Source organism: Podarcis erhardii (genome assembly GCF_964252035.2).
Source record: "Podarcis erhardii genome assembly, chromosome: 6".
NCBI classification, from domain to species: domain Eukaryota; kingdom Metazoa; phylum Chordata; class Lepidosauria; order Squamata; family Lacertidae; genus Podarcis; species Podarcis erhardii.
This window is the reverse complement of record NC_138510.1, coordinates 82,878,299-83,113,766: the sequence shown is the minus strand read 5'-3', so window position 1 is coordinate 83,113,766 and position 235,468 is coordinate 82,878,299. Positions and strand designations below refer to the sequence as shown.

Here is a 235,468-nt window from a genome sequence, read left to right as displayed (position 1 = left end):
TCCAGCTAACAACTGACCTGGCCTCCAATATTTTCACCGCCATTGGCTCAGTGAAAAGGAAAATCATCCCTGTGTTAAACAAAATGTGGAAAGCTTCCAGAATTGTGGGTGGAGGTGTCATAGCTTTATTTCTGAAGTCTAATACAGTTGGGTGAGAGTTACCAGGATCAGGGTTCTAAATACACACATACACAAACAGTGTCTCACTCTTCATTCCAATAGATGTGATTAGTCTCCGTGCAGAATTCATACAGTAGACAGGGGTCAGCAAACTTTTTCAGCAGGGGTCTGTCCCTCAGACCTTGTGGGCTATATTTTTTTGGGGGGGGGATGAATGAATTCCTATGCCCCACAAATAACCCAGAGATGCATTTTAAATAAAAGAACACATTCTACTTATGTAAAAACATCCTGGTTCCTGGACTGTCCACGGGCCGGATTTAGAAGGCGATTGGGTCGGATCTGGCCCCCAGGCCTTAGTTTGCCTATCCATGGAGTAGAGCCTCCCTTATTCGGAGACGAATGTGGGGCAGCAATGAGGGAATCTGTGGCCTTTCAAATGTCATAAGACTCTACTGCTCATCATCTCCAGCTAACATGGCTAATGACTGGACATTATGGGAGTTGCAGTCCAGCAATATATTGGGGGTGGGGTGGGTAACCAGGTCCCCCCCATGCCTGATGCATAGGGGTGGGGTGTATCCTTAAGTTTCAAAAACAAGCCTCATGTCCCCCAAGTTAACAGGCTTATCAGAGATGGAAAACAACCCAGAAGTTAAGCCTAGTTTCAACTCCACACAACTTGAGAGCAATTCTAACAAACGCCTATGTACCACATACCTAAATGGACAGTTCCCCCCATTGGACAAATTTAAGATCTGGTGAGAGACATCCTCAAGCGCTTGTTAATAACCTGATGGGCAAATTTGATCTTCCCGCCAGAACAAAACAGAAAAAAGAAAACTGTGCGCCAGTCACTATCCAAAGCACATTGTGGTTTCGGGCAAAGTGACAGACAGCCCTGCCCAGGCAAGGATTTGTATGTAAAGCCTTGCATGGGCAGGGCTGTGAACCGCTGAGCGCCAGCTGGGGTCACAGAGGCTTCTGCTTCTGCTCTTTTAGTTAATGTGAATATAAAGGAAACAGAAAGCATCTTAAAGGTAAAGGGACCCCTGACCAGTAGGTCCAGTCGTGGCCGACTCTGGGGTTGCGGCACTCATCTCACTTTCTTGGCCGAGGGAGCCGGCGTACAGCTTCTGGGTCATGTGGCCAGCATGACTAAGCCGCTTCTGGTGAACCAGAGGAGCACACGGAAACGCCGTTTACCCTCCCGCCAGAGCGGCACCTATTTATCTACTTGCACTTTGACGTGCTTTCGAACTGCCAGGTTGGCAGGAGCCGAGCAACGGGAGCTCACCCCGTCGCGGGGATTCGAACCGGCAACCTTCTGATCGGCAAGTCCTAGGCTCTGTGGTTTAACCCACAGCGCCACCTGTGTCCCACAGAAAGCATCTTAGGTAACCTGCAAGCCCCCTGTCCCCTTCCTAGAAACAGTGGAAACAGAGGCATGCCTTGTAAGAGCTCAACGTTCCCTAACAGACATTACAATCCAGGAGTAACAAGTCCAGGTAAGTGGCGCTCCTCTGGACTGCTCTAATAACTCTTTGTACACAAGTCAAAGCTAGCATCCAGAAGAGAAGACTACAGAGCAATTATGTACGACAAACATAACAACTGGCAGCACTCACCACCCCCTTCTGTATTGCAAACACCACAGTTGACTGAATGGATATGTTCTGTTGCCTACTGACACACGTCAAAATGCTGGCACCATGTCAAATTTCTAAGAAATTCATCTAGTTGGTGTCCTCTTCCTCGTTCCTCCTCCTCCTAGTTCCTCCTCCTAGTTCCTCCTCCTCCTAGCTCCTCCTCCTCCTAGTTCCTCCACGTAGGTCCTCCTAGTTCCTCCTCCTAGTTCCTCCTAGTCCCTCCACCCAGTCCCTCCTAGCCCCTCCTCCTCCCTCCACCTAGTCCCTCCTAGTCCCCCCCTAGTTCCTCCTAGCCCCTCCTAGTTCCGCCTAGTCCCTCATCTAGTTCCTCTTAGTCCCTCCTAGTCCCTCTCCTAGTTCCCCCACTAGTTCCCCTAGTTCCTCCCTAGTTCCTCCCAGTTCCTCCAAGTCCCTCTTGTTTCCTCCTCCTTGTTCCCCTGGTTCCTCCACCTAGTTCCTCCTCCCAGTTCCCCTGGTTCCTCCACCTAGTTCCTCCTAGTTCATCTCCTAGTCCCTCCTAGTTCCTCTCCTAGTTCCACCTAGTTCCTCCAAGTCCCTCCACCTAGTTCCTCTAAGTCCCTCCTGTTTCCTCTCCTAGTCCGTCCTGGTTCCTCCACCTAGTTCCTCCACTAGTTCCTCCACCTAGTTCCTCCACCTACTGGTTCCTCCAGGTCCCTCCTAGGTTCCTCCACCTAGTTCCTTCTAGTTCCTCCTAGTCCCTCCTCCTAGTTCCTCCTCCTAGTTCCTCCTCCTAGTTCCTCCTAGTCCCCCCAGTTCCTCCAAGTTCCTCCTAGGTTCCTCCACCTAGTTCCTCCTCCTCCTAGTTCCTCCTCCTAGTTCCTCCTCCTCCTAGTTCCTCCTCCTCCTCCTGTTCCTCCTCCTCCTAGTTCCTCCTCCTCCTCCTAGTTCCTCCTCCTCCTCCTCCTAGTTCCTCCTCCTCGTTCCTCCTCCTCATTCCATATTACAAAATATGTAATAAAACAAAATAAACCAATAGCCCCCCACAAACACATTTAAAGACCATAGCTTGTCTAATCAGCTCAACGTTCCCTAAAAAATGGGGGATATAATAGCAGTGTAGCAATCCTGCAGATGGATAGTTAAGAGTCACATCTGATTTACTCCCAGGTAAGTGTGGCCAGGTATGTGTGCATAGACTTGTAGCCTTGGGGGGGGGGGGTTGAATCCCTTTCACAACCAATTTTTCTGTTGTCCCCCTCAAGACCTCACTGATTTTGGCAGCCATGGCAAACAGAAAAAAATAAATGGAGACAGTGTTCTGGTGTGTGCAATTGTGTGGCATGTGATTCTCCAGAGGGTTGACCACTGTGGATGAAGGACTCAGGCCAGGAAAGGCTAGGCATGCTGGTATGTATAGGATTGCTCATGATTTCTGTTTATTTACTTTAGCCTAACCCTTTCCATCCAAGGATGCCAGAAAAGACTAACCATATACCGTATATACTCGAGTATAAGCCAACTTTTTCAGCACATTTTTTATGCTGAAATGCCCCCCTCGGCTTATACTCGAGTTAGGCAGGCGGCGCTGGAGGGACGAGCAGCCCAAAAGCAGCCCTTTTGGGCTGCTTGTTCTTCCTCTGCCACTGCCGCCATCACCAGGTTTGTGGTGTGGTGAACTGGCTTATACTCGAGTCTATAAGTTTTCCCAATTATTTTGTGCTAAAATTAAGTGCCTCGGCTTACATTCGGGTCGGCTTATACTCGAGTATATATGGTAAAATGTTAAAACAATGCCCTAGCCTCTGTGTTTTTAGGCAATGCACTTCCATTTTGCAGTCCCTGCCCCTGCCCGCCCCCAACCACTTTACAGTGCAGGTCCACTGAAGGGGGGAAAGTCCAGTTCAGTTGAACTTGTATCCGGGAAAGTGTATATATTGCAGTCTTAAAGAACTAATGAAAAACATTGGCCCAGAGCAAGACGATTCCTCTTTCAATAAAACTGAGCTCCCATCCATTCCATGAAGGACAAACATTAGGCTCTTATCCCAGACTGGTGGCCAGTGCCACTGTCCCATTAACTTTAGTGCTAGTAGATAACTCTTTAAGGCTATTAAAATGTGTTTGGAGCCGTTGGTCATCTTGGAAGGAAGGGGATTTGCAATCTGAAAGGCAGTTTTCTTTTGTTAATTACATAGAACGAATGTCTACCGTCTTTCAGATGTTAAGAGCATTTCCCTTTTTAATATAAGGATGCTAACTGCGATCTTAAACACATTCGCTAGGCCTTAAGTCACATAAAACTCTGTTGACTTTCCTCTTGGTACACCAAGTATGCTGAGAAAACTGCTCAATTGCCTGCATTCCCCCAAAGGAGCAGACATTCAATCTGAAGATGCTTCTGGATCCAGCTTTGTCAACAGAGGCCAAGTAGCCTCAAATGGCTAAAAGCACTTTCTACCAGCTGCACTTGATACAACAGCTTTGACCATTCTTGGACCAGAGGAGGTTAACCACAGTAGTTGAGGCATTGGTGACATCAAGACAGGATTACTGCAATGCACCCTATGTGGGGCTCCCCTCCCCTACATAGGCTTGCAGTCCACAGTACAGTCGTACCTTGGAAGTCAAATGGTATCCGTTCTGGAAGTCCGTTCAACTTCCAAAGTGCGGCTTCTGATTGCCTGCAGGAAGCCCCTAGCCCCGAGGCCCTAGGCAGAAATAAATCAGGGAACCTAACCCTAACCCTTGTCCTGAAATAAAAGTATGCCTTACCATCCCCCGGAGTGCATATTGCAAACTGTTCGTGCTTTGTAGACACTGAAAGGTGAGGGGGGGCAGAAAGCACTAGGCAAATTTCAGAATGAAAGCTGTCATGAAAATATTCTAGAATCCCTTACTTCTGCTTGAGAAGTCTTGCTTCAATGGGAGAGAGTACCATTTCTACTGCAATGCATCCCGTCACTCCTTTTATGAATGGGATACAATTAAGGGCTGGTTCACACATGCAGATGCTCACCCCCTGGCTACAACTTCAAGGGATGACCAGCACTTCCACACCATCTCACTGCTTTTCAGTAATGTCAGCTGACCAAACCCTTCTTGCTCTCAGGGAACGTTTTCTCATAAGCTCTTTTTATTCCAGGGGGGTTTACTTCAAAACTACTATGCTTAGGATTGCAAACCAAATACTGTAAAGCAATCATCGTTGGAAAGGTTGGGGCACCACTTTGACTTTCTGCCACCACTGTTGTTTCTTCCTTTATGGTTTTATTAGACTGTAATTTCCATCCCCATCTTCAACTTGTTTGGCAAAGCAATTCCACACGCCACTAATTCATCCAATATTGTCAAATGGCAACAAGGCTGACGGGTCCAAAATTGTGACTTTAAATCATCCTTTTGATCATACCAAATCTACCTGAGCCTTCATCTGGTTTTTATGCTCTTGGTGGTAGAAGTCAAAGTCCATCATTTTCCTTTCCTCAATATTGTAGGCGACCTTTCAGATGTCACCTGTAGTTCCTCACAAGTGTAATTTACATTGGCATGTATAGCTATAAAATACAGATTAGCAGAAGTCTGGGGTTCTTGTCTAAAGCCCCTTCAGCTCCCTTCACACCTGTGCCGATTTTGTTTCTCCTTTGCTATACAAAGGCAAAACTTACACTGTCAGACACAAAGAGAAAATGCAGTCTTTAAGAGCAGAAACTTTGCAAATGAGTTATTCGTAGATTTCTTTCCATGCACTTCCAAGATCTGTGCAAAACTGAATTTGGTGCAAAAAAACTATTCTGCTTGATTGGAACCTGCTGTGGAACCTGAAGCATCATGCCCAAAGGCATTTGGTGGTGGCAGGGGGCAGGGAGATGACTGCCCCTAGGGCCACAACCCTCCCCCCCCCAAAAAAAAACTGTCATGAAATTCTTTGGATGCAGATCTAAAGCACAAACAGAACGAAAGAAGAGCTCTGAATTTGGATCTGTGAAATCTGGAAGTACCAAAACAGTTGTCCTAAACCCCTGGCCTACCTGGCAGCAAGTCAGCATGTCAAATTGCCAGTACAGGGTCAAGCCATGTGTCCGAAGCCCACACTAAAGCACAGTTCCACAGAGAGTCTGGAGCCTCCAAGCCACAGCCTCTCCACTCTGCTGCCCTTTCACACTATGCCTGCTGATTGCAGCATCTGGGCTTGATGAGGCTGGGGACCCTCACCTGTTGCAGCTGAAGAATCACACACCTCCCAGAGCTAGCGAGCCCCACCTGGCCAGCCAAGGAGCTATCTAGGAGAAGGAAAACTCTGATCCTTGTGGGATATCATCAGGAGAAGAAAAAGCTAAGGAGTAAATCATGGGTAGGCAAACTAAGGCCTGGGGGCCAGATCTGGCCCAATCGCCTTCTAAATCTGGCCTGCGGACAGTCCAGGAATCAGCATGTTTTTACATGAGTAGAATGTGTGCTTTTATTTAAAATGCATCTCTGGGTTATTTGTGGTGCTTGTCTGGTGTTTTTACTTGAGTAGAATGTGTGCTTTTATTTAAAATGCATCTCTGGGTTATTTGTGGGGCATAGGAATTCGTTCATTACCCCACCCCCCAAATATAGTCCGGCCCCCCACAAGGTCCGAGGGACAGTGGACCGGCCCCCTGCTGAAAACGTTTGCTGACACGGAGTAAATCCTACAAAAATCAAGAGTGTCTAAGGTGGTTGGATGGTTCCTTGCATGCCTCCTGCAGCCCAGCTGGTGCCAAACACATTGCTCTGCTTTCTTCTGGACCACATCAGCGATGCCAAGAGTGGGGTCTTGTCGTCTGGGCAGCCCAGGACCTCTGGACACACTGCCCAGGCTTGCAACCAAGGGAAGTCACTTCAGTGCTGCTAATGCAGCAGTTTGACTTCACCCCCAGAGGCACACTCCATTGTCTCTCGAGACAAATGCCAACAATGCAATGATGCCATGTTTGCTCACTGTCGAGGTCAGATGGGTTGCTCTGCCAGTAATGTTCAGTGGTGGTTTGGGCAAAGGATAGACGCAGGCTGGGAAAGAGCAGCTAGAGCAATGAGCACAGAGCAGTGTTGGAGCAGGAGGTTGTGGTGGGCATTGGTAAATGAATTCGAAGTGAATAATGAAATGGGAGAATATTCGGCACAGTCCTAGCCGATCTGCATCAGGAAAATGCGAAGTCATATTTTTTTTATGGGAAGGAGATACACAGTGGGGTGGAATAAACAAAGACAGGCTGTTTGACATTTTAAAAAGCAACAAATGAGACAAGCACACTAAGACGGGAAAGGCGAGGGGCGGGGAAACCTCTGGCCAGTAACCAAAAGGTCCAAAAGTCAAAAAATAAAATAAAATAAATCCTAACTAATTAGGCTGAAATGCCAACACTGTTCAAAGTATCCTAACTGTCAGTGCTAATCCCGACCCTGCGGTTTAAATATGCCAGGGGGATCTAGAGCAAGCACTGACTCAAGAAGTCAAATACAAATATTTGTAAATGACATTTTAATTCCCAGCAAGCTCCTTTAATATATATTTCAAATAGCAGAAGCATATCATCTAGCCTTGGAATAGATCAAAATGTCAGATGTTTTATGTGTGTAACTTAATGATACATGCATAGCATTTTACCTTCCTTGTCGGTGCACAGGTTCTGGTGGAGTCTTGGAATATCAAATGGAGAGAAAAAAGATAGCATATCTCGCTCACATAGGCTAGCAGGGGCAAGCCCCCAAAAGTCCTTACAGGATCAAGGCTTAGAGGACAATTGGCCACTCCCCAATTTAAGTCACACCCCATCTCAGATCTCTGGGGGAAACATACACAAATATCATCTTGCATGCAGGACTGCAATCAACAGGGGAAGCATCATACGGCAAATGATTAAACACCCCTCTCCAATAGCATGTGAAATGTTTTAAAGTTTAAAAGGGGAAGGGGGAATCACATATGGTTTGGCCCTATGTTGAACCCTGACAGAAAAGCAAATTCCACTGAATATTTGGAGTGGAGAAAGATATTAGAGCAGAAACTTCTGCTGAGGTTTTGGAGAGTTCTGCAAGTTAAAGTGGACCATATTGGTCTAGATTCATCAATGACCTGATTCAATAAAAGGTTACATATGTAGAAAAGTAATTTGGTTTGTGGCCTTTCTCTCAAGGGAGATCACCATGCAAGCCGGGTGGTAGTGTTTCTTGCTTTTTTTACACAGTCAATGCACACTTTTCGCCTACCTTTTGTTTCAGATGCAAACACATTCTCTAACCACATTATTTCTGCAGTGGGGCAAGCTTATTTCGCCCCTGACAATCAAGGCTGCAGTAGTTTGCCACTAGGAAAAAGTTGCCTTCCTTCAGCAAACTCTGGCATGATCTTGTGATCTTTTATTTTGAATTGTCGTTAGTTGCTAAGCTGGTTTTCAAAGAAAATTATGTGCAGTTTATATGCTATTCTTTTCTCTTTTTTGCCAGACCGATGCAGGAACACTAATCTGGTATTGCATTTCTTTTAAAAAAGCAAAACACCAGGAAGGCTTCCTCTCGCCTTTTCACACACAACCATCAATGCCCACCAGATGTGAAGAGCAGGAAGGAAAGTAATGATTCACAGAGGTGGTTCTCTGGCTGAATGTACTAGTGAAGTTCTATATAAGGCAAGAGAGCACCAGATACTGGAAATAAATGGGATTTTCAGGCTCTGGTTTGAAAGGTAGATATCCAAGCATGTATCTTCTCCTGACTGAAGTGCAGAGCATTTGAGGACCGGGACATTCGCTGGGAAACCAAAATGCTTGTTTACAAAGCTACTGTACTACCAACCTTACTGTGTGCTTGTGAAACATGGAGCACTTATAAACACCATCTCCAACTCCTTGAAAGATTCCATCAATGGTGTCTCTGAAAAAAATTACACATTACCTGGGAAGACAAGCGAACTAATACCAGGATACTGGAAGAAGCAAAGATCACCAGTGTCGAAGCAATTATTCTTCAACATCAACTTTGTTGGACTGGTCATGTTGTTTATCATCTTCCAAAGCAACTACTCTATTCCGAACTTAAAAATGGAAAGCACAATGCTGGTGGTCAACCAAAGAGGTTTAAAGACTCTCTCAAGGCAAATCTAAAAAAATGTAGTATAAATTCCGACAACTGGGAAACACTGGCCTGCAAACACTCCAGCTGGAGAACAGCCTTTACCAAAGATATCATGGACTTTGAAGACACTCGAACTTAGGATAAAAGGCAGAAACATGCTAAGAGGAAGGCATGCTTGGCAAACCCTCACCATGATCAACTCCTACCCAGAAACCTATGTCCCCACTGTGGAAGGACGTGTGGATCCAGAATTGGCCTCCACAGTCACTTATGGACTCACTGTTAAAACCGTGTTTATGGAAGACAATCTTACTCAGCTACGAGTAATCGCCAAAGGATCCAAGCATACAGGAAGCTACATTCTCTCCATATTTCCCCTGCTTACAATCAACACATTGCATGGAATGGGAATGTTGATCCCTGCACCATGTTGGAATTGCAGGTGCAAAACTTTAAGAATGCAGAGCGATTCATGCACACAATAGTGGCTTACTCATGCAACCCATGACAAAATCCTGCATGTGGCAGCCCTCCTACCCTACAGCAAACTGAGTGTGGGCATCCTCTATCGTCCTCATTCATCACAGGAAGGAGCCAGCTTTTGGGAATGCCACCACATAGGTTCAGAAGGAGATGAGCTGCTGGAAGGCAGGAGACGATTTCACAGTCTCTTTCCATGGCTACCACGTTCCCATTTTTCAGAGGGCTAACCATGTTGGCCTTTTGCCACACAGCAAAATAAGCAGAGCGCTCTGTAGCATCGCAAAAGGCTAACAGAGTTTATTGGGGCATAAATGTTTGCAGGCTAAAGCCAACTTTAGCTCAGTGAACATGTAAAATGTGATCCTGTAAGATCACGTGCCCAATGTAGTGGTAAAGGTAAAGGGACCCCTGACCATTAGGTCCAGTCATCGCTGACTCTGGGGTTGCGGCGCTCATCTCGCTTTCTTGGCCGAGGGAGCCGGCGTACAGCTTCCAGGTCATGTGGCCAGCATGACTAAGCCGCTTCTGGCGAACCAGAGCAGCACAGGGAAACGCCGTTACCTTCCCACCAGAGCGGTACCTATTTATCTACTTGTACTTTGACGTGCTTTCAAACTGCTAGGTTGGCAGGAGCAGGGACTGAGCAACGGGAGCTCACCCCGTCACGGGGATTAGAACCGCCGACCTTTGGATCGTCAAGTCCCAGGCTCTGTGGTTTAACCCACAATGCCACCCGCATCCCTAATGCAGTGGTACCTTGGTTTTAAAAGAGAATGCATTCCTGGAGGCCGTTCGACTCCCGGAACCATTCAAAAACCAAAGCGCGGCTTCTGAAACAGCGGAAGCTGCCCCAGACATTCAGCTCCCAAAAATCATTTGAAAACCGGAACACTCACTTCTGGGTTTCAGTTACAGATAGGTAGCCGTGTTGGTCTGCCATAGTCAAAACAAAACAAATTCCTTCCAGTAGCACCTTAAAGACCAACTAAGTCAGTTCTTGGTATGAGCTTTCGTGTGCATGCACACTTCTTCAGATACACTTCTTCTGGGTTTCAATCATTCAGGAGCCGATTTGTTCGGGAGCCAAGGTGTTTGGCTTCCAAGGCATGACTGTATATAAACGCTGAGCAAGTTTAAAGAGACTATGCACACAGCAGCCTAAACTTCACTGTTGCCACAGAGATGGGCAGCCCCTGCAAGCAGGACCAATATAGCCAGGCATGGTAGGAGCCAATAGTCCAAGAACATCCAAAGTGCCATAGATTCTGCTTCACTGTTTTATTGCTTTAAAAGTAAACACTTCCACTGATCACATTCCAAGTCAGTTGCTCGTAAATAAATTGCATGTATGCGTGGCCTGATTCACACGTGCATGTTCACTCCAGGCTGACTCAACTTGCATGTGTGGATGAGCCATCCCAGATCCAAACCTGAGGCAGAGCTTTCCTGCCACGGCCCATCACCTGAAAAGCCACACCATACCTATCCACCCACACCTTGGGCTTTGGGATTGTTGAGAGCTGAGTAATCAAGTGTTCTTGACGCACTTGTGAACCATCTTCAAATCCATCCGTCAGCTCAGAAGCACAGAAGGTGGCTTGGAAAAGAAACAGAGCTGCAGAAATTAGCACAAACTTCGAGCTCCGTGCAGGCATTTTTAAAGGCACAAACCTCATCCTCCTTGATGGATTTCATGCGGAATTTGCAACCAGACTGACAACCTCCAGGGATTTAAAGCTGCTGCCAGCCATTTCCCCCCTCCTTGGCTGATGAAAAACCACGAAGTCTCTCCCTTGCTTTAGCTGCATACCAGCAAACCCACATCATAACTGGAGGCATCGCTGAAGTTTTTTTTTGTTTTTGGTTGTTGTTCCCTGTCAGACTTGATAAAAATCCAAGTCGCTGGATCTGATATCGTTACTTTCCCTGTGATGATCATTGCGGCGATAAAAGCAGGGGGAATCCCCGAGAGGGAGTTGGAATTCTTCCGTCTTCCTTTGGGGAGCCACACAAAAATACCTGGCAAGAGCAGAATGCAGAATTGCAGGCAGCCTGAGAAACAGCCACGCAAAAAATCACAAAGGCTGCAATCCTGTGCATGCTTACCTGCGTGTAAGCCTCACTGAACTCCATAGGGCTTACTTCTGATTAGACTTATATAGACTTATGCTGTAACACATTTTCCCCGTCAGTCTTACTTTTTGAAATATCATTTAACGAAATTTACTGTTAAGCAAGGGACACGGGTGGCTCTGTGGGTTAAACCAGAGCCTAGGACTTGATTATCAGAAGGTCGGCGATTCAAATCCCCGCGACGGGGTGAGCTCCTGTTGCTCTGTCCCAGCTCCTGCCAACCTAGCAGTTCAAAAGCACGTCAAAGTGCAAGTAGATAAATAGGTATTTAAGTATACCTTCCCTAAGAAACCAGAGGCCTTCCTTTTGGGCATTGTTGGCCAGAGGGTGTTAAAGAATGATCGAACATTTTTTATGTATGCAACAACAGCAGCAAGGATACTTGTCGCTAAATACTGGAAAACTCAAGATTTGCCCACGCTGGAAGAATGGCAGATGCAACTGATGGACTACATGGAGCTAGCAGAAATGACTGGCAGAATCCGAGACCTGGGAGAGGAAGCAGTGGAAGAGGATTGGAAGAAATTCAAGGACTACCTACAAAAACACTGTAAATTACATGAGTGTTAAGAAGGATGAGGGATTTGAAAATAATAGGGCACCATAAAGTTTGGTGAAAAGACTATGAGATTGAGTGAAGCTTATGAGAAAAATAAATTTTGAATAAATATTATGGTAAAATTAGATATTTAAGACCTAGATAAAAATATTCAAAGTTAGGGACAAAATATTGGAAATGTGTACAATAAGAATGGAAATAAGGTGATAAATTGCTGGTTAAAGTTTTATAAATTTGGAAAGTAGGAGCGAGAGACGGGAGGAAGTCCAAAAATGAAGAAAAGTTGGTTATTACACGATGCTAAATTTTATGTTTGTTTTTCTTTTCTGTTTGTTCTTTGCTTATGCTGTTTTTCTCTGTTTATTGTATTAAAAAAAAAACTCTTAATAAAAATTTAAAAAAAACAAAAACAAAGTGCAAGTAGATAAATAGGTACCCCTCCAGCGGGAAAGTAAACGGCGTTTCCGTGCGCTGCTCTGGTTCGCCAGAAGCTGCTTAGTCATGCTGACTACATGACCCGGAAGCTGTACACCGGCTCCCTCGGCCAATAAAGCGAGATGAGCACCGCAACCCCAGAGTCGGCCAGGACTGGACCTAATGGTCAGGGGTCCCTTTACCTTTACCTTACTGTTAAGCACACACTGCCATGGGCATGTCCCAGGCTAAGCGAAGGCCAAAGGGATTTCAGCGGGAAGGTTAAGGGTGTCCGTAAATCTGTCCCTCTGAAATCAAAGCAGCTTAGTCAGGATTGGACCCTATTCTACTAGCCTTTGTTGAAGTGTTGTCCTGAATGATCCTGTCAGGTCCCTCCAAATCAGGGATGGGGAAGCTTTTTCAGGGCCAGATTGCCTCTAGGCAAGCTCCAGGAGGCCATATGCCAAGGGTGAATGGGGCCAGAGGCATATGTGGATGGGGCAGGAAATGTAAACTGGACTTTTGTACAGTAGAGTAACACACACAGAAAGATACTCTCACTCCTTGCATCCAGGCAAGCAAGAAGCTGCCATTTGCAGCAACTGCAACACAAAATCTTGGTAAGGTGATGGACCTACTGCTAGTGGCAAGTTGCGCCCCTGATAAACTGTTTGGAGAATTTCACAACATCCTGAAGAAATTCAGCACAATATCTCCACCCCTGAACCATTATTATTTTTTTAGTAAAATTGTGGCACTCCAGCATTCAGTGGCCAGGAATCAAGCAGTTGCAAGAGGGAAATTTTAGACTTTTTTTATTGCATTTGAACCCTTTGTGAATATTTCCATACAACTCCAAGCTTGGAAGGATGGGACAGATGCTAAATGTTAAACAAATAAAGTATGTTTAGAGGACTGTGTAGAACCGTGAGAAGAATTCACAGCGCATCCAAGGAGGAGTGGTCTGTTCAGGGTTGACAATATTACTGTGATTCTGTCAGGAATAACTCAAAGGGGTTTCCATCTTTGCAGCATCCCCTGTTGTTGTTTCGTTAGCTGGACATGCGACAAGCTTGCTTGCTATTGTAGCTGTCAGGCTTGAGAGATGACTCAGTAGATGGGATCCTCTCTCTTTTTCTTCTTAAAATATTGACTGGGGATCAAAGCTGCCAACATTGATCTGGCAGCCGGGATGCCATTGTTCATAGAGGGCAGCTAACCGCACCTGCCATTTGTTTCTAAGGAATGGCTTTAATTCCGTGCCAGCCAGATTGTGTGCCATGCCCACCTCATGTCAAAGTCAGTTTGTAGATGTCATTTTGCAGGCTGGACGGCCATTTTTCTTCAACTGCCGAGATGCTGTGTCCGTCTTACTGACATGCCTGCGAGTGCTGGCTTTCCAGCTCCTCGGAATCTCATGTTCTCACGTAATGCACAAAAGAACATGTTTCAAGAAAGCGCAAGGCATGTTTCTCCAGAAGTGCTACATCAGGGCCCCAAAGTGAAAAATGCCAACCATGAGATGCTTCTGTCCTAAGTGAGGCCAAGATTATGCTAGCGGATTTATCTTCCTTTGCATTCTTCCATGTGCACAGTTGGTGCTAACGCAGGAGTTAGCAAGTAGCAGCCCCCTCTGCCAAATCATGCCACAATTGCTAAACCAGAACCAAAAGAGGAAGCGGCAATAGTAACAATAGGACTTGAGGACGGACCACCAGGTGGAAAGGTTGGAGATGTAGTAGGGATAATGCTTCTTTAAAACACATGTTTTTACAATGCCTTACACTTATTACGTCTTGGGAGAAAGCAGTGGATTATATAACTGTGGAGGGGGGGAGCTAAAGTTTTCAGAAGAAAATATTATTTAGAACTACATACCTACTTTATGGAATTTGACAACTGGACAATGTAAATGGATTCCTTGATGCGGCCAAAAGACTGATACCGATGCATTGGAAAGGTAAGCGTACGGCTCCATTTAATCAATGAATTGAAGATACAACTACACTTGCAACTGATGAACGGATTGCTTATAGATGGAGACTTTGCATGGCCAAGCATAATGACATCTGGAACACATTTATTCAAAATATAGTAGGTTAAAAATAAACATATATGTATTTGGATAATAATAATACCTGTACATTAGATAAGCATATATGAAATTGTAATTAAATCTTATAATGATATAGTATACCGTTTCTCTTTTTGTCTCCCTCCTTTTTGATTTTATTTTGTACAGTTAAACCATTCTTTAAAAAAATAATGAAAAACAGTAATAAAATCATAGGGCAAATCTTGGTTACTGCTTGTCACGAGTTTGAAGAGCACAGGTTCCTACAGCAAACTATGCTAAACTATGGCTTGGGCTCACTGCAGCACAGCTGCAAAACATCCAAGGATGCATGAAGCATCTGCAAGCCATGATTTGGCTTAGCATGATGTGTTAACCAGGTCATTATAACACGGTAGCACAGAAAAAAGCATAGAATGTTACACTGGGTGCACCATTTACCGTCTGGTTTTTGTAAACAACCTTCTCGGTCTTATGACTGCAAAGACATGGTTGGCAATGCTTGCTAAAATCTCAGGTCAGAGTTGGAGCTGAATGAAAATCCCACTGCTTTGAGAGAGGAGATCAATTCCCTGTAATGCTCAAAGAAACCAACAAATTAGAACAGTTTACCTGTGAAAAGTGTGCATTAAGACTGGGAAAGAGGCGACTGAGATAGGATAGCCGTCTTCAAATATCCCAAGGGCCAACATATTGAAGGGGGAACAAGCTTGGTTTCTCCTGCTCTGGAGGGCAGGACTCAAACCAATGGCTTCAAGTTACAAGAAAGGAGATTCCAACTAAACATCAGGAAGAACTTTCTGACAGTAAGAGCTGTTTGACCATGGAACCGTCTTCCTTGGGAGACTGTGGACTCTGCTTCCTTGAAGGTCTATAAGTAGAGGTTGGATGGCCATCTGTCATGGATGCTTTAGCTGAGATTCCTGCATTGTGGGGGGTTGGAGTAGATGACCTTTAGGGTCCCTTCCGATTCTACAATTCTATTATTCTATGGTTCCATGTCCAGCTTTCCCTAACTTCTGGAAAGCTGTGAAATATGTTCAAAACAAACAAATGTTGCAGAGCAACGGTCTTGCTTCCAAACCGCCTTGGTATAACCTAACAGTTCGATTCTCAAATGTAGCTTTTAGCCAAATGTAATCCAAATGAACCATCAAGCCAAAAACAAGACCCAATGTGTATTTCTGAGTTCAGTAATTTTTATTTTATATTACACCGTGGGGCACTTTATGGCAACGTGTTTACCAAATACTTTGTACCAACATTAGCAAAAACGGTCAATTTAAAGTGCATATAGAGGAGTTTGACATATGACAGGAGTTTGAGTTCCACAGTCTTTAAACTCTAGGGCAGTAGTCCCAACACTTTCAGGCCCAGGACCCATCCCTAATCCCAACCTAAAACGAGGGACTGGCTGGCTTTTAATCCCCTGCAACTGCTATATGTTCATAGGAATGCAAGAAGCTTCCCCAAGCTGAATTAGGCCGTTGGTTCCGCTAGCTCAGTAGACTGACTGGCAGTGTGTTCTCCTGGGTTCCAAGAAAGGAGCCTTCCCAACCATCCCTGGAGATGGTCCTACCTTAGGGCCAGGGTCCTTCCCTCCACATCTTCTCCCCATTCGTCTCCTTGAAGTGCAAGGAGGATAGGACTCCTGTACAAAAGAGATGTTGGCAGATGCAAGGGAAACGAGAACTAACTGAGAAGCTGCACGTGCTGAATTTCTCCTCTTCACAGCTTCATTAATGTTCAAGGAGCTTCAAACTCCATTACAATGGTCTCCTTCTCCTTCTCTCTCTCAAATTACTGTTTTAAATGGTGCTGGCATAACACTGCTTTCATAAGCGTATGTCCCACCTGTGGGTCCTGGTGCCTTCAGCTGAAACTGGTGCTCTAGAGGAAAATCTCCTGTTATCTAAGCTAAGGTGTGCAACACTACAGATCGAAGCCCTAATTGGTCTTTTTTTAAAAAAAGGAACAACCCTTGTTGGCTTTATTTGTAACACAGTTTCGATTCATTTACATAGCTTTGCATTGTCAGAAGAGATCAAGAAATGCGTTTCCATGCAAACGATTATTTATCCCACAATGCCTGTATCAAATGATTTCTTCAAAACTGGGTAAAAGGCAGCTATGAAACTGTTTAGAGATAAGGCCCGTTACAAAGGTAGGTTCTTCTGTTCACAGAAAGAGACATTTCCCCCTCTCTTCTCTGAGACATAAATTGAAATATGCTAGATTTTCACTACCTCCATGAAATAGCTTCATGGGTAGCATGGGCATGTACAGAAAAAGAAATTTACCACAAACCTTGTTTGTAAGTTGCATCTAGAGCTAGATAAATTACACAGTGCTTCAGTTAACTCATTCAAGTAAGTTAATTTAAAATAGCTCCTGATAAAATGCTTGGCCATGAGAAGAAAATGTACATCAAATACATGGATTAACATCATTAACAAACAATTTAAAAGATACTTGCAACATCTATTGATCTGAGCAATCATTTATATCAATTAAGGATGCCACATGCTGGATTATGAAGCTGCAAATGTCTACCATAAGTTGCCACCTACCATCCATCATATGGAACAAACATTATTTTGCTTGCTCAAAGGACAGAGGAAGTTAGCAGCAGAATTTCCAGGTGAATTAAACACAAAAACTACCCTGCTGTGTACTTACAAAGTACTGTGTGGAATATAGACGTCATTAGCTGTGAGTCTGTTGTCTACTATGCAATTGGCAACACTTCTGTTTATCATTATAGCACAACAATGTGGCGTCCCTAGTCATCTTCAGTCAACAGAAATGCCATTTGTCTACTGACAATGTACAATACTTTCATCCACAAGACAACTGTAATTAAATGCTACATGTAACTCTACACGATCCTGAAACAAAGCAAAGCAAAACGAACACCCCAGAAAAATTAATCTCAAAGATCTACTGGGGAAGCAGATGTTTTTAGTTGTCAAAATAAATTCTTTTTAAAACACATATACACACAATAAAAGCAAGCAAAGATATTGCACAAAATCCATCTTTTGTTGTAATCTAGTACTTTCCCTCACATCCCGGAATCTCCCTTGCAGTGCAATTCAATAAAGATCTACTCTGAAGTTAAGTACCATTGAGTTCAATGAGACTTATTTCCAGGATAGATGTGTATAGGATTGCAGCTGTTATCATGATATCTGGGATTGGCGAAGGGGAGAGAAGGTTCACCAAGAATCTCCGTTTTTTTCTTGTCCCTTTCCTCCTCAACACACCCATATTAATACTGATCCTAGAATCTAAATTAAAAAGCTTATTAATATACATACAATATTATTTATGATGTTAGGGAAGCACTCAGAAGTGTACTGAATCCACCCAAACTAATCTATAAACACCTTTTCGTCAAAGAAGAGTTGCAGGCGGGGGGGGGGGGTGAGAGATGGGTCTGCTGTCCACAAACTCTTTTAGTGGGATTTACCTGATGCACCCTATCAGAGGAAGCCCTGTGAAAGGATGCCCATCTGCACAAGAGGGCTCCCCCAAAATTGGTGGGGCGAAGGGGCCAGGAGAACCCCCAGTACAGTGTATCCGAGGAGAGAGGTGATTGCTGTGTGTGAAAAGCTGGTGGGACATAATGCAACAATGAGTTCCTTTTTTTTAATGCTTAGCACTCAAGACGACTTCATAATGGAGGATTCCTTGTTTGGATCTCTCATATCAAGGCAGCCTTTGGGTGCCACCGAGAATGGCAAGGAGGAGAAAGGCAGATCTGACTAAAGGGGCCCCAAGACACAAGTCTCCCTACACAAACACAACTGAAACACATGGGATCTACATAACAGCACACCGCACAACTCTACTCTGACCCATTTTAATGTGAGAGACACCATTTGGAATTTCCACCACAGGTGGCAAACATCTTAGACTCGGCTAAGATCCAATGCATCTCATAAGTCATAACGTCCGGAATGGCACAAAGAGTATCGTGGTGTCCTTGAAGGGGAAAAAGAACCAGTCCTAACTGCCTGGAAGCTATTAAAGCAGCCCCTAGGCAAGTTAAACTAAAAGGAAACAGAGTCCCTAAGCACCCTTTTCCTGCCTCGGATCTGGAAAAAATATATATAAATAAATCTAGGGTGGTTTGCTGCTTTTCTGTAAGATTAAGGAGTTTGGTTTATGAGTGATGTCAATGGTCTTCAGAGCTAAAATCAGCAGAGCTTGCAGTCATCCTGTGACTAGGCATGTTGGAGAATAACAATGGAAATGGAAATGGCCATTTTTGTTGATTTTTCCCATGTCCAGAATAGAAATCAATCCAGTGAATTTAAGTATTCACTGTTGATGTTGCTCTCAATCCACAAACAGTACATAATTATGTTCCACCCCCACCTCCCATTTCTATTACGTTTCTTTTGCATTGAAATTAATGGGATGGAATGATGCTACAACAACTTAATTTATGTAATTATGTAATTTCACTGCAGCAGACAGCAAAATGAATAACATGGTTTTGGGTGAAGATGAATTGCAGCAGAATGGAAACAGCTCTGCATGTGACTATACTGCGGAATATAAAATAATGCCTTCTTACATCTCTACCAGTGATCTTTCTTTTAAGAAGTTAGAAGATGTAGGCAGCTGATATCCTATGCAGGAATTTTAATCTTTCCCCTCTGGCCACACAGATTAGGGAGAGAGGTGACTTTCTCTTGTACCTATCCTCCTTGCATTACATTGAGAAGTAGATGGTATTGTTAGCAATAACTTCAGCTCCAGTCTTGCCCTATTATGAGCAAAAATATCTGAAGAAAAGCCTATGATAACAGAACTACTTTTCTAGTTTTGTAGCTTAACAGGATCCTGAATTATCTCTGGTCAGATGAACAAAAGTTTTAGCAGATGATTATGAAAATGAAAGGCTTCAATTTGGTAACTAGCTAGTTACTATTTTTCATTTTCTGCACAAAGCAAGCTATTTAAAATCCTCCTTTTGCAAGGACACAATGTAAAAGAAAAGAAAAAGAAATTTTCATTCTGCTTGAGATAATCTGTCTAATATAATTTGGGGCACAATCCACCATAAAGTTCTCTTGTGAAAGCCCCAAAGAATTCACATCAGTGGGACATCTGCAGGAGAATCTTCTGGTAGATTGTATTGTTTTATCTATTCTATAACAATGAAAATTAACATTTACAAAGGTGCTCATCAGTGCAGGCTGCACATTCAATCAATTGGAAAACTACTGTTGACATCTTTGGGAGCAGAGTTAGCCAGTACTGACAGCTTTTGATAACCCAACTCTTAGCGATCAAAAAGCAGCAATATCACTCTTTGAAATGCTAGGGAACAGTACAAGTTTCAGTAAAAAGTGACTTCTTTCATTATTTCCAACAGCACACCATGCAAAATGTTGGGTCATTTTGGGGTTTTCATTTCTTTGCATAATGTTTACAATCTGTGACCAACATTCTAGCTCATTCTCAGTGCACAGAATTCCAGGTGAACACGTAAGGTCTCCTGTTAGTTTAAGAAACTTTCGTTTCCGAAACTTGGCAAAGACCTTTTCATTATCTTGAGCACTATTCAAGGGTTTGGAAAGGAGATGGAATAACAGTTTATTATCCATTAGCTCCATCAGTTACTGTGATAGCCTTTTCCAATTTTGGAGTATTGCTAATGTCAAGGAAAGTCCTTGGTGGCTAGATCCCCTAATATGTAGATGCTCTCAGAACCTTACAAGTTTGGGGATTTAAAACAAAGGGCTTAATGACCCCAAGCATATGAGAAACACCATGGCAAGCTCCAATAATATATTAAAATCTGGTGAATTTAATATACTAAAATAAAATGTGACAACCTTTGTTTGCAACTAAAAAAGGCTAGAACACTGTTAGTACTGAATTGTCTTTAATAACTAGGTTAACTTTCAATGAAATTTTGTAGGTGGAGAAAGGAATCTAATGGTCCAAAGCAGTTTTACTTAGTTGGGATTCCTGAGAAACTTTAAGGGTTACCTGAAGTCTGTGAGCACTGTATTAAAATCTGTGATTTCATAAGTTCCTATGAACATTGAATATGGTGGGGGAAATGTGGCAATGAAGCAGAAATTGAACGATTTGTTTTCCTATGACACTATAGTAAACATCGAAATGCTACAGATGCGAGTGATTGAGAATTTTACATCATAATCAGTGGGGAAAAGAGTAGACACTGACTAAATATTTGATAAATTGATTCATTTGGCAAGTCTAATGTTCTTTTGACAGTAAGAAAGCTAACTGGCAACTATTCAGGGCAAAAATGTAAGGCACAACTATTAGCCTCCTAAAAATCTTATCAGTGATAAACGATGCGTGAATGCTAACAGTTCTAGCAAATCTACATACATTGCAGTTTAAGTGGGGTCAAAATGAAGTTGCATTTCAAAGCTTCATCAACAAGACTACACATTACTCATGTTACTGTAAGAATTACATAAAACGGTATTTGACATTAGCGTGGCAACTCTAAACACATTCACTGACAATGTGAGTCACTGAAAACCTGCATGTTTTGCCAGACATTTCTTAGTTTTCTCTCCTCCAGCCTCCCACCCCCTATGATTCAGAAACCATCCATGCAGGATTTTGTCACTCTCGTTTACTGAAAGAAACCCGTTATGGCTGTAATAGGAAGTTTCCATATGCATAGAGTTTTTTCTTTTCATGAAGGAAGAATTGGAAGCTCCTTTATGCACTGGGCTATGGAACATGCACCTTCATCCACACATGTACACAGAGACATAAATATACCCTCACCTAATCACTACTCTCTTGACTCAAGCAATCTAGACCACCACCAGTGACAACTGAAAGGACAAACACAGACATTGGGAGGGGGAAGGAGGGAACAGCACAAACACAGGGAAAATAGGTCCTTCTAACTAAGCAGATAGGTCCTGGAAAAAGGACACTGCCATGGGCTTCCACACTAAATTGTTACTTGTATAGTGCCTAAAAGTATACTACCCACTTTATAAATATGTGGAATACCACTTCCAAATGGTTTAACAAAACGTTCTTTGAAAGGCACCTTTGGACACTAATGTTACGCACCAAAGGTTTGCTTTTAAGAGAAGACTTTTCGGAAGACAACTTTTAAAAGTTGCCATTGGTGAGCATTGTGGTGCATCCCATAGCAGGCCAATTTTGAGCCACTGGATGGCAGAGACGTTGTTTTGGATGCATCTTTCTAAAGGTTATGATTAAGCTTCAGAAATTGTGTGTGGCCCTTGATTCCTTTGCTTAGGCCTGGAAAGAGATTCCCAGATTTACACTGTTAAATTACTTTCTTTATATTATTATTTTTCAGCTGCTGATATCATTTTTGTTTTAAAAAAGAAAACATTCAAATTTGTTCAAGGAGCACATCGAATAATGATCCAAGTCCTAAACATCACTTTAAAACACTACTTCTGAAGGTTAAATTGGCATGAACCCCAGTAGGGCAGATCAACTGTAACACAGAAATATTAAAACAGTGGAAATTCTATGCCAATAAAAATCTACCTGTTCCGCTTGAGCTTTTTCCCTTTGAGAAAACTGAAGATGCAAAAATGATGACGGTGAGTAACACCTTTTAAAAGTTGTAAACTTCACATTGTATTTCAGCACTTCAAAAAAGATTAAAAACACACAGTACCATTTTTTCAGGATTTGGAAGACAGAGCCACAGTGCCTACTTGGTAAAGGACCCAATTTGGGGGTAAATTCAGACAAACCAGTAACAGTTAATTCATATGGTGATAAATACATGAAGAGACCCTTCCTCTCACTGATGGCTATTGCTTGGCTAGGTGAAAAGAGTTCTCACCAAGGAAGACAAACATGTGGGAGAGGCTCCCATTCGAACCAGGCTCTCGTGTGGAAACTACATTGCTACATAACACACGGTCACATGAGTGACCACTGTTGGTCGTATGAGTTCCTGCGGTTTGGAAACGACCCATATTTCCCTTTGTTCATGCGCTTCACTGCTGTGAAATCATGGCATCTCTTTTCCAACAATTTGCATTTCATCCTGTACAATATGTAAGCGAGTCCCTAAAACTTTAAGGCAACTGGATCATGGATTGACAGGACTTAATGAGTTCCAGACGAACAATGTTGCATTTGTTGACTTTGTGCCCGGCAAGATAAAAGTCAATGCCTACCTGGGAAGATATGTTCCTTTCTGGAAAGGGAAAGGGGGAAATGGTAAAAACTAGCAGGTGCCAAATACCAGCTGAAGCTTAAATATGGAATCAAACTATTAGCTTGACTTGAGAATGCAGTAGCTGAACGAGAAGCTGCCCTATACTGAGTCAAACTATGGGTCCATCTAGCTCAGTGTTGTCTACACCAAGATGGGGGCCCCTAAATACTTCCAAGGATCACCACATTCCCTTGTGGGTAATCTATAGGGGAGGGTGCATTTTGGCAGTGGGCAAAGCACCCTTCTCTTCTTTCCGGGCTCACTCACCCACATGAAATGTGCCCAAACATCACAGGCTCCCCACCTGTGGTCCAGACTGATGGAAAACAGCTTCCTGGGGTTTCAGACATTTCTTAGACCTACCTGGAGATATCAGGGGCTGAACATGGGCCGCCCGGGATGCAGAGCATATTCTCCGGCACCGAGCTATGGCCCCACCCACCCCAATCCAGGCCCATGCTGTGAAATTATGCAGCAAAGAAATGTGTTCCGAAGATATGTTCAAAGCAAGAGGGAGAAAATGGGCATTTAAGGCAAACCACAATGAAGGTTAGCAAAACGGAAGGTTTGTCACTTCCTCTGTGATGTTTTGGTTTGCTATGTGATACGGAATCCTGAGTTGTCTTCCTTAAGTCTTTTGTCAGGAGCGTTATTTCTCCCCTCAAAAATAAAAATAAAAAAATTACGCTTTATTCCCGCTGCTACTGGAAAACCTGTCCCCTGAAATGTTTAAACCATGGTTGAATGCAGAAGTCATTTTACACAAAGACACCACTTCGTGAAGAAGACCACCCTCTTCCAGGATTTCGTTTCCTGTTCTGGCTTCTCTCTCCCAAGGAACCTGAGAGGATGGATTTTGGCTCAAGTTTGGTGGTATCTCATCCGCTGAGGTACTGCTTAGTGTTTCGCTCCACTTTGTCTTTTTTACTTGAAAGACTCCTGGAGAACACAACTGCATAGTATCTTGAGATGGGTTTGGAGATTCTGCATGAGTTTTGAAGAAGTTCACATCATCGGCACTAGGGATATGGGTGGGACTTCCTGTTTTTGGCACAAAGAGATTTTCTCTGTATCCAGTCGAAGGAACGCGTTTCCTTGGAGACGGGGGGAGTTGCTTCCCAGTGAGGATGCTGTCATCTTGCCCAAGATTCCAGTCAGCTGGGTCAGACGTTCGACCACTGCAAAGCAGAGCCAGATTGCTCTCACTTGGCGTGTTGGATTTATTCTGAAATAAGAAGAACAGGCAACACATGAGGATTCTTGGCACTGGGGTCTCCAAAAAAACAGCCATTTTTTTTACAGAAAAGTGGTGTGTAAATATTAAACTAATTATTTTTTTAAAAAAATGACTGAACTACTTGTTCTTCATTGTATTGATGATGTGCTAAACTGAACAACTATTTTTTGCAAACAACCTCTTAATAGGATTCAAATTTTAATTCCTCTTCTCCTTCCAACATTAAGCAGCTAAACTGAAACCAAGATAATTCCATTTCAAGGTAAAAAGAAGTGTTTCTCAATGTGTTGTGCAGCCAAAGCACACTTTCTCTGCTTTAGATTTCAGGGGTACACATCACTTTTACACCACAGTCAGACATTGAGGAGCAATACCTAGTTATCACAGAAGCAAGATGATGTATGAGAGACCCTAAAACACCCTGTCATCCAGGCAGCACCTATCACCAACAGAAGATTATGTGGATGCAAAGAAGTTTTAACACTGGAAATGCAAGGGGTGGGATAACTAACCGTTGCCTTGTAATCAATATCATCCATTGATCGAAAGAAGTCCAGGCTTTTTGCTCCCGAGAGCTTCCCTTGATCCGAACTGTGTGTACTCAGACTATCCAAAATCTCTCCTAGCAAGTCCATTTCTCCAGGAGGAACAGATGTTTTGGCCACTTCCCCAGAGTCATCACTGTCATACAAACAACAAGATGTTTCCTCACTATCTTCAGATGACAATCTAGAGGAAAACAGAAAACCACTTCATAGCTATGACCGCAACAATGAATCTGAAAATGAATGAGCTTTTTACAGGAGAATTATTATAAAGATCAATTTCAATAAAATAAGTGACTTCTGAACCCTCTGTATTCATCATAAGAAACCAAAAAGGATTCAGCACAGGATTATTTTAAACCATTTTATCTTGCAGCATATTCAGATATAATAAATAACTTTTTAGTGTCTATTTAAAATTTAATGTGTGTCCGTATGAATGGCTCTCCATGTCCTTTGCTTCAAATGGCAGGCTAGGAAATGGTTTCTTGCTGCAGGCAAAAATAAAAAAATGTACACCTATAACGCATTGTGACAATGCCTTGATGCATATACTTTTTGTGTGTGAAAATCTAACTTTGCAAAAGCATAGACTCACCTCTTTCAAAACTTTATATTTGCAAATAATGTTTTGGGAGAGTCTTGAAGCCTTGTGATCATACTTGTTTTGATACAATTAATTGTTCAGAAGCCTACCTTGATTTCAACATGTTTTTTCTTTATGACAGACATTCTTCTACAGCAAATCCCTAATGTATTTCATAGATCAAGGGATCATGATTACAACTGCAATTAGGTCTTACAGCAGCCTTTCCTAAACTTCTGATAGGTTGACTCTGAGTCCTGGAAGATCTGCTCCCTGCCTCGCAGCCTTTTTCCACGTGGCCTGGGAGAGCACATCCCAGACTGACTCCAACAACAAATAGGTAGCCGTGTTGGTCTGCCATGGTCAAAACAAAATAAAAAAATTCCTTCCAGTAGCACCTTAAAGACCAACTGAGTTAGTTCTAGGTATGAGCTTTCGTGTGCATGCACACTTCTTCAGACACTTCTTCAGATACTTCTTCAGATACTTCTTCAGATATTCTTCAGATACTTCTTCGTGTGCATGCACACTTCTTCAGATGAAGAAGTGTGCATGCACATGAAAGCTCATACCTAGAACTAACTCAGTTGGTCTTTAAGGTGCTACTGGAAGGAATTTTTTTATTTTGTTTTGACCATGGCAGACCAACACGGCTACCTATCTGTAACTGGAACTATGGAAGGCACCACATTGAGCCGCATGAAATGGAAGTCCATCAACCTCACCAAGAAACTTGCACAGGTACAGACTGATATCTTCTTTCTTACTAAATGCAAGAACCTGGACATTATACCCAAGGGTCTTAGAATTAAGAACCCTCTACAATCCACGTATCCCACTGAAAGTATCTGAAGAAGTGTGCATGCACACAAAAGCTCATACCTAGAACTAACTCAGTTGGTCTTTAAGGTGCTACTGGAAGGAATTTTTTTATTTTGTTTTTTCCAACAACAAAAGCTGAGTGCTGAACACACTATTAAGCTAGGGTGTTGTTTCTGGGTTGTTGGTTTGTTTTTTAGTATCTTTATTTCAGCTTTTGTTGTGATTTATGTGGGAATTGCTCGGTTTTGTTTTGTTTTGTTTTTTCATGTTTTATTTATAGTATGCTTTTGTTATGTTGTGGTTATGTATTTTTTCATGTTGAACATGGTTTGAATAGTAGAAAGGCTTCACACAAATAAAATTACGTATGCATGTAAAGCTGGGGCACACTTCTTTGTAAATTTTGTACATTGCACTATTACAGATGAAAAGACCAGCTTTTAGTACAGTAAGTAAGAGGTACTGACTCTCAGAAGAGTCTGTATCATATACCGTATTTTTTGCACTATAAGACTCACTTTTTCCCTCCTAAAAAGTAAGGGGAAATGTGTGTGTTTCTTATGGAGCGAATGCAGGCTGCGCAGCTATCCCAGAAGCCAGAACAGCAAGAGGGATTGCTGCTTTTGCTGCGCAGCGATTCCTCTTGCTGTTCTGGCTTCTGGGATTCAGAATATTTTTTTCTTGTTTTCCTTCTCCAAAAATTAGGTGCGGTGCGTCTTGTGGTCTGGTGCATCTTATAGAGTGAAAAATATGGTAAGTTGCTTTACAAGTTGCCGATCTGTCCTTGAAATTGTGAAGAGGCACATGCAAGCAGTGACTCATACAGAGACACAATGGACAGCCTCCTCTAAGGGTGCACAACTCTGCTACATTTCTGCATCAGGAACAACTGGCAGTGCAATTTCAGACACATCTACTCAGAAACAAGCTCCAATGAATTCAATGTACTTATTCCTAGTGTGTATAGGATTCTACCCTGAATAATCTAATTACTGTGGTACCTCAGGTTACATACACTTCAGGTTACATACACTTCAGGTTACAGACTCCACTAACCCAGAAATAGTACCTCAGGTTGAGAACTTTGCTTCAGGATAAGAACAAAAATCGTGCGTCGGCAGCACAGCAGCAGTGGGAGGCCCCATTAGCTAAAGTGGTGCTTCAGGTTAACAACAGTTTCAGGTTAAGAACTGACATCCGGAATGAACTAAGTACGTAACCAGAGGTACCACTGTATGCTCGAATGCAGAAGCTGCTTTGAATGAAACCAGCAGAGAGTATGAAACTGTGCGAAGGTGCAGTAGAAAGCCTCTCTTCTGGGTGAGGACTCAAAGGCACCAACCAATCCATTTTTGTAGCACATGACCAGTTCAGTCTGGATGGACTAGGGTGGCTTAGAGCACAGGTTTGGAATTCCTACTTGAGGGGTTCCCTGTAATCCCCTTTCCAGTGGTGGCTGATGCCCACTGGACATTGGAAAGGGTACGGTGGGAGGCAGGGAGTCCAAGAGGAAGTGAAGCCAGAGTCAATGACATCCCATGGCTGGTGGAAAGTAAGAAGGCAGGCAGGTGGGGGCTGGCCGAGGCTGGTGGAGATATGTCCTGCTTGCCCAAATCGACCTGCCTCTAACCTTTGGTTCTACTCTTCCCTGGATCAAGATACTGCTTCTTCTCTCCTACACATGCTTTTGAATGCTGCTTAATAATATCTTAATATCCTTAAGTGCATTAAGTGGCCAGGGCACAGCCTGACTCCCTCCTTTGGCAATCCTCACAGAACTTCTAGCCCAATGGTTGCCATTAATTTGATTGGAATTAATTTTATAATGAAATGATTTTAGAATGTTTTATCGTTTTACTGTTGTTAGCCACTCTGAGCCCGGCTTCGGCTGGGGAGGGTGGGATATAAATATTATTATTATTATTATTATTATTATTATTATTATTATTATTATTTCCTGACCGATTTCTCCCCACACCACCAGGCTTATGTTCAGAGTTGTTTAGCAGCAGCTCAGAACTCTCTCCACACAGCAAAATGGAACATTTATCCTGCATCTAAAACTGCTCTGATGAAGAACTGAATGCAAGCTGGGCTTCTTAACAACTCATCTTACTTGCTTCCTCCATCCATCTCATCGTCCGCATCATCGTCCAAGGCTAGATCATGGTTATATGTATTGGCATGGAGATGCCCAAACCGTGTCTGCAAAGGCAAAAGTTATAAGCTTCAGGGCTTCTTGCTGATTTTCACATAGGCTGCCGAGGGACAGAAGTATTCATAAACAATACTGCCCAGTAATTTCAATGGAAGTGTCCACAGAATCAGTTATAGTCATATGTGAAGTATTCAAATGGACTCGTCGCTTATCCAAAGCAGTTCAGATGAAAAATTAAGGGTGAATTGACAGGCAATGGACAGAGCAAAGTTGTTTCAGACCGGGGTTGAAATCACAAATGAAGCACGGACTATTTTGTTCATATATATAGAGTTCATATATATAGTTACAGTAAACTCTCTCTCTCTCTCAATTCAAAATGACATATTAAAACTGAAGCAGAAATTAAATCAAAGCTAAAAACAGATAAAAATACACTAGCAATCCTCTAAAGTGCAGCAGAAATTTCTAGACTAGCACTGAAGACATGTACAAAATAAAAATTAATATATTACTATTGAAGAAGTCACCATCGGGAATATGAAGACATAGCTAACAGTACATTTAAGCTTATGGATATGGCAGCAATTGTTATTATTATTATTATTCCTCACTTAACAAATGTAAAAGGTAAGTGGACCTCTTTAGGAAGTGTGCTACCATGGAGAAGCATTAGCAGGTTGAATAAAAAATAAGGGGATAGCCAGGACATATTACAGAATGGCAGGCTACAAGAGAACATGACTCAAATGTAATGTCACAAGGCACTTGGACATTTGAGTGCCAATAAAAGTATATCTACTCTCATACACAAACAAAGTCTCTGCTGGGGTCTTAGCCAGCTCTACAGATTCCAATATTTATTAAAGTATTTCTATCTTGCCTCTTTATTTTTATTTATTTTTTAAATCCTACAGATGGGATGCAGCATGAATTTGTGTTATTTCGTTCTGTTCATTCTTGCCCCATACTCCTGAGCTTACCTAATATAAAGATAAGATGGTAGTATTCTTCTTTTAAAGAAAACACGGATAGGTTTAGTTTTTTGGTTTTTTTACAGCAGAATAAAACCTCATGGGATTACTGTGAAGGTCCACAGAATGGCTTCTGAAAACAATGAATATTCAGTTTGTAAATATGGCAGGGTTAAAAGAAAAGGAAAAGGAAAGAAAAGGATGCCTTTGGGGAATGAAAAATGAATTCTCCAATTAAAATTGGCAAAATTCCACTGGTACTGTTACGCTCATCTTCATTTCCTCAAAAAGGTCCACAGAAAACTGTGGTTCTGCCAACATTTTGTATTAAGATGGGACAGATCATATTCCAATGGGAAAATAAAAATTAATAGGTACTTTCCCAATTCTAATTGTAGAAGGGCGGGGCCACCTTTCTGTTTTCCCTTATACCTAGACATATGCTATAAAGATGCTGACATTTAGTTGTGTGTGTTTTTATTTAAAGAGATAGCTATATACAGAACAATCCTTGCATAAAATTAGTGGAGAAATGTCACTGTCTCCAAACCTTTAAAAGGTTTAATATTATCACCTGTCACTTAAAAGCTCTTTTAATGAGAAAACTTGTTTTACAATCTTTATCCTGCTAATTTTTGAAACAGTCCTATGAGAAAGGTCACCACTGTTCCCCCTTTAAATACAGAAAACGGGAGGTGGCAGTGCCTTCTCTACGACCACCCAGGGCTTATCATTTCTTATTTTCTTTCTGTACCATTTTTTTAATTTATAAAACATTTAATTATAATAAACATAGTAAAGCTGTTTACATAAAAACACAATATTGAATAAAATTTCCTAAAAACTAGAGATAAAACAGCAACAGTAAGTCACAAGTAAAACAGAGCAGTATATAAAATAATAAAATAAAAATTCAGGGAATGCTTGGGTAAACATATGCATTTTAAAGAGGCATTTAAAGCTAATAGTGTCTCAGCCTTGTGAATTACCTGAGGAAGGCCAATGCAGAGGGTGCTATCACCCAGAAGGCCTGCTTCCACCTTGTCACAAAGTGACCATCTGCTAGTCATGGAAGATCTTAAAGCTCAACCTCATCAGTACCAGGGGAGCTGGCATGCTACATAACCTGGGCCCATGTTCTCCAGGGCTTTGAATGTCAACAACAAAACCATGAACTTGGCTCATTAGCTAGTAGGCAGCCAGCTGCAGCTTCCAAAAAAGGGTCAAGAGCAATTTGCTACAAACAGCAAATTACACAGTAGTCCAATCATGAAATATACGGACTATTGCCATAAGGCTTCCCTTGTCTGGAAATGGTAAAGGTAAAGAGACCCTGGATCCAGGTCCAGTCGAAGGCAACTATGGGGTTGTGGTGCTCATCTCACTTTCAGGCCGAGGGAGCTGGCGTTTGTCCACAGACAGCTTTCTGGGTCATGTGGCCAGCATGACTTAACCACTTCTGGCACAATGGGACATCGTGACAGAAACCAGAATGCATGGAAACGCCGTTTACCTTCCTGCCACAGAGGTACCTATTTATCTACTTGCACTTGCGTGCTTTCAAACTGCTAGGTTGGCAGGAGCAGGGACCGAGCAACGGGAGCTCACTCCATTGCGGGGATTCAAACCGCCAACCTTCTGATTGGCAGGCCCAAGAGGCTCAGTGATTTAGACCACAGCGCCACCCGCATCCCTACAGTAATAGCTGGTGCACCAACTAAGTTTGGTAAAGGATGCTCTGAGTCATACAGATAGGGATTGGGAGTGAAACTGATAAGAGGCTTTTTACATTTCACTATGAGACTAGTTCTTTTATGTGCTAGTCCAGCTCTCATTTGCAGACTTGAGCACTTGTTTACTGGAATTTTCCTGAGTTTCCAGTACTCTTTCAAGATTGAGCTAAAAGTTAGGAGAAACCTTTCTGTTCTCTTCCAAAGCACTCTTAGCCCCTGTGACTACAGGCAGAGCACGGTCAGTGTTGTGACCGGACTGTTACCAGTCACATAAGCTGGGGAGGGAAAATCTTTGGCTCAGCTGCTCAGGGATTTCCTTTGAGGTCAGTCCAGCAAGCTCAGGGGTATCGCAGTTCTTTCGCTTTCAAGGTCTGGGAACCTCCTTGAGCTGTGCCTTGTTAGGGGTAGGTGAGTAACTTCATAGTTCCCTGGATCCTTAAAATCCCCCTTTAGGATTTTTAATTAATTAATTTTTTGCACACTTTCTTCTACAGTCCAGAATTCAGATGAAAAATAGGCAAACTTTCAAGGGGGCAGTCAAAGGCACACAGAAAACCTGAGGTGCTTTTTAACAATAATAAAAGCAAAATGAAACAAAGTAAACTCTGTTGGATCCGCTCTGTTTTCAGTGCCCTGAGTTCACGGGTTGAAGTGTGTAGATGGGGGAGGAGAGAACATTTCTGTCACTCATCGTCCGTGAAGTAACGGACAGTACTCAATAGGTACCTGTGGCAAATAACTTGCAAAACAACCTGCTTATAAAATGGCAAGAAACACCAGTGTAAAGAAAAGGGGGAGGGGGGAGAGAGGAAAGAAACCCTTAATAAATCCCAAAAGGAGAGCAGTAAATCCTTTTCAAAGCTCTACTAGATGAAGCAGCATAGAATGCGCACCTGCAAAAACTGTCAAAGTCATTTAGGATAACTTTCCTTTACTGATGTCCCCCTGCTGTTCACAGTTACTTAAGATTTTAATTTCTGTCTTTTCTGCATTTTCAACTGTGCACAATTTTCTCTGGCTTTTTTGGGGGGGGATGGGGGGGTTGAGAGTGGGGGACGTCTTTTCTGATCAGTATTCTAATAACCACCAGACCTCTTCCATTTGCTAAAACAGAAGGGGGGAAACAGAACTGGTTTCAAGTTCTAGGAAAGTTTATAAAGGTTTAATTTGGAGAGCACTTGCACAAAGTTAGAAACCAACTTACATTTTTTGTGTGATTTCTGTTTATAGAAATACCCTTCTTCCCCTTTGTAAAAGGAATGCTGTGTCAGTGCAATTTCTTATCTTTGTGCTGAAAAACGGCCATGTTCTGGCTTGTTCCATTTAACCGGGATGATGTTTTTGTCCATCCCTATGAAACGCCTTTATTATTAAAACTTTAGGACTATTTTTATATTACACTAGAACAGCAAAGGCAAGCAGATAGGTGTCCTATATGGCTGTCCTACGATTATGAAGCTCTTTCCCTGCCAGAAGGCAGCAGAAGTCTGAGAAAAACTGTAAAAAAAAACCCTAAACTAAACAAAACTGGGGTTAAATTTTAATTTAACTAAGGATTTTCTTGTGAGTTTTATTTTCAACTGTTGTGACCCTTGAAGAGAGAGAGGATATGAACGGCCCATAGTAATAAAAAAAAATGTGCGTTGTGCAAAGGTGTCTTTTCCCATACTGTGGAGACTCAGAGCGAATAGCAAATTCTTGTGGTGTGTTTCAAAATAGTGGGCACACTGCCAAAAAAGAAGGCCAAGACCATGAACGTCATGATACAAGAAACACCCATGGCTGCATTTGGTATTCAAGCATGAATCTATTACTGTAATATAACAAGGGAAGGAAAAGGGCTGCAGAATCCACTAGGTGTTGCTGGTGATATCTGTATAATAAAACAGTGTGTTTACTAATATCTTACTGGTACCTTCACACTGAACAACTAGCAATTTTCCTTTGGAGCTGTATGGAAAAGTGTCCTGGAAGGGAACTAAATTTGAAGAAAAGAAAAAATAGGCCAAAATGAAGAGATATACTTCACAAGTTCATTTGTGAGATTTTACAAAAATTAAAACTAGTAGCAGAATGGCAGAAACACAGTCATGATAAATAGCCATGTTGTATGCCAACATACAGAAAAATCATGGATGCAAACTATCTCTGACCATTGTCAATTAAAAAATAATAATCAAGAGATGCAGAACAGATGAAATGCCACCTTTTATTGGACCTGTTAAGTATTATTATTATTATTATTATTATTATTATTATTATTATTATTACTACTACTACTACTTCAATAATGAATTTTATGGAACTGATTCTATGTTATTCAGTATATTTTAAAATGCTTAGCATCTCCATTTCCATACTCATAGGCAACTGTTGTGATATAGCGATATTCAAGATCTCAAGCTTGCCAAAACCAAAACCAAACAAACAAAATTCCTTCCAGTAGCACCTTAGAGACCAACTAAGTTTGTTATTGGTATGAGCTTTCATGTGCATGCACAATTCTTCAGATATGCACACGAAAGCTCATACCAATAACAAACTTAGTTGGTCTCTAAGGTGCTACTGGAAGGAATTTTTTATTATTATTATTTTGTTTCGACTACGGCAGACCAACACAGCTACCTACCTGTAACTTGGCAAAACCATTTTGCCCACAAAGCTTTGTTTCAAATAACTAAATCTGATACCAGATTCTTTAACCAAATTCAACCACTTGGTAGTATATTCAAAATGCACAAAAAATAATACTTCTTCACCGATGCATAATTTATTTAGGGACTTTCACGCTAAATGTGTAGTGAAAGCTACTTACTTAAATGACCCGAATAGGGCATTTGATCAACTAGATGAAACTCCATGTTCAGAGGTGCATTAGCTCTGAATGCCAGTTATTTGAGGTCAAGTTACAGGACAAAGTCTGTTGCCTTCTGCCTCTGCTTGTGTGTTTCCCAGATCATCTGGCTGGCAACAGTTAGAAACAGGATCCTGGAGAAAATTGACTTTGGTTGAATTTAGCCAGGCTAAACTAACTTTCAGGAATTTGTGTTCACCATAAAACACCACAAATCTGACCGAACCCTTACATTTCATGTTTATAGCTCTCCTTAAGCTAGTCTGAGGAGAAAAGGCTGATCAAAACAGAGAAAGCTGTGTTGGTTCAGGCACTATATGTTTTTAGTGGGAAGAACATATTGCATGTTAAGCCTGTTAAACGTGGAAAAGTGAATTAAGGGGGTGGGACATGCAAAAGTGCTCAGGAAATGCGCCATTGCCATTTTTTGTTCCATTTGGGTTTTCACAGCACACTCAGAAGATCAGGGGCCAAAAGCCCACACTTGTTGGGCAAGTCCAAGAGAACATTGTGTTTGTGTGCCTCAGACAGCTATGATAAACAGGGGGCAATGGCTTTATGCAGAAGTCACAGTGAAGGCAGGTCTAGACTGGTATAAGCATCAAAAGATCATATCAGATGAAACACTGAAGGAACTATTGCTATTTTAAAAAAATCTATGACAAGAATAAATATTTTGTTTCTTAAAGCTGATCAGCTGTAAAGAATTACGGCTCAGCATGCAGCATTCACTGTCTGCATACAGTGAAAGCATTTACACCACCAGAGGGCAGTCTTGTAATCTACAATGTAAATTTTTAGCCGTATAGGTTTTTCATTTTAATTAAAAGATATGCTGAGTGTTTTGCAATACAGAGGGATCATAATTGACATGCAAAAGACAAAAGATCCTCTTTTAAAACAAAAACTGCCATTACCAAGTGAATTTATAGATTATGATTTCTCTTGTCCAAAATATTTTCCTAATTGACTGAATTAACCATTTTTCCATTGGAAATCTTCTCTTTAAAACGAAGCATACTACCAAACCACACATTCAATACTGCTCACTGTTACTGTATATGACATCTGTCACATATAATATTTTATTCACATTACTTAAATTGCCAGATAGGGCTTAACACTGCCCCAGAATTGTACGGAATTTCCAGCAGAGAACTACACAGTGGAAGGACTGGAGTTATGTGGGCATAAACCACAATACGATTCTCCAAAGCTTTCGGCTGATCTAATTCTGAATGAAAACATACAGGTATTCCTCTTCCAGTTTCTGAAATTATTATGTGCAAGCGGGACTTTGAATTTGTTGCATGCAATCTTCAGATCACAGTATGAGGTTTTTGACTTGCCAGGATTGAGTTTTATTTGCTCACTGTATCCATCCCTACCTACTCCTTACTGACAGGACGGGAGGGCAGCGAACTATTGAGTATGCCATTTCTCTGCTGGTCGGGCAGGCAGGCGGGAGGGGGGTGGAGAGTGGAAGGGAGGTTCCTGATGTATAAGGAACATGCTCCTTTCTGATAAGGATCCAACATGCCAGTCTGCAAGAGATTTGCCATGTATAAAACAGAATCTACAAATGAACACACACTGCAACATGGATGGCATACATTCGCTTAGGAAGCTGCATCGTTTAATATGGCCTTTGGTTTTTCTTATTCAAGGATAAAACTTCAAAATATCAATTGCGTCACTAAGATTTTTTTCCCCCTTCCACGAAGCAACATACAACAAATTTTGAGGTGCTTTTCTGGGGGCTTCGTTAATTCTATTTGAGATTATATTACTGATGGTATTTCACATGCTGTAATCTACCCCCAAAACCTTTGCGACAGGATGCAACAGAAAGTCCAGCTAACAAAATCCAAACATTTTGTTGCTGGAGCCTTGTTAAAACAAAGTTTCAACAATAAAGCACACGGTATTTTAAATACAGTATCTTTAGGAGAAGTAATTCATTTGCTTTTTTAAAACATGCATATTGATACGAGGTGCGCTGGGCTTGCTGGGATTACAGGAAAATCCACACTTTGTACCCAAATGTCTTTTTTTTTTTTTACTGCAGCTCCAAGTTACCGCATGCCTCAAGGTAGAAATCTGATATATATTTCATTGGAGACAAGGATGCACTGCTAACTTATTAATTATAAAATGTTCTCATGGCTCTGCTACACAGGGCTCTGCCAAAAGTGCAACAATATTTTATAAGCCAGTAACTATTTAAAGCTCTCAAATGTTTCATTTTAAATGGACCAAGGCCTATCCCATCAGCTGAGAAGATGCTTGTGTGAAAAGGAATACTAGGGAAATCAAATTCACGATAGCAAAGAAAACTGCCAGTATATTTGCCTTTGTTCTGTCTGAAATCTTTATTTTTAAGCAATGCTGCGGAAACAGGATTATTTTTTTTTACCATTCAGCTGAAAAGTGACATATATGGACACCAAACAAACAATCCCCCCCCCCAAAAAAACCCCAACCACCAGAATCTGTAGAAGTAAGAGCTCAATAGTTTATGATGCCTGTTTTTGAAGGAAGGAAAGAAGTAAGTAAGGAGAAAGACAGGTAGCTGCGATCAAATTGTGAATGCTGAAAAATATCATAATCTGCTTTCACTTTCCTTTTTAGGATCTATTCTGATATTTATCAGAAAAGCTATGTTCAATCTAATTTACGCAGGAGACAGGAATTATCAGTTAGGCGTGAAGGCACGAAGGAGTTAACAGTAAAATACATGCCAAAGTTTTAATAAGGCTTTACAATAAAGAGCTTCAGTCCTCCACTTTCACTAGATTTTGTTGTGGTGGTTTTTCCCTTGCTTAGGGCAATCCATCTGTTAATTTTGACTTGCAGTGCAGTTAAGCGCCCTCTTCTTCCAACCCCCCCCCTCCTCTGCACACCCACAACCAAACAGCCCAGAATAGCTATGAGGAGGCTGACACACACGCCTTACAGAAATAGAACAATTCTTTTCGGAACATCTTAGGCAAAGATCAATTGTGCATTTCTCATTTGTGTTTCGTTTCGGGGTCTCCCCCTCCACCACTTGCAGGACTAATACAACAAACAGTGGAGGCCCTACTAACGATAAAATAGTTTGCGGTGAAAATTATTTACTTCTCCGTCTCGTTTCCTTTTGGTGCATTTTAATTCACTGATTTCCTAAAGTGCCTATCCGATTGGACAACGCAAAAAAGAAGAAGTCTATGCTGGCTGCGATAGAGATTAGTAAATATTCATTGTTAACAACTGATCTGCACTGTGACCAATGCGGTTATTCTCAATGGGCAAACTGGCCTTGTTTTCAATAAAAGCAGAGAAGTAGCCTTTCCCTTGAGCCCTGTTAGACAGACGCGGCAGTTGGAACTGTCATCTTCACACAAAAGCAAAGGGGCTGGGTTTTACAAACGCAAAGCCTAATTGGGAGATCTTCATGGCTGTACCCCTGACATTTATTTAAACCTCATCAAAAAAACAGGAAATAACTGAACTAATTAGTGGACTGGCATACAAACTACTATTTGTTGGGGTTGAAAAGCATATTCATATTCTGCTCTAGAAAATGACAGTGCTACTAATGATGATGTCAGAAACAATGGCATTAACGTGATCTTCAAGAAGGAAGATGACTTTGGTTTTATATACTGTTCCATATTGCCAATTCGTCAAACTCCTCGGCCCCAAATAATTTCTGCCTTTTAAATAAATTTGCAAATGACGAGTTGAATATTTATCTCTCAGGAGAAAGCAATAGAAAACACCTTAAAACTCCCTCCCAGAGCTAGGATGGAACAGAAAATATTATATATCTTTGGGCTCATTTTTATTTAAAAGGTCACATTATTTTTCCCAAGGTAGCACAGGATAAGCAATCTGTAGATGTAAAATTTGCACTGGCACTTTTTTAAAGGTTGCTGAACAGAAACCAATATTAGGGTAAGTGTAGCAAAGACCACATTCATTTGAAATTAAATATAGTATATATAAATAATAATCCAGACACACACATAGGTACTAATTAAAGACTGCTAAGCTTTATCTTACAATACAAAACAGATTTTAAAAAACCTGGCCTAGACAAAAATGTTTGGGATCTAATAGTAAAAATCATTCGTTTAACAATATAATTCTAGAATCCTTAGCCCATCATTAAATGTTGGGTGTCTTGATTACCTAGTTTATGCATAGAACATAGAATATACTGTTCTCAAAACTTGTACAAAATATGTAAAATAGATAATAAATTGTGTTCTGCCAGCATGCAGCTCTCAGTAATGATGTAACACATTTATGATTTATTAAGATTAGCTCCATTACTGAACAATTAATGTGGAACAGCAGATAGAACAAACTGGGCAATATATCAGTAGATTTCTAATTTTCATGAATGTAACAAATGGATAAAAATAGATCAGTGTAAAAATTCAAATTAAAACTACAAATTGCCAATGTCTTTTACATTTAAAAGATACCTATATATTGAAAACAAAGATAACACAGATCTTGCCATATCAGTTTACAGAACATACTGAACTTGTGGTAGAAGATGACACACTAGCTGTCATAATGCTTAAACGTGTTAACTATACATTTGCAGTTCAGATTTTTTCACATGTACTATTTGCTTTCTCAGTTGTCAATATATTAAATATTTACAGAAGTGGGTTGCTAAAAAAATTGATGCACTGGGTGTCTATATGGAACATACACTGAGATGCTATGGATATAGTCATTTACCACCATGTACCAAAAATGAATCTCTTTAAAACTGAATACAGCCTTCTTGCCTAATTAAAACACAAATATGCATAAATTACTTCTAATAATTTGTAGACTAAGGGATTCAGCAGTAAGTCTAAAATTGCTACTCACACAATTGAATCTCTTCCTACACCCTTTTGCTGCTCTACACACACACACACACACACATATGAAAGATCAAGATTTGGGCACCGATTCTTAAGCACAACTCTTGTTCCTATGTTCTGCTGACATAGACATTGTTATGTTGGCATGGGGAAAATGATTTATGCGGCAAAGGGGGTTGGGAAATATATGGAGACACACCAAAGATGAATTATCATCTTGCTTTCTCTCTGTCATACACACACCAAACTCCAACGTAATTGCACAGTACAGTATCAGCTAAATTCTTTAACCTGTCTTAGATTATGAAGCAAGCAAGCATGGCAGATGTGAAAATCTGTGCCCATTGCCTTGCACAGTCTGTGCCACAGCAGTCATGAACAAAACCAGGTTACCCTTTTATATAAAGTGATTTTCAAGGTGGGTAGAAATACAAAGCTTATTTAATGTTTATCTGCACATGGTGGGAAAGCGAGAAGCATTATGCTAACATTAATTCATGCCAACTAATTCATCATCATCATTATTACTAATTACTAATCATCATTATCATCTGCCACCATTTACAGTTTAGCCAAGCAAAGTGAACTACAAATCTTATCTTACAAAACAACCAAGAAGCAATCTCCTTCCACTTTGGAGCCGAGGCTCAAAGTCCACCCAGGGAGCTCACAGTCCTTGAGTTGTAAGGACTTCCCAGGTCAATAAAAATACTCTGACTACTGTAGCATATGGAGTCTCTAAATACGTATAAACATGAACCATTTTCAGAGGGGTAGCTGTGCTTGTTATTTCAGCCACAACAGAGTCAGCACCCTAAAAGTTTAACAAACATTTTGTGGCATGTTTAACGTCAAAGCTCATGGCACGATGCATAGGTCTGGATATATAGCTTTATTTGTAGCATTTACCGTCAAGAGCAGAGATTGACTTTTTGTCATCATAACTCTGGAAACCAATGTGCACCCAAAGCATTAGTAAAGAGGAAATTACAGTGGTGCCTCGCAAGACGAAATTAATCCGTTCCGCGAGTCTCTTCGTCGAGCGGTTTTTTCGTCTTGCGAAGCAAGCCCATTGACGGCTTAGCGGATTAGCGCTATTAGCGGCTTTTAGCGGCTTATCAGCTTAGCGGATAAGCAGATAAGCGGCTTAGCGGCTTAGAAAAAAAGGGGGGAGGGGAAAAAACCCCGCAGGAACTCGCAAGAAATTTTCGTCTTGCGAAGCAAGCCCATAGGAAATTCGTTTTGCGAAGCACCTCCAAAACGGAAAACCCTTTCGTCTAGCGGGTTTTCCATCTTGCGAGGCATTCATCTTGCAGGGCACCACTGTATTTAAAAGATTTGAATGTAGAAAAAAAAGTGTCCTGAGCACCTTTCATTTTGTGAGTGATAAATATATTCTTTGACTACAAGCATACTTTCCAATATTCTTACAACATGGAAGTTAAAATCTGAAAACATGTATGTATGTATGTATGTATGTATGTATGTATGTATGTATGTATTTTGCTTAGAAAACTAACAATCTTTCTAGTTTACTGGCACTAGTAACCAAAGTAATGAAGCATATGCCTAAAATTTGGAGACTTGGGGTTATAACTCCCGCTCTCAAGGAGCCCAGGTACCTTTTTCACACCTAACAATACAAGCAACACGAAGACCAGTATACTAGATAGCACTGCAATTCTTATTGCATGATACACATGACTTAGTACAACAAAAACAAAATGTGTACAACACAGGGGTTTGTTGTTCTGTACCTTTTTCACACCTAGCTCTCGCTGAGGTATGTAAACCTGTGTCTGGACTGTGCCACTTCACATGACAGGTGGGAGCTCACACAATAGTATGCTCCACTCATATATGTGAATATTAGATTTCAGGAAGAAGGGTTCTCGCCTGAGATGCTATTTTTCTCTGTGCAAGAAATATGTTTACATGGAATACTCACTCATAGGAGCTCCAATCTGCAGCCAGAAGGGGAACATCTGTGAGAAGTAGGGTTTAGTCTTCATACATAAAGGTAAAGGGACCCCTGACCATTAGGTCCGGTCATGACCGACTCTGGGGTTGCGGCGCTCATCTTGCTTTCTTGGCCGAGGGAGCCGGTGTACAGCTTCCGGGTCATGCGGCCAGCATGACTAAGCCGCTTCTGGCGAACCAGAGCAGCGCACAGAAACGCCGTTTACCTTCCCGCTGGAGTGGTACCTATTTATCTACTTGCACTTTGACGTGCTTTCGAACTGCTAGGTTGGCAGGAGCAGGGACCTAACAACGGGAGCTCACCCCATCGCGGGAATTTGAACCGCCGACCTTCTGATCAGCAAGTCCTAGGCTCTGTGGTTTAACCCACAGCGCCACCCGCTAACTTAATAGGTGGGTGGGTATGGGTATATTTGAACACACTGTGTAGGGGACTGGGGAACATAGACAACACGTACACCCTAACCCAAATAGACAGGCAATACGTCTATTGCAGACAGAACTCTGGATTGAGGTTGCACCTTTTCCCTTAGATGCAAAGCACCTAGGGCACATGTGTACATGCAGAGCTGCAACACACAAAAATTTAGTCATAATCTTCCAGCCCAATTCTTCCCGAGACGGCAAAAGGAGGAGAGCCATGTATCTGGGGAAGGGTGGGAAACAAATGCAAGTAACAACTGTAACAACAAATATATACACACGAATATACACACTCTTCCAGGATGGAGGTCCAAATGCCATACCTTTGCTGCACCTCATCTAACAGTAGTACTGCATGTATATTTCACTGAGAACATCGGATACTTGGTGAATGTCAACATATACTTAAGAACGAGGGCAATCCCACAGGAATTTGGTGAACTGCTTAACTGATATACAAGTGCATGTCAGCAGTCACCTAAATGGAATTGTCAGTATTTGCTATGTGCACGTCCAAACAGTGCAAAATATCTATTTCTCAGCATCGGGGAAATTTAAAGAAATGATTTATCTCATTTTATATACATTTAGATAATATTCCGTATAATTTACTTCCCAGTTTGTGGAGATTCTGTCAAGACTGCCTGCTTGCATAGATCATACGTAATGTTACAATGGATTTCTGAAGTTTGGCGAGTACCAACACTGGCATATGAATGCTGGCAATCGTAGTTAAATAAAGCATTGTTTAAATAGATCCTGGAGTTCAACTGTTCTGGCTTGGCACTATTCCACCCATTAGAATGGGCAAGCAATGTTAAAAGGTGACACACAGAGGATCCGCTAGAATACATTACTGATTGCAACTAGACATGACAAAAGAGGGACAAACTGTCCCTATCTTGATTTGAAGGGAGTCATTCTTTTCAGAGTGCAAAGAGACCTTTCTCATGCCAAATGTTTACCCGCAAGGCATCCACCATCTCCAGCTTTCTCTTCAGCAGTTACCCTCCCCAAGGAACTCCCTTGCAAGCTTGGTCCCCTTTCCTTTTCCCTAAACCTACCTTCCAACAGCGTGGATTGGAGGGTGCAAGGAAGGGGACTGCTCCTCTAGGACTTCATTTGGCCCGAAACCCATAGTAACAGGAAGTTGTCAATGCAATGGGGAATTTTAGAACTGCAGTTCGCTAGGATTTCAGGGTCGCTACAAAAGCAGTAGCTCGAAATAAGATTGATCTTATTTATGAGCTGAGCCAAAATTTAAGGAGGTTTTGTCTCGTATCATAAAAAGCTTGTTGTTTCCAAACAGCTCTCCCACTTCCAAAACTAGGCAACATAACCAATCATAACAATTAATGGCCCTCTTTAAAAAGCTATCTAACTTCTAGACCAAGTCAAATCTATAATTTGACACTATGTAAGATAGGAAAATCAGAATCAGTAGAGTATCTACAAATATATCAATTATTAATATATTTTGTTTATCCTTTCTGCTTAATGCTTGTACAAAGTATGAAAATGAGAGCAAGAAAATGCTTTACTAGATAATAAGTCCAGGCAGCACAAATCTAAAATGTATATGTGTCTTACAATTCTTGAATCTCTGACTATGGTACCTTGTTCCATTAATAATTCTGTACAAATACTTTTAATGTGGCAGTTAATGCTCAACATTGGCATGAACATAAATGATATTTACTTAAGCTTCTCAGTGTTTTGGTTTGACATATTTTTGAAATAACAAAATCACAGGCATGCATGGAGATGAGTTGGAGTAGATGTTTGAAAACCACGCTCATCCAAATTTTTGTGCCCCTTTAAAGCAAATTTCAACACACACAAGTAGCATTCTTTTGTATTTCAACAAAAGCATGCAAACTTACATGCTTTATACAGGGCCAGACCACATTTCAGTGGTAGTCCAAATGCTCTAAATTCCAAATACTTTCAATTCCAAGTATCTCCAATTTGAAGCGGGGAGGGACTGGAAAGTCTGTACTAACCAGAGAGCAGACAGCATTGAAGGAGATGGAGAAGTGGTCTGACTCAGCATAAGGCAAATTTATATATTTTTATGCTACCCATCAGACAAAGAGAATAAATCATATTTCTTCAATATCTTTCAAGAGGATTTTTCTTCTTGAAATTACCTTACCTGCCCAAGTCTTCTTTTCTCTGTGCTAAGTCTTTGTGGATTATGCAATGTGTAGACTGGAGTATATTGCACAAAACCTGAGCTACAAATTCCATACTCATCTTCTGTTTCCTACAGAATAAAATTAAGATGGAAAAACCTTTATGCATTTACTATATATGCAACATTTAAAGCGTCAAACAGAATTTCAGACAGTTTTACTCTGTATTCCAAAGGACACAGTTAATCACTAAAACCATTTATTTATTACAGAGACTAACAAAAAGAGATATTTCTTTAAGGGTTTAATATCTCTGTTTTTTTAGTCACTCTATACACACACATATATGGTACTAAATCACTTTTGCTAAAACAGATGGGGGAAAGATAAAAACTGTCACCAAAATTAACTTAAACTTCATAGCAAGATGTTTAAGCTGCCAAATAACTTTTAAATGGAGTGAAGCTTTCATGAAGAACAATTAACAACCAATTCATGTAATCAGCCTTCACGCTTGAAGGAGAAGGGAAATAATATTAAAAGTACTCGCTATACAATTAAATATTGCAGGCAAACAAATAAAAATTTAAAACGAACAAACAATGCCTTGACGACATGCCTCCAATACATTTATATTGCTGCTCTTGAAAGTTAAGGGATTTCAGCATGCTAAAATACTGCCACCATTTACAGATCTCATGAAAGTTAGACAACTACACCTTCTGAATTACATTTCTCTGGTAAAACTGGCTTTCCTTAAATTCTCAGCTTGAAGCAAAGGCTTCAATTGTGATATCAAAGCAATCAGCTTTATGAAAACATACATCCTGTTAACGTATCTTTGAAGACCTCTGTTTTTCCATGATAAATATGCAAACAATAAAGAGATTATTCGAGTGGATGCATAGAATGACAGATAGTTGCCAGAGGGCTTGTTATAAAAAATGTATTGTTGAACAAAGGGCTAAGCATATTTCAAAAGTCATTAAAAACACAAATCTTGTGGGATTTGTAAGGTATGTGCTTCAAACTGAAGCAAGAAACAAGGTAAGAAAGTACAAATTCTGTTACATACCTTGTGTTTTAACTTACTTCTCACTTCCTTTATCCCCTGTTTTGCATGATTTTTTGCCTAGGAAAAAAAGAAAAAAGAACTAAATGGCTTTGCAAAACAATGGTTTGAAGAGTGCTGTATATGAGGTGAAATTTAATTAAAAATTAAATCTCTCACATTATGTGGTATAATGAAAGGAAATTACTTCCTTGCTAATTTCACACATGATTGTTAATAAGGTTTGGGTGCATTAAAAATTGTATCTCAGCATATGTATATCTGGGTTACCAAAAAGAAAAAACAACAGCCACTAATTAAATGATATTTCTTTAATAGTTCTTTTGTGCATAATGGTATATTTGGAGAAAGACTTAGTTCAACCACTTGTTGAATAGTGAAAAAGTTATGGCAATGGAGTTCCAGTTGTGTCATTTTATGCAGTGATGTTGCTAACTGTGGCATCTTTGAGTTGGCACCATTATTAGGTTTACATTTTGTTGCACCAAAAATATCAGTCAAGTTTCATTCCACTATATGATATCAGCTTGCATAAAAATGAATCTTAGAACTTCCCTTAATTTAGAGGTGCAATAACCTCATACAGCTTAATCAACCATGAACCCCAAAATTTGTGATCACCTCCAAACTGGTGCCAAAGTTTTGTGGTTGTTTTGCAGCATTTTCTGGTGAAACCTCCATGTTTTGCAGCGCCCCATAAACTGAGTAATTAATACATCAAACCGGGATTCATAGTTAACACTAAAAAAATCCAGCGTTGTCTCAATTGCTTCAAACCACACACCCCCATTGCATAAAAGGTAGTGGATGTTTTCTTAAAGAAAAGGTTAAGTTTTAAGAGAGCAAGGGGAGCTCCAACCACCTCCCATTTGGATGCAGCTTAGCTATTGGAATTCCTAAAGCAGAATTCCTACAATGATTAGCGGTTTTCCACACAGGTATAGCTGTCGGGCAAAACAGAAGTCAACCGGGGGCAACTAACTCTAGATTATGATGGGGACTGTCACTCACAATTTCAAGGATCTGGGGAGAAAAATGGGCCTCGCTACAAACACAATAAAACTGGTAACTGAGACTGGGTTTAAATATATATGTGCATTTGGGTGGTCCCTCTGCACTGCTCTGCTTGCAAGTGACAACACAGTCAGATGTCTCCAAATGCCTATTTGAAAGCATTACAACACAGAAAAACGGTATCCATACTCTGATGTACATTCGGGTGATCTTTTCAGACTGATTTAGGCAAGTCTGAAAAGTTTAGTTTGGGTATAGGAAGGAGTAGCATCATGTCACGGCACCTTGGGGTAGCAATGGGTCACCAACACTTTGATGTAAGACAGCAGTGATGCCTGGGTTTCCCAGTGGCAATATATGGTGAGCTGCCATTTTAATTTCCCTCTGTGCTACAGAGTGATGCTAGGTCAGGGCATTGTGGGAAATTCAGATGGTCACTGCCATAGCCACCATCAGCTGAGCCCCAAGGGGGCCACAACAACATAGGAGGGACCCAGCAGTGGGCACATTCAGCACTAACAGATGAAGAGATATAATTGGCAAAATAGAGGGAGGAAAATCTAGTGGAAAAAAGAGAAGGGTAATTTTCTGACAACCTGTTAATGAGCTGTGTGTAAATTATAAATGAGCACATGAATCCACAGTGCTTTTAATGTATTTACCTGGATTATTTTTCTTCATATGTTCAGTATGATTTTGAATTGATGTACAATTAAAAATTCTCTTTTAAAAAAGAGATTAAGGAACTGATTTATTTATTGATGACTGGAGCCTCAAAGGAAGGCTGTGATTTGGAATAATAGTTTTCAGGCAAGGAAGGCTCTCCTTTGCCTCTGTGTTTGGCATTTAACCTTGCTGTTCCTTCACACGCAGAGCGTTCCCAACGTGAAGATAATCCCCATGTAGAGGGAAGGGTTACTAAACTTGCAATGTTGCTGTGAAGCCAAGTGTGTGTACTTGTGGCAAAATGTCAGATGCTGTGGCATGAATACTTGCAGCAAGCCAACTAGTTATTTTGGGGAAGGGGCGTCTTGACTGCTACAAAGTCTAGTCAAAAAGAGGTAATTCTCAAACCACTCATTCCAACTGAGTCTCAAAAAAGAAAAGCCATTAAGACCATATGGGATTATACCTCAGGGGCATCAATTCTTTCTGACCAACTGAGTTAAGTTTCACATGATATATAATTAAACTGGGCTTATGCTGTGGGTACGAATGCCAAAAGGTACTGATAGTTTTGTTTGGGGAAAGGGTGGTTGCCAGTAAAATGGCTAAAGTTGTTACGACGCAGTAACAAGTAACCTCAGCAAAGGCTCTGGAAAATACATTACTTTTTTTCAATGTAAAAGTTTAATATGCCTAGGAATGACTATGCAAATTTTGCAGAGAAGCTCTAAAACTGGTGCCCTGAAACTCTTGTTTTAGTCACACATCCGTTTGCCCTGCTGCTTTCCCCCAGCAAAACCTGAATCGGAACAAACAGCAATCTGGGTTTCTGCGGATTGCTGTTTGTTCCGATTTAGTGCTAAAGAGTGGTTTTTCTGGAGGAAAGTGGTGGGACAAAAGCAAAACTGCTCAGGCCCGTCCCTAGAAAGCACAGGACAAGTGGAAAACAAGTAGAAGTGTGGATGAGCCCTAAGCCAATGACATATAACCCCAATATCTGAACAATCCACAAATTGATGAAGGAACTCTAGAAATATCATTACTAGACACTAGAAGGACCTTTCAAGAGTGAACATAGACCACTGGTACCAAAATGTATGGGAAGTCGCCCTACTGGAAAAGTTAACCAACCAACTTAAACTAGCACGGGGACAAGCAAAGGAGGATGCCGTCACCCCAGTGTGGCTCCCCGTAATCACATATACAGCACAAGACAATGACCTATCCCCTGCAACAGCATACAAATCAATATGGCTAAACTGACCCAACAACCCTGGCCCCCATACACACACATTAAAAAAAACACCATACTGCAACCAACTGAAAGCAAGCAACCTGCACCCTCCAATCTCTCGCAATGCCAATTTTATTTATATATATATATATATATATATATATATATATATATACACACACACACACACACACACACACACACACATACATACACACATACATACATACACACACACACACACACACACGACCTACCCACATGATGCTGGCACAAAGCACTGCATAAACACTATGCAATAGATGGACTATCATAATCCCTATGGCCTTTCCCCCCAACCGCACAATGTCTATGATAATAGTGTCTCATCACAAATGTAAACAAACTGTGAAAAAGACTATGAATTGAAAGTGGAGACACTATACAGTAACATACCTCGGGATGAAGTCGCTTCGGGATGAATATTTTCAGGTTGCGCTCCATAGCGACCCAGAAGTAATGGAGTGCCTTACTTCCGGGTGTCGCCACTCGCGCATGCGCAGATGCTCAAAATGACGTCATGCACATGCGCGGAAGCAGCGAAAGGCGACCCGTGCAGACGCGTCTTACGTTCACTTCAGGATGCGAACGGGGCTCCGGAACGGATCCTGTTCGCATCCAGAGGTACCACTGTATATACTTGTTTGTTTGCTTGTTTTGTAACACAAGAAAATCTTTAATAAAAACTAATTTTAAAAAATTGATGGGGGAACTGACTTCCCTTTCCATCTATATCTAGAAATGTGATGATGTGGAATTCGCTGCAGTGCTGAAGAAAAAAATATTAGTAAGAGACAGATAACGCTCATCCGAAAGTCAGCGCTGGGGTGCAGTACTTAGATGGAGATGAAGGCCTGTGTAAAGAAAGTTCACAGCCAGAAAGGTGGTGTTGGAGAAATTGAATTAGTACTATATGGAGAAAATCACTCACAAGGATGGAGGGAGAGGTTGGAATTTTAGACCAAAACACTGGGTACAGGCAAGAAAGGGCTGAGTTTCCCTGCTGTGCTGCCAAGCTGCAATTGTGTTGTGTTTGAGTGAAATGAATTTCCCCTCTACAGTGGTACCTTGGTTCTCAAACGCCTTGGTTCCCAAACGCCGAAAACCAGAAAGTAAGTGTTCCGGTTTTTGAAAGTTTTTCAGAAGCTGAACGTCCAATGTGGTTGTCAGCTATTGTTTCCGGGGCGCCTGCACCCATCAGAAGCTGAGCCTTGGTTTTCGAACATTTCGGAAGTCCATTCCAGAATGGATTAAGTTTGGCACTTTTGTTTTTGCTATTTATTTTGCGCTTTTGTTTTTGAGGCTTTTTTGGTTAATTAGTTTTTGTGACTGACTGACTGACTGATTGATTGTGTGACTTCGGAAATGGATAAAAGCCCCCCATCCAAACAATGACTATCATCAGTGCAGGTAAGAAAAAATAATAATTTTAATTTTTATCATCTACAATACGGTCTTATTTGTTTTATAGTACAGCACATTGATTTCATTTTATGGATCAATGGTCTCGTTAGATAGTAAAATTTATGTTAAATTGCTGTTTTAGGGGTTGTTTTTAAAAGTCTGGAACGGATTAATCTGTTTTACATTGCTTTCTATGGGAAAGCACACGCTGGTTTGGGGATGCTTTGGTTTTGGAACGGACTTCCGGAATGGATTAAGTTTGAGAACCAAGGTACCAGTGTATACCTGGCAAAAATGGCCTTCAGTTTGGATAGTGAACAATGAGTATGATTTGCATGCAAACTCCAGCATACTAGGAAGCCTGGAAATTGGTGGAACTCTAAATTAGTCCTCTTCTCTGCTTGCAGCCTACTCTATTATTCCTTTCCCTTTCTAAGCAAGGAACTAGGTTGGGTCCTACATCACGGTGAAAATGAGAAAACACTATCTGCATCCTGGAGTTAAGCTTGGCAAGAAGAACAGGAGGACTGGGGGAGTTATTATGGTCCTGTTCTTGCCAACCCTAGTTCCTGGAAGCTGTAATAGCTGTTCTGGAAATAAATTCATTTTTTACATTTTTTTTTTGCAGTAATTTAGATTAAAATAGGACATGCAGTTTGCAGAAAAATGAAACAGAACAGGGCTAGAGCTTACATATTGGTATGCTGTTTTCATAGCTGGGCTGGCTCTGGTCATAGCTGTGTTGATCAGGGCTCCTCCTTTCTGAAATATACAATGCATAAATATTCTGAAATACACAAAACACACATTGATCACCTTCCCAGCATAATTAAATGTTAAGGTTTTGCAAAGCAAAAATAAAATGCAATGGCCTCACCACTGCCATTGTCACTCCCCGATATCCCTCTCAGAAGATTTATACAGCTGCATTTTGTCAGCCTTTGTCTGCTACAGCCCAAGCATTATAATATGTCATCCCTATGGCTGACACATTTATCAATGCTTTTTAATGTAACCATATAGGGCACAATCTACCAGGAAGTTCTCCTTCATAAGCTCTGATTGTATAAACAGAAGTTGTGTAAGGGAGGCTTGCACAGAAGTTCATTGTGCATATGCTCCCATATCTGTTGTACAAATTCCTAGACATCTTCCTGTAATTTGCTAAATGAGAATACTACATTATAGCAATAGATGGAAGCCTTGGGCAAATTTTAAATACCATTGACACACTTCCTTACCTTAACTGTATACATCCACTGGTGATATGATCTTGAATTTCCTAAAACACAAATGAGAGAGAAGCCAGAAAGGTAGGGTTCCTTTAAAATTTTGTTTGTTCAAAAACACATAATATTCTTTACATATTTACATGCAGTCCCAACTTTCTATGGAATGTAAAGGACTGAAACCTCACTGAACATCAACATGAAGTATTCTGCTTTATTACAAAACAAAACAAAAAGATGTGTTGGTTTTCCTGAGAATGCCCATACCAAATATGAAGAAAACTGAAAAAAATTGCAGGAATTTGTACTAGAATATTAGTTTCATACAGTGGAAATAAGGGGTAATATATTAGAGTATTAAATGACGTTTTTCTTTTTCTTTGCTGTCTACAGTAGCTACTGCCTTGTAGGTGAGGAAAATTAGGCAAATGGGACAACTACAAACAGATACACGTTTACTGGGCACTATTACTCTATTAAATTGCTCACAACAGTCAAGTTAAAATTTGACTGCTTGAAAGAGGAAGCTTTCCTTTTACTTAGCAGCACAAGAAAGACTCGTGGGTTTGGTTTTTAGACAACATTAAGAGAGAACGGGATTGTTGATTTTGAGACAATGTGAGAGGCAATGACAATTGCTGTAATGGAAACTTCCAATCCAATAAATGGAGCTAAAAAGAAAGAGAATGTGAAGGGTTTCCCCAAGCTACATATGGGTTTTACAACAGTGCTTCAAAAGCCTCTTAAACTCAATAATAAACCTAACAGCTAGAGGCGGAGTGAAATTCTGTTTACTTTGCACATTGGGGTAAAGCCAAAAAAACACCTCACCTCTTATAAACCACTTCTGCAAACTGCACATGATGGTGGCAGAACCACGTCTTCAAAAATGCACGTTCCTGTCAAAAGAACGCCTGTATAGCAGGCGGCAGCAAATTCTAGCAAAAAAATTGGGAAGGGACTCTCAATGATGAGAGTGCATGACTGACAATGAAAAAAGGTGTCAGGCTCAAGCCCTGGTAGGGAGAAAGAGCTCCGCCATTGGAGTGTGGAGAGCTGCAGTCAGGCAGAATAGACAATACTGGTATATAAGGCAGCTTCCTAGATATTCTGCATGGCCGGTGGTTGCGAAATCCAGGTTGTTTTTCCTTTCTGTTCTCAGAGCTCAGGTGGGACAAAAACGGCTAGGATACATGGGTTGCATGAGGAAGAACGATGGGAACCTCCTCTTCCCTCCAGCTTTGGAAGAAGTCATTTTGCTGTTTTGCGTTTTGAGTAACACGGCATCCATTTTGTATATCGATTTATCTGTTTAGTGAAATAATGAGAACTCTCTACAGCTGCCTGGTGCCATCCAGCTGTTTCTGACTACACCTCCCACAACTTCAGTCGTGACCACTGGGCACCATGTTGGTGAAGGTCAACAACATGTTGAAAACCAATTTTAAAAACTATTGTCAACCACCATTATTTCTTTCATAACCGCCTATGCCCTTTTAAATGAGGGAGGGGGTGTTATTGTTTTTGTTCGTTACTATGGCATGTATTTCTGTGTTTTTACATTGTAAACCGCCTTGTGGTTCTTGGATGAAGGGTGGTATAGAAATTTTAACAAAAACAACGATAATTTCAATGCAACAAGAATGACCCAAACAGTATGGACAAAAATCTATACCTCCACCAAAGCCACCCGAAGAGATTTCTTCTTCAAACACATCAGAAAACCCTTTTCCTGCATTTAGCTTTGCAAGTCGACCTTCAATGAACTGCAAAAAGAAAAAAGTGGATGAAAGCAATTATGTCTTTGTTGAAGGTTTACGTTTCAAACCTTCTGTTTAATTCTTATTTGTTGACAGCCCTACAGAAAGTGCCAGAGTTACAGAAGGAGCCCCATTATTGTCAGCTAATTCTCTGATTTTGCTCCTGAGAGGATTCTGCAGGCTGCCAATCTGCTAATGGGCCATATCTAAGGTGCTAGCAATTGTATTAAAAAGTTCAAAGCAACCTGGACCCTAAATGTTTGAATTAGCATCTCCGCCCATATGAATCTACCCATGTGTTAAGATCGGCTGCTGAAATCATCTTGGCTGTCCTGCATCCAAGGAGCACTGCCTGATCCCTGCTTGATCACTGGCACCTTTGGGAGAGTCACTGCTAGTGTCCCTTCAAGGCTCAGATGCATGGCATGCATCCATAAGAAGCCATGCATTCAGTATCAAGGGCCTGGTTTTGTGAAACTCCCTACCAGGTGAGGTCAGAGAGGCCTCCTTCCTGCTGAACGCCTGGCGCTTTTGTTCCAGGCAGCCTTTTAACTGAAATCTGATTTTATAACATCGGTCCTGAAAGACCTTCATTGGCTCCCAGTACGTTTCCGAGCACAATTTGAAGTGTTGGTGCTGACCTTTATTTTTATTTTTTTAATAATATTTATTCAAATTTTCAAGATACAAAAACATTTAAAACATAAGCAAACAAAAACAGAAAAAATGCAAAAGAAAAAAGAAAAAAAGAGAGAAAAGTAAACATGATTCAAAATAACTTCATTTCATTATCTTGTGTCTTAGACTTCCTCATACCTCCCTTTTTTGTATTCCAATTTAATCATTGTTTCAGCAAATTCTTCCCATATTTGTCAAAAAAAAAGAATAATTTATCTTAACAATCTATTTCAAATTTATCAATATTACCTTTAACTTTATCTTTACTTTCAAAACCATATACCTTTAAATTTAGACTTTAAATTATATTTATACTTATTATCTTCGAATCTTTCTACTAAAGCCAATTATTTCCTTTCCGCCACAGTCTATTATTTCACAAATGTTACTCAGAAATAGCCAAATATATAAAATAAAGTTCAATTCTAGTTGACCTTTAAAGCCCTAAAAGGACTCGGCCTTGTATACCTGAAGGAGCATCTCCACTCCCATTGTTCAGACTGGACACTGAGATCAAGCACCGAGGGCCTTCTGGCTGTTCCCACACTGCGAGAAGTGAATCCATAGGGAACCAGGCAGAGGGCCTTCTAGGTAGTGGCGCCCACCCTGTGGAACACTCTCCCGTCAGATGTTAAGGAGATATAACCTTTAGAAGACATCTGAAGCTGCCCTTTATAGGGAAGCTTTTTAAGGTTTAAGGTTTTATTATGTTTTTCTATGTTGGAAGCCGCTCAGAGTGGCTGGGGCAATCCAGTCAGATGGGTGGGGTACAAATAATGAAATTGTTGTTGTCGTTTTAGCTCATTTTTAGTTTTATTGTACACAGCCCAGAGATAACTTTGATTAAGCAGCAAACAAATTGTGGACATCAATGAAATAATGATGAATCTGCTTTGCAACAACCAGAGAAAGAACTTACTCTGTTGTGGCACCCAATTATGGAACACCTTCCCACTTGATGCATGGCTGGTGCCAGTGCTGATGTTTGATGAGAAACCAAACCAATTGAGTGTGGCTTAACATGTTAACAAAGTAGAAGCAGGAGGAGGACTTGGAGATATTGAGTGACATTATTATTATTATTATTAATTATAATCATCCTCATTATTAGTATACTGCCCTTCATCTGAAGATCTCAGGGCAGTTCTTAAAGGGGAAAATGCAAAATAATAATATAAAATACATAACATAACATAACAAAACAAAAACAAATGAGTAACGCCCCCTCTCAGAAGACTTGGACACTCATCTCCCTGTGAAGAAATGTGAGAGTTCCACGCACACATCTGGAATGTACAGATGTGGGAGACATTTGCATGTGTTACACAAGAGGGCAGTGAGAGTAATATGCACATATTCTACAGGGCCTAATTTGCAAATTCTGATTCTTTCCCAGGGTACCTCCATAGTCATTAAATAATGCAATGAATTGTACCGTGTTGTACCCGAGCATTTATATTTCATAGAGTTTCATGAAGCAAAGTTGATGATTTACTCATCTGAGGAACAGAACTATGCTCCAGTCAGTTTTACAGGATGACTCAAGGAAGAGTCCATTCATTTCCTTAGTATTATTATAGGCCAGAGCCAAAGAGCTGAACCTTCCATACCACTTTCTCTTCATTAATTTCTTCATATTCAGTTGAATATATGCCCACACATGGTCCAAATTTAATTATAGCCACAAACACTTTGTGACTTACCTTTGTAAAGTTTATTATTTAGGTACATACATTGGTTCATTTTACACCATAGTTTGAAGGACTGGGAACATGCCAGAGGTTTATACCGTCCCTTCCCTCACATGTATTCTCCCTTCTCTTTCCTGGTTTGCCTAACTATATTTTTTTCCAATGCTAAAGTCAGACAAACTATGGTTAATACTAACCATGCTAACCCACTTGTTTTCAAATCATGCTTTGGAGGCAGTTGCCATTTAAGCCCATTTGGACCTCATGGCTCTATCTGATTAGAACAAACTAGGAAACAGAATAAGAAATCAGCATGTGAGACTAAGACATGCCCGTAATTCACCAAACCATGGAAAATGCTAATCTGAGCCATAGAGAAATTTAGAGTCTGCCTATAGACAGACGCATGGTGTGAAGTAACACCGGATTAAGAATACAAGATCAAGAATTGTTCACAATGCTAAACAACTTAGTAAAAGAAACTACAATGTTTTGTTAAAAGCTTTAATTTGCCTTAAAGGATTAATAAAAACAAAGAGTCTTCCCCAACTCTTCAAAAGCACTGACATTTTTAGAATGCTTTCAAGCAGTAATCTATTTTGGTCAGGGTTAGGTGGTAGCCCAAGTATGAGATAAACGGGGAAAGCATTTGACTGATTGCGCATTTTTCAACATGAATTACTACCGAATTGCTGTTAACTGAAACAGTACACAGGAGCCAATAGAAATTAATTATTTGGCTGACTGTCATACACTATCACAGATTATCCAAACAGACCCGTCAGTGACAATCTGATGCTTGTCAATGGATAGACTGATGACATGAAACAAACTGTTCCACGAGTACATTTTTTAAGAAAGAAGATAAACGCAGACACAGCAGTAGCAAAGTACACACTATCACGGGCGATTATTTCCTCTTCTCCTCAGCTAACTTTTTTTACCCACCCCACTTAAGCTGGCTTTTTCCCAAATGGGTTTGGTTCATGGTCAGACCACAGTATGGGATCGCTGGATTGTTTCACAGCAAGAATGAGATAAAGCACCTTTAGCTACCAGGGTGCAGAAAGCATCCCTTGAACCACAAGACATTATCTATTCAGGGAAAAGCTAAGAATTCATCCCTCGCTATAAAACCAGCACATGATTTATGGATAGTCTAATCATTAGGTAAAGTTACACAGACACAAACTAAGCTGCTAAGCTTTAGGATATGGGAGGCGGGCAGTGGGGAGCTGAAATCTTGCATAGACCATTTTAATACAAAAGGGAATTGCACTGAAATGAACAGTGGTTCTACAGAGCAGTGTTAGCTGGACTGGATTTTATTTCACCTACAAAATTAACAGTATATCATAAAACAGTGATGGACAATTAGTAATCGAGCTGGATGTGGCTCCCAATGTTAGTCATACTCTGTCCATTTATTTCAATGGGTTGCTTTGAACAGCACTGGATCTCACCCTTCATTTAGCCCCTAGTAGCCTTGGTTTAGGAACAAAAGTCTCACACTGTCATGATTTAACGTTGCGCGCACACATCCTAAGGATTGGTGCAACTGGGAACTATGCTCCATTAGCCATGACATTTTTCTGCTAGGTAGGTATCAACTTTATTATGGAGCTGACCACCTCTGGCCCTGAAGAACGTAGTGGCCTCTAAGATTAAATAAGTGGTCGTTGAACCAAGAGCACATTTGCACAAAAAATTCAGAAGGGCTGGAAATGCTGAATGCACTTCTGAATGCTGCAGTAAGTACACGCAAAGAAGTGCAAAAAATAATGTTCTGTTTCTTACAGTATTTACCATCATGGAAAGAGATCTCCCAGTTATCTATTTGCCAAATTACATGCAAGCCTGACTTCCCGATTCCAAATTACATCAAGATGCTGTCCTTTTTCTCCCCCTAAGGGACCTTTTTTGTGCTAAGATTTAGCATTACGAAGACACGCTTTGATCTTTCCTTCTTGACCTTTGATTCTTACTTATGATTCTTTTCGTAACAGCTAGCTGCCATCAGCTGTAGCAGCCACGGTTTTCCAAAGCAGCTGTAAGCGACAGTGCAGGAGTTAATACCAAATATGAGATATACTCAAGGCTGGAGTAATTGTGGGTTCATTCGTTCAAGTCTGCTGGTGCCAGTAGTCCCATACCAATCATCATCAGATTGAAATCATCCCATCTGTGGCCTCTTATTTGCACAACCAAACAATATTGGTGCAATAAGCATGGCAAATGTTGCTTAGTAATGTGTATGTAGAGATCCTGAGCATTAGCAGTGATATACCAATATTGTTGTTATAACATAGCTTTGCTCTGTAGCCACATAGGATACCCTTCTCGTTCTCCCCCAATTGCATATCTTCCCTGTTGATTTCCATTTCGAAGTAGGTGGGTTTTGAAGAGGATTAGAAGGCAGTGAATGGGAAGCACACCAATAGTTGCCCCTTTGCGGAGCCACCAATCTAGTCCAAAGTCTTCTATGACCTATTTGTTTTATCGGTGCTATATAACACTGTGTATTCACAGCCCTTATAATCTAGCCTATAAATTTATTATGATTCAACTTTCCCCAAAGAGCCAGAGTTAACACATGGATGTGTCTCCCAAAACTACCGTAATAAAACTGCTTTCTCCTATCTACATATTATTCCACTATAGGCCTTCGGACTGTTTAAAAGATTTATTTCCTGTTGCAAAGGAAGAATGCTTTGCATTGGATACAGCAAAGTTTTAAATTGAGCCTTCTTATAACTCAAATAACCTTGAAAGAGACCCAATTACAAACAAGAACTCTTGGATAAGAGGCAGCTGGATGAAGGATAAGGAGGAAGGATGATATCCAAAATAAACTGAAGAAGAGGCAATACATTGGCTATAAAAATGAAATAGTTTTATAACATCTTCCTTTGCCTCTTGGAAGATAATATTATTTCTGTTCTACCCAATTAAAAGCTGCACATATTTCACTTACGTTGTCGTAAATCTCTACCTCAGCCGTTAAATCTCAGACACAAACTTACCATTTTTTATAGTGAAAGTTGGCTACCACCCTCTGAATTTCTCTTATCTATCATGGTAGTATATCTTCAAAGAGAGCTAGCAGATTAGTTAAACACGGCCTCCCCACCTAAGATTCCTGATGCTTTAATCAGAGATGGCGTTTTCTGCTTTGACCTGTAGCTTGTGCCGCAGTGTTTATCCAGCACTATAAAAATAACCTTTTTGGACTGACCCCTTGGTCATATTTATATTGTATTTTCCTCTTCCCACCCAAGCAGTGGATATCTTCATGGCAGCCATTTAAGGATCAGTTTCTTCCAACAAGGGAGGAGCAAGTCTTATGACACCTTTCTTAATATTTAATTAGACATTTACAGGCTCAAAAGAAATTGATAGAAAATGGCAGCCAGCACTGGCAAGGATATGTCCAGGACAGAATTGAAGCACCTCCCTAATTCCAGCAAGTTAAGAGTATTTCTAGACTGCTTCCATTAAGCCCCCACCTCTGAACATCTAGCTTCAAACCTAGAATTTAGGATTCAGTGGGGAACAACTGAATCTGTTGTAGCAGTGAAGAATAGATCAGAGGCATCTGCTTATAACCTAACCAAAGTTCCTTATTATGTCAGAACGCAGGAAACTCTGATTAGTTTAAAACACGATTTGCAAATGAATCAGGGCCAGAAGTTACAGTTTGATCCTGGCTTGTTTGAACAAAGCATAGTTTTGGAACTGTAGTAGATTGACTAGACCTCTTGAATTCTCCTTGCATAATCTCCAGAGTTGCTGATAGAAATGGTCAATAGATATGAAATGTGGGAACATATTGCACAGATTGAATCTATTCTTCAGTTTTCATACATGTACAATAGAGGAGAACTAAACTGAGAAGCCACTCGCTCTGTACCTGTTTAAAAAGTTGAAGGTTCACTGCAGTTTCCAAAAACTGCTTAAAAGTGCTGGAACGATGCTTGACAAAACTTTCTTCACAGAAACTGACAGGCTCGCCCTAAATTACAAGAAAGGAAATTAGCAAGATATTTATTTGGGAACAGTCAGTGCAGTTCTATTCGAGACACACACACAAACAAATATATCACTCACTAATTTTCAGCACTGAAGAATTACATATCCTTAAGCCATGTGGGCATTTGCTGACTCCCAAACAAATGCAGGAGACAGAAGTAACAAAAACCTGAAATTCACATGTAACAAATCTTAATTTACGTTTAACACAGAGAACAAGATTTGAGACCATTCTTACCTATGCAAGACTCCCCAAAGGGACCTTGGCATGGCCACTAAGTCACTGCAATTCTTATCATAATCTTATTATGCATATATCAGCAAAATCTAATAATTTTTATGCCCCCTTTACCACACATATGCCCCCTTTACCACACAACTAAAACTATATTTATTTTTCCCCGTGCAACTTTTTTTTAACCCCTTTCTTCTGAAAGGCAAGCAGTTTGTTAAAAGCAATATCTATGTATTTTTTTGGCCTGTGGGGAAAATCTCTGAAATGTGGTAAAGAGATATATAAGAGCAGAATGAACGAGACCTCCATGGTTATAAGATTTGCCAAGTATGAATCGTGGGGTTACTTTGAAACCTTTTACATTCCTGTAATTCTATAATGAACTACAGTGAGCTCCATTTCCCCAATCATCCAAATTTGAATTATTCAAATCCTTCAGTCCTGCAGATTCATTGTGGATTTCCCATAAGGCTCCAGTGGCTGCTTAGTTCTCTATTGGGTGCACCTGAATTTATCTGAGTCTGTTTATCCAAAAGATCTGAATAGGCTCCAAGATATTTACATGAACAATATTCCATTGAATTCTTGAGGCAACAATCCAGTCAGAATTGTGTGCATTTTAGCCCCATTGACTTAAATCAGAGATAAAAGCTTATGCCTACATTGCCCTCTGAAATCAATGGGACTACACTTACATTTGGATCTTCCTGAAAAGATTCTGTGAGAGTTGTGGGAGAAGTCTGTCATAAGCCACTAAGTACTTATGCCAGAGAGGGGAAATTCTCAACCCAGCACTCAGCAGTCTACAATTCCACATGCACATGGAAGTGCTTTGTGCGCTGAGCTCCTTGGATACTAGCACTTTCTTTTTTATCTGTTTGCCATTGATTAAGATCTCTTCCTGAAATTTCGTGGAAGTTATTGTTACTGCAATAGGCTTCAGAAACAAAAATTAGCAACTGTTGCTAATGCAATTCCCTAGAGTTTTTCTAATGCAATAAATTTCTGCCATTGACTTGTTTGTTCCTTGTGATGCTTCGGTCTAGAACGTAGCCTTTGGAGGAATGCTGTGCTGATACGTAGCGGACACATGCTCTAATGGTCCTTTTAGTATTGATTTACAACATACTTTCAAAGTTGTTCAATCAAAGCCTAGTAGGGATTCTATACAGAAGAGGAGACTGCTAATACTTGGACCCCAAAAAATCTATGCCAAACAAGTTATCTGTCCTCTTTAACAACAGTTATTGTAGAATTCCATCTCTCCCCAACTCATCTTCATGGACTGTTGGGCACAGCAGGACTGATTCCATTTAAGCTGCATTCACATTTTAAGAAAGCGCCTTAATATCACTGTAAATAACTCTGATGCATTGACTTAAACAGAACAATCATCTTGAGCACAAGAGCTTAACCTATCCAATTTTATTAGAAGGAAAGGGAAATCTGGCACAGCAGAGGAGATATTCTTGCTTCTAAATATGCTAAGCAATATGAACCAGAATTCTTTCCATGCAAAACAAGACTCAGTTTGTAATACATTGGTTGCTGTCTTTTTGCCTGAGATATTACAAACCGATTTAGGTGTTTCTGTTGTTTAACTAACAGGGTTGCTTATTTGTCGCTCTTTAACCATGGTTGACACAGGATGGATTTAGAAACCTAGGAGTAACTTGGTAGCTACGGAAAAGCACAGGGGTAAAGAAAATGCTTTGCACACAGAAAAGACTGGGTTCAATAAGCAGCATCTTCAGGTTTCAGGGCTGGGAAAGACCTCTGACTAAGGTTCTTGAGTGTACAGTCACGGACCAGATGCAGGCACTCTTGGAAGAAACTACTGTATTTTTTTGCTCTATAAGACTCACTTTTTCCCTCCTAAAAAGTAAGGGGAAATGTATGTGCATCTTATGGAGCGAATGCAGACTGTGCAGCTATCCCAGAAGCCAGAGCAGAAAGAGGGATTGCTGCTTTCACTGCACAGCGATCCCTGTTGCTGTTCTGGCTTCTAAGATTCAGAATATTTTTTTTCTTGTTTTCCTCCTCCAGAAACTAGGTGCGTCCTGTGGTCTGGTGCATTTTATAGAGCGAAAAATATGGTATATCTTTTCTAGATCCACTTCAATCGGGGTTTAGGCTTGGCTTTGGCACAGAAACTGCTTTAGTTGCCCTATACGCAAGAACATTCTTCTTCTCCCAGGCCTTCGGCGATTTATGGCCTTTTAAACTGTGAGGGAGCAGGTATTTTTGTTTGTTTGTTACGATGTTTTGCATTTTTGTGTTTTTTATATTGTAAACTGCCCTGCGACCCTCAGATAAAGCACAGTCCAGAAATTTAACAAACAAATAAAAAACAAATTGGATCCTGGTGAGTGTCTGTCTATCAGAGTAGACAGCAGACAAAGAAGGCACACTCCCCAAAATTCCTGGGAAATTCCTAGCTGGGGGACTGAGACTAGGGAACAGAAGGGGAAGGGGTCGGTGCCAGTAAGGACTTGGACTAGGTTGAAAATGTGTCAAGTTATTTCCGGATTTTTTTTCTTTTTCTTTTAATAGCCAGGCTCATTTCAAAACCATGCTGGATACAAGCAGAGGGGCACCGGGAGTCAAATTATTTTAAACTGCACCCCCCTGGAAAGAGCTGTTGCTACTGCTTTCCTGAAGCAGTGCTTCTTAGGCTGATCTAGAGGCAGAGAAAAACAGAGTGGAGTTGTGACCCGTGTGATGGGAAAGCTGTCCATTGTGCTTCTTCCACTAGTAGGTCACAATCTACTTTTTCTGCTTTTTCTTTCACTCCTACTCTGAAGGGAGAAGGAAAAGTTAGATTGGGTAGTAGGGGAAGCTGAGGGTAGGGTCCTGTGGGATAGGGGAGGAGGGTTTTAGAATCAGAGCTCTTTTCTGAACTCTATGCAAAAGATAAGAATAGGAGAGTATGTCATCCTTCCCATTCTTAATTTTCTTTTCTCGGTTTCTCTGTTATAGCAGGCTATGCCAAAAATGATTAAGTCAATGAAAATCTTGCTGTCTAGGTCAAAAGAAGTGGACAAGAGACCACGGCAGAAGTTTGACCACATTTATTATGAACAAAGCTTATTAAGAAAAGGAGAACAGAAAAACTACTTGATAATTTGTGAAACGGCTCGGGAGAGCGGGAGGGGACATTATGCATGATAAATGTGTACATCTTCATGATAAAGCATGAAGGGGGGGGGGATACCTGAAAGAAATCACCACTCTTAAAAACATGCATCGTTAAAAGATTGTAAGGAACATAAACAGCTAACCTGATTTATATTGCACTTTTAAAAAGCTGGCATTGTTTCAGAAAGCTAGCTAAGAAAAAGATAACTCTGTAAAAAAAGATAGTGGCACCTCTGCAAGAATAAAGGCAACCACACAGAGAGAGGCGGGGGGCATATGTTAACATTTTAAACAGAAATTTACCCCCATAACTTTGTTTAAACACTAAGGCTTACTGATTACTGATTTGAAAAATTAGAGAAAGGCTTGAGGTCTGCTTGTCTCTTATATTTAACTATTAAACATCCTGCAGCATCCTCTTATGTTGATAAATGCAAGCAGAGAACAGTGCAAGAAGAGGCAACTTAAATATTTGGGATAGCAGTACTGAGATTTGTCCTAAGCAGGTCTTAGAAACCTTTAGACTCAAACTAGAGGAACAACATTAATGGGGGTGTGGGCAGATTATATAGGAGTCTGCTGGGATTTTAGTTAGAAATTTATTCTTCAATTTGTATACACACAATTAATGTACTGTAAAACTCAACCAGATCTATAGTGGAGAGGGGGAGAAAAAAATTCAAGAGTACTTCATGAATCAAAATGTTGGCATATACTAGAAAATGGAAATGGGATGTTCAGTAAAGTGCTGAAATATTTATATATAGAAAATGAATTTATACTTTCACTTCAAAATCACAAGGAGTTCTGCAGTACTGGTACAGAACAAAATCCAAAGCTTTCAAGATATCGGAATTACTATTTACTACTGGAAAAAAATATTTGAGAACAAAAATCTTTTTTTCAATTGTTCTGTTAATGCCACATTTTACTGCACATCCACTATTGATCTCGGTGCAAAGATGATGATGTCCCTTGAACTACTTTCATAGTTTTGGACATTTATCCTATTTTTGTCTAAATATAGCTGAACTAGATATCATTTAGCTGGACCCTTCTAAATCTACTCCTCCTAACAAGGTTAGGGAGAAGAGCAGAGCTAATGTTTTGGATACTCCAGGTGCCAAGTTTAAGCTTCAGTTCAGAGAAACTCGGATAGCAAGGCTGGGAAAGACCTTTGCTTGGAGCCTTGGAAAATCACAGTTTTGAGTACGATAGTACTGGGTCAGGACTATTTTTTACCCCACGTGCTTCACAGTTACCAATTTTAGAACTACAATAATGTATTGCTTTAGAACAGAGGTGGCTAACCTATGGCTGGCCAGATACTGCTGGACCACAACTCCCACCATCCCCATCTTTTGTCCATGCTCGCTGGGGTTGATAGAAGCTGGAGTCTGACCACATCTGAAGGGCCACAGTTGGCCACCTGCTCTAGAAGAACAGATATTAACCTAACCTACATATGTACCAGCTTTTCAGCAAGATACTAGGATGCAAAAGAGTTGATTCACAGCACTCGATGCCACAGCATTCAGCATAGCAGCCAATTCCTAGGGTCTTTGGCCCCCCAATAAAATAGTTGAGGGGGCCAGCTCCTCCCCCAAGTTGATGGGAATTGCTATTCCAATGGCGAGCGTGAACTGTGTCATGTGATTGATTATGTCAGGTGTAGCTTACCTGCCCCCTGCTCCCAATATTTTTGAAGTTGGCACCCCTGGCATTCAGCAACTTGGGGGAAACTGAGCCTGGGCCAGTAGCAAACTGGGAGGCAGTATCTGGAAAGTGTGCCCCCAGTCCAAAACAACTGCCACTTGCACCCAGACATTTTCCATATACCAACCACACTGGGTCTCTAAAGTGACACATAAATGCTGGGGTATTTGTTGGGCGTTTTGGCCCATGAGCTCACAAAGGCTTTTACCAACAGCTGCTGTAGTCTGCGTTCACTGGACTTTGCCTTTCCACAACCAACCTTCGGACTTGTTTACCTGGAGGGGTGTGTTTTTTTCTAACTCTGGTGAGATGTTTAGCATTCCTCCTCACAGACATTAAGAATATTTGCAATCTTAAGAGTCAATGGGAAATGGATACTTGAACTGCATCACTTACTGGTTTGTATCTTAGAGCATCTCTGTAGGATCCAAATAACGCTGCTTGTGCCCTCAGGAAGGCCCTGGCTACTCCATCACCGGAAGCTGTGGACTGCTTCTTCAGTTTATTTTTCAAGGCCGAGACCTGCGTGACAGAGAGGAGCAGTTAAATTAACACCTCAGAAATTGGTACAGGGAGACACGAACCCAATCAGCAGGCAAACCATGGTGTCTGCAGGTCAGCCAAAAAGTCATCCTCTTCCTTGATAGCTTATCTTTTTAACTGCAAAGAACACCTGCTGGTCTGTTAATTGAAATGAAAGCAGGGGAGATAGTAAACGGCTAATGCAAATTGGTTTATGCTCTCTTTTTTTCTCCAAGGCCTCTTGACATAAATAAGCTTTAATTATTTTACAGTAAATGGCTTGTGAGCCTCTCCTACTGCAGATTTCTTGCCACCATCATAACATGTGCCTACTTGTCTAAGGCGGCACCGACCGGGTTTCTTTCATTTGTCTGTGTTACAAAGGTTTTTCTGGGAGGCTCAGCTGAAGCTCAGCTTGTCACTTAGGGCAGCCCTATATAGTCCCTGGGCTCTTACTGGTGGCTATAGGAGACAAACTCACAAGTGCACAAGGTCTTTACCTTTCCAGAATAGACTTCACGAAACTCACTGTGATACTGAACGGGCCCTACTAACTAGTTGGTGGTGATGTGGTCATTATAGCTTAAAAAAAATAATTGTTGCATCATAAGGTGATTGCAGAAGCCAGGGAGGGACAAGCGTGTTTGCAGTAACTCACAATTAAACAACTCACAATTAACTGTGGTTTAATGTGATAGGTAAATCAGGCCCCTGTATGCAGAATATGCAAAATTTTGGGGTTACAGCCACTGCATTTATGCATATATGAAGATGGCAATGCAGATGTCATGCTTTGAAGGGGAAAAACTGCCTGCACAAATGAATATCCTTTTGTTTCTTCTTCATGCAAGCAGTCACGGCTATTCTTGTCAGTGATGACTGTAATTGAAGCATCAATCTAATTAACAACTAAACTCTGAATAATGCTAATGAGAGCTGAACACGGCATCAGAGAAAAGACCAGCTCTACAGGTGATAAACCTTCACAGTAGTGACATTTTCCAGTGTAAAGTCGTGGTTACTGTGATCTGATCAAAGAAACAGACCCCCATTGGGTCCAATTATAACTATAGTTTTGTGGGGGAAAATATTGAGTTATGATGTTAATAATCTATGCAGAAAGGCCTTTACAGTATAGGTCTTTTCCCTATAGCTGTGATCTTTTCAATTTATATCCAAACTCCATAGATCCAGATAAAAGTTTAGAGTCTGATTCATTTAGTCCATGGAGAGCCTACACCAATGTTCACTAAAACGTCTTTAAAAACTACAAAAAAATTACAATCTACAATTTTTAAAGTTACAGAGTTCAAGGTTGCAAAATAAATTTATGCAATTTTGTTACCTGTGAGTTAGTTTACTATTACACTGAGTTGTTTTTTTAATTAAAGTATATATATGTCATATACAACCTTTGAGAAAACTAGGTGCAATAACAACTGCAGCTATATTTATTTATTTACATTTATATACCACTTTTATCTTCCAAGGATCTCAATATGGTGTACATTTCTCAATCACTGCAGCATGGGGCTGGCTTTGAAGTATGGCCAAAAATGTTTTGGTTTTTCTTTAATTGGACATTTTCAGTATGTTCAAAAAAATGCTACAGAATGCAAGTGCCAGGCTAAGAGGTAATATAGCCCATGGAACCATATAGTCTGACCGTAATCCAAAAGAGGAACCAGAGACCAAATTGCAAACATGCGCTGGATTATGGAGAAAGCTAGAGAGTTCCAGAAAGACATCTACTTCTGCTTCATTGATTATGCAAAAGCCTTTGACTGTGTCAACCACAGCAAACTATGGCAAGTTCTTAAAGAAATGGGAGTGCCTGATCACCTCATCTGTCTCCTGAGAAATCTCTATGTGGGACAAGAAGCTACAGTTAGAAATGGATATGGAACAACTGATTGGTTAAAAATTGGGAAAGGAGTACGACAAGGCTGTATATTGTCTCCCTGCTTATTTAACTTATATGCAGAATACATCATGCGAAAGGCTGGGCTAGATGAATCCCAAGCCGGAATTAAGATTGCCGGAAGAAATATCAACAACCTCAGATATGCAGATGACACAACCTTGATGGCAGAAAGTGAGGAGGAATTAAAGAACCTTTTAATGAGGATGAAAGAGAGCACAAAATACGGTCTGAAGCTCAACATCAAAAAAACAAAGATCATGGCCACTGGGCCCATCACCTCCTGGCAAACAGAAGGGGAAGAAATGGAGGCAGTGAGAGATTTTACTTTCTTGGGCTCCATGATCACTGCAGATTGTGATAGCAGCCAAGAAATTAAAAGACTCCTGCTTCTTGGGAGAAAAGCAATGACAAACCTAGACAGCATCTTAAAAAGCAGAGACATCACCTTGCCAACAAAGGTCCGTATAGTTAAAGCTATGGTTTTCCCAGTAGTGATATATGGAAGTGAGAGCTGGACCATAAAGAAGGCTGATCGCCGAAGAATTGATGCTTTTGAATTATGGTGCTGGAGGAGACTCTTGAGAGTACCATGGACTGCAAACCTCTCCATTCTGAAGAAAATCAGCCCTGAGTGCTCACTGGAAGGACAGATCCTGAAGCTGAGGCTCCAATACTTTGGCCACCTCATGAGAAGAGAAGACTCTCTGGAAAAGACCCTGATGTTGGGAAAGATGGAGGGCACAAGGAGAAGGGGACGACAGAGGACAAGATGGTTGGATAGTGTTCTCAAAGCTACCAGCATGAGTTTGATCAAACTGTGGGAGGCAGTGGAGGACAGGAGTGCCTGGCGTGTTCTGGTCCATGGGGTCACGAAGAGTCGGACACGACTAAACAACAACAACCAATTAACTTGCAGGTTGAATTCTGTGTGCTGGTTTTGATTTATAAAGTCCTGAATGGTTTTGGCCTGTGGTTACCTGAAGATGCATCTCTTTGTACAGGTGCCCCTTCAACTCTGTGTGAGCATCAAGGTCAGTCAGAAAGGCCCTGTTGCAGGTTACAAGTCCATCTGAAACTTGGAAAGTGGTTACCAGGTCTAAGGCCACCTATTTGAAGCACTTTCCTCCCTGTGGAACTCATTCTGGAGGGAATCTTGTGTCAGGTAAGTTCATGTCAAGTTTTTAGAGAAAGATGACAAGATATGCATTTTCAGAAAAGCCGAGTGGTACCACTACGAAAGATCGACTTGAATTTACTAGTGGCTGTTGTCCTCCTGCTGTGGGACGCTCTTTAGTGTAAAGAATTTGTTGTACAGTGGTACCTCAGGTTACATACGCTTCAGGTTACATACGCTTCAGGTTACAGACTCCACTAACCCAGAAATAGTGCTCCAGGATAAGAACTTTGCTTCAGGATGAGAACAGAAATCTTGCTCCAGTGGCGCGGCGGCAGCAGGAGGCCCCATTAGCTAAAGTGGTGCTTCAGGTTAAGAACAGTTTCAGGTTAAGAACGGACCTCAGGAACGAATTAAGTACTTAACCCGAGGTACCACTGTACAGTGGTGCCTCGCAAGACGAAAAGAATCCGTTCCGCGAGTCTCTTCGTCTAGCGTTTTTTTCGTCTTGCGAAGCAAGCCCATTGACGGCTTAGCGGATTAGCGCTATTAGCGGCTTAGCGGCTTTTAGCGGCTTAGCGGCTTAGCGGATAAGCAGCTTAGAAAAAGGGGGGAGGGGAAAAAACCCGCAGGAACTCGCAAGACATTTTCGTCTTGCGAAGCAAGCCCATAGGAAATTCGTTTTGCGAAGCACCTCCAAAACGGAAAACTCTTTCGTCTAGTGAGTTTTCCGACTTGCGAGGCTCTCGTCTTGCGGGGCACCACTGTAATTATATTCTAATTGCTATTTTTATTAAGGGGCTTAAATGATAAGCAGATTGAGGAGCAAATTTTGGCTGCTACGTAGAATAAATAAGGTGTTATATTAAAAGACGTTCCTGAGAATATCCTAGCTTTCCCTCTTTGAGGTAAATAACTGTTACAGGATGCAGCTGCTAGGACATTTGTGGGGGGTCAGGCATTCAAAGCACAGAACAACAATGTTGTACCAGTTGCATTGGCTTCCTAGGTTCAATTCAAAGTGCTGATGATGACCTTTAAAGTCCTAAATAGCTTGGTATCATGTTATTTAAAGCAGTGTTTCCCAACCTTGGGCCTCCAGCTGTTTTTGGACTACAACTCCCATCACCCCTAGCTAGCAAGACCAGTGGTCAGGGATGATGGGAATTGTAGTTCAAAAACAGCTGGAGGCCCAAGGTTGGGAAACACTGATTTAAAGTATCTCCTATACCCATATGAACCTGCCTAGACCTTAAGTTCATAATGGGAGGCCCTGCTCACAGGCCTAGTTCCATCAGACTAGCAGGCACACGAGTTAGCCTTTTTGGTGCTAGTGTCTCACCTTTGAAAATGTCTCTGCAAAACAGATACATATGGTCCAATATATGAACTGTTTCCGTTTGCATCTTTTATGTACCGTATTTTTCGCCCTATAGGACGCACTTTTTCCCCTCCCAAAATGAAGGGGAAATCTGGGTGCGTCCTATGGGGCGAATGCAGGCTTTCGCTGAAGCTTGGAGAGCGAGAGGGGTCGGTGCGCACCGACCCCTCTCGCTCTCCAGGCTTCAGGAAGACATCCGCAGCCTAGGCAGCCCTGCGGGAGTTCCCACAGGGCTGTCTAGGCTGCGGATAGCAGCCTGCTTCCCAGAACGCCGGGTGCGCTGAAAGCAGAGTGCCCAGTGCTTCGAGAACACATCCGCAGCCTAGGCAGCCCTGCGGGAGGTCCCGCAGGGATGTCTAGGCTGCGGATAGCAGCCTGCTTCCTGGAGCATCGGGCGCCCTGAAAGCAGAGCGCCTGGCGCTTCGAGAACCCATCCGCAGCCTAGGCAGCCCTGCGGGAGTTCTCCGCAGGGCTCCCCACGCTGCGGATAGCAGCCTGCCGCCCGGCAGGCAGGGCGCCCTGAAGCAGAGCGCCCCGTGCGCCGGGCAGACATCCGCAGTGTGGGGAGCCCTGCAGGAGTTCCCCGGAGGGCTCCCCACGCTGCAGATAGCAGCCTGCCGCCTGAGGCAGACATCGGCCAGCCCAACAAGCTCGGGGGACAGCAGGGAGGCGCAGCGCCGTTCCTCGACCTGGTTTGGTTTCCCCGACCTGCTTTGGGGGGGGGGAAAATAAAGGGGGGGAATTTCCTTTATTTCCCCCCCAAAAAACTAGGTGCGTCCTATGGGACGGAGCGTCCTATGGGACGAAAAATACGGTATGTTATGAGCATGGCTACTGTTTTACCTTTATAGTTAGGATTTTAATCATTTGTAAGCCACTTCAGGAGTCTCCAAACACAGTTTATAAATACTTTAAATAAATAAATAAAATGAATTCAACACTACGTATTAAGAGATGAACACTATGTTGGTACTTCAGATTAGTATATCACACACACACACACACACACACACACACACACTATGTTGGTACTTCAGATTAGTATATTACACACACACACACACACACTGCATAGACATACACATAGATACAATCTCACACGTTTACTACACTCTGTTGACATAAAAACCTTAGAATCATGAATCAGGTTGCTTGATTCTCATCCCTACTGATTTCCACCACACTTCAGGACTCCAATCTAACTGGCGTACAAGAAATACTAATGAGAATTATTAAACTACTGTATCAAAAGTAAACTTCTGTTCCTAATGAAGCCACTATTCATTTAGGGGAGGAGGCTATATCTCTCAAGTGTGAGACAAATGCACAGTGAAATGATGTATTTCAAAAACCAAGTATGTTTGGCAGAAGACAGGAATAGGGCTTTTTCCTCCTGAAAGAGAAACAAAGGATTCCCGAAAAGCCTTACATTGATTTATTTTTCCAATTTTGAATACCTTAGGAGTAGCGGAACTGCTACTGGCATGGTAGTATTACTAACAGTCAATAAATCTAAAATATTATGTGTGAATATTGGAATGAAGCCATTAAGAAGATTACAGCACACAACACAGCAGAGGGTCCACATGAAAAAAAGGACGGGTAATTCAGGACAACTGTGACCGCTGACCTCTGAACAGTCAAGACCACTGGTCAATCTGACAAACTAATAGAGTTCACATGCATAGAAAGTCATCTAGCCTGTAAGTATAATTTAAATGCTTTGGCGAATGATTTAAAAAGGCCCGTTAAGTCTCAGGTAATTTATTAAAGAGTTGATTAGGCACAATGCCGAACAGTAATGTTTTTCAGATTTCAACTGATAACTTTTTCTTTAGAATGAAAAACCATCCACAGTAAGTGAGACATTTCCATATTAAACAGTACTGAGAACATATGCTGTTAAAACTACTGTAGGCTGAACAGTAGATATAAACTTTATATAACGATATAAGCTTTAGCCTTCATGTGGGGGGGGGAGAATCACAAGTCACTGAAAAGATTGGAAATCTTTTTTCCAAAAAAAATTAAATTAGTTTTTAGACAATGGCAGTAAAACTTCATATGTTTATCCTTCATTTTTCAGTTGCCTTCACTGCTACTCTTTTTTTATCTTTTTGAATATAAAAGTTGGCAATGAGAGATTACAGATATAAAATGATGAGCCTTATGTCATATATGCAGGAATATACTTACATCTACCGTATATTAAATAATTGCGTAAATACTTGTGTAAAATTTGGCATCAGTTTTTTTTGGGACTTATGGTTACTCAATAAAATGTCAACAATATTTTTGCAATTTACTGTCAACACTGATACAGGCATATGAATACTTACTCTTACTGCTGAATAATACAGTGTTGCCCTTTATCAGGTTATCAAGTAAAAAGTCTGTAGAGGCTACACAGTGCACATAGCCTATGCCTGTATGTGTTTTTAATTAACAAATTAGCTCCATGAGGAAGGTTTTTATGGTAGAGTTAGAATGAAAGGGATCAGGACAGTAAAAATATCAAATAACAAAACAAACCTTGTTTTAGCAGAGGGGGTGGAATTGAATTATGGAGTATACATAAGGTATTTCCTTATTTTGCTATATATATTTATACAATGAAGCACCTTTGTAAAAAGCCTGTTGTTTACTGAGTGAATACAAGGAAACCTAATTAATATTAGTAGCTTGTAGGCTTGTAGGCTTGCATGTAGTTGCAGACACTGATCCAAAAAGGTTAAAGTGTTTTCACTTACTATTTGCCCCCATTCAGAGAGGTACAAGAATCCAATGCACATACCATGTGAAAAAGTGAGTCTGCTCATGTAAGAGCTCAGTGAGTTCCTGTAACACTCACCTTTTTTGGCCAAACTGTGTTGTGAAAATCAAGGTGCGCATTAGATCCAATGGCACATTTACATTTGCCAGCAAATACTTTTATTGGTTTCAAGGTTCTGAGAATGGAGGTGCTCATTAGATTTGATGGTGCATTCAACTTGAGTAAATATGGCATTTGAAGTACCTAGGGACCTTAAGGTACCATATTTAATCCAGGGTATCTTGGTGAGATTGTTCAAAAGCCTCAGACATCTCCCCACTGGATGTACTTGTTTTAGGAAATCTCTGTATATATATTTTCAGTTAGAAAACAAAGGCATACAGGGATGTAGAAATTGTACTTAGTTGCTATTAGTACTGTTAGTTGTAACTATGGCGTGTGTAAAATGGGCCTAAGAAATGTTGTTTCCTCGCATGCCAAGCCAAGATATGGTCATTAAGGAAACTGTAAAATTTGCATGATGAAGTTGTGACTTGCCCATCATTTTGCATAAGTTTACACATTCCCTCTAGCCAGTTTTGACTAGTGAGCATAAGGAGAGCTGGGTTGTAACCTACAGACACACACAAAAAAAACCCCTATGTAATGGGAAAGCCCCACTGGGTGCAAAGTGCATTCTGCTGTTCACAAAAGAGAACTGAGAGTCCCCTGTGTGTTCAGAACTCTGCATGCGCTTTGAAACTACTCTAGCTTCAGGGTCTAATAAGCTAATTTCATTTCGGTGATTCAGACGGCAAGGTCAACATATATGTATTATGATTAAGGAATGAGTGGTTTGTTTTTGGCACAATAAAATAGATTCAAATTTATGAGAATAAGTAGACTTGTGGATAAGGTGGGTTATACATCTAAAAATAATTTGAGCACCACAATCAGTCGAGAAAACACCCTTTTTTTTTTCTTTTTCTGCCCCCACTCCCACCCAACAGCAAAGAACAAATGTATTCAGCTGAATATTTAATCTGCTTCTGGTCAAGATTAATTACTTCAAAAAGTATATGATAATTTAATACAGGAACTAAATAACTTGTGGTCTTAAATTAATTTACAATGAAAATAAAAATATAAAAATGCCTTCAATGTCCTATTGCCTTGAACCGTGGCATATTTCTTTAAAAGCACATAAAACCTAGCACTCATTTTATGAATAATAGATTATGATTTCTTTCTCATTATGGAACATTTACCAACATCTAGATATGTAACAACAGCTTTTACTAAATTCTGCCTCAAAAATGCACACAATATGATAATTTGAGCCTTTTTTTTCAGAACCATGATGCAGGATAGCAAGGGAAAGTAAAATGCTATTTTGGGGGGAGAGATCTTATTTAACATGAAATGTAGAATATGTTCCATTATAAGCAGCAGGAGGGGGGAATCTCTATAAGATCAAAGTCCAGGAGGAACTGGCATTTAATTTATCTTCCTTTACAGACAAAAGACAGTTTTCGTCATTTTCAAAAGGATCCAATGTCTTTTATGACAAACTGGGTTTGCAGTTTAATTTACAAATAGAATTATAAGTAAGCAGTCTTTGCTCTGCCAAAGCAAATGACAAACAGAGTAGGATTTTCAGTTCATGCAGCCCTCAGCAGGATAGAAGAGATTAAAATAAAACTGAAATAATTTAGAGAAAACAAATAAATGTTTCAGAAAGTTGAATGAGATCAAAGTGTGCATTTTCTGACCCCAACTGTACAAGCATTTCTTATTATATTGACCAGTGTCATCAGATCATTAATTAAAAGGAGATGTGCTGGCAGGTGGCAGGGAACCAGAAGCCGATAATTGGCCCCCTTCTTCTTTTTGCCTTCAAAAACTCTTCTTCTTCTTCTTCTTCTGCAAGATATGCCACTAGGCAGACAGAAATGCCTACTTTGTAATATAATGATTAAAATGAGATGAAGAGACTCTTGCGTTTAAAGCAGCTATGCCTAATGAATGCAGCTAGCTTTATAATTATCTTTTTTTCTCTTTCTTTCTTTTTACAATACGAAGCATGATGCTCCACTCAACGTGTCCTCAACTGTCAAAAACAGGTAAAAAAAAACACACCAAACACTCTTAAATAGGAAATATACAGCTGGTGGCATAGTGTTATTTTTGTGGGGGAAGGGGCATTCTTTTCATTTCAGCTAGTAAAAGCAGGAAAAAACGTCAGCGATTCAAGGAGCTAAGAGGATAAAACCAACGAATGAAACCTCTCAGGCTTACCACTTCACTTGGTAGGTTGCTCAGGTCATTAAATGGAGTTTCCAAAGTGTTTGTGTCAACGTTTAGCATCACCACATCCTCCAGTGATTTACTTTTCACTCTCTGTACAAGGAAACAAAATTGGTTACAAGCATCTTAATGCATCATTTGCTTATTTTAATAAGGTAAAATGCTACTGGTAACTGGGGATTCAGCAGAGTAGGAACATAAAGAAATATGGCAACATTTTTCCTAGCCTGCTTCTTCTTGTCCTAAGGGCCAGCAGAGAATCTTTACACAACACAAAATTAATTTATGGAATTAATCACCAGAGGATATGGCAATGTCTGCTATCTTACATGGCTTTAAAGTGGGATTAAACAAATGCATAGAGGATCAGGCTATTTATCATGGGGGTTGTATAGTTCTCTAGGATCAGATACAGTATGCCACTGAATTCTTCTTTCTGCTTTGGTGATCACTCATAGCTGAGTAAGATTGTCTTCCATGAACACAGTTTTAATAGTGAGTCCATAAGTGACTGTGGAGGCCAATTCTGGATCCCCACGTCCTTAGGTTTCTGGGCCGGAGTCGATCACGGTGAGGGTTTGCCAAGCATGTCGTCCTCTTAGCACATTTCTCCCTTTTGTCCTGAGTTCAAGCGTCTTTAAAGCCCATGACACCTTTGGTAAAGGCTGTTCTTGAGAGAGTCTTTAGTGTCAGAGACACAAGAAAGCCACAGCACTGGAACATCTGGACAGATATCCAACTTATTCCCTCAGTAAAAGATCAGAAAAGATCATTATTCTTCTTCTTTGGCTATTACTCATAGCCAAGTAAGATTGTCTTCCATGAACACAGTCTTAACAGTGAGTCCATAAGTGACTGTGGAGGCCAATTCTGGATCCACACATCCTTCCACAGTGGCGACATAGGTTTCTGGGCAGGAGTTGATCATGGTGAGGGTTTGCCAAATGTGCCTTCCTCTTAGCACGTTTCTCCCCTTTGTCCTCAGTTCGAGCGTCTTCAAAGCCAATGACACCTTTGGTAAAGGCTGTTCTCCAATTGGAGCGCTTGCAGGCCAGTGTTTCACAGTTGTCAGTGTTTATACTACATTTTTAAAGATTTGCCTTGAGAGAGTCTTTAAACCTCTTTTGTTGATTACCAGCTTTACGCTTTCCATTTATAAGTTCGGAATAGAATAGTTGCTTTGGGAGACAATAATCAGGGATCCACACAACATGACCAGTCCAAAGAAGTTGATGTTGAAGAATCTGCCCAGCCCCACAGGCCACTACAGTTACTAACTGAACTACAAGCAAAGAAGCTTCCCTGGTGCCATCTTGGAGCACTTTCTTTCCCTTCTGACAAATTGGGGTAAGAGGGAGCCTATCAGAAGTAGGTACATTTGGTGGGGTGGGGGCTATGTCATAAATTAAGAGAGCCAAATAAACCTGCAGTTATGAATCACCTGCGATGAATCTCACTCAAGTTCATGCAACTGACTGGTGCTTTCAAATTCCTTAGGAAAAAGTTCTATCATATTCCAGCTAAAACAACAAAATAAGCACCAGTCCTGCCAAGGCAGCTGTATGACAGGTGTCATTATTCAAACTTGCCAAGACATAGATTACTTCCTAAAAGATACAACATGCTATATAATATCTGAATAAGAAATATCAGGAAAAAATCACACATGTAACTTACTTGTTACCAAGTACCAAGTTGTACACACACAAACACTAGCTATCTGAAAAATCAGTATTCACTTATTATCTATATATTTTAAGAAGCAATATATAATAAATAATAGCATGTAGCAAGCAGCTGGTTCTCTTTCTTTTCCAGTTACCTCCCCTTCCATATTAAGAGGCCTAGATGCTGCAAAAAAAGCACAGAGTACAAAGTGACCGTTGCAGTGATAGAAAATGCCCATGCTGAAAAGGACCACAAAAGGACAAAAACAGGCTGAGGAATATTCAGGACAGGTTCGGTGGTTCACCCGAAGAAATGTACTCCTACACTGCAGCAACTGAAAATATGAATTCCCCCAATGTTGCTGAAGGGACCCACTTTCCATACAGTCGTTTCCAGTTATTCTCCTGCAATAATGCCAGGGTTACTTTTCAAATTTCTGCTGAAGATAGCTTCACTTTTTTCACTCTGAATACTTTTCAGGACAAAGGAGGAAGTTGTAGGAAAACAAACCATATATATATATATATATATATATATATATATATATATATGCTCATGCGCCAAATGCATAGAGAAATGAAAAGGCAGCCTTACTCACCTCCATTAAACTGAAGTGAACTCCAATCAAGTATGGCATGGGTGCACTGAAATTAAAAGTAAATGAAACAAAGTGAACTACAGTTATAAAACCTGAAAGGCTAGCATCTCCATTCACTTTGCCGTATTTGCCTGCAAAGCTACTGTAAGATGGTAGTCTGCAACTTTCAATGGCAGTGTGCCAGTGGATATTTAAGAATGGCAATCGGTCTAGAGATCTCATCTTCAATTGACAGGTCAGGATGCACACGTGGGTTGTGCCGGGATCCAAGGTGAGTCACAACAGGAGCATCACCACCATGCAAATATATGGTAGAAATTAAGAAATGGGTCTCTAAATGCATGTTTGGTTTAAAAGTGGGTCTTGGGTCTTAAAAGGCTGGAGATATGTGGTCCACAGGATACTATACACAAGCTTTCATTTATGATAGCACACCCCCCCCCCAAGTTTCAGCCCAGCATATTCAAGTTGATTTCCTAATTATTCATTTTAAAGTAAGTTATAAAAAGTATTTATATAGGACAATTTTTTTTAAAAAAACAGAGCATCTTACAACAATAAAACCATACAGTAAAAAATTTAAAATCAGAGTTCAACTATTATAGAAGGATATTTTCTTAGGTTTAGCTTGCCATAGCTGCTTCATTATGTGAGGTGTCACTATAGTATAGAGTAATCCTGCCCTCTGTGTGCAGGGGCAGAGTATGAGATACTGTACCAGGTGATGACATTGCAAACCTCCATTCATACCACCAGACTAATCTTCCCCAATCTGGTGCTCTTCTGATATTTTGGAATACAATTTCCATCAGCTTTGGGCCACATTGGCTAGAGCTGATGGGTTTTCTATTTCAAAAGTCCTGGAGCACACAAGGTTACAGGAAAGCTGCACTAGGCTATTCAAAGACTCCACACATTAGCCACTCACACTGAGTGCTTCATGGTGAGGAATTGAGGGAATTAACCAAAACAATCCGTGTGTGGAGTGGCTAAAGCTGGGGTCTAGACTGACTCATTCTTGCTCCTTGCTAATTGATCAGAAAGCCATGGCATCCAACATCCAACTGGAAATTTCACTGAAAACCTCCCCACAGGGAAGGCAGGACTGTGGCCAAAGAAAATGACATAATGTGACATATGATGACACAACCATTCTCTTTGGCGATTAGATATAGCTGTCATTATGCGTAATCTTGTCACTTCACGATAGTTATTACAACCTATATGATAAAGCTACAGGAAATTAATAGAAGTGGTATTGAATATATGCAGGAAAAATCTCTTTCACCTGTGTGACAGTGTGTATTTGAAATTAATGCATTTTAAAATAGATCAAATCCCCACGACAATGTTATGCCTTGCTGGACTGCTACGAAGAGTTTTCGTTATACATGGCTTCTTTTCTTCAGTACTGGAAGTCTAATTTCACATATCTGAAGTCTCAAAATGCTGGTAGTTCTTATTGTTTCCAAAGCTGCTCTCCTACATCAATTATCTCTCCTCTTGGCCACCTCCAAAGTAATTACTATGATTAGCTTTATTAACCATCCATGGAAGGTGACAGCAATATAAAATACAATATTAAAAACAGTTTAAAACAACTTGCAATCATAACCAGAGTGGGTCCTAAAAGTATATACCTTAAATGTCAAAGGCCAGGGTAAAGAGGTACATTTTTGGCATATGATGGAAGCTGTACAATGAAGGAGCCAGAAACACTTTTGCAGGCAGAGCCTACTTTTCTGTAAGCTGCCCAGAGTGGCTGGGGAAACCCAGCTGGGTGGGCAGGGCATAAATAAATAAATAATATTTATCATCCACCGCTTCAAAACAGCTGAGGGGCAGAGGAACTACCAAGAAGGCCACTTATGCTAATATTAACACCCAAAAGAGTATGTAGGGAAGAAGGCAGTCTTTCAGACACTTGAGGCCTAAATCAATTAGGGCTTTAAACACTAGAGTTAGCACCTTGAATTGGGCCCAGAATCAAACTGGCAGCCAGTACAGCTGTTTTAAAATAGGGATTATGTTTTAAAGGAAACCCAGCCAGTAATCTGGTCACTGCATCAGGGATGAGCTGAATTTTCCTAGTCATTTTCATGGGCCAGCTCCGCAATAATCCCATCTGGAAGTTACCAAGGCATGGAGTACTTTGGCCAAGTCATATCCATTCAAAAGGGGGCAGAACTGGTGAACCAGCAGGAGCTGGGGGGGGGGGAGCTCTCCTAGTTACCAAGGCTACCTCAGCCTCAAGTGACAAGGCTGAATCAAGTTTGGGGCCTGATCCTTCCAGGGGTGTGCAACCCCATCTAGGACACACTACCTCCCCACGTCCTGGACATGAGAACCTATGACACCTAACACCTCTGTCTTTTCAGGATTCAGCTTCAATTTACTGGCTCACATCTAGTTCATCGCCATTCTCCAGACACTGGTCTAAGATACTGGCCGCCTCTCTTGATTCAGATGGAGTGGTGATACAGAGATGGGTTTCACCCCACATATTGATGACACTATACTCCAAACCTCCTGATGACAGCCACCAGCTTCATATATATTTTTATATTAAATAGCATGGGAAACAAGATGGAACCCTGCAGAAACAACAGGACCACTCCCATGGTGCTGAACAATAGCCTCCCATAACTACTTTCTGGACATGATCCAGGAGGTACCACCAAAGTACAAAGCTGCCTGAGACACCCAACAGTATCAAAAATCACCAAGAGATCAAGGAGAAAAAGCAGAGTCATACTCCCCGCCCCCTCTGTTTCCTGACAAATGTAATTAATCAGGGAAAGCAACCAGGGCAATTTCAGTACCATGGCTAGACCTGAAGATGGACTATAATGAATACAAGTAATCAATGTCTCCCAAGCATGCCTGAAGCTGTACTTCTTTAAGGGAACTCAGTACCACACTGGATGCTTCCATTAGACTGTGGCATCCAACTCTGTCCAAATCCAAGTGCTTTTGTCCCTGAAGTACCTTGCAAAGTTGTCACAAGTGGCCTCCAAGCAAAACTCTCTTAACCAGATGACAAAAGCCCATTCACCACTTGGAAAAGCTCTGCTGGATGACAACTTGAGAATGCAATGGTGGCAGAAAAATAACCCTCCTCCCTCATTTGGGAAATTATTTCGCCTGACAGAAGGGATATTTTAAAGAATGTAGTAGATTGCATTGAAACAACAAAGGCCATGGGGACCATAAAAATCTGAAGTAGAGATCAGAAAACATCAAATGACTACACATACATAGATGATTGTTGCCTTTCATCTCTAGACATCTTTATGTAAAGGGGGGAGGGAAGATTTGCTCTGGTTTATTTTGTTAAAAGGCAAAGTTAAAAGGCACCCAGATCTGATCAATAGAAAGAAATAAAAGGTTGTGAGCTGATGCCTATTAAATAAGATAAATACGTTTGAATCAGGATAAGGTTGCAATTTACAAACATATTTTCATACATGACTATTTGGTGTAGCTTCTACAATGTTTTAAAAGTTCATTTTACTTATATTTAGAATCTTCATGAAAACATAAAATTAGATGTTCTAAGCTAGAGAATTCCAGCATTTTTAAGTCCAATAACCTGCCAGCAAATGGGACAAGCATTCAGACCATGTCCAGCCCAGTCAATGGCATCTGGTTTCCATCTAGGATCTGATTATCCTAATATTTTGTTCACCTGCTTGCTGTGAGATGCAGCTGATGCTAGAATGGCTACCCAAAAATTATTTGCAAAATACCCACAATAGTTGCATTGCTCTACTGGTTATCCAACACAAGTCCTTCAGCATCCCTTGATAGGCTTTCTCCCTTATGAGAGAATACAACCCACTCTTTTCTGCATTTATGGATTTTCAACAGCCACTGCACATAAATAGAACAATCAAAGTGATCTGAAACCAAAGTTGGGAGCTCTCCCAATATTGTTTTTACATATATATAAAGTTCATATTGCATGCAGCTTGCCCTGCATTTTCCCAAACAGGTGCCCATTTTGATGGTATTGATTATCTGTCATAGCATAGTCTTTTGTGCTCAGATGCACGTGGCCAGCAAAATACAAGGGTCACAGAAGGGATTCAGCAGGGGAATGACTTGCAACATAGGGAATGTGTGCTGGGACCAATTTATGTCCCTCATTCATGACATGCATCGTAGGCACAGATGACCTAACACCAGGTTCACCTGAGACACAATGATACTGTATCACGAACCAGTAGGAGATGTTGGATAAAGCAGGGGAAGTTAGAATGAGCTGAATTGCAACAATATTTTCCCAGAATGTAGATAATTCTGGCAGCAAACTACCTAAAAACCACCTTAGTGCTCGCTCCTTCTTGGGTAAATATGACAGAAAGAAACAGTAGCTGAAAAAGTCACTTATGACTTCCATACTGCTCTCAAACATCAGAAATGTCAAGGATATCTTTGTAATGGCACACCTTGAGAATGTGAATAGATCACTTGGGCTGGGGGAATGCCACTTTGTGTATGCAGAAACTGCTGCATATGACTTTCAGTTTGTTGGTTTAAAAGAGATTTCATTGTTGAGTGTGGCCACGTTTTAGTCAGCGAACCAATGATCAATGTTGAATTTAAATCTGAGTTTGAATCCAAGTCCTGCTGCTTTGTAACTGGGCAGCATTAGGCAAGTCAGTTCCGATCTATAAGTTGGAAATAGTAGCAAGCAACCTATAGGAGTGCATTTTAGAATGCTTTATATATTACCCTGCATAATTATCACACAATGCAATTTGATGCATGTTTAATCAGAAGGAAGTCCCACTGTGTTCAGTGGAGCTGCCTCCTAGTAAAGCATGCAAAGGATTGTCGCCATAGTGGGAAATAATATATTTTTTTCTATCTTACCAGCAGTAGTCCAGAAGATGTGGAGGGAGCACTGGGATGTATATGTGTTGCCAGTACATTGGATATAGCAATGCGGATGACCCATGAATGCAAGCAGTTAACTAAAAGTAAAAACAAAACACAGAGCTGAGAACAAAGTAACAAATTCCTGATTTAAATTTAAACACCAAGAAAAGAAATTTCCGAGGCAGAATACATTTTACCAAGAACTGAAATGTCCTTTACCAAGAACATCTAAAACATCTGAATGAATATCATATGAATATAAACAATATAAAGGCAACACTACAATTAGTCACATTCTCATATAGAAAGGCATAGAGAAACAGTTGTGTTCTCATTTCAAAATGAGCCGATTCAGATTTGCAAGCCTTCCTCAAACAATTATTTTTCTTCAGACGTGAATCTACAGGAACAATACTGCCACAGAAAGTGACAAAGGCAGCCCTCCCATACTCAGGTACTATTCAGACTGTGATCACAGCAGAGGATGTTTTGCTTTTAAATAATTTCCTCCTTGGGCTGCTATCATTGCCCAGGATTATTAGAAAGATAGATCCAAAAAAACTCTGATGTGCACAAAAGTAGAAGACTGACTCCTACAAGAACACATAATGGAACAAACTCCCCCCCCCCACCGCCATCCCCATGAAAATTAAAGGTGACACCTGTAATTAGAATAAACAGAAAAAGGCCCCTGAAAAACTCAACCACTACGGGCAAATATACTGGTAATAGAAAGTAAAAAAAAAAAAAGACTAATGTTTTGTTTTCTCTACTTCATACTGTACAGTGGTACCTTGGTTCTCAAACTTAATCCGTTCTGGAAGTCCGTTCCAAAACCAAGGCGCACTTTCCCAGAGAAAGTAATGCAAGATGGATTAATCCGTTCCAGAATTTTAGAAACAACCCCTAAAACAGCAATTTAATATGAATTTTACTGTCTAACGAGACCCTTGATCCATAAAATGAAAGTGATAAACAATGTACTGCAGTCACACAATCAATGAATCAGTAGCTGAACTGGGTTCCACACAAGTCACACAAACAAAAAGCCACAAAAACAAAAACTCAAAATAAATAGCAAAAACAGACAGACCTCAGCGTGACACTCAAAACGGAAGTGTGGCACTCAAAATGGAAGTGTAACACTCAAAACAGAGCACATTCGGCTTCCGAAAATAGTTCGCAAACTGAAACACTTACTTCCAAGTTTGCAGTGTTTGGGTTCCAAGTTGTTTGAGTACCAAGGCGTTTGAGAACCAAGGTACCACTGTATTGCAGTGAGCTGAAAACAACTGTTTCGACAGCAATCCTATCTATACCACTTTATTCCAGGGGTTACTCTCAGGCAGCTGTGCATAGGATGACAGTCTAAATCTATTTAGGGAACTTTTGCAGCATTCCCTTGTGGCTAGCTTTCCAGGAGCCACATGCCACCGCGGTGGGTGTGGCGAAACTGAAAGTGGGCGTGGGTAAGTTGAAAAGTGGGCGGGCCATCCCACACTCTTTCACGCCACGTACATTTGTTCTCTTTCACATACACACACATCAGGCTTTCACTCTGACTCAAGCCCTCCCCAGGCTCTAATTTGGCTTTAGTAAAGTTTCCTAAGGAAACCAAGTATAAGTTTTTCCTGAGCCCAGTTCTGGGGGGTGACAGAGGTTAGAGTGAGAGACTAGCTGTGACACAGGGGGAAGGGGGGGTGGAGGGAACTTATTGCACAGAGAGGAAGAATTCACCCTCCCCTCCCCAGATGACACCTCGTCCAAAATTGGCGCCTGAGCCATATTTAGACCGGGAAGGGAGGAATTTCCACTTGACACCAATGTGGAGTCTTTTCTTCAGTAATTTTATTTAGTATTTGTTTGCATGTATGCTTTTCCAACATGCATTATGGAACACATAGAAAGGTGATGTGTTACGGGAAATGCCTGCCTCTTTGCTTACTAAACACGACAGTCATACCTCGGGTTGAATGTGCTTCAGGATGAGCATGTTCAAGTTGCACTCCGCGGCAACTCCAAAGTAACGAAGCGTATTACTTCCGGGTTTCGCCGCTTGCGCATGCGCAGGCGCTCACGACGTCACGCGCATGCGCAGAAGCGGCGAAAAGCGAAGCACATGTGCGCAGACGTGCCGTTGCTGGTTACGTTTGCTTCTAGATGCGAACGGGGCTCCAGAACGGATCCCATTCGTATCTAGAGGTACCACTGTACATGTCAAACTGGGGAGGCCACCATATGCAGCTTGGTACATTAGTATGTGCTCGTTTTAATCGGAAAGCACTTTTCCAATTTTGCCGCACCAAATCTTGCTAAGTAAAGAAAACAAGTGACACTGAGGTGGCTTAAACAAAGAGAAAAGGAAGCATGTTCTTCATGCAAAAGCCTCATGTTCAATCCTTGGCATTTCTGGGTAGGGCTGGGAAAGAAGACCTCCGTCTGAAACCCTGGAGAGCAGCTGCCAGTGTTGACAATGCCAGACTAGATGGACCAGTGGTCTGACTCAATATAATGGAAAATGGAAGGGCAGCACAGAAGATCTGAATAAAAGCATAGTGTGCCAAGGGTGAGGCAATCCTAATATGCTTCGCTACAGCAACATGAGACGGGGTGGGGGTGGGGGTGGTGGCACTAAAATGGCAAGAAGACAGAACAAAGCTGGCACCATTTACGGAACAACTTTCTGAATAAATGCCCAAACAGCATCTTGTTTGATGAAAGCCGGGATCATGCTTCTCTGTAATGAGGTGTTAATCTCTGCTAACAATTGTCTCAAGAGCCCAGTCTGCTGTACAATTCACAAAGGGTACAAACAATCCTTCTTCTGCATAGTATCCAGTTTGGGGCCTTCTCATATTGTTAGCACCATTTGAAATACGAGAGGGATTAACACGAATATGCTTCTTTGGACAAGCCCCTTCCGTTGTTAAAGAGAGCTAGAGTGATTTCATATGAATGAGATATACTCCTTTTCAGCAGATATGGCAAGGGCAGATACAGCAAGCTGAATATAACCCGTTGCATTGCTTTGTTATTTTTAGACTCTGCCAATCTACTATACATTTCCTGCTGCTATAACAGAAAACTGCTTAACTCATTGTATACTTCTGACTGAGGACAGCTTAGAAACCATTGTGGGACTGACCGAGGACAGCTCAGAAACCATTGTGGGACTGCAATAAAAATCTTAAATTTATGTAGGGGTTGAGCGCTCTCTGACAATATCACCGTGCAACTGCACAGGTTTTAAAACATGGTTCCACTGGAGAGAGGAGCAACTTCGTGGATTCCTTCCTTGTGGTCCAGGGATTCTGCCATCATGCCAATAGCAGCAAGGAAGAGCCATGCTGTGGCGTCTCCTACATTGCTAACGTGAGAAGGGGGCTTAAATTAGGCTCCCCCAAAGTAAAGAATAGAATATCGAAGGGTGGTTGAGGGAGATGAGTGGGACACAGCAGTCCAGTTAAATAAAAGGGAAAGAAGCAGAGCCATCTAGGCCCACAAAGGAAAATGGTTGGTGGAAATCAAGGCTAGGCTCTCCTATGGGTCCTGGAAAAGGGGTGAGGCACCAGCCACCTGGACTGCACTGCCTAGGAGTGGTCAGGGGAGCTCAAATGCTTCTGACAGCTGTTCATACCTCATGCTCTAAGGAGCTTTTGCATAGAGATCCTCTATGAACAGACTGAGCAAACCTAGGGTATTTCAGAGAAGGATGCTTGCATTTCAGAATCATTCTACCATTTGAGTTATAAATTTCTATCATTTAAAAAGGGGGGGAACCAGTGGGGAAAGAAAATGCTTTAAATAATAAGAAGAAGAAGCCACACGCACAAAAACAAGAGACAACTGTTTTGTGCAGCCCCGCTTGCTCTTCGCTTGGATTAATCTAACAGGATTAAATATGGAAAAGAAGAGGGGTCTGAAAGCTCCTGAGGGATATCATTAGGGCAAATTGCCAAAGAATGAAACATGAGCCAGCCAGGGGAGGCTGGAAGATACAGTAATACCAAGGGACTTGAATGTTCGACAGTTGGAGCTTCAGTAATGTGTGAACTGCGGGTTACAGACTCTGTTCACTGACACATAGAATGTCACTATTGACCACCGAACTGCCCAAGCTTGACAGCTATACTACAGGCAGCCAAAGATGTCATAATTCCACTGTTAAGCTGCCCATTTCTGATTAAATTTTGCTTCCTACTTCTAAGCCAAACAGCTGCAATGTTACAGAGTTGTGTTTCTTCCCCCTTTGTTACTTAAGATAAGTGCCATTTTAATTACTGTTTTCTTGCTAGAGATAATTTAATGTTTCAGCAAATGAATAGCTTGCCTTCCTCCCTAATGTTTATTCCACTGGCTGCATTTCCAATTACCTTCCTAAATAATTTCTGAAATCCTCATGATGCTCTATCATCATTAAGAAAGGCTTTTTTTCAGGTAATCTTTACAAAGAAACAAATTGGGAATTTAAATATTAAAACTTTCACTAACTATAATCCAAAGAACCAAGCCTGTGGCATAAGTCTTCACACCCAGTATTTCTGAACTGTTTCCATAAGGAAGCTAATACTTATCAATATGTATCTCTGAGTTCAGCTTCTATTTCCCTTCCTGGCCATTTTCTGCTTCAGTACTCAACTACTCTCTAACTCTTTTCAGTATTCCGGCTTGCTTAAAAGTGTTTCAGTCTTTTAAATTTCTTGCAGCTATTCAGCTCCAGCTCCTTGACTTCTCAACTCTGTAACTTCACAACTTTTCTTTCCTTCTACTAACAACATTCTCCAACTCAATTTTTCTCGCAATACTATATTTGCACCAGTCCATCACCATGCAGCTCCCATTGAAGAATCTGTAGCACTGCATTGTGAGCCTGGATTTGCATGGATTCAGGATGGGGTAGAGGAGCATAAGAGAACACAGGTTGCAGAACAGCAATAGCCGCAACATGGGAGCAGAAAGGGAAGGAGATTGAGATAGGAAAATTTGGTGTTTAAAAAAAATGGGAGAGGGTTTTTTTTACTGGAAGACTTTATTACAGGTTTTTCATAATACAATAAATAAAAGAAACTAATCTAAATAAAAACAAAAAAGAGAAAGAGAAAAGGACTGAATAGACTGGGAAGAGAGGGAGACTAAAGGGTTGTTGTCTTCAAAAAAAAGTTTTTTTAAAGTAGAAATAGTGGAGAAGTGTACAACAGCGAAGCCAACACAAAAAGCTAACACAACCAAGCCTTTCTCGATTCCCTTAACACTGTACTCAAAACTTACCGCATTTTTCGCTCTATAAGACCATAGTTTTTGGAGGAGGAAAACAAGAAAAAAAATATTCTGAATCTCAGAAGCCAGAACAACAAGAGGGATCGCTGCACAGCGAAAGCAGCGATCCCTCTTGCTGTTCTGGCTTCTGGGATAGCTGCGCAGCCCGCATTCGCTCCATAAGACACACACACATTTCACCTTACTTTTTAGGAGTGAAAAAGTAAGTCTTATAGAGCAAAAAATACGGTACTTTAAACCACCACTTTTTCACTCTGAATGTTTCCCCCACTCACTCTACTCAAACCTCTGTTGTTTAACACTGCCACTTTTTTCCTCTCAGTGTTACTCCATACCTCCTTTATTCAAACCTCTCCCATTCTTCAGCTGCATCATGTGTGAGACATAAACATGCCCCCAAATATTATTTCACTCTTGGTATCGTGTGTTGTCTTCTGCATGAAGTTTCAGATTCAATATAGTAAATTAAAGCAGGTGTTTTATTAACAATCAAACACCTATGTATGTACAACATCCATTACATAATCCTCTATAACTGACCAAGCTGTCAGGTTTGCTCTTAAGATTTGATTCATCTTAAAGATCTAGTTAACAGATCCTCTGAAGAAGAGGGCTGCAGAACGGAAGAGAGGAGGAGACATGGAAATAGGGTGGTCTGTGTGCAAGTGGTAGTTGAGGGGGGGGGGAGGTAAAGGGACCCCTGACTGATCGACAAGTCCTAGGCTCTGTGGTTTAACGCACAGTGCCACCCGCATCCCTAGTTGAGAAAAGGAGCAATAAAAAAGGGGTTAATGTGAAAATGGAGGAGTCCAAAGGAATGTTTGCCAAAAGGAGGCAGTAGAAAACATGGGAATGGGGGGTGAATATGATTAAGCCAATATAATAAGAACATTTCAGGAAATGTTGATGGGGTTCTGCACCAAATGCAAATGATAAGAATATCTGATGGAATTGTGATAGCATTAAGGATTATTGGAATGATGTCCTGGCCATTATTAGAAGCAAATTATCATTCAGAACAACACTAAAACTACTTAAGTTTCTCTTAACTACATAGACCATGTAGCTCAAATGACAATGCAGCAGCAGAAAGAACTGAAGTGACCAGAAGGTGGAGAAATGTGGCAAAACCAAGTATAGTCGACTAGTTGGGATGCTTTATTATTTCTTTTTATTATTTGAGGTGTTTTGTTTATGGATAAAGGTTACACAGTTAATAAGATATCGAAAAAGAACAGATAAGTAATATTAAAACTTACTATGAAACTTACTTTATCAATTTTTGGAATGCACAGTTCGAAACATTATCCATTAGGTGGATTGTTTATTGCTAGATTATATTTAAAAGGAGTCGTGCTGACCTAATTTTTTAAAAAATTATCTATATTTTTTTTTTCATTTTCCATTTTCCAGAGGATTAGCTGTGTTAGTCTGTTACAGGAAAAACAACTAAGTCTTACAGAAGCTTAAACACTTTAATAGAATCCTAGAATTGTAGAGTTGGAGGGGACCCTGAGGGTCATCTAGTCCAAACCCCTGCAATGCAGGAATCTCAACACGCCGCCACCCCATCCAATCTGAAACCGTATCACACCCTGCTTAGCTTTGCAAATGCCCTAGCAGTTTTACTGCTGCACCACTAGAAGGTTTGCTTTTTTATGACATTTATTTAAGACATTTTTATGCCACCCGAAAGTTCTTTGGACGCACTAAAATAAATTAAATAAAAAACAAGTGAAAGACAAAGTAAAACATAAAAACATTTAAGGGAGAAGAAAGGGGGACATCCTATGCCCTTTTAAAATGTGTTTTTTTGTGGGGGGGGGCTATAGGGTCGTTCTTCCTATTTTTATCATGTATTTTGTGGTTTTATATCTTGATTTTATTCTGTGCACCACCCCGAGACCCCCGGGTATAGGGCGGTATATAAATTCAATAAAAAGAAGAAGAAACCCACATAAACAAAAATACAATTTGCTGCTGCTCCCAAATTAAAAACAGAAGCCTAGGTTATTTTAGGTATTTAATAGGAAGGTGTTCAGCTGGCATTGGGTAGAGTGGAGGCAACAAAGATGGTGTCAGGCAAGCCACCGTGGGAATTCTGTTACATAAGATGGCTACGGGTCTACTGAAAAGGCTCTCTTTCTGGTGGTTGCTGATCTCACTTTATTCTGCAGGAGTACTTGGAGCACGGACTCTCAAGGAAGATCTTAAGTTTGGGTAGTCAGAACTTTGAATTGGGCCCAGAAACAGACTGGGAGCCAATGCTACTGACAAATATTGTCAAAATTGCCTAGTCACTTATAGAATATTATGTTTAAAGCAAAGATGAAAAGAAACAAAGATGTTAAGACGACTAAGTAAATTTTATGAGATTTTGTTTTGGAAATCTGTTACAATGATATATAATGAAATTCAGTCAAGGGAATTTGAGGAAGTCTCTTTTACAATGTTATTAAGATTGGATTAAGTACACCTATGATGTATGTTTGTTTGTTAGTTTAAAATTTTGGAAAAATAATTTTAAAAATGGGGGGGGGGAATTGCCTAGTCACAGAGAATTAACCAATATATTGCTCTTGGGTATCCGCCGTAAGAGTAGGAAACACACTCCATTCTGTAGGAGGTGGGCAGCATTGGAGAGAGTCCAGATTCCCAAAGGTCAGTGTGCATTTAGCAGGAGAGATGGTAAAACTCATCTATACCCAAGCTGTGGATTTGCTGCAACATGGCAAAGAGAGGAACAGAGCCACCAGGAGAATCATGAAGCCAGGCTGTGCGCTGTAGTGGCTTACAGGCGTTTATAAAGAACACCCTTCCTTCAACAGATTATTCTGAAGTTTCTTCAAGCCTTTAGCAGAGTGTATGATGCTACATTTTTTTATGACTTGAAACTCAGGTTTAGACTATCCAAGCATCCATGTTCAGCTCCCTGGTCCATACAGGTATAGGTTCTATGTACTGGTGGCAAAAATAAGTGATTTGTACTATGCTACATATAATACAATATATATGCACATACTCTGACATATGCAAAATATAAATGTATAGTTCCTAGAAGAACCAGGGCAGAAGCAATGTGGTTTGAATGTATGGTGTGTACATGACTTAAGAGTCACCCTAAAGGCTAACTATTTTTTGTGACTATTGTGACCTATCACAAGAACCTACTGTGTCAGATGCATGTTTTTAGAAATCTGATTCCAGCTACTATTTTGTTTAAAGAATGATTAATGTTCAAGATTCAAGAACTGATAAAAACTTCACATTGCTCTGATTATTATTTTTTATATTTCTACAGCTGCTTTAGACATGTGAGATTTTGAGATCTATCCTGCAAAACAAATACACTCTCAAAGGTATCATCAGATTTTTGAAAAGATTTCAGCGCTCAGTGTAATACATCCTGCACATCATCTTCATTCCTAATATAAAATATTTAAGTTTGTGTGTGTGGACAAAAAAATAACAACCACCTTATTCTCTTTAAAGAACCAGGAACACACACACTGAATGAGTTTAACAGAGTTGAAAATAGACCATTTCCTTGGCAAAAGCAATTGTTTTGAAACTTTCTGGAACTGAGATCTACAATGTTGGTTGGGGGGGCGGCAACCCTAAGAACAAGCATGCCTGGAAATGACTGCCTGCTAGATATCAAATGGGGCGGGAGGGGGGGAATGGTACTGAGAAAAACAGACCTTTGGGAACCAATCTTATCGCAAAGCACAAGGGCTGCCGCTGCTGATATTATTATAGTTGTCTAAAGCATTTGATGTCATTGTTCAGTGCATTCTGCAACGCTGTCAGGTTTTGACTGGGAATGTTTTCGTCTGATTCCACCGTTACCTGACAAGACATTATACTGCAGTCTAATGCTAGAGATATGTGTGGTTTGATGTTGCACTCACAGTGGGTTACCACCAAAGCAGTTTCACCGAGCTGCAACCCTAAAGGGACACCTGAGGAGGAAGAGAATTCTCATTTCTGGCAGAGATGAAGCAGCGCATAGAAAGATGATATGTAGGGAGCCAACATGATGGGTTGGTGAATGTGGGACCTGTGCAGATACCTGATCTTCCCATGAGATTTTAGTTTGGAGGTGCAGATGAGAAGGAATAGAATTTCACAAAGTCTGAGAAACACCAATTTGAGATCCAAGTAATATAACAATACTTTAGGTTGGGAGTATGTACAAGGAGGTTTAGGTGAAATGGTCCTGATTTCAAAATACTTAAGAAATACTGTTTCTAATACCAGTTAACATTTACTGCAACATGTTTACGTATTCATTAGTTGTACAGTCACCAAGCATTTATCTAGACGGCTCTAGCAAATTCATGGATTAAAAAGGTAGCCTAAAGTTTTAATTCTTAATGTGACTACCAAACACTATTGCCTCCAGTACTATTGCTTCCAGCTTCAATGGTGATACTGCTATTGTGTTTGTTCATATGAAGCAAGCTTTTGCAAATCACATTGCTATTTGGGTTTTATCCAATGGTTTTATCCAAGACTACTTAGTCTTCAAGTTCTCTTCAAATTCATACAATTCAAGTCAGCAATCTTAAAACAGAGTATCATTCAAGAACATCTCTCTATAGTCCTCAGCAGTTCCAAACAATCTAAATTATTATGCTCAAGTACTCTCAGCAATTTTGTACAATCATATAGAACAGGTGTGAGGACTCCCTTGCCCAGTCTTAGTCTGCCAGAGTGCTCGAATTTGGCCCTGGAGGCCGTTTTTTAAAAACCACGCCCACCTGCGAATCAACTGATGTCACTCAGATGGAGGTGATGCCATTTGATGGGTGGGGGTTGATTCTGCTGGGAACTGGCGCATGCAGTCAAACTGAGCATGATTTAACCACACTCATTAGCCAGAGGTCCACGGAAAAGCACAAGGCTATTTGAAGGCACTTTTGCAAGCAGCTGGGTACTGATCTTTAAACCTCTAAAAACTGGAGATTTAAACAGCAATGCATAACTGTTTGCATAAGGGCTTGAACAACCCCACACTGCACTTTGAAGTGCCTCCAGTGGGAATTTTAAAGCACGACATCAGCTGATGTCGCTAGGATATTGAAAGGTGGGCAAGCTCTCCAGGGGTGGGGAGAGAAGGGTTCAGCCCACAAGCTAGAAAAGGTTTCCCACCCCAATACAGAATATGGGGAAGATTTATAATGTCGACACATGAAGTCCAGGATTTCAAAAACCAAATTCAAGAAAATCATCTGGCATCTAAGCAACTCTGAGATCATGTCCAGAAATGGTAAACTATAATTCTGCTAGATGTGAAAAGGCCTAGGCTCCTCCCGGGCTTGTCTGTTCTGCCCCCCGCTTTTCCTGCTGTGTCATTAAGAGGATTTCTCAAGTTTCGCATGTCATCTGAACTGCGAACCGTGGTTAACATTAACTATACATATTTTAAGCAAGTTGGCTTCAGAAACCACAGCTTGACGTTGGTTCAGTTTAATCTAGCAATAATCACAGATCACAGTTCAGATGACATGGCAAGCCATGCCAGCTATAAGCAGAACCTTAGTCATGTTAACTACTGTTGGTTAGTCCAGACAGTATGACAAATTTTGACTAAAAGCAGAAGCTTTCAAATTCCTGTCACCCTGTGGGGGTAGCAGGGAGAACGATGGCTTGGAATGGGGTTGTGCTTTCACATCCTGCTTTACCATAGTTTTGTGTGGTATCCACATGCCCTTAAAGAAATATCCTGATGATAAAGTAATCTGCAAGCACTTAAATATTGTTCTTGTATTTGATAACTACTTACTGTAGTGCTCAAAATCAACCGTACGTCTTTCTTATTCATGCAAATCCATCTACTTGATTTGCAAAACACCTATTATTCTACCTAAAACAAGATGTTCACACCTTTGCTTAATTCAGGAAACTTTGACAAAGTTGCTTTTAAAGCAAAGTAATTGTCTCTGCCTAATTCTGGAAACTGTCAAAACACCGCCGGCTGGATTATGAAGCTTATGAGAATGCTTAAAAACAACTCTTTCTAATTAATGAAGTGACCAGAGGAATGGCTTAATTCCTTAGCTAGTATATAGGTTCCATGCTAATATCATGACTCAACAAGGTTATCCTTCGTGAATATATTTAACAATCTCAAAAATGTGTAACATTTACAGTATAACCTTTGTATTTGACTAAACTGCTAATATGCCACACAGTTAAATCTCCAAATACTCTTTATTGACTTTCTTAATTCTGTTTTGCGGGGATTCCACTGGCACAACAGGACTTCCCTTTCTCCCCCACACCCCCCCCCCCGCCCCAATGTGTGCTGAAAATCACTTCCGGGGGTAACCCATTTTGAGGGTGTGCAGGATGCTAGAGGGGAAAGGAGACGAAAATCTGCTGTGAGCACTGAAATCCATTGAGCCAGCAAAATTGCAGAGTTGAATATGGCCTACTGTTTTGGTGACTTTTAGTATCCAGTTTCTGAAATAATTGCTACTGTGACATTCTCACCACCCCATTTTGCTCCCAAATGCTTGAACAATTTTATCCCCTTATATTCCCATCCTAACCATCTTGTTCATATTATGTTCTTCACTACAATTTGTCTTTATTGAGCTGACTATCCCTGCTGTATATGTTAGATTGCATGTCCCTTGAATTGGGGAATGTCATACCTGTTCATTGTAAAGCGAACATGAATAGTTCTAGATAAAGAAAAGCAAATTTAATTTTAAAAAATCTTGTTTCTTGCTTAAGCTATCTATTCTCCAACTATATCCTCCCCTTAATTGATATGTTATTCTTCTCCCACTTCTTTGACAACACTGAATATTTACATATCTGAATTTTATTTCTGTACAAAGGTGTTCCTGCAATGACCTAAATTAAACTCTTTTGCAGGAGAGAGGAACACTTAAAAAATTGCTCCCGGGACCCTAGGAAGATGATATTTGGAACAGCATCGCTTCTCGGCCTTTTGGCTAAGATCAAGTGTAGTGTAGGAACAGCATCTCAGTTAGAAGCAAACTGAAGACATGAACTTCTTTGCTTGTAATTCAGTTAGTAACTGAAGTGGCCTGGGGGCTGGGCAGATTCTTCAACATCAACTTCTTTGGACTGGTCATGTTGTGTGGATCCCTGATTGTCATCTTCCAAAGCAACTATTCTATTCCGAACTTAAAAATGGAAAGCATAATGCTGGTGGTCAACAAAAGAGGTTTAAAGACTCTCTCAAGGCAAATCTAAAAAAAAAAAAAATGTAGTATAATCACCAACAATTGGGAAACACTGGCCTGCTAGCGCTCCAATCGGAGAACAGCCTTTACCAAAGGTATCATGGACTTTGAAGACACTCAAACTCAGGATAAAAGGGAGAAACGTGCTAAGAGGAAGGCACATTTGGCAAACCCTCACCATGATCAACTCCTACCCAGAAACCTATGTCCCCACTGTGGAAGGATGTGTGGATCCAGAATTGGCCTCCACAGTCACTTATGGACTCACTGTTAAGACCGTGTTCATGGAAGACAATCTTACTTGGCTATGAGTAATAGCCAAAAAGGAAGAAGAATGATCTTTTCTGATCTTTTACTGAGGGAATAAGTTGGATATCTGTCCAGATCTTCCAGTGCTGTGGCTTTCTTGTGTCTCTGACACTAAATCTTAAACTCTGACATACAGAATTTCTGATCCAAGATTCATGCCAAATTGAAACAAATGGAATGAACATTTCAACAGGATGAGGAGAAATAGGACAGTTAAAATTCGCACACATAACATTTTTAGCTTCTGTACTACAGTGGAAAAATAAATAACAAGTGTACTGCAAATAACTTATGGAACCAAGAGCAAAATCTGAATTATGCGGTGTTGGAAAAGTAAGAAGCATATCCCACACATGACTGAGTGGAACTACTCTGAGGAGTTTGTGATTCAGTAAAGCTGTTTAGATCATACTCTCATCTGACCTTATAATGTGAAGCCAAGCCATGCAAATTGCAGAATCGTATTGGATTTTTGCACTGGATTCTTGTCTTAAGACAGGAGTACAGTAACGGAAAGTTCAGAACCTGCCTTCTTCCTCCCCATTATTCCTCTTCCACACGATCTTCACAGAATGCTCTTTAAGTCTCTCTCTCTCTGTGTGTTACACACTACTTCTGAAGTGGGAGGGTGGATCTGATGCACATTTTTAGATCTCCAGCAGTCAGAATAGCAGGTTCTAGATCTGAAATATTTCATAATATATGCAGGCCTCTGAAGACTGCTCCTCATAATAATTTTGAGACTCAAGATGAATGAACTTTTGGCAAGGCACACCCACATCTTATCCCCTACCAGTTGGGCACAGGGGTAACTATGATGGAATTCATCTTATTAAACAGTAGATTTCAAGAAAGGGAAAACACACAGCAGGAAGAAACCATAATAAATGAAATCAAATAAATAAATAAATGATGCAATGCAGCTAAATGGCTGGTTGGCTGACTGACTGCAAAAATGTTGTATGCAGGTTCAGTTCAAAAGCTGATGTGTTCCAGCAGAGTCATTAAAGTACAAGGAACTTTTCCAAGAATTTGTGATTTGAAATGGAATATGAACAATAATACTCCTTGCAGCCTGGTCCACAGCCAGGCAATAAGTCAAGCTTGGAAGTTTTTTTGAAGGCTTCCATTCCCATTAACAAAGAATACTGACGTAAGAAACAAGTTATTAAAAACACCAAAAAAAGTGGGGGAGTAGTGGGCTTTCTTTATATTGGTGCAGGAATATGCAAAACGGCACAAACTAGTTTGCTCATCAGTAATCTCTTACTCATGATGCTTACACCAAACAGTCTTCAACTGTGTATCCATCTTGGCTACGAGTCCTAGGAGACCTGTTCCCTGCCTTGACGGCCTTTTCCCACCTGGCCACAGAGGGTAGCATCCTGATTGACTCCAGCTACAAAAGCTGCTGACTCTTGGGTTGCAGTATTGTTTAGGTGTTGTTACTGATGTTAATTTTCTGTATCTTTGTTTTTAATATCTTTATTTGTGAAGCAATTGTTCAGTTTGGTTGGGTACTTTGTGATATGTGTCATTTATTGTTTATGACTTTTGCTATGTTTGCAATTGTGTAGATTGTGTTGTAAACTGTCTCAAGCATGGTTTTAGTTATCGAAAGGTGGCATGCAAATAAAACAATGATGGACATGTGTACTTCCTGGCTCTTACATGAGGATGTAGTGCGCAATCTAGCTCCATGTTGACTTGGAAGGGATTCCTACAATGGCTCTTGCAATTTTTCAAGCCATCCAATTCGTAGGAACGCTGAGAGAAAGATCACTGTACAGTGGTACTTCGGGTTACATATGCTTCAGGTTATAGACTCTGCTAACCCAGAAATAGTGCTTCAGGTTAAGAACTTTGCTTCAGGATGAGAACAGAAATTGTGCTCCGGTGGCATGGCAGCAGCAGGAGGCCCCATTAGCTAAAGTGGTGCTTCAGGTTAAGAACAGCTTCAGGTTAAGAACAGACCTCCAGAACGAATTAAGTACTTAACCTGAGGTACCACTGTAGTTGTGAACAAGCTGGGTCAAAGGTTAACTTATCCACAATGATGCATTTCCAGGAATAGGTGAAATAGGGATTACTAGGGCTTTTTTGTGACAGTATTCACAGGTACGGAGTACTGACAGAGTCTTTTTTTGTACCCACTGCACTTTTATGAAGGTACCAGTACAGGAAAAAAGGACTGGGAGTTCCTTTACTCATAGCCTCTTTGGGTCTGTTTCAGAGTAAAATGCCTACATGAGCCTTGTTCCTGTGTATAGGACAGTAATATATATTATGAGAAGCAAGAGTTCCTTTATCTGCTTTTATTTAGTTATCAGCAAGCTACTCCATCTACTTTTCAGGTGAGGAAAATAAAAACCTTGGCAACTATAAACAATAAACTGCTGCAGAGTACAATGCAACACGTTCTAAAAGAAAATGGTAGTGTTCCTTTTGAAAGCAACAGAAGGAAACCATCTGTTCAAAGTCTAAATATTTAATTTATGCTCACTTTTTTAAAACAAAAAATGCTGCAAAATAAGGTGGCAACCATCTATACAGCAAACAACAACATATTTAAATAAGTGCATAAATATTTTAAATTACCTCAGCAGGTAAGACTCAAAATACACTTTAGGGCCTTTAGAATAGATTTCCTTGAAAATGATGAAATCGTAGTTAAGCCAGGCTGTGGACCAGCAAGCACTTTTTCAAAGGACCCCATCTTCAGAATGACGCAAGCAAACATTTGGATGACACTCCATGAAATTCAGAACACCACAATCCTATGACACTGAGGCACATATAAAGGAAGTCTCAACAATTCAAAACAATGATGCTAAATATTGTATTCCTTTCTGTGTAGGGTTTTTTTTGTATTTACATTTTTTTATTGTTGTATAATGTGCAACCTGCCCATGTAGAATGTCCACTCATCATTGGCGTGTGTCCCTGGCAGGGCGAGAGACACTTCATGCAGCTGCACAGTACACAGTCCATTTGAAATCCATTGTATCATCTTGGTAATAGCAGTGTATTGGTGACTGAGAATGGGGTATTTAAAATGTGTTTACAGTTAAAATCAGAATTGTTTATACTGAGGAAGTAAGTGTAAATCAAATCCTGGTCCTTTATCCATCAGTGAAATGGGCAATTTGTGGATGATGAACTGCATGCGGCCTGCGGGCCCTTATATTTTGATCTCAGCATGTATTCCATTTTTATTGTGCGTGACCTGGTAGTATTTATTTTTAACAACTCAGGCTACACTAGCAAAAAAAAAAAAATCTCCACTTTATGAAGAAGCTATTTACAAATATGGGGTTAATGAATGTGCAAGACACATTCACATACCCAATGGCCCTAATCTCGAACGCTACACATCAGTCAACCCTGCACAGAAGAGCCAAGCAATGCGTGGTCAGAACGGAACGGACAGGCACAATCCTATTCTGCCCATTCCCATATACTGACTGCCCCTACATTTAGTCTTCTACCCAGGCCTCTCCTCTACCGGCATCACACAAACTGGACTGGGCACAAAGTCTGGGGGATCTTCAGGTCAGAGTACTGTTTAGAAAGGAAACATGGCTCACCATGGGTGCCAACTTGAATAAAACATGGGGGGGGCAGGTAAGCCCTGCCCCACACGATCGATTACAAGATGTGGCACACACACGTCATTTGAATGGTAATGCCCATAAACTGGGGGGGGGGCAATCCCCTCAAATATTTTAGGGAGGGTGAAGAGACCTCAGCCCCTAGGAGTTGGCAGTGCCAGATTAAACCCCGTGGAGGTCCCTAGGCAGTCGAATTCTTGGGGGCCGCCCTCACATTGAACTAAAAAAGCTTGATTGTAATTTTCCTTCAACATCAAATAAATTGTATTTTGATGAGTTGTAGCGGGGGCCCTAAAAACCATGGGGCCCAAATAGGTGCCTACCCATTTGGTAGTCCGGCACTGGGAATTGTGGGGAACAAAAGTCACTTATCCCTGTTTTTCAGCACAGTGGAGTTTTTAAAGCATTTAAAGTCAGCATTTTGCAGAAAAAAAACCAGATGCAAGTGAGTTTCAATGACTCCTCACAAAGAATCATTCAATACAAGGGTGGTAATAATCAGCATGAGGATACTCTATGAATCACTAGGACAAAGTACCACATTAGGGGATCCTTAGAATCAGCTGGAAGACGAGCATGATGAAGTACAATGTAATTATGGCAAACCGAGAGCGCTTTGCGTGCCCAAGCATCTGGTCAGTTGTTCTGCTGCCTTCAAGTGTTTTAAAGTCCCTTGGCAGCTATAAATAAAACCCCAAGTTTTGGAAGGGAATTGGAAGAAATATATATTATTTACACATATGGGCTAGTTAAGAGTTATGATACACCATGATTTAGCCTAACCAAAGGCGCAATCATCACGGATCCACTGGGGATAAAGGGGGTGTTTGTTCTTCATGGAAGGCCAAGACAGTGAACATTTCAATAACTGGGGTTCCTCCAAAACAATTTTGAAATTGTTTTTAGCTCACCTCCCGATTCCTATTTTGCAGAAATGAAAAACTCTCCTGGATTATGCAGGTGGAATGCAAGAACAGCTCTTACAAAATTATCAGTCCAGCGTTAGTTGAAGCAAATATTGTTATTATTATTAAAAAAAGGAGGGACGAGAGACATTTCAACATCTGCATTAAAGTATTTCCACCTGCTTCTATAGCAGAGGCCACAAAACAGGCACACACTACTTAACATATTACTGACAGAATGATGAGAAAGCTCCTGTCAGGCACGGGCCAGCCGGGTGTTGGAGACAAAATGCACAGCCCCAGCTGACTAGTTAGAGAAAGTCTGGAGAGGTACAATTATAGAGGCATATGACAAGCCTTCATGCCTGACTGACTTGAGAACCGATGACATGGCATTAAACAGCAATCCTTCCTACCCAGCGGTCACAAAACAGCAATAAGTCAACTGATGCACTGTTGTAAAATCATGATTTATTCCTTTGCTTTGAATACACAAGACTACAGCACGATGTTCTGGTAGACTACCACTGCAGGTTCACTTGGGGCCCAAACATCCAGGGCTTGCCTGCCTACAGCAGGCATAAAATCAATGTTCTAGCACTGGCTTCCTGAAAAAGGTTTCCACGCTAGCTTAATTCACACAGCAACTGCAATACAAAAAGCTGCATTCAAGCTGTTATGTTCTCATACCTTTTTAAAGTGCTGAGTGCATGCAGGATGCTTGTTTTTATGCATATTTTCATTTACAGGAAGATGGAAATAAAAGAGAATTGCAAGTCAGAAAAACAGATACAAAGTAAACGTTTTACCTATGCAAAAGGCAATTGTGTATTTATGTAAAAACGCATATATGTAAATAAAGAACTGATCGTTATTTTGTTACACATACTTCTTTCCCCATTAAAATAGGTTGATCACTATATGCTGCGCTCTCCAAAAACAGAACCCCCTTTTTCATTTCTATACATATCAGGATTAGTCCTTTAAAACCACAGGGTAGACTGAAATGGCAAAGGTGCTAAATCTTTAAAAAATAGTGATTTATAGATTCAGAGAATTTTCTATCCTCCACAAAACAAGAAGAGTAAGGAGAGCTTGAGAGAGAGCTTGAATTATGTCTTTTGTTATTGGTGCAACTGCCCTTAGATAGTGAACCGAAACAGAGCTGATAACTTGGAGGTGACATCACAACTCAGTCTGCATGAACTGTCATAAACACTTGGTATTAAGTTAACCTCAAAGATAAAAGGACAACTCCCCTAACAATAGAATGGATTTGATAACACTATTTTCAAAGGAAAAGGCGCTTATTCAGAAAGCAAAACTCTAATGCAGGAGTTACATTTTCACTGGGGATATATAGTCAAAATTTGCTTTATTTTATGCAAGTGGTAACCATAAAAACAAAGGGTGGTATCCAACTAAAGTCTACTCAGGATAGATCCACTGAAATTAATGGATCTAAGTTAGTCATGTCCATTCATTACATGGATCTACACAGAGTATGACTCACATTGGCTACAACCCATTAGAATCAGAGAATATGCAATATAAAAGACTAATTGAGGTGTCTTAGCTGTTAATACAAACATGAAACATAATGTTTAATACAGAAATATAAAAAGTGGACCAGAAGATAATATGGTTACCACCTTCAAAAGAAACCAAAGCACAGTTAATTACAAACTTCCTGGTTTCATTCCTCATGTCATAAAGGGGCTATGTGTGGGCCAAAGATTCAGTCATATCCCATCTTAATAAGCCAATATTTCTTCCTCCAAACCTAGCCAAGATAATCCTCATAAGACTCTAAACTTAACTAATTTTTAAAAAATTCTGACAGACACCTGGTAGAAGTGCAGAAATGCAAAATAGATAATCGGCATGCTACACACACTTTCAGTCTACAGTCTGTGTAGAAGAGTGCAAAATTAGGATATAATCCAGTTACTACTTTAAGTGGTAACTCTTAATGGGTCCTAGATGGGATACATGAACATTTGATATTACCCTACACTGATGCAGACAACAGTTCCATCCGGCTCAGTGTTTCCTACTCTTACTGAAAGGATCTCCAAGATATCAGGAGACTAATATATTTTTTTTATTTCTCTGAAACGGAGATAAACCTGGAACGTCATGCATGCAGTCCATGTACTACAGGGGTCAGCAAGGTTTACCTCGCCTGGGCCAGTACACTCCAGCGGAGATCCCTCCCTGGGTGTCTGAGCATGCACAGACGCGATTTCCGACACCGCAGAAGCGAGTCCACACACTGCACTGCACCGGTTTAGCACAGCGTGCAGGGATTCGCTGAGCAGGCAGCTCAGTTTGGGGGTGGCTCGTGGGCCGCTTGTGGCCCATGGGCCTTAGGTTGCCTACCCCTGATGTACTATGATAAAGGTAAAGGACTCCTGGGCGGTTAAGTCCAGTCAAATTCAACTATGGTGTGCACGATCTCCGCTTTCAGGTCGAGGGAGCTGGCGTTTGTCCACAGATAGCTTTCTGGGTCATGTGGCTAGCATGACTAAACCACTATTGGCGCAATGGGACACACCGTGACGGAAGCCAGAGAGCACAGAAATGCCGTTTACAACACACACCCTTTGGAAAACAGGAACAGTGACTGGTGCTAAAAATTCCATTGGAAAAATTGCCACTACAATATTTCTGCAATGGTCAATAATTTCGACCACAAGTAGAAGTGCAATTTGAATACAGAGGCCTACTACCTGAAATTCCTGAAATGTAGCTAACAAAGTTGTTGTCAGACTTTACTTCCCATTAGCTCCGGTCAGCACAGCCAATATTCAAGGATGATGGGGGTTATAGTCCAACAACATATGGAGGAAACCACGTAAGATACCTCAGCCTTAAAGGAAAGAGCCACAGAACAAACCCTGGACCTTTGGGAATGCCCAACATGATGCATATTCAGAGGGTTGCATCCAATCAAGCTGCAGATTTTCACTCACACAATGAAACCTCCCCTACTCTCATCTGCAGTCCCACACACACACACACACACACACACACTGTCAAAATCTGTTCCCAGGGATTGGGAGGCCGTCGGAAGCATATTAGGCAGAGGCAAAGTCCAATTGCAAAACCAGAACTGTGTTTGTACAGCATCAGATACCACCAAGAGGTTGGTTCTACTCTAATGGAAATCTGATTGCCATAATTGACATCCTATACCCTTTTAAAATGTGGCTCTTTTGGGGGGGTATTATTGAGTTGTTTTTATTTTGATTATATATGTTGTGGTTTTATATCTTGATTTTATTCTGTGAACCACCCTGAGACCCCCGGGTACAGGGTGGTATATTATTATTATTATTATTATTATTATTATTATTATTATTATGCACTGACTCTACACTCACTCTGCACTGGTCACACTGCTGACTGATGCAATCCGTTTCAGTACAGTGGGCAGCGTCTACATGACAGTTGCCCTGCATTAAGTTGTTCCTGCTGAAAAAGGAGCTATTGCTCAAATTGCACTTCAAGAAACTGAAGCCAAATCTGAACTGCAAGACTGACTGATATAGACACCCTTCACCATGTAAAGCATATTCACAAGTTCAAGAGGGGCACTTCTGGTTGTCCCTAGACACAGGTCCGAGTATTTTTTTGTTTGACCACCGCTTTCCCCTGGAAAACACACTCTTTCCCGCAGAATCAGAACCAACAGAAATCCACAGAAAGTCCATGGATTAACAACTGGCATACAAGCTTAACAAGTGAATGACAACTATAGTCAACAAATGGATGTTGGACTTATTTTTATCTCTTGAAACGAAGAATGCTATATACAGTGGTGCCCCGCAAGACGAATGCCTCGCAAGACGAAAAACCCGCTAGACGAAAGGGTTTTCCGTTTTGGAGGCGCTTCGCAAAACGAATTTCCCTATGGGCTTGCTTCGCAAGACGAAAATGTGTTGCGAGTTTTTTCGACTTTTTTTTCCTTTCCCCCCCTTTTTCTAAGCCGCTAAACCGCTTATCCACTTATCCGATAAGCCGCTAAAAGCCACTAAACCGCTAATAGCGCTAATCTGCTAAGCCGTCAATGGGCTTGCTTCACAAGACGAAAAAACCGCTAGACGAAGAGAATCGCGGAACGGATTCTTTTCGTCTTGCGAGGCACCACTGTACTCAGGACACTCTCATCCCTGCATAACAAAACTTCAGAGTATCTCAAATTTCAAAGCTTTCAGCACATTTGAATGAGCGCTAAGCACCAATAAAGTTGTTGACTGTATTTTGATCACTCAGTACAAGATTTTATTTGTTCATGCTTTTAAAGCCCTGCTCTTGCTATTTACAAAGACTCAGATAGTAATCCTGCAGTTAAGCAGCTCAACTGAGTTTAACCTCATAAATTCCATTAAATTAAAGGAAATTAAAATTAGCTTGTGTACAGGCTTGCCTAGGGTACATCCAGATTAGCTAACAGCGCAAAACTATTTTTGTACTATTTCTGATTATACTGAACATACTGTAAGTGGTTTCGCATTCAGTGAATCATTTGAACACACCTATTACCAGACTAGAAAGTATGCCATGCAATAGATTTGAAGGAATCCTAAGTAATATATTTCTATACTTAACAGACAACACTCTGCATACACAATGATGCCCATTGGCTTGAAAGCAATGTTGCTTGCAACTTAATTGAGATGGGTGTAGACCTGTATATTACACCCCATGGGAAAGGATAGAACAAAAAGGGGCTATCAAAAGATTTAGGCATGGCTGTAGAGTTAAAACATGGCTCTCTTTATCTCTGTGCCATCTGCAATGACATAAGAAAGCCATTTCAGCATAGGCAGAAGCATAAAACCTGTAATAAAAAAGGCTATTTGGAATAGTAAGTTATTATCAGCCTGAAGAGCTGCTCCAAAATCAGAGCTATTACAGTATACGCTCCCCAAACACTACTCTGCAACCAAGATGAATTTACCTATTACCAGGTTTAGGATACTAGCTATTATCATGCCCCCTTGATTTCTTTCAAGTAGCTCCAATGGAATAAGCCACAAGTGAATAATAAAGATCTTATAATAGCCCTTAAGAATTCTTTATAGGGTGGAAGGCACAGAAATGAACTCTAGCGAGTTAGAGAACTCTCATCTCTGGATAACAAAAAATAATTAACCTGGCTTAATGTATCTGAGAAGGCTTTATATAAATCAGACTTTTGTGCTTCAAGAGTCAGATGACAACCATATATTTTTAAAAGTATGTAGATATTGTCTCATAAGTACCTACTGAACATATTTAAATCTGCAAGGGTCTTTTTGAGACGCTCAATGTATTCTGCTTGAAAGAAGTGTGAAGTACTTACAGTGCTTAGTTTGCTGGAGGTAATAATGATGCGTCTCTCGTGCAACATGCTGGCATAAAGTTGCAGCATGTTGTTCACATCCACAGCAACAAAATATTCAGTAAGATTTCTCTGTTTAATAAAGAATAAGTACTGTTAACACATTAATAGTGGTAATTGAGTGGAGCATAAACTTATAACTACCAATTTCCCTGCTGAAGGGGGATTTTTTTAATCTCGTTAAAGAAATATGTCTGCACAATAAGCATCTTTAACTGAAATTTGTCACCTTTTTATCATTTGCAATATTAAAAACTGTGCTTCAAAATATTCAGATTTCATTTTTTAAGCAAGGCTGCCCTCCCTCACCAGTTTTTTAGTTTAGCTTATTAAACATAACCACTTCTTAAACATTCATGCCTGCAAACACACACACACACAGAATGAGAGCGATCCTTGCATCCACTGTGGGCAAATGATTGTTTTAAATTACATAAATGGATATACACTAGTATATGCAAATCCCCAGCACTATGGAATTGAAACAGTCTGTGAAGGGAGAAAGTGGCGGGTGTTGGGATGTGTAAATGAATTAAAGGAGAATAAAGCCATTGAGGAGAGAGCTGAACCAGTTTATTTTCAGGTTCTATCCAGCCTTATAATTCAGTGGGTATGTGCTAAATATCTCATCTTACCCCCATATAAATCTTACAAAACTTACACTTTCAGGTACTGTTGGTAATCCAGTTAGATCAGGAGTAATGAAATACGATTGCTGATCAAGGAAAGGAAAACAAAACAAAACAAAACACAGAGTTATTGGTCCTGAAAGTGATAACAGTATTATAAACTGCTGTTTATGTAGGCTAGTTAGCTTTTGTTCTTGTGGCAGAATGACATGATTAGTAAAGTAATCAGGAGCACCAGATAGTTTGATTCAACAGACCACAGGCATGAAATACCCTTTTCAGAAAAGTGTTTGTTTTCTAATGAAATCACAGTTTTGCTAATTCCAGGAGTTTACAAAAAAACACAACAGCGTATATGTAGAGCATCATCAGTGTTAAAGAGTATGTGACAAGGCTCTTTTCAAACCTTGGAGCTGAAGGAGGAGAAAAAAGCAGGAGAACAGGAAGAAAAATAGAAGAAAGGAACTATACATACAGTTGCTTCTGTAGCCGCTACTGCCCTAGACAGCAGACACCAGATCCCCACCTGCACTATACATTTAAAGCAGTATCATACCACTTTAAACATGTCTTCCCCCAAATAACTGTTGTTTGTTACTGGTGCCAAGTATTGATAGGAGACCCCTATTCTACTCATAAAGCTTCAATTCCCAGAGTAGTCTAACAATCATAAGGAGATGGAGGGGTGTGGCCTCATTTTCATAAAGTGGAATAACAAATCCTGCATTCCTAGCCACGATTTTCTTCTTGTATCTCCCTTGTTCATAGATTGGCAGCTGGTGGGGGGGGGGGAGGGAGCCAGTACTCCTCACAGGGTTGAATATAGCCTTGGGCTTCCAGTTGCTGATTGTTACAGAACTGGGTTCATTCTGTTAAATATTTACAAGCAGGTTGCAAAACAGCCCAAGTTTTCCCCCCACAATAGTTTATGAGAAATGTAACTTAACAAGGTTCTGCATGCATATTTTAATGTGATCCGCAGGAGGTGTCCAAAGCTTCACTAGTCCACAAGCATGGACAATAAACACAGTGTATGAGGATATGAGGCCTCCAGCTGAAAACCTGGCTTAAAAAAAAAAATGTTTTAATTAAAGGTTTTCTTGGGTTACAGATATACATCGTCTCTATTTCTGACACCAGTCACGATCACCATGAAGGTCAAGGAGAAGTGGACCACCACTGTATGTTGGGAAAGCAATTCTTATTCTAAGGGAAAACATTATGGGATTACCAATATGGGCAGAAATCAACTAGTCTGTTCTTATCAAGACAATGGAAGAGATTAGCAGGTGAGGATTGACTAAAGTGAGGGTTGGTCCAAATTGAGGATCCAGAAACCACAGGAAACCTAGGTGTGTAAGGTCTGCCTCTTTCTGACTCTCATTCACCAACTGCCAATTACTGTGAACAGCTGGCCTGCTCTGCTTCTCATGATGGGGGATGTGGAAGTTGCATTTTTAATTGTAGCACTAATGGAGGTACATCCTTAGCACAATCCCACACTCTACTCTGAAGTCTCATTGAGATCAATGGGGCTTACTCCCCGGTGAGTAGGTAAAGGATTACAGCCTCCGTCTACAAATTAAACTCAGGATCTATGAGTGAACAAGCATCACAGAAGCTCTTAGCTAGCCTCATAATTGTGAATGGGGAAAATGCTACTAGACTAAGACCATATTAATGTGATCTAGAATTTTGTACTAAGGAAAGGACCTGGGTAAGTTCATTTATAGCTACTTGTTAAAGTAAGGTGTTTATGCCACTAGGTCTTTATTATCCCTGTCCAATTATAGCCTTATTGGGCAAATCTGACAACTAACACGTTTTTCACATTCAGAATTAGTTGATAGCTAAATAAAACACAAGCAATGGTAGAAAAAGAAAGAATTAGCCAAAAATAAATAAATTACATTAGGAATATGTTTTTTTAATCCAGTACATGTACAGAATGACAGAATTCATATAACATAGAAAAGGGATAAATTCAGATATTATGAAACCAAGAAAGTGTCCCAAATTCTGAAAAATATTTTCTGTTTATACTATTCTTATATTTAAAATGCTTATTTGAAGATGGAGGGGGGAATCCAAAGGGTGCAAAACCCTTAAATGTATTTAAATTTCAACCTGACATTCTTCTTCAGGGATATTTACAAAGCTGAACATTAGAAAAAATGTCAGATGATCTTCAGATAGTCATCACTAGCAAAAATAACTATACTTTTATATTATCTTTCATTAGTTAGCTTAAACCCTTTTAGGGGTTTTTTGGGGGGGAGGTGAAATATAGGATTCTTTCCTATCATCATCATCACCACCACCTTTCTCACTTTTTTGGTGGGGTGCAGCCCTTCTTTTTCATTTTGGCGGATAATTATTCAACTTTTTTCTTCTGAGGAACTAGATTCAGTCATTAAAAAACAAAATGTTCAACCTCTGCTAAGATATTATGATAAAACGATATGTACCACTGAAATATCTGTAGAGATATGATGTTAAGGCATTGCTCACATGCTGCCAACAGTGCCAAGTGTAAATATATTCAGTGAAAATAATACATTTTTTATTCCTGTTCTACAAAGAGGCCTTCTCAGAAATTCGTAAACAGTTGAAAGGCATAAAAAATATTTTTTAAAAAACAAAAAGTCAGTAAGAATAAACTATTGTCACTCTATTAAATGTAAAGAGGATATTTAGCATACAATTTGCACATATACTTCCAATTCTGGTTTAGTCTAAACAGAAAATACATTCAAGAGGTTTTTTTTCTTTTATACCAGAGCTGCAACATAATAATTTCTCAGGGGACATTTATGAATCACTTGCAATCAACAGAGACATCATTTGGCAAGCAATTATTTCTTTCAAGAGGGGCTATGAGTAGCCAGATCAGTTTAAACTCACCGCCATTAAACAAGGTTGATTTTTCAAAACTTGCTCACTTGCAAAAAAGATCTCGTTGTTCTTTTTCCAATATTAGAGAGAAAATTGAACAAATTCAAGTTTTGAAACCAAAAAACTGAGTTTAACTTGCAAAGCTGCACTTTTCTGAAATAACTTGAATCCATTCTCTTTAACATCATGTAATGTTTCAAAGGCAAAAACAAACAGTTCAATCAATCTACCTTGTTGTTTTCAAACTTTACAATATAGGGCTTTTGGTTTGTAAGGTGTAGGGTGTGAGGTCATTTTCTCTTTTTCTTTGCAGAAGAAACAGAAATGGGAATACCAAAGATGAATGAGGAATTATCACAGCAACAGATGGAATGGCAAAGGACTGAGCTATGTATTGAAGTAATTGGGCATATATTCAGGCAAATATCTGAAATCCTTTCATTACATGCAGAACTGCACATATAAATTAAAGCTGTGCCTAGTAATCAGGATCAGTTTTTTTAAAAAACAACCAGCGATGATATTCTAGGAACAGAAAGATGCATTAGCAACTAGCAAAGTATGATATCCGTTGCACTGCTAAGTTTAAACTTTTGTGTTCATAAATGTCCATATCTTTGCATGTATACTCTTATTAGCTGTGTGTAACATGGGTTTTGAGTTTGTTCCGCAACAATGGTACTCTACATTATGAGTACTGTGTTTCTCAGTTCCTGCTAGGTGCAAATTTTCTTAATGAATATCCAACTTTGCTTTCATGCTGGTTCTGGTTCATCCGGCCAAATGGCTGGTTACAGAAAGTTCCATTTTCAAGAGTATTTTATGTAAAACTGGTGTTGATGTGTGAGCCTCAGAGAACACAGCTTGGCATCCAGATCCCCAGAGGAGTATATGGCAGAGACAATTAGAAGGGGGAAATGTTTTTACTACAGCACCAAGCTAATTTATTGGACTGACTGAGTGCTGTCAAACATGGCATTCCAGACTGCCAGCTTTTCAAGCACTTTTCAAAACCTAATTATGTAACGTCTATTAGAATTGTGCAGATGATCATTTTTGTCTGAATAATTTGTGCATCAACAAAGCCAGTGTCCATGCCCTACCTGCACCCCCGAGCAAATTAAAGATTGGTAGCTTGCAACATAGTGCTTGCTAATATTGTGCGCCATGTGATTATGTGTGTAGAACAATAGAAGGGGAGGGCAGTAAAGCCTACTGATATTGATATTATTTTTATCCTGGATTGTATCCAATGTTAGTCCTACTCAGAGTAGGCCCACTAAGGTCAACAGACCTTACTCACATAGGTTTATTAATTCATATGAGTCAAATCTAGATACAACTTTTTTATTTCTAACCCACCCTTCAACCATAAGGCTTCTGGGGCGATCCACAAACAATTCATTAAAATGCAACACAGCAACATCACATAACAACCATGAAACCAACATCATAACAGTTCACAAGCAGAAGAAGCAAATTAATTAAGTCAGTCATCTCCATAAGTCTTGAAGAAAGAGTGACATATTGACAATGGAAAACAAGTAATGGGGGTGACAACAGTTTCTGCAACAGGAGGAAGTTCTGAATCCAGGGTGCCATAACAAGTATGTGTGTTAAGGTTTCTAAGGGAGATATGCCAGTGAAAAAAACAGTAAGAAGTACAGTGGTACCTCGGGTTATGAACTTAATTCGTTCTGGAGGTCTGTTCTTAACCTGAAACTGTTCTTAACCTGAAGCACCACTTTAGCTAATGCGGCCTCCTGCTGCTACCACGCCGCTGCTGCGCAATTTCTGTTCTCATCCTGAAGCAAAGTTCTTAACCCGAGGTACTATTTCTGGGTTAGCGGGGTCTGTCACCTGAAGCGTCTGTAACCTGAAGCATATGTAACCCGAGGTACCACTGTATTTTAAAACAGGTCTAGCTAGCCCCCTGTCATCACACAGTGGATGTCAAAACACAACCCAAACAAACAGATATGGGCTTTTTTATTAATATATTGCCTTATCATATAGTATCATACAAAACACAAACATTAAAAACAATACAAAACAAGAATTAAAATAGGAACAAGAAAAGCTGGAAAATCAGGCAAGGAACCATGGAGATACTGAATCTGTGTCATCTATCCAGCTTGGTGACAAGGACTAGACTTCTGGGAGGTCATGTTCAAGTGAAGGCTGTAGCTATTACTCATTCTACTCCTGCCTTTCCCAATCTGGTGCTCTCCAGACATTTTGAACAACAACTACCAGCAGTTAGTATGTGTAACCCCTAAGTCATATAAAGTCTCCATTGTGCAAGATTGTATGCTTGTCCATAGATCCTAGAAAAATAGAGCTCCTTTCTGTGGTACAGCAACTGAAGAGTGCTGTTCTCCTGGCAATGTCCATAGCATAACCTTTTGGGGCTACCTGCATCTGGCAAAGATTCGAAATGGAACCTAAGAAACTTGTGACAATTAGTCTAGTGTCTAGAATAGCAGGGGATCCACACGTGGGTTGTGACAATAGCACATAAGCACAAAAATGGGGTACAATATTAGCTCATGTGTGGCGTTAAGGAAAGGGGAAAGGGGAAAACATGCCCAGATATTGAATTGGGGTGTGTGTCAAAAGCCACCTTAACAATTCCCTTAGTAAGTTCCTGTGCCTTGGGGAGATCTGCCTCCTACTTTGAGAGACGTGAGAATATAATTTCGATACTTTACCATGGCATCAAGCTACCCAGCTTATACAGAGTAAATAAAAAGGGCCATTTTTGTTGCTATTATTATTAATTGGTATGAGGCTCTGTAATGAAGACAATACCTACCAAATTTAAGCTGATCGGAGTATTTGCCTTTGGCACAGAATGCGTATACCAGGTTTCTAACAAGTCATTCAAGTCATCTTCCTATAAAAAATAAGATTTTAAAATGTCTATTCAGTAGTTATATAAACCATGGTCACTGTAATGCAGTACTTCAGATATGTACACAGTAACAAATGAATTCTAAAACTCCTAGTAATTTAAAGCAATATCTTATTTCTCACCTCTGCAAATCCTAATTGAAACCCTGCTCACTCTTTGGTTTTACTGCTTTTCTAACTCTGTCCCCTCTGGGTCTTCTCTCCACCTCAATCTTCTGAATCATTTCTTCTCCCACACCTGAACCTTCCTACTTCTCTTGTCCTGCTTTCCAAAAAACATGCTTCTTCTACCTCCTCCTTTCCCAGGCCTTTATTTCTGCCCCACTTCTTCCTAGGAATCACACTGAAAGTATCTATAAAACAAATCACATATTGTTCTACTTTTATCCCATTATCTGGGCAGCAGGTTAAAACGACCCCAGTTGTCCTATCCTTTCTTTCTATAATATCTATTCTATAACATTCCAATAAAGCAAACCTTATAAAAAGTCATTCCAAAATCTAATGAAAATTGGTATACAACTGTAAAAAAACAGATAAGCAAACAAATTGCAGTGTCAATATTATAAGAGACAGAGTCCTAGTTGGAACTAGGACAACAAAGCTTGCTAGCATCTTGAATGTCTGCATTTATATTCTGTGAACGCATGCCAGAAATCCATCATCTCTCCAACTTGGATTAGCTTTAAAAGAGGATTAGACAAATTCATGCAGGAGAGGGCTATCAATGGCTACTAGCCATGATTGCTATGATCTGCTTCCAGCAGTGCTTCTGAATACCAATTGCTAGAAACCACAGAAGGGAAGAGGGCTCATGTGCTTGAATCCTGCTTGCTGGTTTCCACAGGCAACTGGTCGGCCAATGTGAGAATAGGATGCTGGACTAGATGGGCCATTGGCCTGTTCCAGCAGTTTTTTTAACAACGGAGTGCATGAAGAGAGAATGATATCATGCTCACTGCCCCAACCTCCTGACCTTCAGGTGACCAGCCATTGGGATGAACTGAACTTTTGTGCAGAGAGAAAGCTGCACAGATATAGCTTGTATGTACATAGGCTGTATTCGGTGAATGTGTGAAAAGAGTTCGTGTGACTAACAGTGAACACATTGGTGCATTTTCAACACAGCGGTAAACCCACTCCAGTATTTGCTTGTACAAAATAGTAACCATCACCTTTATAACTGGTTTCCATTCCACTTTCTATTCCACTACCATGCTACTTAGATGACTGATATAGCCATCATTTTGGTCCAGTTCCATCCGCTTTGGCAAGTAGGATATTCCTTTTTTAAATGTTACCCAGTCAAGACGGGTGGAGTACAGATGATATTATTATTGTTATTGTTATTAAATTTATATCCCGCTTGATTGTAAAAAAAAACCCAAAGCCCTTCAAAGCGGTTGTCATGTCAAGAGAAAGGGATGAAACTTGCAGTCACATGCAAGTAGACAGAACATGTTAGGAACTAATGGGAGGGAGAGGCACAAATAGCAAGAATAGACTGCATGAGCTTCATCCTGAGTACACATATTATAACATTTTGTTGCATGCATGGGCGTACTATCCCATGGTCACCGCCCAGGGTGGGGAGCGACCTGCCAGGCCAGCATCGGGAAAAGCAACATTGCTTCTTTGACACTTCCTCTCCTGGTTAAGGCTTGACCTATGAGCGGAGCTGTGGACAGGCACCGGGCGCGCAGCCCAGCTAAGGAGAGAGGCAACAACACTGCCGAGTTTTCTTCTAACAAGCATATATTTAATTAATAAAGAAAACTAACATAAAATTACCTGTCCTTTAGACAAATAATCTGCCAGCGTATTTAAAAGTTTGTAGTATACCTCGAACCATGGCAAGTAGCTGAAAAGAGAGACAAAAAAGCTTTTATTACAAAAGGAGAAACACAATATGAAAATGATTTCATCGTGATGCACTTTTTGAAAGTGTTCAAGCAAGATTGAACAATAAAGTTTTAGATCTAAGTAGTTCTTAAGAAAAAAGTGTATTGACTTGATCCTGCAAAACAAAACAAAATGTATCTAATTTTTTTCTCATTTGTAAGAAAATACTTAAAAGACAGTACATGGTGATGGCTGTTGGTTTTTTTAAACAAGAAACTATTCTTGGTTTGTTTAGCTTTCCCTTAAATCCTCAAGAGGGCATTTGATACTTACTATTCATTAAAAACTTATCACAGGAAGTCCACAAAGCTTGGATGCAAAGGGACAAACTTGATACATTATGAAAAACAAGCACACAGAGATATGTTTTATACACATACACACTAAAGTATGAAGAATGAAAGAGTCCAGCTAAATGCATATTGAAATACTAGATACTAGAATTATTTTTCTTTCAAAGCTGGGAAGACTAACAACAGCTACCCCTATTTTCAGAAACTGAAAAATAATGTTTTTTTAAAAAACAAAACAACAGCTACCATTAACCTACAACTGTTAAAGTGACAAAAATGCTAGATGCAGATAATATAGATCCATTATTTAAAACCAAAAGATCAAATTGAACCATACATTAGCATTCAGAGAGGAATATACCTATCACAATTATAACGGAGACTTTGGCAACCTGCTCTAGACATTTTCACCAGCTTAACCATATATATAACTGGTATAACCATCTCCACCATGTGCAGAATGATGTCACTCTTTGTAACATAAGAAGGGCATGCTGGACCCGAAGGCCAATATAGTCCAGCATCCTGCGCTCACAGTGGCCAACCAGATGGCTGTGGGAAACCCTTAATATGACATCTAAAAATGTGAACTTATTTAAAGATAACTATGACAAATGTTGGACAGAGGTAAAGAAAGATCTAGAAATATGGTCAAATTTGAAGCTTTCCTTGTTAGGTCGAATCGCTGTGATTAAAATGAATGTATTGCCTAGAATGTTATTTTTGTTTCAGACATTACAAATTGTGGACAAATCAGATTGTTTCAAGAAGTGGCAGAAAGATATATCTAAATTTGTCTGGCAGGGCAAAAAGCCCAGAATAAAATTTAAGATATTAACTGATACAAAAGATAGAGGGGGGTTTGCCCTGCCGGACTTAAGACTGTACTATGAATCAGCAGCCTTCTGCTGGTTGAAAGAATGGCTACTTCTTGAGAATACAGACATTTTGGATTTGGAAGGATTTGACAATAGATTTGGTTGGCATGCATATATATGGTATGACAAGGTCAAAGTTCACAAAGGTTTTAAAAACCATATTGTCAGGAAAGCATTATACAATGTTTGGATCCGATACAAGGACCTGTTGGAAAATAAAACTCCTAGGTGCTTATCACCAATGGAGGCTAAGGAGGTGAAGAAACTTAATATGGAATCTAAATGGCCAAAATATTTTGAAATCTTAGAGCAAGAAAGTGGCAAATTCAAACTACAGAGTTTTGAGAAAATAAAGTCCAAGGTACGAGACTGGCTCCATTATTATCAAATAATGGAGACCTTTAAACAAGACAGGAAAATTGGCTTCCAGGTGGAGAAATCGAAATTAGAAACAGAATTGTTAGAACCCAATACTAAGAATTTATCAAGAATGTATAATTTGTTGCTGAAGTGGAATACAATAGATGAGACAGTTAAATCAGCTATGATTAAATGGGCACAAGACATTGGTCATGATATTATGTTTGCTGACTGGGAACAGTTATGGACCACTGGTATTAAATTTACGGCATGTAATGCCTTAAGAGAAAATATTATGAAAATGAGTTACAGGTGGTACATGACCCCAGTCAAGCTTGCGAAGATTTATCATTTGCCCAACAATAAATGCTGGAAATGTAATGAGACTGAAGGTACCTTCTTTCACCTTTGGTGGACCTGCCCAAAGATTAAAGCCTTTTGGGAAATGATTTATAATGAAATTAAGAAGGTACTTAAATGTACTTTTCATAAGAAACCAGAGGCATTTCTTTTGGGCATGGTCGGCCAATTGGTGTCAAGGAAGGATAAGACTTTTTTTATGTACGCTACTACAGCAGCAAGGATTCTTCTAGCAAAGTATTGGAAGACACAAGAACTACCTACACTGGAAGAATGGCAGACGAAAGTGATTGACTTTATGGGATTAGCAGAAATGACTGGCAGAATCCGTGACCAAGAGAAAGAGACGGTGCAGGAAGATTGGAAGAAATTTAAAGCTTATCTTAAGAACTGCTATAAAATTGATGAGTGCTAAAATGTCAAGGGAAAGGAAGAAGCAGAATTATAGCTGAAACTGATTGATGAATTAAGATGAAACTGAGAAAGAAAATAAGTTATTATTTAATTGGAGTGAAGGGTTGTTGAAAAACTTTAAAATAAGGATGCAGAGAGGGTGAGGTATGGGGAAGTCCGAGAAAGAAGGTTTATGAAAAAGAGGATTTGAAATTATACTTGTTTGTATGTTTTTGTTTGTTAATGTTTGTATGTTATTTTGTTTTAAATTTGGAAAATCATTAAAAATTATTATTATAAAAAAAAAGGAATTCCAAACCAGATGGCTGTGGGAAACCCACAAGTAGGACCCAAGCACAAGGGCACTCCCCTTCCCAGTTGGTTTCCAGAAACTGGTATTCAGAAGCAGAGCAGTGGAGGCAGAGCACAGCTATCATAACAATGTGCTGTCATAGCTGTGGGTACCCAGATACACACAAGCATTCCTCATTTCTCATTAAGGAGCACCATTACAAGAGGGAAAGTGTACAGCCCTGATCCCAGATTACTTTCTACCAATATAAATAATATGGTTGGCATCCATCTATCTCGAGAAACAATGGAGTGTGCCTCTAGGGTTGAAGTCAAACTACTGGAGAATCACAGCGCCTGCTGTGGCTGCCGAGACCCAGTAACCCATTACTGGTGCCTCCCACATTGTTTCTGCTGCTTTAACTGCACTGAAGTGACCTCTCCAGGACGCAAGCCTGGGCAGTGTGTATGGAGGTCCTGGGCTGCCCAGATGACAAGACCCCCCTCTTGGCTTCCCTGATGTGGTCCAAAGGAAAGCAGAGCAATACATTTGGCTGAAGGCGATGCCAGGAGGAGACATGCAAGACACCATGTGTTTATGTACATATAAGCATGATGCTGCCCAGGCAGGAACAGCTTGGCTCTGTCTTTCTTACCCTATACATCTCAACTTCAGTACAAACTATCGTGAATGAAATTCTGCTCATGGAAGAGGGCTTTCCTGTCTCCCCCTTCCTACAGAAGCTCCCATAGATCCTCCTTAACCTTTTCTTCTTCCTAAATTAAGCATAACAACTATTGTGGAAGAGGGTGATGTTTATCCTCTGAACCTAAACTTAGGAACTTTCTTACTCACTTCAGCATATGCCACAGTTAAGGCAGGAATAATGATTATGCTACACAATAATACAGCCAAGGAGAGGAAGCCAATTAGGATTTGGTCACCTCTGTACAATGCATAACACAGAGAAACCATGAAAAAGCTGGATCAGAAAACTGGCTTAATCAGTATCTCCTAATTTCAATAATTCAGAGAGTGCTTCAACAAATTTCCTGCCTGCCACGTAAAGCACAAAATCTTTAAAATGACATCTGCAGAATCAATCCCGGATGTGGAAGTGTTATACTTTTAAAATGCATTCAGTCCTACCTAAAGAGTGGCCCTTACCTGTCACATAAACAACGGCAGCATATATTTCATTGCTAATTAAAAACGTATTTAGCATATTCTTTTAATCCAAGGAGCCACAAGGCAGGCGCTCAGGCTTTCATTCAAAGTCATTCTTCAGCTTTGTTGCACTAAGTAGACTTCCACCTCGCTTGCGCTTCCACTACAGTTCTGATAAAGCTTTTATATTCGCAAGTCAAAGGTTAAATAAAGGAAAGGAAATGTTTTCTGTCAAACAGTCAGGTAACCACTAACAGTCCTGAACTATCAGCAGGAATCTAACTTCTAGTAATCAAATAAAACTAAGGAAACCGCCTTTCCGTAGCTAAATGTCTAATGTCTAGGGGCTACTTTCTGTCTGGAAAATTGACACAAAATGTGTAAAATTGAAACATTCTGCTTCTGAGGGATTTGCCTAAAGGAAGGGGGGGGGGGAGAGAGCTTCAAGCACAGTCTGAGATGAAGAACTACAAAGGCTTCCCAAATAAACCTGTCTACCTTATTAGAACATTTCGTTTAGAAATCTAGGTGACAATTTTACAGTCATAAAATTTCATTAATCAAATCCAAGGCTGAAAATTTTAATGATGCCGTCTGCATTTCACAGGATGCATAAGGTCAGCTAGAGACACAGACAGTAGTTTACCAAAATGAACCCAGTCAAATTATTTTCATGCATTTAGGAAGATATATACCTGGTTTCTTACGAAAGGGAGTATTAGCAAAACAAAACTAAAAATCCCCCAAAGCATACTGTTCTTTAACAATGACACATCAAAGTTAACCCAGTAATTTACACTGGAACTCTCAAGTCTGCACCATCATTAACGTGAAAAATTAAATTTAGACAGCAAATTTAGCATAGCAAAACGTGTGTTAAACAGGACTTGAGACATCTTTTTCAGTCTAAATAGTGAAAGGCAGATTAAAGGTTTTGTAGAAGCCTCGGGAACAGCAGGAATCCAGACTGTGAGCTCCACAGAAGAGGCAGACGAATGGAAAATACTATGCTGCAAAGCAACACACAGAAAGCCTGCAGAAAGTTCTAGCCACCTCTTGTGCTGTTTAAGCTGTTTATATTGCCATTTCATATCCGTTTGCAGTTTTGCTTCCATTTTAGTAGCTGCAATGGGGGAGAGCAAAATGATTCATCTTTCTTCTTTTCCAACTATAAAGGTATCGAGCACAGATATTGATAAAGACCAAAGCGACACATGGTAGCCATTGTTAAGTGACAGAGTCCCAGGCGAGTTATAGTGGTCTATGAAAATAGTAGCCAATAAAGTGAACCTGGTGCGGTAAATTTGCAACATATTGTGATTTTTCTTTACCCTTCCAAAAAGAAAAAAAATACACTTTTCTTTCTCAAAACAGTGTAGATCACCCAACCCCACTCTACTCACCATTCCCCCTCCCCCCCTTTCCTTCCTAATTGTTTAAACCAGTTCATGAACCAAGAACTTATACATTGACCACTAACAAAGAAACATATGTTTCAGATATATTTCCACATTTATTGTGCTATTTTTGTGATATTCAAATGACATAAGAAAACTTGGTATACTTATTTGGACAACATTATTCCTGTTTATAAAACCCAATAAAATAAAAATTAAAAAATGGTGTAGATTCTTAAATAGATGTTAGGGATTTATACCCTCCCCTTCAACAAATCCGCAGGGCAGAATTTAATTATTATATTAATAAAAGCAATCAAGGCCATATACCATGGATAGGCAAACTAAGGCCCGGGGTGCCGGATCCTGCCCAATCGCCTTCTAAATCTGGCCTGCGGACGGTCCGGGAATCAGCATCTTTTTATATGAGTAGAATGTGTTCTTTTATTTAAAATGCATCTCTGGGTTATTTGTGGGGCACAGGAATTTGTTCTATTTTCCCCCCAAAATATAGTCCGGTCCCCCACAAGGTCTGAGGGACAGTGGAGCGACCCCCCTGCTGAAAAAGTTTGCTGGCCCCTGGAATATACAGTAGTGGCTGATGAGGCAGCATGACATTGCTCACCTGAATGCCCACTGTCCTGCATCGTTGCCAGTTACCAAGAGGGGAAGGCAGCAGTTAGCAGGGCAGAGTCAATTCAACGCTACTGACGCTGTGTCAGCACCAGGCTAAGATCCCCACTGCCTTCCCCCTCTCAAAACGGATGTTAGAAAAAGGCACTGCTCCCCATCTTGCACTAGTTCTTGCACAATGATTCATCGAACCGAGCCATTGCCAGAATTGCTTTCGCTAGTGCATCTCTAGCTCCAACCCTCAAATGGAAGGGTGCACTAAATCTATATCACATTGGTGCAGGGGGCACTGATCTGCACTGTGTGTTTGTTGGGGGTCACAGTCCCTTGATAGCACTCCTGATGTTGCTTTAAGGCACCCAAGCCATAGCTATGGACAGGAATGCACTTTTCCATCTTTGTTTGATCTGTGAGCTATGCCTCTTTCTAGAGGCTGGTTGTACAGTGTTCAATTTTATTGCTGTTAATGGGTCTGTGCTCCATTCCTTTCAATGCCTTTTATGGAAGAAAATAGACATTCTAGGTTTAAATATAAATAAAGATACACACTATCTTACATGACTATCCAAATGGATTCGGTTATGTTTCAGTTCACTATTATCTGCTTTTGTCTTTCCCTTTGTGCAATCTGCATCTCTTCAGAGCCCATCAATAACACAGTTAAGGTTGTAATATCGGATATTTTTAAAAACCAGAGAAGAGACCTGTTCCCTTTAAATATATTCCTTACATTCAAATTATTTTCCCTCACTGCCCTCAAGAGTAAAAGATGGATGTGCTTCCAAACTATACATACAGAGTTTTTTGTTTGTTTGTTTTTTAAAAAAAGCTGGCCTGGTAAGCATTTAGCATTGCATTGTAAATTTGAAATTGTCACAATGGAAGGAATAATGGCAGTACTCTTATTAAAGCTTGCTGAAAAATTATAGCTTGCCACTTTTTATTTGAGCAGTTACTTCTACAAAATAACAGACCAAAACTAAAGCATTCAATTAAAGTTGGAAATTTGGTTCCTTAAGACTATAAGAAGGATCTAGCTAGATCAGCGTAACACGGTCCAGAAAGATGCTCCTAGGAATCTGGCAAGGACACATGGAGACGATTGCTTTGTGTTGTTGTTTGTCCACAGAATCTTGCATTCAGAAATACACTGCCTCTTAACATGAAGATCAATCAACATTGATAACCTAACCTAAGAAGGTTAGACTACATCCACTATACGGCAAATTTCTGCACTGTGGTTGCATAAAGGTAAAGAGACCCTTGACTGTTAGGTCCAGTCACAGACGACTCTGGGGTTGCAGCGCTCATCTCGCTTTACTGGCCAAGGGAGCCAGCATACAGCTTCCAGGTCATGTGGCTAGCATGACTAAGCCACTTCTGGCGAACCAGAGCAGCGCATGGAAATGCTGTTTACCTTCCCGCCAGAGCAGTACCTATTTTTCTATTTGCACTTTGACGTGCTTTTGAACTGCTAGGTGGGCAGGAGCTGGGACCGAACAATGGGAGCTCACCTCGTCGCGGGGATTCGAACCGCCAACCTTCCGATCAGCAAGCCCTAGGCTCTGTGGTTTAACCCACAGCGCCACCCGCATCCCTAACTATGGTTGCTGAAGGAGGGAAACCTAGACTACTCCTGCTAATTTACCAGCTCAGATTAATTTGGGTCAATAGCATGGAGACTGGTGCAATGCTTCATAGGCGTACTGAATCAAAACGGCCTGGACATTTGAAAGCACTCTCTGTCTGGAAGCAGCCAATGTGAGAATCAACATGCAAAATACCATTCTGTAATCTGATTTGCGAAGGAAATGCACAAACAAAATAGGAAGTGTGGCTTCAGCAAATCCCTTAACTTTCAGCAAAGGTGCACACCAGAAAATGAAGTGTAAAGTGAGGTGCTTAATTTCCTGTGATCTACCCAAAACCAAAGTAAATGGATTAGTATGAGCTTTGTCCAAATGCAATGGGCATTTACAACCATTATTGTATGTTAAATAGTAGTTGCAATTGCAGTAGAAGCTACAAGGTAAGCATTAGGAGTTGCAGGTTCAATGCATGCAGCCCATTGGGTTGGGTGTCTATGTGTCTGCTTAGTGAGAATAGCTGAGCAGAGGAAGGAACAGCAGAAGGGATTCTGTTTCAGTACCCTGTGTTTTGCAGCTTGTGTAGAATCCCTTCTGGTGTTCCTTCCTCTGCTCTACTGAAAGTTTCCTTTACTAAATACAGAGGATGCAGGGCTAGCAAAGCATAGGGCAAGGACCATCGGATGGCCCCATCCCTGTTCAAATGCTGGGGCCTCCCTAAAGAGGTGTTTACATTGCAGTCCCAATGTGGTTGCAGCCAAGCACCTCAGTTCTAGCTGGCAAACTGGGGTGAGTGGTGAAAGTCACCCCTTCATCCGGAATCAGGTCTGAGGCCTGTAAGATTGCCCCCGCTGGGGGGGGGGGGTTTCCCTGCTACATGATTGGCCTGTCCAATGCCTTATCCAACCCAAATTGTAACAGGATATGTAAAATACCTAACAGAATATTCATTTCTTGGGGAGGGAAAGGCAAAAACCTCATACCATTTGCCAATCAGGTGTGAGAGAAAAATATTTCAACACCACTCCCAGCAACAGGGAGTGTTGGGGAGGAAGCTGCAGACAAAATAGGCTGATTGGGGCCAGAGATTCTACTTTTTAAACAAGAAAGGAAAGGAAGCTCAGAATCTTGGCCCCCTGTTTCACCTGGGCCCAGTACATGTCCCCTCTCAGCAGTCCTGCTGTGGTATAAAATTGCCACTTCTCTGTTAAGTAGCAGTAGTAATAATTAAAGAGGTAAACCTAGATATAGGATAAAATTGAAACCACATATTTGGTGGTGTAAATAATTTTATTTGATTTGGATTAAAAAAATAAAAGTATTGCTCTTAGCCTTCTTTAAGCTACCCTTTAAGCTACACGCAGTGATTATATATAACCTAGACAATAGACAATAACCCCAGTAAACTAATTTCCATGAAATAATGATCACTCTATAATCTTTGCTGCTTCCTAGTACATCAGCCTTACACTTCTGGCTAGCTGCCCTGACTTGGTTTCTCCAGGGTATCACTGGTCCTCTACTTCATAGTTCATCTTTGTACGTCTGTCCCCTTCTTCCCACATGCATCGCAGTGCCACTGGTTGACCTTCCATCTTCCTTTGTCACTTCTTGCTTTAGTACGACCACTGATAGCTCAAGTCTCCAAGCAGTTTCTCCATTTCCTTTGCTGCTCATATGCATGGCAGGTTGCTTGAACATTTGTTTTCAGCTGCGTTTACAGGCACCCAGGCTCTCCTTTAAAGAGGCAAAATGTTTCTTTCATTTGGCTTTTAATTAAGCAGTTTATTGTGGTCGTGCTGTTTATGTTTTAATATCTATTTTGGAGCAAACTGATGACAAGGTAACATTCACTGTGAAAATCCACAGTTGTAATAACATTTTTAATCACCTTGGCCTGTGGTGTTTTGTTGTTTATAGCACTTCTGTTTACCATTAAGTGTTCTCCTAATTCTGCTATGGTTGAACCGTACTAGCAAATGAGTCACTTCCTGCAGTTCCATGCTCATAAAAAAACACACAAAAAATACATTAGTGCTTCAGTATGCAATTCTTGTTGAATGGCAAAAATTGGCCCATGAAAGGCATTCCCTCTTCTTCGTACAGTAAGCATTCTGCTATTTTACCTATTTATTGTGAACATTCTAGAACATTCTTCTCTCAATGGTCTGGTACGGATGAAACACTGACCCAATTCAAACCATCAACTCACTGGTCCCGTTCACATGTAACACTAGCCAGACTATGGCTTAGCACAAAAAGGCAAACATGTGGGCTTCTGGAGAGGAGATCACAGCCCCTTTGCTCGTGCAAGTCATTCCGCTGTTGTACTGAGCTAAGCCATGGTTTAGCTAAGTGTGTCATCCAAACCCAGGTCTATGGTTTAGCTCTCTTCAGACACAAGCAGCAACCAAGGTTTGTCCTCTGATTACCAAGCCTTTTTTGCCTGTTTTGACACATTTGACTACAGTAGGCTACTGTCTCCTCCTTTCTTGTTCCCTTCCTCCCTTTCATATGAAGTGCCCTAGTGGAGGTTATTTGGAAGCAGGTATGTCAGGGTAGGACAGCAGGTCTTTTCCAGTCATAGCCCCTATTATTACTTCCTAAAGCCCTATAAAGTGAAAATAGTTGGGTGGGAAAACGTCCTGAAAATTAACCAACCAGAGCAATAAATTGAATTAAGCCAGGAGTAGCTGCCCCACAGGCTGTATCCAGCCCCCTCAATAGGTGTTTTTTTGAGGGGGTGCTAAGACCCCCTCCCCCAAACAGGGCCACGCCCACTTTTACAGTATAGTCACTCCCACTTTGATATTCAAGCCCTTGATTCACCATGGGTTAATGGAGCCTCAATCAAAAAAAGGTTAGCCACCCCTGAATTAAATACTTATCATAGGACACACAGAGGGAATCTGAAAATGACAGCGTAAAACAGGGTTACGGAAGCTGCAACCCTCCGATTCCCATGAGTCCCACTCAGCATAATGGCCACAGATAGTGCAGGCAGCAACATCTAGAGAGCCACAGCTACATCATTTCTGGTTTAAAAGAAACCAAAAAGATTTATGCTACCTCACACATACATTTGAAAATCTAAGAAGACCTTCAGCTATCAGTGCTCACATTTCACATGCAAGAAACAGCATCTCTTCCAAATATAAATAGTTGATAATTTTCAATGTGGCAACAACCACATTTCAATCTTGAGGGCTTATAGAGAAATGGAAACTGAGGGCTGGAGGGAAGACAGGCCTAATTTGCAAGAAGATAACAAGTGCAATGTTCATGGAGGGGGGATTCAGTTACCTATGTCAGATAGGACATTTCCAGTGCTGGCTGCCTCAGGGTATTGCATAGATTACATAACAGTATAAATGCTGTGGCAATGAAAAAAGCAACTGGTCAAAAAAGAAATAGCCCCAAGAAGGACATAAGCAACCCTTTCCTGCTCGCTTAACACTTAGAAGTAAGTTGCATCCTCCTGTATAGTTATGACGAATGCCAGCTTTGTCACAGCTAATATTAACCAAGATTCTCATTTAATAAGGATTTGAAACTGTGATTTATTATTGGGTTCAGATCCTGTTTAAAATAAAATTCTGCTTAGCATGAGGGGTGAATATGTTCCTAAGACAGGAGGAAATGGGAGAAAGAGAACACATGTTCAACACTGGTTTCAAATCTCTTAAGTGCAAGGAACAAAAACCATTATTACATCTGCACCAGCCCAGAATATCACTTCAAGTTGTGGTCATATGTTTGACATTCATCCAGCACCAGTTTTAGTATTTCAGTGGGCTCATGTGGAGCCAGTGTTACATCTGCATCAGACCATCTAAATACCCCACAATAAAGAGTACCACTGCTTTTACTGTAGAAGGTGCAAAAATGTCACTTCTTTGCATTTGTGAAATACAGGTTTGATGATGATGATGATGATGATTTGTGAAATACTAAACAGAATGTTAACAAACGTGCAAAAAAACATAGCATGAACTGGGCAAAACAGGACACAAAACAGTAATCCATCCACAAGAGACAACTGCAAAAGGTCAGTTCAGACAATCCTTAAAAGGTTGGATTTTGCCTTATATGCATAGTATTGTACACACACACAGGCTGAATTTGGATGGGCTGCCCCTGGCACAGAAAGTCCGGGATGACAGAGGCAGGGCTGAACGAAATCAGACCTATGAATAACAGTCTGAAGCAGCCCAACACCCAGTCCTTTCTGAGAAAGTTTTGCAAAAATGCATTGCTTCCAGCAGTGCTGCGAGGATGCTGTAACACAAATAAATACCAGCCCACTTTGATTCAAGATGGATGCAAAGTAAGGGTATAATGCAGTCTTGTGACTAAGGTTAGGATGAAAAATTCACATATACTCCTCAAATTTTTCTCCTTTAAAAAAAAAGTTACACAAGTTCCTGCCAAGCCAGGCCAGATATGGTACATTTTCAAAACACCTCATTAAAGCATCTTACCTTATGGAAAAAATAAGTAAATAAAATCATTTATAACTGTCAAGAAGTGCCATTGTGATGGTAGCAGGCCAGGACACATAAAAGTTTTTCAGATAAGCAGGGAATCTACAATTTTCAGCAATGATTAATAATTAACTAAGAGAGAGTAGTTGGACAGGATAAGAAAATTACTAATTTGTTGGAGATAGCTACTTACCTTAGAATGCATAGGCAGACTTTGCCTCCTGATGTTAACCGGCAAAACCCAAATCTTTGTTTGCTTTCAATGTCAGTAAGCACAAAGGTAAAGTGCTGTCCAACCTGGGTCACCCTAGGAGGACAAGAAATATATTAGGCTGTTCTAACCCAGAAAGATGAGCTTAGAATTCATTTACCGTATGTACACTGACACTAACTGGAAAAAAATATGTGCCACCTGCCACCATGCAGGGAGGAGCCCGGCTGGCTGACACGGCCCTTGGACAACCCCCCCCCCCAACGATGGCTAGGCAGCCATTCAGTGAGGGGCCCGGGATGCCGTAGCGAGGCCAGGCCAGGCTCCCAGTCCTAGAGACCCTGGCAGCAGGCAGGGCAGGACGGAGATCGCTGCATGGGTACACCTGGTTCGTGCCCCCTCAAAATTGTGCACCCAGGGTTATAACCCCCCTGCCCTCTCCCCCCCCCCACACACACATTTTGCCCCTGCCAGGGCCTGCCACATCAAAGATTGAATAGCAGAAAGAATTCTTCAGTCTTTATTCTATTTGAAAGTTTTAAAAATTGACTACATTTCAAGATTTATTAAAAGGTGATCAGATATTATTACAATAGCAGTTTTCCAAACTATATTGCTCCCATCAGGAGCATCCAGGATCAAAACCAGGTGCCGAGTGATCAGTTTCGAAGGTCTTTTACCAGGAGGAACTCAAAGCTGAAGAAAGCAGACGGAAATAATGTTTATTACACTCCCCGGCTCTAGCATAGCTCCACCTGCTCAGGCTCCCCATCAGTTCCCCCTGGCTTGGCTATCAATGTTCTTTCATTCTGGCTTCGGTCATTTGGCTGCCCAGGTGCCTTTGAAAGAACTGCACTCCCCTGTCCCCAACCTCTGTCTGATTTGGCCAACTTATTCAGACCTCCTGCAATTTCTGCCAGTGCAGTTCCTTAGAAATTCTGGTCTCATCCCAGTAGGGCTTGGCCTCTAGAACCCTGGGCTCTTGGCTGCCTCAGTTCTGATAGCCTGCTGCTCCCGCCAGCTAAGATTCGTAGACTATGCGAGGAAATGGAAAGCTTCAGCGTGGAATTCTATTTCCAACTTGACCCCAGTAGTTTTTATCGTTATTTATCACTATCTGAATTTTAAAAGCAACCTGCTTCACAGCCCTTCATACAACCAGGAAGCTGCCTTATACCAGCACATATTCCAGTTGCTACACAAAGCTATACATGGTCTGCCCCATCCCCATCTCCCATTATCATCTGAACAGCCCTGGGGGCCAGGCTAGGCTAGGCTAAGCTGAGAGAAAGTAACTGGTCCAATGCCAGTGAATTTCATGGTTGAGTAGGAATCTGAAATGGGACTTTCCAGTCACAGCCTGACATTCTAACCACCACACCACACCAGCTCTCCATGCTTCATAAGTGCATGATTAAAAGACCAGATGGAACAACTTGCAAAGATCTGAAGGAGAGACACTTAAAAAGTAACAGTGTGACCTAGTGCTGAGTGATGTAACAGAGTCCTTTGTGCTTTATTTCTGCTCGTGTGCCTTCATCATTTTCTGTTCTAATCCAATGTCATGATAAAGACAGTAATAATGATGATGATGATGATGATGATGATGATGATGATGATGATGATTTATAATTTATACCCTGCCCATCTGGCTGGGTTTCCCCAACCACTCTGGGCGGCTTCCAACAAAATATTAAAATAAAATAGTCTGTCAAACATGAAAAGCTTCCCTAAACAGGGCTGCCTTCAGGTGTCTTCTAAAAGTCTGGTAGTTGTTTTCTCTTTGACATCTGGTGGGAGGGCGTTCCACAGGGCAGGTGCCACTACCAAGAAGGCCCTCTGCCTAGTTCCCTGTAACTTGGCTTCTCGCAGCGAGGGAACCGCCAGAAGGCCCTCGGCGCTGGACCTCAGTGTCCAGGTGGAACAATGGGGGTGGAGACGCTCCTTCAAGTAAGCATTGTTATTTATTGTCCCCACTCTTATACTTTGTTATTTGGGGATATTATTGTTTTCTCGTGTCACCATTTTGTCCTTAGCTTTTTCTTCTCTCAAAGACATCCTGCAAGACAGTAGAGGTTTAGGGTCAGAGTATTTCTTCTCCTAGGTGGGCTACCTTCCTAGGTTGATGAGCCCTCACTTCCCTCTACAGCACATTTCCCACACAAGCGGTACTACCCCTCTCCTAACACCCTATACACCCCATGGTTGTATGAGCATGGAAGAAAGAGTGTGCGGGTAGGGGTTTTGTGGCTCTGGCCATGCGCACCACTGGCGCGCTGCCCCTAGAAGGTTAAACATGTGGCAATGTGGCCCACAGGCTGAAAAAGCTTCCCCACTCTTGACACAGAGCCAGGCCTTACACTGGCCATTCCACCCTTTGTAGGATTTGTAAGGATTCCTGACTCCACAAACCAAAGATGAAAACACAACCTGTAATAAACAGGAGGCAGGCCACTCCAAAGAGAACAAATTAATACAGGAAACTGCTTTTTAAAAAATATTCTTGGAAGCTGTTGGCATTGCCACCAGTCCTTGAACTGGAGCACAAATACAAATGGTTAAATGAAGTATTTATATAATAATACTGCAAACTCAAAATTGTTCATCAGAATTGCCTTGCTATAGTGAATGAATGAGCCAAAGGCAAAAACCCCAAACGACCCACAAACGTATATTCCAGCACATACTCCTCTCCTTGCTTCTTTGTTCAAAAATAATGTTTAATGTATATAAACATCAAACCTACACTCTCTCAATGTCTCTACTATATGAATAAAGTTTTAAAATCAATATACATGTTCTTCAGTGAACAAAACTGATAGGGAGTATTTATACTGTTATGTTCATTATCAAGGCGTGATTTAAAGTTTTCTTTGAGGACTGATTAAGAATTTTCTCTCTTTAGGTATGAAAATTGGCATCATCAGCATCAAATGTAAGTTGTTTGGCCTTGGAGGAAGAACGCACTTTCTTCTAGATTTATGGCTCTGTGCAATCATTTAGGAATGGGGAGTTATTCATATGAGAGAATGTTTTTGCACAAAAGTTATGTATAGCCCATAGACACCATGTATTTAATGAATAGTGGACTCTGTCTGGTCCATGAAAGCTTAAGCCATTGTAAAATTGTTAACCTTTATGGTGCCACAAGACTGCTGTTTTGTTGCAACAAACTAATATAGCTATTCCTCTGAAAATTATTATGTTATATTTAGTAAATTGTCATACAAGCTGGCTTTAAAATAAGAATTAAAGTTGTGTAGTAAAACAGTAGTTCAGTTAGTATTTGTAAATGAACATGACAGAAGTTCATAAAAGTATGATTTGTATGAAGAGAGTAAACAAGAGATTTCATAAGGGTATTCTTGAACATGGGGTCTTCCAAGGAAAGTATGTGGCAACAGATCTGGGATACATAAAATAAAATTCTAACTGTTCATAACTAAATTGTGAATCTCACTAACCATAAGTTTAGACAACTTTAAACATTTTTTTTAATACTTCTAAGCTTCTGGTTAGAAGGCCTATAAATAGGTTATTAGCTATGTGCTAAATGAAAACTCCCTGTACAAAATACAGCATATATGTCAATACAGGTTTCTGATGAGAAACAATAGGGATAAGCTTGTAAGGTTCCCTAAGAGAATCTGCTAATGTTGGGGGCAGAAATCCTGTCTAGATAAGATTCTTCATGTGATTCACAAAAGGCAGTTCCATTATTATATTTATTCTTTAGTGCCATTATACAGGGATGAGAAAAGTACAGTGACACTGTGGAATGTGGCAACAACATGAAGCTTTAGGTTTCATGCTACATGTTGATCTCCCTGCTGAAAGAAAAATGTATTTTGCATACCTTAAATATTTCTTTACAATACAAGTAAGGTGCCACATATCTCTCCAATGTTTGTTATGCATGGCAAACATTTTTCTCCAAAAATTAATTAACACAGGTGTGTCAACAAAAGCAACATTATTACTGCATGCCACCCCAATATCCTAGTGGTGAGAGAATCCAGGAGTTTCAGCTCTTACCAGGATTTGGCTTCCATGGAATGAAGGTTAGTGGAGCCGCTGGTGTCTTTTAAGGTGTATGATTTTATTTACACATATATACAACCTGAGCATAAAATGGAGGGACTCATAGCATTAACACACCAAAAGATCTTGCTCCTTCATTCATCACAAGTTTGAATTCAGCACAGCTCAAGCAATGTCTCTGTATCTAGATTCTTATGACTGCTTTCTCTTACGTTCAGATACAACTACACTACTGCTGCACTTCTATCTACCAGCCATGGGGGAAGAGGAAAGGCCCACCCATTTACCCTATGGCACAGAGCAATTTCTTTGGTTATGCTAAGTATGGTGCTTAAGTGGTCAGCTAAGGCCAATTGTCTAGTTTGGGTCTAGATTTTAATCCTTACTGGGGGAAAGACTCAAAGAATTGGAAGACTGACCCACCCACCCCACAAACTAACAATGTTATGAAGAGCAAACAGAACAAAAATAGTTCCATACTATTTTTTTCACTTTGTTAATACTTCAAACATTTACTAGAAATGCACCTCCATCCTTGATTGAGCATACTTTTAACTTTTACTTCTGGATCTACCTTCCATAGGTCAGGCTCCAAATTTCAACGGGTTAGAACAAAAATGTAGCAGAGCCCTGCCTAGATTGAAAGCTTAGAATACTATCCAAAAAGCTGCAACATTATATGAACAGGTTATGGACATGTACTGAAATGCGCTCTACGTGGGGCTACCTTTGAAGGTGATCCAGAAACTACAACTAATTCAGAATGTGGCAGCTAGACTAGTGACTGGGAATGGCTGCCAAGACCACATAACACCGGTCTTGAAAGACCTACATTGGCTCCCAGTACCTTTCCGGGCACAATTCAAAGTGTTGGTACTGACCTTTAAAGCCCTAAACAGCCTCAGCCCAGTATACCTGAAGGAGCGTCTCCACCCCCATTGTTCAGCCTAGACACTGAGGTCCAGCTCCAAGGGCCTTCTGGCGGTTCCCTCACTGCAAGAAGTGAGGTTACAGGGAACCAGGCAGAGAGCCTTTTCGGTTGTGGCGCCTACCCTATAGAATGCCTTTACATCAGATGTCAGGGAAATAAACAACTATCTGACTCTTAGAAGACATCTGAAGGCAGCCCTGTTTAGGGAAGCTTTTAATTTGATGTTTTAATGTATTTTTAATATTTTGTTGGAAGCCACCCAGAGTGGCTGGAGAAACCCAGCCAGACAGGCAGGGTATAAATAATAAATGATGATGATGATGATGATGATGATGATGATGGAGATATGAACCATACGAAACAGTGATTCTCAAGCGTAGCTGTCAATAGAACATAGTCTGAAAATAGCTAATAGTAGCAATTATTTTTAACCCACCAACATGGAAATACTACTCCAGAATATTTGGACGCTAAACTGTATTGTCACGATCCACTTCATAAGGAGAAGTACACCAAATCAGCACATACCATAAAACTTATATGGAAATGTTGATAAAACAATGGAGAATATCCATTCTTGGTCCTGAACTTGATTAATTTTTTTACAGATGATGGAAATAGACTTCAAAAAACTTTCCTCATAAATTAGACATATTCATTGCATTAGAAAGGCAAAGCTATGGTTATTAAAATATGTTATATGCATGCATGCTTTGAAATTAAAAAGAAATTAAGTAATCTCAAACTTCCACAATTTTCAAATGGTTCATAGAAAAAAAACTGTTTAAGAACTGCTGTATTATATTGATTTGCTTAACTGAGCAGCATGCAAACAAAATGTATTGTAAATTAAGTAAAAGCAACAAACAGACCTTAAAATACTTTTATATAAAGGGATGACCATTTGGTCTTTTGTTTATTAGAAGAAAAAAAACCTTCAGCTCCAAGTTCCTAGCTCTCAGGGAGGCTCTGAAAACCCTGATGATTCCATATTCTCAAATAAGCTAAAATTGTTATTCAAACCCACTTCAGTTCACTGCATGTGCAAACAGTAATTCATTGGAGATGAAACAGTGGATTCATATTCCTAAAAATCACTATATAACAGCATTTTTATAGTCTCTTCTGTCCTTGAATGCTATGTTAGGTGAATAATGTGGTGTAACTCCATGTAATTAACTCTTAATGAAATAAAATAAAATATATGAATTCAATGATATAGGACACTTCACCTAATTTCATTTATCCATTTAAACAAATATATATATATATATATATATATATATATATATATATATATATATGCAGGTTTTGGTGTCCTCGGGTGTCTTCCCACCCGAGGACACCAAAACCTGCATTCCTGTACCCGTGAAAATCTACGAAAGCAAATATATATATATATATATATATATATATATATATATATATCTCTTTAACCACCTTTCCATGTCTTTTGAGAAAACACAACTTTCTATTCTACAAGCTGAAATTCTATTCCATATTGCAGTTAATGCATCTTCCACTATTCAGTGAAAAATTCCATTTAGTTCAAATAGGAATTTAGGTAAATTGCCTGTTGAGGTATTGCATTTTTATGGATGTAACACTACAGTACATCATATATGCATGATGTACAATTTAGAGTATTCAGTTCTTCTTGGATTGTAATAGAAAATGATGCAGTAGTTTGGTAGCATAAAAAAGTGCAAAATAAAATGTGAGCTAATGGAAATCACACATCAACAAAGATACTGTCTATATCTATAATAATACATATGCTACATGTCTCTAAAATGTTGCTATGCATTTATTCTCACACAAATCCCTACGATCGAGCTGTTCTCAGCTTCTTTAATTTATTACTTCGTATAATCATGCTACTTACCAAAATCCTAACCACTGGATGGCAGCAAGAGAGCCTCATGTGCTTTTAATGTCCCTAATTTTCATTTGCTTTACCTTCGTTACCAGTTTTAGATTCAATGGCATGCAGGCAAACATTACATTATTTTTAATGTGGTTTGTTTAAACTATCCTTTTACAACAAGCCAGAATCTGAAATCACAGTTTGATCCTGGCTCATTCTCAAAAGCCGCAGCTACTCAATTCTCCAAATATGGACATCATGGAGATCTGTGGTTTGTTTTAAATCAGAAGTGAGAGCTTCTGATCTCTTCCACAAATGTATGAAAGAGGAGGAGAGGAGAGGAGAGGAGAGGGGGAGCACATGAGCCTGGGGCTCTCTGAAGCCTTGTCAAATAACAGGAAACCATGGTTTCCCATTACATCCAGGCTGTGCCAGAGTCTTGTATCACCTCAAACACTAACTGACTTATTTTGTGGCATCTGCTCTCATGATCTGCAGTGTTTCCCAACCTTGGGCCTCCAGCTGTTTTTGAACTACAATTCTCATCATCCCTGACCACTGGTCTTGCTAGCTAGGGATGATGGGAGTTGTAGGCCAAAAACAGCTGGAGGCCCAAGGTTGGGAAACACTGATCTAGAGCATGCTTCATCAGATGCATGATGGCATCCTCAATTCAGGTAGCTCATCTAATGAAGTGGACTGTACTCTATGAAAGCTGATGCCTCAAGAAAACAGAATAGGGTTTTAACGTGCCACTATCATTCTAGGTAGGATATTGAAATGTGTGGATTTTTTGTTGTGTTCTCACTCGGCCCTACTTTTCTGAACATTCCAGTTCTTCCATTTCTTGAATCTTGATTTACCTGTTTTTTAAGCATAGTTTGATACTGTCAATCAACTTCAGTCAGAGTTTATATATGAATGGGCCAATATAGGTGTATCTTCCAGACACTTAACCACAGATCAGAAGAGGATCACAGAACTGGGCCTGCCCTCACTACTCTTCCTCTCTTCTCACACTCAACTTTTTCCAGCCCTTCCCTTGACAGCCTTTCTGCACCAACCTTAACCAAGGCTATCTCTAACCATCTCCCTGTTGCTTATGAGTTTCCAAACCACTTCAAACCCTGGCTTCAATTACCTGTTTGTATCTGCTGCCAAGCCTGGGCCATTACTTGCCTGACTAAAGATTTCTTTCTTTCCTCTTACAAGTGAGAGCCTCTGTCTGCATGTTTCGGGTGGGAGCCAGGACATGTAGTTTAAGCACAGTTAAACTATCTAGATTTTAAGCCTGCACCAGTCCAGTATGTTGAAGTCACAAAGCAATATATGTCTGGAAGCCTTCCAAATCTTGTATCTGTACACATCTGGAATCATTCTCAAGGTAACCAAATATGCAAATCTATCCAAAATAAGTTATGCCGGCTGCTTGCACTGGGGGTGGGGGATAAGACCTGTGAATCCACCCAAAATTCACTTTGGGCTACAATATGTGTGGCAGAACAGTGTACTGCAGTTGAGAGAATGTTGGGTTTAAATATGAACGATTCTGATTAAAATTTCTGCTTGGCACTGAAGCTCAATGTGTGGGTTAGGGGCATTCACCATCAGAAAGAAATAGAAGAGTTTCTTTCAATTGGATTAAAGAATTGTGGAGAATTTTGCCCAATGAATGATACTATACAGGAAGGCTCTTACCTGATTAAAGAAATCATAGCCTACTAATCACATGAAATTTAATCAACTATAATTACAGAGATTTCCAGATTTCCATGTGAAAAAAACAACAGTTTTTAAGGGGGGGAACACTTTGTTTTTAAATAAGTAAGCACACATCACAACAGGCACTATTATAGAAGAGGCATGATAGTAAAGGAGCAATGACACTTCTAATATAGCACCTGCCACATCTGATTTTTGTAACTACCTGTATTCAAAATAATTCATGTTTTTTATAAAATCTATAAAGTGAGGAAACTTTGTGATCAATTATTCTAGCCAAGTGATTCAATGCTGCAGCCCTACAGTGGATATTTTAAGCAAATGTAAGGCTATTAGAAATTTATAACCATACAATATTCTTAAAACTAACTCTCAGAGCACATCTGAGCTTGCACATTTTCAAGACACTTTCCGATAAGTTCTTCTGCACCACTGCCACTAAAATGAATAGACATGGCACAACAGCCCAGATGAGTTGTATGTTTATACAACTCCAGTTCAACACTGCTTAAGCAGGAAAGAAATTATTCTGAAGATTCTCTAATACCTACTCAGAACACAATATTATATCCAAGTATTGAACTAGGCTACAATGCCACCTTTATCAAGAAAGCACATTGTTATCTCTTTTATACCAATGCATTTCCAGTTCAATTGGCGCAAACTGAAAGACCACATGTTGTTATAAGAAGTCTTTTCTGATAAACAATATATTAAAAGCAAAAGTATACATTTTTCCATTAAAAGCCTAAAGGCACATTTGAAATTCTAAGACACTGACAAGATTATAAACTGAAGACTGCAGTTGGAAAAGCACTTTGCTTCTTAATTTCTCTGAAACATTGCTGCTACACATCACTTTAGTCTCCCAAAAATAAATAAACCATACTTTCCAGGACAAATAGATTTGTGTACAAGTGGTATTAATTTTGGTTATTAAAAGAAGCAAAGACAGACATACCTTGCAATATCAAAAGGAAAGCAGAATTTGGGTACACTCTGGAGTACTTCCTGTAAATGCAGAAGAAAGAATGTTAGGTGCTTAAAAATTATTTGTAATACTGTTTGGGTTTTTAAGATAATAAATAAATAAACAATATTTGGCTTCGGGGAGAATATAACTATAGCACACGTTCCTGGACTGAAATAATTGATTATTAAAAAGGAATTAAGTTTGTGCTTTGGCAGATTGCAAAGACAATGCCATGGAAACCCCAGGAGGAAAAGGCCTGGCCTGAAGGGTATTAACACCCTTCACATCCCCGCTGGGATTCCCTTCAACAAGGCCATATGGATTTTACAAGAAGCACCGTACCATATGGGTAGGCCACGTCTGCTGCTACTTGTACTACAGACTAGCCACAGGGACTTCTGACAGATCCTGGCTCAAAAATACAAATGTTGTTTCAATTAAAATGCAAGCAGAGAAAGGGGAACCAAGTTGGCAGCAAACTGAATTTACTGAGAGCTAAACAACTCTATATGCGTTTCATAAGCTAATGCTTTAAAAAGCTGGAACTCTTCACTGGGTACAAAGCATAAATTGTACAGTTAACCCTTTAGGGCAGCGGCAGCAGAACAAGGTCACAAGCGCAATTCACTCTTAATTTTAAAAGAAAATAAACCTAATGTCTCCATAATCTTACAAGAATTGTAGACTGGTTTTTCGCTTTTCTATTTAAGATGTTGTTTTGCAGCAAGTAATGTGTGTTAATATAGAAATAATGTTGGTATAAAAAACTACACAATGCCTGGAAAAATTAGTAGAGTAATAATGGAAACTATTATCCCAAATAGACAACATCAGTAGGGTTGTCAGCTGACTTTTAGTCTAGAAAATGAAAATCACACGGAACATTAGTAGCACACTGTAGCAATGCCAGCAGTGTGCGCTGTGTTGCGCACAGTAACAAAACAATGAAACTGGATTCTGCCATTAGGAATTTACAATCTAAATTTTGAGAGAGAGAAAGGGAGAAGCACACATAGGAAGGATGAATATGAGCAAGTGCTAAATAAAATTTATCTAGGCCTTAGTACATCTGGAGATAAGAAACTTGTGAGTAAAGGGATTTTTTTACGGAAAGGAGTGGCTAGGTCAGAGAAATACATATCAGAACAGATGCACCTTATTTCAGATATCAACTTCACATACATGACAAATCAGTGATTGTCATACTACCTGCTCAAGAGACTTCTGACATGAATGGAATTTTGAAACACCTTGGCAATAAGCATTCCCATGTAATATGTGGTCCAAGTGTGGATGGAAGCTTGGAATACAATGAGACACTCTTAGGACCAGGGCAATATGGGTAGGAAACTATCTAAATAAAAAGGTAAAGGTATCCCTGACCGTTAGGTCCAGTCACGGACGACTCTGGGGTTGCACGCTCATCTCTGAATACAGATATACAAATTAATGCCCAGGTCCTTTAAAAACAACAGCAACAATCAGTGTTGAATAATTACTCAGATTATTTGGACTATCACAGTAGAAAAATCAGCATTTCTGTGTTCTGTAGGGTATGTTTTTTATATGCTGGGCTTTCACAGTGCTAAATATAGATTCCTGTTAACAGAGCACCTGAAACTATACTTAGCCCTCATTTCTTAACAACACTGATTAGTAAGCACAGATGATGGAATTGCTGGGGATCTGTATTTGCAAAAATCCATTACATTCCTATGATATTTCCGCTCCTCAATCCAAAATGAGCACACAGAGAAAGAAGATAGATAGATAGATAGATAGATGATAGATAGATAGATGATAGATGATAGAAGATAGATAGATAGATATAGATAGATAGATGATAGATATAGATAGATGATGATAGATATAGATAGATGATGATGATAGATAGATAGATAGATAGATGATAGATAGATAGATAGATAGATAGATAGATAGATAGATAGATAGATATAAACATATCAGTCTCCTCTGCAATATGGTACGAAGCAGATGAACTACAAGACTTTCCCACTGCTGTTTTCCATCCCTCCCCCTATCCTCAATTGGCGCGCATGCGTATACAAAGACACACACACAAACGTCTGCAAAGCACAGCCTCAGCTCGCTTCCCAACTGGCAGGATCATCCCTCAGGGGACAAGTCTTTAAACCTCCGCACTCTTTAAAATTCAACCAGCCAGCAGGTCTATAGACTGGTGTATAAACAGTATAGGGAGGAAAAATCCTCTCAGCTTATGTCAGTGACAAAGCAGCTCAGCAGTTGACTGTTTCTCCCCTGACAGTGTAAGCCAGGTTTACACAGATCAATAGATGGAAACCTACCTAGCTTGCAGGGCTCAGTTTTCTCCCTTAATTACAGGTGTTATTCAGATTTTTAAATGAATGAAAATAACATGCTGTCCAGAAGCTTTCTAAATGCCTACTGTGCAGTTGGTTTAAAATATTCATTACACAATGTAAAAATAATGATATATTTAGAAAGTATTACTATGCATCTTAAAGCTGATTTTGCATAGCACTGACAATATTTCTATGACAGGCCATTGTTCTACGAAGAATAAAAAGCCATTAAACTTGCACTTAAGGCGTGCCTTGGCTGGTAGACAGACCAAGTTGACAGATTTGTAAAGAATTGCTGCCACTCTTGCTGCAAAGATGGACTGAAGTGTTCATTCTCTGCTAATGAAAAAATATTATATAGATATCTGTATACAAGGAAGATGTCTACTGGATAATGCCTTTTGGCTATGTCCTGGACACATCTGGATGTTCTAGGAGTCATATGTACAGTTCAGGAAATCAGAGAAATAAATGCATCTCTGTATATAGTGCAAGCAACTGGGAATCTTACCGTTATGCGTTAATAACAAAGCTATCAGATCAATCAGTTACCACTTTGCTCGTTAGAAACAGTTGTTAGAAATGGTCCACAATTTAATTAGTTATCAAACAAATGCTGGACGCTGCCCTTGCAACAATGAAATATGTATTTTACTGAATTTCTGTTTGTTCTTAGATGAATGGCATAAGCTCCAAGGTACAAAACTGAAACAACATCCTTTGTTGAGGGAAAGGAATAATTTTACTAATCTAGAATACGATGCTCTAGAGTACTCAAGCAGCCCAAAGACCATACTGATTAAAAATACTCGGGGGGGGGGGATCCAGTTCTCCTCCTGTTCTCAGTCTGAATTCACTTCAACCTGACATGCCACTGAACTGGGAAATGTCAAGTTAAAGTAAACTCTCTTTAGATTATAATGTTTCATATATAAGCATGCATCTGTTCACTTCCTCATCTGCGCCACTAGCACAGACAAGAGAGGTGCCACCAGAGAGGAAGGATGACCGAAACAGTTGACTTAGAAATATCATGCCAAGTAGGTTTGGAGTGTCATCAAGGGGCAGGCCTGGATAAGGGATATAAAAAGGGAGACATCTTGTATGAAGACCATCACTTCCAATCCCGGAGACCTATGCTACTTGGGACTCTGCTAGTTCATCGCTTTTCCTTCAACCTTTCCTTCTTGTTCTCTTTGCCCCTTGGGTTTTCCATCTCCTGGACCTTTTCACTGAACTTTCCAGCAATGTTGCCTGCCAATGCCTCTGTCTCCTGCTTTTTGTCAGCACCACACAAGGCCTCCTGACCATAGGCCTCAGTGATGGAAGTGCCAAGTTTGGCAACATTTCATTTCTTAGCACTCCCTCCTCAGTAGCTGAACATGCATTGGCATCAACAATCACACAGTCAATGGCTTAGTGGAGGCCACAGGAAATAAATTTTAGCCAATTATAAAGTGTAGGTATTGATTAATTAATTAATTGGTTGTGACATATTTAAAGGCAAATTGCTGTTTCCCATTTAAGAGAATTTGTTGTACTGGAAAGGAGACAATGTCACAAAACCTTCACCTGCCAAGAATAAAAAACCAGAACTAGAATTCCTTCCTCTTTAAACCTTCCTCATCCCCCAAAAAAGTATCCAGAGGATGGAAACAAGATCTCTTTAACTTGTGTTTCACCTAAGGATGAAGACTGGCTTGGGGAAGAGCCAGTTTTTCGGTTCCTAGAGATGGGGCGTCCACCACTGCTATGCTTCTGGTTCCCAATAGGCCTTGAAGCAACCTGATACCTTCATAGCACCTAAAGGGCCTCATTTGAATGCCTGCTACCTCCTCTCAAATTCTTTCTCAAGACTCCCACCAGATATGGCATTGCCATCAGCCAAGATTTTCCCTTCCCACACCTTGCTTTGTGTACCAACTAGCCTGATAAAGAATTCTAGAGTACAGAAAAGCTTGCATACTGTCTTGATTTATTTTGGTTGGCTTAATAACGGTATAGCTCTATCGTGGTTTTTGAATTTTTCTCATGGACCAACATAGCTCTTTTTTTTACTTTTGGTATCTGTATAACATCACACTGAGGAATCTTGCTATCATTACAGTTCTGTCAATAATTAGAAACCATTTTATTTGCCATTCTTAAACTGAGAGTCTCTAAAATATGATAATATTTTAAATAACTCTAAATATTTATAATTTTTGCCAATTCCCAAATTATCAGAACATATTATGGAGCATGGCACTTTTCTTTTTTTAAAAAAGGCATGCCCGGAATAGAAGAATCTGAGTGAAGGAATGACCACCGGGTGTGGAGCACACTTCCACCCGCAGATGAGCCACAGCTGTCTGAATACGTGACCTTTGGGTGTGGAGCACACTTCCACCCGCAGACAAGCCACAGCTGTCTGAACATCACGCCCTCTATCTAACGTTTGGCTTTCTCAGTGGTCTGCCGTGCCCTGTCTGTGACCTTTGTCTCCTTCGTCATACATTGTTCAAGGGGAAAGTAACACGGTGGAAACAGGTGCCAAAATAACTTTGCACCACCTGACGATCGCGTGATTGGAAGATGTATAAAGGGCACAGTCCAAAATTTATCTGACTGGTTTTGCATATTGTGCTAATAAAAAGAGCCTTGGCAGAGCTAGCTGGCAGCTTGCTTTTGCACAGCTCACCTGCATTACCAACTCCTGCCTCATGTCCTTCACTTCATTGGGGAGTGGGAGGGGGCAACAGGGCTTGCTCAGCTGACGCATGGGGAAGCAGTGGTGGCTGCTGCACTAGCCCACATGTCAGCTGTCGAGCAGGAAGGCTGATCAGCCTCAAAAGGCCCCACTGCACCTCTGGTTTGTGAGGAGACCCTCCCCAGAGCCCAAAGATGTCCTCTCTGGGGTGCTCCCAATTTCTGGGTTCCCGGCACAGTGTGTGCATGCATTCACACGCAAATGGGGAGTTGCCTGTACTCCAAATGTGGTTGCACCATTCCACTTTTCAGTTCCTTGAGAACTGTATGTATGCAAGTATGTTTATAGAAGTATTTCTATGCTGCTATATCATAAAATAACTGGGTGGTGTACTACATTAAAATATAAGACAACCTTAAAAACAATACAGATAAATCACTGAAGCGGCTAATAAAAAAATTAAACATTAAACAGCTACAAAGGCCTGTCAGCATAAAAAGGTCTTCAAGAGAATTCGGAAGGGAGGATGGCTGCCAAATCTCTCCTGAAAGAATGTCGCACAGCATGGAACCTACAACACTAAATGCTTAACTTACAGTCTAGACCAGGCCTCTGTAACATGAGAAACTATCAGCACTCCTCCAGATGATCTCAGTGAACAAGCTGGGATATAAGGACTCAGGCAATTCTTGAGGTATCCTGTGTCCAAGTTGTTCAAGGCTTTGTATGGCAATACAAGAACGTTGAACCTGACCTGGTAGCATATGGATAACCACTGCAGATGTTTCAGCAGAAGTATCACATGCTATCAGCTGTCTGCCCCAATCAGCAATCTAGCCATTGGAGCTTCTGAACCAGGCCCAAAGGCAGCTTCACATAGAGTGCATTGCATTAATGTAGTCTCAAGATCACCAGTGCACAGACAATAGCGGCAAAGTGATCCCAATTCAGGTATGTCCATAGCGGGCATACCAGATAAATCTGGTAAAAGGCACTTCTAGTCATGGAGGCCACCTAAATGTATCCAGGAGTACCACAAAGCTACATAACTCCTTCTTTAGAGGGAGTACAACCCTGTCCAGAACAGGCAACTGGCTAGATTGCTGGACACAAGAACCACTTGCCAACAGCGCCTCAGTCTTCCCAGGGTTCAAATTCAGTTTATTAGACCACATCCAGTCCACTACAGCATTATAGCACCAGTCCAGTGCTTGCACAGCCTCTCCTGGTTCAGATAATATCGAGAAATAGAGTTGTGTGTCATCAGCTGACTGATGGCGTCATGCTCCAACATTCCTAAGGACTTCTCCCAATAGCTTCATAAAGGGACTCCAAAGCTTTAGGTTGCAATACTACACCCACTGATCTTGGAGTAAATCCCACTGAAGTTAAGAAAACTTAAGAGGCTGTGCTATTAATGTGCATTTGGCTCTTACACAATAAACATAAACGGGCCTCTGCATTAAGAAAAATGACAAGAAAATGAACTTCAGTGTGTGGAATAACAACTGCTTGATATGGTACCATACAACCTCTTTGCAAACCAATCGGAATGAACACTTAATAAACACTTTACTGTTCACATGTGAGCAGCCGTATCTTTTCCATATAGTTCCCATGGAGTGCCACAGAATATCATCAAGTCCCATCACTCCTGGAGGCGAGCTAATCACTCCAGGCTATGAGCAGCTGTATTATGAATTTTTTAAAGTTTCAAAGGCAAACAAATATTTAACAGGAACAGATACAGCATTCAAAATGCCTCACAAGTACTATTTTTTTAAAAAAAGTTTTGTGCCTGTGGATTTTAAAGGGTTTTCTGTTGGAAATCCACTTATAATGGAACAAGAAGACCTCAGTCCTATCTCCATGCAGAAGAGGAATGGGACAGACTTGAATAGATCCATCCATTCCCATCGGGAAGCGGCCTACATGAACTGTAGACCAGCAGGAATACAGATATAATCAGAACAACTTTGTAATTGGAGCCAGAGACCGAAGTAAGGATTGTTTAAATATTTTTGCTTAAAGCTATGAAGAATCTATAAAGCAAGGACTGGGAGATACTGAGGGTAAAATTGAATGCTATGTTAAGCACAGTTGTTAACAAGTATGCTGACTGCTTAAATTTTCCCACAATCCAGATCAGAATCATGTTACGCAGGAAGGGTGAAGCCTTTCCTCTCAGCGCCATTTTTTTCTCTCTCATTCTCTGTCTGTCTGTCTGTCTCTGTCTGTCTGTCTGTCTGTCTCTCTCTCTCTCTCTCTCTCTCTCACACACACACACACACAAACACACAAAATCCCACCTCATAGCTTCTTGTGCTTAACTATGACCTATATTATCAAAAATAGCACTTTGAGAGCTAAACAGCAGCCGAGGGGGCTGCTTCCTGTGGGAAAACATTGCAGGAGAAAAGGGGCGAACTCCCTCCTTCTTGCTAGGTCAGGCTCTATGCAACTGATTTTTATAAAAAATAATTAGTGGCCAATGTTCACCATGCTTTTTAAAATAAATAAATAAATAAACAAAGCATGCCTATCATAATGTCTAGTTTGGCCCTAAGTGATAAAATCCTGATTAGCCTGAATCTGTTTATCAGAGTCTGTTTTCCCCAGGTACCAAGATAACCTTGAATAACAAGCATTTAGAACTAGACAGAAATGTGAAATTGAATCATATTATCTCTGCATTGGGTTAGGGTAAATTGTACCAAAATAATGTGCAACTAATGTTTATCCAACGTATGATTAGAATATTGGGATGAAATCTATTACAGTAAGATTTTATAATTGTTAAAATCAAAAAGTATTGAGATAAAAGCCATTCTTCAACCCTTAATACCACATTGGCTATGATGCTGTGCAGTTACAATTACTCAGGTACCTCTGAAACCCAAACAGTAAGTGCATGCAGGACAGAAGCAAACAATTTTAGGTAAATATTCCTGATAAACCGAAAGCAAAAGTTGTAACAATCTACTGCCTCTTATTCCATTTATTTACAAATGTCAGAGAGTAATTATGTAGCGCTGTAGTTCTACTGTTTACAAATCTGCTTAATGCTGGTCTCCAGTGCCAGATTTAAGTTTTCTGATCACACAATTAAGATAAAAATAAGGCGGCTTTCTAGACATGGTAGCTCAACCTGCTTCCAAAGAAATACGCCTCGACGGAAATATTTGCTGAGCTACACCACAGACATCCAGAGCAAAAAGAGTCTCTAGAAAGTGAGTACACACCTGGTTCTAGAGCTGTTATAGTCAGAGATTCCATTATACCCTGTGGTTGGCAAACATAGCGAGACTCAAAACCACTCTTGTGTGAGTCATATTTGTGCAGTATCTAATTAGTTGGGCTCTGGGTGCTACAGCAAGAAAAATGAATAATTTATCCAATGACACCATCATTTCTTTACAATGAAAATCGGAGAAGGGAGACAGAAGGGGATCTAACACCTTTTCCACCCAGCCTTAAGATATACAAATGCATGCATTTTGCAGGGCTTTAGAAACACCATATGGAAGTTGTGAATACTACAAATTAGTGTTTTAGTGGATTCAGCTTTGGAATCCCAGCCCTTCAGAATTTTCATTCTGAATCCACTCCGAACTTATATGATCATCGTAAAGAATAACCGCAGCTATCAGGCCTGTTTGTTTTAAAGATAATCTGTTCAATGCGTGAAACACAGAACAGAAATCACAAGATAGGTGATAGGAAGCTCCAACAACAATACTTTTGAATACTGTGTTCAGATCCCCCAAAATAATAATTTTAGCTGTGCATATCCACTACTTGATAATCTGTGAACTGCGCCAGGGTTTGGTATATTAAGTTCCGAGAACCACATCAGAAACATAACATGAGGATGACCCCTGATAATTTGAAATGCATAATATAATTAGCACATTACTTCCACAAACATTTATCTCTGTGTTTGTGTTTATTACATTTATATATCCCCTCTTTATCCCAAGGAGCTCAAAGTGGTGTTCTCCTCCCCATTTTGTCCTCGCAGCAACCCAGTGAGGTAGGTTAGGCTGAGAAATGGTGAGTGGCCAAGGTCACCCAGTGATCTTCATGGCTGAATCGGGATTTGAACCCTGGTCTCCCAGGTCACAGTCCAACATTCTAACCATTACACCACACTTGGCATGAATATTGCCAAAGTGCAGTTGCTATGAGTTGGTCAAAGGGATTCTGGCAGTAATTACAAAAACTGCAATTTGAAGATAGAATCCTAAATTTTCCAAGGCAAAAGCTATTTTCAGATACTGGTTGAAAATGATATAGGAAGAAACATAAACATGTCCACAGCCTCTGTACTCAAGCTAAGTCAGGGGTGGGGAACCTTGGGAACAAAATACAGTCCTCTAGGCCAGTGTTTCCCAACCTTGGGCCTCCAGCTGTTTTCGAACTACAATTCCCATCATCCCTGACCACTGGTCTTGCTAGCTAGGGATGATGGGAGTTGTAGTCCAAAAACAGCTGGAGGCCCAAGGTTGGGAAACACTGCTCTAGGCCACTCTATTTGGCTTTTGGGGCTCTTCCTAGGCCACACACTTTCCCAGTCCATATCCCCTATTCTTAGACTATATCCATCAATGGACCTGCCCAGCGTCCTCAACTGCCTTTTCTTGGCTGTGAAGCATGATCATCCCCTTTACCTTTTCAGAACCAGTGCTTGTGAACTTCCCTTTCTGCTCTCCTCCTCTAATGTGGTCACAAGGAGGACAACGGAAGTGTTCACTTTCATTTTTAACTCAGTTTGTTACATCTGAACCCAAAATTGCACTTAATCATAATTATAGTTTAAGGAAACAAGTCAAAATAATAAACCATGGTTTGAAATCAGCTTGTTTCCCTAAACTATAGCTAAGGCTAAGCTATATAAAGTAAAAATAGAAGTGAAAGCTTTCAATCTCCTCATCCTGGCCCTGCCTGAGGAAAGAGCAGGGGAAATGCATGAGCCCAAGGTTCTTTCATATCACATCCAAAATGAACCAGTTATTAGCAACATGATTTGGTAGCCTCTCACTGTGTTTACCTCAAAGAAAACCTATTATTTGGGAAGTTGATCTGGCAGTCGCTGCTTTAAAAAATTGCAAATAGTTACAGGAAAGCTCTGCAATAACCTCGATAATTTCTACTGGACCTAATTCCAGTGGCAAAAGTGAATCTTCACCACAAATCATGTAAGCAAGGTACAGGTTTGTGAAAAACGTTCTCTGTGTCATGAAGGCAACTTGACCAAGAGAAGCATGCAAGAAAATGGCAATGCACATGGTCAAAACTTTAGAAAGGAAGGAAGAGCAGGAGTTTGACAATGGTCACTAAAGACTGACAATGTGGTAACGGGTGAGTAATTGAGCTGCCTTCTGCACTGGACATGAATAGGAGAATCAGTCAAACAGTCTTCATATGCTTATTAGAGCAAACATTATTGGACGCACCACTCAGAAAGATACTGCAAGAGATTCGGCTAAAGATACTGCTTTAACGCTGAACAATAATTATTTTGTTCAACTCATGGAATGATGAACACATAACCGTCAATGAAATGTTTGCGCTTTTATTACACTGCTGCTTAAGGCAATGGATAGAGGCCAAATTCAGCATTCACTTTTTGTTGGTTAATACGCAGTATCTGAAAGACTGTCCAATATTAAATTAAATGTTACACTTGATAAAAATGAGAACATTTTTAACAAAGTAATCTCTAATATTACAGCTGTACGATAAAATGGGTAACATATGCATACAGTCTATTAAAATGCACATAATTTATCCAGCTCAAAATGAAAACATATCTAACAAGTAATTCTATTCATCTGGCCCTTTTTCACCCAGCCTTAAGATATACAAATGCATGCCTTTTCACCAGAACACAGCAGCTGGGAATGAAAAGGAAAGCATTCAAATGATCATTTTCACATCATATTCCATCGTCTTTTCACCAGCTTCTCCTCTGTCTTTCTTTGAGCCCTATTCTATTACAAGAGAGCTGCTTCTTAGATCAATTCATATTTCCATAATCCACACTGCTGTTTCTCCCTCTTCTCCCCAGGGTAGACTAACCCCTACATCCAGAGCTGTGGCTTACAACTGTCATTAAGACCTATAACAATAACAAGATAACAAAAGAGTTGGTCGAGATGAGGCTTGGCTATACCATATGCTGATCAAGTGCAAAATTTTGAACTAGTGGAAAAAATCTATAAAACAAAACCATGATACATATATTGGGCTTGCCATTTGTCCTTCCAAATGCAAGGAAAGTCAACTTTTAAAATCATCAAACATTTATTTGCAAGCACACAGAGCCTTCATGTACAAGTGATATTAATGTCTGCTCAGAGGTGAAAGATGACGATTAAAGGTCCTTCCAAGTCTTTAGACCACAATTGTCAGGGGATCTCCCTTGTGTCTTCAAAATGTGTGTTTTCTTCCCAAAATAAGAGCCAAAACCCACCACATTCATAAAATGGTTTGGATCAACCAATGCATTAATCCATTAGCTGCAATTTCATGGTGAAAAACATGAAATGGTTTATATTTAAAGTTGCATGTGCATGTTCCTAACACTTTCACAGTTAAAGGTGTATAGTCTGTTAGTCTTACAACCGTGTTGGGCATGTGCAGAGCTGTTGATTCCATCATTAAATATAACATTTCCAATTTGAATTTGTTTTTTAAATGAAAGCTTTTTAATAAACAGGTTTTTCTCTATGTGCATCTATGAAATTATAGCAAGCATTAAATAACTTGTACTAGTTGCTGAGGGAAAACATTACGTGCAGTTCCATTATTATTATTTTTTCCTGGGGGGGGGGAGGAGGGACCACATTCAATTTACGGCAGCACTTGAAGCAAAAGAACAGCATGTAACCAGTTCCCCCTTGCACAATTTCCCACTGAAAATCACCCTCTAAAACTGCTTATATCCCAGCAATGGAAAAGATCCAGGAATCCGTATCAGTCCCTAGACGAAATCACAAAACATAATGTGTAGTTCTGCGTGCATATCATAGCTGTATGTGCATATTATAGCCTCCAGTGGTCCTGTTTTAGCCAGGAAAGCTGTGTTGTTTAGAGTTATGCCCTAGGAAAAGAACCCATTTTCCAATTACCCCAGTTTTCAAGAAGCAACAACATTTCTCCTTCACTCCCACCTCTTTCGTTCTTTATTCCTTTATACACATGTGGCTGGACCAAGAAATTTTTGGGCCTGAGGCAAAGGACAAAATGCCACCCCCCTATGCCATGTACTGAAGCCAACTGGACAGGCAATTGAATCTTACTTCAACACTGGCAATGGGGACAGTGGCTTATACCTGAAGGAAACAGACTAGCTTGGGGGTTGCAGAACAGGTCATGTGGCATACACAGCTCTGTCCTCCAACCTAGGAGAGTGGCCGATGGGCTTGAGAGCACTGGCTAGGGATCTGCCACTGCTACCTGTACCAACATCTGCTGTCACCTCACTCCAGCTAAGGGTGAGGCAGCTCTGCCACAGCAAAGGCTGAAGTCCAGTGTAGACATCATAAACAATCTGCCAAATCACAGCTATCTATTTTTGTCATCCTTTATTTTTTTTATAAAGCACTAAAATTATTCAGGCAAGCAAAGTGATTGTGATAAAAATATTTGTTTATGAACTGGTTTGATGATTCTCCCCCTCTGAACTTTCCCCTCCAAAGTCTTAGAGTTATATATTAAATTTATTTATACGCTACCTTTCCACCACTTAGTTCAGGCTTCTCCAGAGGAGTGGTGCCCTTCAGATGTTGCTGGGCTGCAACTCTTATCCCTAACAATTGGTCACATAGGCTGGGGCCGATGAGGCTTGGGACATCAGGTTGGGACAAGCTGACTTGGGCCTTCAAGGGTGCTCGTATGTTTACATGGTCTGCAGTCTCAACACATGCAGACTTCCACATTCCTAGAATGAAGGTCTGCAGCTGAGTGACGGAACAGCTTGCTTTGCATGAGAAGGTCCCAGGTCCAATCCCTGACATCTCCAGGTAAGACTGGGAGAAACTTCCTCTCTGAAACTCTGGAAAGTCACTGCCAGTCAGCATAGACAATACTGAGCTAGATTGCTCATTGGTCAAACTCAGTATGTTGGCTTGCTCACCCTCAGCTTTATGTATACTCCAGTTGGCCTCAAAAGAATAAGCCCACCTAAAAGAACGCACAACTTCAGACCAATCTTTTTCATACATTACATTGGAAGAATTACAGTCATACCTCGGGATGAATACGCTTCGGGTTAGGCAATTTCGGGTTGCGCTCCACGGCGACCTGGAAGTAACGGAGCGCATTACTTCCAGGTTTCGCCATGCGCGCATGCACAGACCATCAAAATGACGTCTCGCGCATGCGCAGAAGCGCCAAAACGCGACACGCGCACGCGCAGACACGCTATCGCGTCTTGCGTTCCATTCAGGATGCGAACGGGGCTCCAGAATGGATCCCGTTCACATCCCGAGGTACCACTGTATTCAAGGAGACACAATTCACTTGCACTTTCTCTCTCCCCACTTCAGTGTAGTGTACAATGCCACCCTAATCTGACCAGTTTTCATCTGGCAGATAATGAAAGTTTAGGGCAAACCATAACAGTGAATGTCTAGAACTTGAGAAGGAAGGCAAAGGGAAGCAGCAGACAATTTGGCACTGTAACTGGACTTGACCCTAGGCCCAAAATAAAATCACTCCAGTTCTCATCTCCTTTTACCCTGAATGGCCATCTTATTTATGATAAGTGAAACCTATTTTTTCCGAGTTGTTCTGAGCCACCCTTCATACTGATTCCAGGGCAGTCTGCAACATTGTTGTCTTCATTTACCCTATTGTGTTTGAAAACAGCAATTACAAAATAGGAGCTGACAACCCCAAGCCAAATGCCATCCTACTAAAGGTTCTACTTGGCTCCTCAATTGCCAAACCAAGTTCTGCCTTCACTTGTCAGACATCAGTTCAGGCAACAAGGAGCAAGGACAAATAGAGGGGTGGAAACAAAATGATGCAGAATCACCACTAGGGAACAGCCTTGCACATACAGGTACCTGAAAGCACTAAGAAAACATGCAGAGCCTTGCAAGACAATGATTCAATATGCCTATAGTTCTCTTCCTCCACACAGGAGAGGAAGAAGGGAGGGAGGGAGGTGGTGACTGTGCTGTGTCTTCTGGCAAGCTTTAAAGTACCAACCCAGAAAAAGCAACTGCTGCTGCAGATCTGTAAGAGCAAATCTTTTATTTAAAAAAATCAAGCTGGGGAGGAAAGAAAGAGGCTGCTCTTACAGAGAAATTTTAGAATCCAGTATGTTCAGTAGTGAACTAAACAGTAAAATTGTGGTTAAGAAGGTGCTAGTGCTGTCCAGGCATATCTCTTTATGGTTCTAGTGTCATGTCAAATGTTGAAAGGAAAAATGAGTGTGTCTGTGCACACAAAAAATTATATTGAAGATTTCGTGCATACAGGATTGTCTATATGTTTTCTTTTCAAAGGATGAAGCAAAAATAACTTAATTGTGCTCTTCAGTGTATGTTGCAGATATCCCAAAGATCACCACACCAGTTTGGTTACAGATATTCAGTACAAAAATTGGTGTCTTCAGAACTACTAAACACATATTTCAAAATATAATTATATGGGCTAATACTGAACTTCTTAATTGTCTCTATTTGTTTTTAAGTTCCATAGTAATCCAAAATACAAATAAACACACACAAAACCAAAGACAGTAACAGTGTTTCTTTATTCTGTTTCACAGGTAAGGCATCATTCTACCTTAAAACATGAGATGCCATTGTGGTCCACTTGTCTTCAGAGGGGTCTGGAAGTCTTTGATTTCAGCAAGTATAATTAAAGGAAGCGGCATAAAGTTTACTTATACTTTGGTCTCATTTGTATGCCAAACCTTCATCAAGCCAAACTTTGGTTTAAAGGGGAACCTGCTTAGCTCCTGCTGATGCCGGGCTGCCACAAGCTAAGGCATTCAAAGCTAGGCTCATGGTTTGTTATTATGAATGAATATATGAATTGTACATATTTTCTTTTAACTATACAGTCATACCTCGGGTTACAACTGCTTCAGGTTGCGTTTTTTTGGGTTGCAAACTGCCGAAACCCGGAAGTACTGGAACAGGTTACTTCTGGGTTTCGGCGGTCGCACATGCCCAGAAGCGCCAAATCACAACCCGCGCATGCGCAGATGCAGGTTGCGAACGCTGCTGGTTGCGAACGTGCATCCCACATGGCTCATGTTCACAAACTGAGCATCCAGTGTACTTGTTGATGTCAAAGAGCTTACAGTTTATTTGGGGAGAAACAAACCATAAACTCAGATTGGGATGTAACTCTAAACTAGAACAGAACTTAACTTGTAGCAGCAGCAGGGGAAGAGTGAAACACTCGAAATTTCAGCACCAGTATGATGTAACTTCACCTTTAAACCATATGTTAGTTTAACCATGGTTTAAAGTGACAAACGAACTAAGCCATTGACAGTTATCTTGGTTAATGCTTAACCAGAGCATCATATTCTGCATCTTTTTCTCAGGAACATCTTTATGTGGCAAGCTACTAACTTTAGCCCATTTCTCTAGTTTATCAAGGTAATGCTTTTTCATATTTGTTTAGATTTCTCACCTATTCTACTCAGAACAGAACACAATACTTATGTGCCTTTACCTTGGTTTATCCAACAGACCATAATGTTCATTAGGTTGGCTTCTAATAATTTAGCCAGTAAGATTTACGGCTGAAAAGGGACACAGGTTTACACCTCCCACATACAAAGCTGCTACTATGGCATTTAACCCAATCGCAAGGACAGTTCGCCTTGCCATTGAGCCTTTCCTATGCCATTCAACTCTATACATTTGTAGCTGGATTTAACAGAACACACACATATAAAAATACTAACATTTGCAACTGACAGACTTAATGAAACTTGCTTTTTGCATGGACACAAGCTTTGAATACAATCAACCTCAAATGTGCCTTTGATAGTAACATTTGAATAAGAGAGACAGAGTGAAATCGAAAACACAGCTGCTCCCAGGCAAAAAGTCTCATTCATTCAAATGGTATTTGCAGTCTACCTAAAGCTCTTGACTACTGGAATAGATTGCAACTTCATATTAATGTGTGAGCAACATGTTGCCAAGTAACAACACACATAAACTGGGCTTATCTGTGTTGTCATAAAGAAGTATCATTGATCTGAATGAGTTTCACACATGCACAACTGACAATTTTGTTGGGAATTTCAGGGCCAAACTGCAAACTGCTGTGGCAACATACTTTTTATATAGGTTCCTATATTCAAAACAGAATTCAAACTGTTGTTTATGGTGTTTTTCTCCAAGGATCTGGCACTATTTAAAGCAAAACTGAGAAATTTGTCTGAGCCACAGAAAGAAGAAAGTATACTGTTCAATAAAATAAAAATGAAAAGAGCGAAATGCATTCAATGAAGAAGCCTATAAAAAAAACAAACCCATAATTTTTAGTGGACTCGGTTGTTGTTTTTAATGAAACCACTGTTTTAGACAACCACCTGTTTGTTGCAAGCATTACGCTCCTGTTTAAAACTGCTAACATGCCCAAGTGTCAAAGTAGCTCTGGTGAAAGAGAGAACATTTTCATGAATACTGAAATACCACCAACAGTATATACACAACCAAAGTGTTAACATCAGTGCTGATACTAACAGTTGTGCAACCTCTTAGATTATCATTGGTGATGTGCGCCTGGTGGCCTGGTGCTGTGTGTCAATCATAATTTCCCAAATTTATTCCTCTGGAACTATATTCATGACTTCTGAAGAAGAAGAAATGCCACCACTGGCGTTTGGTCATAATATCCACACAGATTAAAAATAATAATGTGATAAATTCATGAAAGCAACTATCATAGTGTGCAATACTTCCTGCCACAAACACAGTCTAATGATCAAATCAGCTGGTGAAGAGTCTTTTATTGTTATCATCAGCCATCTGCCTTTCTACAGTTGAATAGGAAAGCTTTAAAAAGCTGTAGAAAGGCAGGTTATTCTGATATTATTATTATTATTATTATTATTATTATTCCATCATTTTAAAGGGATCAATCTCATGTTTCTAACCTTGTCTCCAAAGTCCTCCGGGAACTTCCACAAAACCACAGGATCTGTAAATAATTGACAGACAGCATTAATCAGAGACAAAAGAACAGAGTCTTAGAGTAGAGTACATTAATATTAAAGAGGGTCAACGTAGCTTCAGGCTCACAGACAGGTACAAAAAATGTGTCTCAAAACTCAGATCCGGGATTATTCAAAATATTTTTTTTAAATTTCATATTTATGAAACTCCATGCATATTTGTTAACACAATAATAGAAGGTTATTTTGTAGTGTGTGTGTGTTTTCCGTTGCCTTTTACTCTGTGGCTGTTTCAATGCCTTTTTAAAGATGTTATTCCAATATTCATTTTTGCAAAAGGGAATTAAAAGTAGAAAAAATGCAAAATGTCACATTTTTCAAATGTCACAAATATCACTGTTTTTTAAAGCAGTTCACCAAGCTTTTTTCCACATTTACAATTTAAAATTACAGGTTAAGAATATCACATAATACTACACATTCACCAGTTGAAGTTTGGGACCTGCTACATCCAAAAATCATTTGGTTTTATGCAAACTAGCACTGGCTAAAGAAATGAATTTGATAGCTTAAGGGAGTTTTTCTTTCAATCCTAACCCCATGTAGGATGTGTACCTGGAACTCTTATCTGGCAGAACCCCCAAATACTTCATTCTGAGGGATGTTCTGTGTGATAAAAAAGTTGTCAAGTAAATAAAGCTTCAGTCTGCACAACACTTAAATAATTCTGTCTGATACTGTTGTTTCGAAATTTGCTACTACTTCAGTCTTTGTTATATGCAATTATGGTATGTTATTAGGTAGTAATAAAACACACATGCAGCAGTTAATTGCCATATGAATATATAAAACACAATAGATCCCACAAGCTTGAAATCTGTCCACATTTGCTCTAATCAATTCCACAAAATAAAAACCAGTAAATATAGTCATGTTACTTGGTATTATGATATTGACTTTGCATCCCTCCAAAGGTCTTACTGGCCACTAACAAATATTCAAAGGATCAATTAATTTTCACACTTCCTTTCTGAAGTGCTCCCATCATTTTCATTTAAGGTACAGTGAGGAGAAGGGGACTTTTCCATCACAAAAAAGTGATGGATATTTTGGTGTACCCAGCACCACAATCCTGAATGTGAGTCTCCTACCCCCTGAGTTGACAGGTATGAAAACTTTTGTTCAGAATTCTTTGTGTACTGGGAAATTGATTAAGTGAATGGAAGGAGGGTGTTGACAAGAAGCAAGAGGCTACATCTTGACAAGGAGGAGGAAGCATAATCCTATTCTGCAGTTATGTACTTCCTCTTCAGAACTACTGAGACCAAATTTACTTTTCCTGGGAAGACTGATTTCTAGACACCCAACAACGTTAAGTCAATTTTATGCTGATTTTATGGATGAGAGAACAGGAATAGCTAGAAGAAAACACCGTCACCATAGATGACTTGTAACTCACTACACAGCTTAGATCAACATATGCCTTATAACAACTCAAAATATATTAGCGCTGGATTAAACACTTTTCATTTATATTTTTAAGTGACCATAAGACTCACCAAGTATTTGCAACTAATGTAGAAATAATAATAATAATAATAATAATAATAATAATAATAGTAATAGTATTTTTTATTTATATCCCGCCCTCCCCAGCCGAAGCCGGGCTCAGGGCGGCTAACAACAATACAACAGTACAACAGTACAACACAACACTCTAAAATCATTCATTATAAAATTAATTCAAATCAAACCAATGACAACCATTGGGCCAGAGCTCTGCGAAGATTGCCGAAGGAGGGAGTCAGGCTGTGCCCTGGCCAAAGGCCTGGTGGAACAGCTCTGTCTTGCAGGCCCTGCGGAAAGATGTCAAGTCCCGCAGGGCCCTGTCTCTTGTGTTATGAACATTATATTGGTTACAGATTTGCACAAAGTTGCTTCCACATGTGCAAGATATTGCTTCAGGTCCTCCTCCAGGAAAGGCATTCCATAAGACACAAGCAAGTGTCACCACGGGCCCTCCACTATGTGCAAATAATCCCTTTCCACTCATGTAAATAGTGAGGTTTGGATCTAAGCCCCTGGGATTATCATACAGTTCAATAATCTATCCTACTTTCTCTAAGAACAAGTTATTTCATATTTACTGAAACTACAATACACTTATCTTAATTATAGCAAATTTAAGATGGACTAATGGTCAGGGGTCCCCTTTACCCCTTTTAATGGTGGTTAAAAATTAAATCCAACCCCTTCCTCCGTATTTAAAAGTTATTTTTTTAATTTCGTAAATGTCTAAACCTGTGTCCAAACATGGATTATACGGTGGTGAACATTTTAAAAATTCAAACACCAATACAATATTAAAGCAAACTGCAAAAATCAAAACATAATAAAAACTAGAAGTAAAGTTAACATAGCATCACAGGTGTCCTCCAATAAAAATTACACAATATCAATATTAAACTCAAGACAAAGAGCATATGAAGGAAACCTGCTAAAAGTAGCCTCAGCAATTATCTAAACAAAGGAAAATTTACATTTCATATATGTTTGTTACTGTCAATTAATTTTAGATATTTAAAGGAATCACAGAATCACAGAATTATAGAGTTGGAAGGGACCACAAGGCTCATCTAGTACAAGCCCCTGCTAAGCAGAAATCTTGCCCAATGTGGAGCCCAAACCCAGAACCCTGAAAACAAGAGCCTCATGCTCTACCATCTAAGCTTTCCCAACAGTTTTCTCTGCATTAGAAAATATACCCTACAAGAACTGAAGTTAATGGTTAGTTAAGCTTTGATCCCATTTTGAAATCAGATTTCTACATCTTAGTTAATTAATATTCAAAACATCTTATTTTGGGCCAATATCAATATGGAGTGAAATGTTTCCAAAAAGAGAAATACAAACAGCAAGAGGTCAATATATAACATTTCTGAAGAAGAAGAAGAGTTTGGATTTCATATCCCGCCTTTCACTCCCCTTCAGGAGTCTCAAAGCGGCTAACATTCTCCTTTCCCTTCCTCCCCCACAACAAACACTCTGCGAGGTGAGTGGGGCTGAGAGACTTCAGAGAAGTGTGACTGGCCCAAGGTCACCCAGCAGCTGCATGTGGAGGAGCGGAGACGCGAACCCGGTTCCCCAGATTAGGAGACTACCGCTCTTAACCACTACACCACACTGGCTCTCTTGACTAATAAAAAGTCAAGTTAATTTTTTACTGGTAACTTTACTATTTTGTATAAAAATTAATCTTGTACCATATTGTTTTCATTGGACCAGTTGATAAACTCCATAGGTTTTAGAACTAGAAACCAGTTTAGAGGGAAATAAATAGGTTTACTTCAACTTTTCCCTAAGGCTCTGAAAGTGGCATAGCAAGCAAAAAACAAGATGTTGTGCAGACTTGGTCACATTAGTTTTAGGAAACATGAGTGCACACATCCTTTTATTACGATGCATGCAGATTAATAACATCTGCACGAGCATCTCAACTATTTTTCGATTTTTAAAAAATGTATTTTTAATACAGTTTCTCTCCCCCCCCCACACACACACACTAACATTCCCAAAGCAGATGCTCAGTTGGGATGCAGTGCAACTAGGCTCCCCATCAAGCTGGGAAGCAATACAACTCTCTCAAGCTGAGCTTTGGCTTCAGAGCAGCTGGCATGGCACGCAGCTCACTTTCTAGCCACCAGCTTTTCCAAGACAGACTACTATCCCCGAGGCAGGCACTGAGTTGGGAGACTGGTGGAGTACTGCCTTCTCACTGACCATCAGTTTTAGAAAGGTTGGCAGAAATCCAACTGGTAAAATATCTCTGATCTGCACTAGGAGCCTCTGTGCACAGCTTCAACTCCAAAGTTAGGTGTCTGGAAAGTGACGTATAATTTATACACCACCCTTTGTCCAAGAAAGGTGGCTCACATAGCTTAATACAAACACAAAATTCAAAGAATGCAGTACAATAAATTGCACATGATAGACAGAGCGCACCATCAGCATATATGGCACTTTCCTGAGCGCAAGAGGAAAGGTTCCCACCTTACACTCTAAAATTTGAGCCAGGAGAAAGATCAGAGAAAAGAGAAGGAAGTGGAGGCAAAAGTAATCAGGGAAAGAAAATGCAATTGTTTACATTAAATGTACTTGAGCTTAGCTAGAGTGGGCATGGGAGCTTGGGGGTTAACTCAAAGGCTCCATGGGAAAAGGTGGGTTTTTAGGAGTGATTTGAAAGAAGTTGAAGAGAAAATTCTTTAAAAAGAGGAGTTGCTTTAAGAGACATAGAAAGGAGAAGAAAAGCTCAAACATCACTTAGTTAATCAATCACACCAAGTAGCCAAATTTGCACTGGCAGCCAAGAAGCTTCGGTCCAGCTATGTAAATGCACCCCAATCTTAAGTCTTAATGTTGTAAATTTATTTTTATGTTGTAAACTGCTACAGGTTACGTGTATGATTTTAGATGAAAGATTCCTTTTATTCTCTGTCATCCATTGTAAAGGACTTTGGTTATATACAGTAAAAATTGATTGATAGTTAAACAATCAATTAGTTACTCATCAATAGTCCAGATCCTCTCACTGCAAGTCACTTGTTCAAAAGTGGCTAAAAGACCACTATTCTGGCTTAAATGGTTAGCGCGTTAATATCACACCTATTAAGATAAATTGTACTTAACTGCAGACCATGAATGCAGAGATTGCTTCTATGGTTGGTTTGGAGTGAAACCAATCACTATTCTTGCTCTGGACATAATGCTAAGTAAAGGATATTAGGGTTGTGGCTCCCACTGCCTAGCAGATACGACTGGAATGGAAGCCTTCTGCACATTCACAGTAACCCACTAGCTATGATTTTCTGTAATGTGCAATCCCTGCCACTGAATGTACCATGCACAGTCCTTCACTTGGAACAAATTGCCGGCCTTTGAGGCTTCAGTGCCTGGTTGGCATCTGTGAGAGGGTTGCAAAATGCACAGTATTTGCCCACCAGTTATGGGAGAAATAGAGGTGTACCAAAGGACTTCAGTGAAAAGTTTCACAAAGTGTATCTATTGAGTTTATCTATTCATTCATTACTTCTGTACCATTTGCAGTTAATTAATTACAAAAATACCATAGAGTACTCCACCACTCTAAATACTAATGAGCAAATTAGAAAGGTTAGAAATAACCAATTTCCTGTTTGTCGTTTCAGCACAGCAAATTATATTGGTTACAGTAATTCCTACTGAAGGAGCAGTGTAAACCATGGGTAGGCAAACTAAGGGCCGGGGCCTGGATCCGGCCCAATCACCTTCTAAATCCGGCCTGCAGACAGTCCAGGAATCAGTGTGTTTTTATATGAGTAGAAAGTGTCCTTTTATTTAAAATGCATCTCTGGGTTATTTGTGGGGCATAGAAAATGTTCGTTATTATTTTTTCAAAATATAGTTCTGCCCCACAAGGTCTGAGGGACAGTGGACTGAAAAAGTTTGCTGACACCTGGCGTAAGCAGTCTGTAGTCAGGCCAGTTTTTAGCACAAAAAGATGGCTTTTTAAAAACACACACACACACACACACATATTCTACAATTGGAAGAATTTACTGTTTTTAAACTCTCTTCCAGCAAACTGAAAGGGGACCGTTCTGGTGTGCAGCACTGAACTTTTTAAAATTGGAATTATTAGGTTATTATATATACACACCTTAAAAAGAATTGGCTGCAAGTGGCTAGGAAAGCATATCAGATTAATTTTTTAACAGATTTCATATAAGGGATACACATTATAAACCAGAAATATTACTGTCAGGCACATCCGACTTTAGGTGAGGGTCTCAGAATCTTATCTCAGAAGGATAAAAGTGGAAGATGTTTTAGTAGCTGAATGAAAAGCTGCCTGGGCAAGTAAGGAAGAAAGCAGTCAGTATTTGCCAAGGAACAGTAATCAAAAGAAAGAACAAGGGCAAAACAGAGTAGAGGAACTTAATAAAAAAAAAAGAGGGGGGGTGCAGAGAACCTTAAAGAACACTTGCTATCTTGTCTGGCACTTAAAATATGTTAGATTAAAGACAATATGCAAATGACAGTGCCACTTTAAGACATACTTGAAAGCACACTTTAATGCAAATCATAGACTTGGTGGATGTATGCTCATGAAAAGAATTTTGCTGATGTTATCAGTCCACTCTTTACTATAGCAGTTGTACCTTGTAAAAGCAGGCAATCTGTTACAAGGAATATTTGGCCAAAAGAGGTGTGTGTGCATGTGTGAATCCAATTACTCCAATTTTAAAGAATGGATTGAACTAAAGTTATTCTGGTTATATTAGTTGTGTGTGGACAATCTAGGAAAGAAAAACTTTTTTGGGGAGAACTTCTATTCAGTTTTGTGGACAACTGAAAAAAAAAGCTGATTTTTCATAGTATTATCAGAGTTTAGAGCAACACTGAAAACAACACTATCATCAGCTTGCTTTCTAGGAAGTTTCTTGTAGCTGCTGTTGTTAAAATGAAAATGCTTCCTTTGAAATGTAAATATAATTCTTGTATGGTGCAATATAACGGCAAGTCAGTAGAATGCACTACTATGGTTACTAAAAGGCAGAAATGATTGCCTTTTCTGGTGGCTTCTGACCTGATCCAAGGAGTATGGCATGGTAGAGGAGATCATGAGGGACTGAAATTTATTCTGAAGATGTCTGTCACAGTGTCGTTAGCCTGCAGCAGAGTAGGAAAAAAGCCCTGATCCAGATTCAGTGAAAAGTGGATGGTTGCCCATCAAAACAAATTTTTATATATAGAAACACATGAACATGACCTTTGATCAACTCAAGCATGAGTTGTCTCATTATACTCTAGAGTGGCTAATCTGCTATCTGCAACATCTGTGATACTGAAGAAGTCCATGATGTTGAAACACATCTGGCAATTGGAATAGTTAATATCACACATATTAGATTTTTTTTTTTTAATTCTCCCCATATGCCAAGGAACTTTATATTTAACAATAAATATCTGTACTGAAAATACATGTACTGAAACATTTTAGTTTTGTTTGTAAATGCATGTCTCTATGTTCATATGTGATAGTAAAACACATTATTTTTGACTCTGCAATTCTGTCAATCAAAACAATGATATTTTTATTTAACAATTCCATACCAAACTGTATTACGAAAGTAAACACAAATATAAACATAGATAACTGCCTCCCCCTATGAAGAGTATTTCAGGATTCCTTAAAGGGCATTTCTTTAATAAACAACATATTCTATAAATAATATTAAAAAAATATTCTATTTAGCATAATATTTGATCTACTATAATGTATACTGTTAATTTTTCATTTACAGCATCCTTGTTTTCCATAGGCTATAATCAAAACAAATCATGGTGTTAATCAGATCCACATTTCATTTTTCTTAATTCATCTAATCTTTCTTCAATTGATCCTATCTTCCCAAGCCATTTTATATACAGTTGTAATTACCAAATTCCTGGCTATTTATAAAATCCATAAACAAATACCAACCTGCCAAAAACTTGAGTGACTTTCTTTGACCTCTCATTACTTGAGATCTGTGAGAAAATCTTACCAATACAGCTATTTGCCAAACTTTACAGTACCAATAATCTAGATTCATTAATGACATATTTTACCCAAAGACCTCAATGTTATGTGCACATATTTCACCTATTTAAAGGCTTCCTTCCGCCTAGCATCTATGGAAACAAATAATGATGGGCTGGTTCACATGTAATGCTTCCAATCTCTTATGCATAGCTAAGGGCCTGAGAGCAAATTCTCAGATTATGTGTTCTCTCGCCACCCTGATCCAAGATTAAAGGTGTATTTCAGCATTTACCTTATCCTGCCAATGTTCTTCTCTTAATCCCAAACTGATCTGCTTTTAATCACAGGACTCTAGTCATGAATCAGAAGGATGATGCTGGTCAGCAAATTAGGAACCACTGCTAAAGATACTGCCAGCATGAACCTAAGCATGCTTAAGACTTCCAAGTAGGAACAGAGTAAGACATGGGCATAGCCAGGACTTAAGTTGGGGGGAGCAAGTAGACAGGATTTATGTTGGGAAGACAGAGCACCCGCCTGTCATCATCCTCTGTCTGGCTCTGACTAGCATATTCAGAATGAAATGTCTCAACAACAGTTGTTTTAAACTACTTTCTTTTGACCCCAAGTGCTCAAAAAAATCTGTCAATATCTTTCTACAATTTCTACTTTTAGTTAAGTATTTTTATTTATTTACTTGATTCAGGGAAAGGCATCTCTCCACGGTATACCCATGGAGTAAGAAGAGAATATGAAATCTTGCCCACACCTTTTTAAACCTGATTCTGAAATTAAAAGCATCCATTTAAGGAGACTTTACACACAACAAAGGTCCATAATATTCCTACAAATATATCAGAAAAGACTAGAAGCTGTCTCCGGGCATTCACTGTTGGACATTTGAAGGAGCCTTCAGGAATGTGTGAGACTAGCTCTATCACCTTGATAATGCCCAGGGCGCAAGCAGACACATGATTGGCAGAGTCTGAAGAGACCCACTTCATTGCATAGAAGGTTTCCAACTCAAGGACAAGAATCCTAGTCAATCAGCATTCCCACTCCAGTTGGAAATCTGTCACATAATAAGGGAAGCCCCTTCAGATTCAGCTGATCACTAATAGCCAACTTCCTAATAACTGTGAGCCTGTGTCTCTCCCTGCCCCACTTTTTTTTCTTTTTTGGTACTAACAAAACAGATCCAACTTTGAGCTACTTTAATGGAAGGTCAATCCTCTTTGCCCAATATTGTGCTATACCATTTAAAAACAGAATGGAAAGTCACTGGGAGCATAAAGGAAAGCCTGTTTTGCTACAATGCCATTAGTTATGCTACAAAATGAAGACCTTAATCAGGTGAAGGTTCATTGCACAGAAAGTACAAAGATGAAATTGAACCTGCCAAGCTTTTAGCTTAGATTCCTACAAACTAAGGGATTTCAAGAAACGAATTCCCCAGCTTATCTCCTGGGTTAACGAGTAGGCTTGAAAGACATGCCACCTTTTAAAACTTCAACAAGCAAATGTAAAATTAGCCCATTAAATTAAATTAAATTAAATTAAATTAACACTTTCAATTTAAAACCTTGAATTTAAAACCTCAAAGTGAAGATGGTACTTTTTTAAAAAAAGGCAGGCAAACACTGTACAACTGTCCTCAGAACACCTAACATTTGGCGAAAAGCTACAATCATTACTGGACAGGGACTGCCTGGCCAGGTTCTTGAAAGACCCTTCCCACACAGATTCTCCTGATGTACTGTAAAGACCTTTTTATGCAGGCATTTGGTTAGCTGAGATGTTTGGTCATTCTGATGGTGAGGATTTGATTTATTGTTTTTGTGATTTCATTTCTCAGATCGTTTATTATATAATTTGTATGTATTATATATTTAATGATATAGCCCACTATGGAGTTCGTTTTAAAGAACAATAGATTACAATAATCCCCCCACAAGGACACAGATAGTTAAAATGTGGTATGCGGCAATGCAGGAGAAGGTACTCTCAGTAATGGAATTTCATCTCCTCTCAGATATGGTTGTTTCCAATTCTGGTGAGTTTTTAGTGCTAGTGGAAGACTCATTTATTCATTCAGGCTTTTGTGGACCCCACTAAACTGCTGTGCTTCTGGTTTCATGGGGATTTTTTCTCTAGTTCTTGCTCCTGTTTTAATAAGCATTGTATATCTGGCTTTTAATGTAATCTGCTCTGGGATTGCTTCAGCAGTGACACAAGAAATATTTTAAATAAATAATAATAATGAAATAATAGAATTATCACTGCTAATATCCTACAGCACATTGGCTGGTGATGGCACTTATCATTTGGCGCTTAATAGAAAAAAGCTGTGGAGCTGTTGCACGTCTTTTACAAAAGATAAGCATAACAAAGCATGCATAAAATTATATGCACCTAACAGCTGAACATATCTTCTATTTCCACCACTCAAAGAAGATAAATTTGCTTTAACTGATTTCAACACTGTATTTTTATATTGTTGTAACCTGAACTGAGGCTTGATGGTAAAGGGTGGATAAGAAATCCAGTTATGGTAGTGGTTGTTGTTCATGAAGCCCGGAATGCAGCAAGACCAGAACTTCAGGAAAAAGCACGTAATTCTTACCTCTGAAGTCCTTAACTCAACACAAGATGCTGTGCAGGACAGTTACTATAAAAGACAAGGGCGAAAATCCAGTACAAAGACTGGTATGCTAGGATAGTCAGCATATCTACTGTGTGCTCCACAAGAGCATAGAAATACAACAGTGGTGGGAAATCAGCATCCATGCACTTAATTCCAAAGAGGTGTCAACAATATGTCCATGTTCCTGTGTAATTGTTAATCTAGGTTGCTTTGTGCAAAATGCTCCCTTTCTGTGGAAATGCCCTTTTTTCAATAGTTTCTAATCACCAAAGTTCTTAAATGTGCACAGCATGAGGCCAAACGTGTGCTCTGTCATCTGAGCTATGATGTGGGGTTTTGATACAGGTGGTATATGCTGTGACTGGGTACTGAGTTATACCCTAATTTATGCTGTTTTGTGGCAACCATTTTTGGGGGGAGGGGGAGAATCCCCTCCAATTCATTGCACCATGTCTGTGGCTGGTGTAAAGTTGCACTGTCAATCGGAGTAGGAACAGTGGAACAGTACCAGCAAGGAAGTGTTCCACGAAGGCATGCGAGCTATTTTGCCAGCATATAAATCCTAACAGTAGCATATCTGGCATTCTGCCAGCACAGCAGAGCTTCTACCAAATCCCAGAATGCCCCAGCAGACAGGTCTTCAGTACAGGATCGTGCCCTTCAACTTGCACAATACTGTTAATGGGTTTGCAAGGGGACCAAAACCTGCGTGCTAGGTTCTCCCCATAATCTCTGAAATTAGTAAATGTGGGGTTTGAAGTCAAGCCAAGACAGCTTCCTCAGGAGATTAGAGAGGTACCATCAAAGAACAAAGACAGGTGGTGACAGAGTCATTAACCTGACAATAGGTGAGACATTCAGCAACAGACAAGAAAGCAGGAGACTACTAGGATTACAGGGAGCAGGATGTCATGACAGAAGGAGGTGCTTTTTGCAGGAGGCTTTTGAATCATAGGTTCCCAGTGTGACAGGAGGGATGCTGGATGAGGAAGGGAAGGAGTTGTTTTCTGCAAAGGCTGCTGGGAAGAGGCCACAGCAAGTAGGCAGAACTCCATGCAGCGCTGGCTGGAGGAGGCTGCACCAAGAGACAATGTGCCTTGATTTCCTAATGGAAACACAACCCTGGGTGAGCACCTGGAACCCCCTGGAATCTTGCTACCTCTTGGCAGACACTGGGCTGTAACAATACTGTGTTGGTTGGTACTGCATAACTTGAAAATTTCAAGCCTTTTTACAAAGGGAAATCTAATCATGCTTATTAAAGCATATACAAATGAATTGGAATGACATTCAAATATCAGTGAACTGCAAGTTGTTATTTCAGTAGTGTTTCCATAATAAAAACCTAGAATACAAAACTGAGCTGCAAGTTTTTTTAAAAAGCAAACAAACTGAAAATCCCTTTTTAAAAAAATAGTTCCCGAAAACCATTTCTTCCTTTTTTATTTTCCTTTCCCCACTAAGGAAATGTAAACCCTTAGTTTTTAACACAGGTAATGCAGGGACACACAAGGGAACTTCACTGACACTAAGAAGCCAAACCTGACCTGATAGATCAATTCCCATTCTGGGGAGTATCCAGGATACCATAATTCAAACCACTCTGATTGTGACATTGCCAACTGTATCAGATTATATTTTGCAGCTTGGTGATTCCACTAGGAATTTAACTTGAGAACCTAACCTTTCTTACTTGCACAAAGAAGTCTTTAAAAGCTCTTCCAGATTTAAACAGAAAATCACAATCAAATTTAAAACTGTGACCATTACTGCTTGTAAATATAAAGAGTGTACTTCAAAGGCCAAGTTTACTACTCTACCCGTAAACTTCATCTTTTGTCGTACTATTCATGTTCAATATTGTTTGACTGTTCAAATATACCAAGCAGTGTCATGGTTTAAAGACACTTTATTAATCAATAACTATAAACCTTTTTTTATTTTCCTTTTCCATTTTATACCAGGCCTATTTCAATAGCCTAAGAGGGGGAAATACACTCATCAGTCACCTGACGGAGTAATTCAAAACTTAACGAAACAGGGCTAATGGGTGAGAATTGAAATGAAAACACCTTGACAAAGAAAGCAATTTCTTTTCTTCGCACTCCTCTGAAGCTGTGGGTGATCACTGAAATCGAACCATCAACAGTGAGGGGCCATCTGTCCCAAGGGCCTTCCACATGAACACAAGGAAAAAAATTTAAATGCTGCTCCGCATACATTCAAGCATTGATTTATCTATGACAGGCAACATGTAGCTGAAAATCTATGTTTTGACGTACTTCACATACCAGTCTTTAAAGTCAACACCAAACTTCTGATAAGAACAAAGCAAGAAGGCAGGTTAATAGAACTGCTCAGAGAAAAATCAGTGTTACTCCAACAGCTAAGAAACCTTTTAATGGAATTATATCACTAGGCTAAGTTAAGGCCTTCTGCCTTATGCACAGATTCAGTTCACACATCACTTCTATCCATTGTTACACTTGTACTTATATTTGTATGATATTTGTACATACAGGATTGAGCCAGATTACTGTTCCGCAAAACACATGGGTAGAACAAAACACATGGGTAGAACAATGATGCAGAATGCCCAAGGCACTCAAAACAGCACTAAGTGGCTTGAGAATCACAAAATTCAATAATCCACATGAATGCTGAATTACTGTCTCACTGGATATCTACAGAAAGGAGGTAAACTGAATTCTGCGCTGGAAACTAATGGATATTTGAAAGAACTCTCAGTAATATTGGTACGCTTCAGCCCACATCACTCCCCAGGCACACTGAATATTAAGCTGGATGGCCCTCTTGGCTGGTTATTCCTGTTAACTGCAAATGCTGCTTTGCAAAGTATTTATTTACTGTACAGCAGATGTGAGGAACTTGGGCACTTCCAGATCTTGTTGGTCTCCAATTCCAAACCCCAGGCAGCAGGGTCAATAATCAGTTATGATATCAGCTGTAGTACAGCAACATCTGGGGAGGGGGGGCACAGGTGCCCCAGTTCTGATCCAAGGAGTATCACAATGTTTCAAAGCATTGTGAGCAAAGTATGGAAAAGATTTAGCGTGTCGGGGGAAAGTCCCAGGTAAATCTTCTTGACTTCAAAGTAGCCTCAACTAAAGTGGCTATCTGCTCTAAGAAACCTTCCAAGTGTCCTTTAACAAGTTACTACTACTGACTAGCAGTAACTTTGCTAACAGCAACGTTTTTACTATTTGTAAAAATAGGTTCCAAACTAATGATTTTATAATAAATTGTAGTGGTACCCCTTTCTGATAGAGAAACCCTATTGGAAGGAGTCTCTAAATTCTGAGAAGAGTAAAGAGACTTTTTCTATGTCCGCGAAGTGTCAGATTACAAACCTTCTAACATTAGTGCCATTGTGAGAAATTTAATTCAATTATTTTTATTTTTCTGTATGTTTGTTTGTTCAGCATTCATATAACCTCAAAAGCCGCTTACTTCTATTATTAATGGAAATAAGAAGCTTCAAGTAAAAAACATTGTTTAGATAAAGAAGAGAAGAAGCAGAAAGTCTGGGGTTGTGTGAACTGAAATCTCAAATTAAAATTAAAAGCATAGTGACAAAAACACAGTAAATACCACAGGAGCTGACTCACTGAATGAGGCTGGCAATTACTAGCCAAAGTGATGTTTGTGTTGTGAACAATGATCTTAAATAGATGACAACACCAATTCCTATACTTTTAGTTAATTATTCCTAAGCATCGCCTTATAAAATATTTCTGCAGTAATGGATAATACTTTTAAAAGTATTTCAACAATACTCTTCATATGGAGCAGGAAGGGTAACAAGACATCCTTTAGGATAGAAAACGAGATCAAAACTGTGAAATACATCACAACATGAAGGCTGGATCAGAGACACAATGCTTTCAACTCTCTGAAGAAAACAGTTTTGAAAAGGGGGTTGCTTCTTGAGAAGGCAGAGGCCCCGGGAAGATGCAGTTATTTATATTAATCATGGCACTTTTGATCCAGAGTAGGCCACTGGGACAGCAGATTCTGATCCCATCTTCTGCTATGCCAGTCTAGACTCAGTACCGCTAGAAACTTATGTGAGAGTCATAGCACATGTGTGGCATGTAGACAGCTCCTGTGGTTACCATATTTTGCGCTCCATAAGACGCACTTTTTTCTTCCTAAAAAGTAAGGGGAAATGTCTGTGTGTCTTATGGAGCGAATGCGTGGTCCCTGGAGCTAAATTGCCCAGGGATGAAAAGCAGATCATGCTTCTTTTTTTTTGCTTTTTTTGAAAGAGGGAAGTGGGAGTTGAAAGGAAGCAAGTGATCTGGGAGGGCGATAAGGGACACTAGAGATAAAGGAGGCTGCCTGGGAAGGGGGAGGTGAAAGCCCATGGATCCTCAGGATTTTTGCATTGGGTCACCCCAAATTCACCATCAGATCACATAGCATGTCCATGGCTACAGCCTGCACCACAAAAATCATACATCCACTGTTTTGTTCCGAATTTCTTTTTTCTGGTTTACCTCCTCTAAAAACTAGGTGCGTCTTATGGAGCGAAAAATACGGTAAAATAGAAAAAGAAAACAGTTCTCCAAAAGCAGGAGTGGGTAAGGCTACTTTGCCTGAAACCCTGGAGAACTGATCATAGCTGGAATGGAGAGTAAGGGGCTGGATGTACCTATAGTCTTGTTTGCACTTCATACTAAGCCAAATATATAATCACACAGGTTTCCAGAGAGGAAATGCCAGCTGCTTTGCTCCTTCCCTGCCGTTCTGTTGCTGCGTTGCACTCAGATAAGCCATGGTTTGTTCAAAAGCATAGTTTGGCATAATGTGATATGCAAAACAAACCAGTATAAAGCAGCATCATGTGTCCATTATGCTTATTGCAGTATGATTTCAAACCTATTAACATTATATATACAAAATATATATAAATAGAGTATACTATACAGTGGTACCTCAGTTTAAGAACAGCCCTGTTTACGAACTAATCAGTTTACGAACTCCGCAAAACCATTAGTAGTGTTCCGGTTTGTGAACTTTACCTCGGTCTAAGCACGGAATCCGAACATTGGAAGGGCACTGGCAGCGGGAGGCCTCATTAGGGAAAGCACACCTCGGTTTAAGAACGTTTTCAGTTTAAGAATGGACTTCCGGAAAGGATAAAGTTCATAAACCGAGGTACCACTGTATATACATCTATAACACATGCCCTTCTATTCAAATAAATATTGGCTTCATTTCCAAGTCATTAGGATTATAGTATTTTTAAGGAGAGGAAGACAAACACTTTAAGTTACTGTCCATTTTCTATTGCAAATTATACTATACAGCAGACCCAGACAACAAGCTCAAAATCCCAGCACTACATTGCATACTCTTGATTGTTGATGCTTGACTTACAGAAAAAAAAGGAGGGTAACCAGTTAGGCTTAGACCAGTAAATCTGAGCATGTGGAATATGTCTATTAACTATCAGCATCCACCTCCATCATTTATAATTGGATTGTGCCTAAGTTCCACAGTACTTATAATGCCAAAACAAGATCAGAGAGAGAAATGTCCTGATTTCTTTTGCATTACAACTGGGAACAGCTCTCCCCTGGTGTTGCACAATAGCAGTGACCACCCAAAGACCTCTGCATTAACTATGGACACTCTTCCCACTGCCTGCCAAAGAAACGGGCATGAGGAAAGCCCACGATGTAGGTTGTCCTTTATAACTGCCCTAAGGAAGGATAAAATTTCTTACTGAGAAACAAAAAAACATGGAGATTCCAGGGAATAAATTTAGTTGTGTGTACAGATGTTGCAAACTGAGGTATCCCCTTATATGGAATCCCACGGGGTGTTTGAATGTGTGCTCTAAAAAACAAAACAAAAGAATCTACTTTAGAACTCCTCATACTTCAAACTATCTAACTGGGGGGAGAACCTGCGCCAGTTACAAGAAACTAAAGTCCGCAGAAATCATGCCGTCTTACGAGAATTCATGTAACCACACCTGACAATCATCTGCTTGACCCATTTTGAGTAAACAATACACAGGGTACTTGAAGGGGTTTTTTCCTGCCCTTGTTTTATCCCACTCTTTGCTGGTCTCTTATTTTACGGTCAGAGGTTAAACTCCTGACCTCTCACCTTTAAGGCAAGTTTTTCTCCTCTCTTGCATAAAAAAAAAGTTTTTCACACTGTGAGCATTTAGATTAGCCCCTCTCCTTTGGAACAAAAGCCACGTCTTTGTATCGCTGGTTTGGGCATGGAGTCTGTACATCAGAGGAAGCTGCTCCTACTTAACATTCACAATAACTGTATTGTGAGGCCCCACTAAAGCCTCGTCTCTCAGTGTCTAGACTTTCACCCAACCAGCCAGAAAAAGAAAATCCTATCAAGCACTCAACTGAAAATTAACTAAGGTACCCTGTTGTGAACCTGATGAAGATGTTATTTGAACATACGGTAAAACTTTCCATTGTTTAATAGAGAGATAGGAGAAAACTTTAAGAGGCCTGAGCTTTAAACAATCATTGGCACTAATTCCCTTATGGGTCAGTACGTGCATTTTATTGGGATGCAGCTACCAGCCCTCTCTGCTCCTTTAAAGTGCACAGAGTACAAGATGACATTCAAACTGCTTGTTATTGAAAATATATTTGCCCCTACTTTATTTAGTCTAAAGCAAGCCATTTATATATATATTTTTTAAAAAAATTAAGAGTTTTTTGTGCGGCAACAAAAAAGATTCCTATGGTGAGGCATATGGCAATGGAGCAACCCACAAGCCTTGTACTGAGGATGCAGTTTTATAGGCTTGGGATTTTAATATCATTGATGCTTTAGAAAGAAAATGAAAGCATTTCATCAACTGATAGCCACATATGTTGTGGGTCTTGAATAAAGTCACCAAGACACACCAATGACATTGTGAACAAACATGCTTATATTTCTGCCTAGTTTACTGGTAACAATTACTCAGGCTGAGCAAAGAAATTCAATCAGTATCCAGGTTGCTAGAATTTAAAGAGCTCAGGGGCTCTGAATCAAGACCTTGGTGCTTCTTTGTCTATAGGCAACTGTTCTGCTGCAGTGACTACACTCATGCCATCTTCTAGCAGTCCAGCAAGTTTATGCACTTACTAGCAGAAGCAGTAAATAGAAAAACAAACACAGGATAGGAAGACAAGCAAACTCGAATGGAGAACAGGAAGGCAAATATGTAAGAAAGTTACTTTAAAAGAAATTTGATTCAGGCGTTTCCAGGTTTCAAGTGTTTAAATGTTCTAGAATTAGCTCATCTAGCGAACCTTAGATCAACTTAAGATTTATGTTCACACATTTACTGCACTACTATCAACAGATAATTTTATGAGAGCTAGTTATCAGCTTCATTATACAACGTGTGTCAGAAATATTTGGCCATTCTTACTGCATGCCTAGTCTTCAACATGTTTGATATTGTCCTTAAACACTCCTCCCACACTTTTGGAAGAGGCACAACACATCATAGCACCCTTTCCGTTCAATCTACCATTCCATTCCCATCACCTTAACCATTATTTAAGAAACACATTACTCAGAGGGAGCTAGAAAACTCTTCTCTGACAAAGGTCACATTTTCTTGGGAGTTTTCTGTTGGGGCTGCATGCCAATTGTAGGTGGAACTGAAACCTGTCCTTCTCTGAGAGTTTTTTTTCTTTCTGTCTCTCCTCACCTAGCATGGTGGGAGAAAAAGATCACTATTGCCACAGTTCTCAACTGATCACCTGTAGAGAGCTGGTCACCGAGTGTGTGTGGAGGGAGGGAGGGAGGGAGGGAGGGAGGAAGAAAGGACAGAGCTGTGCACACTGGCCTTGCTCCCAACCCTCACGTGTTTAGCTGAAGGCCAGAATAAAGCCTGTGTGTACACAACTTTACATGCATTCGGTTCCTGGTTGAGCAGAGAGCACCACACCACCTAGGCTGTATTCTGACTTCCTGTGGATGTTAGAGACAGCAACAGCACTAACAATTGCACCATCCATGCATGCACAGTTTTCATGAGCAGTGGTCATGAGGCACATGCTTCAGATCTGTGCTAAATTTGGTGCTTAGGATCAGTAATGAACTGGATGGCGATAAAACAAATTCAAGCTCAGTCCAGGCAAGGCAAACAGCTGGTCATTTGTCTAACCAGGATAGTGATGTTCAGCCTGGATGGGATGGGATGGGATGGAATTGCACTCGCCATGAAAGATCCAGTCTGCAGTGCTGAGACACTGACTAATCCAGCTTTGTCACTGGAGGCCCATGGCACACACAGTGTTATATAACCACCAAATACCAAGTATGCCTGAAGCGCCAACTGCAACCCCTCCCAGACAGAGATAGCCTAGCTAAGAGAACATAAATAGTTTAACATAAAGTGAGAAGAGAAGATTCTGTTAGTTGCAGCAAGAAGAGGAGCTAGGAATAGTGGTCCCACCTACCTGCTCATCTATTGCAGGTGGGAAGGGACTACAATTTCCACAGAAGCAGGATGTAAGACTAACATATAAATGAAAAGATGCATGGATAGCCTGCTTAGTGCTGCCATTTGAAATGTAGGCCAGTACTTGGATAACCACATGCATGGCTCACTACTTCTCTTGTGGCCTTAAAAGTCTCCTACCCCAGCATGGCTAGAAGCAGCAAGACCCTCTATACAGGGTTTGTCATGAGTGACCTTCCAGCTCATATGGATAGCTGTTCAGAAGGCTATGTCAGCACAAACCAAACTACCAAGAAAAAGCATAGAACAGCATTTCCATGTAGCACTAAAAATATTCAGGTTAGGATTTCAAAGATTAAAAAGCTAAAATATCAAAGTATTTGAAACAGGGTAGGTGAGTAATTAAAATACAGAAACCTATCCCAAAGTCACACACCCTATTTCCAGTCCTAGTTACTAGTCTAAAATTGTTTGCTATTACCTCAACTTCCTCCTCCCAGATTTTTGCTATTTTCAGGTTTGACAAAACATTGGTCGCTTACAGGTGATCTGTGTATTCAGCATTCTGATTTGTTTGCACTGATTTTCTCAGGAGGTTTAGCACTATTTAGTGCTAAATTGGAGCAAAAGGCAATTGACGTTTACTCTGATTTAGCACTGAAGAGCAGGTTGTCCCTGGGAAAGGAGCTGAGCAAGGGAAAGACTGCTTAGACCCAGGGGTATAGCATGGGGAGGACAGGAAGATGGCCCTGGGTGCAGAATCTTGGGGGGCACAAACCAGCCCCCCCCCATGCACCTGGCGCCCAAGCACTCACCCGCCAGCAGGCAGACGCTAAATGGGTGTGGGAATGGAGGGTAAAGAGCACCCTCCACGCCCCACTGGTGCTTGGGTGGGGATGGAGTATGGAGCATGCTCTTCACCCTCTGTGCCCCGCCTGGCATATGTGTGCCAGTACATCAGCGGTGGGGGCTGGGAGAGGATGCCCTCCATGCTCACCCAGTCCCCACTGCTGATGGGCAGAAACTCATGTGCGGGGGGGGGGGGGTCAGGGCACAGAGGGTGCTGTTCAACTTCTGCACTCTCCCCCCCCCCCCCAGCAGTGGCAGTGGCCTCTATCCCGCTGGGGAAGGGGCATGCGGCAGCAGCCACGTCCCCATGCACATCAAATAGGAAGCAAGGAAGTAAGAGGTTAACAAGATGGGGGAAAACCCTCCCTTTCTTTAGCTGGCCTGAAAGGGAGAAAAAACCCAGAGTTGGGTATACTGTTCAAGAAGTGGGTACAACCAGAACCGTGACAAGCAACATAATCCTCTACCAAGTCAGTTCTACTAGTACATTCAGATGAGTTTACTGCCATGTAGGACTGCAACCTAAGTTTCTCTTGAGCTGAATCCGTGAGTGTACTCTCTGAGCTTTATCACTGGCACAATCCTATACTTAAACCACAGCCCCAAAACTTGTGTGACTGAAAGAAGTAGCCATTATCTCCTGCAAGATGCATTTTTTTACTATCTTCTCATCCCCAAGCTGAACAGCACTTTCGTGGAAATGAGTGACTCAGGAAGGAAATGTAAGATTAACACTTCAGCACAGTGTTGCTCATGCATCTCTATGGGAGGGCAAGGCACCTAAACATTAATAACAACATTCGGCATTTAACTGCACAGGGCGTTATTAAATCGGAAGGATCTAAGTTTCTATTTTTAAAACTTACTCACCTGTATCCTCTGTAACTTCTGCTTTGCTGAAATGAGTTTCTTATGCAATAACACATTTAATTCCTTATTGACCCCTTTACAAGGCAAGTAAATGAGCAACTATAGCATGCTTAGGAAACTTTATTGGTTTTGGAAGTAAGTTCTAATGACAAGAGGCAAAGTCAGTAGAGATACAGTAACTCGATCTATGTTAAGATTTGTATTGACAAAATTATGTTGAACAAACCAGACATTCATTCGTTTTTCTAAGGCGTCCTTCATCTGAGGATCACAGAGCAGTTTACAATACAAAAACACAAAAATATGTAACATAGTAAGAAATAAAAATAATACCACACACACATGCACACAATACTAAGAAAAATCACTTGTGGGAACAAGATCACTGAAGTTCTCATGAACTATCTGAAAGTTACATTTACAGAGATATCTGTTTGTACTGCTATCCACAGAGGATAGGTTCCTAGGTTTCTGTGGGACTTTAGCAAAAGATCACATGTGGTCTATCAGCACCACCTGATTCATTTGTACATGTGAACTAGGTTGAGGGTCGTAATTCCCCTGCCCAAGCAATTGTGAGGAACAATTGAAGAAAAGAAGTAAGAGAACTGTTCGTAGAGAACAGGAAGAGAAGCAACTGCCACCATCCAACAGAAATCTGGGGAGCTCCGGGTCATCATGGAAACAACATGTGGCAAAGCATTGCTCTGAGCCTAAAAGGCAAGGATAGCAGGCACTAGAATTAAAGCCAGTAGACTGGCCCCCAAAAGAGGCTCCAGAAACCCTCCACAGGTTTATTGCTTTATCTCCAGCATTCCTTCTTATTGCAATTCTATAGAACTTTTCATTATTTGGGTAGTTTTTAACTTTAGCTCTTTCTAGATGACATGGTATATACACTCAGCACACATGCATGGGTTGGGATGACACGCCTTGGCTCTCCCCCAACATACATGTGTTCAGCCTTACACGTATACAAACATTACACAAGTAGGCTTGTAGGTGTGACCAAGAGCTCTCACATGTGGCCAAGTGAGAGCCACAGAACTGAAGGGCTAAATGCCCTCAGGCCTCGGCCTGGCCACATCCACCTTAGAAGGTCATTGGAACTGCTCTTCTGTCTTCATTTCTGGCCTTGGATACAATTTCTGCATTGCTTCTCTGTGTCAATTCCTGCTTTGCTCATGGCTCCAACACCAGACTTCTTCCCTGACTTTGGCTTCCTGGCTCAACTCCTACCACATTTTGGGCCACTGCATATGGATCAGCTCTGATAGGGCCCCTGCCTCTGCTAGCAAATCAGCTGGTGAAATCCTGACCGTGACCCCCAAGCACTAGCCACAATATCTTAAGAGCTACCATTTTAAGCCTTCCTATGTAACCTTTTATAGTCAAGGGGAAAACACTGGATTTCCTTTAAGGATGCTGCCGCCAAATAACACTGCAAGATACAAAGTGATTTCCTAGCTTGTAAAAATAATTTCCTTGAACACCATCAAGACACAAACATTCTATGGAAAGGAAAACTGCCCTCATCAGTAGTCTAAATAAAGACAGCTCAAAGCATATCCTTGTTTCTCAATGAGTGCATTCACAGTGGGAAGTCGTTTTGTGTTCCATTCAGAAATAACTGCTGGATTCCCCCCTCCCTTCTCTTCTGAATAAGTCCTACAGTTGTTAAATTAATTCTAGCACTGCTACACAGGGAAAAATTCTGGCTACCCTGTTACACAGTGCTAGAATTTTCTATAAATTATTTTGAGCATTGCTCATCACTTTTGCTCCTTTTCACTCAAACATGTTCACTGGAATTAAGCAAGCCAATATATATCTGGATCCACACTTCCAGCAAATTCATAATCATGTAACTATCACAATAGCCTGCAGATAGGAGCTTTGAAAATAAGTATCTCACCTATTTAGTGTTCTAACTTAAAAAGCAAAAAGCTTGAGAAAAATAAAGAACTACAGCAGATTACAGGTAGAATTCAACTATGTATTACTCAATATTAGACCCACTGAAATTAGTGGTCCTACCTCAGCTATGTTCATTAATTTCAATGGGCCTACCCTGAGTAAAACTTACTTGAATACCACCCTACATATTTCCCATACAATCAGTGCCTAGTTTTTTCATTACTCTTTTTTAGGTTTCAGCTCACAGCATTTCAGCTAATAAAGGCAACAACCAATTAACATGTGTCTGAAAGACACACAATTACATGTGTGCTGAACTAGGAAGTGACTGAAAAAGTCACAAAACACATAATAAAAAGAGTGGAATGAGGTAGGGTGGAACAGAATGGGCGCAGGGTGGGGTGTGATGGGGCAGGGCGGGGCATGCTTATACATGCTCCACCAACTTGTGTGGCACCCCATTAAGAAATGGTTGTAGACTGGCAAACGTTAACTTTGTTGTATTCAATGAACTACACAGGAAGTCTGCAACTTATGCACATTTATATTTATGTGCATGACATTTTTAAAAGAAAAGTTAGAAAGGTAGTGGGAGTCCGGGAAAAACGGCATTGGCAATCGCACTCGCCATTGAACCCAATGGGTTTTGACTAGACACAATTTTGGCTTTAGGTGCAATCCGCCCTGCATAAATTGCAGTCTTACTGCAGTCTGATCTTAAGACGTCTGCACCAGCATATCTGCTTGCATTCCTGGTGGCGTTCCTGCAACACCAGAGTAAGGTCAGGGCTTGTGTTGTGTCATCCAGTCATAAGAAGTATCTGTCCAAACAACAAAGCCTTACATTTGAATTCCTCAGTGGGAAGGATGTGCTCTACAGCATTATGGGCATGCTGTTGGCATTCACAGTGCTAGTAGTGGACAATGGAACAATGGAGAAAAGAACCTATTTTACAATAAATTACAATTGGGTTTACTGGATTTACATAACAAAACACCTGTCCCAATTCAGATCCTTAGGTAAAGGGACCCCTAACCGTTAGGTCCAGTCACAGACGACTCTGGGGTTGCAGCGCTCATCTCGCTTTACTGGCCGAGGGAACCAGCATACAGCTTCCAGGTCATGTGGCTAGCATGACTAAGCCGCTTCTGGTGAACCAGAGTAGTGCACGGAAATGCCATTTACCTTCCCGCCGGAGCGGTACCTATTTATCTACTTGCACTGCATGCTTTCAAACTGCTAGGTTGGCAGGAGCAGGGACCGAGCAATGGGAGCTCACCCCGTCATGGGGATTCGAACCGCCAACCTTCTGATCGGCAAGTCCTAGGCTCTGTGGTTTAACCCACAGCGCCACCCGCATCCCTTTAAAACCAGATCCTTACCATAGCATTAAAGTAATGTTGCAGTGAATCAGAGAGGAAACACAGCATTCCATCCTCTTCAAGGTGTGGGAGGACACAATACAGGCAGAGCAAGACATATATTGCTCTTTAGCAAAATACAGAGCACGCAAACTTGAAAGCAATTAGGAAAAAGATCCTCTTATGAAAACAATGTGTTGTAGAATATGAATCAAAGTTGATAGCTATGAGCCAAAGAATTGTGTGCCCAGACTTCACATGCAAGAGGAGTCCTGGGTGCCTTTCTCCCTACCCCATGATCCAGCAAGCCATCTCTGATTCATAAGCATCACAAGACAGATGTTGCGGAAAGGATGTCATGAGAAGTTCTGTGGAAGAGCACTTTGAATCCTGACCAACACATTTCATTTGAAGAAATGCAGTGCACTAGCTTCAATTCAGCTCTCTGGTATCAATGACTTTGCCTAGCTTATACAAACATGGGCTTCACCCCAACCCCCCACACTTTTGCCATTATAACGTACGACACCAGAAGTATGCCAGTTCTAGTTCTGAATAGTTAAAAAAAAACATATAAAGCAAAATCATCAGAGGTGGTCACCTCAGGAAGAAGTGAGGTGCTATGCCAAAAGCCACATTTGCTTTTTCATATGCCAACCTGTTCAAATATAAGCTACAAGATTGGGTGGGGGGGGGACTATTTTTAACAACAAAAAGAGCATGTGGCTGAAAGGAGCTGGAATCTCCCCCCTACACTATAGTTGGGCAGTGCTGTGTTTGGATCAAAGCAGTCTTCTGGGCCTGAAATAAAATCAGCAATAGCACACTGACTGGGCTGCTGCTTTCTGCAGAAATGATGTGTGCAAAAGAGAACAATCCAAACTTGTAACATTTGGGAATCAAGGTTTACAAAGCCTTCTGTGTGTTGTTTATAGCTGACCTCTTTTCTTTCTGTTTTCACTAGCATGAGGAATTCTACAGAAACAGATACCAGACCACACTAAATTCATCTTCATCAACATCCTATCAGACAGCCTGCTCTACATTTTTTGGTCCGAACTGGCAAGGTGATACCAAACTCCCCACACTCCCTTCCACCCTGCATCTCCCAGGTCTTTAAGAACTGGGTCAGCCCTCCCTACTTCTAAAAGCTTAGGAATGGGGGAGGGTCACAATAATAAAGTTTCCTTGACCTGCTTCTCCTATCTCTTCCATGATATGCATACCAAATATCTTGCCAGCAGTGGTGAAGAGTGCTGCAGAAAATTCTTTGCAGACAGGAGATAAGGGAACAAGACAGTAGCAATCTCTCTCCTTCACCCACCCACCCACCGACAGATTACACAGTAGTAATCATACTGAGCACACAATTTCCAAGTTATACTGTGAAGACCCTAATAACTCTCCTCCTCTTCAAACCCCCATAGGAACATAAAATATCTAATCTTTTCTATTCCTGTGTTTGTAAGTCCCTTTATAATCGCTGCCCAAATATTTAAAGAGAGCATGTCTCTTGAAAACCACTGGTTCAAGACATCCTCTAAATATGATATAGTTTTCAACAAAGAATCTGTTAAATTACACCACAATACTATAGTGTTCTAACATTACAAGAGGCTGACTTTTTGTCATTTATCATGCTTGTAATGTGATAAAACACTTTTAAAAAGAAGATGACATTTAAAACACACATTTTTTACAAAGAAAATACGTCTGTGGCTAAAATCAATGTTCTTAAAGTGTGAGGTGGGTTTTCCCAAAGGGCCAAGAATCATTAAGTAGTAAGGTGAAGACATAAGTAGATAATGGGAACAGAAAGAGAAGAGGAAAAAATGTCAAGAAACTATACCCCACCCAAAACAGCTCAGAAAACACTTCTCTTCTTAAAGGCACATTTAGGCCACAATTGTCCCAAGAGACATATTTGAAACCACAGCAAACCACATGCATAGAGGAGCTTTTCATGTTTGTGCAAAAAACTATAGATCTTCAGCTAGCTGAATGGTTTGTCCAGCTCCTATATCCAGAAGAACAAAGCCAGGACCCAAAGAACCATACAACTAGCTTTGTGTGCCCAATGGGGTTTTGAATTTGTAAACAATGCCAACTCACAAGACACTTTTGAAGCTGAGAGTTCAAAGGCAGTTTGTGATATGACATGGTGGCTTGCTGTTCAAAGTAATAAATAAATAAAAACCCTAGGCAAGCCTATGCCCTTGGATGCACCTAAAATAGCACTTTGGACCAAGTCTTTGTATGCAAGGGAGTCTTTTGATATCAGCAGGACTTACTTTTGCATTAAAAAAAAAAAAAAACCCCGTACTCAGCCAGGAAGATAATTTGGGTTAGCTTGGGCTACTCACTATCATTCAGTCTAATATGCATCTCACAGGATCATGGTGAGAATGAATAAATGATCAGAATCAGGCCACTAATTGTTGCAATTGTCACTTTAGTAACAAAATTTGAGAATGCTTGACCCAGAAACAGAGTGTGATGGCTGGGCAGAGCGCAGGTAGTCTGCATGCAGCCCCCAACCTCATTTTATGTGGCTCCCAGAGCCTCCGAAAACTGTCTCATTCTTTCATCCCATCAGAGTTTGTTCCTTCATTTCCACCTATTTTTTCTGGCTTTTATCCCTCTTTCCACCTTATTTCAGAATAACTGGAAGGGGCGGTATTCTACTTGTCAAAAATAAATTGATACTTCAAAACTTTTTTCTGATTATACAGCTTGGGAAAAAGAAAGGGGGTTGCTGTCTGAAAACAATTTTGTAGGCTGTTGCCTTGTGTGTACATATTCTGCATCTGTATGTACAGTATGTGTATCAGTCATAAAGGTTGTGTAAATCTTAAACCAGTCCCGATATGCAGTGGTGGACTGTTCTAAACAGGGTTGTGGAGAAACACACACACACACACACACACACACACGAGAATCATGTATTGGTTGGGGATATTCCTGGATTCATCTTTGTCACTAGTCCAAATAGCCTCAGTGGCTTGGAGCACCTTCTATCAGTATTGGCAACTATAAGAATTCTTGGATAGGAACAGTTTGGCCATGGTGATCCATGCATCGGTAACCTCGAGGTTGAATTACAGTGGTACCTCGGGCTACAAACACTTCGGGTTACAAACGCTTTGGGTTACAAACTCCACTAACCCGGAAGTGGTACCTCGGCTTGCGAACTTTGCCCAAGGATGAGAACGGAAATCGCATGGTGGCAGCGGGAGACCCCATTAGCGAAAGTGGTACCTCAGGTTAAGAAATGTTTCAGGTTAAGAACAAACTTCCAGAACGAATTAAGTTTGTAACCTGAGGTACCACTGTACTGCAATGTACTCTATGTGGGGTTGCCGTTAAGGCCGGTCTAGAAGCTGTAGCTGGTGCAGAATTCTGTGGCTAGCTGCTGATGATATACAAAGCCCTAAGCGGCCTAGAACCTGTTTGCATGGAAGTTCACCTCTTCACGCAACCCTGCTTGAACCCTTCTGCTACATGCCCAAAAAGTTATTTTAACAAGTACTAGACCCAGAACTTTTAGTCTGGTACCCACACTTTGCAATGCACTCCTCCCTGGAACTTGTAATCAAATCAACAATTTGTTATTTTAGGCATCTCCTTCAGGCTTTTTTATTCAACCAGGCTTTTACATGGTAGCATAATTTGATAATGTTCATGCTGGTTTTTCAAAGTGAATTAACATACTTTGATTGGTCTAATTTTGTATATTATTTCTGTTTCTTTCAGGTATACCACCACAATATTCTTGAGTGGTGGGCAGTTTATAAATTATTTAAATAAGGCTATCTCCTTTTAACAGCTGGTGTTATTGTCCAGAATCAAATGTACAAATTTAAAACATCAGCTTCTGTAACTGAAATGTGGTTTCAGTGAGCCTTTAGCACACAACTGTTATGACAACACTGTGGCACTATTTGTCTATTTAAGGCAAACGTGGTTGAGATGATCACATACAACTTCCTGTTTGCTCAAAGGAGAACAAAGATGTACACCTAAATTTAAAACACAAAGGGGATAATCAAATTTCCTTCATTATTTATACCATCCCCCCCCCGTCATTTCTATTCCGAGAACCAAATTCATATACAGTAAACGATCCCTAATTTAGCATTAAGTTGCCTACACTACAGATATAGGGTGGTGTTCAACTATGTTTTAATCAGACTCACTGAAATTAATGAACATGACCAAGTTAGGGCCATTATTTTCAACAGGTCTACTCTGAGTAAAACTTAGTTGACTACCTCCTACAAGGATATCAAAAGTTTATCTAATGAACAGATTAACATACAACCACAATGTGCATCCAGGTATCAGCATGCAAACAACCTAAATTCTACTTGAAACATAATGTTACCATTTAGGGAAAATAACATGCTAACACTATTGTTCTGAGACTTAATGGAAAATTCTAAGAGCATAAGATGATTTTTCAAAAGTAGCCCACCAATGTTACTAAATTACACTCTTCAAGCCTATTAAATGAAATTAGTAATCAACACAGTGGTACCTCGGGTTAAGTACTTAATTCGTTCCGGTGGTCCGTACTTAACCTGAAACTGTTCTTAACCTGAAGCACCACTTTAGCTAATGGGGGCCTCCTGCTGCCGCCACGCTGCCAGAGCACAATTTCTGTTCTCATCCTGAAGCAAAGTTCTTAACCTGAGGTACTATTTCTGTGTTAGCGGAGCCTGTAAGCTGAAGCGTATGTAACCCGAGGTACCACTGTACTATCCCAGCTGGCCCTCACACAACAACATGCAAATCACTTGACACACATCTCCCTCACTTTCAGGTCTGGATGCCTAAGAATTCATTTTCAGATATATAATTGATTGCAGAGGCCTCTACATCTTAAGAAGTTAGAAGGGTAACTGATTAACACAGCCATTATTCCTGCTAATAAAACACCCTCCAAACAGGAGCACAATTCCCAGTATTTCAACAAAGGGCTGCAGATTGCAAAATGTGACCCATCGACTGCTCACTGCCTATCTCTGTTTGACGCAACTTAGCAGCACAAACCCAAATGTGACTTCCGTTCCTGGATCCTGGATACTTTTTAAGTCACCATAAAGCCTTTCTCAGTCTTCCCGTCTGCTTACAAACTTCAGCATCACAATACAGTACTGGAAAGTCCTCATGGCTTGTGAGGAGACCCTCCCTGGAGCCCAAAGAGAATTTCCCCTATAGATTATGAAGGAGCAGGACTCTGGTGCTTGCTGGCTTGAAAAACGCGTGTGGGGCCCCTGCTGCTGCTGTGCTAATGCGATCAGAGGTAAGAGGCAGGAAAACTGCTTTCCAGCAGGTCTTCCCTGTGTGGCTTTCCCAGCCTCTCTGGGCTTGTTGGTGCTTTGAGGCAGAGGGACTCGCCGGAGTAGAATCCCTTCTATAGCCACCAAATGAAGAAGGTTCAAGGTAAAGGTCCAGAAGAAATGTTTTAAAATGTTTTAAAAGGACCGTATGAGTTTTCTCTAATGCTGCACTACCCCACTCAACAGCTGATGGGCAGGAAGCCGTTCCTTGCAGCAGGGCTTGGCTAACATCCTGCCTTCTGAAGCACTGCATCAGTGCAATGCACCCTGTACCAGCACTGAGACCATATCTCTTTACCACCATGGCAGTGCAGGGATGGTGACTGGCACTATACCAAAGAGAAAAGGCTGCTATATAGGATGCCTGTCATTCTTTTATGGCATCTGTTCTCATACAGACTGGGCCAGAAGGCTGCCTAGAAAGTGGAACAGAGTCAAACAGTCTTCCCCACTTACAATGTACAGTCCACTAAATAATAGTAAAGTTCAAATGAAGGTTCAGACATGTTTGAATCAAAAGCTTGAACTTAACAAGAAGCCAGCAGTTGTTCAGCAGTAATTGCCAAGCCCTTGTCTCCTTTTACTTGGTCTTAGATACCACATACTTTTTTCAGCAAGATATATAGGGCAGAACCATCTGCTTGATGCCTTTGTATGTTCACCTGCACTAGCCACAAAGCCAAGGGCTGTCAACTTGCAAGCAGTTATCAGCAGCATCCTGCAGGTGTGGCCTGAAATGATTTGGCCAGGATGTCTGTGAAGACTCAACACAAATTGAAATGTAACCAGTAGTATGCCTTGAAAAGTTAGTTTGGTCCAGCAATATTTCCAGTTCTGGGGAAGGGTTGTAGCTCCATGACAGAGCATATGCTTGATGTGCAAAAGATCCAATGTTTAATACCCACCATCTCCAGGCAGGGGTAGAAAAGCCTGAGACCATGGAGAGTAGATAATAATGTGTTAGATCAGGGTTTCCCAAATGTGGGTCTCCAACTGTTTTTTGGACTACAATTCCCATCATTCCTGACAGCTAGGGATGATGGGAGTTGTAGTCAAAAACCAGCTGGAGACCCAAGTTTGGCAAATCCTGAGCTAGATGGACAAATGGTCTGACTCTGTATAAGACAGCTTCCTATGTTCCTAATATTAGACTGAATTGCAATATGAGCTGGAAAACCTCACTTAGAAAGAAACAAATGTTTTGGTTAGCAACCAAACCATCAAGGAAGTTGCTCTCCACCCAAAAGTGGTGCCCACTGTGGGCTTAAAAAGAAGGCACCAGGTTCCTTTCTGGTGCACCAAAGACTAGTGTCATTTTGTTACATAGACAGGCATCTTTCTTCCTCAATCACACAACAAAAGTGGAAGAAGCTGTCAATGTGAAACTGACAAATCTTAATAATATTAGTGATAACACACTAGGATTTCTGCTTTTTTAAGGCCTCCACATGATTTTACAATATATATATATTTTTTAATGTACTGTTGTCTGCTCAAACTATATTTTCCAACCTGTTTCTACCAACCTCAGCAGCCATATACAACAGCCCACCAACTGAAAATGAAAAGTTCTCTGAAAGGAGAGTGGGGATGGCATGTCAAGCAAGTGGCCACCTACAACACACAGTTGGTGAGCTGCAATTGGCTTGAAGAGTCGCGTGTTTTCTTTTTTGAGGAATACTTCTAGTCTATTTTATCTCACTTCAAGATCCAAGGCAGCTTATAATATTAAAAAGCTAATACAAAAGTTCTAGGAAGCTCAGAAAATATATTTTATTTTTCAGCATCAAGTCAAGCTTGGCTTAATCACCAAACCCACCCCCCCCCCCGAAATAACAGCATGATCACAATATGCCAAAAAACCAAGGAGCAACAAAGCTAAACAGGCTTCCTGGGAACTGGAGTTCCAAACCCCAGATTCAGTTACTAAAAAGGCCCTATCATATGTGAACACCTGCCTCATACCAGACAGCCGGGCAGGGGGAGAAGGAAGTCACAAAGCAAGGTTTTGGATGAGGTAAGGCATCAGTAATCAGAGGTGGGAGGGAAATCTGAGCAACGATGGGGAGAAATTGCCATTGATGCCCAAATATTACATATAAGAAGTAACACGACACAACCTTTCCATCAACTGCAAACTAGAGAAGTGTTAATGTGAATAAACTGACTCCTATCAGAAGATACGTATCAATTACAAGATAACAAGCCAGCATTACACTATTTAAAAAAAATACTTCAGCAAAAGGGTTTTTAAGAAATACAGAAAGATTTAGAAAATTTCCACCAGTGGACATTTTTCAACAAAAATCCGATAATTGTATAGGCCATATTAAGGTCTTTTTGCCTCCTAGCCCAGTCTTTCCTGCTGCTCAGTCTTTGCAGGGAGACCATAATTTTCTGCTTCTGATATTTCTACAGCAACACTTATGACTGTGATGTCATAAACTCAACCCCAACTTCACAGCAAGATCAAGCACAGTGAGCAGATGGAATGCAAAGAAGAAAGCCCATTTAAAATACAAATCTCTTTCATAAAGAAGAAAAGGGTGAAGGCACAGAGGGTGAATGGGTCTCATTTCTAAGTATGACATATTCAAAAGATTATCCTAGCATGAAAATCTATTTAAGGCTAGACCTGCAACAGACCAAGTAACTGTATAATTCACTACATTTTATGTTAAATTTATTAATTTAAGTTGAAGGTAGAAAATGCTAGTCAGAGGAAGGACTGTTATCAGTATCAAGACAGAGTAGGGGAAAATGTTTAGAACGTGGGGGGAAATAAAAGAGTTATGGTTTTAAACACACAACCTCAAACAGAAAGTCCCCCACCTTCACCAAATGTACATAGCTATGCCTTCCTATACAACATTAGGGACCCTGTTAGTGGAGGGATGTGGAACATCAGTCCTGGGGGCCAAATGCCTCCAGGCCTGTCTGTCTGGCCCTTGAGACTCTTCCCAGGCCACATCTCCCATCAGTTCTGTGTTCTTGAACTGTGACCATGCTTCTTCCTTGCCTTGGTGGAGCACAGATAAGAATTTGTGAGTGCATGTAGAAAGCAGCCTATTGAACAGAAGTAAAATTCACCTTAGGTGCTCTGCCCACTTTTGCCTCTGACCCTACCCACCATTGATATGTGGCACTGGGACTACATTTTTAAGAGGTGTTTCCTGTGATCCTGGAATAAAGTTTAATAAATGACTCTATCATATGGATAAAGCCCTAGGCAGGGCACTGTTTTACTTGTCATTTGAAAAAGACCAGGTACTTTAAAAAAATTATTTGATTCAGAATTAAATCCAAAGATGGGAGGGAATGGTAGTAAAATGGATGCAGCTGAAGCCCTGGGACACAAGATGAAGATCAAAATTATTTGGAAGTGAATTTTCCTCTATGGCCCCAGATTATCATTAAGCTCCTTCAAATCCTACAATTCTGTGATATTGACCTTGAAAGGGTCCTATTTAGGAAATAAGCATGTGCTGAATTTGTGAATTCAAGATAGAAAAATGACCAAACTAATCTCTTGCAAAGCTGAAAATATTATTTACACATACTGTGCCTTAACAGTCAGATGAATTCATAGTATTCCCAGTATAATGCTGTGTCCTCATTATACTGTGCTACCAACAATTGACAGACTATGATAGGACTCTGCCCTGAGACCAAACTAAATTAAATATAACACAGACAGAAGTGATAATAAGTAATACAGGGTGGAACCTTACACCTGTAAGAAAATAATTAAGACTTTTCAAAAAGTGTTTACTTGTTATTGCCAGCAAATCCTCTCATTTAAAAATACATTGACTAGGATGTGGCCTGGAAGGCTGGTATGAAAATCTAACTCATACAGTGATTATTTCCAAAGTGCAGAGTGTAACTACCCAACTCTCACCATATGAAAGAGCAACCTAGACACAAAGGGCAAAATGAAAGGGGAAGGCAGAGGAACACATACAAAAGAGACATCTAAAAGCATCCGTCTCTCTGACCCAAATCATAACTAAGGTGGCAGCTGCAGGAGCATGTGAGGGAAGTTAAACCTTAACAAAAAAATTAAAGAAATGGTAACCAGATCAGAAGCTAAGGCAGGTATGAAATTCAAAGAAAACAGACAAGGATATCGCTCTTGAGAAGGCTTGGCTCAAGAATATTTTCCACCTTCCCCTCCCCACCCAGTTACAGCCCACTTTCCAGTCATAGTGCCCTGAAAGAAAGCTTGCAACAATAAATTATCAAGAAGTCTGAACTATTAGTCCCAAAACCAGAATGAGTTTGATCCAATGGTTTCCTTATTCCATCAGAGGAAGGTAAACTTTGGATCTATCCCAATGAAAGTCACTAAAACGATAAACGACAGGACTGAATAAAAACCAAACGTAATAATTTTACCCGGCCAAAACAGGCCTTGGGTGTCCTTCCCAACATCCTTTATGGAGGTCACCCTGCAGTCTTCATGAAGAAGTGTATCACACAAAACAGCTACTGAAGAAACCCCACTCCTAGAGAATGTCATTGTAAGCTCAGATAAAAAATGTACCTGGCAACCACTTAAATGGTCTTAATGGTACATAATGCTTAAAAGCTACGTGACTACATCTGCAGAAGCCTCTGGCTTACACGCTCCCCCTTCTAGTGTGGACACAAGAAGAACAAAAGCTTTTGCTTCCATTTTTGACGAAATACAATTTCACTATTTCTTCCAAAGCCAAAGGAACTGTGGTTAATTTACACTGTGGTTAACTCAAACAGGCCACGATCTATTGTGGCTTGTTCACTAACAAGAGTTTGAAGTAATCAGAGTTTCACAAGTTCAGGCTAACAGGGAACTCTGATTAGTTTAAAAGCAAAAGCAGAAGCTTTCAATCTGCTCTTCATGGCCATATCAGAGGAGCAAATGAACAAACCCACAGTTCATTCAGACTCATTCCATTAACACTAAACTATTGCTTAGCACTGCAGTCAAACCAGCCCAGTGTGGTAGGAGTTTATATAGAAGGCCTTTTATAAAGGCCCAAGCCATTGAGGAATCTAAAAGGTCAGCTCTGGCCCTTTGAATTTCGCTTGGAAATTAACTGGCAACCAGCAGAATAATATGGGGTTGCCAACTCAAACAATATATTCTGGATCCAGCGGAGTCCAGCAGTTTTACACACATATGCACATGGAGTTCACCACAAAAGCCACACACACACAGATGACAGGCCAACCAGCCAGCAAAAGCATAGCAACTGTTGCATGATACAGTCCAAGCAAAGTGCCTGTTAATAATCCTACTGCAGCATTTTGGATCAACTGATGTTTCCAGACTGTTTTCAAGAGCAGCCCCATTCATCCAAGAAGCATGAAGGACAAAAATAAAATACACATAGTGCCAAGTGTGATTATTCTAGAAAAGAAGAACTGAATTATCAAAAAAAAAATGACTACACAAAAACAAAGAAAAGCTGAGACATCCTAGATGCTTTCTAAGAGATCTAATATGAGAAGTACAAAGTACTGGACTGCACACAAAAAAGTCTCATGATCAGAAAATTGTTTGTTTTAACCAAGAATGAGAATAGAATCAGGAGTCAAGTATAGAAGGAACTGAATGGAGGACCAAAGAGTGAACTTTAAGTAAGGAAACAGAAACACATTCAAAGAACGAAAGCAAAATGCAGTGTTGGGAAGAAATGCAATCCAACAGGAACCATGAAATGGTGTTGCACACAGCAGATCAGGGTGTGGGACAAGTCGATTGCATGAATAAGTTCAGCCTATGATAACCTGAACAATGATGCAGTCCAAAGACAAAACAACCCACAGGGCAACAATACCTTGGTGAAACAAACCAGCTGAGATTCAGTATAGAAGCAGCCCATAATATTGCAAACAACAAATGTTGGAAATGACAAATCTTGGCAATGTCTTATATGGCAGTATTTTCAACAACTGATCATTGCTATTGCTCAATTACTAGAAACCTCAGTGCTGTTCATACCATTTCAAAAGCTCCGCATAAAAGCACAAAAACACTTCTGCTTTGACATACTGATTTTCTTCCCACAACACCAGAAAAACTTTCAAAGTTTGTGCTCGCATAAACGAAGGCAAACCACATAGCATATTTCTGAAGAGGCTGTTTAAGCATGTTATTCCTGTACCTTTCATACAGAGTGGACCAGAAGTAGCCGTCAACAGTAGAAGAGATGCTGTTTCCTTTTTGAAACATGCATCTTCATTTCACCTCATTTTATTTGTCACAGACATGCTAGAAACAAGATATTGTGTATATTTTTCTCATGTTTGTATTATCTAAAAAGTCTAGTATCTGCTGCCTCAAGTAATTTAGTCCTAACAGGTTTGTTCACAACCCAAATTGCAGAGGTGTCATTAATAAGGAAGGAATAGGCCATCCCAGTGCCCCAAGCCTAATGAAAGAACCAAACAAATAAAAAGAACTGATTTACACAGTTAGGAAAGAAAAATCACATGACACAGCACTCTCAGGATGGTACCATTTCAAGATGCAGGGAAGACAGCAAATGTGACGACTTTCCTTCAAGAAAAAAATTTCATTCCAAGTAGAAAATCAGCACTAGCCAGCAGCCTCTCCCATACACGCTAACTCTCCACAAGCAAATTATATGATTCTGCATGCCAGAAACGAAGACATGGCTCCCTACCTATATCCTTAAATGGTACAGTCCTGAAATAGCATGGCTACTTACAGGGGCATAGCCAAAGAGAAAACCACCTGCTTAAAACATTCTAATTATACATACTGCTAAACACAACTTATTAAATTCATTAGAATGTGCAAATTGAAAAAGGTCAGAAAAGCTAAAGCATGAACTTAAAGTAAGCTGCATGTCTCCAATTAAATATTATATTTGTCGCAACTAACAATAATAGGGGTAAATAAAACACATGTAACATAGTAAGCTGTAATTAATTTTCCTATTATTGAAAATCTAGTGTCATAAAAAAACCAATTTAAGCAATAATTAAGCATATGTCTTTCGATATATTGCCTACATTTAAAAAGATATGTGAAATAAACAACCTGAACATATATTTTGCACCTTTAATTTATATAGATGAATACAAATGGCTAAAGTATATTACCTTCATTTTCAGAAGCCTGGCATTTTACCTGTAGCACCAAATCAAAAGTACTCTCTGGATTTTCCCTGGAAGTAAAAACAAAACATTTAATTAGTTATGCATGCAACACAAGAATGCAAACTATCTGATTACAAGGGTATTATCGCTGCTTTTGGTTAACATTCAACTGCATGTTGACTTTAAATTGTTCTCCTTCTCATATCACAAAGATATTCCTCTCTATCAATCCATTATGAGATACACACATAATTGCATCAAGATTCATGTCCAACAAACAATTTTCAATCTTGCAGGACAGGTGGTGTTCAAGTAATACACAATCTGTTTCCACGTGGATCTGACCACTGGATGATGGGAGGAAGGCTCATGTTGGGGAAAAATAGTTATGTGAATCCACACGGAGGCTGACAAATGCAATGACTCAGATACCCTGTCACAAATCAGAAGTAACATTTGCTTTTATGTTCTGAGAAAAATGATTACTATTCTCCCCCAATAGTGAGCAAAAAAAAAGCAACTACAAATATGAGATTACTTATTTCAGGGGGGCAACATATACAAAAATGTGTTATCTATCTAACTTGTTAGCATGTTTCCTTACAGTCCTGTACATCAGCCAGCTCATATTAAAACACTGAAATAAAAATCAAACTTTTAAAGTCAAAGAATGTCTTGTTTTTGAAAAAAGAACTGAGAGCTCAGTGGCTGAAAACCACTCCCTATTTAAAGCCATCAGATTGTGGACCATTCTCCCACACAAGGGCCATCAGGTTTTTTGGATGAGTGGGTGGTTTCCCTCCCGCTACATTGTTGTACTGCTATTTTGCTGCTCTTGTAACTTCGTTTAGTTTTGTGGTTTTAAGCTTTCATTAATTGCATATTGTTTTGAAATGGTGATATTTTATGTAGCCCACCCTGGGGCCATGTGTGGAAGGGTGGGCTATAAATAAATGAAACCGTATAAATAAATAAAGCATTCAGGATTAAACTGCTTCAGAGTTGGTTTCATGTTGTGAATATGGCTCTGAAAAAATAGCATGGAGCGATTGCTTCCCATGCAAACTCCGTCCCAAGTTCTTATGACAGTACCAGTATTTCCTTCTAATGTCATGTAAATGTTTTGGGAGTCGGTGTAATGTACCAAGCAGACAGATCTGGACTAGAGATTCTCAAGCTGGGTTTAAATCCTCACTCAGCCATGAACCCAGTCTCACTGCATGACCTTGGGCCAGTCTGGTGTTCACTTAACAACCCTAGTAAGACAAACCAGTTTATTGGTCTGGGAATTAACTATGTGCTATTTGCAAACTTGGGATAATGCCAGGATTCTAAATGATTACTTCAGAGATTATTGGCTAAAAAGTGCTTGTCAAATGCAGTTTACTTCATATGCACGTAACCTCTTCAAGAAGAATGCTGGGCTCAGCACGACTAATAACAACAGAGAAACCAGTATACAAGCAAGCAGTAATTATTTCAGGAACAGGAACAGCATGTAGATGAAGAGAGAAAAAGAAGTTTCCTCTGAAGTTACAAGAGCAATAAAAGTCACTAGAGGATTGTGCATTGGAGGGGGGATTAGCAGAAAACCAGCACCCAAAATAACCAATGTAAGAGAACAAAAGAGAGTTACACTGCAGCTTCACTAATGAAGAAATGTTTGTTTAAACCAGGAGACCAGAATCCAGAACCTAAGGGTTAGACTGAAGGAAGGAGAGTCGCTCTTCAGGTAGGAAGAATTTTGTCCATTTCACCACTGCCTTTTTTGAACCACTTTTTTTTAAAAAAATAATAATAATACAAACAAGAAACAAAGTTAGGCCCCATAGAGAAATATAAGATTTGTTTGCCATCTTGGAACAGACAGAGGAACTCTTTAATTCATCATAACAAGAACTGAGCCACGTACCGTATTTTTTGCTCTATAAGACTCACTTTTTCCCTCCTAAAATGTAAGGGGAAATGTGTGTGCGTCTTATGGAGCGAATGTAGGCTGCGCAGCTATCCCAGAAGCCAGAACAGCAAGAGGGATTGCTGCTTTAACTGTGCAGCGATCCCTCTTGCTGTTCTGGCTTCTGAGATTCAGAATATTTTTTTTCTTGTTTTCCTCCTGCAAAAACTGGATGCGTCTTGTGGTCTGGTGCGTCTTATAGAGCGAAAAATAAGGGTAATCTTGTGCTGATCTGCTTCCTTATTGGATTCCAATATAGAGAGCAGAGGTATCCCCTGAAACTTTATAGTTTTAATAGGGTTTGTCTTTGAAACCCTTTGGGGTTTTTTTCCTTTTCTCTGTTTTGTTTTTTGTAATTAATTTTGGGGGGTAATCAGGTATCAGCTGAAAATTTGAACTGAAATTGAAATATTAACACACATACCAATTATGATATAATTTTGCTAGGTTCTAAGTGATAATGGTAAAAATGTCAGAATGACACCTGAGGAGCTATGAGCAAACTAAAAGCTCATATTGAAGAAGGTACTAATTTTGTTTTAATGTTTATGTTCTTTCTGTATTTGTAATTTAAATTGTCAGAAATAAAAAGATATTTTAAAAAAAGTAATAATAGATTCTCAAATAGCATATGTTACCATGCCCTTGTAGCCCCTGATGAACAAAACAGGTAAATACAGAGTCAGAAGTCATCTTCTCTTGATCATGTGACTGAATAGTAAGTACGTAAGTCAAAGCAGATGTAGTAGAAGCAACTGAAGATGTACATGCTGCACTCAAGAAGGTCAAATGGAGAGTGGTACAAGACACCCAAAAGGATGCATAGAGATCATTTTAATTTGTGTGATGTAAAATGCAAGCTAAATTGAACAATATGGTTGTGACTGTGAGCCATTTCTATCACACACTTCCTTTTCTTCTTTTTACTACAATATTGTACTGTACATCCTGAACCAAAATTCACAGAAGGTAAAAGCGCCCACCTTCTTAGTCCTTAATCCCCTGAAAATTCCAACATTCCATACCCAACTTCAATTTGGGGTGGGGAATTAATACTATCATGCCTATCCACATACAAAATATGATTTGCCATACAATCCTCTGCATGTTTACTCAGAAATAAGTCCCGATGCGTTCAATGGAGCTTGCTCCCAGGTAAGTGTGCATAGGAATGTAGCCTTATTTGAGTGTCCAATTTGGATCCCTCCTAAAACAGCTGCAATAAAATTTGGGCAGTTCAGTCTGCTTCTAACAGCAGAGGTACCCACAATGACTAAATAAGAAACTTTTTATCATAACAGGCCCTCTAACTGTAACCACAACTTCTTGTCTCAGGAACTAGATAAGCATCTCATCAATTCGGTCTCTGAAATGATAGTAGTAAATTTTTGTGCTTCCTGCTGTGCATATCTACAAATTTGCTTCCACAAGAAGGCCTTTCAAGTTTATTTGTCCTTCACACCATATTTTAAAGTGTCAACCCAGAGCAATAAATGTCAGACAGGCTTTCAGGTCTATTCCAAACGGTTCATCATAAATAGATTACTGTCACTTTGTTAGAGTGGAGGTTAAACTTCTTATCACTTTAAAACTACTCGGAACCTAAAGTTCAGCAAGTCTCACAAGGTCAAGGCTTTAACTGCAAATAAGAGGGGAAAGCCCAATCATTCACTTTGCAAATATATCTGCTTTAGAATTGGCTAATGCAGTCAAAATGTATATTGGCTTACAATTCAATGTCAAAACAGTAAACAAAGACCGATTTAGGAATTCTTTGGCATCTTCTGTTCACATCTTGACTAGTCACCGGAATTTATTTACCAAACTAATACCCCACAACCCTAAAATGCCCTCTATTGCAATTGGGGAGGGATCCCCATACCACTGCAGGGGCCCCCAATGCCAAACCACTATTTCATAGACTCTAGTATGAGTGTTTTGACAGGCTGCAGGGTTCCCATGATATGCCATGCATATTCAGCCAACCACGTGCAGGCTTCAGGGAAAGGCATGATGATCTTCACAGAAATTAAAGCAGCACCCAGTTCCTGTCAAATATGTGGCTGACAGTCAGGGAGGGAGATAGAAGAGAGGAGGAGGACTCCTCCAGTAAGGTATAGGAGTCTGAGTGCCAGATGTTCATAAGGAGGCTGAAAATGTGCACTGGAGATGCTGAGGGAGGGGTTCCCCATGCCGGCTGGGAGTAGAGTTGCCAACTTCAAAACATCCTCCACCCTAGCCTGCTCTTGTACCTTTAGCAGCTGCTTAGTTCCTGAAAGTCACGGGGAGAAGCTTTTCACAGCACTGTCACCTGGTGAACTGTGCAGAGGTCAAGCTGCTGTTTAAAAGGACCCAGGAGGAGGAGGAGACATTTTTAATTAAGTTAAAGCTGTCAGATGTGTAAAGGACAGAGGAAATCTTCAGTTACCTATGATGTTTGTGAAGTGTTTATACATACATAAAAGGAAGAATAATATTGGGGGGGTTATTGGTTTGTTTCGTTCTTGTTTTTTATTAGGTACTTTGTATTTTTACCTTGCTTCTTCATGCTGCAAATCTACAGCTGAGATCTACAGCCCCGAGATCTACAGCTGAAGGGTGGGACACTCCCAAGCCTGCTGAAATGGCCAGAGTGCTGGGGGGAGGTGGGGATCAGGGTTCGAATCTCCCCAACTCAGCAGCTCATTTCAGTGACCTTGGGCCAGTCACCATCTTGTAAAGGTAAAGGAACCCCTGACCATTAGGTCCAGTCGTGACAGACTCTGGGGTGGCAGCGCTCATCTCGCTTTATTGGCCGAGGGAGCCGGTGTACAGCTTTCAGGTCATGTGGCCAGCATGACTAAGCCGCATCTGGCGAACCAGAGCAGCGCACGGAAACGCCGTTTACCTTCCCGCTGGAGCGGTACCTATGTATCTACTTGCACTTTTGACGTGCTTTCGAACTGCTAGGTCGGCACAACGGGAGCTCACCCCGTCGCGGGGATTCGAACCGCCGACTTTCTGATCGGCAAGCCCTAGGCTCTGTGGTTTAACCCTCACCATCTCTTACTTAGCCTCTAACCTCCCTCGCAGGGTCGTTGTGAGCATGATTGTGGGGGGGGGGGGGCAGAACCAGATGCACCACCTTGAGCTCCTGGATGGCAGGTATATCGATGCAAACATAAATATACAAATGAATCAGACGGGATGGGGGGAGATGGTGCAGGTGGTCCTTGCGCCATGCAGGTAAGGGAGCTTGCGCGGGTGGCTGCTGACCCTGACCCGCGGAGACCGGGGGGGGCGGGGAGCGAAGGTCTTTCCTCCGCGGCGCCCCTCTCTCCTGCTGGCAGTGGGGCTGAGGTGTGGGGCGAGCAGGCTTCGCGGCCTAGCCCCACGCCGACGCCTCCCCCGGCGTCCCCTCCGCAGTGGCTCCGGTCGCAGCGACCCCTTCCTCCTCCTCCCTCCCTCCTCCCGCCTGGCCTCGGCGCCTCGCCCTCCCCGCCGCGTCCACTCACTTGACCCGGCAGTCCATGGTCGCATCTCGGGGGCGCCTCGGAGGAGGAGGAGGAGGAGGGCGGCAGCACCACCACCACCACCACCGCCCCCGGCGCGGAGGAGACGCGAGGCGGGCGCCGGCCCGGCCTGGGCGGAGGAGGAGGAGGAGGAGGCGGGAAAAGGGGCGCGAGGGGCTCCTCGGCCCTCCTCCTCCCTGCTCGGCGCTCTCGCTCGCTCGCTGGCTCTAGGCCCCGGGGCGGAGGCCGGACCAGGTTCCCGGGGGCGTCCGGGCCGAAGGTGGCCGCCGGCGGCCTCTCGCTCGCTTCGTCGGCAGCCAGAGCAGCGGCGGCGGCGGCGGCGGCGCCTCCCTCTCTCTCCCCTCAGAGGCGTCTCTCTCGCAGTTCCTGTCGCGGCTTCGCCGGCACCTGGCGGGAAGCAGGAAGCCCGGGCGAGAGACGCTTCCCGGGGCTGAGGCTGCCCTGGCCTGGCGTGAGGCGACGAGAAGCCACAGGAGCCGCCGCCGCCGCTTCTCGCCGTAGTAGTGGTGCAGCGGCTGAGGGAGGTTGCCAACTGACGCGGGGCAGGCGCGCTCCTGCCGGCCTTTTTCGACCACCGGCCCCCGGGAACCAGAAAGTTGCACTTTTATAGCGCAGGAGCGGGAGGACTCGCCGCCGACTCTGCTGAACAGCCCCTTTTTTTGGAGGGAACTTGGCAACCGTCCACGCCAAGGGAGACAGTCCACGGCGCGCGAGATCTGGGTTCGAATCGCCCGGCCTTGTTTCCCTGGGCCTGATAATTTCCCTCTCCCCGTGGGAGCCACCCAGTCTGAAGCTGGCGGGGAGGGCTGGGTGTGAGTTTTTAAAATATATACACACACACACAATAAATAGGAAGTGTGTGCTAAGAACATATTGTTCGTGGCTGCAGATTCTCCCCAGTATTTCTTGTTGGTTAACTCAGTCCCAGGGTAGTGAGCGCCACGTTGGTGAAAGATTCCTGCGTGGCAGGGAGCTGGACTATGATCCTGGTGGCCCCTTCCAACACTTCTTTGATTTGAAAAATGATTCTCCCCAAAAATAAAAAATGTTTGCCATTCAGATATCCAGCAAGTTAGAAAGCCTCTTCCCTCTGTCCACCTCTCCCTTCTTTCTTAGACAAGTTGCCATATTTCTAACCCCTGGCAGGGCTCCTGCGCTTTTCACAGCTACTTTGACGAAATACATTTAACAGGCGCAGCTGACGTGGAGGGGTCTAATCTTGCCTGTTGAATTTTTACTTCTTGTTGCAGCTGTTAAACATACAAGCAGTCTGCAAAGGGAGGAAGGGGTTGTCGTATTCTGAAGAGCAAAAAAGAGGACACATTTGCTGACTTCTACTTTTTAACTATGGATCACTATGACGACTCGTGGAAAAGAGGACGTGTCCTGGAAAAAGGAGACATATGGCAACCCAGCTCCCACTTCCAGGATGGAAAACTTCCTCTCTGTTTTCAGCCCACACAGCCTATGAACGTACGCGCAAGCATGTTCTTAATAATGCACATTAGTTTCCCCTCTTGTGTTCAGAAGTAAATCAAAGAAGTTTATTTCCAAGCAGTTGAGCAACTATCTTAGAATCATAGAATAGTAGAGTTGGAAGGGACACCAGGGGCCAATCCAGTCCAACCCCTGCAAATATAGGAATCTTCTGCCCAGCGTGGCGCTTGAACCTATGGCAGTGAAATTAAAAGTCTCGTGCACTACCAACATACACTTTCAAGAGTGAAAGTTGGACTTCTACAGTCTTTACGATGGAAACTGGCAGGTTGCAGGTTTGATCCCTGCAAATGTCAGCTGCATATTCCTCCATTGCAGGGTGTGGGACTCGATGATCCTCAAGTTCCCTTCCAACTCTTGTGATTCTAACCCATTTGTGAGTGCAGGACATGGAGGTAATAATTTCTCAGGAAATAATAGCATGGTGCTTCCACACTAATCTTTTAGGTATTGACTAACTACCCATTGGTCCTAGACTAGAGAATCCAGATGCTGCTCATTCCAAACCATTGCATTCCACTGTCTTTCCCAATGTCATCCCACTTTTTTCCTCATGGCCCAATTACTCACAATTTTAAAACTTCCACCATAATTAAAATGCAGTCCTTTCAGATATAAACTTGGCTACGGTTACATTCCTGTTGCACGCTTACCCAGAAGACAGCTCTGTTGAACACCATGGGTCTTAATTCCAAGTAAACATGCATAGGTTCACACACTGCAGCGCTATTGTTCCACATGATATAAAAGTATTTGTATATGTGTGTTTTAACATGGCTGAAGACACTTTGTAACCCTTCCTTTTTGGTTTGTCTGCCTATCCCTCTACCCCAACAATGCTTAATTTCTGTCACTTTGACTCTGCAGTGTGTTATCAGGATGTCTTTGTTTTTCAATCTTGTTGATAACGTATGTTGCAGAAGTGGTGTCCAGGGATTGTCTTTTGAACAATAAAAACTGACTCTTTGCTACCTTTCAAACAATACAAACTTGCCTCAACCGTAAACGTAAAGGTACCCCTGACTGTTAGGTCCAGTCGCAGACAACTCTGGGGTTGCACGCTCATCTCACTCTGTAGGCCAAGGGAGCCAGCATTTATCCACAGACAGCTTCTGGGTCATGTGGCCAGCATGATTAAGCCACTTCTGGCAACGCCGTTTACCTTCCCGCCACAGTGGTACCTATTTATCTCCTTGCAAACTTTGACGTGCTTTTGAACTGCTAGGTTGGCAGAAGCAGGGACCGAGCAACGGGAGCTCACCCTGTCGCGGGGATTCGAATCACCGACCTGATCGGCAAGGCCTAAAAAAACCAACATTTATAGGATACAGGATATCGGGCAAGGGTATATATTAGATCTTCCATAGTTGCTGTCTCAGAATCTCTTGATACATATTAGCTTTCCTTAAATGAGCTATAACTACTCTGCTGTACAAACAATCTGGGGACATTCTCAGGGCCACTTAACACAGATTAATTACTGTTTAGCCGCCTTGTCATACCTCTAATTAGGGTGATTAAACAACAGCTCTTCCTTACTCTTTCAGTACAGTATATGCTTATGGTGAACTTCAGGATTCTACCCTGTGTTTGTGATTTTGAGTAGAGCCAGTGGGCGGTGGTTAATTAGGATCAAACAACCCAAGAGCGCAAAAGTAATCTTGCATGTCTATTCTACAATTTCTGGGACTCCTGCAGCTTAAGGCACCACTTATGTGATTGAGTTATCTTAGGGGCATTGAGTTATCTGGAGCAAGGATGGAGAAACCTAAATTTCCAGATGTTAGACTCCAAGTCCCATCAGCCCCTGCCAACATAGTGGTCATGGATGATGGGAGCTGTAGTCCAGCAGCATCTGGTGGGCCTCAGGTTATTCACCCCTGAACCAGGGGTTGTATTGTCCTATAATTGACATTATGGTTTTAATCCTGTCTTGCTTTGCACTGGCTTGTGGTGGGTTATTGTTTAAAAGAACCAGTCATTTATATTTCCTCTACAGTATATACTTCTCCTTTCATTATAAATAGTGCTTCCCTGTTTTGGACAAAAAAAAAAATTAAAAAAAAGTTTACAAAGAGGAAGGAAGGGGGCAGTTTTATTCCCATTTCTTGCCACTGAAACATTTGCACAGGGTTACAAAGCAATGCTGCAGTCACTGAATGAATGTGAATCGTACACAAAGACCCCTCCCCATCTCCTCACCAAATTAAAAAGGGATGGGGGAGGGAGGAATAAACCTTTAGTCAGCCAGCCAGCTGAAATGCCTAAATATCACAATGTATTTCAGAGAAACACTCTGATTTTCCATTTTGACTAACTTTGTGGTCGTTTGGATTGTTTTTTAATCAAATACATTCAGCTTTGGTTTGGTTTTGGTTTTTAAGTAGGGAATTTCAAAAGCAGCTTCTGGGATAGCTTTTTTTAAAAAAAGAAAGAAAAAAGAAATAAATGTTACAAAAAGCCTGTTAGACATGCAGTCTCCAGTGTATGTACAAAGGAGTTTACTAGATGGAGGCGTAGAAATGTGTAGTCAGTGTTACTAACAAAAAGCGTGTCTCGAATATTTACACATTTTATTTCTGCTGCACGTTGTTTGTTCTGTTTATTTCAGGTTGCTTGGTTGCATCTTGCCACTGTAAATTATATGTAGCATTCTGATAGTAACCTGCAATGGACAGGAGAAACTGGACTTAGTTGTGTCTTGACGGAGCCAGAGGTTTCCTGTTACTGTTCCCTGTTCTTGTTTCAGACAGACCATAAAGTTATTGTGCGGTTTCCTGACTTGGTATGTAGAGCGGCCAGGTGAAAAAGAGAACAAGGCTCATGCACCTTTAATAGTTGCAGAGGAAATTTAATACAAGCAATACCTGCTGATTAAATCCTCTCTTCCAAATAGCTGTTAGGCTGTCTGCTTTATCACCTGGTCACTCGTACTGCCTTGTCCTCTCTAACCCTTTCCATGACACAGCCTGCAGTTAATTTTGTCCCATGCTTAGCAGGAGAGATCTAAAACAGTCTAATCATAGCCATTTGTAATCTGATCCAAATGTTTCAGCACTTATTTATCGCTAGACACATGGGAAGTGATGTTCAACAAGAAGTGAGGATTCTCACGTCACTGCGAGGAGCTTTCTGTACAATTCCACTTAATTGCTAATAATCTTTTGGTATGTGGCTCTTGACTGCAACAGCTCCTCCCGCCCCGCCTTATGTATGGCTGTGAATCATAGCAAAAAGTAAATAGAAATCTTGGCTAAAGAGTTTCATCAATGCAATCTTATACATGCTTGCTCTGAAGTAAATCTTACTATGGTCAATGAGGAGAGCTGCCAGAGAAGTGTGTTATACAACAAGAATCCTGATACCTTAACTTTGACACAGTCGTCGTTCTTGCTTTGTTTTTTGTGTGTGTTGTTTTAGCTACTTGCATAGTTTCTGGAGCCCTAGCATTCAAATTGTGTTAAATAAACACATTTTATAGTTCTCTTTTGTCAGGTTTCTCTGTAAAAACCACTATTCCAATATTATACACTATACAAGTAAAGGTTGCTTATACAGGTCTGTCAACATTTCTATTTTGCCGCAGAGTTTATAGCCAACCTGTTCTCCACGTTTTTTGCTAACTGTTTATCCACCCTTATTACCATTAGTTCCTGCTTTACATATCCTTTCAGTAGAGCCAATGAATATTTGCACTATGCTTGTATGAACACACACACACCCCTTTGACTTATTAGTGCCCTCTTACTTAACTTAATACCTGATCATGATCCTAGATTTCATGCTATGATTTGCTGCCTGATACTCCCAGAAACCTACCAGCCACCTCTATGAACTTGTTCCTGCCTGTTTTTTGTCACGGCCACAGAACTCCCCAGCAATTGCCAGTCCTAGCCCTCTAGCGTCAACTATACAATGCATAGTATTCTCAGTGCCAAGTGGATTTCCAGGAAATTTTTAAAATATATAGTGCTAACTTTCAGCAACAAAGCCAAGGCTTGAATATATCTTTGAGATGCCTTTTGATTAAATTATTCAAAGCAAAGCCTATTCTTTTAATGGTTGTTCGTTAGTCCACTTTTTATTGAATTATAATGCTAACAAAACCTTGCTCCCCTTCTTATAATGAGACTTATAACAGAATCATAATGATATCACATCCATTCATTCATTCATATTTGTATGCCACTCTTCCACACAAAAATAATGAGACTGATTATGGAGTTTAAGGTTTGGTTCTGAATTCACATCTGAAGGATTTCTTTGGATTTTCAAAAAAGCCATCCGTAGTATTCTAAGATTTCACTTCACCAGCACCCCAAGCCTGACTCGAATTTGTATGTACAGTGGAATCTCGGGTTACATACGCTTCAGGTTACATACGCTTCAGGTTACAGACTCCACTAACCCAGAAATAGTGCTTCAGGTTAAGAACTTAGCTTCAGGATGAGAATAGAAATCATGCTGCGGCAGCAGCAGGAGGCCTCATTAGCTAAAGTGGTGCTTCAGGTTAAGAACAGTTTCAGGTTAAGAACGGACCTCCAGAACGAATTAAGTACTTAACCCGAGGTACCACTGTACAGTAATGCTTTGGTCCACTATGATCTCAAACTGCCAGCAAACTTCAATGCTGAAGTTGATTACTACTTATTTCTGAAAAAGTGCAAAACAAGGCTAAATGAACCACCTCAATATGAAAGTAAAAAGTATATGTCCCTACTACCTCAGCAAATATCTCCAGCCCTGTTTCAAACTTTTGTGGGAATAAGGTACTGCAAACTAGAAATAGCTTCAGCCTTGTCATATACCCTACACTGGACTCGCAAAGCACAAGGATTTATAATGGTGAGTCACCCAGAGGACCAGTTCACCATCCACTACCAATAAACCAAATTGACAGGGAAGGGTCAACCTTGAAAACAAATGAGAATTGGTATCAATTATGTCAGTCCTTTCTTCATGTGCCTCCTCCACAAGATCTGGATCTGGCCACACGGGAATAGACCTTTTCTTCACTGGATCCCATTTGTGGAATGCTCTCCCCAGGGAGATTCAGCTGATACCTTCATTATACACCTTTAGGTGCCAGATGAAAATGTTCCTCTTCAACCAGGCCTTTGGTTGATTAATCACCAATAATCTTTTAAATGTTGGCTAATTCTTGGTTTTGTTTTGTTACTGTTTTTATTAAATTTCTAAATATATATATTGTATTTTTATGTTGTGAACTGATGAAGGGCTGTATTCACATTTAATAAATAATAATAAATAAATAAAATTGTATGCCACAACTGCTGCTCGTATTTTGTTAGCTAAAAAGTGGAAAACTCAAGAATTACCAGCGATAGAAGAATGGCAGATGAAGATGATGGACTTTTTGGAGCTAGCCGACCTAACCAGAAGAGTCTGCGACCAGAAGGAGGAGGAGTATCAGGAAGAGTGGATTAAATTTAATGATTATTTAGTTAAATATGTTACGTTAAATTAACTGAAAACAGCTTGCAGATACCTAATGGCTTAGGATTTTATTTATGTTAATTAATATGTTTAATTCCATAATGTGAAGATTTAAGGATGTTAATGTTTAAGTTAAATTTCATAAAAATTGTGATTTGGAAAACCGTTAAAAGGACATGCAATGAAATTCAACCAAGGGGAAGTGAGGAAGTCACTTAACAAAGTTAATAAGTGTAATTTTCAATAAGGTTATGATTTATGTTTGTTTGTCTTGTGTGTTTGTTTGTAAAATTCTGAAAACCAATAAAAAAAAATGGAATTAATAAATAATAATAATCATATGCTTGCAAGATTAGCTATTGTATCCATTTCCAGTTAGGGTATGTTATTCTGACTTTCGGTAGCCTACTTTTCTGTTCATAGTCTAAACTTAGTCCAGAATGTGAACACAACTGGTGCATGTACCATGTGTCACAGAAGCTAGCTTGTTCTCATAGTGGCCAACCAGATGTCTATGGGAAGCCTAACTAAGATCTTCTTAAATGTGTGTATTTCACAAGCACCGACTGAGCTTAAATAAATGCATCCATTCTTGTATTACGTGGCTTGACATGACTGAGTCTTTCTCCTTTCAAAAAATTCAAGATGTGAGTCTGTTTTCCTTCCGCACATAGGAATCAAACAATGGAGGGCAGATGGGAAACTCTTCAGAAATATCAATGGAACTGTAGTTCCCTTTCTGTGTGTGTGTTTACAGTACTTTTTTTCTGCTACTGATGTGACAAAAGTAGGCTGCAACTGCGATCTTCAAAATGCATATTCATGAATAGAGAGGCACTGTCCGCTGAACACAGCCCCTACTGTCATTTGAAGAGTACATTCATTTGTAGGAGCATTAAGAGCTAAGCCATTCTTTACCACAGCACTGCGAGAAGTGTTTGTCTTCTTCTTCCCACATTGTTTTAAGTCATGTTTGGATACAGGAAATATGTGGACAGAGCCAGTGAAGTGGTTCCTTCTGATGCATCAACTTCCGAGTTACAGTTATTCTGGAGACATTAACTCAGAGCACAAGGTATGATGGTATAAATTTGAATGCCTACAGTTTCCCCCTTGCAATGCAGGAAAGAGGCCAAGCGTAACATCACTGATTATTGGCTACAGTACTGTCTCCACTCTGACACCACTTCATTGGCTGCCCCTTATTTATTTTTTAAATTATTATTTTTTTGAATCAGTTTCAGTTACAAAAATGACGAAAGAACAAAGAAAAAAGAGGCAGAAAGAAAAAGTGTCGGAAAGTACAATGATTAAAAAACATATACAGTGGTACCTCGGGTTACATACACTTCAGGTTACATATGCTTCAGGTTACATACGCTTCAGGTTACAGACTCCGCTAACCCAAAAATAGTGCTTCAGGTTAAGAACTTTGCTTCAGGATGAGAACAGAAATCGTGCTCTGGCGGCGCAGCATCAGCAGGAGGCCCCATTAGCTAAAGTGGTGCTTCAGGTTAAGAACAGTTTCAGGTTAAGAACGGACCTCCGGAATGAATTAAGTACTTAACCCGAGGTACCACTGTAGTATAATACGGTGAATATAAGCAGTTACATTTTATAGATAGATATAAAATATTATTGTCGAAACAAATATATGATTATTAATAACCTACTATATTTTGTATGAACTCATTCCAAATGTCAATATATTTATCCAAAGTCTACATCTGTAAGCAATCCGTTCATATGTTGCAGGTGTTGTCATATCATCAATTCATTGATTAAAGGGGATCATATATTTACTCTTCCAAGTCATCAATTCCAGTCTCTTAGGCACAGTTAGGGCATGCAGAATCCATTTTGGTTGTCCAGTTGTCAGCTTCCATACGATAGGAATATAGTTCTAAAGTCTATTTTCCTCTAATAAATGAATGGAAAACAAACCTACCCACGTGACGCTGCCACGAAAACCTTGCACATATACTATGTAAAAGAATGAAAGTGTGCTCTCCCCGCCCCCTTCTCTCTTGCTCGCTCCATTCCCCACTTTTCTTTCCCCCCCTCCAAATCTCACACTGTCTATAACATCAGTGTCTCACATTGAATGTAACTGATCAATAAAAAGGACTCTTTGAACTGAAAGCAGAGGCGTGGTATGTACTTTTGTTGCCCAAGAAAATATTTAATAAAAACAATTTTTTAAAAGTATATTTTCCTCTGTAATTTTTTAGGTTTTTCCGTGTGATCATGTTTATTTAGTTCAGCACTTTCTCCCAAAATCTAGTGAGTACACAGCACTCTAGGTGTTAAGTTGTGGGTGAACATATCAGACGACACAGCGATTCTTCAAACAGCTCTTGTTTATGCACAGGCCAGAACAGAACTGAACTGAAGCGTTCAGCCAGCCTGCTTATACAGAGCTCCAGTACAACTTAACTGTAACAATTTTCTAAAACTATCCAATCACTGAACATCACTTTCAATCCCTTATTTGCATAACTATCTACAGTATCCCCCTGCTGGCCCAGGGTGAGAACTTCAGTACATAACACTAGGAACATACGTTTCAAAGAGATATCATCCCCTTACAGAACTGCCGATGTGATGCTGTCCCGTCACACTTTATTTTCAACTTCCTATCACCAAGCTTGACACCAGGGAAGAGATGGGGTACACGCCACCATTATATCTTCCAGTAACACGGGGTGTAGAGCCTCAGTGAGTGGCAGTGAATCTCTCTTTCCCACTTGTGAAGTCAACAAGAGATAATCCCAAGTACAGCAGTTCGTGACTGGACTTAATTGTCAGGGGTCCTTGTAGTGGATAAGAGCGGTAGACTCATAATCTGGTGAACCGGGTTCGCATCTCCGCTCCTCCGCATGCAGCTGCTGGGTGACCTTGGGCCAGTCACACTTCTCTGAAGTCTCTCAGCCCCACTCACCTCACAGAGTGTTTGTTGTGAGGGAGGAAGGGAAAGGAGAATGTTAGCCGCTTTGAGACTCCTTAGGGTAGTGATAAAGCGGGATATCAAATCAAAACTCTTACAGTATCCTGAGTTCTTTTAACAAAAGGTGGGATGGAACTGTCAAGACAAGGAAGAAGTCCTTTTGCAAACCGCCAATTCATTCACTCAAGCCTGTCAGCTAATATCGCTCCCTTTCCCTTCCAATATTAACTGATATCTAAGGTTAGTTAAAACTACAGTCCTTCTATTCTTTAAAAAAAACCCAAAACCTCACAAATGTACTCAAGCCAAAAAGCCAACAAAGTTTACTATTAATACTGAGGCCAGTACCTACATGGGAATCATCACCTGGGGAATTCTGTGCAAGAAGGAGAGAAACCTGTCAGTGATTTTACCCATGTTTAGATTTCAGCCACTATTCCAATGCATAGGAGTCATTGCCAAAAGGCTTAGTCATTTTCCAAGCAATTTATATATTTCTTGGACTTGGCATCCCAGTTAGTCAATTGATTTCATGTTCTTCTATTCCAAGTTGGAGTTCCAGCTCATTGACTTCTCCATCCAGTGCTGGTTTCGGGAGGTGTCATTGAAAGACATCTCTGCTTTAAACAGCTATAACATGTAGAGCTATAATTTTTTTTTCCCAGGCTGATGAATTAGCTTCTAAATATCTTTTCTGCAGGGCAGGATATTCCTCCCGCCCCCCCAGGACAGGAAGGGAAGGAAGAGTAAGTTGATTTCAGTAATAAAAAGTTTCTGCTTCAGCCCACATCCATGGCCACAATCCAGGCTTTAAATCACTGTCACCATAACCTTTAAGAAAATCCTTTTTCATACTGCCTTCTGATTCAGCAGCATGTTGTAAATTAAACATTGGCCATTATGACTATTTTGAGGTTGCATCAGAAGTCCTCTGATATATAATTTTTTTAAATCCGCATTTATAGAACACAAAAGCCAAGTGTACAGTGTCATCAGTAGCTGTTGTTATTGGGGAGGGCAAGAAATAGGATGTTGTTTTATAATTTAGAAATATGGTGTCTCTGCCTTGTTTTGTAGAGACCCAAGGGTCCAAAAACTGGCCCCAAGGGTCCAAAAACTGACCAACTGCGCCTGCAACACTATGAATGTTAACCAACCTGTGCACAGCCCTACGCAGAAGCAGGTCCCATTGAGTTAACTCAATGAGCTTACTTCTGAGCAAGTGTACTAGGATTGCAGCTTTCAGCATTTTAACCCCCTTTGCCAGCATGGCAGATCATCAGAAGAAAAAGCTGCTCAGGTGCAGGCGTGTTCATTATTTGCAGGTGTTTTGTTTTGTTTAACAAAACACATGTGCCTCTTAATGGCAGTGGAATCCCCAAGTGGTTTTTACCAAAAAAGAAAAAAAAGTTATTGCTATTACGGTTATTTTAACATTCTCTCTCTTTTTTTCATTTCACGCACTCCTTCCCTCACCCCTCCTTCCAGATGTTGCTCAACTGAGCATCAGCCAACATGGCCAACAGTAGGGAGATGATGGGAGGTGTAGTTCAGCGACATCTGGAGAAGGATCATGTTAACCACCCTTGGTGCATAGGCTAAAGCAGTGTTTCCCAACCTTTGGTCTCTAGCTGTTTTTGGACTACACTTCCCATCATCCCTGACCACTGGTCTTGCTCGCTAAGTATGATGGGAGTTGTAGTCCAAAAACAGCTGGAGACCCAAGGTTGGGAAACACTGGGCTAAAGTACCAGTGCATGATGAGAGACTTCACTTCCCAATGGGCAGAGCCACAGCTTCTAGAAAGGAAAGAATCACTAGCGCAATTTCTTACATTTGCTCAGTTTCTGCCTTCCATGTCAGTCCTTGTAGCCTGCTCAGCTTCATCCTTTGCCTTCCAGATCTCTGGACTCTGAACAACTTCTTATTGGCTGCCTTCCAAGAACTCTCCTTAAGACTGGTCCTGTTTGGTCTTCTCGCTGGACCTTGGCTGCTCTCATCTTCCTTCTCCCCATTATTCTCTCAGTGTACACTGGCAACAAATCTTCACCTAAGCAGAACCAGGACAGAAGATGATTTCCCCCCCCTTTAATTGCTTGCGGTGGTGGTGGGGGAGTTGCATCATCTGTCGCTGTCAGTTTTTCTTTTGGCAAGAAATGGTCCAAAATCAATTACCTAAACAATCAGAAGTAATATATTGCTATACAGTCAATTTGCCAAAAGGTTTTAATGTACTGCAGCTGAGCTCTGCATTATTCCGGTCGCATACCCATTCAGCAGGGAGTTCACTCTTGAACCGATCAATGATCCAAGTCTTACGATGATGGCAGAGGTCCATGTGGGTGAGTCTGTGGGATTGTTGTGCTCCACAAAATCTGTGGTAAGCCTGAGATCTGCTCCAGCAAACAGCTCTTGAAATATTTGCTACCCAATGCTAGACCTGGACCCAGACTGCCTCTTAAATTCTGCTTCACACAGCAAATCTTCACCAGTGTCTCAAGAATGGCTTTACAGTGGTACTTCGGGTTAAGTACTTAATTCGTTCTGGAGGTCCGTTCTTAACCTGAAACTGTTCTTAACCTGAAGCACCACTTTAGCTAATGGGGCCTCCAGCTGCTGCCGCGCTGCCGGAGCCCGATTTCTGTTCTTATCCTGATGCAAAGTTCTTAACCTGAAGCACTATTTCTGGGTTAGCGGAGTGTGTAACCTGAAGCGTATGTAACCCGAGGTACCACTGTATAAGTTTCTGATTTCCCACCCTATTCTCCTATTGCCATTTCACTTCTCAAGCAACTATGACAATTAGCTAGCCAACAATACACAGAGAGGTGCACATTAGCCACAAGAAGAGCACAGAACTGCAAACACTCCCTCTTTCCCTCTCCTTCTAGTAACATCTATTGTTAAGACGTTGCATGATGCCCTGTCATCTGTCTGTATGTTTTTCTGCCCCTGACAGTAAGTGATCTGAGGTGGGAGGGGGAGGGAAAAGGCACAGAGTGATCACATCATGACACATGTTGGGTAGAACTAGACATTGCTGGGACAGGAAACGCAGCACAGGGGAGCAGCAGCTCTTTGTCTCCTCTAATGTCTCTAGGTAGGCTCACCCTCCTTAGCTCAGCAGCAAAAAACCCAGTAGGAATTGGCTTGCTTAACTTCCAAATTCCCAGCCAAAGCCAAAACAAGTAGCAAAGTAATTAGGGATGGGGGTGGAACAGAGACAAATAGAGGCTGGGGATCCTGTACCTTTAATGCAGGCCACACCTGGTTAAATTCTCTCTTGTACACAACTAGGAGTCCTGGAAGACCTGCTCCCAGCCTTGTAGGTGTTTTTCCATTTGGCCTTAGAGGGCTGGGCCCTGACTGACTCCAGCTACAAAAGCTGAGGCTGCTGAACAGACTCTTGGGCTTGGGTGTTATTTAGGGGTTTTTGTTTGTCTGGGTTGTTGCTGTTATTGGTCTTCATTTTTGTTATTTTCTTTCTTTATCTTCTTATGATTTATTTGGAAATTGTTCTGTTTGATTGTGTACTTTTTGATTTATTCATTTTTTACGTTTATAATTTTGTAATTTTTTATACATTGTAAGCTGCCAGAAGTGCCCTTAGAGGGTGAAAACTTCCACCTAGAGAGAAATAAATTACGGTAAGTAACCGAGGCCACAGTGGTAGGATATTTAAAACCCTGCGTACTGGAGATAGCAGTGGGATAGTAAACTGTGAGCATGGTTTTAACTTTGGAAAGGTGGCATAAAAATATAATAATTGAAATGAAATGAACGATAAGAAGTCCAGGAGCTCTTTTGCATCTGTCCATCCTAATAATAATAATAATAATAATAATAACAATAACACCAACTACAAGTCATTCTGGACTGAGAAATCACAACTCACACCCTGTTGAGGCTCACAGTTTACTATCCCACTGCTATCTCCAATACATAGGATTTTAAATATCCTACCACTGTGGTCTCCATTATGTGGCAACTCTGTTACTTAATTTATTTCTCTCTAGGTGGAAGTTTTCACCCTCTAAGGGCAGTTCTGGACGGTCTGTATTTTCAACTGGGATCCAACCACATACTGACAAATTCGGGTCATGAAATTATAGTTGGTTGGAAGGTCTTGTGCATCAATGCTGCTTCCCAAAAAGTTCAGACTTTTTGCAACAAGCAACACAAGCAAAAAATGCATGATAACACTTGCTTTGAAGCAGTGTCAGCTAGCCTCCCCACAAACAAATCAGGATGAATGCTCCTGTTCTCATCCTGAAGCAAAGTTCTTAACCCAAGGTACTATTTCTGGGTTAGCAGAGTCTGTAACCTGAAGCGTATGTAACCCGAGGTACCACTGTACGAGAAATCAGGTTAACAAAAACAGAACTCGACATCGCCATCTGGTGTCCCAGTGTTAGAATGCATAAACAAAGCATATAAAGGGCTTTTTCTTTGCCAGTGTAGCTGAGTCCTCTCTCACACTCAACCACAAATGGTATTGAAGTCCCATCCAGCTCTCCCCTATTACATCTAGAATGACTCCAGACTGTTGGAGAAGATGTGGTTCACATGGCAGCTGTTTCCACCTGTGGTGAGGCTGCCCCTTGGCTAAATCCTTTTGGCCTGATGTGACAAAGGAGTTTACCAAAATTATGAAATAACGCATCGTTCAACATGTTTGATGACGACAACAAGACTGTGAAATCTAAAGACCTTGTGATATTCCTGCTGGTGGCAGCAGGTCTAAAAAGATAAAAGGACCCCTGACCGTCAGGTCCAGTAGAGGACGACTCTGGGGTTGTGGTGCTCATCTCGCTTTATTGGCCAAGGGAGCCAGTGTACAGCTTCCAGGTCATGTGGCCAACATGACTAAACCGCTTCCGGCGAACCAAAGCAGTGCACGGAAACGCCGTTTACCTTCCCGCCGGAGCGGTACCTATTTATCTACTTGCACTTTGACGTGCCTTCAAACTGCTAGGTTGGCAGGATGCATCAGGTCTACCTATTGTTAATCTCGCATCCTGGTGGAATGATGTGTGGAACACAGCAATCGTGCAAAAACTAACTTGGTAAGTTAGAGCTATTCAAGGATCAGTAAAGACAGTCAAGGAGCTCTAAGTTATATGGTGGAATTTTATTTCATGTGAAATGAACATGAAATAAGTTACATCAAATGCTCCCCTCTGCTTCCTTGCATGTATGGAATGTATAGGTACTGTCTCCAGATTGATGATATTGCAACATCTATTTTTTATTGCACGGACTCTCTTTTGTGCTTGTACTCAGGTTTCTTCATGTCACACATTTTGTATTTCGGTCTCCATACCGGATGTTTGCTGGTGGGATTTTTGTTTGATTCTTATGTATTTGTTTAGCTGTATTTCACTGGTTATTATTTTGCATCTATAACTGATTTTGATTTATTTTTTTAAGAAAGAAAAGAAATATGACAGAAAGAAATAAAGAAATCTGCTAAACTTTCTGTATTTGTTTGGTTACCGTTTTACAGACCACACACACACACAGAGAGAGAGAGAGAGAGAGAGCGCACAACATTCTTACATTTAAATCCTTTGCAAAACCCAGATTCCCAGATGGCAAAGTTTAAACCTGAGTCCTTTTGCATGCGAACCATGTGCCTCCAGCACTGAGCAATGGCACTTCTCAATCATGTTTGCCATCATGATTAATGTGTCAAGGGGTTGTGTAAGACAGAGAAAGACAAGGGCAGCAATCAGGTTCACCAAGCACCCATTGTTCGAGCTGAGAATACAGAAGAATAAGCGATCAAATCACTAGCAAATGCAATTAAATCTTCTTAGGTCAATTTTCTAAAATGCTGTAGATTTTGTTTTAAGAACAATTGTTAAATAAATTCATGGCAAAACCAAACAACACCAATCCCGCCCTCTTTTCTAACTATGCCCCAAACCTGGACAAATTATTTCATTAAAAAACAGAGAATATATATTTCTTGACATGTCTTTTGGCCATTTAAAATGTTCATGTTCTTATGGGATTCAAGCAACTGTCCCTTAAAGCATGCCAGGGGCATGAGAATGATAATGCAATCATAAACCACAGCCCGGAGAGACTCACAAACATCTTCCCTTGAATTTCCATCAACTTTGGAAAACTAGATTTTACAACTGTAAGCAAACCCCAACTTGCCTAGCGTTTCTAATACAGTTGACATTCAGAATTCCGCTTTTAATTAAGAAAAAGAAAATGGGGAAAGTATTAGAACTCAGCCATGCCTGGATTCCAAAGAAAATTAGTATAAATGGACGGGTAATAGGCAGCAAGTTGACATTCATCTCTTATTTAATCCCTGCATATTAGTACCAAATGTAGCACACCCGTTCTCAACTCCTCATTATACAGTGTTGGAAGCCTGGAAGCTTTGTTCCGAGTATGGATTTCAACACAGGAGTGCAGAAAATACATTCAGATTGAAGGACAAGGTTACTCATTTCCACTACCAATATGAAGGGAAGATTTCAGATGAGTGTAAAAGAATGAGACTGATCCTGGCTGAAATGTGACCTCGGCCACCAACTTGCTAGGTGGCCTTAGGCAAGCCAGCCACCTCTCAGCCTCCGTTCCGATCTGCAGTATGATGAAAACAACAATAACAATGATTTTATTATTTGCACCCCGTCCATCTGAATGCGTTGCCCTAGCCGATCCGGACCTTCCTTGCAAGGATTGCCAGCATAAGATATGTGAAGCACTTTGAATTCTTTGCATGCACACTGCATGTGCTAAGTATTATTTACAGGTCCTACTTACAACCTTACCTGTAGGGCCCACAAAATACCAGGGAGTGGAAGTTGTACTTCGGTATGTTATGCAGTAGGATATAACAAACTGTATCCCTTTCTCCTTTCTCTTAGGGTTGCATTTATAATAATGCTTTATATTTGAATGGTCAAGGCTTATATACTTATTAATAAGAAATAATTGGATGAATTGCAGTGTCTCTGAAAATTTTTACACATCACTTGGGAAGACAGGCGAACTAATGCCAGTGTACTGGAAGAAGCAAAGATCACCAGTGTTGAAGCAATGATTCTTCAACATCAACTTTGTTGGACTGGTCATGTTGTGTGGATGACTGACTATCGTCTTCAAGAGCAACTACTCTATTCCAAACTTAAAAATGGGAAGCGTAATGCTGGTGGTCAATAAAAGAGGTTTAAAGACTCTCTCAAGGCAAATCTTAAAAAATGTCTTATAAACACCGACAACTGGGAAACACTGGCCTGCGAGTGCTCCAATTGGAGAACAGCCTTTACCAAAGGTGTCATGGGCTTTGAAGACTCAGGATGAACGGGAGAAACGTGCTAAGAGGAAGGCACGCTTGACAAACCCTCACCGTGATCAACTCCTGCCCGGAAACCTTCGTCCCCACTGTGGAAGGACGTGTGGATCCAGAATTGGCCTCCATAGTCACTTACGGACCCACTATTAAAACCGTGTTTATGGAAGACAATCTTACTTGACTACGAGTGATCGCCAAAGAAGAAGAATTATTAGTAAGAAATAATTGGATGAACTGCTGAAAGGGATGAAAGGGATAAGGTCATAGGCAAGATGGTGACTGTGTTAATAGAGGAACAAACTGCAGGCAAAGAGGTAGTGGAGAATAAAGCTGTTAAGGTCTAGACCAAAGGAGCAAAACTATAAAACCAATCCTGGAGAGTTGCTTAGCTAGAAGATTAAGAAAGAAGCTCACTCAATGTCTATTGTCTCACCATGAAATTCCATACCCTCTGAGTGTCCCGACTTTCCAGAGGCACTTCTGGAATTACATAAGCCATCCCGGCTTCTGATTTGATCCTGGAATGTCACTATTTCCCCCTCCAGTGCTGCTGCCACTGCCGAGCTTGGGAAGAAAGAAGAGCTGGTGCTTGTCCTGAGCATCAGCAGCAGTGAGGAAGCATCCTGTTGCCTCTCCATGGCCTCTGCTGCCAGCCTCCTACCATGGGCAGCAATTGATGGAGAGCAGGTGAGGAGGAGGAGAGGCTGCTGGGACACCACCAAGCCCACCAAGGAGTGCCAGCCAGCACTCCTGCCAGGAGGTTGCTGACCTGAGAGGGCAAACACAGTGACTGGCAGGTGACCTTCTCAGGGGCACAGCGACCTAAGTCCGCCTGTTGATTCCTACGTAACTAAGGTTACGCGGAGCAATCCTTGCCTTGCCCCAGACTTTGGCAATGCATGCTACATCACTGCTTACTGCTGATCAGGTTGGAATAGAGGCTGTCTCTGGCTGGGCCAGAACGCCTTTCCCCTGGCTTACAAACTGGCTTTTGTAAAGGATGTCTGTGAATTTACGTACAAGGCCCTCACAGCCCTTGTTTTCTAGTGTAACCTGAAAAGTTCTCTGGCAATAAAACCACCTATTTGTTAAGGAAGGCGCATAGTGCACTGGAAATGCCAAGGTCATTCTTGCACATTCTATTTTTAACTTTTTGTTTGCACTGGCTCTGGCCTCCCCAAAAAAGTCAACAGAGACATCGGATATTATATTGTGCCTCTCTTTCACACCTCTTGCCCAGAAATATCGCCAAAGTGACAGCATCAGTTCTGTTATGTTAGTAGTAAACAGCTGAAGGTAGATAAGTGAAAATCACCAGCTTGATTTTTAAAGTTGGGGGGTGGGGGTTTGATGCATCCCATTTATACGTCAGGACTTAAGAGACAGCAATCAGTGTCCCATATTGCTTTGCCATTCTAATTTTACTAGCTCCTTCTGGGCACAAGTTGCGAAAGACATATGCACTCCCTCACCAAATGCAGTGGGATGGATTTACATTTTGGCAAAAACTTGAAGGCAGTTGTATTGTCACCTACGTCTGCTGTGACTGCTACAGAAAAATAATTGCAAGTATAATTTGCATATGCAAACTATCTCACAGATTCAGCTAATCTGTTGCCAAAAATGGTGCCAAGAATTTGGGAGTTCTGTGAAAGGGAAGACTGGAGGATAAAATAATAGTACCACCTTCCCCATATATCAAAATAGCAGCGCCCAGCAAAAGCATCCATTGTGCACCATTATCAGATTAAAACTTATTTCATCACATTACCAGCTTCTACGGTATTACTATATGAAATAGTGAGCATTTAATGGATCTTATTCCCCCTAAGTTAAATTACAAAGCATTATGAAGGATTAAGCCTATATAAAACTATGTGGATTAATATCACTCAGCAACAAAGAGCATGAATTAATGGGCAGATGACCCAGTTACAAAATGTGGTGGTGTTCATACAAAACGTCAATAAGGTGCATTTTCAGCTTCATGCTCCTTGGTGGACGAGCCATCTGTCTTGCAGAGAAGTTGCACATCCTAAACCTGATGTTTAATCGAAGAACGTCTTGATGTAGTGTCATCTAGAAAAATGTGGCTCTTTTTGTTTTGTGGGTATAATACTGGATTCATTAGTGCTGGGGAAAGGAGTGGGGAGTGCAGGGAAAGAAGCTCTGATCTGCATGTGGTGTCTAAAGCCGTTCTGCACAGGGCAGCCCATCCGGACCCAGCTCCCATCATGCACAGCCATATCATCCGCCCACCTTCACATGGTCAGTCAGGCACCCAAATGTATTCCACCCACCATGAACAAACACATGTGATGGCAGCGGTGGGAACAGCATTGCATGTTCACGGAGGCCACACCCCTCAGCGCCGGCCGAGCCCCGTATGGCATGCCGCCCGCTTCATGCGCATACCAACAAACCACAGAGACACAAGGAACCAGAGAAGAAGAAGAAGAAGAAGAAGAAGAAGAAGAAGAAGAAGAAGAAGAAGAGGAGGAGGAGGAGGAGGAGGAGTTTGGATTTGATATCCCGCTTTATCACTGCCCGAAGGAGTCTCAAAGCGGCTAACATTCTCCTTTCCCTTCCTCCCCCACAACAAACACTCTGTAAGGTGAGTGAGGCTGAGAGACTTCAGAGAAGTGTGACTGGCCCAAGGTCACCCAGCAGCTGCATGTGGAGGAGCAGGGAATCGAACCCAGTTCACCAGATTACGAGTCCACCGCTCTTAACCACTCGACGAAAACAGTGCTTGGAATGTTATTTGTTTGAGTGACAGAAATCTGCCCCGACCCTCAGGTGTTGTCTTTGGGAAGGAGTCAAGAGAATCCCCAGAACAGTGGGGGGGGGGAGAGGGGTGTCTTGTTGTCTCTGGCAAGATAAAATGCTTGTGCAGGCAGAACACTTGTCATACTTGGGTTTGGTTGGTTGGCATCCATCCAGGGGTGCCAACTTGAACAAAATATTGGGGGGGCCCAGGTAAGCCCCACCCTACATAATCAATTGCATGACAAGACACACACACACCATTTGGGCAGCTTCCAACAGAATGTAAATACAATGAAACATCAGATATTGATAACTTCCTGATACAGGGATGCCTTCAGATCTAGATACCACTTTTGCCAATTTGTTGCACTCGTGTTTTCTCTATTGTCCTTCCTTTTTTTCAGACTAGATCCACGGCGACTTAAAAAATAATAATCCACAATTGCAGCACTCTTAATTATTTACTATTACTATTTTGCAACACAACATGAGAGGGAACCAGTTATAAAAGGCCCCTCCCCCTCGCTCCCTGTGAGAAACGGGAAGTAATTAAAGGACAATTAAGCAGCTATTAAGGAGGGGTGCTGTTGCCACACTGAACGGGAAGCAATAAGGGGCAGAAGCTGCAAAGATGAAGCTAGTAATTAAAAGTGCTTTGGCCATTTTAGTCTTTTCTAAATCTAGAAAGTATATAGATTGTTTTTAAGGGGATGCTGCTCCAAGTATCTTGTTGGCTCTTTAAACTTTCAGATATTGCTTTCAATTAGCTTGTAACTGGTTGGTTGCTCTGCAAGGACAAAGAATTCTGAGCATATAGCATTAAAGGCATAGGAGCCAACTCCTAGGGGCCGAAGGATCTTTGGGGCCCCAATAAAATATTTGAGGGGTCTGCCCCCCCCAAGTTGATTGGCATTGCCACTCAAATGGTGTGTGTGCACCACATCATGTGATTGATGATGCAGGGCAGGGTTTACCTGGCCCACCCCCATATTTTCTTCAAGTTGGCACCCTTGATTAATGGTGTTCTAAGCAAAGAGAAGTAGCACAGCTTTTATACAAGGTAGCAGTATGGATACAGGGCATTATTCACAGAGGCTGAAGGAATTCAGTCCCTCTTTCTCAGAATGAGACTTTCTGTTCTGAACTGTGTGTAAATCCAGTCCCAGAGACAGGACTGAAATCTAGAATATGTATGGCTTGAACATTGTGCTTTTCCAAGTGAATAAAAATCCGCTTTGGCTATCAGAATTCTAGTTTGCTGTCCTATGATGTGGCAAGATTCACACAGAAATATGTGGCTGGAGGCTGTATTTATATATACCTAAAAATACTGGCATAAGCAAATGAAAAAAATTGTCTTTTCTATCTGAAAGCCACCTATATTAATCACTTAACTAAGGCTCCCTTACATTTTAATCATCCCTCTCTGATTACATTAAGGCAGCAGATGTAGCATCAAAACCTAGTGCCTGTGCAGATTCCAAAGCAGATTATTAGCGCTTGGACTAGACGTTCTCCTACTCCTATCAGTTGAATCTGATTACATTGCAGCCTTTAGTTCAACTAAGAGCATATATCATCCTACCATGTAGGATATTAAAAATGTAACAGCCCATATTTGAATAATAGATCATGTTCACAATAGGGCTGCCACTTTCCCTCTTTTTTTTTTTTTTTTTGCTTTCTTTCTATTTTTTCCCCAAACGTGTGGAACATTTGGTCCAAGGGTTTCTGTTCATGTGCAGAGTTTCTCCCTTCTATGAAAGGGAGGCATCCTCATCGGCCTAAAAACAGGGTGTAATATGGGATCTGGTGGCCTATGTTCCAGCCTCCTTGGATCAGTGCAGCAGTAGCCCCATAGACACTAATCCAGTGGCCTCACCACCTTTCCTGGGTTTCAGTTTGAAAACTGCTATGGAAAGTGTAATTCAGCAAGTCAACCTTTAAATGCAAACTGAACTGAATTTATCCCCCATCCTTTTTGTATCAAATATTTTCGATTGTGTCTTTATTTTTGTGCTTAGCACAAATCTAAGCACTCTATAATCACATACACGTAAATACAGTAGTACCTTGGTTTACGAACTTAAACCGTTCCGGAAGTCTGTTCTTAAACCAAAGCGTTCTTAAACCAAGGCGTGTTTTCCCATAGCAACGGGCGACTCAATTTACATTCAACAGGAAGTGGAACATGTTCTGCTTCCAAGGCAAAGTTCACAAACCAAAACACCTGCTTCTGGGTTTGCAGCGTTCTTAATCCAAGTTGTTCATAACCTAAGCTGTTCTTAAACCAAGGTACCATTGTATTTGATTCCTTTGTTACTGCATGAAGCCACTCTGCAAAGTATATTTCTGGAGCTTTCCAGTCACATACAATGTCCTGGCCAACCGTCAAGTTAACTGGAATCTGACATTGGAGCCCCGAATTTGAAACTAAGGTGACATGTCAAATGAGGAGCCAGAAACAAGAGCCAAATGAAGAGCCAAGAAAGATGAACTGTCACCAGGGAAGCACAAGGTCTGGAAGGGAAAGCAGTAGGAGATCAAGACCCAGAGACAAGAGCCAGACAAAGACTGGCTGGTGCCAACCTGCTCAGCATCTGATTGTGTGGTTCTTGAAGCACATTTAAACAGGCATGTACAGTTAAGAAGATTGCATAATAACCACGGAGCAATGGGTCAGTGCGTCTAGCTGTTCATCAGAAGGTTGGTGGTTTGAGCCCACCAGGGTCAGCTGTGGACAGGATCCCTACATTGCAGGGTGTTGGATTGGATAATAATAATAATTTTATTTATTATTTATATGCTGCCCATCTGACAGGGTTGCCCCAGCCACTCTGGGCAGCTCCCGACAAAATATTAAAAACACAAGAAAACATCAACCATTTGGGGCTGGGTGTTCATCAGTATGTGGATGATACCCAGCTCTACCTCTCTTTAAAATCAGAACCACTGAAAGCGGCGAATGTCCTGTGTGAGTGTCTGGAGGCAGTTGGAGGATGGATGGTGGCTAGGTTTAAGAAGTACAGAAGTACTTTTGGGGGGACAGGCAGATGTGGGGGATTCCCTGGTCCCGAATGGGGTAACTGTGCCCCTGAAGGACCAGGTGTGCAGCCTGGGAATAATTTTGGACTTACAGCTGTCCATGGGGGTGCAGGTCAATTCTGTGTCCAGGGAAGCTGCCTACCAGCTTCATCTGGTATGCAGGCTGAGACCCTACCTGCCCGCGGACTGTCTCGCCAGAGTGGTGCATGCTCCAATTATCTCTCGCTTAGACTACTGTGATGCACACTACGTGGGACTACCTTTGAAGGTGACCCAGAAACTACAACTAATCCAGAATGTGGCAGCTAGGCTGGTGACTGGGGTTGGCCTCCGAGACCACATAACACCGGTCCTGAAAGACCTACATTGGCTCCCAGTAAGTTTCCGAACACAATTCAAAGTGTTGGTGCTGACTTTTAAAGCCCTAAACGGCCTTGGCCCGGTATACCTGAAGGAGCGTCTCCACCCCCATTGTTCAGCCCAGACACTGAGGTCCTCCTCCAAGGGTCCTCTGCTGGTTCCCTCACTGCGAGAAGTGAGGTTATAGGCAACCAGGCAGAGAGCCTTTTCGGTAGTGGCGCCCGCCCTGTGGAACGCCCTTCCATCAGATGTCAAGGAAATAAACAACTATCTGACTTTTAGAAGACATCTGAAGACAACCCTGTATCAGATGGGTGGGGTATAAATATCATCATCATCATAACTTCCCTCAACAGGGCTGCCTTCAGTTGTCTTCTAAAAGTCAAATAGTTTTTTATCTGTTTGACATCTGATGGGAGGGCGTTCCATAGGGCACTACTGGAAAGGCCCTTTGCCTGGTTCCCTGTAGCTTCATATCTCGTAGTGAGAGAACCTCCAGAAGGCCCTCGGTGCTGGATCTCACTGTCCAGGCTGAATTTTGTGGATGTAGACACACCTTCAGGTATGAGCGTCGGGGTACCTTCCAACTCTACAATTCTATGGCTCCATAATGAGGACCGCTTGGACCATTTCATACCAAAATGGGAATGCAATTCAGCCACAAATTCTGAATGGGAAGTGGAGAGATAAAGGACTCTTGTTTTCCATCCTGCTTTGTAAAGCTCAAATTCAAACTTATGGACCTCACTTTATGGTGAGCTGTGTGCAAGCCGTCCTCTGATTAAGGGGGCAGGGGGATTATCACATTACCCTGGGAGGAAATGCACGTTTTCCAATTAAGACGTTATGAAGAATACAAAGCACAAGTCGCTTGTGCTTCTTGTATGCCCGGCATCGTGTAATATCTGAAACACCCCCAAGACAACCTTCTTTAAATCCAGGGTGTTAATTTCTGTTAAAGTTCATTGGCAAATGAACTGGTAGTCCCACTATAAAAAATTTCAATTCATCTCTCATTGGAGAAAGGAGGAGGGAGAGTATTGTGACTGGAAAATAGCTACTATTGCATACAACATAATCTACAGGCTAAAAGAATGACAGAGAGGGGGAAGAACTGCTGTTTCATTTCATTTCATTTTATTTTCGCTATTAAGGTAAAGGTAAAGGGAGCCCTGACCATTTGGTCCAGTCGTGACCGACTCTGGGGTTGCGGCGCTCATCTTGCTTTATTCTCTGAGGGAGCCGGCGTACAGCTTCCGGGTCATGTGGCCAGCATGACTAAGCCACTTCTGGCGAACCAGAGCAGCACACGGAAATGCCGTTTACCTGGTACCTTCCCGCCGGAGGGCTTGCCAATCAAAGGACAGCAGTTTGAATCCCCATGACAGGATGAGCTCCCGTTGCTCGGTCCCAGCTCCTGCCAACTAGCAGTTCGAAAGCACATCAAAGTGCAAGTAGTTAAATAGGTACCTCTCTGGCGGGAAGGTAAACGGCATTTCCGTGCGCTGCTCTGGTTCGCCAGAAGTGGCTTAGTCATGCTGGCCACATGACCCGGAAGCTGTACGCCGGCTCCCTCTGCCAGTAAAGCGTGATGAGCGCCACAACCCCAGAGTTGGCCACGACTGGACCTAATGGTCAGGGGGGTCCCTTTACCTTTCAAGAGCACTACAACTCTAGAATGCTGGCCTACTGATATCCTTTCTTGTGAAGAAAACAACTGTATTAGGAAGATGAGAAAATACGGTATCTGCTTAAGAAACCGAGGCACATTTTCATTTATTAAAAAAAGAAAAAAGAAAACTCAAGGCAACTGTACAGCAAATCTAGGCCATTTGTATTTTAGTAACACTGTTGATATAGCATACACAACGAGCTAGTACAGTATTCAAACTGGTCTATTTGGAATCAACATTGCGTATTGTCAGGGAGGTAAGGAACTGATTAAAGAGCAGAGATGGGCGCTGCCAACCTATGAACAGTTAAGGCTGCTTAAAACCCATTGACTTGGACAGGAGGGGTTGTTCAGCCACGTAACGGAGTACAAAGTATTTTGCTAAAAGGCAACATTTTCAAATTGGAGAGTAGCCGCCAGTGGAACTCCCCCTGGGATCAGCCGTCGGCCTACCTCGTTCAATATTTCATTCATTACCAGGGGGAAGGAAATAGTAGTGTATTGATGAGGTCTGCTCATGACATCAAGCTAGGAGGCACTGCAAATGCTTGGGGGAGATGTGACTTCAAGAATTGACCTCACCTTTCATTAAACACACACACACACACACACACACACTTTTCTAACCCTTAAATTGTAAAGATATGTTTGAAAGTCTAGGGGCAATATCTGGCGAAATCTCAAAAGCCAGAGCAGTTGTTGAATATGATTTTCAGTGACCAGAGAGTGGGGTGCCTCTCTCCAAAAGTGGCAGATGTGGAATAAATTATGCAGAAAAAAATAAACCATTGCAGAGTGGCACCCCCACTCTTGGGCTTACCGTGGGGTATATTTTTGATTGTTTCTTAAGCACACAGCGACTTGGAATCATAGAATCATAGAATTGTAAAGGACCACGAGGGTCAACCCTCTGCAATGCAAGATAATCAGTTAATGGTACCTTTTACACAACAGACTGGTCAGATCATGTCTAGAACTGTGTGTCTACAGGGCCTCCTGCAGATACAACCTCATCTAGAGGTCCATTCCACATAATGTAGGATTTGGGTCTTTAGTCTTGTTTACAGCTACTCCTTGGAATTCCCTGCCACGTATTGCTGTAGAGATCTTTCCCAGTCTGCATTTGTATTTGTATTGGAATTGTTTTTAGATGTTTTAATTGTGTGCTTGCTGCCCTTCAGGAGGAAGGGAGGGCTACTGTGATGGCCCGGGAATCTGATTCAGAGGCTGAACCTGAGGAATCCCAGCCTGCACAGGAGTCCCCGCCTCCAGGGCCGGCTGAGCCGGGGCAGGGGCTTGAACCTGAAGGGCTCTCACCTGTGCTGGATCCTCAGGAGCAGACACCAGCTGAATCTGCTCTGGCTCTGGAGGTGATGGAGGACCCATTGCCTGCAGGTGCTCCTCTCCCAGCCCTGTCAGGGGTAGGTGAGGTTGCCTCTGGGTCCAGTAACCCTCCAGCCTCTCCTGAGCTGCAGAGGCTCAGGGCAGAGAGGCAGAGGGAACTAAGTTCTCGCAGGAGGAGTGCTCGTCTCCAGGCCAGGAGAGGTGAGTCATCTGTGGACAGGGGCCGCCCTATGCCTCAGAGGAGATAAAGGCCAGCCCGCCCAGTCCCAGGTTGCAACATCGTTGGTTACCTGTTCCTGCTGGCACCCTGTCCTGCTTTCTGCCAGAGTTCCTGACCACGCCCGACTCCCTGCCTTGGACCCCGCTTCAGCCTCGGACTGGACACGGACCACGCCGCACAGTAACACCCGCCCCCCCGGACCAGCACAGCTACTTATTACCCGTAATTAAACAAATAATCTTCCTTTATTATTATCATTTAGATTTGCATACCGGCCTTCATTTCACAACACAGAAATACGAGATAAAAACACACAAAATACATAATAAAAACAAACACAAACACAAACCAATTCCCCCCACAACACATTTAAAAGGGCATCAGATATCAATCAGCCCAAGGTCTGGTTGAAGAGGAACATTTTTGCCTGACGCCTAAAGGTGTATAATGAAGGCGCCAGGCAAACTTCCCTGGAGGGAGCATTCCACAAACGGGGAGCCAGTGCAGAAAAGGCCCATTCTCATGTTGCCACCCTCTCGACCTCTCACTGAGGCAGCACATGAAGAAGAGCCTCAGAAGATGACCTCAGGGTCTAGGTAGGTTCACGATCAAGGTTCATATTCAAGGCTCAGGGTCATTATCAAGAAGGATGAATTCACAGTGGAGAACTTGCAAAGCAGGGCAATCAGGGTGGCTATAGTGGCTATAGTAATAGGTATCTATCCAATGAAGAAAGAACCCTTTCCTCCACCAAGGTGTATTTTAGAGAGCAGCTGCTGATCTCCCAGTACGTCATTTCCCTGCTTCATTACCAGGAGTGACATGTACGATTGCACAGTTTTCTAATTACATCCTTATTGCATTTTTGCATTGCCTTATTGCATTATTGCATTTCCAGCCTCACTCTATGCAAACTTCAACAGCCGGTTTAAATTATTATTTTTTAAAGCCATTACATAATTCATGTATTCTTTGTCCAAGGAGTATACATGGTCACCTCCCTAAGGAATCTAATCTGTCCTTTCTATGCTATCCCTAATCAAAGCAAGCAGCATATTTCAGTCACTATTCCTTTTGCAAGCACTGACACGTACACTTTGGAAATCGCTTTGCCCAAAATGTCTTTCCTACCATCCTATGCAACTGTGAGCTCATGTTCCTGTGGAGGTTTTCCCTCAGGAAGCCTCAATCCCAGCAGCTGGATGTCAAAGGATTCCCTAGCTCACAAGAACTCCCCCCTTTTCATATCCCTTATCCATCCTTGCCCCCTCACCATGCCCAAACTCTACTGTATGCATATGACGTTCTTCTAGGTGGTCTGATTGTATCATGTGATGACCAACTGAGCACCTGGTTGAAGCACAAGCCCAGTAGTTTTTGGAGGCTCTGAGGATCAAGCCAATGATAAAAAGGTAAAGGTAAAGGACCCCTGACAGTTAAGTCCAGTCACGAATGACTCTGGGGTTGCGGCGCTAATCTTGCTTTACTGGCTGAGGGAGCTGACTTTTGTCTGCAGACAGTTTTTTCCAGGTCATGTGGCCAGCATGACTAAGCCGCTTCTGGTGAAACCAGAGCAGCGCATGGAAAGCCGTTTACCTTCCCACCGAAGCGGTATCTGTTTATCTACTTGCACTTTGACGTGCTTTTGAACTGCTAGGTTGGCAAGAGCTGGGACCAAACAACAGGAGCTCACCCCATCGTGGGGATTCGAACCGCCGACCACTGGCGGAGGAAGAGGAGTGTGCACACCGCCCCGGCAACGCGATCCCGGTGGGGTTCCATTGCGGCTGCCCCACCTGCGCTGGGCGTCCTGCCTCCGCAGGTGGCGCACCCTGCCCCCAGAATGCACACCCCACCTCTGGGACATGCGCCAGCCCTGCCCCCACCTGCTCTCCACCCCCCGGTGCCAGAGCATGAAGCTCTGCCACTGCCGCCGACCTTCCGATCGGCAAGCCCTAGGCTCAGTTGTTTAGACCACAGCGTCACCCTCGTCCCGCCAAGCCAATGATATTTGGCTTTAAAAATGGCCGAGCCTCTTGCTATTCCGGCAACTTGCCTGAAGCAATACAACTAGTCACCTTGGCAACTGTCAACCTTACTCGCATCTCTTAGGGACATAATCTCTTCCTCTAAAGATTCCTCATGACCAGTTTGCATACATGAACACTGCCCTGACAGATAGGACTTCCCAGCTTACAGTGAGCTAGTCACAGGAAGAGTTGCCACATGCAGAATTGACCTGCTTGCATAAACTCAGGCTGGGGGTGGCACACACTAGACATAGGTTCTCTTGTACAACTGCCACTTTGTACCAACTAGGGGTGCTATGCATTTTTTAAAAAAATGGTCCATCATTCCATTAGTTTTCATTACTAAAAACCTCATTCATTGCCTTAGTACAGGGGTCAGTAAGGTTTACCTCGTCTGGACTGCTTCACTCCAGTGGAGATCCCCCCATAGGCTGGATTGTGAGCAAGTGTGAGTGTGCGTACCTGCAATTTCTGGTGTCTGTGTCTGCACAGATGTGGTTTCCGGCATCTGCGCATGCACAGACGCGTTATTTCTGGCACCACTGAAGCAAGTCCCTGTGCTGCGCTGCGCCAGTTTAGTGCAGCACACCGGGACTTGCGGAGCAGACGGCTTGGTTCGTGGCGGCTCGTGGGCCGTTTAAACGACCCCCATGGGCCGCTTGTGGCCCATGGGCCTTAGGTTGCTGACCCCTGCCTTAGTAATTTGTTAAAATCCACATTTGTTTCATTATTCATTTGTCTTCCTTCTTTGCAATCATTTTTGCTTCCTATTGCTTTCAGTAGGAGATCCAGCAGCATTCCTGCTGCCTGTAACATCTATGTTTTCCAACCCAGTGGTATGCAAATTTCGGGCATTCTCGTCTTCCTCCAAGGGATCTGTCCAGCAAATTTTAGACAGAGTGGTGGTGGGGAATACACAAACGCATGAGACAAGGTTAGGCGACCGCCTTGGGGAGCAGGATGAATGGGGGCAGCATATCTGACATCCAAGGAATGCATTGCCCGCTGCAGCTGTGGTGGTCTCATTGGAGGCCAGATCTGATGCTTCTTCAGCAGCCACCCCAGTTCCTCCCCTGAAGCAGCCTCTTGACAAATAGGAGGTGCTGATGGTCTCTTTCTACCCCTAGTGAGGAAATGGCTGGGGCTGCTCTCGGTGGTCTCTTGCGTTGTACGCGTGATTCAGAGCAAGCCCTTTCCCCCCCAATGGTGGCCTCTGGTTCCCACTTCAACCACCGGGGAAGTTTGATTTGACTCTCTGCTTTGTTCATATTGTAGATCTTCACTCACCCCTTTTTCCCTGGCAGGGGGTGCACCATTTTGTGGTACACCTCAGGTGCCAACATGTATTGGGCAAACCTAACCTTAAAAAGGTAAAGGGACCCCTGACCGTTAGGTCCAGTCGCGGACGACTCTGGGGTTGCGGTGCTCATCTCGCTTTATTGGCCGAGGGAGCCAGCGTACAGCTTCCAGGTCATGTGGCCAGCATGACTAAGCCGCTTCTGGTGAACCAGAGCAGTGCACGGAAACACCGTTTACCTTCCTGCCGGAGAGGTACCTATTTATCTTACTTGCACTTCGTGCTTTTGAACTGCTATGTTGGAAGGAGCAGGGACCGAGCAATGGGAGCTCACCCCGTCGCAGGGATCCGAACCGCTGACCTTCTGATCGCCAACCCCTAGGCTCAGTGGTTTAGACCACAGCACCACCCGCGTCCCATTAAACCCAACCTTACTGCTATGTAAAACACCATTTCTAGAGCGAGTCCTGCACAACTGCTCACAGAGAACAAACTAAATTGTAGGGAGAGCAATGGGCAAGCCCAGTGATGCTCTTGGGCCTTGTCAGAATGAAGCCATGCTTAGAACAGGTCTGTTTTGGAGAAACTTCTTAACTCTCCCATCAGCTCATCACAAGCTGAGAAGCTCCATTCAGAGCAACCACCACGTCCCTGGAGTTTCTGCACGTTCACAAGTCATGCAATGAAGACCTAGATCTGCAGAGAAACAACTGAGATTCTTCACCATGACCCTAGTTCCTTAAGAGGAATTGAAGTCCCTATGATGGCTTTCCTAAACAAATCAAGGGTTGATTTACACATGCTCAGGAAGAGAAGTTAAACCTTGAATTATCCGTCGTTCCAGCCCTCCAGCCTCTTTCACTAACAAATTACAGCTGAACAGATGTGTTTTTATATTGGATACTGGTGCGATAGAATGGCTCTGTGCTTGTATTATAACATCTCTTTTTCCTTGACTACAGTTGATCATGTTACAACACCAGCAGGAATCCATCTGTTCTGATGTGATCGTTTTGCCTTTTGGAGAACCATTCCTGGGTGTACATTTCCCTTTTTCTGACACTCTGCTCTGCCCATAGCTGCATGCATCCTGTGTGCAAATCTAGTTGTCCTTCAATAGTATTTACCTCTGCTTCCCATCTTCCCAATCTGTGACTATTGTAGTAAAATAGCCTCTTTATCAGGTTGCTTTCAGGAGTGTCTAATGCATTTCTTCACCTTCTTGGTATTATATATTTTCTTCCCCCTGCCTATTTTTAGCTGATGGAATTTTCAAGATTAGCAATGATGAAGAACGCTTTAAAGCCAGAATGTGAGTGGGTTGTCTTTCCAAGGAGGTGCGGACACTTCCTTCAGTTCTGCAGTAATAAAAGCTGACTTTGGTGATCAGCCTACCTTGGCCACATATATACACCATATATTTACAGCGTATTTAAAGAGTGTTCCCCTCCAAAAGAATATTGGGAACTGTAGTTTGATAAGGGTGCTGAGAATAGTAGCTCTGTGAAGAGTAAACTACAATTCCCAGGTTTCTTTTTTTGGGGGGGGGAGAGATTTAAATGTGCACACGCAGCCCAAATACAAAACGGGGAAGTTTGCTAATGTTATCTTATGTTGTTTGATTTATTCTATATTATTACTATTTTGCATAATTTATTCTGGTGTTGCTAGGCACAGAAAATGGCAAGAAGCTATGCAGACAATGGAACCCCAGCTAATAATAGTAGTAGTAGTAGTAATAATAATAATAATAATAATAATTTATTTATACCCTGCCACCCTGCCCATCTGGCTGGGTTTCCCAGGCCACTCTGGGCAGCTCCCAAAAGAATATTAAAAACATGATAAAACACCATACATTAAAAACTTCACTAAAAGATTACAACTCTTATCTGGCTAGCCCTAGCTTCTGAGATTGCAGAAGGCATTGCCCACCCATTGTCAATTTTCATTTTACAGAAAAAACAGCTAGGCAGCAGCTTTTAACAAGCAAACAAAAACAAAGGTGACATTCTCAGTAAGTTAAATCGTACATCTAGTGGCATACTCTGCGCTTCTATTCTTTAAAAGTATTATTTAACTACCCCTCCCGTCCCCTCCCTTCTAATCCAAACCCACTTATTATTCTACAAATAAAACTTCTACAGTGAAACAGACGTTTCTCACCACAGAATGTATAATGGGGGTGCACACCTATTGCAAACCTGTGAGCTAGAATCTAAGATTTCCTAGCAGATATGTGTATAAATGGAAGAAGGGAGAGAAATATCCAGAGAAAGCTTACTTGGTTATCAGAAAAAGAAAAGAAAAAAAGAATCATACACATATTTACTTCAAACTTTGCTGATAGTCCGTCTCTGTTAATAACACATCGCCGACACTAGCCAATACACCCTACTCAAGGTTTCCCTATGTGATTAGCACAATGGAGAGGCCTTAATGAGGCTCTTATGTGACAACAAATGCATAGAATCTCCCCTGGGGATCATTCTACAACCTGATTAGGTTTTCAAACTGCTCCTATTTCTTAGCCTCCTTTCTGTGTGAATTCAAATGGGTGCCAAGATTTTCAGCTTTTAAATGTTTGTGGCGAGAAGCTATATGTCCCCATCTGTTGCTGGAGTGGGGAAGGGAGGTATTTAAATTTTCTAAACCCTTCACTTCTGAAGCATTCCGACTATGGAAGCCTGGGTTTTATTCTCAAAACCTTACAGTGTTGCCCTTACAGAAAGGAATATAGTAGTAGCCTTAGAGATAAATAAGCACCAGGCAGGGCTAGTTCCTGAGGAAAAGCAAGTCTGGCAAAGGGCCCAGTGCCACGAGAGCATTGGCATTCTCTGAAGACCATGTTGTTGTTGTTTAGTCATTTAGTCGGGTCCGACTCTTCGTGACCCCATGGACCAGAGCACGCCAGGCACTCCTGTCTCCCACTGCCTCCTGCAGTTTGGTCAAACTCATGCTTGTAGCTTCAAGAACACTGTCCAACCATCTTGTCCTCTGTCGTCCCCTTCTCCTTGTGCCCTCCATCTTCCCCAGCATAAGGGTCTTTTCCAGGGAGTCTTCTCTTCTCATGAGGTGGCCAAAGTATTGGAGCCTCAGCTTCACAATCTGTCCTTCCAGTGAGCACTCAGGGCTGATTTCCTTAAGAATGGATAGGTTTGAAGACCATAGAATGGATAGGTTTGAAAACCATAGACAACACTAAATGATTCACTTTGCACAACCTTCCTCTTCCACATTAAGAGGAGGTAAAGGTAAAGGAACCCCTGACCGTTAAGTCGAGCTGCGGATGACTCTGGGGTTGCAACACTCATCTCGCTTTAGTGGCCGAGGCAGCCGGCGTTTGTCTGCAGACAGCTTCCAGGTCATGTGGCCATGTGGTCATGTGAAACCAGAGCAGCGCACAGAAATGCCATTTGCCTTCCCGCCAGAGCAATACCTATTAATCTACTTGCACTTTGACCTGCTTCTGAACTGCTAGGTTGGCAGGAGCTGGGACAGAGCAACAGGAGCTCACCCTGTTGCGCAAGCCCTAGGCTCTGTTGTTTAGACCACAGCGCCACCCACGTCCCACATTAAGAGGAATGGGCTACAATTTGATGGTGGAAGACATGAATATATCAAACCCTCCAAGTATCCCTATTTTCCAGGGAAAGTCCCAGATTTACAGAAGTCATCTCGGTTTCTGATTCGATGCGGAATGCCCCTCTTTTCCTATTTTATTGGAGAAATGTTGGAGAGGGTGGAGCTATCTGACCCCCAGGGACAAGGAAATAACTATACAACCTTTAGAAGACATCTGTGTTAGGGAGTTTTAAAATGTTTAATGTTTTATTATGTTTTTATATATGGTTAGAGCTGCTGTGGCAGCCCAGTCAGATGAGCAGGGTATAAACAGCAAGCTTATTAGGGAATAGGATGTCTCTATTTTCTTTGGGAAAATATATGTTGCATGCAAGTTCCCTCCGGGGGCAACTTCAGTTAAGTATCAGGTGGTAGAAGCTGCTGGGAAAGATCCTGGGACTCCGCAGAACTGTTGCCAATAGACATGATCGCTTTGGGTGGATGACTGTGTACCCACTATACAATGGTACCTTGGTACTCAAACACCTTGGCTCCTGAACAAATCAGCCCCAGAATGCCGCAAACCCGGAAGTGTGTGTTCCCGTTTGCGAATGTTTTTCAGACGCTGAACGTCTGATGCGGTTTCCGCTGGCGTGCAGGAAGCTCCTGCAGCCAATCGGAAGCCGCGCCTTGGTTTTCGAACGGTTTTGGGAGTCGAACAGACTCTCAGAATGGATTAAGTTCGAGAACCAAGGTACCACTGTATCTTCTGAAGCACATCCCCCCCCTCAAAGAATTCTGGGCACTGTAGTTCATTAATGGAAGTGTAACTCTGTGAGGCATAAAAACTATACTGCCCAGAATCCTTTGAGGGAAAAGAATGTGTTTTAAAGGCAGGTTCCAAATGTGTATGTATTTATGTGTTGTTGTTGTTGTTGTTGTTGTTAAGTTTTGTTACTTGTCCTTCACCATGTGGTCCCAGGGCAGGTTACAACAATGGAAAATACCATATTAAAATCGGCTTGAAAGGAATTGCCATTAAGAGAGTGGCTGGGCAAAGAGCTGTGTCTTCGGCATCCGAGGAAAGCTAGAACTCTGTGGAGAGGGCATTCCATTGTTTCCACAGCTTATTGCAGGTAAGTATGGATGTATGATATATGTGTTTGTTTGTTTGAGTATGTAAACTATATGCATATATATATATATATATATATATGGGGGAAGTTTCCTATTAGCTTTCTGAGTATAGTTCTCCATGTGGCAATACCTGGACTTGACAAAAGTGTTAATAGCCCTGTGATGTGTTGCCATGGGAACAAGAAGGCTAGGTGATGGCTGGAGATGACTCATCCAGATCTCCCAGTCCGTTCCCTCTGGGCCAGAGGGAGGGACAATGTTCCTGCTTGCAAAGCTTGCAGCTTGAGGCAAGTGCAGGGAGCAAAGCTGCAGGGACAGGTACAGGGAGCAAAGCTGTGGGCTCTGTGGACATCTTATGTCACTAGAGATCCGAAGTGGGAGCAGAGGACTTTGGCTTTTCAGTTGGGAGTGTTTAAGGTGTGCCTCCAGCTCTGTTCATGCTGTGTGTGTGTGTCACGGTGCAAATTTACTCCCTGCTGATTCATATTAGGCAAGCACCCTCATTGTACTGTTTCAGATGCTCGTTAAAAAGCTGCTGCTTCTTTTTGCAAGCCTATCAAGACATGTAATCCAGCTAGGTGCATTTTTATTATTTGATAATGGATGGCATTATTTCTTACGGATACTGCTTGTAAAGGGGACCCCTGACCATTAGATCCAGTCGTGACCGACTCTGGGGTTGCGGTGCTCATCTCGCTTTAATGGCCGAGGGAGCCGGCGTACAGCTTCCGGGTCATGTGGCCAGCATGACTAAGCCGCTTCTGGCGAACCAGAGCAGCGAATGGAAACGCTGTTTACCTTCCCACTGGAGCGGTACCTATTTATCTGCTTGCACTTTGATGTGCTTTCGAACTGCTAGGTTGGCAGGAGCAGGGACCGAACAACGGGAGCTCAACCCGTCACGGGGATTCAAACCGCCGACCTTCTGATCGGCAAGTCCTAGGCTCTGTGGTTTAACCCACAGCGCCACCTTACAAATGTCTAAATTTTAAAATAACATTGAATCATAGAGATGGAAAATACCACAAGTAGGGTTGCCATATTGCTTTTTTGGGCCAAAGTGGTTCAGCTATTTTTAAGGAAATTCAAACACTCCCCCCCCCCAAAAAAAAATCCACCACCCACTTCCGACATGGGCTGCCATACGCCCAGGTTCTCCAGGACACTTATACCGATCTTCAGAAATTCCGCCCGGACACTATTTCCGATGGATGAATCCTGGATATGTCCAGGAAATCCCAGATGTACAGCTGCCCTAACCACAAGGTCTACTCCAACCACCTGCAATGCAGGAATCTCAGGGTTAGGCTAAAAAACCCTTGGAACCCCTTCCAACCTGACAAATTCTATGAGCATAAAGGCAGTGGTTCTTACACTTTTTTTTGCTGGGCCTCACTTTTAGAATAAAAATTTGCTCGCCCCACACCATTTTTTTTATTAACAAGAAGTACATTGGAAACAAAAAATAAAAACTTAGCAGGGCTGGATTTATAACGTAGAACACAACTACTTTATAATATGCTCACGGGACACCCAGAAGGTATAAAACAAAGCAGCTTTCCTAAAAATCTCTCCCAAAATATAATTACAAATGCATGTACCGTAAGTATAAGCACCAGGCAAGTATAAGCACCGTGAGAGAGAGAGAGAGAGAGAGAGAGAGAGAGAGATGGTGGGTGGAGCCCGACGCGGCTTGTTGGGCAAGGAAGTGGCCGCGGCTCCTGCCCAAGGGGGGAACCGGGGCTGGATCCGTCCCGCTCATGGCGGCCACGTCGCTTGCGCGCTGCTGCACCAGCAGCAGCAGGGCGATCCCCTGCAAGCCCCCGGGGCAGCGGGGCAGGAGGCCGCTGAGCCACGGCCAGGCGGACGGGGAAAGAGATCCCCCCGACGGCAGCGGCTGCTCCGCGGCCCAGCGCTCCGGGGAGGCGGACACCTGCGAGGGCAGGGAAGGGTTAACCGAAGCGGAGAAGAGAGTGGTGGCTCTCCACCAGGAGGCATGCGCGGTGAGTCCGCTTCGCTTTTGCCTCGCCTTGGCGCTCCGGGTTTTGGCTGCGGCTGCTGCTCTGCAAACCAGGGCAAGTGCCAGGCTTGAGAGTTGTCTTTTTCTGTTAGCAAAGGTGTGGTCTTTTTCTGCGATAGGGACGCTTCGGAACTGGCAAGGGCATCCGTTTAGCAAGCCCAGATTGCCACGCTTTGCTCTTGCTGCATGTTTCGTGACTTTAGCTATTGTTTGGCCAGTACTGTAATTGTAAGGACTTTTGTTGTTTAGCCGTTTAGTCGTGTCCGACTCTTCGTGACCCCCTGGACCAGAGCACGCCAGGCACTCCTGTCTTCCACTGCCTCCCACACTTTGGTCAAACTCATGTTGCTAGCTTCGAGAACACTGTCCAACCATCTCGTCCTCTGTTGTCCCCTTCTCCTTGTGCCCTCCATCTTTCCCAACATCAGGGTCTTTTCCAGGGAGTCTTCTCTTCTCATGAGGTGGCCAAAGTATTGGAGCCTCAGCTTCAGGATCTGTCCTTCCAGTGAGCACTCAGGGCTGATTTCCTTCAGTATGGAGAGGTTTGATCTTCTTGCAGTCCATGGGACTCTCAAGAGTCTCCTCCAGCACCATAATTCAAAAGCATCAATTCTTCGGCAATCAGCCTTCTTTATGGTCCAGCTCTCACTTCCATACATCACTACTGGGAAAACCATAGCTTGAACTATACGGACCTTTGTTGGCAAGGTGATGTCTCTGCTTTTAAAGATGCTGTCTAGGTTTGTCATCGCTTTTCTCCCAAGAAGCAGGCGTCTTTTAATTTCGTGGCTGCTGTCACCATCTGCAGTGATCATGGAGCCCGAGAAAGTAAAACCTCTCACTGCCTCCATTTCTTCCCCTTCTATTTGCCACGAGGTGATGGGCCCAGTGGCCATGATCTTCGTTTTTTTGATGTTGAGCTTCAGACCATATTTTGCGCTCTCCTCTTTCACCCTCATTAAAAGGTTCTTTAATTCCTCCTCCCTTTCTGCCATCAAGGTTGTGTCATCTGCATATCTGAGGTATATAATTGTAAGCACACGCCCTCTTATTTTCACCCACGAACACTGTTGTTATTAGCTATTATAGATAAATAGAACCTGCATGGAGAGAGGCAGGATACGAAGCCTGTTGCTTTTTGCACCCTGCTTGCAAGTGCTGAGACACCTGGCTAAAACAGAATGCTAGGCTGGTTAGCCCTGGGTCTGATTCACCAAGGAAACCTGTATGTTTTTAACTGGGATGGGTGGTGGGTGGCAGGGGTTTGTAATGGTTGCAGAATTTGGCTTGTTGAAAAGGAACCCTGCTTTATTTATTTCTTTAACACAAGATTCTAGAACTTACGGTTGTGACGGAAGATACGCTAGCATGTGTGTAGTCACAGAAGCCAGAAATGTGACTAACTAAGGTTTTGAGGGCCATGGATGGGTGAGCCTGCAATCATTCCACACCTCTTTTCACAATGAGCAGAAGCAGAATAAATCATACGAAATAAACAGCCATGCACAAATATACTTGATCTGCATAATTTATGCAGGTCACACCATTCAGCTTCGTGTGCAAAATTTGGGTTACATAACAAATGTCTATAGTCTCACTTATGAACAGAGGAATAATTTTAGGGCAAGGATGCTCTCCTTGGAATATGTGCAGGCACCATGAACTGGGGAAATTCACATTCTGAGCTCATTCTTCACCACCACTACCTGAAATACACCCAGCACTTCCCTGTGTTTTCACATTGCAGAGTAAAAATAAAAATAAAAATAAAAATGGTGCACAAACTGCAGCAGGTTTGTCTACCGCCACAGACCTTCTCACTGGGGTACCCCAGAGTTCCCCACAACTGGAAAGCAACTCATCTGCAGAACATTCCTATTCTCTGAGCCCAGAGAGCTGTGACTTTGCTTTACACCTCTCTTCCGAGGCACAAATTCCTTTGCATCCATTTACAATTGGCAATGCTGCATCCAAGCTAGAAAGGCATCTGCCACTTGGACAAAAATTAGCTGGCTTTCCTTTTACCGATCTGAAATGCTTTGAAAAGCAGGCAAATGCGCTGGGCTGGCTCAAGACGGTTAGCTGCTCCAAGAGAGATTCCTTTTTGCTATCCCATCTTACAATAAAACACTGCTGTATGCAAAATCATAGTGAAACAAAGGGATTTCAGAATTTTGCAGAGGGCAGATGAATGTTGCCAACCGTCTTACACACATGTGCGAAGCCATCTTCCAAAAGTGAAGAGGAATGCCCTGGCTCTGCACAAACTCGCTAACGCACACCCTGCAACGTTTCCTTGTCTCTTCCTCTCCTCACATCCCTCCTCCTCTCCATCACTATCTTGGAGTATACTGGGAATCTCTGGAGTGATGCCATGGGCTGTACCTGCTATTGTTTTTTAGGGCTCTCCCAGACAACCTGCCTATTGCACACTCATCCTGATTTGTTTGCAGGGAGAATAGGTGCCAGTGTGTTTCACCATCGCTCTCCTTCTCACAAAAAGTCTGAACTTTTGGCAGAAGCAAGTTTGTTAACACGAGACCTCCCCATTCAGCTATAATTGCACAACCTGAATTTGCCTGTATGTTTACTGGAACCCCACTGCAAAATGGTGACAGTCTGGAAGCGCCCTAAAAGATGGCTGTTGGGCTGGCCATGCAGACTCAGAAAAGGAATAAAGCTGGAAGAATGGGTAGGGTGAAGTGTGTCATAAATAAACAAAGAAACATCTGACTGCACTAAAGGTGGCATCCCATTGTTCTCCTGGCTTGCTTGGCTTCCCCCACAAACCCTACTCCAATAACAATGGGTGTTCCATGTGTATTTGTCAAGTGGTAATCACAGGAACAAGGAACGGGGGTGGCGCTGTGGGTTAAACCACAAAACCTAGGACTTGCCGATCAGAAGGTTGGCGGTTCGAATCCCCACGACGGGGTGAGCTCCCGTTGCTTGGTTCCTGCTCCTGCCAGCCTAGCAGTTCGAAAGCATGTCAAAGTGCAAGTAGATAAATAGGTACCGCTCCAGCGGGAAGGTAAACGGAGTTTCTGTGTGCTGCTCTGGTTCACCAGAAGCGGCTTAGTCATGCTGGCCACATGACCCGGAAGCTGTACGCCGGCTCCCTCGGCCAGTAAAGCGAGATGAGCGCCGCAACCCCAGAGTCGGCCACGACTGGACCTAATGGTCAGGGGTCCCTTTATCCTTTGCCTTTAATCACGGGAACAAGAAATAAGGTCTGCTGTTCTCTCTCTGTGTTTTAAATAGGCTGGGAAGCATAACTACATAGATCCAGTCACTGGCTACCTAGTGTTCACCAAAGTGGCCCATTTGCAGAGAGGACACTGCTGTGGTACTTCCTGCAGACATGTGAGTATTAAACCTTGTTGACTCCTATGAGGAAGGCGCTCCATCAACAAATCAGTCAGTTTTAAAATGAATTTAAGTGGTAAATGACACACCTGTTCCCTTAAAAGGATATATATGAAAGCCTCTCTGGGGAAGGCAGTTGAATTGCCAGGGACGGAAAGAAGTTGCAGTTGTTTTTGTCCCCTCAAAAAATGTACACATTGTTTATATATATGATCCTGCACATGTTCGCTACGTTAATTCGGTGGAATTAACTTCCTCATAAAGCAGTGTGGCTAAGAAGCGTGTTTTATCTGTTTCTGATGGTGTCAAGAAACAAACCTGAACACGTTCTAGGCAGCCAGCGATTAGGTTTGCAAACACAGCTAACCTTGAAGACGACCTCCAAATTCCTACAGATGCTTCTGGAGAGATGTGCTTGGGTGAACAGAAATAGCTATGGTGAACCGATCGGGCATACTGTAGATTTAAGATGTAGCTGTGCTCTTTGTATAGCCTCTGATCTTTGTGACCTTGGTTTTTGAGTTGCTGTTAAAAAATGTTTTTTTGTGTGTGTGTTTTTTTACAGAAGACAAATAAAATAGGAAATCTAATCAGTTTAAGTGCCAACAACTGCCTTGAATACCTTACTAAGTAGCGTCAATTCCCCTTTTCGGCTTCTTTTAAAAAAAATTCCTTAACACACTAGCAAGTTTATTGCATCCACATTTGACAGTAACAGATCATAATAACTTGGTCTGAATCCGCCCCCCCCCCGACCTTGAACCCACCACTTGGGTGTAATGCCCACTAAAATCAATAGCCCCACCCCAAGTAAAACATTCAGCGCTGGGATATGTAAAACATTTTCAGAGGGGGCATTTATCATCCCGACAGTCCTTCTCAAACTGTTTATTACTGCTTTAACTTTTCCATGTGAATTTCATTATAGCAAATGTCAAGAGCTGCTTCCAGACTCTTAACCAGAAATGTTGTTCTGGAAAGGGGGGGTAACAACAGAGTAGCTTATGGGATGTCATAAGTCAATGGCTCCACTTTCCCTGCACCCAAATTTCACAATCCTCAGCACACCGGATTTTCATAAATTATTTTTTTGTTGCCTGCGCAGTCAACACAAGTCCTCTTGAACAGAGTTCAAACAATAAAATACATCATTAAAAATATTAAAACATTTAAATCCATTCATTTATCCACACTGGGCTGTCATCTCGTTAAGGAAATCTTAATTACCTCCATATGAGTTATTTATTTTAAAATAAATTATTTGATATACATTAATTTTCTTCATATTAAAAAAATTATATTGAAAAAGACCATATTGAGTGAAAAGGAGGGGGGAATTGCATCTTACAGCTTCAATGTCAACTAATCAATTTTAGCACATTGTCAAAATGTCCATTGACGCTCGCTTCTCAGTTCTATATCTGTTCCAATATTGGATAAATAGTGTCCAATTCCTTTGAAATGTGTCTTCTGAGTTACTTCTTCCCTCCCATTTTATTCATCACCATCTTATTCCAAATTTTCCCCTTCCATAATTTGAGAGATGGCAGATGGGCTGTTCTATAGGTTACTGCTAATAATTAATCAGTTAGGCTTACATATTAATAAATCAATATTTCTGCAGAAAAAGGCCTGCCTTCCAGCAGAGTATACATGGAAGAGTTGTGATAGGCCCCATTGTGGAAGAGGCATTCTCTTCTGTGTGAGGAAAGGAGAAAGCTATGTTATAAAATGATGCAGACCAACTGAGGTTTGTTTAAGTCAGGGATGGCCAACTTGTATCCTGACGATTGGCTAGATAGAGGTTGGGGTCCAACATCTGCAGAGTCACAGGTTTCCCACCCCAGGTTTAAGCACTTGGCTACAAAATATTTTAACTTTCACCCTTCAGGCTCCTGCATAATTCACCAGAAGCACCTTTTTAATCCCTGAAAAGGGTTGCAATGAATTAATGTGACTGATGAACCATCTAAGCATTGCAACTCTACACCTAGCGGGTTGCAGAGAAATAAAAAGCAACTGGCACCCTGTCCAACCACAGATCAGTACTGCAAAGCAACCAACATTGGCCTGAGCAATTATAGTGCACAGTTCATTGACAAAAAAAACAGTTCAGTGCATCTACCATAATTTAACATTGATTATTTATATGATATTTTGTATTGCAGTTTTAATTTTGTTTTAGTGCTGCAATTTTATTGTTAGCAACCCTGGACTCTCATAAGAAGAAGGGTGAGGTATAACATCATCATCATCATCATCATCATCATTATTATTAACTGTTCAGAAGAAAGTAAACACCTCCAGCCTCCCTAACTCTTCACAAGCAACCTTTTCCCAGTCTTATTTAGTCATCTGAAAGTGATTAAATACCTTGCTGCATCTATAGTGTATAGCACCTGTGTCACCCTCTTCACATTGCTCTCCAAAACACTCTTGAATTGTGAGTTTTAAAGCTGCAGTCCTGTGCATGCTTCCCTGGGAGTAAGCCTCATTGAACACAACTGGATGTATTGCCAAATTCCAAGTAGGATCTGGCTACAAAAGATTCTGGCTTTCACTTTGTGTTTTGTGACTAGAGAAATCTATTCCCATCTCCCCATCTTATGTGAGGTTTCAGGAAGTGAGATCTCTTGACTTCAATGAGATCTCTTTTCCTCCACTTTGGTAAGTATACAGGATTGCATGCAGAGTGGGGAGAAGAGTGGTTGACTCAGATACTGTATAATGAGTAGGGACATATCTAGCAAGGAGGTTTCTTGGACAATAATTAGGACCATTTGTTTGGGGAGAGGGCAAGGAAAGGGGGGGGGTGCATGGCTCAATTCCTCCTCCTCCTTTCCTCTTGCTCGCTCTCTTTTCAAGTCCCGAGGCCACAAATGATTTATAGGACATCATTAATTTTGTCTTTAAGCACGGGCAATGTTGAGGCCTCATCAAGAATGACTTATTCCATCTCTCTCTCTCTTTCTCCAGTGTCCATATGGTCAGATGAATGTTAAAGATCCTTCCAAAAAGAAGCGGTTCAATTCCTTTTTCTACGCTTGACGATCGAAGCCTTTTGCATCATACCATGAAGGGGAGGGGGACTCAGCCATCACTCCCATTTCTTCCTTCTTTTCTGCCCCCTACAGCTTCCATATTTTGCATAATGCTGTTCGTTTGACCTCTGCTGTTCTGCATCCTGAATATTTTCCAATTGCAATAAAATAAAAAACCCCATGTGTGCTCCAGTGGCGCTGAGCCATTGACAAGGCTTTCCCTTTCTCTGGTGTTATAAGTGGCTGGCTGGGAAGAGATGGTTGCTTTGCCTTCCAGAGTTATCAGGCTGGAGAGGAGAAACCAGCCACGCTCAGGCTAGCTTTGTTTCGCTTGGTGGTGCTGAGCTACTCTTCAAGAAACATTTAAAGGCGACTTTAAAAGACAGGTTCTCTTCTAGCACAAGGCTGAAAGAAAGTCTCCAAACTGATCCATAACACTATCATTGGATTAGCATCTTTGTCTTGAATGATCTAGCTATATTTGCTCTGCAAATGTGTGTTTGTTTGGCTGCAAGCTCAACAAGATATTCTTAAGCAACTGCAGGCTTGTTTGGACGTGGAAGCAGTGGAAGCTGGTGCCCATTAGGACTCGTAGGGCAGAAGCAGGGGGGAGGTCAACAGCAGGGGGAGCCAGAGCCAATATTAGGCAGAGTCATTCTGGTTTTGTTCTCATTCTTCTCCCTGCTGTGTTAAGAGGAGGAGACGGAGACTAAGAAGGAGGGGCTGACAGTGTCACCCCATAGACTGGTTGTAAGTAAAATAGGAAGCAGGTGGAAGCAAAGCTTGGTGAGACACTGCGCTTTCACTAATAGACCAGCTCCCCTGCATGTATGTATCACCTGATTTTGTTACACCAGATTA

General features: G+C 41.2%; 2 protein-coding genes across 3 annotated transcripts; one reads left to right on the top strand and one right to left on the bottom strand.

Moving 5' to 3' along the window:
- Window positions 1-15,672: 15,672 nt before the first annotated feature.
- On the bottom strand, window positions 15,673-192,016 carry DENND1B (DENN domain containing 1B). 2 transcript variants are annotated; one of them, XM_081865866.1, is made up of 22 exons: window positions 191,503-192,016; window positions 186,058-186,122; window positions 149,909-149,952; window positions 132,721-132,770; window positions 123,181-123,294; window positions 111,034-111,103; window positions 109,145-109,225; window positions 103,467-103,520; window positions 102,767-102,877; window positions 80,086-80,186; window positions 75,208-75,253; window positions 72,933-73,034; window positions 63,338-63,463; window positions 57,734-57,835; window positions 51,370-51,460; window positions 49,707-49,747; window positions 49,159-49,227; window positions 44,112-44,168; window positions 43,057-43,167; window positions 28,025-28,113; window positions 24,468-24,684; window positions 15,673-23,943 (listed from the first exon to the last, which is right to left on the bottom strand). In XM_081865866.1, the coding sequence occupies exons 1-22, from the start codon at window positions 191,517-191,519 to the stop codon at window positions 23,401-23,403; spliced, it is 2,301 nt and encodes a 766-aa protein (XP_081721992.1). In that variant the 5' UTR covers window positions 191,520-192,016; the 3' UTR covers window positions 15,673-23,400. The 2 variants fall into 2 exon arrangements, with proteins under 2 accessions (XP_081721992.1, XP_081721993.1); XM_081865867.1 differs by having other exon boundaries at window positions 24,468-24,636.
- A 35,828-nt stretch (window positions 192,017-227,844) lies between these two features.
- On the top strand, window positions 227,845-234,820 carry LOC309343956 (uncharacterized protein C1orf53). Its single transcript, XM_081866228.1, has 3 exons — window positions 227,845-228,183; window positions 231,462-231,563; window positions 234,543-234,820. The coding sequence occupies exons 1-3, from the start codon at window positions 227,941-227,943 to the stop codon at window positions 234,612-234,614; spliced, it is 417 nt and encodes a 138-aa protein (XP_081722354.1). The 5' UTR covers window positions 227,845-227,940; the 3' UTR covers window positions 234,615-234,820.
- The last annotated feature ends 648 nt before the right edge of the window (window positions 234,821-235,468 follow it).

Bases quoted from the DNA above. Each gene is read 5' to 3' on its own strand.
- LOC309343956 (XM_081866228.1), top strand. From the start codon at position 227,941: ATGGCGGCCACGTCGCTTGCGCGCTGCTGCACCAGCAGCAGCAGGGCG. The intron at 228,184-231,461 runs GTGAGTCCGCTT...TGTTTTAAATAG, and splicing joins TCCACCAGGAGGCATGCGCG to GCTGGGAAGCATAACTACAT. The intron at 231,564-234,542 runs GTGAGTATTAAA...CTCTTTCTCCAG, and splicing joins GTGGTACTTCCTGCAGACAT to TGTCCATATGGTCAGATGAA.
- DENND1B (XM_081865866.1), bottom strand. The intron at 44,169-49,158 runs GTAAGCTCTAGC...TTTTTTTCCTAG, and splicing joins TGAAAACAGCATACCAATAT to GCAAAAAATCATGCAAAACA. The intron at 43,168-44,111 runs GTATGTAACAGA...TTTATTCTGTAG, and splicing joins GAAGTAAGTTAAAACACAAG to GAAACAGAAGATGAGTATGG.